The sequence below is a fragment of the Lactuca saligna genome, chromosome 3 (genome assembly GCF_052625555.1).
Source record: "Lactuca saligna cultivar CGN05327 chromosome 3, ASM5262555v1, whole genome shotgun sequence".
NCBI lineage: Eukaryota > Viridiplantae > Streptophyta > Magnoliopsida > Asterales > Asteraceae > Lactuca > Lactuca saligna.
The window spans coordinates 9,623,175-9,911,532 of NC_136419.1; the positions used below are offsets into that span (position 1 = coordinate 9,623,175).

Consider the following 288,358-nt stretch of genomic DNA (forward strand, 5'->3'; position numbering starts at 1 on the left):
ATAGGATAAAACTGTACCCAGTCATCACCCTAGCCAAATTTCAAATATAACATCATACCTTGTCGTTATGCTGTCTAACTTTTAAGGATAACATTGTACCTAGTAGTTACGTTGACCAACTATATGGGATACCATTATACCTAGTCATTACACTCACCAACTTGAAAATAGAACATCATACATAGTCATTATGCTGACCAACATTATAGGATAACATCGTACCTAGTCCTTACCCTGACCAACCTTTAAGAATAACATCATGCTTAGTTGTTATGCTAGTCAGCTCACTAGGAGAGCAATATACCTAGTTATTACCCTCGATAACTTTTGGTATAACATTATACTTAGTAGTTACTAAGCATGAGTATCCTACCGTAATAAATTATACTAACTTATATATATATATATATATATATATATATATATATATATATATATATATGTGTGTGTGTGTGTGTGTGTGTGTGTGTGTTTGGATTTCTACATGCAATCCTAGCCACTCATTTAGTAGATAAAAAAAACATTTTTAAAATGCAAAATAATTGAAAATTTTCGAAATTTTTTTTCAAATATTATTTTCGGAATTTATATTTTCCAAAAAAAACATAATAAAAAATACAAAAAAAAATAAAAATAAATACATTTTTTTACATATTTTAGTAGAATATAAGAATATTCTACATATCTGACAAATCTAGTAGAATATTCTAACGTTTTAGAAATCACATTAGAATATTTAAAGTGTAATATTCTATTAGAATATTTCATTTATTTTTCAAAAAAAAAAAAACGGTATTTTTTATTTTATTTATTTGTTTTTTTTATTTATTTTTTTTAGGTAATTAAAGTTCCGAAAATAATAATTAAAAAATAGAATTTTTGTATTTTTCCTTTTATTTTACATTTTAAAATTATTTTTTAATTTGGTCTCACGGTCTCACAAAATTAACATGGTCTCAAATGAACCTGAACCTATATATATATATATATATATATATATATATATATATATATATATATATATATATATATATATATATATATATATATATATATATATATATATAGGTTCATGGATAGAATGCACCAATAGAAATTTAGTAAATTAAATAATTATTTAATTAAATAAAGATACATATTAAATAATTTCCATAATTGTATGTATATTAAATGATATCCATAATTATATTTCTTTTTTTTTTATGGAAACTAACTAAATTCGTCATTAATGTCGACAATAACATTATTTCAGAATGAATTCTAATCTAGGTTTTCATGTATGGGTTCATATTTTGTTTTTGAACCCACTCACTTAAAATACAACAAAGTTCTATTAAATATGAAGAACAAGAGTGTATTATACTAGAATATACTCTCATTCTTCTAGAATAAATTCTCAGTCTACTAGAATATACTCTCGTTCTCCATGTTCTAAGCAACTTTGTTGAATTTTGAAAAAGTGGATCATTCCACAAAATACGAACCCATACATGAAAAACTAGATGCAAAGTCATTCTGAAAGAATATCATTGCTGATATTAATGACAAATTTATTAGTTTCTTCAAAAAAGGAATTAAAATTATGGATATCATTTGATATACATATAATTATGGAAATCATTTAATATCCGTATTTATTTAATTAAATAATAATTTGTTTTTTAGTAAATTCTTATTGGTGTATTCTAGGACACAATAGACGTGAGAAAGCATTAATAAAGTTGTGTGTGTAACGCCCGTATTTATGGGCTAAAAACATTAATAAAGTTGTAATACTCTAGGTCTACCTTTGCAACTCATTTTGAAGTAATAAAGAGGAATTATGTGAATATTATGTGAATTATATTCTTATTTGCATAATTATTATGATTTAATTAATTAATAATAAAAATAAGCATTTAAAATAAATATTAGAAAAAGCTGATATCTTTTAAGAAAGTTGTAGTGGCCGAAACAAGGATTCCGGAGATATAAATAACGCCGAAATCCGAGTTATAACGAAGAAGATATGACCTATCGAAGTTTCGCGACAAAACCGGTACGGCACCGGGAAGCGTAAAAGGTGAATATTGCGATAAAGTGCTTTTTAGCCTTAACAATCTAAACTGAAGGCGTAGTATTCGTTAAACCAAGAAGTTCGATAAAAAGAACGCCCAAATCGGACTTCGTATGAGGAAGTTATGATTTTTTTAAGTTTTAGCTTAACAGTAGACAACTAAATACTCGAATTTACGATCGAGCAAAATTTAGCCGACACAACCTAAACGAGAATCGAAGGTCTCGTCAATAGTAGTACAACGGTAAAAAGTCTGACGAAAACGGACGTCGGATGAAGAAGTTATGAATTTTTAACGGATTTTCCTGTCCCGGTTTGTTAAAAATAATAATATTAAAATTAAAATCAAAATTAGCCGACGAAGTCTAAACGAAAGTTGTAGAGCATGATTTTAGCAACACGCGACTATAAAGAACTTCAAAAACGAAGCTCGTATGAGAAAGTTATGGATTTTAGAAGTTCGGGGCTCAAAATTCAAAAAATTTCGCATGAACAGTAACCGGACACGTCATCAAGGCCGAAGCTGCTGCGTCACCGAAGATGTGGCCAAATCTGGACCAGACGCGTGTCGCAATTCCCTCGGACCAAAGCCTTGGCCAATCAGAAGCAGCCTCGTGGCCGCCGCGTGTCCGAATCTCGCAGAGCCACGTCCGAGCTTCGTAGCCCACCTCCGTGTCTCGCCTCGCTGCTGCCACGCGCCTCGTTCCCTCGCTGGCACGTCCTCCCTTGGTGACTGAGCCTCGCAAGCAGCTGCGTGGAAGATCCTCAGCCACGAAGACCTCGGCCACGCACCCTATAAATAGGGGGGCTGCGAGATCTCCCGATTACTTTTGGAAAATTGTCATTTTTCATCCCTAAACTTATATTTTGACTATTTTGACTTCCCCCGAAGCCCCGGTATCATTTTTAAAGCCCGGAATACATCCCGAAGTGCCCAAAAACCCGGAAAATTTTATCTTTTCGGTTTTAAAGCTCCAATTCTCGCAAAGCCCGGTTTCTCAATAAAACTCTCGGTTTTATCAAAAACGATCATTTTAAGGAACGAATTGCTGCCCGATTATCATCAAATCATGTGAGTGTATAGTCACTTTCATCTTACATATAGATATGAAGTATTTTCTATAAAATACGTGTTATGTGTAATTATATTGATTGTTTATTTGAGATGATTGTTGAATACAATGTTTTATACAAGTTATAAACTATATATGTATTTTATCTACATATATGTTGGGTAGAACATGGGTAGACAAAATAGTTGATGTGTGTTAAAATGATGAGAGGCCTCGATATTGTTGTTGTTCCAGTCATCTAGCAGAGTATGGGTGACGACCACAGACTCTTCTATACTGTCCAGTGGAACGTTAGCAGGCTCGCAACCTGTAGGTGTTGTGAACGATGTGTTCACCAGTGTACTCCATCCCCCTTATGGTTGCCTTTAGGACATTTATTGTTTAGGAACCCCTTAGCAGTAATGTCCATCCCGATGATAAAATCCTTAGACTAGGTCCCTTGTATAGGTGTTTAGGGACGTAAAGTGAGGATAACGGGAATGGGTAATCAGTGTTATTGTTGGTTGATGAAATTAATAAATTTATCGTTGATCGATGAAATTAATAAATTTATTATTATTTGTGGGATGAAAACCCTATATGCTCACCAGGCTCCCAAGCCTGACCCACTCAGCTTTCTGTTTTACAGGTAGTGGACTCAGAGCATAATTATGATGATGATGAGGGAATTTTGGATTATAGGCCATTAGTTGTAAATAAATGTTGTAACGCTTATAATGTACTGTTTATACTTATGTACTGTATCAAACATGACATCCAAAGTCTTTTAATGAAATACATTTATAAGGAAATGCTTTTGATAAATCTTTATCATATTATTGTTTTGGGACAAATTCCGCAATTCTTTTATTAAAAGGTTACTCTAATTTTGAAATAAAGTATAAACAAAACCGGTCTTTTCTGGCCGTGAAATTAGGGATGTCACAGTTGGTATCAGAGCATTAGTTTAAGCGAAATAGGAATTTGTAGGATTTCTAGACTTAAACTTAGAATGCTAAGCAATGATTGTGAGGTGTGAGCATTAGTATATTTTAGGAAAGATGCCTAAAATGCTTTTATGTGCTAAATGTTATGTGTTTGTTATATATGATATTTTTTTTCGGATCTATGGTCTGTTGCCGACCGGATCTGGAAAACCTTATGTGTGTAGGATTCTAAGCGTATGATTACGATATTAGAACTAGCATGTAAACATTTCGGAGTCTATAGTGAATAAAGATCTAAATTCACCTTATTCGGTGTATAGATCAATATGGCAAAGACCCGTAGCCGAAACATAAACGCAAATGGGGATAGGAACCAACCCCAGTGGTTCAGCAAATACTAGTTGTTGAAGAAGTTGCACCTAAGCCAATTCAAGCCATAAGTCAAGCTATACTAGCTCAACAAAGGGAAGAAATGAGACGGATTCTCCACGAGAATAGGGACGAATCTACCATACATGTTGAACTGATGGAGCCAATTCCCGAGCAATCCGAGGAAGGGAACTACAGCCGCCAAGTGAGTCAAATAGGGACTCAAGGTGAGCAAAGGGATGGCCGTGAAGGGAGAAACAACAAGGATGGGCGGATCTACAAAAATTTCTTGGGTGCGAAACCACCAAGTCTCTCAGGAAGCCCAAATCCTGTTGAGATCATGGACTGGATCTCTGAGATGGAAATGGTGTTCGAAAGTTGCGACTGTAGCGAGAAGCAGAAGACTGTCTTCACTGTGAGACAATTGAAAACTGGAGTCTTGAGCTGGTGGAAACTATTGGCAGATACAATGCCGTGAGGAGAAGCTCTGAAAATATCGTGGGATGAGTTATTGGAACAACTGAAGGCACAATACTGTTCAGAGATAGATCTGATTGATCTGAACAATGAGTTCCAAAATTTGAAAAAGGGGAAAATAAGCATCGATGACTATGCTGTTGCATTCACGGTAAAGATGAAGTTGTTTCCATACCTAGTGCCAACCGAACTTTCCAAAGTTGAGAAGTTCGCAAACGGACTGCCGGCTGACTTTGGCCCAACAGTCAAGATGGCAACCACTCTGAAATTAGCCGTTCGAGAAGCTAAGAATATGGAGACCCAACAAAACGAAAGATGTCTAGAAAGGGCTGAAGTTGGTGAGAAACAGAAGTTCGATGGATCCTCGAAATCCAACAAGAATAGTAGATTCTCGAAGTCTGGTTCGAGAGGAGGAGGATCAGAAGCGAAGTGGTGTGACAAGTGTAAGAAGAAGCACTCTGGGAAGTGTGACGGAGGGGTCACTTGTTTCAAATGTAGAAAGCCTAGGCACTATGCCAACGAATGCACATTCACTAAGAAGGTCTGTTATGAGTGCAACGAGGAGGGGCACATTTCAAAGGATTGCCCAAAGAAGGAGGAAGGAAGACCCAAGATACCACCAAAGCCGAAGGTGAGAGCCTTCCAGATGATGCTTGAGGCTGCAAAGGAGGCAACAGACGTCACTTCAGGTACCTTTCTTGTAAATGGTTTGCCTGCAAACATACTATTTGATTCCGGAGCTAACTACTCCTTTGTGTCGCATAAATTTGGTGGGAAATTAGCATTACCTGTAGAAAGACTTGATAATGCCTTGATTGTAGAAGTTGCCAGTGGCAAATTCGTACCTGTTAGTAATCGTATTAGTAACATCGTCATTGACCTAAATGGAAACGAATTCCACGAAGAGCTATTACCCATAGAGTTAAACGGTTTCAACATCGTTTTGGGTATGGATTGGCTTAGCACCAACGATGCTGAGATTCTTTGCAAAAAGAAGATTGTAAGAGTGAACCCACCCGGAAGAGAATCATTTATGGTGTATTGGGACAAACGCAAAGTGAATTCTGGAATCATCTCCCTGATCAAAGCCAAAAAAATGTTTGTCCAAAGGATGTGCATCGTACTTGGCATTCGTAATTGATGCTAAGAAGGAGAAGAAAGAGGTGTAGAATATACCGGTTGTATGTGATTATCCAGAAGTCTTTCCCAAAAATCTTCCTGGATAACCAACTGATAGGCAAGTGGAGTTTCGTATAGACTTGTTACCAGGAACAACACCAATAGCAAAGGCACCTTACCGATTAGCATCGATAGAGATGAAGGAGCTCATGACGCAACTTCAGGAGTTGTTAGACAACGGTTTCATTCGACCTAGTTCATCACCCTGGGGAGCTCTGGTGTTATTCGTAAAGAAGAAGGATGGAAGCATGAGAATGTGTATTGATTATAGAGAGTTGAACAAAGCAACAATAAAGAACAAGTACCCGTTGCCAAGGATCGATGACCTCTTCGACCAGTTACAGGGTTTAAGCTATTTCTCGAAGATGGATCTTAGGTCGGGATACCATCAACTAAAGGTGAAAGAGTAGGATATCGAAATGACTGCATTCAGAACAAGATATGGACATTATGAGTTCTTGGTTATGTCATTTGGGTTAACCAATGGTCCTGCAGCATTCATGGATTTGATGAACAGGGTTTGTAAACCATTCCTCGATAAATTTGTGATAGTGTTCATCGACGACATTCTCATCTACTCGAAAAGCCAAGAGGAGCATGAAAAGCATCTACGTGAAGTGCTAGAAGTCCTGAAAAAAGAGAAGTTGTATGCAAAGTTCTCTAAATGTGAATTTTGGATTCAAGAAGTCCAATTCTTGGTTCATGTGATTAACCAAGAAGGAATAATGGTTGATCCAGCAAAGATTGAAGCTGTAATGAAGTGGGAACAACCAAAAAGTCCTATGGAGATTCGAATCTTTTTAGGATTAGTTGGATATTACCGAAGATTTATCCAAGGCTTTTCTTCGATAGCCGCTCCATTGACAGCCTTGATGTAACGACCCGTCTCTGGTATGTTGCTTTTTAGTATTTATTTTTGAAGTTTGTAGAGGAACTCGGCGAGTCTATGTCCCGACTCGTCGAGTAGGGTCGCGTTGTTGATCAGCTTATAGATCGGCGACTCGGCGAGTCCATATTCAGGACTCGGCGAGTCGGCCTGCCAGGTTGAAACTCTAAATCTCCGGGTTTGCACCCTATTTAAACCACCTTATCAGCCCCAAACTCGCCTCCTTCACCTCAAAGAGCTGTGAGAAACCCTAAACCCATACCTTGATTGATTGAAGTGTCTTTGTGTGGACTCTTGAAGGCTTGAAGAAGAAGAAGAAGAAAGGAACAAAGAGAAGAGGTGTAGAGCAAAGATCCAAGGTCAGAATCAATGTTCTTTGAGGTATTTCTCGGAATCCTCCTGTTTTATGCTTAAAATCTCCATTAGAACATTTCTAGGGTTAGTTTGATGCATTTTCCAACCTTATAGTTGAATGGATGCCTTAATAGGTCGAGATATCCATAGATCTGTTCATTTAGGAGTTGTAGAGCCCAGATCTATTGCCTTTTTGAAGTTGCTTTGTATGAGAACCCTAGATCGAGCCTTTATCATGCTTTTTGAACCTTATTATCTTCTTGGATGCTTATGTACACGTAAAGATAGAATCTTTACGTGTTAATCGAATTAAGGAAGCCCAGATCTATAAGTTTTAGACGCTGGATTCAAGCAGAATCGATTTTAGAGTAGCTGCATGGATGCGACTTGGCGAGTCGGAAGAATAACTCGGCGAGTCAAGCCACGAGTCCCGATTTTTCCCCTTTTGAGTGATGTCGAGTGGGAACCTGTGAGTAGTAGAGTGGACTCAGTGAGTTGGAGGGCAGACTCAATGATGGAGGGACTCGACGAGTTGTTCATACAACTCGGCGAGTCCAAGGCAATCTTCTTATGATTCAAGAACAACTCGTCGAGTTGTTCATACGACTCGGCGAGTCGGATGCAGATGACCTGAGTGTTGATATAGAGCGGGAACTCGTCGAGTGTATGCCATACTCGACGAGTAGCAGCGAGCAGGGTTGACAAATAAGAGTAGGGACTCGGCGAGTTGGCGACCCAACTCAGCAAGTCAGGTCAACTGTAAAGTTGACTTTGACCAGGAGAGTTGACTTTAGCCAGGGGTAAAAGAGTCATTTACCCCAATGCAGTTATTAGTAATTTGATTGAGTGTATTTGTGGAATTGTAGCCGGGGAGATACTGGAGCAGCAACAGATAGTTCCCGGAGCCACGCACTCAGCAGCCAGATCACGAGGTGAGTTTCCTTTCAGTAGGAACGGGTCTAAGGCCACAATGCCGGCTCGTTTAGCTAGCAGTAGTTTTCGGAATTCGGTACGATGCAGATTCTAGTATGTTTCATGCCTTCGTGGCTCAGACAGGATTTTGTGTTATGTGTTCCGGGTTACATCCCGATGTAGTATGCTATCTATGTGCTCATGTTAGTTGATATGCTTATGTGATGCTATGTTCAGTATGTTCCGGACTTCTGTCCGATGTAGTTAGTTCCGGACTTCAGTCCGATGCAGTTAGTTCCGGACTTTGGTCCGATGCAGGAGGCAAGGCCTCAGTAGTTCCAGATTTCGATCCGATGCAGAGGGCAAGGCCCTGGTTAGTTCCGGACTTTGGTCTGATGCAGTTTCCGGACTTCGGTCCGATGCAGTGGGCAAGGCCCAGTATATGTTTATATGTATTATATGGTATGTGGTAGCATGGGGGAGCTCACTAAGCTTCGTGCTTACAGTTTCAGTTTTGGTTCCAGGTACTTCCGCAAGCAAAGGGAAGAGCTCAGGTTGATGGCATCGCACACACACCACAGCTTCAGCTGTCCTGGGAGTTGTTTTGGTTTTCATAGATGTGATTGATATAGTCTTGATACAGTTTACTCATAACACTTTACTTTTGTTTGTGAGATATTGACGTACGAATTTACCTTGTGATTTTATCATGGTGTTTTAGTAATTATTCAACAAAAATTTTTGGGTCGTATTTTGGGATGTTTCACTTGACCCACAGAGGAGCTACTTATACTTGGAGTGAAAAGCATAAGGAAGCCTTTGAGAAGTTGAAGAAGAAATTATGTGAAGCACCAATTCTTTCTTTACCCGAAGGAGTTGAAGACTTTGCAGTCTATAGTGATGCATCTGGAGTTTGGTTAGGTTGTGTTCTGACCCAGCGAGATAAAGTGATAGCATATGCATCAAGACAATTGAAGGAACATGAAAAGAACTACCCTACTCATGATTTGGAGTTGGCAGCGGTAGTTTTCACTCTAAAAATATGGAGACATTACCTCTATGGTACGAAGTGCAAACTTTTCACTGATCATAAGAGTCTCTAGTATCTCTTTAATCAGAAGGAACTGAATATGAGGCAACGATGCTGACTAGAATTACTCAAAGACTACGACTGTGAGATACTTTATCACCCTGATAAAGCAAATGTTGTTGATGATGCTCTCAGTCGGAAAGTCAACCTTGAAAAGAAAAGGCCAAGAGCGTTGAGAATTGAGGTTGTCTCAACAATTGTGGAGAGTATAAAGAAAGCTCAGGAAGAATCTTTAGAGAAGAATGACCGAAAAGAAGAACATCTGGGCAAAACATTAGTATTCGGTAAAAACAACCAAGAGTTGAAGCTATTCCAAGATAGGATTTGGCTACCTAAGACGGGAGGAGTAAGAGATGTCCTGATGGAAGAAGCTCACAAGACCATGTACTCGATTCATCCCGGCAGTACGAAAATGTATAGGGATTTAAAACCCTATTACTGGTGGCCAACGATGAAGCTCGATGTTGCTAAGTATGTGGCCGAATGTGTGACATGTGCAAGAGTCAAGGCACAACATCAGAAACCGTATGGGAGTTTAGAACTTTACCTATATCCATGGGTAAATGGGAAGACATCACCATGGATTTTGTGACTAAACTACCCAGAACAACGAGCGGTCACGACATGATTTGGGTGGTCGTGGATCCTTTCACCAAGAGTGCACACTTCATAGCAGCTGTACCGGCCAAAAATTTCAACATAATTTAAAATTTTCAAAACAATCCATTTTAATAACATTATTACAAAAAGGTTTTCAATACATTATTTATCAGAGTATTCTCAGGTTCATTTCATAAAACATAAACGCGAGGAACGGTACGATTACACCTTTGCCTTGCCACAGTCTTCGGAAGAACCTAAAAAACATTAAACCACAACTATAAGCCCGAAAGCTTAGTGAGATACCCCCAAAATACCAACCACATATGCGCCCTTCCAGGCCACGACCTTCCGGTCCAAAAACATATTGCCTTCCGGCCCATAACATATCGCCTTCCGGCCCGTGACATATTGCCTTCCGGCCCATAACATATAAAGCATACATAACATAACAGCACATAGAACAGTCATGCATAACAGGTCAATCTCCAGTCTAAACAACCCTGTGCACATAACATTCAATCATATAACAGTTCACAGTCAACAATCGATCAAACAGATCACATAACATATCATCAACGTAACCAGGATACCGACCTAGCCGATCATGAGCATATATCACCCTACGTCTCAGTCAAATACTACTTACACACATACGCCTTTCCAGGCCATGACCTTCCGGTCCACATAACGTAGAATGCCTTCCGGCCAATATCATAACACCTTCCGGCCCACATCAAGCAATACCATAACAAACAACTACCCGGATTTCCATCCGGTAAAGGGTCGGCCTTGGTGTCGTAGACCCTATCGATATAGTGAGGATAACTCACCTCGCGAATGCCGATATTCTGAACAGAAGAAGTAGACTCCCGAACCACCAACTCACCGCAAATCCCGAACTAACCAACATAACAAGCATAAGCATTAGGTCAACATACTTCCACTTATTGGGCCAAGACCAAAGTCCCAATCTCACACAAAGTCCAACATTGGCCCAATTTACCAAATTGGGCCCACTTCACCAAATGGGCCTAGATCCAATATTCATAATATTAATTGGGCCCAAAACACTCTATTCATAATTTCCAGACTTGGTCCAAACACCAACAACCAACAAATGGCCCAACACAAAGGCCCAAAAGGAAGTCCACAGGATGAGTACGTTGGGCGTACTCTCCTTGGTACGCGGGGGCGTACTGCCATGATCGCTAAAATGAAACGGGGCACTGGCCCGCTACGCGGGGCGTAACTTCGCTACTCAAAAAGTCTTTCTTACAGCTTAATGGCTTAAGCTCTTAAGCCCAAACTTTAGATCCATAGGCCAAATATGATTTGAAATCATAAAGTCTCAGACTTTATCACTTGGGACGTCCTTAAGCCCTTAATCCAAGGTCTTAATCCATTAAGACCCACCTAACTCATACATGGAATAACTACAGCCCTTGGGACCTCATTTTTATCACTCAAGACCTCTCCAAAGGTCTGAAAGGACAGATAATCTTGACCAAATCGAACTATGCAACAAGATGAGGACTTTTGGTACAAGAATGATGATAAAGCTTCAAAATACATAGATCTATGCCATATGAAGGTCAAGCAAGAAACTTTATACCTTAAACCAGCTCCAAAGGGTGATATTTCATCAGATCTACAAGCTCTACATGTTCTTCTTCTTCTTTGACAACTTCCCTTTTCTCCTTCAAGCCTTTCTTTTGCCAATCCAAGCTATTCAAGGTCAAACACACTCAAATATGGAGGGAGTACGAGATTAGGGTTTCTCTGAGGTTGAAGATGAACATAAGGGGGCTGAGGGGTGAACCATCATATTCCTTATATAGTGGCTGACCCCAAAAATAGGGTTTGGGATTCCTGTGAGTACGCGGGGCGTACCTCCCTGGTACGCAGTGCGTACTCTCCCGGCTACCCGCAACTATTCGAGCTATTATGTTGGGCGTACATCCATCTTACGCTGGGCATACCCAGCCACCTTTCAAAATCCAAAAGCATGCATGCATGGGACCCTTTCCTTCTTATTCCGCAAAGGACTATAAACAATGATCAACTTCGAGGCACCGCAACTCCTTTAATTTAAACCCACTCCCAAATAACTTACTTTCATACGAGGGTGACGAGAAGCCCAACACTTCTAACACATACACTCGTCCGAACCCTTCTCGGATGAAACTCATTTCCCGAAAAGGACCAGAATTACCTTTCTCTTAAACTTCAGGGACTCATAATTACACACTTGAAGAACGGGGTGTTACAATTCTCCCCCACTTAAATTAGGCTTCGTCCTCGAAGCCTGCGACAACTGTACTCCGAACTAATCTTGCAATGCTCCGCCTGGCACTCACCGGACCAAGCTTCCCAAGACTCGACCAATGAGATCCGAAACCCAACTTACCTTTCTTGCTGGCCGAATGGTACGAGCTTCAGTCCTAGAGCAACTCCCACGAGTTCTCCATTGCAATCCCATAACCGCACCAAACTGGCTCTAGTGTACTAGGGTTAGGAAAACCCCGATTCACTAATGACGCTTCCAAACACCCTTCCGGATGCCTTTTACCGCATAAAAAACTCTATTAGAAATTTCAAAATTTCCAACATCCCCAGGAGGAATCACCCCTACATACATAACTCCTTCATCAGAATCAAGATAGGAGTCCCAGACTCCATCCCGACATCCATCCTGAGACTCTTGACCCTACACCCATGGAATCCCTCCCGCGTCCCCAGCAGACATCTCATCATAATGTCATTCCATACCACCACCGCAACCATGCTGCTCAGTGACCACTGTCGGACCACTCCGATCATAACTCTACACTTACGCTTTCACTTCCGTGAATTTACTTACACTCTCGGAGCTACACTCCTCTCTCTCCTTCCTTGCCAAGGAAATCCACTTGGCTGCCTTATCACCACGACAAGTGGCACGGTGCTCACCTAACGCTACACCACCCCGATATAGCATAACCGCTATCCATGCAACACACATGATCTGAATCTACTTGGAGGGACTCTCGAGTCCATGCGCCATCTCCATTAATCAAGATCAATACCCGGGGCCAGATCTTCAAATGCTAGCACCTCACAACATACCCAACCCATTTCCTCGAACCGATCCGAGAATACCTACAGAGTCTTTAGCACGACTGGGTCACCTCACCAGGTCTTCAGTCAAGCTGGACCACTCTCAAAACCTTCAGCCAATCTGGGCTGCCATCCAGGGCTTTCCGTCTGGCTGGTACGCCTTCCGGCCTTCGGTCTATCTGCCCGCTCAACTAGCATTCATCATTCTGAGTTATCCCTCCGGGGAATCCTCCCCTTCATACTGTTGTAGCCCCTCAGGGGTTCCGAACGCTATCTCTATCATACATACTCGAACCCAACCTGATCCCAGGTTCTACACAATCAATGCCATAGGTCTGTAATCCGCCCCGTACGCCTGCTACTTACCTAAACCAGCCTACTCTCGGCTGAAAGGAATACCGCCGAAACCCAAGCAGCTAAACAACCTCTCAAGTCTATTGATCACCCGGAGAATTTCCAATCCTCCCCCACTTAGGGCACTGACTAATCAACCCCCGGCCGCTAAAACTGGCCTCCCAAAGTAACCTTGCACAAAAACCAAAGCTTACATGCAAACTCATTCCCACTAACACTACCAACCTTCGCAAAACACATTTCCACACTGATCAATCTATTCCAAAAGTACTCATTCCTCAGCTAACCACTCCTCAGACTGAAAATGCTACCCGACAATCAAACCAACGCTGCATCTACATTAATAACTCTCACGAATGATAACCAACGATAGCACGAAACACTAAACTATAACCATACCAACCTTCAAGGAACAACGGATACCAAAACGAGAACCCGAATCATAATCCATAACCATGCCAAACCCTCAAGGAACAACGGCTACTAAGCGAAAACCCGAAACACAAATCCATACCCATGCCAAACCCTCAAGGAACAACGGATACCAAGCGAAAACCCGAAACACACATCCGTACCCATGCCAAACCCTCAAGGAACAACGGATACCAAGCGAAAACCCGAAACACAAATCCATACCCATACCAAACCCTCAAGAAACAACGGATACCAAGCGAAAACCTGAAACACAAATCCATAACCAACCATCGAGACTAGTAGATAAACGATACTCCACAATAATCATAATTAAACAAGACAACAAGGACGAAACATACCCGTAGTTGCATCCGGCACTGCTCTAACCTCCTCCGCTGCAAGCTGAAAAACACGACCCTAAGCCCTTGGGGATCCGCTCCACCCTGCCCTCTACCTGTGATCCTCAAAATGGCCAGTTCTGGAGCCTGCACCGGTCCTGCAACAAGCTGTGGGCAGTTGACCCTCAAGTGCCCAACCTGATGACAATGATAACAGATCCTCAAATCCCGAACCAGCACTGACTGCCGACAATCCCTCACATAGTGCCCCTCCTTTCCGCACTTGCAGCATGCACCACCGGACCGATAAACTCCGGCGTGACCCCGCCCATACTTTCCACAGACGTGGCTACCCTGATCTCCCATCCTGGAATCAACGGTCTTAGACCGTTTCGTCGCCGGCCGCGACTAAACCGGAGCTTTCCTCAGCTCATGCAACTGCAACTCAATCTCTAACTCACGCCGCCTGGTGGCCTCCTGCAACTCCAACAAGGTCTCGTACCTCTGCGCGGACACAAACTGTCTGATATCTTCCTTTAGCATACTCAGATATCGAGACATCTGAGCCTGCTCTGAAGCGAACTCAGGGCAAAACATCGCCCTCTCAGTAAACATCCTGGTGATTTCCATCACCGGCTCCGTATTTTGCTTCAGCTCCAGGAACTCCTGAGCCAACCTCTCCCTCTCGACCTGTGGAACATAACGAGTGCTGAACATCTCTCTGAACTACTCCCATGAAATCGCAGCCCTCTGCACATCTGAGTATGACCCCGTGGTCAATCTCCACCAATCCTCTACCCCGAGCCTTAACAGGTTCATAGCACACCTCATCCTCTGATCAGCAGGGCATGAACACGTGAAGTAACACCCCTCCACGTCTGATAACCGTCTCATAGCAACGATCGGATCCTGAATTCCATTTAAGGTGGGAGGCTCCGTATTATCGAAGTCCCGATACTGAAAATCCCTACTAGTTCCTCCCCCTGCCGCTGCTACAGCCGATGTAGCCGCCGCGGCAGCCGTCTCAGTGAGAGCCGCATAGCGCTTATCAAAATACTCCACAATGGCGGCCTTGATCGACCCAAACAGTTCCAGCAGCTCGGCCCGGAACAATGCAGCAACCTCATCATGCAGGATTTCCTGAATCCTCGCATCCAACTCGTGCGTACTCATCTGACCGATAACCTCGGGCGGTACTGATCCGTCCGCAACTCCCTTCTCCTGCACCCGATCCTGACCCAGATCCACTCCCAGCATGCCTCGAAATATCCATACTGAAAATAAACCACAAAACCTCGGACACTTCCCACTATCCCGGGAACAAACTCTCAACCCAACCCTAGAGGTCATGGTTTCCCTGATACGCGTATGGGTCCTGTGCTTTCAGTGGTACGGGCCCATACTACCTTCCACACCTACCCATATATGTATGAAGTACTACCACAACACCCTAGTGACAAATATACAGAGCAAGCACTCGATCCCCACTCCTAGAGGAACACTAAAAATCTAAATAGAGGAAAACCCTAGGCTAGCAGGCATCATAAAACAGGCAACATCATCATGAAATCCTGAAGATCCCTAGCCTAACTCTAGCATGCTGTTCTATCAAAGCTCAATAAAACAAATATCATGTATGGTATTTTGGGGTTACTTACTGGCTCCGGCTGATCGTACATCCGCGTCCTCCTTTTACTTAATTTGCAAACCATTTTATTTTCTCTTTTTTTTTTAAACCCTCCTCGATTCGAGACTGGAGTCACACGAGTGTTCCTCCAATTCACTCAAACCAAGGCTCTGATACCAACTTGTAACGGCCAAAAATTTCAACATAATTTAAACTTTTCAAAACAATCCATTTTAATAACATTATTACAAAAAGGTTTTCAATACATTATCTATCAGAGTATTCCCAGGTTCATTTCATAAACATAAACGCGAGGAACGGTACAATCATGCCTTTGCCTTGCCACAGTCTCCGGAAGAACCTGAAAAACATTAAACCACAACTGTAAGCCCGAAAGCTTAGTGAGATACCCCCAAAATACCAACCACATATGCGCCCTTCCAAGCCATGACCTTCCGGTCCAAAAACATATTGCCTTCCAGCCCATAACATATCGCCTTCCGGCCCATGACGTATTGCCTTCCGGCCCATAACATATTGCCTTCCGGCCCATAACATATAAAGCATACATAACATAACAGAACATAGAACAGTCATGCATAACAGGTCAATCTCTAGTCTAAACAACCCTGTGCACATAACATTCAATCATATAACAGTTCACAATCAACAATCGATCAAACAGATCACATAACATATCATCAACGTAACCAGGATACTGACCTAGCCGATCACGAGCATATATCACCCTACGTCTCAGTCAAATACTACTTACACACATACACCTTTCCAGGCCATGAACTTCCGGTCCACATAACGTAGAATGCCTTCCGGCCAATATCAAAATGCCTTCCGGCCCATATCATAATGCCTTCCGGCCCACATCAAGCAATACCATAACAAACAACTACCCAGATTTCCATCCGGTAAAGGGTCGGCCTTGGTGCCGTAGACCCTATCGATATAGTGAGGATAACTCACCTCGCGAATGCTGATATTCTGAATGGAAGAAGCAGACTCCTGAACCACCAACTCGCCGCAAATCTCGAACTAACCAACATAACAAGCATAAGCATTAGGTCAACATACTTCCACTTATTGGGCCAAGACCAAAGTCCCAATCTCACACAAAGTCCAACATTGGCCCAATTTACCAAATTGGGCCCACCTCACCAAATGGGCCTAGATCCAATATTCATAATATTAATTGGGCCCAAAACACTCTATTCATAATTTCCAGACTTGGCCCAAACACCAACAACCCACAAATGGCCCAACACAAAGGCCCAAAAGGAAGTCCATAGGAGGAGTACGTTGGGCGTACTCTCCTTGGTACGCGGGGCGTACTGCCATGATCGCTAAAATGAAAAGGGGCACTGGCCCGCTACGCGGGGCGTAACTTCGCTACTCAAAAAGTCTTTCTTACAGCTTAATGGCTTAAGCTCTTAAGCCCAAACTTTAGATCCATAGGCCAAATATGATTTGAAATCATAAAGTCTCAGACTTTATCACTTGGGACGTCCTTAAGCCCTTAATCCAAGGTCTTAATCCATTAAGACCCACCTAACTCATACATGGAATAACTACAACCCTTGGGACCTCATTTTTATCACTCAAGACCTATCCAAAGGTCTGAAAGGACAGATAATCTTGACCAAATCGAACTATGCAACAAGATGAGGACTTTTGGGACAAGAATGATGACAAAGCTTCAAAATACATAGATCTATGCCATATGAAGGTCAAGCAAGAAACTTTATACCTTAAACCAGCTCCAAAGGGTGATATTTTATCAGATCTACAAGCTCTACACGTTCTTCTTCTTCTTTGACAACTTCCCTTTTCTCCTTCAAGCCTTTCTTTTGCCAATCCAAGCTTTTCAAGGTCAAACACACTCAAATATGGAGGGAATACGAGATTAGGGTTTCTCTGAGGTTGAAGATGAGCATAAGGGGGCTGAGGGGTGAACCATCATATTCCTTATATAGTGGCTGACCCCAAAAATCTACGACTTTCGTTTAGATCGCTAAGGCTAAATATCGTTCTATCTTAAATTCATATTTTACGTCACTCGGCGTCGTGCCGGTTCTGTCTCGAAACTTCGACAGGTCATAACTTCTTCGTTATAACTCGGATTTTGGCATTCCTTATATCTCCGGAATCCTTGTTTCGACCACTACAACTTTATGCAAAGATATCGGGCATATCTCACACTTTAATTTTGACGCTTAATTCATTAAATTATAAAAATCAAGAAAATAAACACATAAATCACATAATTCACAAATAATACATTCTTATTATTTCAAGTTGAGTTACAAAGGTTAACCTAGACTATTACATTGCTAAAAATGGCAAGCCCAGAAACACGGGCGTTACAATTCTCTCCACCTTAGAATGATTCCGTCCCCGGAATCACACATCAACAAACAAATGCGGATAGCGACTCCTCATGTCACTCTCCGTCTCCCAGGTGAGATTTGGCCCATTCGTGTGTTTCCATCGGACAAGCACTAACTCCACCATCTTACGTCGCAATTTCTTAGTCTTTCGGTCAACAATTGCCTCTGGTTCTTCAATCAACCTTTTGTTCTCATCGATTCTCAACTCTGAAAGTGGAATCATGTCGGGAACTTCCCCCGTGGACTTTCGTAAATAACACACATGAAAAGTGTTATGAATTCCAATCAGTTCTTCTGGTAGTTCGAGCTTGTAAGCTTGGTTCCCAATCCTCTGAAGAACTTTAAACGATCCAATAAACCTTGGACTCAACTTTCCCCTTTTACCAAATCTTATAAGTCCCTTCCATGGCGAGACTTTAAGCAAAACCGAATCCCCAACTTCAAAAGTCGTCGGTCTTCGCTTTTTGTCAGCATAACTCTTTTGACGATCTTGAGCTGCTAACATTCTTTCCCTAATTATTTTCAACTTTTCAGCAGTCTGATGAACCATCTCCGGTCCCATAAATTGCTTTTCCCCAGCCTCAAGCCAACAAGACGGCGTACGACACTTTTGTCCATACAAAGCTTGGTAAGGTGCCATCTTAATGCTCGAGTGAAAACTATTGTTATAGGAAAATTCTACCAACGGTAAATGTTCATCCCAATTACCTAGGAATTCCAAGGTACATGCTCTCAGCATATCTTCAAGTGTTTGTATCGTTCGTTCGCTCTGACCATCGGTCTGCGGATGGTAAGCTGTACTTAAACACAACTTGGTACCCAATTCTTCTTGTAGACTTTTCCAAAATCGCGAGGTGAAACGACTATCACGATCCGACACAATTGTTAACGGAACACCGTGAAGCCTCACAATTTCCTTTACGTAAGAATTCGCAAGCTTTTCCATAGACCATTTCTCCTTGGCTGCTATGAAATGCGCACTCTTAGTGAATCGATCAACGACCACCCAAATCATGTCGTGACCATTCTTTGTTCTGGGCAGTTTAGTGACAAAATCCATGGCAATGTCTTCCCACTTACCCATAGGCACAGGTAAAGGTTCTAAACTCCCGTACGGTTTCTGATGTTGTGTCTTGACTCTCGCACAAGTCACACACTCGGCCACATACTTTGCAACATCAAGCTTCATCGTCGGCCACCAGTAGTAGGGTTTCAGGTCCCTATACATTTTAGTGCTACCGGGATGAATCGAATACATGGTCTTGTGAGCTTCTTCCATCAGAAGATCTCTAATTCCTCCTGACTTAGGTACCCAAATACGATCTTGGAATACCTTCAGTCCATGACCGTTTGTACCAAACACCAACGTTTTACCCAAACGTTCCTCCTTTCGGTCATTTTTCTCAGAAGCTTCCTCTTGAGCTTTCTTTATACTTTCCACAATGGTCAAGACAACTTCAATTCTCAACGCTCTTGGCCTTTTCCTTTCAAGATTGACTTTCCGACTGAGAGCATCAGCAACAACATTAGCCTTACCGGGGTGGTAAAGTATCTCGCAGTCGTAGTCCTTGAGTAATTCCAGCCAGCGTCGTTGCCTCATATTCAATTCCTTCTGATTAAAGAGATATTGGAGACTCTTATGATCAGTGAAAAGTTTGCACTTAGTGCCATAGAAGTAATGCCTCCATATCTTTAGAGCGAAAACTACCGCTGCCAACTCCAAATCATGAGTCGGGTAGTTCTTTTCATGCTCTTTCAGTTGTCGAGACGCATATGCTATCACCTTTTCTCTTTGGGTTAAAACACAACCCAATCCAACCCCAGACGCATCGCTATAAACAGCGAAGTCTTCAACTCCATCGAGTAGATAAAGTATCGGTGCCTCGCATAGTTTCTTCTTTAGCTTCTCGAATGCTTCTTTATGCTTCTCACTCCAAGCATAAGCAGCTCCTTTGTGGGTCAAAGCTGTCAATGGAGTAGCAATCGAAGAAAAGCCTTGGATAAACCTTCGGTAATATCCGGCTAATCCTAAAAAGCTTCGGATCTCCGTGGGACTTTTCGGTTGTTCCCACTTCATTACAGCTTCAATCTTTGATGGATCAACCATTATCCCTTCCTGGTTGACCACGTGACCCAAGAATTGGACTTCACGAATCCAAAAATCACATTTGGAGAACTTAGCATACAACTTCTCCTTCTTCAAAACTTCTAACACTTCTCGCAAGTGTCTGCCATGCTCCTCCTGGCTTTTTGAGTAAATCAGAATGTCGTCGATGAACACTATCACGGATTTATCAAGGAACGGATTACAAACCCTATTCATTAAATCCATGAATGTTGTCGGAGCATTGGTTAGTCCAAACGACATAACCAAGAACTCGTAGTGTCCATATCTAGTTCTGAACGCAGTCTTCTCTATATCCTGCTCTCTTACTTTCAGCTGATGATATCCTGACCTAAGATCGATCTTCGAGAAATAGCTCGAACCTTGCAATTGATCAAATAGGTCATCAATCCTTGGCAACGGATATCTATTCTTTATTGTTGCCTTGTTCAGCTCTCTGTAATCAATGCACATTCTCATACTTCCATCTTTCTTCTTCACGAATAACACCGGAGCTCCCCAGGGCGATGAACTAGGTCTAATGAAACCTTTGTCCAAAAACTCTTGAAGTTGCATCATCAGCTCCTTCATCTCCGTTGGTGCTAATCGATAAGGTGCTTTTGCTATTGGCGTGGTTCCTGGTCACAAGTCAATACGGAATTCCACTTGTCGATCAGGTGGTAATCCAATAAGATCTTCGGGAAATACTTCCGGATAATCACACACCACAGGAATACTCTGCATCACCTTCTTCTCCTTCTTAGCATCAATCACGAATGCTAAATATGATGTACATCCCTTGGTCAAACACTTTCTGGCTTTCATTAGGGAAATGATTCCAGAATTCACTCGGCGTTTGTCCCCATACACCATAAATGATTCCTTCCCAGGCGGGTTTACTTTAACAATCTTCTTCTTGCATAAAATTTCAGCATCATTGGCGCTGAGCCAATCCATTCCCAACACGATGTCGAAACCGTTAAGTTCGATAGGCAATAATTCCCCGCATAACTTATTCCCATTCAAGTCAATTAAGATGTTTTTCATATGATGGCTAACAGGTACAAACTTGCCACTAGCAACTTCGACTAATAAAGCATTATCTAGTCTATTAATAGGCAAAGCTAGTTTTCTACCAAATTCATGCGATATAAAGGAGTAGTTGGCTCCAGAATCAAATAAAATTTGGGCAGGCAAATTGTTAACGAGAAAGGTACCTGAAGCGACATCAGCTTCATCCTTAGCAGCTTCCAGTGTCACCTGGAATGCTCTCGCCTTCGGCTTTGGTGGAATGTTGGGCTTAGCTGCCTCCTTCTTCTTCGGACAGTCTTTCAAAATATGCCCCTCTTCATTACAACCAAAACACATCCTTTTGTTGTTCGGACATTCATTGGCAAAATGTCCAACCTTTCCACACTTGTAGCAAGTTACATCCTCGCTACATTTCCCGAAGTGCTTTTTCTTACACTTTTCACACCACTTCGCTTCCCCTCCTTTACCCCCACCAAACCTTTTCGAATCAGATTTCAAAAATTTGATTTTTTTGCCGGAACCAGATGTTCCCTCAAACTTCCTCTTCTCACCAACCTCAACCTTGTTGGTGGTTCTCCCCTTTATCATGTTCTCAACAGACTTGGCAGCCCAGATAGCTGCCTCTAAAGTATGTGCCTGACGTACTGGCACCTCATACTCCCATGGGAGTCCCTTCGCATACCGGTCCATCTTCATCAGCTCGTCTGGAACGATAAGCAAGGCAAAATCCATCTTATCGGTGAAGTTATTGGTGTATTCATCAACTGACATACTGCCCTTAGTCAATGTCAGGAACTTGTTCTCCAACTCCAACAGATTTTGAGCCGAGCAGAACTTGCGCTTAAACTGCACCAAGAACTCTGCCCTTGACAATTGCAGTGGCTCATTAGGGCTCAAAGTCTTCCCTAGAGTTTTCCACCAACGAACGGCTCCACCTTGGAATTGACGCACGGCATAGATGGTTTGCAACTTACCTCTGCAGCCACACGTCATGAAGGCTAGCTCCATTTCGGAGATCCAATCCATAACCCCAATCGGATCCTCCTTTCCATTGAAGGTCGATGGTTTGCAAGTCAAAAAGTCCTTGTACTTGCATCCCATTCCATCATTCCTTCCATCGCGGTTATCTTGCCTAACTATCGGTGGGTTGGCTTGACCAACTGATCCACTGAAGTTTCCACCTTCCGAGTGCCCTTCATTTAATTCAGGCTCTTCCACACGAATCGACAGTTCTTCACGATTTTGTTGAAGCAACCGTCTAGTTTCCTCCATCTGACGATCCAACATCGTCTGAATCATCAATTGCACACCAGCCATGGTTATTGGCTCAAGTGCTGCTGCTACAACAGGTCTTTGTTCAATCACTGGTGGTTGATTCCTATTTTCATCAGCATTTCCAACTCCACTTCTTGTTCTCACCATTTTTGATCTACACACCGAATAAGGTGAAATTAGATCCTTATTCACGATAGATATTCAAATCATCCTTATCACTCCGAAACGTTTACATGCTAGTTCTAATATCGTAGACGTACGCTTAGAATCCTACACACATAAGGTTTCTAGATCCGGTCGGCAACAGACCATAGATCCGAACAAATAATATCATATATGGCAACATATAACATTTAGCACATAAAGCATTTTAGGCAACTTTCCTAAAATAAACTAGTGCTTGTGTCTTAAAACATAACAGACACATCTCAAAATTCCACTTAGCATTCTAAGTTTAAGTCTAGAAATCCTACAAATTCCTATTTCGCTTAAACTAATGCTCTGATACCAACTGTGACATCCCCAAAATCTCGGCCAGAAAAGACCGATTTCATTTATACTTTTTAAAATAATTTTCAGAGTAAATCCTTTTAATTTTAAAAGAGATGCGGAATTTGTTCCCAAAAACAAAACATGATGAAATAGATATTTATCAAAACATTTCATAAAGAAATATGATTTCATTTCATAATCAAAAGTCGGGATGTCATGTTCCGATACAGATCATAAAGCATAAACGATAGCATTACAAGTCTTTCAACAAATATATACATATACAGACTTGTAAACAAAACAACTTGATGTTCGCCCATCTTAAGCTCTTGCGCTACTTCCTGTAAAATAAATCAACTGAGTGGGTCAGGCTTGGGAGCCTGGTGAGCATGTAGGGTTTTCAACTCACAATAAATAATTTAATTAATTATTATCAACCAACAATAACCCAGTTACCCATTCCCGTTATTCTCACTTTATGTCCCTAAAATAACTAACACAAGGGACCTAGTCTAACAATATTTCATCGGGGCGACTACACATGCTTCGGGGGTTCCTCAGCAATATAAGTCAAATAAGGCAACCATGGGGGGGATGGAATACAGCGAATGAACACCCAAGTTCATTAACACCTACAGGTTATGAGCCTGCTAGCGTTCCACTGGACTATCTAGAAAAGTCCGTGGTCGTGATCTAAATTCCGCTAGATGACTGGATCAAAACAACATCGAGGCCTCTCATCTGTTTATTACACACCAACTATCTACCCATATTCTACCCAACATATTAGTAGATAAAATATACATTTTTATACGTAGTTTCAAAACCTGTATAGCATGCTCAATCAAAACATTTTTCACATAACAGATGAGGCATACACACATAACACGTATTTCATAGAGAATACTTCAGATCTATAAGATAGAAGAGAGTGAATATACACTCACACGTATAACAACCAAATATATACACATAACACGTATTTTATAGGAAATACTTCATAATATTGTGTTGGAATGAAAGTAACTACACACTCACATGATCAGAAGATGATCGGGAAGCACTACGGCTTGCAGAAGAGGTGTTTCTCCGTAGATCTGGAAGATCTTCACAAAACCGGGCTCCTCGCGGGCAGCGTTTCGGCTCGGGAATAACGATCTTCGGGATTCTCGGGGCTTCGGATCTTGCTTCGGGGCTCGAGAATATTACCGGGGCTTCGGGGTATAAACGGCACGCAAAACGAGGCAAAACTTAGAGAGAAAGAAGAGTTTGAACAAGAGAAAATGGCTGAATTCGAGTTCTATTTATAGGCTGCTAGGTCTGGGATTACGCGGGGCGTACTCAAATTACGCGGGGCGTACTTTGACGTCACTGCGTGCGTCGACTGGTGGCACTCGAGTATTGGTCTGACAAGTTGCAACCGACTGAGTACGCGGGGCGTAATTGACTTGTCAAACTTCTAAATTGCGTAACTTTCGCATACGAGCTCCGTTTTCGACGTTCTTTATATCCACGCGAAGGTCAGACCGTACTCTACAACTTTCATTTAGACTCCGTCGGCTAATTTTCACTTTTATTTTTATTATTTATTTTTAGAAGGCCGAGACAGAAAAACTTCGTTATAAATTCATAACTTCTTCGTCTGACATCCGTTCTCGCCTAACTTTTCATTGCTTCGCTACTAACAACAAGATCTTCGATTCTCATTTAGATTGTTTCAGCTAAAAACCGCTCGATCTCAAATCGAGTATTCGGGTTGCATACTGCCACGTCGAAACTTCAGAAAATCATAACTTCCTCATACGAAGTCAGATTTGGGCGTTCCTTTTATGCACGCTCTCGGTTTAACGAAATCTATGACTTTCGTTTAGATCGCTAAGGCTAAATATCGTTCTATCTTAAATTCATATTTTACGTCACTCGGCGTCGTGCCGGTTCTGTCTCGAAACTTCGACAGGTCATAACTTCTTCGTTATAACTCGGATTTTGGCATTCCTTATATCTCCGGAATCCTTGTTTCGACCACTACAACTTTATGCAAAGATATCGGGCGTATCTCACACTTTAATTTTGACGCTTATTTCATTCTTAATTCATTAAATTATAAAAATCAAGAAAATAAACACATAAATCACATAATTCACAAATAATACATTCTTATTATTTCAAGTTGAGTTACAAAGGTTAACCTAGACTATTACATTGCTAAAAATGGCAAGCCCAGAAACACGGGTGTTACAATTTTTAAAGCCCGAAATACGTCCCGAAGTGCCCGAAAACCCAGAAAATTTTATCTTTTCGGTTTTGAAGCTCCAACTCTCGCAAAGCCCGGTTTCTCAATAAAACTCTCGGTTTTATCAGAAACGATCATTTTAAGGAACGAATTGCTGCCCGATTATCATCAAATCATGTGAGTGTATAGTCACTTTCATCTTACATATAGATATGAAGTATTTTCTATAAAATACGTGTTATGTGTAATTATATTGATTGTTTATTTGAGATGATTGTTGAATACAATATTTTATACAAGTTATAAACTGTATATGTATTTTATCTACAAATATGTTGGGTAGAACATGGGTAGACAAAATAGTTGATGTGTTTTAAAATGATGAGAGGCCTCGATATTGTTGTTGTTCCAGTCATCTAGCAGAGTATGGATGACGACCACGAACTCTTCTAGAAAGTCCAGTGGAACGTTAGCAGGCTCACAACCTGTAGGTGTTGTGAACGATGTGTTCACCAGTGTACTCCATCCCCCTCATGGTTGCCTTTAGGACATTTATTGTTTAGGAACCCCCTTAGCAGTAGTGTCCATCCCGATGATAAAATCTTTAGACTAGGTCCCTTGTATAGGTGTTTAGGGACGTAAAGTGAGGATAACGGGAATGGGTAATCAGGGTTATTGTTGGTTGATGAAATTAATAAATTTATTGTTGATCGATGAAATTAATAAATTTATTATTATTTGTGGGATGAAAACCCTATATGCTCACCAGGCTCGCAAGCCAGACCCACTTAGCTTTCTGTTTTACAGGTAGTGGACTCAGAGCATAATTATGATGATGATGAGGGAATTTTGGATTATAGGCCATTAGTTGTAAATAACTATTGTAAGGCTTATAATGTACTGTTTATACTTATGTACTGTATCAAACATGACATCCCAAGTCTTTTAATGAAATACATTTCTAAGGAAATCCTTTTGATAAATCTTTATCATATTATTGTTTTGGGACAAATTCCACAATTCTTTTATTAAAAGGTTACTCTAATTTTGAAATAAAGTATAAACAAAACCGGTCTTTTCTGGCCGTGAAATTGGGGATGTCACAGTTGGTATCAGAGCATTAGTTTTAGCGAACTAGGAATTTGTAGGATTTCTAGACTTAAACTTAGAATGCTAAGCAATGATTGTGAGGTGTGATCACTAATATATTTTAGGAAAGATGCCTAAAATGCTTTTATGTGCTAAATGTTATGTGTTTGTTATACATGATATTTTTGTTCGGATCTATGGTCTGTTGCCGACCGGATCTGGAAAACCTTATGTGTGTAGGATTCTAAGCGTATGATTACAATATTAGAACTAGTATGTAAACGTTTCGGAGTCTATAGTGAATAAAGATCTAAATTCACCTTATTCGGTGTATAGATCAAGATGGCAAAGACCCGTAGCAGAAACGTAAACGCAAATGGGGGTAGGAACCAACCCCCAGTAGTTCAGCAAATACCAGTTGTTGAAGAAGTTGCACCTGAGCCAGTCACCATGGCTGGAGTTCAAGCCACAATTCAGGCTATGCTAGCTGAACAAAGGGAAGAAATGAGATGGATTCTCCACGAGAATAGGGACAAATCTACCATACATGTTGAACCGATGGAGCCAATTCCCGAGCAATCCGAGGAAGGGAACTATAGCCGCCAAGTGAGTCAAATAGGGACTCAAGGTGAGCAAAGGGATGGCCTCAAAGGGAGAAACAACAAGGATGGGCGGATGTACAAGAATTTCTTGGGTGCGAAACCACCAAGTCTCTCAGGAAGCCCAAAGCCTATTGAGATCATGGACTGGATCTCCGAGATGGAAATGGTGTTTGAAAGTTGCGACTGTAGCGAGAAGTAGAAGACTGTCTTCGTTGTGAGACAATTGAAAATTGGAGTCTTGAGCTGGTGGAAGCTATTGGCAGATACAATACCACGAGGAGAAGCTCTGAAAATGTCGTGGGATGAGTTCTTGGAACAACTGAAGGCTCAGTACTGTTCAGAGATAGATCTGATTGATCTGAACAATTAGTTCCAAATTTTGAAAAAGGGGAAAATGAGCATCGATGACTATGTTGTTGCATTCACAAAAAAGATGAAGTTGTTTCCATACCTAGTGCCAACCGAACTTTCCAAAGTTGAGAAGTTCGCAAACGGACTACCGGCTGACTTTGGCCCAACAGTCAAGATGGCAACCACTCTGAAATTAGCCGTTCGAGCAGCTAAGAATGTGGAGACCCAACAAAAGGAAAGATGTCTAGAAAGGGCTGAGGTTGTGTAGAAACGGAAGTTCGATGGATCCTCGAAATCCAACAAGAAGAGTAGATTCTCGAAGTCTAGTTCGAGAGGAGGAGGATCAGAAGCGAAGTGGTGTGACAAGTGTAAGAAGAAGCACTCTGGGAAGTGTGACGGAGGGGTCACTTGTTTCAAATGTGGAAAGCCTGGGCACTATGCCAACGAATGCACATTCACTAAGAAGGTCTGTTATGAGTGCAACGAGGAGGGGCACATTTCAAAGGATTGCCAAAGAAGAAGGAGGCAGGAAGACCCAACATACCACCAAATCCGAAGGCGAGAGCCTTCCAGATGACGCTTGAGGTTGCAAAGGAGGCAGCAGACGTCACTTCACGTACCTTTCTTGTAAATGGTTTTCCTGCAAACATACTATTTGATTCCGGAGCCAACTACTCCTTTGTGTTGCATAAATTTGGTGGGAAATTAGGATTACCTGTAGAAAAACTTGATAATGCCTTGATTGTAGAAGTTGCCAGTGGAAAATTCGTACCTGTTAGTAATCGTATGAGTAACATCGTCATTGACCTAAACGGAAACGAATTCCACGAAGAGCTATTACCCATAGAGTTAAATGGTTTCAACATCGTTTTGGGTATGGATTGGCTTAGAGCCAACGATGCTGAGATTCTTTGCAAGAAGAAGATTGTAAGGGTGAACCCACCCGGAAGAGAATCATTTATGGTGTACGGGGACAAACGCATAGTGAATTCTGGAATCATCTCCCTGATGAAAGCCAAAAAATGTTTGTCCAAAGGATGTGCATCGTACTTGGCATTCGTAATTGATGATAAGAAGGAGAAGAAAGAGGTGCAGAATATACCGGTTGTATGTGATTATCCAGAAGTCTTTCCCGAAAATCTTCCCGGATTACCACCTGATAGGCAAGTGGAGTTTCTTATAGACTTGTTACCAGGAACAACGCCGATAGCAAAGACACCTTACCGATTAGCACCGACAGAGATGAAGGAGCTCATGATGCAACTTCAGGAGCTGTTGGACAGCGGTTTCATTCGACCTAGTTCATCACCCTGGGGAGCTCTGATTTTTCTTATATGCTGCTTGATTGCTTTATATTTTGTGTGTAATAGCCTAATATCTGCAATGCATCTGTGTAAATATGATGTTATTCGTTCATGTATTTAATTATATATAAGTGGTTCTAGCTGATATGGTTTCTATACAAGTTGGAATCAAAAATCTTCCCAAGATGTCGATTGATGATACCTTGTGTGTAGATCCATATTAAGAAGAGTTAGTTACCAATAGTTTGTATTTTTTCTCACACACAACGAATGATTGATAATTAAGTTGAAGTAAAATTGATTCATATGATAATGCTTACTATTTTATTTTTAGTTTTGATGATTTGGTTAAGAACAATGTGTGGATTTTATTTAATTTACATTACTTATTATGTTGTGGTTAAATTCGGTCACTAAGAATGTGATTGATTGTTTCATCATTGTAGCTTCTAAGAGCACAAAAAATAAGCTTCTAAAAGAACTATAATTGTTGACCAATCATTTGGAATTAGAATTGCTAATGTGTTGATTTTTTTTTGAAGCAAAAATTCATGAAGTCTACGGACCATCTCTACAACCCTCTGCAGTAGAAGAGGTGGACCAAACAGCTGCAAATTGTAATAAGGAGCACATTTGTTTTTTTAAGATTTGCATTCTGTTGCAGATATTAAAAAATTAAAATAAACTGATTTTATAAACTAAAACAGTTTTTTAATACCAAAAATTTAATAATTTATGATATTTCAGAAAAAATAATTATGATATTTTAGTAAAAAAATAATCATATTTCAACAAAAAATTAATAAAGATATTTTAGCAAAAATAATCATATTTTATCAAGATATTATCATTATTCAATATAAAAAAACGAAAAAAAATAATTCAACAAGAATAAACAACAAAAAGCGAAAAATATAAAATAAGATTTCAGCAACATATAATAGATTTTCCAGCAACAAAAAAAAATATTGGAAGAGGCAATACAAGTGTTGGGCCAACCAGAACACGTGCAGATGTTTTTTACTCTGGAGACTTCTAAAAAACAAACAACTATGAAATTAAAAGTGTTACGCGTGTGCTGCACCGCGCAACAATAAGAAGTCTGAAAAGGTTTTTTTATAAAAAAACAAATAGCACCTAAAAGATTCAGAAACAACAAATGTTACATCTAAGCTGGCAAAGTTTTATTGTGATTACTGCTCGACATAATGGAATAATATGGATTTGTTTAGTATAGGATGTAAATTTTTTAAGCACATCTTGAAAGTGTTATCTAGTTAGGTGAAGTGGGAGTATTCTGAGTTTTTCTTTAGTTTTTTAGGTATGATTTAGCCAACACTTATTCAAAATTTTCCTTGAGTTTTCCATAAAACCAAGAAATAACAATACATAAGGTTAACAATGTTGATTTCTCTCTATATAATGTAGGTTGATTAAAAGATCAGTAGGCATGTAATAAATGCACCACTGCATCTGTTATTGAGCATGGAATATTTATGTTATGCACTCGAGGGTTAGAAAGGTGGTAACTATTTTTCCATCAATTCACGAATCTTACTATCAACTTACACTTTTAACTATGATAATTAGTTAGTGATGGTTCATATGAAATGGTTAAAGAATCCATTTTTTTGTTCATAATTGATACCAATTTGTCAATGCATTCAACTGTTTGTATGCTAAAAGAAGCCCGTAAGGTTTTTTTGTGGACATTTCATGGTTTGTTTTTTCTAATTGATTATTATGTAGACCTTGAATGTGGTTCTTTTATATTTTGAATGATTCTTTTATTTACCCTCTAACGACTGCAACCCTTATTTTGAATGATTTTTTTGTTTACCCTCTAACAAACTAGAAAAACATGTTGACACACATTATAATAATTTTGCTTAGTTTTTCAAAATAAAATGATGTATGTGAAAATAAACTTTTTAGGTGTTTCGTATAAAATCTGATCTCTTAAAGCATGAACAACATATGGACAGACATATTGATTTGATTAAAAAGGTATGATCTTAATATTCTCTTACTTTTTTGTATGGCCCTTTTATGTCTAGTGTGCACTTTAGATATAACTTGAGAGAGTTGAATCATATTAATGGTACTATATGGACATGTTGGTTATTTTGATAGGGAACTATCAGGTTGCTAAATGGAATTGGACAAAAGTTTCAGTGAAGATATTAGACAAAGATAACTATTTAACCCTTTACACATTCTTTTTATGTAATTCAACCATATGATTATATGAATTCATTGTGATTTGATGTTGTGCCCTTTTGATTTTTATAGATGTATAAATGCTTTTAAACATGAGATTGTTGGAGCTGTTACCCAAAATATACCCATGATGATTGTTTCAGAATATCATCCTAGAGTAAGTCAAAGAAAACAAAATTTAAAATTAATAAATAAAATTCTAAAACAGTCAAAATGTTTAATTTTGAAGCTTTCATATCAATATGATAAATTGATAATAATATAGAAATAATTGAATTTGGATGAATTTTCAAGGTGATCTTAGAACCTATCTTCAAAAGAAAGGAAACTTGTCCCCATCAAAAGATTTTATTTTTATTCTTGATATTATTAGCAAGTAATTTTTTATTTTTTTTAAGTTTAATTATTTTAATTAGGAAAAAAAGGGTAAATTAGGAGTATATTATAATATTATATTAATAACAAGTTGTAAACTTCAGAAAAAATAGTTAAAAAGGAGATGAGAGAAACAATGTAAAAATTGCCCATAGAATGTATTACTATTCACTAAATCCTAAATTGCTTCATTAGGAAGAAAAAAAATTGGATCATTATTATGATAATAGTATTTGTAGTCATACTTAAAAATATTAAATATTATGAAATCATATACTTATTATTTGAAACTTTTTGGTTCATGATTGATAAGAGGGGGCTTCCATTCGGGCTTCTAAAAGTTCATTTAGTTGCAACCAACTTAAGAAAGAATAGAAATTTTGAAACAAATGACACTAATACAGAATTACCATGTTTAGGTAAACATTTTCTATCAAGTCATTTTGCTCTACAATGTTTTACATGATTTATAATCTATGTTAAATTAATAATTGAAATTGATTTTTTTTTTTTTTTTTTTTTTTTTTTTTTTTTTTTTTTTTTTTGATTTCCCTATAATACTTGGTCACATATATGCTTGATATTTTAAGACTCAAAAGAACTAAACTTTTTACTCCCTAATACCATGATCGGACCACCACTCCTACACCATATGTGCATTATAATTGATAGACTAGCCCTCTCGAAAATACCCGTTACCCGAACTATCCGTCTATTTTTTTGGGTATCGGGTAAATCGGATATCGGATTAATTTTTTCGGGTATTCGGGTAATCCGATTTTTTTTTTCAGGTCATGTATGGGGTAGGTTTGTTGGGTTTCGGGTATACTGAATTACCCGAATTATTTTAAAAATTCTTTTTTTTTTCCTTTCGTAGAACTTGTATTCTGTAGTAGATTTTTTTTTATTACGTTTAAACTAACTATAATTATTGTAAAACATGAATCTTTTTTTGTTATGGCAGCATGGCTCCAACAATATTAAATCATTTGTTTATATGTCACCATGTTCTTTAAAACTTAATTGCATTATAGATTATAGTTTTTATTACAATTAACAAACACATTATCTTAACAAAACTTCAGAACATAGAAAAACTTATGGCTACAGTTATCCTAAACATTTTAAACCTTTAAACTAAGATCTTTAAGTATTTGTTTTTTTAACATCTTATTATATTAGATTAAGTTGTTAAAAGGTTACTTGATATCTCAAGTATTATTGTCTAAAAATCTCAATGTTCAAAGTTTGAGTAACTTCGGTTATGCTTCGTTTGCTTATATAAACAAGACTAATAAAGCACGACACATTTATTTCATTAAATGTATTTTCAGGTGTCATTCAATATATATATATATATATATATATATATATATATATATATATATATATATATATATATATATATATATATATATATATATATATATCCAAACCCGACTCACTATCCAAATTATCCAAACCCGAATTACGTGAACATAATTTAGGTCGGGTAACGGGTATTTTTTTTAACATGAAAACCAGAATTACCCGAAAACCGAAAAAATTACCCGATCAACACCGCTATGATACACCACTGCCGCATCACCAAATTTTACCGCCTTCATCATTCAATATTTGCAAACACTACAAATCTGTTAGCTCCACTTGCATTAAAGTTGATGGAAAATATATAAAGGTGAAATTATTAAATAAAATTGTGTTTTTTTATTGCTTTCGAAATGATACAAAAAGTTTAAAGGTGTATGATTTGGTGTTGAATTTTTTTGAAAGGGTGTCGAGAAGATTTTGGGAAGCAAAATTAGGTTGCTATAACAAACTAACAACAAAAGTCAATTATTCATTGCTAATTGAGAACCATTGGAAGTATATTGCGAATTAGTTCATCGTCATTTCAGTCCTATGTAACATTTTTGTACAAAATTTGACCATTATGCCCTATGAAAGTAAACTTATATTTCTTGCTTTAGCTCTTTTATAATATTTAAAAGGAAACCCATTGCATAACTTCGTTCGGACATATCCAAACCCGAAGGAAACTCATTGCCCAAATTCGTCCATACCCATTCGTGCGGGTTCTTCCAATAATTTTAATAATTTTCTTTTATTGTTTTCATTTATTTATAAAAAACGGAACAATTACTTTTAAAAAAAAAAATCAAATAATTTTCATTTAAAACCCACAAAAGCAGGAAAAAGAATCTTGCTCATTTAAAAAAAAACAAGTTTCTTATTTATTTATTTTTTTTCTTGGTAGAGATTGATCTTCTCTTATAGAAACCTTAGACAGGAACAAGCATGGGCGTGGAGGGTTCGATTTGGATATGTTTTTTATTATTAAAAAGAAAAAAAATGGTATTTAATTTTTTTTTTTTTAAATGATACTAAGAATCTTAAGTTTTGTATAAAAACTGGCCTTGTAAATTAGACAAAAATATCTTGTAGCAATCTATTCACTACTCAGTAGGCCTCTAAAAGTCCTGATGGGTCTTGACTTAGACAGCTACATTCCTACAACAACATCGACAACCACGTATGGGTATGTGTTTCTCTTTTTGTTGGCTTCTTCACTTTCGCAGCTCTAATACGACATTAAAAAAGACAGAATACTCTTCATTGTCTTCCCCATTTTCTCATTCAATTAGTGAGTGAAAATATTCAGAGCTTTTTTTTTTTTTGTACGTTAATGTTTTAAACCCTAAAGTTTTTGATTTTTTAATGTTATTAACCTACTTTGGTAACTCTAAGTGTCGATATTATCTAGGCATATTTAATACATATATCATTCATTTTGGAACAGATTCATGTTTGTTTCTGAAATTAGTTGCTCTATTTCTTGCAAAATGAAATACTCATTCCATCCTCTATCTAAAAAATTGATGCTAATGCTACAACTTTTGCTTATACTTTAGGTTAATCTTTCTACCATATGACCAACGGAATTATTCTCGTTTTGGATAGTAGTTGGTTTTGTATTAGCATTTCAATATATCTGATAGAGTTTAGAGTCGACATAGTAAATGTGACTAGTTGCTTGACGATTTACTCACTTGTTTTTCAGCTTCTGACAGAAATTGAAAATTTATAAAAAAAAACTGTAGAAATGTTTTTGTTTTCTTCTATACAAGATAGATACACAAAGCGAAATAAAGCTGCAGTAAATATTTCTCTCAAAAAATTTCACTGAAATCTAAAAGAAAACCGCAGAAGAAACCACTTGGGTTGTGGTGATTTGGTAAGACATGTGGAAGATATGGTGGATAACCTATTGATCCATGTTAAAATCCTAGCACCACTCAGCCCTTGTGGCCATGGAGGTTCGCCTGCAGTGACTCCAGGGCATGAGGCAAAGCTTTATGTTTGCAGCGGGGATTAGCAGGTGCGCGAAAGCTGGTCCGGAAACCCTCCTTAGGGAAGTTCCCTTTCCAAAAAAAAAAAAAAACAGAAGAATGTTGGTCTTAACTGCAGAAAATTATCATATAGCAGTTTTTGTAAAGCAAAAACAAGGCAGTTTTAAAGCTGCAGAAAACAGAAAATTAACTGCAGGAAACAAGAAAAAGGAGGTGTGGTTTTGTGTGTGTGTGTTTTATTAATTTTTCCTTTATTTCTATGGAATTTGGTTAACCCATCAACACAAATGGAGTGTAGAGTCACTTAAATTTTTTATTAAGCAGTATGATACTGTAAATACATAGAAGGGTAGTTTAATAACTTTGTAAATATAAGTTGTAAAACAAGTTTTGTACAACTTATATTTACAAAGTTATTAAACTACCCTTCTATGTATTTACAATATCATAATGCCTAATATCTTGTCATATAACCACTACTAGTAGGTAACAAATATTTTCCCATTACAGTAATAAAAATATATACACGGTTTTGTCTTTTACCATGAATATTATAGTAATTAACATTTTACGAAAGTAAGTTTAAGAACAGGTCATCTGTACTCAGCAAAACATGCATACACCTTGACTTATATTTACTTAAAACTTAAGCATAGTTTGATTTTAGAATGATCAACACTGAATATATACATCAATCATATTAATTACAAGTCTATAATCGGGTGAATATATATTTATATGAAGGGAATCAGAAAATGAAAATTCGAGATTGTGAAAGCTTAGGTGTCATATTCCAACTTAACTAATCAGTGAGAATAACCTAAAAGACATACAATCTATGTTTCTCAATGATGTCTCTATTAGCCGTATTTGGTAGGAGGTAATGCAGTGAATGAAATTGAAGGAGATAACGGAAATTGAGAGAAAAATTCTGGTGTTTGATACGCGACAATCAATTTCTTGTTTTGTTGTATTAACAAGCGAATAGAAATGATTTTGTTTTACCATGTTTAGCTTTCTCAAACAACAATCTTTTGCAATAATGTCGTTATGATTTACATATTTATTTTTCACATTATGTATATGTGTATTTCTAATTTTCCATATTCTTAATTACCTTTTCTTAATTTTTTTTTAATAAATGCCAATTAACATTTATATATCAGTTAAAAATTTTAATAAAATAACTTGCATTTGGACACAATTCTAATATATTTAAGCAATCTACAGATAGATCAAAATATAAAAATCCCAAAATGATATTCTTTAAAATTCATTTTTGAGAAAAGACATACAAAATATCAAATAAATATTTTTAACATAACTAACTTTTGTTACTAGCCAGCTTTTGCCAATATTACGTTGGAAAGAACTTGCCAGGCCTGTCAAAGCTCATATATATATAGGAAATTTCATTTATAAGCAAAAAATGGAACTGAATTGACAATGCAGCATTGAAACATGTACATGTTAGCTAGCTTATTGTGGATTGTTTGTTTTTGTAACATTCTGAACTGTTGTTTGCTTTTTTAACATTCTGACCTTTACAAAAGAATGATTTGTAACAAAGAAAAGAACTATAGTGTCTCAAACTTAACGTAAATCATCGCTGAAAAACAGACCTTGTAATTGCAGCTTTTGCTATAAGAAGGTTTGTGTGTTGACATTTGATAAAGAGAAGAATTCTATGGTGTACTTTGGCATGTTGAGACCAATTATGTCTTAATCACTTGTACCTCTAGAATCTCCATCATAGTTGCTACCAAATATCAAAGACAAAGAGCAAAGAAACAAAAAGGTTAATCTTAGGCAGATTTGACAAAAATAAACTAGTTTATTGTAATTTGTTATTTCATAAAACCACAAAAATAAACTAGTTTATTGTAATTTATTGTTCTCAATTGCCATTGACTAATTTTTATTGGCTATCTTTATTTAAAGATTTAAACTCATCTTTTTCTTTTTTTATTTATTGCACGTCTATTCTTTTGTAATATTTATTTTTTACTTATGTTTCTTTTACATTTTATATTTAAACAATAGTAGATTTTTTTCACACTATTTGAAAAAAACTTTATATGATTACATCGATATATTTGCCATCAAGATATAATTTATCTTTTATTATTATAATAAAACGATATATATGTAGACATATATTTTTTTAATAAGGATAATAGATTTATATTATATAATAACAATATAATTATTGTTACTTTATACGTTACATAAATAATAGAAAACGTTTATATGATTACGTCGATAAGAATAACTTGTTTAATAATATAATATAAAATATTGATATTCTTTTTTGAAAGGGTAAAATGCACAAACATATTACTGTTGATATATTTTAAATATAACACTAATTACTTTTAGAATATAACATTAATATGGAGGGATACAATTAGTATGTTTTTTTGAAGGCCGTATATTTTTTTTAATTCAAACATATAAAAATATTTTTTTAATCAAATTTAAATATTTATAAAACTTCAAATAGTCAGGCCATATCATACTCTAAAGAACATGATTAAGATTTTATTGATGTCATATTTATTATATAACAGTTTTAAGAAAAATACAATTTTTTTTCTATTTGATTTAATATATAATATCAATATATGATATCATGTTAATGTTAATGATCAATGTTATAGGCTAATGGATGATAAAATGGACTTTATAAAATACATTCTACTTTTAAAATTTTATTTTATTAGTTTTATTATATAATATTTTTTTTATAAAAATATAATTAGTTTTTTTTTAAATAATTAATTATTTATATTATATTTATTAATTAAAAGTAAAGTAATAATGATTACTTAATTACTATTATAATAATGGCATTTGATTAAAAAATGTTTTTTAATCACTATTTTACGAAAAAATTAGACCTTGAATGCAACATAGTAGAATAGAGTAGTATGTCTATAATAAAATCTAGCTTTTAAGTTATTTTGATCTTGTTAAATATGAAAACTTATTTCAAAAAATAAAAAATAAAATATAAAAAATAAAAACTATCTTTGACACACTAAACACACAAATAGTTATTTAGAGGGTGAAAAAACTGACAATTGCCAATTATTAAATTTTATGCAAAAAATAGGATGGCGTTGGCAGACTTAAGGATTTTGAGTTATTTTCCCTACAAATAACTCATGGAAAATGCAATTGCATTGTATAATATGAAAAAAAAAAAAACAAAAGAAAAAACAAAAAACAAAAAACAAAAACATAAAAACCTAGTGGTCGTAATGTGGTAGTTGAATCTAGTGGTTGCCTGAATATATTATGTAGCTCAATCGTCCTACTATGGTTGATGGTAGTCACCGGAAAAACAACCAATCTACATCTATAATTAACATAACCAAAGACAGAAGTAAAACAAAAGCTAGAAACCTTACTTGGTGATTCTCGAAATCTGCTATAGAGGTCGGTGGCCCTTCAGTGACTACAAAATCAACAAAAATAAAACAAAAAGTCGTGAAAAAACACAAATGTATACAAAATTAACTGTGAAATGATAATGGAGAAGCAAACCGAACTCGAATATGACTATTTTGGTGGAAAAAAAGAACTGAAAATTGAAACACAAATAAATCAAAATCGCACCCAAAATATAGTGAAATCAGCAAACGAATAAAGGAGGAAGAAATACCAGCAAATGGCGGTGAAACGTCACTCAAACGATGGTGAAACATCAAACCAGTGGTCACCGGTCGAGATTATTTTTCTTTATTTCCTCTTCACATGTGGCACTATGAATAAAGTTTAGGGCATCCTGAAGACGATTAAAACATGTCCCAACGACAAGTCGTCGGGATAGCCTCGTCACACGAAATCTGAGGATTGATCAACATCTATACCGACGACAAGTCATTGGAAAAATATAATACAGATCGACCCACCTCTATATCGATGACATGTCATCGGAATAGAGGACAATAAAATGACATCGTTTTCTATTTTTTTCTGTAATAGGATATGGCCCCGAAATACCTATATCCTTTCTAAACATACCGAACCAACATGTTGGAAGGTCGCTCAAAGTTACCTGTCCTGAAGTTGCTCCTTTAAATATGTGACAACTAGAAAATTTTGAGTCGAGCAAAGTCTAAAGGATTTTGTGTATAAGTGTACCCGCAACGTATATATGTTGTAATAAAATCATTGAAAGCCAAGAAGGCATCATTTGTATGATTTTATATATATATATATATATATATATATATATATATATATATATATATATATGTGTGTGTGTGTGTGTGTGTGTGTGTGTGTGTGTGTTGAAAACCATGCTTGTAGTGAACCTGGAAAGTCAACAAACTGGAAACAAAATCACCCTTTGGTGAATAACCTCAAAACTGAAAACCTATGGTAAAGATACCACTAGGACCGAAAACCCCGTTTAATGAATGATACCAACGAAAAACACCATGTGGGGGAAGGCTTCGAACCGAAAAACTATAAGTTTTTTTCTTTTAGGGAGTTCTCGGTTAGGACCAAAGACCCTAGGATCTTGGTGGAGCCTTGGACCAAAAACCTTAGGATCTCGGTGGCCTTGGACCGAAGACCCCACATGCTCTAGGTGGCACCTTTCGACCAAAAACACGTGTTCTCGGTTCAACATAAAAGGTTTCGGTTGGGAGGGAAAATGAGAAGAGTTGACTTTATGCAGTGGTGGATGCATCGATTCCCCATAAAAATTTTAACCAACATATAACCAAGTTATTACCCCTCAAATAACAATGTATACATCCCATCCACTTCCCCTATTTATCTTAGGCCATGAAGCACTTCATCCACAATCATCATCTTTATTTATCTTCATTCATCCTCTTTCTCTCAAGAACAAGGGCAAAATCCGCCAAGAACTTATTTCCTTTAAGTTGGTCCTTAGATTTTGATAAGCATTTTCGTGATAACCTAGTGTTTCTATACATTTTTATGTTAGCTTCATCCTATTTACAGATATTATTATGTGTTAAAACCATTAGGATAATAACATTTCCAAGGAAGTTCATCAACCCCATTCAAGTGTTTAGGCTTGGAATCTTCGCCTCATCTCTTCAAACAACCCACAAATCCACTCAAGATGAGTTCATGCCCCCAACATTTTCTAGTTTTTCATGTTTTAATGGGGGGGGTACAAGTAAATTTTGGTTTATGACACAAATACTTGCATGTTTCATCTTTATGTTATAGTATAAGCTGTTATTTACACAAGATATGATTATACTAGCTTTTATACAATTATTTGGGATATATTAGTTTTGAAATGCAAAACTAACAAAAACAACACATATTCTATGTTATAAAGATCATAAGAAAAATTATGATTTGTAAAACTATAAGGTTTTGGAAGTTTTTCCTGAAATATAGTTTTTCTAACAAAAAGGATTACATTATAGTTATTTCACCACTTTGGTGGGTTACAACCCAAAAACATGATGTTTAACCTTACACTTTCACTACCATATATTTATATAAATGATTATATGAATCGTCTCAACAAGCAAACAAGTTAAACTATAATTGGTATAGTTTGGGAGTCACAAACACTACACTATCATTTCAGAAGAAACATATAATTATTTAAAGGTATAATTAAATCATCTACAAGAAAAAGGGGGTTTCAGTTCACGTAAATCAATTGATACTGGTTGTGACACATTTGGCTTCACCGTACCTACCAGAGTACAAACACAAAGACCTGCATTATAACTAAAGTCTCATGTAGGGAGAGTATGATCTGACAACCCGAAATTTTTGTTATCTTGTAAAGTCAATTCAATCAATCAAAAGTCAGACCTAATTCTATTGCCTTCTAGCCTTGATTAAGGGTCATTCTAATGAGTTCTAAGCCTACTACACTTTAGGATTGAGTGTTATAAAGTGTTAGCTCGAGGTTAGAAAGTTGCAATCAAGCCAGAAACTCCACCACAAGGAGTTTACGGCCACAAGCTATAGTTTACGGCCATAAACTCTCGATAACCGTGAACTATCCTCCATATATGAGAGTCGGCTTCATTTTTCTTCATTTGTTCAAGTCCTGACCGCAAGCTACCCATTCTCTCTCAAGTATCATCCAAGAAAAGCTCTCATTTCACTCCAAAATCATAAGTGTTTCATCCTTTATATGTGTACACTTGAAAGCTCCTTGATTCCATATTGATTCATCACTTTTCCTTCAAGATCTTCAAGTCTTCATCAATTCACCAAGAACACCTACTTGTTCTTGGTGGCTGTGAACTCCCAGAGGATCCCAAATCATAAGTATTTCTTCTACCATCTTGTTATTAATTAGAAACTCATGTATCCTCATACGACTAACACCCCGCAAGAAAGAATCAAGATCCAAAATGCACCATTTTGGAGTGTTTACAGCCGTAAACAATTGGTGTGGCCGTAAACCCTTGCATGACCGTAAAAACATAGAGCCTTGGCCATAAACTCATCTCCCTTGGCTGTTCAACTCAAGTGTGGCGATGAACACACCTTTCTTTGGTTGTAAACTCTCTTTATTCAATCATATGTGATTGTAACACTTCCTTGCAGGTATTTCCTAGTCCCTAAGAGTGTTATCTTACATGATAGTTGTATAAAACACTAATTAGTTGCCTATATATGCCATTTTATGGCATTTATGACTCGTTTTTGTCTCGGGAATTCATTTGTAGAACTTCTCATCCTTACACGAATCTGCAATTAAATCACCCACATAAGGTGAGTTCATACCTCTATAATCAATCTTTTAAATGTTTTAAATGCTTTTGGGGGGGGGGGGAATACAAGTTGAACACAATGAAAATTGTGTAAATGTTATTCGTGATAACCATCACGTTAAAGGATTTCTTATGCTCTTATAAGTGATCAAAATCATTTCAAAAACTCTTTTTAAGTTATGTTACTTTATTGGTTATAAAACACCATTTTAAAGTGCGAGCATAACTTAGTAGATAATCGAATCTTTTCTACAAATCGAGTCAGTTCAAAAGAAACATACTAGTAAACTATAATAGGTATAGTTTAGGGGTTCGGAACATACTATAAAGAGAAACATGGAGGAACATACAATAACAAAAAACAGAAGGAACATACGATAACAAGAATAAGATAAGAATAATGTGAAACCACTACTTCACAACTTAGCAATATACTTGTTAGGTCACGTTTTGTAGCCGGTGTCTCCTAGAGGGAAAGCATGAGTTTGTGTATATATCTATACGAAATTAACCATCCTACACCTTGCTGCTAGATACAGTGGGACCTGCAGGTCTATGAGTGACAAATGTCATACCATTTCGATGTCTTCGGAACGTCGTGTCTTATACTAGTCAATCAAGCATGGTTACAACCATCTCACATTTTAACCTTAATTAACAAACTGGTTTTAAGATAGTTAGTGATTCAGTAATTACTTATGCAACATTACTGAATACTTTCCTTTTCCCATTACATTCGTATAGTGATCTTCTCACATAAAAGGTAATGCAAACTATTTTCTAGTACAGATAGTCTTAAACTTGGGAAAACTTACAAAAGAAAAACAGTACAGCCGAGTCTTAGTACATTCATTTAGAAAGGGGCCTATAATGCTAACTTTATGATTCCTCGGTAGATACATCAGGTATATATATTAATCGGGTCTGGAAGATAGTAGAATGTGTGTTTTATGCTTCATTTCATGTTCTTTGTTTGGTTGGGGGCTTAGGGCAGATTCATCCATTCTATTATCTATTCGATCTTAGCTATATATATTTTTTGTATACACCAAGTAATCATAAGGAGTACCATGTATAGGTCAGCCATAGTATACAAATTCAATATACCGTTTCCTAGTACAAAAATATACTTTTCCAGATATAACATTTAGTAGGTTAAACTAGAAACTTATCAATAAAAGGGTTTAATCCTTTTTATTAAACTAGTATGATTTAAAGGACCTTTAGTGGTTAACTCTATAATACCTTAGTTTATACATCAGAGTTATATATAATTAATATCGGATAGACAGTTGGATGTGTGCTTCCCACCTTATTGCTTGTTCCGTGTTTGGTTGTGGACTTAGTGCAGATTCACCCATTCAACGGCCCGTTAGATATTAGATCATATACAACTTGTATAAACTAAGTGATTATAGAAGGAACTATTGTGGTTACTATTTTCTTAAAAGAAATACATGATTTTCTTAAATAATGTTGTCATCAAATATAAAGAACTATTCCAGTTAACTCCGTAAGCACCAAATGAATACGCCAGGGTTATATACAGTGAAGATCTAAAAAACAATCGGATGTGTGACTTTAGCCTCATTCTCTATTCCTTGTTCAGTTGTGGGCTTAGAGTAGATTCACACAATCGATTGTCTGTTTACTGTAAATTTTATATAACTTGTATCCATTTATTACTCATAGAAGGAATTGTAGAGTCATTTTTACTTTCATTCATCATATCAGAAAATATAGGATTTTCTGGAGGAACAGACGAACTTTGTAAAAAGAACTTACAACATACTTTACATCACTTAAATACTTATGAACTCGCCAGCTTAAATGTTGGTCCTCTCTTTCAAAATAACTTGTATTCTCAGGGAACTAGTAGACAGGTACACGCTCTGGGATTCAGAGGATGGAGTATAGTAGCTTCAAGTCATGTTTTGTTAATTACTTTTGAAGTCAATCTTTTGTGAATCACATACTTTGTAAACACCTTTAATATTAATGCAATGGTTGTTTGTTACTTTGATTACTATGATGCATGTGTTGTGATACTAAACATGAAGTCCTCCGCCCCCGAACGTTTCTGTCGTTCCGGTTTGGGGTGTGACGGATTGGTATCAGAGCATTGTTTATAGTGAACTAAGTATATCAACCTATAAAAGATACATAACTATAAATACAATGGGGTCGAAGTTCTCTGACTAAAAGTATATTTAAAAAATGTAACAGTATTTTATAAAAGTATACATACATGCTTATAACATATATACATACTAGAACAAGTATCACAAGAAGAACACAACAGAGGTATTTAAAGGTTGAACATTGCGGTCAAACCTGGACAGTTATATAATCATATCTAGGATCAATATAGTAAGGCCAACTGTTTTGTAAAAATCATCAAAAATCATATCTCTAATCTTTTATAGTAAGGCCAACTGGTTTCGAAATTCAACTCATGAAACTAGTCCTCAAAAAACGAATATCATGATTTGGTCAAGGAATGAGTGAGTTATGCCCTTTAAAAGTTGAGTAAACAAATCTGAGAGAACGTTGAAGAGTAAAACTCATGAAAACATAGTTCAAACTTCTATTTTACCTAATGATATCATTTTTTTTCTTAGATTGAGATATAAAAACACTATATTAAAGATATTCTATAGAAATACTCGTTTCTAACCATTTGATCTTACATGCAACCAAGGTAGATGAGACTAAACTTTTGAAAAATCGGTTTTTGGTGCTAGATAAGGCTTGCATGTGCTCACCTTTGCTCTTGACTTTGGTTTGATCATGGATCAACACCATTACAGAACATGCAACATGTTTTTGGTGGTGATCTACAAACATCAAGATCAAACAAAGGTTCTTTGCAGGAACATGCCTTAGAAATCGAAAATTATATGGAAAAACTGAGTAGAACTTGTAAAATTTGTTATGGATCTTCAAGAGGTGTATGATAAGAACTTACCCTTTGATATGAAGCTTCAAGAAATCCCAAAATAAGGTTGAAAATTCATGGTTGAGGGGCTGATTTTTAGAGAGAGAAAGTGAGGTTTCTACAAAGAAGGAATAGAGAAATTGAGATTCTATCTCTCTGGATAGACCATCTCTCTCGTCATCTCTTTGGGTCTATACTTCATTAAAATCGGCCACAAAACTCCAGAAATATTGGTTGACATCTGAAAAATGAACTGGAAAAATCTCTCTCATAGAAAATGCTTCTAAGGTCTGTTTTGCCCTCTCACGTTGACATGCAAAATATAACCTCGGGATTTTGCATAAAGGAGAAATAATGTGAGAGAGAGAGAGAGGAGTGGAAGAGCCTATGAACGAATTTTGGGAGGAGAGAAGGGATTAAAGGCTTGTTGAATAGTGGTGAACTTTATAAATATGGCCCCATTTCAAATTTAATAAAAATTATATTTAGTTTTTTTTTATAACAGTTCTAGATATATTATATAAACTTCCAAGAGTTTATTTCTTGGTTTTCGTTCAAGTACTTTTTTTTAAATAAGTTCATAGATTTCATTTTAATTTATAATTTTAGGAATTAATTATTTTGTGATTTAAATTTTCTAAAAAAAATAAAATATATAGTTCATGTAAACGGAATAAGGGTTCATAATATAAGAACGTAGGATTAGACAATCCTTGAATTGTACTTTTGATTCATAAATGAAACTATGACTTGCATGAACATTGTCTCAAATTTGTAATTAGTTCATATTATGGTTTAATTTTGTTCATATTTGATTAGAATACTTAACCTTGTTAAACATTTGATTGTTCCAATATGGAAATTTTGGGTTGATAACATACCCTTCAGTTATGATCTACCGAACATAGTTTTGTGTTTTGACTTAAGGTTCAACTTTGGCACTTTACCACATAGTTGGTTCATTCACATGTCAATGTGATTGTTCCATACAAGCTAAGGTACACTAATTATTCCGAAGGATCTATTAAGTCGCAAACCTAGTTCAACTTGTAACTCTAAAGAAAAGTTAAGTGCACACAAGGAAATGGTAAGGTTCTACATAAGTCTCAACCCGAGTTTTGACAGTTGTCACACAAGAAAAGGGGATTCAACAGAATTTCACCTTATTGGCTCATCCACAGGCCAACAGTCAAGTAGAGGTGACAAATCGAACTTTAGTTAAAGGGATTAAGAAAAAGCTATGAAAAGCCAAATGAAATTGGGCTGATGAATTGCAGAATGTGTTATGGTCATACCGAACCACGGTGCAGACACCGACCAAAGAAACTCCCTTCCGTCTGGTGTATAGGACGAAAGTAGTCATACTAATCAAAGTCATGATTCGAACTACCCGAACCAACAATCCACAAATACAGTCGAACACAACGAAACTCTGGACAAATTTGGACCTGTTAGAGGAGAAGAGGGAAGAGGCTGTCATACGACAATCCAATTATAAGGCATTGATGAAGCGATATTATAATGCCTGGGTAAAAAAGTCATCATGTAAAGTAGGCTATTTAGTTCTACGCAAGAACGAAGCAAGCATGCAAGAGCCCATTGGAAAATTGGGTCCAAACTGGGAAGGGCCATATCGAGTGATCGAAGTGCAACAAAGTGGAGCTTATGTTTTGAAGACATTGGATGGGAACCGCTTGCCAAGAACGTAGAACATCTGTAATCTCCGCAAATTCTAGTTTTGAAAGCAATATGCAAGCTAACCAGGGGGAAATGAATCAAGCGACGACGATATATTAGAATTCAAAATTTTTGTTGTTCTTTTTTGATGTAATTTGATTACTTATTCTAAAATTGTATCTTTCATTCCTTTCAATCCCACCAATTACATATAGTTAACTCTAAAACTTACAAACATCGCTATTATTGGATTAGGTGTCTAATCCAATAACTATAATTGGTATGTACTTGACCCGATAGTAGCATCATTCAATTCAGGATGCCTTCACCAAAACAATTTGATAGATGGATATTTGAGTAAGAGGTTATTTAGGATTTATTAATATATTATAGCTATAACATATTAATTTAGAAATCATATTATTTAATTAGTTCTGATCAAGAATTAATTAAGAATTAATTTAGTGATCAAAAGAGACTAATTAAAATGATACATATGAGTTGGTCTAACAATCCATGGTTTGGTTTGTGATTGGGATTATGGGTTAATCCATGAAGTGTTTATCCAAATCAAGTGGATGGATCATGGGCTAATGTGTATGGATTAGGGTTACACATGACCTTTGATATTCTACATATATATATATATATATATATATATATATATATATATATATATATATATATCAAGGTTGCAGAAATTGCTCGACGGTAGCTCGACGGTGGATTGGGGTCAATGGATTAATCGGCTAGGTGGGGATTAATCGGCTGATTAATCGGGGACCATTAATTATTAAAACTATTATTAAAAATAATAAATATAACATTAATCCTAAGAATTAATAAACATTATCACATAATTAAACTAAGAATCCAATTTTTTGTTTGTGTATATAAACACTATTATAACTAATTCAATGAGGCCCTTTAAATATAAAATGATTTGGGAAATATGATTTCTTAAAAAAATTAAAACAAAAAACTGAAGATTGCAAAGATTTGTAGTTAAAAATATTAGACTTGGATGTAATGATTCTTGTAAACCCACCAATCTTCCAACATCATGGAGAATTATAACAAAACTATTCCCAAGGGCAAATTGATCAAGAGACCAACCAAAGAGAACTAGACCATTAACTAACAACCTAAAAGTTACAAAATGAATTTTATGCATGTAATTTAACATTTTAGCACATCAAAATAGATCAATGATTGTAAATAGTTAATTGCAGGTAAAATACACCAGGCTCCATGAGTTAGCAGTGATGATGACAGGTCCTTCATAGTAAAAAAAAAATACAATTCATAATTCCAAAACAACTTTGAGCCCTGCACAATAGCACCTTCATATCTGATCACATTTGCATCTAATCACATTTATATCTAATCACATTTGCAAGCTCCTGCCAATACAAGTTGCATTATATCACAATTTTTAAAAAGTAAACATATCAATGCAAGATATGAGAATAAATCAATAATAATATCCCTAGATAATTGATAAGATAAATAATAGATGAACATAACATTCCGCCCATCTAGAGCCTTGCAGAACAACACCTTCGACATTGATCTTGATCACTCATTCGTATATGATCACCTTCAGCACAACAACACAGTAGCACTTTCTTCGAATCGACCTCATCTTGAAACAATCACATTCAATTTTGATCACTCATTCGTATCTGATCACTACTTCCGACTTGAAATCATTCAATTTTGACTTTCACTACTTTGACCATTAAATTGAATTACCTACAACCAGCAAAAACAATTTTCTGAAATCGATTTTCAGATCAAACAAATCGATTCAATGATAATCATCATATTCAACCATTTGTTATGTGAATTAAGTAGAAGCGAAGAAGAAAAGAAGAAAATAGGAGTTAAACCACCTGGTTCAAGTTGTTCACCCTCGCTTCGACCTCATATTTTGTCACACTCGATTCGACATAATCTCCTTCTCACCAATCATTTCCAGATTACCCGATTATTGATTGTTGATTGGTTTTAGTACTTTCTGTATGACGGTGCTTAGTAGGATGTTGTTCCTTTGATGGCGTGGAAGAAGATGATGGAAGAAGACTAACGACAGCAGGGGAGGAATCGGAGTCAAGCAGGAGAAGAGTCAGACCATCGAGAAAATTAGGGAAGAACAAGATGCAAAAAACATATATGGAAGAGTAAAATTTGATCATCCCACATCGAAGTTGGGAACATTCTATCAAGGAAAAATACTCTATAAAAGGGAATCCTCCCTAAGAGAACAAATGCACTTATGTTTTAGGCAAACCGGCTCCATTAAGTCGGTGGGTCCTTTAGAGTCAGCTAGACCGATTAGGTCTGAATTGGACCGATTTGGTCTGAGTTGGGCCGGTTTTGACCGATATTGACTAAGACCGCCTATTTTAACCCTCTAACACCTATTCGTAGGCAGCTGGAGGCCACCAAGCGCCTAGGCGCCTATTAATCGGCTGCCTAGACCAAATTTTACGACCATTATATATATATATATATATATATATATATATATATATATATATATATATATATATATATATATATTGTGCTAAGCCCTAAAATTGACTATTACTTGTATTCCAAGAGTGAAATCGGTTTTAGAGTCTCCTTAGCCTCTCTCTCTCTCATATCCATCTAATTGTTACTTGGTGTTTGTGACTTATTTTAGGCACAATACTTAGGGTGATAAGTTCTCACAAGGCCAAAGTCTTACTAGCAACATCAACAACATCAAGAGGTAACTCTACAACTTGTTTTATGATTCATATGCTAAATTTTTGTATGCTAGTTAAGGCTTCATGATTTGGAACCAATGTTGCAAGTGTAATTAGAGAAAACTTAGATCTAAATCATTAGGTTTTCATGTTCACCATAGGAATGTTAGAGTACATAAAACCCAACAGTGGTATCAAAGCCTAGGATATTTTCTATTGTATTGATGCAACTGTGTAATTATTAAAGCTGAAAAAATTACCAAACTGGAATCTGCCAGGGCCTACTCGGTGAGTCCATAGATGAACTCGACAAGTAGGTGCCTTATGATGATGAACTCGTCGATTTCATTAGTACACTCGATGAGTTGGACTGTCTGTGAGCAGAATTTTCAAATTTTTGGCTTGTTTTGGATTTGGAACATTACCACAAACTATTTTAGTTCATAAAACTTGATTTTAATGATATGGTAATGTTAATACCCATCCAAAACAAGATGTTTGTCAAATTCTAAGATAACTACTTGATTTTTGGTAAATACTAGTTATTTGTAAAATTTGAAGTTATCATGAAACATGAACAAATAGTTGGTAAACAATCATCCTATCATAATTGGATTAGTTAATTTGATCTATGTGTGTTCATGATTAAGTTTCATAACTTGTCCTCAAGTTATTGAACATGAAAAGTCTTTATTTATGAAACCAATAGCTAACGTAAGTTATAGAATTCTAAGAGTCTTGGATGGTTTCATAACTTGTACATAAGTTTGGAATTGGAAATGTCTCATTCATTGAACGTTAAAGTTCATAAGTTATGAATTTCAAAAGTCTTGACATGTTACAAAACTTGCCCTCAAGTTTTGGAACTTGAAAAGTTACATTAATGAAACTGTAATTCCAAACCCTAGAGTTTTAAAAGTTTAAAATTCAACCCTTATATTATTATAATATTAAAGTTTAATACTTATATATATGTATAATACAAGTCATTCTTACCATTAGTAGGTATCATTCACGAAGCTGGTCTATAAGGGGGTATTACTGTCTATAAAATGGTGGTTTAATGGGTGTCCACTCTCACCCACCGCTTCCTTGACCGGTGGAGGGTCGTTAGCCGAATGGGTAGGATAAGACACTAATTCTCATTAATAAGTATAATGAAAATTATTAAAGTAACTAAACTTTTATAAATTCCTAATCTTAGTTACTTTAGGAAAATTTTGAAAATGGTGCTATTCCATGAAATTGCACTGTGCACCTTGTTAAGTCGTTAGTGGAGCGTGTGTGGTTAACCGACACACTAATTTGGGACTGACAATCTATGGAAAAGGGTGGCTTGATGTTAATCATGGATCAATGGAGCGTGTGTTGTTAACCATCACATTAATTGGGTAATTGGTAACATTGAGAGTACCAAGCTAATTTGCATGATTATTCACACCTTGTTTGTGATCCTCAGTATCCTAGTCACAAACTTGAAGGGCATAATCGAGATTTAAACATAACCTTGAAAAGTTCAATGAATCTCAAAAGAATCTAGGAATTTCAATTCATTTAAAATCTAATCTTCAATTTCATTTTTCATGGTGGAAATTGGTAAATCGTCATTTACCTACCTTCAAATATTTTACAATTGGATTACGACATCCCTCTTCCGAATTGTAGAATATTGTGTTGGGTCCTAGCCTTAATAATTCATTTTGGGTGTTATATTAAGGATCCTTATCTAATCTAAACTTTGTTCTTGCTTTTAGATGGGTACTTCAAACAATGCTTCTAACCCAATCCCTTCCAGCTTAAGGAGATTGATGAATCCACTGCTACTCCCGAACAGATTGTTGATTACAAAACTCATGAGGGGGACATGACCAAAGTGATGTTTATAATGATCACTACCATGCCTGTTGAGCTCCAAAAGTCATATGAGGACTTTTGGCCTTATGAAATGCACTAGGACTTGATGGAAAGGCACCATCAAAGTGCTCGGTAGGAGAGGTATGATATTATTGCCTCAATGATCACGACCAAAATGAAGGATGGAGAGACCATCATAGCCCACTTGCAAAAGATGCAAAGGTTGGTGGACCACTTTCTAAAATTGAATGTCAATTTCGATGAAGAATTGGCAATTGACATTATCATACACTCCTTACCTCCTTGTGAAGATCATTTTTGTATAAATTATCATATGAACAAGGAGGAGGTGACTCTAAGAAAGCTTCAAGGTCTCTTGAGAATTGTTGAAAGTAGTTTGAAAGGCAAACTCATGTTTAAAAGGTGTTTAAGGTTCATAAAGATGTGTTTACGGTTCAAGAATGTTCTTGGACTGTAAACTCATGTTTACTACCCAAATAACATGATTTTGGTGTTCAAATATCGTGCATGCAAGTCCTTAAGCCATATCTAAGCACTAGAAGGGACTTGGAAGGGTTTTGGGGCTTCAAAACCCCCTTAATGGAGTTTACAGTTTTGGGAGGTGTTCCCAAACCATAAAAACATGTTCTTGATGATTTTGGGTAGTTTAAACATAGGTTTTCTAGATAAACAAGCTTAGAAACATGCTAGGATAGATTACTTACCAAATTGAAGCTTGAAAGTGGAGTTTTTGGCTAAATTTCGAGTTTTAGAGAGTAGAGAGAGAAAGTTGTGAAAGTGGGTAAAAGTATTCAAAGATGTCCACTCATACATTATATAGGGGATGGGCTTGAGACCCGGTGAAAATCTACCCGATACCGACGTTAAACGGGGTTTAAAATTTTACCCGATTAATTTGCCGTAATTACGACTTAGTCGTAAATAATTTTTTTCCAAATAAATAACGAGGGTAATTTTTACGCTTTTCTAATGGATTTGGACACTTATGAGGCCATAATAAGAGGTCCCCATTCTAATTAATTTAACCCAAAAGTTAACGGAAAAATTGGAATACGAACGGTTTTATTAACGGGAACGAGTTACAGTGACGGAATAAATTACGGGTTGTCACATTATCCCCCCCCCCCCCCCCGCCCCCGTTAGAGAAAATTTCGTCCTGAAATTTAGAATTAAAATACAAATCATGGAATTGGAAAGAGATGCGGATATTTCTGTTTCATCGAGTCTTTGTGCTCCCAAGTGAATTCGGGTCCCCGCTTGGCATTCCAGCGAACCTTCACTATCGGGATGCGACTTTGTGTTGTACGTTTGATCTCTCGATCCATGATTTCGATGGGTTGTTCCACAAAGTTCAGGTTTTCGTTGATCTCGATCTCGTCAAGGGGGTTCACGAGTGTTTCATCAGATAGACACTTTTTAAGATTAGAGACGTGGAAGACAGAATGAATGTTGCTAAGTTCTTGAGGTAGTCGGAGTTTGTAGGCTACAGGACCGATCCTAGCGAGGATCTCGAAAGGTCCTATGTACCTCAGGTTAAGTTTTCCACGCTTTCCAAAGCGTATCATGCCTTTCCAAGGCGAGACCTTCAACAGGACACGATCTCCAACCTGGAATTCTAATGGTTTCCATCGTTTATCAGCGTAACTCTTCTGTCGGTCTCGTGAAGCTTTCAGTCGCTCTCAGATTTGGATGATCTTCTCAGTGGTTTCGCGGATGATTTCAGGACCAGTAAGAGCATTGTCGGGGACTCGACTCTTGGCTAGCTGCGTGTCCCCTACCTCGGCCCAGCACAGAGGGGATCTGCACTTACGACTGTAGAGGGCTTTGAACGGGGCAGCCTTGATACTGGTGTGGTAGCTGTTGTTATAAGAGAACTTGATCAAGGGTAAATGGGTGTCCCACGACTTTCTGAAATCAATGACACATGCTTTCAGCATGTCTTCCAGAGTCTGGATAGTTCTCTCACTCTGTCCGTCAGTCTGAGGATGATAAGTTGTACTCATGTCTAGCTTGGTTCCAAGAGCTTTCTGAAGGGATTGCCAGAACCTTGAGGTAAACCTTCTATCTCGATCGGAGATAATGGACACAGGTACACCGTGCAGTCGGACTATCCCTTGGATGTAGACTCACGTGAGTCTTTCCATCTTGAATGATTCTTTAATCGGAAGGAAGTGAGCGGATTTTGTCAAACGATCAACAATTACCCAATTGGTATCGTAACCACTCAGAGACCTGGGTAACTTGGTGATGAAATCCATGGTAATCATCTCCCATTTCCACTCAGGTATCTCGGGCTACTAGAGCAGACCCGAGGGCTTATGATACTTGAACTTTACTTTGGCGCAAGTCAGGCACTTGCCCACGAAGGTTGCGATTTCGACTTTCATGTTCAGCCACCAGTATTGTTTCTTGAGATCTAGGTACATCTTGTCCGAACCTGGATGAACAGAATATTTGGTCTTGTGAGCTTCGGTCATGACGACGTCTCTGAAACCTCCGAACTTTGGGGTCCAGATTCTATCCATGAAATAGTAGACTCTGTCACCTCTGATCTCAAGTTTTTTCTCCATTCCTCTCAAGACTTCGTTCAACACATTTTCTGGCTTTAGGGATTCCAACTAAGCTTCTTGAATCTGTGCAAGGGAATGGATGGTCATCGTCAGTGTTTTCGTCTTGCGGCTTGAACTCTCCTTTCAGCTAAGGGCATCTGCTACCACATTGGCCTTACCGGGATGGTAGCGGATTTCACACTCGTAATCACTGAGTAGTTCTACCCATCACTGCTGCCTCATGTTTAAGTCTTTCTGATTGAAGATGTGCTGCAGACTTTTATGGTGAGTGAAGATCGTGCACTTAGTTCTGTAGAGGTAATGTCTCCAAATCTTCAATGCAAAGACCATTGCTCCTAACTCCAAGTCGTGAGTCATATAGTTAACTTCATGTGCCTTAAGCTGTCTTGAGGCATAAGCAATAACTTTTCCTCTTTGCATAAGCACATAGCCTAAAACCTGATTAGACGCATCGCAGAAGACAACGAAATCCTCCGTCCCTTCGGGTAGGGACAGAATAGGCGCGCTGCACAGGAATCCTTTCAATGTTTGGAATGCGGTTTCTTACTTTTCACTCCAACAAAAGGGTACACCTTACTGTGTCAAAGTAGTTAGGGGTTTGGTGATTCCGGAAAAATTATGGATGAACCTGCGATAGTAGCCAGCGAGACCCAAGAATTGACAGATTTCTGTGGGTGTCTTCGGTGCTGACCAATTCTCTATCGTCTTGATTTTGGACGGGTCCACATGTATACCCTCCTTGCTTACCACGTGACCAAGTAAGGCTACTTTCCGAATCCATAATTCACACTTTGGAGAATTTTGCGTACAGCTTCTCCGTTCTAAGTGTTTCCAACACTAGGCTCAAGTGTTGCTTATGATCTTCTTTGCTTCGGGAATAAACAAGTATGTCGTCAATGAACACGATGAAGAACTTGTCCAGGAAAGGACGACACACCCGGTTCATCAGGTCCATGAACACAGCCGGTGCATTGGTTAGACCGAAGGGCATCACTACGAACTCATAGTGACCATACCGAGTTCTGAATGCTGTCTTGGAAACATCATTCTCGTGAACTCGAAGCTGATGGTACCCTGATCTAAGGTCTATCTTTGAGAAGTAACTGGCTCCCTGAATTTGATCGAAGAGGTCATCTATACGAGGAAAAGGATAACGGTTTTTGACGGTCAACTTGTTCAGCTCGCGGTAGTCTATGCACATCCGAAAGGACCCATCTTTCTTCTTCACAAATAAAACCGGGGCTCCCCAAGGTTAGGAACTCGGTCTGATGAACCCTTTATCGAGCAGCTCATTAAGCTGACTGGATAACTCCTGCATTTCTGCTGGAGCTAAGCGATATAGAGATTTGGCTACAGGATTAGCTCCAGGAATTAGGTCAATGCGAAACTCGACTTGACGTTCGGGAGGAATTCTCGGGAGCTCTTTGGGAAATACATCAGGAAAGTTTCAGACTTCGGGGACACTCTCGAGGTCCTTAACTTCCTGTTTATCGTTGATTACATGATCTAGGAATGCATGGCATTCCTTTCACAAGAGCTTCTGAGCTTTAATGCAGGAAATGATACGAAGATTGGAATTGAGTTTATCTCCATAGATCATGAGAGTTTGACTGGAGGGGAGATTGAGACGGATGGATTTTTCATAACAAAGGATATTAGCATGATTGGGACTCAACCAATCCATGCCAATAATAACATCAAAGCTCTTTATGGAAACTGGCATTAGGTTAATGGGAAAGGAATGATCGTTCAGGTAAGGGTACAGCCTATGAATATGTCGTTAGCATTTTCTTTCTCACCGTTAGCCATTTCAATGGTAAATGTTTCGGTTAATGGTTAGGGATTACGTTTAAGAAAATGTTTGAATGAATGACTAAAAAAAACTTCGTTCAGCACCAGAATCGAAAAGGATACTGGCATAAGAGTTGTCGAGAAGGAATGTACCCGAGACAATGGTGGGATCGGCGACTGCTACTTCTCGTCCCATAGCTAGGACTCTCCCATTGTTACCCGTTGTAGCTTCCTTGGGACAGTTCCTCTTGAAATTCCCTACTTCCCCACACCCGTAGGAGGCCTGACCGACACCCGCTCCGAAAGATTGATTTGTTGATTGAGTTGGGGCTTTGCAGAATCGAACTGTACGCCCCTTTTTACCGCAGTTGGAGCATGACAGATCGCGGCAGGGGTCGGGGTTATGGTGGAACTTACACTTGTCACAGAGAGGGAGGGTACCAACATACCTACTCGTAGGTGTTTGGGTTGTGGATCCAACGGTAGAAACAGCAGCAGGGATCGTAGCAGCGTGGACTGCCACAGTTTGATGTTTCTTTGAAGACTCTTGGGAAGTCTGACCCTTCTTCTTCTTCCAGAATTTCCTTTTCTCACCACTCCTCTTCGTCGGTTCCGGAGTGGTGGTTGCTTCCTCAATGTCATCTCTATGGTTGATCAAGGTTTGTGCCAGGCATTTGGCACTGTCGTATGTGTCTGGCTTTGCAGCCAAGATGTTTCCCTTGGTTGGCTGGGTCAGCCCCCAGATAAATCTCTCAATCTTTTTACTCTCCGGGGTAACAATTCCCGGACAGAGGAGCGCAAAAATCATCGAATCTTGAAGTGTAAGCAGCGATATCGGAACCCTTCATCTTTAGGTTCCAGATTTCATGTTCCAGTTTCTGCATTTCGCCCCGAGGGCAGTACTCCGCAAGCAGAAGCTCTTTCAGAACCTCCCAACCCATAGCATTGGCTACATGTAAAGTTAAGTATTTGACTCAGCCGTTCCACCAAGTCAGGGCTTTGTCAATGAAGGTGCAAGCGGCAAACTTCACCTTATCGGATTCTGAACAGACACAGATTTCAAAGATAGATTAGATCTTCTCGAACCATCGGGTTAGGGTGATGACACCTCCAATGCCATTGAAAGGTGTGGGTTTCGTGTTCATGAAGTCCTTGTAAGAACACTCCTTCTGGTGTCCCTGGCTACTTTCTAGGTTTTGAGGCTGAGGACCACCTCCTGGCCCGCCTGAACCAACGAGGTTCATTTGCAATATGGTAGCAGCCACAGCAGCATTAACAGCTGCTTGAAACATGGCAGGATCAAATGGAGAGGGAGGTGGTGGAGGAGGAGGATTGTTGTTCTTTGACCTGGGGCTTTTCTTAGGATGCATCTTGATCTATAATAGCCAGGAAAGAAAGGATCATAAGTCCTCTGAATTGAATCAAGAGATATGGAACAAGAAATATCTCATTATAACAGATATAAAGTTCTAGTAAGCGATAAAACAGGAAAGAGTTATTAAAACAGATAAATTATCGCTAAGGAAAGAAGGAGTAGCATCACTCTGAATGAATTTCTACAAAGTACTCGGCTCTGACTAAGATACTCCCATAGTATCTTATGTTTCGCTGCAACGATGAATCATTGTTTGGATCTTAGGTAAGTTTTAGGCATGCTCCACACCACAGTCACTCCCAAGCACATGTTGGCCGTGTCTCGAATGACTATAGTTGATCAGGCTATATTGACCCTATAGACGACTACATAACTGCCCAGGTTTAACCGCAGCATACAACACCCAATTACTTATGTTTTGTTCTACTCGTAGTTATGGTTCCTGGCGGTTAGGTATACTTGTAAACTTTTGAAAATACTTATATTTTAAAGTATACTTTTAGTTCAGAGCACTTTGGCTCCTTATTGTTTATAGTCTAATACCATGTAAGGTTTGGTATACTAGTTCACTATAAACAAGGGTTCTGATACCAATCTGTCACACCCTGAAACCGATGGCGGAAATGTTCCGGGGCGGAGGACGTCATGTAAAGTATCACAACCAATGTACATAATAAGCATAGTAAATACAAAACATTACATTACATAGGAATAATTACATTTGTTTGAAAGTAAAGTGATACATGTTTATCTATACAATAGTTTGAACAAAAGTAAAGACGTGACTTCTATACGCTCCGTCTTCTCCAAAAGATCACGAGTACCTGTCTAATGTGGACCTGAGAATACAAGCAGTTTGAAAATCAGCATAAAGCTAGTGAGTTCATAAGAGGTTTGTTTTCTAAAAATGAACAAGTTTCCTTTGGTTTATGAAAAAGTGGTTATCCAAGAAAATTCCATATTTTCTTATAAGTAAAGTTTAATTATCCGTTTGTTACACGATCTGGTTATGTACAGTTTGTTATCCCAAGGAAAACCCTTATTTTCCTTAAAAGTATGTAATCGGTTATTGGTTCTGAATGTAAGGTACAAGTATCTGCCATACTTAAAATGTTTGTGTGATATTTCCTGAAAACCTGGTTATCCTTGAAATGTATGATAGTTTTAACACATATATAAAACTATTGTGTGAAAAGTAAACTAATTCATACGGTTATTAGTTTACTAGATCCATTATTATCAACTAGTAAATCTCTGTTATCTAAATTGCAAGTTCCATAACCATACGATAGACTATATATGGCAATAAGTAGTCCATTATCATTTTATGACTTTCGTCACCCTTGAACCTTTCGGTTTGACTGTAGCTAGCAGCCAGTTGCGGGGTTGTCAATCCCGTATAGATCTATACACTCAAGTCACGCTCTCCCTCCAAGAGATTCTGGTTACGGGGGAGGTCCTCCACTTGCGAATCTCTGTGAAGTGTTTCCGAGGATGTGTCTCCAATTATTAATATTAACAAATTTACAAGTAATAATGCGGAAAATCCTGTTTGTGATTCTGGTTACAACGGGGGTCCTCCACTCGCGTATCTCTATGGAGTGTTACCGAGGACATGTTCTAATGTTCTAGGTTAATGATTTTATCATAAATGAAGTGGAAAACCATTGGTGAAATATACAACATAACACTGTATAATCAGGTTTGCAATTAATTTGAAAACTAACTCTGCAAGTCAAACAGTTGGTTAATCTGGTTTCCAGTGTTAAAAGTATATGAAGTATGAAACATTTCAAATGAAATAATGATTTTAAGTACAAGATATTCTTGTACTTTTGCTTGTATCCCCCCCCCCCTGAAAACATTGAAAACATGGAAAAAACGTAGGGGTATGAACTCACCAGACGAGAAACGTGTCGGTTGAATGCTAAGTGTCAGTTCGGGGCTTGAATACACGCAAGGTTCCTATGTAATATGAAGAGATACATAATTTTATCTAATTAGACTTTGAACTACCAAATAAGTAAGACAATATATTCCGAGATGCGAAAACACTTTATTTCAAGTGTTAGGAGTGACCCGGGTAGCATCTAAGGGTGTGTAGGGCCTAGATAAAGAGTTTACTCTTCAAGAGTAAGCCGTTAGAGGTGTTTACGGTCCAAAGACCATGTACCCATGAGTTTACGGCCGTAAACTCATGGATGGTGTGTTCTTGGATGTTTAAAGGCCTTACAATGCACAAAGGAAGGTTCTAGGGTTGATTCCATGGTTTAGGAAGTGATCGGGACTTGAATTGACCTTGGAAAAGGAGTTTACGGTCATTGAATGGCACTTGGGGAGTTTACTACCGTAAACACATGAGCTTACAGCCGTAAACTCATGTTTGTCCATGAATCATGTGTTTCGGTGGTTGTTGGTTAAGCATACAAGTTTCTAGACCCAAATCTAAGTCATACAAGGTGTTCAGGGCACTTAAACACCCCATTGAAGGTGTTTACGGTTTTGGGAGACCTTTACAAACCATAAACTCAAGTATGACTCATTTCTATATGTTTTGGTGCATCAAATGAATGAGTACAAGGTTCTAGGGACTCATGGAAGCCTTTGGAGGTGTTTAAGGGGCAATTTAGCACCTTAAAAGGTGTTTAAGGTTCATGAATATGTGTTTACGGTTCAAGAATGTTATTGGACCATAAACTCATGTTTACTACCCAAATAACATGATTTTTTTGTTCAAATCTCGTGCATGCAAGTCCTTAAGCCATATCTAAGTAGTAGAAGGGACTTAGAAGGGTTTTGGGGCTTCAAAACCCCCTTAATGGAGTTTACGGTTTTGGGAGGTGTTCTTAAACCGTAAACACATGTTCTTGATGATTTTGGGTAGTTTAAACATAGATTTGCTAGATAAACAAGCTTAGAAACATGCTAGGATAGATTACTTACCAAATTGAAGCTTGAAAGTGGAGTTTTTGGCTAAATTTCGAGTTTTAGAGAGAGAGTAGAGAGAGAAAGTAGTGAAAGTGGGTAAAAGTCTTCAAAGATGTCCACTCATCCATTATATAGGGGATGGGCTTGAGACCCGGTGGAAATCTACCCGATACCGACGTTAAACGGGGTTTAAAATTGTACCCGATTAATTTGCCGTAATTACGACTTAGTCGTAAATAAAAATATTCCAAATAAATAACGAGGGTAATTTTTACGCTTTTCTAATGGGTTTGGACACTTATGAGGCCATAATAAGAGGTCCCCATTCTAATTAATTTAACCCAAAAGTTAACGGAAAAATTAGAATACGAACGGTTTTATTAATGGGAACGGGTTACAGTGACGGAATAAATTACGGGTTGTCACAATTATGGTATCGTATGGAATGGGAATAGATATAACTACCAAAGAATTGGTGGCCGATGCCATAAAACGACCATGTCCAGATCCGAAGAGTTTCTGATGGAACAATGCCACAACAGACAGGCCTTTGGGGTCTTCCTTCTCTAAAAGGGGGTTATCAGGGATCTTTTCTGGGAGGCCTCCGGTAACGGTCTCTGATTCTGATTTGTCCAAATGAGACACTTCTGCCTCATCCTCCACACACTTTATTTTGCTGTCCGGTTCGATTGGACATTCTTGAAAAACATTAGTATTAAGATTCTCTGAGGTACACTCAGATCTTGTAACATTGGGAGCCGGAGGGTCAAATAGATCATTCAGACTTCGGCTTCTTGATTCACGACCAGAACGTGTTCGTTTAGGGGGGAGACATCTTGATGAGTTGATCATCTTGAGCACTCTTACAACGCTTTTTAAGATGAACCCTTTTGAGGTAGCCCTTGTAAACACTATGGGAGGTTTGCCACAATCAAAATCCAATTTCACAACCTTCGAATGAAGATTAGGAGGAATAGATCTAGAACCTTCTAACTGAGAAACATCTAGGGTAAGGTCCATGCTAGACTTTAAGCTAGTTAGGGAATCTGATGACATCACCTCTCTGTCACTCGGGTGGAGTTTGCAATTCATTTCTAGTGAAGTTAGTTAAGAAGGGTTATGTTTTTTTCCTCAAACACCTCAACTGGCTTCTTACCCAAACGGTTCCAATGGGGACTCATGTCGTCCATACCCGACATCGCTTTTTCGAGGTCTGCCCATCGAACAAAATTATCCGATAACTTTCTATTATCAATCACTCATCGGGTGATAGTTTCGAGACCGGGTCGGCGACCCTATCAGCAGTAGCATCGTATGTCATGGGCCGGAGAAGGAAGAGGAATCAACAAAAAGAAATCCTACTTCCAATACTTCATGGAGGTTGGAAGACCGTCACAAATATCCACCAAACCATCACAAATGGAGAAAGAGACCCAATCTCCATTGGACATCAGAATATAAAAGTGGCAAAATATATTGATGGCTGACGAAACATCCAGAGCGACGCATAACAGGGTCAAGAAAAGAATCTTGTGAAATATGTTAGGGGTTATTTGGGCGATGTGCAGACCATAGTAATCTAAAACTGTTTTGAGAAAATCAAAAGCAGGAAGATGCAACCCAGATTTGAAGAATACTCGGTAAACCCCCACGAAGCCTTCTGGGGCGTCAGTAATGGCATCGTTGGCCTCTGGCAGACGAGGATTGAACTTAGGATAACTATTATACTTCTGAATGAGCATATATATGGTTTGAATAGTCAATTTGGATTTCACCGTCCTAATGTGAGAAATCCTAGTGCTCGCCAGCATCCCAATGTGAGAAATCCCAATGCTCGCCATGTTCAGTAAAGAAGAAGAAAACAAGAGAAAAAGTTGACAAAAGAAGGAAACTGACTCTAATTGAAATAGAAAATGGTGAAATAGGTGATTCAATACCAAGTATTTATAGTAAGTCTAGAACGTATGAAGATTAACGACCAACCAATGTGGTTCGTAGATGTTGTAACCCTATTAAAGAAAAGGTGGGTGAAAAGAGGGTTATAGGGATCATCATTAGGGTTGGCATAACCGTCAACACATCATGTCGGAGTTAATTCATGAGTATTTCGCCCCTATCCGATTGTAACGGCTATAATGTAGTTTCTTCAAAAGTTTGCATCCCTACTCCATCGACTACGTAGAGATACAAACTGGGGGCTTAATAAGATATAGCCCTAAAATACATTTATCCTTTCCAAACATACCAAACCACTATGTTGGAAAGTCCCTCGAAGTTACCCGTCCTGAAGTTGCTCGTTTACATACCGAACAAGCATGACAACTTGAAAAGAAAGGAAAGAATGGAGAGAAGGTACAAAGTGACATCAAAACAGTAGTGGCAGTACCTTGAAACTATGAGAATACAGCCTGTACGAGGATACGTGGCTGGTAGATCTTGGCTTAGCCACATGACAACTGTGTCAAGGAAAATATAGTATCGATAGTCGTACCTTCGAGCATAATGTCATAAATGCGATAAGATGGCATCTCATGGTCGATATGGGAAGAACTCGCTACTTCTTCATGTATCACTATAAATAGACAGCCCGACTCGTCAAAAAGGAAAGTACGTAGAAACCACTCTTAACTCTATTGTATAATCGATTGATAACATAGCATCTCGCTAACTTAACATTCGAAGAGCCGTCCGGAATCCCCTCCTAGCCGACTTGCTTACTGTTTGTTTGTAGTCTTCAGGTCAATCTACTAGCCTTAGAAGAACTAACCCTAGAGTGAAAGATGGAAGACAGACCTTATGTTACATCATCCTGCAAGGTAATGTAGAAAAGAGAAATGATATTTTTCAACACCCATACCGACAACAAGTCATTGGTATACATTTTCAGAAACCTGGGAATTATTTTTATTTCGCGCATTACATGTGCAGACGACAAGCCGTCAAGAAAGATTTTGAAGTCAACGTAATTGGGTAAACTCTATGCCGCAGATAAGTCATTTGGATAGCCTTATTTTTACCGACAACACTTTTCGTCGGTATAGGTGTCGTTGGCACAAACATAAATTCTTGTAGTGTATTAATTGTATATCAATCTCAAGATGTTAATGAGATCTCTGTAGTTGTTTAATATGTTAAAAGTGATACACCAATTTTGATTATAATCTTTCAATATAAATAGTTTATACATAGAAAAACAGCAATTGTATAAAACAAAAATTATAATAACATTGATGTAAGACTTATGTCAGTAAAGGGTTGAAGAAAACAAATGAAAAAGTAAAATACAATGTTTTAAAATTTATGAGAATCTCTACACCATTTATACAAATGAATCGCAAAAGACCTCATACTTGAAAGTAAAAAAGCTTCATGCACAACATAAATAGATAAATCCATACAACATGATCCTCAAAGCTTAAAAGGATAGACGAACAAGATTAGAGAATAATCAAAGAAATCAATAATTAACCAAACTAACATCATTAGAAATAGATTCAAAACTCAATGTAGAACGGACGATGATCATCATATTGAGCACCCCAACCTTTGACAAAAGATGATGGACAACTGATACATCATCTGGTTTTTATTTTTATTATTTTTTTTATTTTTTTAACATCATGAAATTTATTGAGAAAAAACTATCGAGGTGCTAGATGTTACAACACACTTAAACACTCAGTTCTCCGCACGTTACACCATCATCCACATTCTAGTTAATTGGTTGACACAATCAGCATTGAGTTCTGCATCTGCATCTTCTGTGTTACCCATCCCAACCCGTGAAAGAAGATCAATAGTACCATCACTCTCTTCTTCTTCGTACCCTTTAATAGTATCCTGGATTTCATGACTCACAGTACTTTCTCCTTGAGAAACCCCAAGGAAATTTCTATCCCCGCTACTGGTGCCTCCAGCTTCAAATCCAGAAGCAACCAAACAGGTATTCTCCTTTACTGTTAGGAAACCTCCGGCTAGGTTGCCACCTTCGTTGTGTTCCATTCCAAGAGAGTTAAAATCACTCCTCGTATTACCACTAGCTTGATTGTCATTATCATTGTTCCCAGGGTGGGCGCCAATCGTGGTAAACCTGTCATAACCTGACAATTGATTACAGTTAAACCACATATTAGAGGGTTGACCAAATTCTCCTAAATTCAACCCAGTAGTTGATTGTGGGTATTTGGTGTTTGGAGAAAAAGGCAAAGAGGGGGAGTAAGGGTGCCCCTGTGAATGTGATGATGGCCTTGCGAGTGTAAAAGTGTTGGCTTGACGGAGAGAAAGCTGAGGATACCCGAGGGATACACCATTGGAAAATATGCTGTAATCAGGGTAAATAGGAGCGTCTACGAGGCTTGGGGAGGAATGTAGCATGTAACCATGCATTCTTCGTCTCTTGGAACGCTCCCGCTCTTTCTTGTGGGAGTTCTGGTGACCACCCAATCCCTGGGCAGAGGGGAATCGTCTTGTGCAGTATCTGCATGGGAAGTCGGTATTCATTTTGGGCACCAAAGGAGATTCATCCGCCACCGGTGGTAGGCTGGAAACGTTTGCAGAAGAAGCATGTTCGGACACATTCTCGACGCCAGGATCTGGTACAGCAACAGGAGAAGGATGACCTTCGGGTATTTTTTCTTGGGAATCCCAGGATGAGCCCTCTGCCATTTCTTTCCCTTTTGGGTACTTGTTTTCTGATCCTTTCTTTTTCGCAGAGATGATTGTACCCTCAACATCATCAGAAGAAATAGCTTTGCCCTTCCGTTCACATTCCCCTTTGTTCGAGCACTTTCCTTCCATTTTCTAGAGAAACGGTGAGTGAAAGAGAGAGAGAATGGGCACTAGGGCAGTGAGTACTTTAAGCTCGACCGGAGTCAGAGAAAAATGGAAAAAAGGGTTTCAATACATCACAGATAAGTGTAAAAGAGTCAACACATAACTAAATAGATATAAGCATGACAGGGTGATGGTGCGAAATAAAGCTGCAGATATTTTTTTTCTCAAAAAAAAAAGTCAGAAAACTAATAGAAAACAGCAAAAAGAATGTTGGTCTAAATTGCAGAAAATTGTCATAGCAGTTTTTGTAAAACAGAAACAATGCAGTTCTAAAGCTGCAGAAAACAGAAAATTAACTGCAGGAAACAAGAAAAAGGAGGTGTGGTTTTGTGTGTGTTTTTTTTCATTAATTTTTTCCTTTATTTCTCTGGAATTTGGTTCACAGAAAAACACAAATGGAGTGTAGAGTCGGTTGAATCTTGTCATATAACCACTAAGAACAGTAATAAAAAGATGAGAAATTAAATAGTTTTCTCCTTTTCTTCTTTTATATATATATATATATATATATATATATATATATATATATATATATATATATATATATATATATATATTCCTACCAATGATGAGAAGTGTATTAAAATATTATTAATTTTATCTAAATATGACATATATCACCATTTCACATTGGTAGGATGATAAATACGAAAAAAATGTAGGAGGATATTTAATTTCTCTAAAAAGATATACACCGTTAGTCTTTTACCATCAATATTATAGTAATTAACATTTTATGAATGCTAACAGTTTACTTTAACAAAATTTGCTACTTTAGATTCCAAAATTAATTAAGTTTCAGAACAGCTAATATGATTCTGATCTGATCATAAATTGAACTGGATTTCTTGATGATCCAGTAGTAAATGAGTATATTTAGTAGAATTTTAAAATCTTACCATTTGTATTCAGCAACACATGCATACACCTTGATTTATTTACTTCAACTTAAGCATTGTTTGATTTGAGCATAATTAAAGTGGGTCAGCTCCTAACAAGGACAAACATTTGACATTGTATTATAAGCTGTAATACAACCACTCATAGATATAAACCATTATATTTTCTATTTCCGAATACCCTTAACACTGAATATATACATCAATCATATTAATTACATGTCCATAATAGGTTGAATTTATATATATATATATATATATATATATATATATATATATATATATATATATATATATATATATAAGAGAGATATAAGTTCAATTGAGAAAAATATTAAAAGGTTAAAAATGAGAGAATTATTCTCAGACAATCATTTTTATGCATATAAACACATTTAGATTAAGTCATTATAGACTAGTTGTTTTCTGAATTGTTCATTCGTTCTTCATCAACACCATTTGTTATTCATTCATCTGGATCGTTCCTCTGTTCTTCATCAACATCATATCTTCTCCATCTACATCATCTGTTCTCCATCAATATCATCTGTTCTTCATCAACGTCATTTGTTATTAATCAAAAAAACATCAATGTTACATGTTCATCGTCAAAAAACATCGACGTTTCATAAAACATCAATTCTTTATAAAAAAATCTTCATTATTTCATCAAAATGTTATGATTCATCATCAAAAGCATTTATTTGTACTATTAAGTGTAAGTCATGATTCAATCTTGTCCAATTTCGTTGATGTCAAGCAAAATCGATAAACATAATCCATATTTATCGATGTTACATCATTTTGAGGTCATCGGTCATCAAAACTTCATCAATCGAACCTTCACCAATATTAAAAAATAAATAACAATCGAAAGTACATCAACATAACCATATATTTGAAGATTTTTTTTAATCGCTTTTCAGAGTTGAAAAACTTTGTTTTTCATAAAAAGATTCACAATTTTTTGATCTAAACCTACTGATTATTGATCAATTTTGATAGGATTTGATTTGTGCTGTAACTATTGGCTTTAATTGTCATTTTTTTAACATAATTATATAAGTTAATTTATTTGCACGCCAACTGTTCAATGAAATGCATAAACTAAATATAGCACGTAATATTCACAAGTGAATATGCCTTTACACGATAATCAATGTATTTCTTTTAAAAATACAGAGCAACTATGTAATTATATGTGAATAACATATAAAAGTTATTTTCACATGCGAATACATGTAATATTCACAAATGAATACAGGTAATATTCATAAATGATAATGTCTTTTTTTTTGAAAAAAAAATTACATTGTTTTAAGATTCTAAGCAAGTTTGTAATTCATATGTGAATAACATATAAGAATTATATCCGCATGTAAACATATGTAATATTCACAAATGTGTGTGTGTGTGTGTATATATATATATATATATATATATATATATGTATATATATATGTAATAATCAAATGTGAATATATATGTATTATTCACAAATGAATAAAAGTGTCAATAAAATCGAGGACTACAAAATTTATAAAATTAAAGATAAAAAAGTATTTGATAAGAAGATATATTTATTCACATACAACTAATCTTTTTAGGTTATTCATTTGTTAATAAATGATAACTTTTTTTCGGAAAATTATAAAAATAGAAAAATATCATTTTGAGGCCCTAAACAGACCCAAATGGCCAAAAAACACCGTACGTCACGGCGAAGCTGTGAATTTTATAAATCGCACCATTTTACATCAAATATACGAATTTCGTCCAATTCCGAAACTAAACTTCATTGCGGCAAATTGTTTTGATGATGTCACTAAATTTTCATTCCTACTATTGATGACAACATCATGACATGTTATTTATTCATATATGAATAAAGTTTAGAAATCATTACCACATATTTATGTGAATAAACTATACATTGATTTATTTATTTTATAAATACAACCTTTATATATAAAAATAAATAATACACTAAAAGAATTGGTTTGTGAATAGTTTTTTTGTATATTGTAACAATATTATTTTACATATAAAATCAACATTATACTAAGACAAACAACATTGTATTGGTTAATTAATATCATATGCATTTGAATTTAACGTGATCAAAATAAAGAATATATTAAATTGTATAACATTTACATGTGAATATAAAAACTTATTGTCTTCGTCAATGATATTTTCTCAATTACGTTAACCAATCGTCAACCACCGGGATATGAACCAACCATTGATTGAATTGTTATTCTTTTATTGAGTTATAACGATACCTGAAAAACATGTGAATACATATAAAAAAAATATTAAAAATATATTTTTAGTTCATAATAATAGCGATTTATCACATTCTAATTATCAAATGGTATATTCACACATGAATGTATAATCATATGTGAATATTATTTTATATATGTTGTTTATATTGTATATTTACACGTGATCTTACATGGTATATTCACAAATGAATATTACATAGTATATTCACATATGAATATTCTATGGTAGATTCACATGTGATTATTATATGGTATATTTACTTGTGAATATTACACATTCTAGTCATATCTAAATATTGCATGCTATATTCATTCATGAATATTACATAGTAGATTCACATATGAATAATATATAGTATATACACTTGTGAATATGATACAGTATATTCATATTTAAATATTAAACGATGCATTCACTTGTGAATATTACATTGTATTTTTACTTGTAAGTATTAGATGATATCTTCACTTATGAATATTAGATGGTATATTCATATGTGAATATTGCACAATTTATTCACATATTAATATTACATAGGATATTAACATATGAATATTACAAGGTATATTCACAAATATATATAATTTTTATATGTTATTCACATATGAATAACATATAAAAATGTATATTTGTTTTGTGTTTTAATAATCATATGTTGATTAAGATCCGAAAACATATTCATATTTGAATATAACGTGGTAATTTAGTTTATGCATTTCATCAAACAGTTGAAGTGCATACAAGTAAACTTTATTAAAAATGCTAAAACCATGATACTTCGACTATTTAAAACTTATAAAATAGTAGATTGATAGAGAATTATATGAAATTTTTCAAAAAAAAAAAAAAGATTTGATGTTTTTCTAACATTAATTTCGAAGTTTTGTTTGATAATCGATGTTGAATGAATGATATGAATTGAAACTATTGTTGATTATCGATGATGTTGACTAATGATACTGGGAGTATAATTAATCATAGATGTTCAAGATATGATCGTATTCAAGCATAACTGAGGGTTGGATTGAAAGAAGCAAAACCGATTTTTTTTGTCTAATTTTGAATGATGTTAATGAACGTGTTTTTGAAGAGGATGGATGATTGATTAACACTAGATGATGTTGATCGAGGATTTAATTGAAGAAATATGGATAATCGTTGAAGGTTGGAGAACAAATTTGGAGGATGAAGATCGAGTACTAATGAATTTGAATTGTTATCAAATTATCTACAGTTACGTATCTGTGATTGAAGGATATCATATCATATTTACAAGTGTGTCACCGTGTATTTGATGTTAAGATGCTAATTAAATGATTGGCTGAAAATTATTCCCCCATTCTTAATATTTTTTTTCTCAAGTGAACCCTCTCTCTCTCTCTCTCTCTCTCTCTATATATATATATATATATATATATATATATATATATATATATATATATATATATATATATATATACACACTAGGTGTGAAATGCATTTATTACATGGGTTTATTTAAAAAAAAATTAAATATGAAATTTTAACAATATGAAAAGTTTGAATTTATTAGAAAAATGAGAAAAATTTTGAATTATTAACATTAATGAGGCTTTAATGTATTGAATACATTATATATATATAAACCTTTTTTAATAAATACCTTATATATATATATATATATATATATATATATAAATATATATATATATATATATATATATATATATATATATTACCATACATATTAAATATAAAATTTTAATTTAATAAAATGAAAAATACAATAAAATGACAAGTGGAAAATAAAAATTCAATTGTTTTAGAAAAAGTCATATGTCCAAATAAATGAGAAGAGGACATGTGGCAAAAAGTTCTTTATTTATTAAGAACGATATATATATATATATATATATATATATATATATATATATATATATATATATATATATATATATAAATGCCTTAAAAGGCATTTACCCTCAAATGTTGAATTTTAAGAGGTACACCCCTTAAAACAACATTTACAACCACTTTATGCATTGAACTGATTTGCTTGACCATTGAAAAAGTCAAGGATAAGGATAAGGAGTAGTTGTTTTGACTTGGTTCATTACTTATCTAGACATCTCCCTAAATCCTGCAGTTTCTGTTTATAAATCCTAGATATATATATCACCACCATCATGACCAACGTTTCCAATGTTGAATCAATATTTCAACATTCAGCCATGGTGGTTGTCGAGGCCAACACAAATAATAACCCTAAATATTACACACTAAAATAGTGTATAGTGGTATAGGGATCGAATCCACGGAGACTGGTTCAATTTGATAACTCTATGAAAAATCTCTTTGTAAAATACTTGGAATATGACAATAAATTAAAAATGGGGGTTTTGATGTTTTGAAATACTTGAAACAAACTAGAATTAACTATGATTTAAATAGATAATTGCAACAAAAATAAGAATTTGATGTAAAATCAATAAGGGAAAGATGGTTGACTTAAAGTTTTCTCACTTTGACTTTTGATGAACATATCATTAGAATTCAATGGTGCAATACTTGTTTTTAATCCTCAATTTGGCTATAGTAATCCAAGGAGCTTGAGATTACCTAGACTTTTCTTAATTGTTGAAATGGCTAGAGAAGCTCATAACAATTTCCTTAGTCAAAGTCACTAATTCCAAATAGCATGTAATTAGTGAAAGTCAACTAGCATTAAGAACCAAAAAGTCACCAAATCCAAGAGGGGTCAAATGCTTTCACCACCATGTTGGAGGAAATGTTTTTATGATTGTGTGAAGCAAAAACAACACAAAAATCATTTGTTGCTTGCTAATTTGAGGATTCTTTACTTAATCAAGAAATTAGCCAACTAATCAGCACAAACACATTTAAACTCATGAACTAAAACATACAAGTAATGATAAGATGTTAAAACACAAAACATTTCCATAAAGATTCAAGAACATGTTCATGGATTCTTCAACATTCAACAAAAGTTCAAAGGATTAACCAAAAGTCAACCAAGATTAGCTTAGCCAAGCATGGCTAAACCCAAAGAAACAAAGTTAGAGAAATTTGTACCAAACATTAAGCAAGAATCAAGAGGTAAAAATATGATGTTCTTCAAGGGTTCTTGGCCTTCAAAAGTCTCCAAAACTCCAGAGAGAATCTTCAAAAATCGGATCTCCAAGAGTATGCAAAAGATGAGCACCAACCTTCCTCAAATAGCTCAAAAGAAGAATTTCCGAAATTGCCCCTGCAGGAGGTTGCGCGACCCACGTGCTCTTGCGCGGGTGGTCCCTGGATGTAGCATCTTTGAGGTTTTGGGCCTCCATAGCTTAGCCCACTTGGCCCAGATCGAATCCAATCACCTCCTAGCCCATTTTCTTCAAGTTTTTCTTCATTTTAAGCCCAATTTGACCTCTCCAAATCCTCCAAAGCTCGTGAATTCGCCCAATTAATAATTTACGTACGCTTGAATATTCCCCCGCATCTTGCAAATTTAAAGTTTATTTCTCTCCAAGTCTTCAAATAATCATCAAGATCACTCCATGCATCATCGCCACTACCCATCAAGCCCAACATCATTTTTGTCTACCAAATCTCATCGCCTCCTATACGTCCCGAACACTCCCGCTCCGCTAGACCCGAAAACCTGCAATTATGCTCACAAGATTCGAGAGTACCCGAAATAGTCATAAAATAACAAAAAGGAAAATATGCATGGAAATTATCTAAATTATGAATGAAATATGCTAAAATAAACTATAAAAAGAAGTAAATAAAATGAAGCTATCAAATCACCCCAAACTTAAACCTTACTAGTCCTCAAGTAAGACAAGACTAAATGAACTTGGGATGAACTACCCTAGAAATAAAAAGAATGGATAGAACCATGGAACCTGTTCGACATTAGTCAACATGGTCAGAATTGATTTCGCTGCTATCTCACAACTTTTTCATCCGATGACAATGGAACCATAAACCACAGCCAGGACAACTCCTTTAGGTGAGTAAGGAGGGATGAGCAGTCGCAGCCTCAATGGAACATGTATACAATGGAGAACATCTGTAGTAGGGAGAAAGCAACTGGATGGGCTCGGGTGGAGCTCTTCTTTAAGTGCACACTCTGATCTCACATCTGCCGGTTTCTCTCATGTGTAACTAGGTTTAATCGCTCGGGCACCGTTGTAGGAATCAGTTCACTTAGTGTTGGCCCAAACTTCCTGTAGTATCCGACTCGACAGTCTCTCTAACATCACCAATTTGTGAGAAAGAAAAAAAAATAACAACTCGATCTATATACAATAAAACAGACCTATACAAATGAATATCAAACGTCGGGTGACCAAGATGTTGGGAAATTTGTTCAATAATTGAACCGGCCACCTATCTAAGATAGTTGCAACTGAAAATTTGCATGCTTCATTTATTTATTTATTTATTTATTTTTTATTTATTTTTTTTTTTTTTTTGATGAGAAAACCCTTTGACTCAAAATTTTGTTCCCAAAGGTGTGTAGGTGGAACCGAAAGGGTAATGATATAATCCGAATGGCCTAAGTGTGAAAATGACCATGTGTGGAGCATAAAGATGTAATGTAAGCTCCTTTTCAAACTTGTGGTTTTTAAAAGATAATGAAAATGTCCAAATGTGGACTAAAAGACTCTCTAAATTCTAAGAAAATCGCAAAAAGATATGGTGATGTAAAGAGACCGGATATGGATTCTACTCGGGGACAAGCACCAATGCTTCATCCTAACAGTTCAAACATGATCAAGTGTGATCCTCTCCGCGGTAGTGACCGCAAGGCTAAGACATCCATTGCTATAGTATATCCTACAGTTGTTAGTATTGTATGCATAATTCTTCATGAAACTACCTGGCCATGATCACTTACCCCTTTAAGCTACCAGCATCTGATCCCAAGTATGAAATCCCAAACTGCAGCTAGTGGTCCCTGATTCGATGGGTGAGATAGCAACAAGATCCTGGACCAATAATGATACAATAACTGTGAACCTGTTCCATGGTATCCAAGAGAGGTGAGAATAAACAGACAACAAAAATGCATGAATGCTAATGTCTTAAGCTAAATGTTATGCAAAAATAAAAAGTGGAAAAAGAAGAAAATAAAATCTTTTTGGAATAAAAAAAAATGAATGATGATTAGCTTAAAACTAAAATGTTATGCAACCTAATTAAAAATGCATGAAAAAAATAAAAGGAAAATGAAATGCCCCACCCCAAGCTTAAGAACAAGCATTGTCCTCAATGCTTGAGGAAAGGGCGGAAAGGACCTAAATCGGGGGGTCGGGCGGCGGGAAATGTTCGTGGCGATAGTGGTAGTCCCACATATCCTGGACCTGGCGGGAAGTGTGAGAGGAGGACTGCTCCAATCGATCAACACGGCTTGCCACATCTAGGATGGCTCTCGAATTTTCTTGCGTTTGGGCGTCGATGCGTTGCACCGTGGAGAACATTGTGGCAAATTGGTCAAAGAACGTGGGGGGGAAATATGGTGGGACTTCATGTCCTTCCTGCTGATGCGGCTGGTCAAAATGGTGTGGAGGGGCCTGGAATTGATCATGCGGAAACATCGGCTGCTGCATCGAGGGTTGGTCAAAATGATCCTCAGCTTCGGGCATCTCGTCGTTCTCTTCGTCATCTTCTTCCTCTTGTTGCTCTGCGTCGTCACCCTCATCATCACCGAATTCTGGGAATACACCTGCTTGGGTCAATTGATCTGGAGGAAGCCAAGTGTCGGGGTCGCCTGTATCGAATGAAGAGCAGATCCAACTTGGTAGGATGTAAACCGGGGCTTTGTTAGAGTCTAACCAACTGTACGTGCGGGTTCCCCGGTCGAGCAACATCTCCATCCAGATGAGAGTGTCACAATCTAGCAGGAAGTTCGGTGGGGTGTCGACAGGTATGTACTCGGGATCCGGGAAGTCTAGGCCGACGGCTCGACCTATGATCGTGATAAGTCCCCCCGATGAAAATTTCCCCTAAGGAACGTTGGTGTATGGATTCACATTTGTCTAAAAAGAAGCCTGAAAAACTGAGGGGGAGTGCACACTTCATGCTTCGGAGGAAAAATAGCTCACATCTGTTGATTTGACCGGGCTCGAGACGCCCGAAGATACTCGTCGTAAGGACTCGGTGAGCAATTCGCCAACAGGGGTAAACGATGTGCTTGGCTCGCTGTCGGCTTGGGTTGAAGGTTGCGAGACCGGAAATTTGCATCCAAAAGTTTGCATCAGGGTAACGCAGAAAATCTTGGTACTCTTGATTTTGGGGGCTGATGCGGAATGGATCGTCTATAACCATGATAGAATCAAGCTCTTCGTATGTGAGCCTATGATGCTCCCCTTTCAACTGGAATGTGAGGACTTTCGTTTCATCATCTCGTGCATATGTGCTAAGAAATTCCATTGTGGGTTCCTCGTAAATTCTGTCACAAAGTCGAAGAAAACCACGCCAACCGAGTTTTATGAACAAATGGTATACACCATCATGCACCCCAAGCTTTTTCATGGACTTTTTATGGTAGAATTTTGTCGGCCGGATTGCGCGACCCCGAAGATTGGAGCGATAGGTTTTGATCTCAGCATTTGTAAGGGAAGGATCGCTTCCCTCTTCTCCTCTTTTTTTTCGTTTACCGGCTGCTTTGCGTGATGGACCGGCGACATCCTTTTGCAGGTTAGGATCGATCGCTGATCCATGGGTGCGTGTCCGAGCCGTGGTTTTGCCCATTTTCGAAACCTACAATATCAAAAACAACTTCACCAACGTAATCCCTCACCTCACCACTCTCAAATCAATGCAACTATCTTTAGACCGAACACAAAAAAATCCAAGAAATAATGACACCCAACTTATGACAATGTAAAATGGTTTCAACAACAACACTCGGTTAATTTGATAATCCCAACAAAAATTTGGCAGCAATACAAGACAAAATGAGAAAATCCCAACCAAAGTTTAAACAATTTTTGAACAAATTTCCAAGCAAATTAACCAATCTCAACCTTTCTCAAATCAATGTTTCCAAATAAACCGGGCAACAACTAACGATCTTAGGCAATTTCCAAAGCATAATTAGATGCAATTACCGAATTGAAACAATGCAATGTAATAAAAACCAAGGAAAGAGAATACCCATATTATCCCAAAATTGAACTTGAACCCAGAATCCGCTACCGTGCACCCCAAGCTTTGGTTATTCGTGGATGCCTAAATGCAAGACTTGTTCATTGAAGGGATATTTTCAACTTGATTTGTGTGAAAAATCCGGCGGCGGCTCGTGGTGGCTCAAAAATTATGGGAAAATTTTTGGTGAGATTTTGAGGTTTTGTTTGGTTAGACGTAAAGATCCCTGAAAAAGAAACACTTTGGTGGTGTCGGAATTGCGAGAGGTGGTAGGAGTTGGCCGGAAAATGGCCGGAAAGCGGCGAGTTGGGTGGTGGTGGCGCCCCTAGACCCGGCGATGGATCGGAGTAAACTTTAGGTGGGGTTTGTAGAGCACGGAAAATGGTGAAGAATGGTGGTGGTCTCGTCGTATTCCAACCGGTGGAACTCCGGGAAATCAAATTTTTGTGAAAAGTGGGTTTATGTGTTCTTGAGAGTTTGAGAGAGAATGGTGGCGTTTTTGAGAGAATGAAATGAAGAAGAAGAGTTGCTGGAGGTTTTTAATCCATATTCAAGTGTGGTCAACACCTGGTCAATGTTGGTCAACTCATTAAACCACCTGGTCAACGAAAGTCAAAGCTGGTCAACAAAATATGGGATAGTCGTCAAAGCAGCACGCGGGTCGCACAGAGGGGGCGCGCGGGTCGCGCAGATCATGTAGTTTGGTGTCTGAATTTTGTTGCAAGTTGAAGACCAGCCGCGCACACCAACCGCGCACCCGTGCGCGGGTCGCGCAGACCCCTGCTCCCGGAAATCGATTTTTCTCTGTTTTCTTCCGTTTCTTCACTAGTTCTTTATCCCAAATGCCCCAAACACCTAGAAACTCTTGATTTCTTCAAAAATGACTTCAAAAGACGGATCAAAACATTTTCAAAACTTCTTTATTCGAACGTAGAAACACGAAAGCATAAAGCTTTTCCAAAAATGCCTCTCTTTAACGTCTTAGGCGAGACGTCCTTCTAGCTTGGTTCAACACTCCGGGACATCCAAGTGGATGACTTCAATAACACTTGCATTAAAACTTTCATAGAATGGCTTTAATCGGTGCCCGTTAACTTTGAAAATATGTCCCGTTTCTTCACTTTGGATTTCCACTGCTCCATGGTCAAAAGTCTTTATTACAACAAATGGGTCAATCCACCTTGATCTTAATTTGCCCGGGAATAACTTCAATCGTGAATGGTAAAGTAAGACCCTATGTCCCGGTTCAAAATTCTTCCGGGTGATGGACTTGTCGTGGAAGAGCTTCGTTTTCTCCTTATAAATCCTTGCGTTTTCATAGGATTCGTTTCTCAATTCTTCTAGCTCTTGGAGTTGAAGTTTCCTATGCCTTCCAGCCTCGTCAATGTCGAAGTTGCATTTCTTGACCGCCCAAAATGCTCGGTGCTCTAACTCAGCGGGAAGATGACAAGATTTTCCGAAAACTAATCTGAAGGGCGACATTCCAATCGGGGTCTTATAAGCGGTCCGATATGCCCATAAGGCATCGTCAAGTCTCAAACTCCAATCCTTCTTTGTTGGATTCACCGTTTTCTCTAGAATAGACTTCACTTCACGATTCGAGACCTCCGCCTGACCATTCGTTTGAGGGTGATAGGCAGTGGAGACACGATGAGTTACGTGATACTTCTTCAATAGAGCCTCCATCATTTTGTTGCAAAAGTGCGTCCCTCTATCACTAATCAAAGCCCTAGGCACACCAAATCTCGCAAAAACATTAGACTTTAAAAACTCGATAACCGTTTTGGCATCGTCCGATCTTGTGGCTTTGGCTTCAACCCATTTAGAAACATAGTCAACCGCGAGTAAAATATAAACGTTGCCAAATGATACGGGAAATGGGCCCATAAAATCAATCCCCCATACGTCAAAAATTTCACAAACAAGGATTGGATTTTGGGGCATTTGGTTCTTTTGCGAAATGTTTCCCGTCCTTTGACACCGCTCTCAACTTTTGCAAAACATATAACTATCGCGTGACATGGTTGGCCAAAATAATCCACATTCAAGGACTTTTCTCAAAGTCCGGCTAGGTCCGAAGTGTCCCCCACAAGCAAATTCATGACCAAATTGCAAAATGGATTGGTGCTCTTGTTGGGGCACACATCGCCTAATGATTTGATCGGGACAGTGTTTCCACAAATAAGGTTCATCCCACACATAGTATTTTGCATCACTTTTCAACTTGTCTTTTTGAGCACGCGTGAATGTGTCGGGATACCTTTTTGTGACCAAAAAGTTAACGATATCGGCATACCAAGGAATAGATTGGGTAAGGGAAAAGAGATGCTCATCCGGAAACTCGTCCCGCAATGGGAGAGGAGTTTCATTTGAAGTGATTCGACTTAGATGATCGGCAACGAGGTTCTCGCATCCGCTCTTGTCCCGGATTTCCAAGTCAAATTCTTGTAACAGTAGGATCCACCGGATGAGTCTCGGCTTTGCATCTTTCTTCGACATCAAGTACTTAAGAGCTGTGTGATCCGAATACACTATGACCTTGGTATCAAGTAGGTATTGTCTAAATTTCTCCAAGGCGAACACTATGGCCAATAGCTCCTTCTCCGTGGTAGAGTAGTTGCTTTGGGCATTGTCTAGTGTCCTTGATGCATAATAGATCACATGGGAGGCCCTCCCATTCTTTTGACCCAAAACGGCGCCAATCGCATAGTTGCTTGCATCACACATGATCTCAAAAGGGAGATCCCAATTTGGTGCTTGCATGATGAGAGCGGATGTAAGCAACTCTTTGAGCTTGTCAAAAGCTTCTTTGCACGCCTCATTGAACTCGAAATCGACCTCCTTTTGCAAGAGTTGGCACATTGGTCTTGTTATCTTTGAAAAATCCTTGATGAACCTTCGGTAGAAACCTACATGGCCCAAAAAAGAACGAACTTCCCGAACACAAGTCGGGTAAGGTAAGCTTTGAATAACATCAATTTTGGCCTTATCTACCTCAATTCCTTTTTTAGACACAATGTGACCCAAAATGAGACCTTGACTCACCATGAAATGACATTTCTCAAAATTCAAAACCAAGTTTGTTTCAATGCATCTTTTTAAAATTTTTGTGAGATTAGTCAAACATTCTTGAAAAGAGTTGCCATGTACCGTGAAATCATCCATAAAAACCTCAATTATATTTTCAACATAATCCGAAAAGATACTAACCATACAACGTTGGAAAGTGGCCGGGGCGTTACACAATCCAAATGGCATTCTCCGGTATGCAAAAGTACCAAATGGGCATGTAAATGTTGTCTTTTCTTGGTCCTCCGGTGCCACCGGGATTTGGTGAAAACCAGAGTACCCGTCTAGACAACAATAATGGGATTTCCCGGCCAACCTTTCTAACATTTGGTCAATGATATTCAATGAGAAATGATCTTTTCGTGTGCTCGCATTGAGTTTGCGGTAGTCAATACATACTCCCCACCCGTTTTGCACACGGGTGGGGACCATCATACCTTTGTTGTTCTCGACCACCGTGATTCCCGTCTTCTTTGGAACGACTTGCACTGGACTCACCCACTTGCTATCCGAGATTGGATAGATCATCCCCGCATCAACAAGCTTTAATATCTATTTCTTCACGACTTCCATCATTGGTGGATTTAGCCTTCTTTGCGCGTCTCTACTTGGCTTGCATTCATCCTCCATTAAGATCTTGTGCATACAAGTGGAGGGGCTCAAACCCTTGATATCCGCAATCGTCCAACCCATGGCTTCTTTATGCTCCTTTAACACCTTGAGGAGTTGCTCTTCTTCAAATTCGGTTAAATGAGTTGAGATGATAACCGGAAGGGTTTCATTCTTTCCCAAGTAGGCATACTTCAAGTGTTGAGGTAAGACCTTTAATTCCAATTCGGGTGGTTGAACAAGGGATGGAGACAATTTTGTATGAGTTGGGGACAATTCAATTTGCTTGACATCTAATCTTGTGGATTTTTTCATTTCCATTTTATTTACCAACTTCTCAACTTCCGGATCCAAAGAATAAAGCTTTAATTGCTCGGCTAGCTTCCCACAATCGAATCCTTTGCTTAAGATCATCTCCAACATATCACCGTTAGATAACTCAAACAATTCTTGAGTAATTGGCTCAACAACATCAACAAAGTACAAAGATGAAACATCACTAGGATATCTCATGGCATCATAAATATTAAAACTTATTGTTTCACCATCAAACTCCATTGTCAAACTTCCCGCATACACATCGATCTTTGTCCTAGCCGTCTTCAAAAACGGTCTCCCAAGCAAGATTAGAGCCGATTTGGAAGACACTTGCTCATCTAGATCAATCACATAGAAATCCGCCGGGAAGACTAATTGGTTCACTTGCACTAGGACATCTTCTAAAACACCTCTAAGAAAGACACTTGATTTATCCGCAAGAGAGATTATGACACCGGTTTCACTTAAGGGTCCGACATTTAATGATTCATACACTGAATAGGGCATGACATTGATAGAAGCACCAAGATCAAGCATAGCACTACTAAAAGTGACATCTCCAATCTTGCAAGGAACCGTGAACATTCCGGGATCTTTGCATTTGGGTGGAAGTTTCCTTTGTAAAACCGCGGATGCGTTTTCATTCATCAAAATTTTCTCATTTCCCTTCAACTTCCTCTTGTTGGTACAAAGTTCTTTCAAGAACTTTGCATATCTCGGGATTTGCTTGATTGCATCAAGTGGAGGGATGTTTACTTCCACCTTTCGGAAGGTGTCCAAAATCTCTTTCTCCTCCATATTCTTCTTTGAAGTTGCAAGTCGAGAGGGGAACGGTGGTTGAGTGGCTATTGGTGTTACTAGAGGGATGGACTTCTTTGGAACTCCGGCTTGTGCATCGTTCTTGACTATAGGTTCTTCAATGGGAATGATCTCTATTTCTTCCTCTTCTTCCCTTGGCTTCTTCTTTGAACTACTTTCTCCGGCTTGCTTGCCACTTCTCAAGGTCACCACATTGACATTTGGGGGCATTTCATTTTGCTTATGGACGTAACTATATCTCCCATTTGTGCTTCAAGGTTGGAGATACTAGTCCTTGTCTCTTTTTGGAATTGTTGGGTACTAGTGGCTAGAGATTTGACAATGTCTTCAAGAGACATTCCGGAGCTACTTGGTTGAGATTGAGGAGATCGTTGATGATGATGTGGAGGGTGCGTTTTGGATTGATAGTGTGGTTGTTGATGTTGGTATTGAGGTTGTGGTGGTGGATAGGACGGTCTAACCAATGCATTGTGAGGCAATGGTCTTGGGTTGTAGCTTCCGTTGGGATTTGGTTTCCAACTTGAATTATATGCATTTTGGTACCCGGATGGTTTGTTGTGGTAGTTTTGGAATTCTCCCGTGGCATTCACATGCTCCGCATCTTCTTGAAGGATGGGACACATATCCGTAGGATGTCCCATGGTTGCACATATTCCACAAACCATCACTTGTGGAGTTTGTCCCATGGCTAGCTTTTGGACGACGGATGTTAGATATTTTATTTGAGACTCAAGATTCGATGTTCCCACTTCATTAACTTTGTGTTGTGTGTCTCTCTTCATGTCTTGGCGAGGGCCAAAATGTTGTGAATTTGCGGCTATGGTGTTGAAAAGTTGTCTTGTTTGTTGTGGGGTTTTACTAAAGACATCTCCACCACTTGAGGCATCAACTAGTCTTCTCTCTATTGGCAAAAATCCCTCATAGAAGTGTTGAATGAGGAGTTGTTCCGGAATTTGGTGTTGTGGGCAACTATAGCACAACTTGTTGAACCTCTCCCAATAATCATGGAAAGTCTCATTTTGAACTTGGCGGATTCCACAAATCTCATTTCGAAGACTTGAGACTCTTGAGGCGGGATAAAACTTGTCAAGGAAAGCTCTTGCCATGTCGATCCATGAGTTGATCGACCCCGGTGGAAGATAGAATAACCAATCTTTTGCTCAAATGTTGAATTTTAAGAGGTACACCCCTTAAAACAACATTTACAACCACTTTATGCATTGAACTGATTTGCTTGACCATTGAAAAAGTCAAGGATAAGGATAAGGAGTAGTTGTTTTGACTTGGTTCATTACTTATCTAGACATCTCCCTAAATCCTGCAGTTTCTGTTTATAAATCCTAGATATATATATCACCACCATCATGACCAACGTTTCCAATGTTGAATCAATATTTCAACATTCAGCCATGGTGGTTGTCGAGGCCAACACAAATAATAACCCTAAATATTACACACTAAAATAGTGTATAGTGGTATAGGGATCGAATCCACGTAGACTGGTTCAATTTGATAACTCTATGAAAAATCTCTTTGTAAAATACTTGGAATATGACAATAAATTAAAAATGGGGGTTTTGATGTTTTGAAATACTTGAAACAAACTAGAATTAACTATGATTTAAATAGACAATTGCAACAAAAATAAGAATTTGATGTAAAATCAATAAGGGAAAGATGGTTGACTTAAAGTTTTCTCACTTTGACTTTTGATGAACATATCATTAGAATTCAATGGTGCAATACTTGTTTTTAATCCTCAATTTGGCTATAGTAATCCAAGGAGCTTGAGATTACCTAGACTTTTCTTAATTGTTGAAATGGCTAGAGAAGCTCATAACAATTTCCATAGTCAAAGTCACTAATTCCAAATAGCATGTAATTAGTGAAAGTCAACTAGCATTAAGAACCAAAAAGTCACCAAATCCAAGAGGGGTCAAATGCTTTCACCACCATGTTGGAGGAAATGTTTTTATGATTGTGTGAAGCAAAAACAACACAAAAATCATTTGTTGCTTGCTAATTTGAGGATCCTTTACATAATCAAGAAATTAGCCAACTAATCACCACAAACACATTTAAACTCATGAACTAAAACATACAAGTAATGATAAGATGTTAAAACACAAAACATTTCCATAAAGATTCAAGAACATGTTCATGGATTCTTCAACATTCAACAAAAGTTCAAAGGATTAACCAAAAGTCAACCAAGATTAGCTTAGCCAAGCATGGCTAAACCCAAAGAAACAAAGTTAGAGAAATTTGTACCAAACATTAAGCAAGAATCAAGAGGTAAAAATATGATGTTCTTCAAGGGTTCTTGGCCTTCAAAAGTCTCCAAAACTCCAGAGAGAATCTTCAAAAATCGGATCTCCAAGAGTATGCAAAAGATGAGCACCAACCTTCCTCAAATAGCTCAAAAGAAGAATTTCCGAAATTACCCCTGCAGGAGGTTGCGCGACCCGCGTGCTCTTGCGCGGGTGGTCCCTGGATGTAGCATCTTTGAGGTTTTGGGCCTCCATAGCTTAGCCCACTTGGCCCAGATCGAATCCAATCACCTCCTAGCCCATTTTCTTCAAGTTTTTCTTCATTTTAAGCCCAATTTGACCTCTCCAAATCCTCCAAAGCTCGTGAATTTGCCCGATTAATAATTTACGTACGCTTGAATATTCCCCCGCATCTTGCAAATTTAAAGTTTATTTCTCTCCAAGTCTTCAAATAATCATCAAGATCACTCCATGCATCATCGCCACTACCCATCAAGCCCAACGTCATTTTTGTCTACCAAATCTCATCGCCTCCTATACGTCCCGAACACTCCCGCTCCGCTAGACCCGAAAACCTGCAATTATGCTCACAAGATTCGAGAGTACCCGAAATAGTCATAAAATAACAAAAAGGAAAATATGCATGGAAATTATCTAAATTATGAATGAAATATGCTAAAATAAACTATAAAAAGAAGTAAATAAAATGAAGCTATCAAGCCACCATTGCACCATATCCCTCGTATTTGGTTTATGGTTCCTGTATTAACATTAGAAAAACCTTCTTCTCCACCATTTGCCTCATTAACCGACCTCCTCTACCAGTATCTCATGAAATCCCTAGCTTGAACTGGTGCTTCCTTCTCCTTTCAGTCCCTCAACCATTCCACCACTAGTGATCCATCTCTTATATGAAAACCGTAGAGTCCACCATCTCTAACACCACTCAACCCTTTCTAAAAAACCTAGACACGACATTTGCTGTCATCTCCTCTAACTAGCTCCCACCTTCTTCTCACTAAACACCCTAATCCTAAATTGGATTTGGCTGGTTTAGGGTTCGATTTGAAGCTCGTCCTAAAATAAATCGTCCTTTATTGTCTACATCCCTGCCATCCTGATGAAGAAAATATCAAAAGAGACCCATGAAATTTCTTTTCTCTACCCCTTGTGCCCTAATACCATTCGACACCCACACATCACACATGCACTCTGGTTCAAACCTCCAGCCACTTCAGCATGTTCCTCCACCACTCTGTGGAATTCCTTTGTTAGAGCCACCAATTCATCGTCTTCCTCCACCAACAGCTCCACCGGTAAGCTTCTCTTATATATCGCTGAAATTGTTTTCTTTCTTCTCTAAAATCGATATGATTGCTTATCTTGTCCCTTTAAGAAATAGGTTTATTATTTGAAATTGATTTGTTAATTGATTTCTTCTATAAAATCAATTTTGAATCTATTTTTCAACACAAAGGTCCACTACTAAATCTTATTTCTTAACATATGCTCACTTTTGTTCTTTTCTTGGTTTATTTTGCAACAGAAGCATGTCCGAATCTGATTTTTGAGTACGAATCCCTGGTAAGTCTGATTTTTTGGTTTATTGTGTGGTTCTTTCTCATTTGGTCATATTCTAAGTTGGAATCCTAGGTACGTCCAATATTTGAACTTTAATGTATTTTGATTGAATCTTATTTATTATATTTGCATTTGTTTTCATTTAGTTTTTGTTCAAGTTAACAAGATTATACTTTGTATTGTTTGCAAAAGTGCAGGTTTACTGTATGCCTATAATATGATGCAATTCAGGTCCTATTAGCTTTATATATTACTAAAATATGTTTCTACTAATGGTGGATTATGTTTATATTCCTTTAACTTTAAGTTTGTATGTCATTTGGATGTAAGGCCTGTAATAAGTGTCTTAATAAAATAAGGAAAGTAATCTCTTTATGACCATCCTAATATTTTAGATCGAAATGTAATTCGTATAATCAATTCAACCTCAAGTTTTTCGTATAAAACTGCATTACTTGAAGGTGTACCAAGTAACTACTAACACATGTAAATCTCAATAGTGCATTTCTTTTTATCCATGTTTCATTCCACATGTTATTGGAAGTTATTTGCATAAAGATTCCAAGATTCCAGATTCCCTGGTGCTACTTGGTGTTTCTTGATTTTTAATTTTTGTTCAACTTATTTCTTTCATTTTTAATTAATTTGTGTTCAACTTCTTTCGACCATACTTGGAGTTCTTTTGTCTTTTATTTATGTTCCAACTTCTTTACCCACTTTCCATAAAAGCAAAGCCTTTGTTTTTGTTTTTTTAATGCAATGATTTTGTAACAAGTAACCCTTGCTGGAAAGTATAAAAGTGAACTTCATATCGAGTAATGTATTTCTTCTTCTCTTTGAATATTGCAGAAAACATTCCAAGTGTGAATTATCTTGGTTCTTGTAGGTATGAAGGTCTAGATCAATTATAAAATGTATACATCACTACCCACCATGATTCATTTGATTTGTTGTCAAGGATTTCACCAGGCTTGCATTTCTTCTTCTCTTTTCAAAGATTTGTTTGAGCACCAGGTCTATTTATTAGTTTTCTTAATTTTGTGGGGTTTTACAAGCTCTTGATTTGGGTTTTTGTTGAAACAGATGAAAAGGTTGGATTCATAATCCGAGAACAAACTAATCGTCTTTTTAAATTAAGGGTTAGGTTAGTTTTCCCCCAGGATGATGGAACATATGCACTTGGAAGATTTGGGGGATTTGTGAAAAGGTAAGTTACTAGCATAAAAATTGATTTTATAGCAACTTCCTTTCATTAACTTTGCCATTTTTACAAACAAATGTTCTAAGGTTTGAAAAAAAATTGATTTTCTCTATAAATTCCAATTATACAATTTATATGTAGTAGCTCTTTTTAAGGATCATTTGATTGACTAGTATGTGAGCAATTGCACACATTCTTATGTAACTTTCCTCATCAAAAGTAAAACTTTCCCCTTGACAAAAAACTATTAGCATGGCTATTTAGATGTGTGTGGTTGACATTCTGTATTGTTTTTAGTAGGGATGAGCAAATGGACCGGGGAACCGGCCGGAACCGGTACCGGAACCGGAACCGGCACCGGAACCGGAACCGGCACCGGAACCGGAACCCGATGGAACCGGTCGGGCCGGGATCGGGACGTTATTTTTGTGGATTTTTGGAACCGGGAACCGGTAGGAACCGGAACCGATATAACCGGAACCGGTAGAACCGGCAAAAACCGGAACCGTATCATGCTATTTTTCAAGGACCGGTTCCAACATTTGAAGACACGACAAGAACCGGTAGGAACCGGGAACCGGAACCGATAGAACCGTCGGGCCGGTTCGGTTCTTGATTTTGGCCGAAGCCGGTTCTCGGTTCCGGTCCGGTTCGGGCCGGTTCCGACCGGTTCGGTCCTTTTGCTCATCCCTAGTTTTTAGTTTCAAGAAAACAATTTTTATACTATTTTTCGTTTTATAACATCATACTCTCCACTATAATAGTAACATACTCTTACATTGTACTAGCAATTAGTTATCTTATTCTTTTTCTTTTTTTTTTGTGGTTGCAATCGATGTTATTTATGTGTGAATGAGTGACAAAAAGAGAAAATGGTTGTGATATGGGTACATATATACACACGTTTATGAAAGGATTGTTTCATGGATTTATGTTATATCAAGTTTTTTTTAGTTGACTTTGGATGAAATTTTGAATAGTTTGTGTAATTAGTTTCAGTTGTTTTATTAAACTAAGCTTTAAGGTAGAAATTTTAGCATATCAATTAGTTTCTTATCAGAAAATAAACATTAAAAATAAATTTTTTTGTAGGAATTTTTTAAGTTATCTTTTTTTTCAAAAAAAATAAATAATCAGTTATTCTACATAAATTTTCCAAATAAACATGACTTAAAATTCAAGCAAACAATAAAGCCAGTAACATGAATCTAGGCGGTGTGAATTTTTAGTTTTTAAAGTTAACAAATTTTCAAATTTTCAAATATTACATCCAAAATTTCGAATTTTCAAAATTTGTAGGATATATAAATATCTGAATAATCTTTTAATATATTACTTATATTTTAACAACATAAGTAAATAACAATAAAAAAAACTATCATATTTATTAATTTTGTTAGGAGATAGTTAATATTTCATTTTAAAAAAATAAATTTCAATACAATTGAGGATCTTCGTTTAAGCGTCGATTAGTCACTTGATCTTGCCACTACCAAACCAAGGCATTAATTTATCAATTATCTTTTTGTTGTGAAAGAAAAAAAAAACTAATCATAATTATACTGAAAATACGGAGATTTAACCGGGTTTCTAATCAACAACACACATTTATATAAAACAAAAACTTTGTATATTTATTTGTAATCAAGAACAACACTTTCTATTTTAAAAAAAAAAAAAAAAAAAACATCAACAAACTTTTATTTTTTATCCAAAACATCAAATAACTAGGGAGATTTTCGAATGATAAATAAACACCGAAAAAACGAAGATTTAATCTTGTTTGTAATCTATAATGTAAATTTATATAAAAAAGAACAATGTACACTTATTTTTTAACCATAACAACATTTTTTAAAAATTATTTTGCACAAAAGATCTAATAGCCTATAGAAACTAATTTCTAAAAAACTTATTCATATCCGTCGCTTGGTGCGGATAAACGGTTATTTTATATATATATATATATATATATATATATGAAGCAAAATCAGAAAATGAAAATTTCGGATTGTGAAAACTTAGGTGTCATATTCCAACTTACCAATTCACCAAATAATTTAACTTAAGTAATCAGTGAGGATAACCTAAAAGCAATACAATCTGTGTTTCTCAATGATGTTGGAAATAGAGAGAAAAAAGTATGAAGTTGGAGAAAGAAAATTGATTCTTGTGCTAGATAAATATGTGAGAATCAACTTCTTGTTGTTTTGTTGTAGTAAGAAAACAAATAGAAATTATTTTATTTTATTACCATGTTTAACGTTCTCAAACAACAATCTTTTACAATAATACCATTTATTTATCACAGTGTATTTCTAATTTTTCATATTCTCAATTTATTTTTTACAGTTGTCAATTAAGATTTATATATCAGTTAATTTTTTGTAAAAACTAACTTGCATTTGGGCACATAATTCTAATATAAATTAGCAAATCTAGATAGATCAAAATATAAAAATCCCAAAATCATATTATCCAAAAACCATGTTTGAAAAATAACTTGCAAAATATCAAATACATAATTTTTAACATAACCATCTTTCGTCACTGGCCGGCTTTTGACAAGTTCTATATAACTTCTAAAGGTCAAGTTCAGGTTGGAAAGAACTTGCCAGACCTGTCAAAGCTCATAAATTTAGGACATTCCATCTATAGGCAAATATAAAAACGGGAACTGAATTAATGACAGCATTGAAACAAGTGTTAGCTTGATGCTTTTGTTACATTCTGAACTTTACAAGAGAATGATTTGAAACAAAGAAAAAACTTTGGGGTCTCAAACTTGAATGTAAACCATGGCGGAAAAATAGACCTTGCAATTGCAGCTTTTGTTTCTTCAGCAGAAAGTTTTTTGAGTTGACAAAAAGATAAGGAAATGAAAATTTTCAAATGTTTATTGTCTCTAAATTCTATCTTGTAGTTTGGCATGTTGAGACCAGTTTTGTCTCATTCACTTGTCAATACCTATAGAATCTCAACCATAGTACTGCATATCAACGACAAAGAGCAAAGAAACAAAAAAGTTAATCTTATAAGTAAAAACAAGTCGATTAAGAGGGAAAAGGAACTAAAGTTACTTTTCTTATTGGCCTCATGGTTGTCATCCTAACCACCTACGTCACTCGTTGGTATTATAGATTCGATTAATTTTGAAACAGATAACGGATTAAGTTTGACTCAAAAGAATAATATAGGTTTTTAGCAAAGCCTTTTTGGTCACCATTTAAATTAGGGAGGTGATATTTCCACTGAACTATTTTATCCATCCACTTAACTTTAAAGTTTTATGATTTTTTTGCCCTTATTTTTCATTCACAAAAAATATCAAAAGAAAAATAAAGTTCCCACAAAAATATCAAAAGAAAATTAAAGTTCCAAAACATCGGTTTCTTGATTTCTTCCTTGGACATATTCACGAACGATGAAACGTTGATGGTCGCCATTCAAGAATCGATGTTTCTTCTTCGTTCACCGGACAACCCGCTGCTTCTTTTCTGTTCAGCGGTCGCGACTCCTTCTTCCAAGTCGCCGGTCGCGACTCCTTCCTCCAAGTCGCCGGTCGCCACTCTGAATTTGTCCTCCTTCTGAATCAATCCCCAAATACATCTCAATAGAATCGATACCCACCCCAAATCGATGCTCCAGCTATATATGCTAGCCTCTATCCTAATTTCTGCTTCGCTTCTTAATGTCGATGGTGTGAATAGACTGAATATTGGATCATATTGACAAGGGCTTCTAAAGAAGATGATGGTGGTTCATAATTATGATAATGACCTGAAGATCAGAAAAGAAGGGGTCCTAGATGATGATTTAGTTGGTAGTTCTTTGTTGCAGGTTGAATGGTGTTGGGGTAGTGTGAAGCGTGAAGCGTGAATGAAGAGGGAACATGGAAGAAGATGATGGTGATAATGGCAAGTGGGTCTGTGATGGTTGTGGACGTGTGTGATGAAAGTTGAACAAGGTTTGATTATAAAGATGGCGGCGGCTGCCTGAGAGGGCTTTGGCGTAAGATAATTGTGACGGTGATGGCGGTGTTCATGGGATGGGAGAAACATGGTGATGCAATTAAATAAGTTTTATTTATAACAAATTGCAATAAATAAATGCATTTTATCTTATTTATTAAAGAACAAGCAGTAATTCTAGTTTTTATATATATGTTTATTTATGGTATTTTATAATTAAATAAATTAAGGGTATAATTGTCCTTTTATTACTTATTCAGTGGCAATATCAAAACTTTGAGTGGAAATATCAACGGCCTCTAAATTAGAACCTACCCAGTGATTAACTGTTAGTAAATTAATTTCAGTGCACACAATCCTTTTAAAAAAAACAAATTTTACTTCAAACTAAACTAGACATGTTGGGTTTAATTCTGACTTTGGTCAAAAGTGGGTATTTGACTCAAATACCCAGTATTTTAGTTTGTTTTATTTGATGGTTTAATGAAAAATGTTTAACCACGTCATGTAAAAACATTGGTGTACTCAGGGAGGAACACAAGCATTAGAACTAGGGAGCCAAAACCAATACTCCGTAGGATCCTTTTTCAAAGGAACATAAATTAATTGTTCATGTATCTGTCATGGTTACAAACATACTTTATATGTAGTCTAGCTTAAAAAAATCACCAATAACTCTCTTATAAAACAAGTGAAACATAAATTGTTCATGTATCTGCCATGGTTACAAATATACAGTACTTCGTCATAGGAGTGTCCTATTTTCTATGAGTAGTGGCTAGGTTTTAGATTGATTTTTCTCGGGTTAATTATGGGGGGTTTAGAGGGAGGGCAAAGTGGGCAGCTGCACAGGGTCTAATTTTTTTGATTATATATTTTTATTTAAAAATACAAAATTATAATAAAGATAAGGGTCCTTTTTTTCTTGTTCGTCCTGGACCTTTAAGAATATTTTATTTTTTAGGATCGGCCCGGGGTTAAATTAGACATCCTTTTGAATACACAGAAACCTCTTTCCTCTTCTTTTCTTCTACAAGAAATACCTCTTTGTTTTTTTCCTTATCTGTTAGGGGATGAACCAACATTATTCATATAGAATATCATTATATGATAATCATAATCGATTTTTATGGGGTGTTTCTTTTTTTTCAAATAGAAGAATATCAAAATCATCTTTAATATGGATGCTTTTAACTCTACAAACTCTTTCCAACACGATACATGTGTTGTGGTTGCAGTATTATTTCATGATGGTTGAATTTGTTACTACACCACAGTGAGTATGGACATGGAATTTGCAGCCTCTGTGAATCATATGTGATTTAGATAACCCGAGATAACAAAAATGTTGGAATTCATTTTGTTTTGTATTAGAAAGCACTTAGTTATATAAATACTAGTGGGTGACCGACAATGTAAAAAGAGTACCAATAACAATTAACCAATATGGAAAACCTAAATATAACACCAATGATATCGAATAAGTGATAAGTAACAGGAATATAAGGAGAAAATGATATCGATCAACAGTGGCATAGCAACCGCAGCAGGGGTCACATAGGCGATGTAACACATGAGCAGCGAAAACCTTTGTTAATGTACTCTCTAATCTCCATTTGGAGTTTCCTTTATGTTAATCAATCTCTTGAAGAAAAAAAATATATTACTATAACTCATTAAAAATCCCACCTTAGATTCCTTATTGGCATGTCAACTTGGGATGAAATAGATATATGATAACTGATAAGCTTTAAAGAAATACTGCTTGTAACACTCACTAAATATGGAAATGTGGACGTTTATATGGAAATAATTTGTATAGTTTCTTGGCATATCCACAAAAATGTTAAGAACAATAAGATGAATCATATTAGAGAGGACACGGAAACGAGTCCTATAAGAAGCGTTTTTGAATTTTGTTTGGTTTAGGATATATATATATATATATATATATATATATATATATATATATATATATATATATATATATATATATATATATATATATATATATATATATATATATATATATATATATATATATATATATATATATATGAATTCCTGATAAATTTGTAAGTTGTAAGTATTGAAAAATAAGAAGATTGGTTAGTGGATGATGTGAAGATTACAGAGAAGCAACCATGGATGTACAAATATTGGTGCAAAAGAACTTGTTACTGCGAGGAGACGGTTTATTTTGTTCAATAAAAGATAGGAAGAAAGAAAGGGATGATGCATCAACTCCTTTCCCCATCGTCGATGATGATGTGTTTGTGATAATACAATCATATGATTCTAGCAATGTGTAATGTAGGGGCAATATGGTCATGTTAGTTCCTTTTTTTAATTAATATTTTTAAATCTGACCAAATTATGGCACCTCTTTTCTATTCTTTTTTTTGTATGGTGATGTATAATTCTTGCCAAACTTTATTCCCTACCTCGTCCATGTCCATCTCTTGAATATATGTGGATCTCTTGAATATATGTGGTTAAGCACTAAAGTCTATTTATTTGCCGACACTTCTCAACAAAACCAAAATTCCAATTTATGCTTTATTTTGTTGATATTTGTAACTTTTAAAACATCACAACGCATAATTCAATGATATTGTTTAATTGGGATGAATTATTTAGTTAACATTCAACACATTAAATTTAACTATAATAAAATGTCAGCAAAAGTTCAATTGATATTGAGTTTAATGTCATTGACCAGTTAAATTTGAAAAATAGTTTTTCTATATAAAATAATAATAAATACATTATTTTTTTCAATATGTTTTATTTAACTCTTATAAAGTGTATTGCATTGTAAGAATTTTTTCAAGTATATACTATAACTAAAATAATAATGTGTCGAATAAACTCTATAAAGAAAACCTTAATTTACAAAAAAGACCATCAAAGGAAAAGTTTTATGTATTTTTTATGCATGATTCTCGGCCATCGTGGTTTTAAGGTTTTAACTTGGTTCACCTAGGAGGGTAATAAAGTTTTAATTTTGTTCACATTAGGTCCTTAAAGTTTTTTTTTTTTTTTTTTTTTTTGTATATATTACATCAACATGGTTGTTATAACCGTTTAGAAAATGTAATAAGGTTATGCTTAAGGCTATGTTTGGTGCATTATTACTCATAATCATATTGGTGTAATATGTTCAGAAAAAGATCTTATAAGGATCAAATGTAGACAAAATTAAAATCTTATTACCTTTTTTAAATAAGGCTGTAAACCCAAATTTAGGGTTTGCACTCTGGCTGAGTATGCCTTACATACTCCTTAATTACACTCCGTGTAATTCATTAAAAGCACATTATGCCCTATGTAAAGTTTAGTTATGTAACCCAAAAATCCTCAATTCCACTTTAACTTCAAACAGTCATAACTTCTTCGTTTCCAGCGTTCTTTATATGCATAGAAAGGTATTCAAAAGCCCCAGAATCCTATCTAATTAGTTTTGACTTAAAACATACCAAACTAAAATCCTTAATTCATAAAAGAAATCTAAAACATCATTTTTCCCATTTTATCCTTTGACTCCACAACACAAAACAAGAGCTTGGGTTACATAACCAATATTATCCACATCTAATAGAGTCTAAGCTCTATTCCCTTGCACCCTAAGGCCTTTACTTGATCCATTTATTGTCCATAATCTCGAAATAAGAAACTTCTTGAAATATAATGTTACACCTCTCTAGGATTTGTAAAAATTTAATCATCTCCTACTTTTCTTTTTGTTTCACATTTTGAGTCTTGGGTGTGATTCTATTACAGTGATTCTTCGTTGGTTTCTCTCATCCAAACAACATGGTTAGATCAAGAAGGGTTCAAGATAGTCGAGATAGAGCTACATAAAGCTTAGTAATTCTATCTTAGTATATTTACATTTTGTTAAGTAGGATGCCATAATTTGTAAAACCAAAATCCTAGGATGCTTGTACACATAGGGATTGTTTTGTTATTCTGTTACATATATCTTGTATGTATTGAGATATTAAAACCCAAAAATAGAGGCATCGATAGTCCATGTAACAAATGGTGGGTCGCATCTTACAAAAACAACAAAACAAATATGTAAAAAAAAAATTATATTTCTTTAATTCCAACTTAATCAATAAATATCTCCTTTTTTGTTTTCTGGTTTTTCTGCAGCCTTGCATAGGAGCTTCCATAGTAAACATTTTATTTTATTCTTTATTAAAATTATAAATAGATTTTTAACATGGATGGCTAATATAGACATTAGTAATTGATCAAATGTCAAATAAATAAGTGAAGTCCATGACTATCCAAACCAATTAACAAATAAATTTTGATATCTCCCAATGTGAATAGAGAAATTAAATTGTTTCCTACTTTTTATGCCTACAAATGTTCCTACCCAATAAAATTATGATAAGTGTTATCATTCCATATTTTTTTAACTAACTCATTAAGGCTATATTAGGAATATATCAATTACAATTAAATTGAATGGTGATTTGTCATAATTTTAATGGGTAGAAATAATTGTAGGCATAAAAGGTAGGAAGTAATTTAATTTCTCTAAAAGGTGTGTATACTCGTGTTTCCTATTTATAGTAGCATTATATATATAAGCAAAATCAACGTTTTTTTTTATTAACCGCAAGAAAGTCTCTCACGTATCCATATTAATGGTTCTTTTTGTTAACCATAAGAATACTCTATTGTAAATATAGCATCCTACCAGCATTACGATTCATTCATTTTTTTGTTATAGCATTCTACTTTAATTTCTTCTTATTATAATAGCAATGCATCCACTTATTCTTATAATATTTCACCTTGTGTTCATAATCTGGCACTTGCCAATTTTTTAAAAATTTACCTACAAGAATGTGTACATTTTTGAAATTGAAGTACAAGAATGAGTTGGATGAAGATGTTCATGAAGTAAAAGAGGGGAAGAAGAAAGCCATGCATATTCTTAACTCCTCTCTATAGTTTCTCAAAAAAGAGTAGGGTGAGCTTGCTCATTTCTTGACTGGTGGAAAGTCGAAACCTCATCAAATTAAAGGTGTTAAATTGGGATTCAGTTATGATTATGAAATTGAATTGTTTCCGTCTATATGATTTCATTAATCCGACTTCATAATAATCCTTTGCTGATTGTGAGGTGAAGATAAAGAAGTCTGTTGTACATGGTTTCAATTCGAAGATTTTGCCTTTATCTATAAGTACACAAATGTTTCTTATATTCTTGGGTCCTGCTTAAACTTTACATTAAGTATAACCATTCATAACCAAAAAACAATAGAGTTCTGAAACAGAAGAAACATAAAACTTGATGAAAAAAAAAAATATCATCTAACTTCTCATTCATATTAATTAAAGTTTAAGTTCCAAATCAATATCCAATGAGGATTCATTCTCTCCATTGGTATCCCGTTTTGTTGTTAGACCTTCTAACGAGTGAATAATTTCACAATTATGCTTCTCTTTTGTTTGACTACAAGCAACATAGTTACGTTCATCTATCCATTTGCCTCCTCTAGACCGAAAAGATGATGAGAAAAAATCATGAACCTCGCTGTTAGCTCCACCTTCTGGGCTAGAAGAAGATGCGCCTTCATTTGTCGACGAAAAATTTAAATAAAAATTGTTACTGTTAGGACCAAAATGTCTTATGTTGCCCTTCATCATTTGCTTCTCACCAGACGATGTTGACGCAACCCCTGACCACAAATCAGCCTGTCTGAACCGACAAGGTTTGTGGATCATCGACAAAAGTCTAACCCCGAGTTCTGATTTTCTATGATCTTTTACATGATTATGTAGAGGGTGGGTAAGATATGCAACTAAAGGCTTCGTTAGTATCCTTGTTGGACGAACGAAAGTGTGGTGAGGAGCGCCAAGTGATGAGTCTACAAGGGTATCTGCTGGATTATTCAAAATGTATCGAGGGGCAGGAACCGATGGCCATTTCAAGGTATTTGTGTGGTTAGCCATTGGGTGCTTGCGCGATGGCCCTTTAAGGGTATTTATGGGGTTAATCAAATGACAACGAGGGGCACAAGCTGCTAGCCGTGTGAGGCTATTTTCTGGATTTCCCAAAGGGTACCCAGGTGGCGCTTTGAGGGAATTTGTGGGATTTGTCAAAGGCCACCCAGGTGATTGCCCTCTGAGGGTATTTTTGTGGTTACCCAAAGGGTATGTAGACCAAAGAGCTTTAAGGTTATTTGAAGGATTAGCCAAAGGGCATGGAAGGGCACAAGGTAATCGTTTATGAATTCTTGTACGTGATTGCAGTTTTAAGGCAATTGTAGTACTATTATGGGAATGAGAGGGCTTACGGTTGCATGGAAGTTTGGGATGATGCATCTTGCTTTCATCAGGTGTATCCTCAAGTATAGACTCCCACTCACTCCTGTGTATATTTCTGTGACCAGCCATGGCATATTGGCTAGAAAACTTGCGCGGGCAAGAAGAGCAAGAGAAAATTTTATGTTCTTCACCGATCTCCTGATCAGAAGATGAGATTGATTTAGAAGCAGCCACCACTTGTCGTTTGACGAGGATTTTGTTATGATAGTTGGTAGCGACATGAACAGAAGATGCATCATCTCCCATAGATTCTTGTTTCATCTTCTTGCACATAAACTTCCCCTCAAGATTACCTGCTAAATCTTGGATTGGCCCTGACTGATGCATTCTTCCCCCCATGAACACACAAATGATGTGTTTCAAATGAAGAGATGGATCTCAATAATCTTGTTTATAAAACAGTGATGATGCTTATTAAGTAGAGCTACCAAAGGATTAATTAAATAAATTTGACTTATAAGGTTTTAGGGGTTGAAGCTTTGGGGTTCATGTATCATCATCTCCAACATGATTCTAGTGACACATTATTCATGCATATACTACCAAGAACTTTGTCATTATAGCAAAAACATTACAAAGTTTGAGACTAATTACCTAAAAAGTAAAAAAACAGCTAATATTATGTATTTTGGTCAACTCAAAAGTGATATACTCAAGTTCTTTACCATTTACAATTTGTAACCGAGATAATTATAGGACATTGCTTTGACCGCTTGAATTCTATTTTAGGAAAAAACATAGATGTGTAATGATATCATCCTAGGCATCCATAAACCATAATAAAGTTAATTCTATATAATTTAATTGATAATTTATTATTCTAACTTGCATATAATATAATCATTTTTTCTATTACATTGCACTAACAAAAATTCAATGAAAATTTTTTACTTAACTATTTTGTATTTAAAATTATATTTTTCTCATTTAACTATTTTTTATTTAAAAATTATATTTTTCTTATTGTACATTTTAATATCCATTGAAATTCATATTCATTAAAATTAATATGACATCTCATTATAACTGAAATTAAGTCACTCGATACCAACTAAGCATTACACATCCTTCAAACATTTTATCAAATTATGCATTTTCAATGCTCCTAGTTTTATTTTACTAAAAAACAAAGTAAATCAACCATGATAAAAAAAAACGTTAAACACAACCAAGTTTTTTTAAAGAAATAATTACTTACATTGACAAAACAAAAATTATAGTTTAGTTCGCTAAACTTTAACACGTCTTGATTTTCTTGTTACTTTTATATTTATAAAAATGTGAAAAAATTAAAGATATGATTTTTACTTATTTTTAATTGAAATGAAGAATGTGAAAATGATGTTTTTTTAGAACTTCACTTAAAAACTATATTTTCTAGATGTTGTACACTATCTAATTATAAAGAAGATCAATAAATCTATTCTATTGTAATAATGAATGTTGCCATCAATTAATTTTTTTTTAACAGCAAATACAAATATCAAATTTACTTTTTTGACATGCTTTCTCTACGTGTAATAATAATATATATTAGTCCATAAATTAATGAGTATGTATGTTTATTTAATGGGCAATTTTGTAAATGCATATCTTTTGCATATCCATGCGTTCACACTATCACGTTTTTTAAATGTTGGTACAAAAATTTCTCACTGTATTAAAGGGAGCTCGTGTTATTATTTGTTAAATTGATTTTTTTATTTAAAATAAAATTCTTTTGATTTTTTGTTGCTATTTAAAACTTAGGAATACATAAAAACATTTCAATGGGTTAATTGTGCCTTTTATCCTATCAATCTATTTATTTATTTATTTAAGTATTTCTTTATTCGAAAATCTCCAGAAAAAATCTTATTATTTTGAGAAAACTAATGATTAAGTCCTTTCAAAAAAAATTAAATAGAAAATTTCAAAAAACCAACAATTTTCTTTACTTTAATCCTTTTTAAATATTCAACCACTTTAGCCCATTTTGATGTGTTCAACCCGTCATAATTTGATAAAATCATTAATTTTTTCAAAATAATTGGAGTTTTCTATAAATTTTCTTAAAGTTTGTATGGAATGTATAAACATATATTTATGTATTTACATGTATTTTTTTTTTAAGTTTTTTTTACGTATTTATGTATTTTTTTTAACTTTTTTAAGATTTTTATATAGTTTTTTATATATTTCAAATATATAAACTTATTTTTTATGTATTTATATAAGCTTTTACATACTTTTATGTATTGTGGTATATTTTTCAAGTATCTATGTACTTTATAATTTATTTATATAGTTTTTTTACATATTTTTATGAATTTTAAATATATAAATGCATTTTTAACTTGTTTATATGTATTTTTTTTTATGTAGGTATTTGTAACATTCAAGTTTTTGTATGTTTCCTTTTAACCCCCTTTATGCAAAATTTGCAATCTTTTTGGTCCCTAGCTAGTACGCCCCCTCAGTTTTGGAACGTGGGATTCACCCACGTACGCAGGGCGTACGTGGAGTACACATGGTGTATTTAATGTAGGGACAAACCCTAATTTTTAGGGTGTGTGCCATATTTAAGCAACTTATATCATACTTGGACCATTTATTGATCAGACTCCACTCCCCTATAACCTAAGATCGAAACCCTAGCCTCCCATAGTGTGTTTTTAAGCTTTGGAAGTAATTTTGTGTTGTTTTGTGTACATTGAAGAAGGTGGTGCTTGGTGACCAAGCTTTGGTTGGACTTGAGGTTACAGATCCAAAATCTTTATCAAGTTTGCTAGCTCTAGAAGGTATAAAGTTCTTATCTTGGAACCTCTTTGTGTTAGATTGAGATTAGGGCTTGTTTTTTAGCTTATTATGGTCTTTTAGGCTCTCTTAGGGAATTTGAGTCCCTCCACGAGCTAGGATGCTAGATCTTAACCCTATGATGTTCCTTGTGTGAAAAAGTGCCATCTTGATGAATCATATCGGTCCATGCATGAGTTAAAGCCCTTATTATGGGTCTTAATGGACAAAACCGGGTTTTAAGGTCCCATTAAGACATGTAAAATGATAAATTTGCTAATTGTATGCATTATTGCCTTGAAATGAAGTAGATCTGAGTTAAGAGCTTAAGTGGTTAAGACAAAGTTGGCCAAAAGGGATTTTGGCTGATACGTGGGGCGTAATCCCTGGTATATTGTGTGTATTGGGTCAGTCGTCGACTTTCGAGTAAACACCCATACGTCGCGCGTATGAAGAGTATGTTGAGCATACTCAATGCAGTGGTGTTTCTTCGTTAGGCATTTTGGACTCGAGGTTATTTTTTTGGATTTTAGGGTTTGGGCCTTGTTGGATCATTGGACTTCTGACCGTGGGCCATGGATAGATTATATGCCTGTTTAGGATTAAGTCCATGTTAAGTTTGGGCCCAATTAGGATGTTAGGCCATAATGGGCCTTTAGATGTCATTAAGGAATCTGGGCCTTTTGAGTACATGGTTTGGGGCCTTAGTTTTGGGCCAAGTAAGAAAAAGGGTAAAATGATCTTTTACCCTAGATATTTGACAACTAATTTAGATTCTTGATTTTGGGTCAAGATCCAATTATTAATTGGATATTATTGATGATGATAGCGTGGGGATTTTTTGGATCAGCAGACCGAGATTTTATCTGAGAGATTCAGCGGTTTGAGGTGAGTTTCCTCACTGTGTTTAGCGGGTCGAAGGCACCAATGTTGGACCATGGTTTGTTATGATTAGGATGCTAGTTGTCTACGTGACTCTACATGTATGTTTTCTAATATGCTTACCGGTGAGGCCCGATGTCGGGCGAGGCCTAATGATTTCATTGTATGTTATTTCTCTTTGTGATTTTTGCATGTGTTTATATGTTTGTATCTATACCAGGTGAGGCCCAATGCCAAGCGGGGCCTGATGACTGACAGATCTTTTCTGAGCAGGGCTCGATGTTGGGCGCCGCCCATTATATGTTTTATATGTATGGTATGTGGTATTTTGAGGAACTCACGATGCTTTGTGCATACGGTTTTCAGTATATGTTTTAGGTATATTTGGTTCGAAGAGAAATAGCCCTGGACGATTGCAGTGCACATACCATGTTATTCCGTATTTTATATTACTCTGATGTACTTGGATGTTTACTGATACACTTTGATTCACCATGGTTTCTATGATGTTGTTTTAGATAATGGTTTTATTAATTTGAAAATCAAAATTTTTAGTCTTAATTTTTGGGTCGTTACAATCTGCTATCAGAGCCTTAGTTTGAGGGATTCGAGCATACTCTCGGGTGTGTCTGAACTCAAATTGAGGGTTTGGTAGAATTTTCAAAAAAAAATGTTTATAAAAAGGTTTTCTAATAAAAGAAAAGGAGTGTGGTGCATGCAATCGACCGATCTCAAGTAAGTTTTCCAAAAATACACATACATATTTTATGATATGCTTTGACGTGTGAATCTGTAAATCACATTCTAGTTATGGTTAATGACCTGCTCAAGATTTGCATGATTGAACGCTAGGAGAGATGCCTTTATATGCTAGGAGAGATGCCTTTATATGCTTAATGTATGAGCTTGTAGACTTGCATGCTAGTACTGATCAGTCGGTAATAGGATGGTCTGCTTAGGTAATGCTTGTTCACATTACTTGAAAGACCCTAACTTTCGTATTTATGAAAGACCCAAACTTTCATACTTAACAATGTAGTTACCCCAAAACATGCTACTTGCATATTCATAAAAAAACAATATTTTACATTGATAAAAAGGTTACAAACTACTAGATACAAACCGACTATTTTAAAGTGTTATATATTACATTACTTCCTAGGATTCTATAGTTTTATACATATGGGAATGCAAAATACAGTAGTTTCAAACTATTCATAAGCTTCTATTGATACAATAGTTTCAAACTATTCAAAAATCTTCTACCAGTAAATAACTATACTGGATGCTTATCTCCTACAATTTGTTAAACATTGAGAGGGTAAGCGGTGACGCTTAGTGAGTTCAATAATAGATACAATATAACGTTATGCCATATATATATACTTCAATATGGCAGAAGCAAAGAGGAACAATGAACAACAAGGGCATATGTGAATCATGTGACAAACATTCCATATCAATCATTGATTTGATTTAAATATATACAATCAATGAGACATAACAATTTCCATACTTGATATACATCAATAAAGCTTTGGCCCAAATGGCACAAAAGACATACAACTTCGAATTAACATTTTGGTAGATTTCAGGCTTATAGCCTTGTCTAACCTTCTGTCAATACCATAGAATAGAAATCATTCTCTTACGGAGACATGTTCTACATGGTCAGAGGCTACATACCAGTACCAACGTGAATCTAAGTCCTTTCACTGATCACGTGGTCAAAGGTATTTCTTTGCAATTAAAAATAGCAAATAAAATTAACCCGGGAAAATGACCCGGAATAATAACACCGAAAAGCACATAGCACATATAACACATAACATATAATTGTTCCAATATATTAAACTCATCGTGAAATAACTGAGGGCTAAAATATTAATTTGGGCAGTACTTCGGCTCTAAATATGACTTTCGTCGTTGAAAACCGGGTTCTGCGAAGGTAGAACTTCAAAACCGAAAAGATAAAGTTTTCGGGCTTCTTGGGCACTTCATGGTGTATTTCGGGGGTTATAATCGATATCGGGGCTTCGGGGAATGTTAAGATGAAGAAAATATGGAAAAAGGGGTAAAATATGGAAAATTTCCAAATGTATCCGAGAAGGCTCGCAACCTTCTATTTATAGGGGAAGGGTTGCGAGGGTCGGCCAAGAAGAGTCAGCAGCAAGCAGCTCGGTGGCAGCTAAATGCGAAGGACACAACGAGGCGTCTTAGGAGACGTCTTAGACGTTGCCTCTGACGCCAAAAGACGCATCGGAAGGTGACCTGACCAAAGTTTGGTCCAATCAGAGGGCTCCATGTGTCAGATCCAGGCGAGGGTAACTCATCAACGTCGGCCTTATCCATGCGAGATTCTCGGAATTTGCGCCACAATCTTCTAAAATACATAACTTTCGCATATGAACTCCGTTTTTGACGTTCTTTATATGCACGTGTAGCTAAAATTATGATCTAAAACTTTTGTTTAGACTTCGTCGAATAATTTTGAAATTAATTTTAATATTATTATTTTTAACAGACCGGGACAGAAAAATCCGTTAAAAATTCATAACTTCTTCATCCGACATCCGTTTTCGTCAGACTTTTTACCGTTGCACTACTAATGATGAGACCTTCAATTCTCGTTTAGGTTGTGTCATCTAAAAATCACTCGATCTAAAATTCGAGTTTTTAGCTGTCTACCGCTTAGCTGAAACTTCGAAAAATCATAACTTCCTCATACGAAGTCAGATTTTGGCGTTCTTTTTATCGAACTTCTAGGTTTAACGAATACTATGACTTTAATTTAGATTAATAAGGCTAAAAAGTAGTTTATCAAAAACTCACTTTTTACGTCATTCGGCGTCGTGCCAGTTTTGTTGCGAATCTTCGATTGGTCATAACTTCTTCGTTATAACTCGAATTTCGACGAGGTTTTCGCCTAAACACTTCTAACGAGATTCTCTACAAAATCAAATAATAAAATTTTACTTATTTCAAATTTTATATTTTCGCTAAATTTTCATTATTTGGCAATTAATTGGAATCTCATAAAACTTCCAATATTTTATGAGTGATTCTAAACATAGTTTTACTTCATTTCTAGTAAAAACTATCTGTTAGAACTCAACATTCAAATTCACACAATATTTCATAATATTATTTACTTAAAACACGATTTCAAAACGTATATGTTACATTACTTGATGCTCGAATGTTACTTGCTTTGTGCTTTTAGGATTTCCCATTAACTTCAACTAACTAGTAAGTGGATATACTAAGTTACATATTGTTGAGACTGGATAATTTTAGAATGTTAGTTTTAACTCTATTGCATAGCTCTTGTTTGAGTCCAACACTTGTAGTGTGAGACCTTTCATTCGAAGAATTACCTGGTGTCGATGATATGTAAATATATTCATGAGCTAGTTAAAGGATCTTAGGAGGAGTTCCTTCTGCAACTGATGGCGGGGAGTAATAGGGTGGTTGCCTAAAACCTAGGAAGAGATTTAGTGTTGGGAGTCTTGTCTTGTTGAGGATTATATATATGGATAAGGAGTGACTTGGAGGATTCAAAGAGATCATTGAGGAAAGTACAGATAGATGTGGAAGGTATTATGGGACCATACTACCAGAAGCGGAGGATCCGTACTCGAGTCAAGGAGAGCTGCGATGAAACCAAGAAGCTTGTAGAGTATGAGACTCCTCGATATATATATATATATATATATATATATATATATATATATATATATATATGCATGTTCTGATGGTTTGTATGGTCTATTCTTAGTATAGTGACTCTTCGAGGTAGACCGATTAGTAGTTCTGGTTCTAGTGAGGGTTCAGGCTTGGGTTCTAGAGTCATGTAGCGGATGAACAAACGTGGGAAATCATTTTATCTGAGATTACCCGCAGCATACTTAAGCAAACTCCTGTGATCTATGGTACGTACCAAAGAGGGAATTTTGGAGATTTTAGATGACCATTTTTCGGTCTAAGATGGTGGTATTGATGGGAACTCACATGTTGACCTTCCGTGAGTTCTGAGCATGTAGGCCTCCGGAGTACCTCGGGGAGAAGGACCCGATCGCGAGCATACAATGGTTAGTTGATGTCCCTAATGCCTTTTGCACTAGCATTTGTCCCGATGTGGCAAAGGTCAAACATGCTTCCTGTATTTTGAAAGACATAACTCGATATTGGTAGGAGGAGGTTAGGCGATCTGTGGGTGATGCAGCGGTTTATTCGATTATATGGGATGACTTTGTTATTAGATTTTGAGCTGAGTTTGCACTGGTGATTGAGGTGCATCAGTTAGCAAGGGAGTTCCACGACCTTCACCAGACTTAGGGTTTATGGGGTTTGGGCAAAAGGCCCAAGGTATTTGATTCGAGATCGAGAGGCCAGCAAGGTCGGAGCTGTTGCGGCAAGTGCGGCAAGACGCACGAGGGGCGTTCAGGGTGGGTGGTTCTGGCTACTTCAAGTGCGGCCGGACGGGTCATATTAGCACGGATTTCACTGCTACTACCACCACCACCACCACCCTGGTATCAGATCTGATTTGCTTCCATTACAGTTACAAGGGCCACAATAAGAACAATGTTCTAAGTTTGACAACAGTAGGACCAGTGATAACACCCCCTCAACCGACTCTATGGATTACTGATGGCCGCCAAGGCAAGTCGGACACGACTGTGGTGAGGAGCAGGGCTTTTTAGCTGATAGTCGAGGAGACTCGCACAGCACCTGATGTGGTGACGGATATGTATCTTCTCCTTATCTCTTTATTTATGTAATTTCTCTGCTTATTTTTGGTGTTTTATTTTAGGATCATTCCTTGTGAATGATATCTTCACATTGGTATTGTTTGATTTGGGGGCTACCCAATCTTTTGTATCGTTTGCGCTTAGTAAGAGGTTTGTTGGAGATCCGGGGGAGCTGGATTCTCCCTTAGACGTCGAGATTTCAGATGATCGATCTATCTGGATATCGAGGTTTCATCAAGGTTGTGTTCTTGAGATGTTTAGCAAGTAATATCTAATTGATTTAGTTCCCATACTTTTGCATGGGAACAAAGGTTATTGTAGGGATGGACTGGCTGAACCCCAATGGGGCGGTATTTGATTGTAAGCACCAGTTGATATATATATTCCGACCCAAAGTGGGGGAGAGTTGGTGGTTTAGGGAGAGAGGGTACAACATGGGTCGATTTTATTTTCAGCAACTAGGGCCAGACACTATGTTCATCAGGGTTGCTTCAGATATGTCACCTATATTATGGATACCCAGGATAAGGTTAAGGTGACTATGGATGAGATGTCAGTTGTTCAGGAATACCCAGACATGTTCCCAAAGGATTTATATGGGGTGCCTCTAGAGAGGCAAGTGGAGATTAGGATTGACTTGGTTCTGAGTGTGACTCCGATAACCAAAGCATCATATCGGTTAGCTTCTCTAGAGATGCAGGAGTTGTCTAAACAACTACAGTAGCTGTTAGAAAAAAGGTTCATTCAACCGATCAGTTTGAAATGGGGAGCACCGATCTTGCTTGTAATGAAGAAGGATGGGTCGTATCGGATGTGTATTGACGATCAGGAGTTGAATAAGCTAACGGTGAAGAACCGTTATCCACTCATGAGGATTGATTATTTGTTTGACTTGCTTTAGGGTGAACCTTGGTTTTTCAAGATTGTTCTCCGCTTGGGTTTTCATCAAATGAAGTTCAGAAAGGAGGATGTGTAGAAGACAGCCTTTCAAACTCGTTATGATCATTACAAGTTCGTGGTGATGCCATTTGGGATCACCAATGCTCCAACCATGTTCATTGACCTCATGAACTGCGTATGCAGGCCAATGCTAGATTAGTATGTGATTGTATTCATTTATGACATCCTGATCTATTCTAGGACCCAGGAGCTGCATGAGAAGAACTTGAGGCAGGTATTGGAGACTCTAAGGAGGAAGAGACTTTATGAAAAGTTCTCCAAGTGTGACTTCTGGTTGCGCGGAGTGCAGTTTCCGGGGCACCTTGTCAATCAGAGTGGTATTCTAGTCTATCCGGCCAAGGTCGAGGTCGTGATAAGATGGGAGGTTCTAAAGTATACATTTGAGATTCGGAGTTTCCTTAGGTTGGCAGGCTACTATCGAAGGTTCATTCAGGATGTCTCCAAGATAGCAGTTCCTATGACTTGGTTAAAGAAAAGATGGTCACTTTTTTCTAGGGGCTTGAGCAGCAGGCAGATTTTGAGACCCGAAAACAGAGATTATGTGAGGCACCATTTTGACCCTTCCAAAGGGTGTTGAGGATTTTGTGGTTTACTGTGATGCATCAATCACAGGTTTGGGCGCGGTTCTGATGCAGAGGGGTCGTGTGATTGCTTACACTCCGAGGCAGCTGAAGCCTTATGAGGTGAATTACCTGAGGCACCATTTAGAGTTGTAGGTAGTGGTTTTCTCCATAAAGATTTGGTGACATTACCTCTATGGGGTAAGCTCTACTATTTACATGGATCACAAGATCCTGAGGTATTTGATGGATCAGTCGAATTTGAATATGAGGCAACGTTGGTGGTTGGACGTGGTGAAGGATTATGATTGTGAGAGATTGTACCATCCGAGGAAGGCTAATGTGGTGTCCGATGCTCTTATCCATAAGGCGGTCGCGGATCTGATCATGAGTATTTATATGAGGATGATAGTGATTACTCCACTCTTGGAGCAATTTTTAGAGGCTCAGGTTGAGGCTATGAAGGAAGAGCACCGGAAGAGTGAGTGCGTAATAGGTTAGGTAGCTTCCCTCAATTATGATAGATGGGGTAATTAACTCTCCATCAGAGAGTGTGGGTTCCTTATTAGGGTGGTGTGCATCAGGTTTTGATGGAGGATTTTCACAAATCGTGATTCTCCATTCATCCCGGAGCGACAAAAATGTATAGATATCTTCTTCCTTATTATTGGTGGCCCTGTATGAAGTGGGATGTAGCTTAGTATGTGGAAAGGTGCTTGACTTGAAGGAAAGTCAAGGTCAAGAATCAGCGGCCTCACGACAAGATGCAGTCGTTAGACATTTCCATTTAGAAATGGTAGGAGATCACTATGAATTTCATTATGAAGTTGTCTCGGACTACGCGCGTAATGGATTCGATCTGGGTCATTGTGGATCGATTGACCAAGAGCGTGTATTTTATTTTGGTGCAGGAGAGTATCTCCGCGGAGAAGTTGGCCAACATATACATCAGGGAAGTTGTCGCACAACATGGGGTGTCGGTTTCTGTGGTTTCAGATAGGGACATCTAGTTTACTTCCAATTTTTGGAAGAGGTTCCATGAGGAGTTGGGTACTCGTCTATATTTCAGCACGGCTTTCCACCTGCAAACTGATGGACAGAGCAAGCAGACTATCCAAACCTTGGAGGATATGCTTTGGGCGTGTGTATTGGATTTCAATGAGAGTTTGGATACATATCTTCCGTTAGTGTAATTTTCATATAACAACATTTATCATGCAAGCATTGATCGACCTCCTTTTGAGATGCTCTAGTGGGAGGAAATGCAGGACCTCGATATGTTGGGGTGAGGTCAGTTAGCGAGCTAAAGGGGAGTACTGAAGTGGTACTCAAGGCTTCCGAGTTGATTCATCGGGTTCGGGGTGGACTCCAGATAGCTTAGAGTCAGCATAAGAGTTATGCCGACAAACATCGATCAGAACTAGAGTTCCATGTTAGGGATATGGTTCGTGTGAAGGTGTCACATTGGAAATGTGTCATCTGATTCATGAAGAAAGGGTAAGTTGGGCCCCAAATTTATCATTCCTTTTAGGGTTTTGGCTCGGGTGGGTCGGGTTCCTTATCGCTTGGATCTTCCCAAGGAGCTTAGTCAGATCCACATCACGTTCCATGTCTCTCAGTTGTGGAAAATGTTTAATGGATGATTCCGCGGTAGTTCCATTGGAGGATATTTAGGTGGATGATCGCCTAAATTATATTGAGAAACCGATGGTGATTCTTGACAGAAAGACGAAAACCTTGAGTAATAAGGTTGTTAAGTTGGTGAAAGTTTAGTGGTAGCACCGCATGGGGTCATAATGGACGTGGGAGTCAGAGGACGATATGAGGGAGCATTACCCAGAGTTATTTGGGGCAATGGACTTCGAGGGCGAAGTCTGATTCAAGTGGGGGAGAATTGTAACATTTGAGTTTTGGTATATTTCACTTTTACCCCCCCCCCCTATGCAAAATTTCAAACTTTTTGGTCCTTAGCTAGTACGCTTAACGTACTAGCTCATTTCTGGAACGAGGGATTCACCTACACACGTGGGCGGTATGTGGAGTACGCATGGCGTACGTAATGCAGGGACAAACCCTAATTTTTAGGTTGTGCCATATTTAAGCAATTTATATCAAACCTGGACCCTCTATTGATCAGCCTCCACTCCCTTATAACCTATGTTCAAAACCCTAGCCTCCCATAGTGTGTTTTTGAGCTTTGGAAGCAATTTTGTGTGCATTGAAGAAGGTAGTGCTTTTGTGACCAAGCTTTAGTTGGACTTGAGGTTGTAGATTGCAAGCTCCAAAAGGTATAAAGTTCTTATCTTGGAACCTCTTTGTGTTAGATTGAGATTAGGGCTCGACAACTTGAATTGAAGAAAACAAAGTTTACGAATATCCTTATCGTTAATAAAGATATTCGTAAACTTCGTTCATCTACAAATTAAATTGAAGAAAACAGGAAGGATTTACCTGCAAAAATTGTGTTGATTGCTAATGATCGTCTTTGAAAAATATTTGTTTTAAAGTATTTTAGTGTTTTTTTCTTCACTTACAAGGTTTAATAGTTAGCTGATAATGAAACTTAAAGGGTGTGTTTGACCAAAGTAATTGTTAGCTGGTAGGTGGTAACATGTAGTTGGTAGTTGTAAGTTGTAACTTTTATTTGTTAGGCTGATCGGAGTGGATTCATCATCGACTTCAACAATCTCGGCCAACACCAAACCGAGGCTGATGCACGCCGAGCTCGGCTCGACAACTCAGTAATGTTTTACCGATGAGAGAAAAAGTGGTCCTTTTTTTACCGAATAACTCAAATTCATTTTATTCAAAAAATACCTTCTTTAAAAAACACCCAAGTTCAAAAATATAACCATTTTTTTTCAAAGTTTCTAATTTTAAATCCCTAATCTGCAACTATAAATATCATCATCATTATTCATTCTTCACCTCATTCAAATCTTTTTAATTCAGTTATCCTAAATTTCTTATTCTTCATTTTCTTCAGAACCTCATCGCTAATGGCTAGTGTGGTTCGTTTTTTGTCCCCTGAAGAATAGATGTTGTTGACTCGTTCATTGGCTGATGTTACAGAAGATTCAATCTGCATTAACCTTGTTGTGACAACATTTTGGAGCAGAGTCACCAAAAAATACAACCCTGAAGCCCTGATCCCTCGAGGTAAAGAAGAAATCTATTCCAAATGGAGGCAAGCAAACACACTTACAACTCAGTTTAACATTGTGTTTCGTAGGGTGATGCATGAAGTTGGAAAGTGTGAAAATATAAATACTTTGTTTTAGAATACTCTTGAGGCTTATCGTATTGAAACTAACAAAAAATTTTGATTTGTTGAGTTTTGACAAATTGTAAGACATTCCCCAAATTTTGCTCAAATTTAAACTCGTTGTCTTTTAATTTAACTTTTTTTTTTCTAGTGTCTAATACTTTTTAAGTTTAAGAATGTATTAGTTTATGTTTAAGGGTGTTATGTTTTTTAAGTTTAAGTGTATATTATTTTAAATTCAAATGTGTTTTGTTTTCAAAGTGTAAGTGTTTGACTTTTTTTTTTTGAAGTTAATGAAATTTTCGTTTTTCTGAAATGTTTATTTTTTTAATTATTTAATTAAAAAAAACAAGACACTATGGAAAGTGCGGCAAATCATGTCGTGTAAATGGCAAAAATTTGAAGAGTGTGACAAATCTGACGTTGCGTATATATGGACCGTGGAGAATGTGGTACCTTTCCCTCTGCCTTATATGTCTTATATGAGTGTTTTGTAAAAGTAATTTGAGGCTTTTAAAATGTGTACAAAAACACAATTTTATATATATATATATATATATATATATATATATATATATATATATATATATATATATATATATAAGGGCAATTGTGAAAATTGGAAGCCTCCTAGTTGCTAGATAAGGAAATGATTTTGAATTGGAATTAAATCTATTATTCAATTCAAATCTAGCTTTTTCTATAAGTTGTTTAAACTATAAATTGGACCTACTGGCTTGCAAATTTCATGCCTACTCTTTCCTAGAAGCATATGAATGCAAAATCCCTCATCTCTTTTCTTTCCTCTTCATTCTAGGATTTCTGGTTTTAGGTGTGAACAATTAATGGCATCATTAGTGGTAGAGACACTACACGGGCATGAGGGTCTTTAGCCCCCTCCAACTTGTCTAAAGTCCAATATAGCCCATACAATATAAAACATTTTATACCTATTTTCATCTCAAAAAGAAAAGAGGACATCAATAGTTTTTGAGGATAACACTAGAAAAATAGGAACTAAGTAGGATCTGATACATTTTATTTAAAGAATCAGACAGAAAAAATCAAATCAAATTAAATATATTATAAACTCTTAAATCTATCAAAATAAATCGAAATCTTAGCCAAAAAGTTTAAAAATTCCTCAAAATAACGTAAGGAATTCAATCATAACCTAAAGAAAATCGTTGCATATCACGTTTGATCGTCGCCACCATGATTCACACCTCCGTTTTCACCTTCTAAGACTCGTGTTCTTGGCATCTCATTCTCTCCTTAGCCTCTTAAAGTTCTCTCATATTCTCGTCGGTCTCTATTCTCCGTAACCGTCGTCGGCACCGGTCCTCTCGACTATGTAGCATATTCTCTCGCACCATCATTGTGAGTTTCTTTCTCATTCTTCACCCATAGCAGTAATAATGCCAATATGACATTGATTTATCCTCTTATAAACTATGAATTCTTTTATTTGTTTTTTATTTTATCTTTAATTTACTATACTTAGATAATAGCCTTCACGTGGTGTTTCCAGATGGCTTTTGAATTGATTTACTTTATTGACATTGAATTGTCATTTTCCTATTAATTGTTTTCCTTTTTTACTTGTGTATTTGCTCTTTTTTTATATATAAAATCTTGTCCAATTTTAATTGTTTAGTAGTTACTAAATGTTTTCTTAGTGCATTTATATGTAAATTATATTACTTTATGTTACTTTTATGCAAGATTACCAATGAAGAATTAGCGAATTGGTTTCAAGAAAATGAAGAATTGTAAAGAACAATATAAAACTTGAATCACCTAGATAAAATTGCACATAATTGAGTTGGAATCTTAGATTCATCACTAGATATATACAATCCAAAACCTATCATCCCATTCAATTAAACATGGTATAAGAATGTTAAAATCGAACCTAATTTAGACCGTAGTTAATTAAAATGGTGCTGAAACATCCAAAAAATACAGTCTAAAATTTTCATTTTAATTTAATAATAAAAACCATAGTCATCACACGTCATAGAAAAATCATAAACAATGTATCTCAAAATCTCATAAAAACCGTCAACATATTACAATCTCAAACAAAATATCAGAGTAGACTCCCAAGCTAAGAAAGACTGTGGTGTGTGTCATGCCATCAACTTTAGCCCTTCCCTTTGCTAACTGAAGTACGTGAAATCAAAACTAAAACTGTAAGCACGAAGCTTAGTGAGCTCCCCTAAACTACCACATATCATACTAAGCACATATAACAAATATCGAGTCCGAAATAACCTGGCCCCGCCCACTGCATCGAGGCTCACCCGACATCGGACCAAAGTCCGGAATAAACTGAATCATAACATAAACTCAAACATATAACATACTCACATAAAGTGCATCGGGCTTGCCCAGAATCGGACCGGAGTCCGAAACACATAACACGTAACATAAACATGCATGAATCACAAAGACATCAAGCATACAAAACTACTTCTCGGGACCACCCAGGCATCGGACTGAAGTCCGGAATAAACTGAACATATAAACTGCATCAGGCTAACCCCAACATACTATAACTACATAAACGGGCCGACGTTGGTGCCTTAGACTCGTTCCTACTAGAGGAAAACTCACCTCGTGTGACTGACTGCTGAAACTCTGGGTGAGGAATCCCCGCCTGCTGTTCCGGTGACTCTCCAACTATAAATTTCCATAAACATACTTAGTCAAAAAATGATAACTATTCTTTAGGGTATAATGACCATTTTACCCCTGGCTAAAGTCAAAATCCTAGTCAAAGTCAACTTCCAGTTGACTCGGCTCGCCGAGTTGGTCCAGTAACTCGTCGAGTCCCTATTCTTTCATTAGGCCCAAACCCCAACTCTACTTGTCGAGTCTAGCAAGAACTCGATGAGTTCTTCAATCAACATCAGGACCATCTTCAACTGAGTCGCCGAGTTCATCCTTGAACTCAACAAGTTCATCTTCATCATGTGAGTGTGTCTAGGTTGTGACTCGCCAAGTTGTATGAACAACTTGTCGAGTCCGTTTTCATGGTTTGGGATATTGCCTGGACTCGTCGAGTGTGTTCATACACTCTCCGAGTCCCATGGTTTCCAGGTCCATAACTACGTCTATTTTGTTAAGTCCCTTTCCTAGACTCAAGTAGCTCCCTTATAGACTCAACTAGATCTCTTCGAATCAAAATAAGGTTGGGGAACCAAACCCCGACTCACCAAGTCCCAAGAATGACTCATTAAGTCAACTAATGTCCAAGTCCATAACTCGATTTTTGTTGTGCTAATCTCATCCAAAGGGTAGATCTGGGCTCCTAAGGTTGATAACACATAAAGTCATGAACTTTACATCCAAGCATGGGACTTTTAAGCTCCAAAGGACCAAAAATAGGGTCTAATACATGCATGGGGTTCTCATGGCCATAAAGATGGCACCTTTATGCCATGATGACCCTCCAAGGTTCCAGATATGAAGCTTTTACCCTATATTACACTCTAAAATCCGAAATGGCTTGGAAATGCCCCCAAATATGCCAAGATTCAATCCCCAAAGTAATTTAACAAATAAGAAGTCAAGGTTGGAGCTCTTTACCTCAAATAACTAGAAGTGCATCCAAACCTTTAGATCCACTAACTTCTTCTTGATTCACTAAACTTCCCTTCATTCTTCTAACTTCAAATCACAATGAAAAGGCACAAAATAGCTCAAGGATGCTCACTGTTGATTAGGGTTTCGAGGACAGGGCTTGGAGGTGATGGAGGTTGGGGTGGAAGCCTCATAAGATGTTTAAATAAGGCGCAAACCCTCCAATTTAGGGTTTCACTCAGACAGCTCCTACTCGCCAAGTCGGTCTTCCAACTCGTCGAGTAGGTCACTTAGTCCCCCAACCCGGAGTTGATCCTACTTGACGAGTTGTGACTCCAACTCACCGAGTCCAAGGGCAAAATATAAAGGTTGGCTTGAATTTAAATGCATACCTGAGACCGGGTGTTACAGGTGCCCTCCAAACCCAAAATTAAGAAACTTGTTGTGCCCCCTATTCTAATTTCCTGGATCTGCCCCTGGGCATCATCCTTTTGGTGCTAAGCTTTCTAAGACCACCAACTACAAAGGATTAAAGTGACTTGTTTACTAGAAAAAGATCAAAGGTATGTAGCCTAATTTGATAATTTTGATTATATTAGGGTTCATCTAGTTTTTGTTATTCATGTATATTGCCTTTAAAGTATAAGAAATTTTTTCTTCTAGGTTGCATGTGCCTTTCTTAATTGTTAAGTGATTTTCCATATTGTACATGTGTTATAACCTATAAAACCCATCAAGGAGGCCCATGAGAAGAAGGATGAGAATTGATTCAAAAGACCTTAGAAGCGAAAGAAATGGAAAAAGAGGAGTTTGAAGCCTTCAAGAATTTTAGAGCCATGAGGAAGCGGAAAATAGAAAGAAGTGAGCGGAGAGCTCAAAAGGAGAAGGAATGGGATTTGGTTTCGATGCACACAGTTCAAATGAGGGACTTATACGGAACGGAAGTAAAAGCCAAGGGAAATGAAGGAAAATTGAGTAGAAAAAAAAACAAAGAAGTAAGTTCGGGCCATTCACGTCCTGAAAAAGCAAAGAAGAACTTTCAAAAGATCAAGAGATATCACCAGATGTAGTTGAAGCAAAACAATAACACCAGACCTTTAAGAAATTAAACTTTCGATCACCCTTTATGGATGACCTTAACGAAACGCCCATTCCAAAAGGGCTAAAAGGACCCAGGGTACCAATGTATGATGGAACTAGAGATCCAGATAAATTTTCAATGGGCCATAAAAATGATTCCAATGGATCCGAAGTTGTGGAGTTTATACTTCACAAGAACTTTAGATGGATCTGTTAGATATCGGTTAGTAAGTATGCCTCCTAAGAGTATATGAAGCTTTAAAGAGCTATGTCACAAGTTTTGCAATAGTTTTATCTAGCCATGAATAGCTTTTTGCATATTCTATAATGGGTCCCAGTTAAAAAAATTATTATTTTGTTTTTGTTATGGTAATTTCCAATTCTTATAATTATGAGAGGGAAATTATTACAGTAGATAAAGAATGGTTGGTGTATATTGTTTGCACAATGAGGGAATAACTTGAGTATTTATAGAAACTGGTGTGGTATATTATTCTGGAGGATTGGAAAAAAGTAGTCTATATTAGAAAATAGCTATTTCTGGTTCTTGATTGTATTTGTTGACATTTACCCAAGGTGTAAGTCGATAATAATATAATATATTGATCATAAATGTGTAGATCACTGAATGTACGTTGTGTCAAAACTCATAGTGCACTCGTTTTTCTCTTATACATGTTTCATTGCATTATCTACAGCGAACAGTGTTGGATTAAGTGTATAAGATCTTAACTAAATTGGTATATTCTTAGTAAATAAAAGTAAAGTTGTTTTTCGGTTTCCCTCAAATAACTAGAAATAGACTAGTAATAATTTTAGGAGAGAGATAAAATAATTTGTTAATGTATTATATGATTAATATATTAATTAGAATTACTTAATAATTAATTTAGAATTAATCAGAAATTAATTTTAGATTAGTTAGAATTAATTAAAGGTATAAGAGTTGAATTGTAATTATTCAATAGTTAAGCAAATGTGAGATTCTAGAACCTCATAAGAGTGGACAATTTTAGGGCTCCATTAGAAGGGTTCTGGAAGCCTCGTATTTCTGATAAAGAAACTGATTTGAATAGGTTTAAAATATTATTATTTTATTATTCAAATTAGGGTTTCTATTGTTTATAAATAGGGAGCCTTATTAGCCAAGTTTTGTATCCTAGCCTTCTAGCAAGCATGAAATTCGATATTTCCTTCTTTATCCTCTCTCCTAATTAGTTCCTAGGGTTTTTAGGGTATTGGTTGTGAACTGTTAGAGACATCCATATTATTGGTGCTTTCTTTTCAAGGAAAGTTTGAAGAAAGTTAGTTGTTATATTCGATTATAGCAAAATGTATGTAAACCTAACTATGTAATGTTCGATTTTACATATGTTAATTTAGGTTTTTCAAAGTATGTTGCTATTATGAGAAAAGTCACAGATCTCTAGGTTGCATGTATCCATAATTGTTTATGTGAAATTTCGTTGTGCAAATCATGTTTTATTAATTATTTTATAACCTTAAAAACTCATCAGACAGATCAACTGAATTTAATACTCTTCGAAGGTGCACTTTGAGGTGTTATTGGCAATTTTAAATGATTTTAACAAAAATTTGAAATTCCCAAACAAATTTTATAAAGATAAACACAATACCTTAATTTATAGAGTAAATTACGCGAATGGTCCCAATGGTTTAGGATAATTTGCGTGTTCAGTCCCTAACTAATTTTCTTAACTCAAAAGGTCTGTACTGTTTGTTTTTGTTACGCGATTGGTCCCTACTGTTATTCCGGAAAAAAAAGTTATTCTTCAAAAACCGAAAAAATATGGTTATTTTTTCTTTAAAGAACATCGTTTATAATGATTAGTTGGGAAATGTTCAATAGAGAACCATTATTATTCAAGGAACCAAGGAACCAATCCAAAGCATCAAAATTTAAAGCGATCAACGGCAAAAGGAATGGTTGTAAATTTTTATAATGGATGCACATTTACCGGATTATAACAAAACTCACTTCCTTTTTTGCATTTAAAATTTTTTTTAGGTCAAGTTTTTTATTGAAAAAAAATTTGAATATACCGTTGTTCACGATTTTTCGTCCTCTTTCCATAGAGATCCATGATGATATATAAAAAATGAACTTTTTTTTTTCGAAAAAAACTCACTTAATTTTCTTATTTTTTTCAATATTTAAGTTTTTTTTATAAAAAAAACTAATTATACCAAAAATATTAATTTTGTGTACTTTATTAATAAACATCAACACCGATTAAAAAAAAACCTCGAACAGTGGAGATTAACACTGTGAATCTAAATTGTAAATATTTTAATTTTTAAAATTCACAATATAAAAAATCTCGAACAGTTCAGATTCACATGTTGAATCTGAGAAGGTTCACAAAAAAAAAAAAAATCCTCGATCAGTGTAGATTCACATTGTGAATCTAAACTGTAAATATTTCAAAATTTAACATTCACAATGTGAAAAAGCTCCGATCAGTTCGATTCACAGTGTAAATCTGATTTATTATTATACACACTGTGAATCTGAGGAGGTTCACAATGTGAATCTGAACAGATTTACAATAAGAATCTTTGAATCTGAACTGAAGTATCGTTTTTTTTTTTAAATATGAATATGAATATGAATCTATGTTTAAAAAGTACAAAAAATATGAATTTTGATATATTTATTAATTTTTTTCTATAAAAAATAGACCTTAACTTTTTTAATTAAAGAAAATGAAGTGAGTTTTTTTCAAAAAAAAAAAGTTTGTTTTTTATATATTATCATGAATTTCTATGGAAAGAGGACGAAAAATCGTAAACAACGGTATATTCGGTTTTTTTTAATAAAAAACATGACCTAAAAAAACTTTTAATCGAAAAAAAATGGTAAGTTTTTTTTTGTAAAATGTGATTTTTTTGGTATAACCCAGTGTGTGTGCGTTCAATATAAAAGTGTACATTTATTTTCTTGGCCATTGATCGTTATGATTTTCGATGCTTACTATTGATTTCTTAATTAATTATGGTTCTCTGACCTCTGATACTCAATCTTCAACTTTCCTAATTTTTTTAAACCCAAATATAAACAATGTCGGGTGGAGCCGGTTCTTCTGATGGATGGGGGATAAGAACAATGATAGAAGAGAGAATAATCTATAAAAGGGGCTTTTCTCCGAGTTCCGTATTTTCCTCCGATTTTTCACAAAGAAGAAAAAGAAAATACGACTGCTACTTTTCAGAGGTGAGAGGATCTTCGAGGTAATCACCCGTTTTTTTCTACATCGTCTCTTAAATCTACATATGCAAAGATATTATGTATATGTTTATGTGTTGTTCCTTTGAGTTGAGTCTAAGATTAACTTAGGGTTCTTGTTTGCGGAAAATCCTAGGATCTCTTGGGGTGGTGTTTGAGTGATGGCTTCGAAGCGGATCTTGAAAGAACTCAAGGATCTTCAGAAAGATCCCCCGACCTCTTGCAGCGCAGGTATCGTATCCACATCCACCGTTTAGATCCTGTTTTTTGATGATTCTTACTAGTTACGGTGTTTGATCTTTGTATATTTTTACTCAAATTAGTCTTCTTGTGTGTTGAATCAATGTTTTATATATGTAACCTAGGTTTGATCTGTTGTTGTTGTTGCTAAACTTTGGGGATCATATGAATTGTTGGATTTTGTTTGTAGTTGTGTGGTAATCGCTGAGAAGATGATCTTATCTCTCAAAAAAATTGCTTGTTTGTGTAAGTAGTTAAAAGATTTCTTAGTATAGCTGCTGACCTGTGATTGACCAATGAAATGAGCTCTCTATTTGGGCATTCCATGGCTTTGTGAATTGTGAGTTTCTTAATGAGTTGCTGTCTTCACTGCTCACCTCATCAATGATCTAATGCTTATAGTTGTGTTTCCATTTATCATGTTGATAGTAAGCTAATTTGATAAAATTCAACTCTTCATAGTTCATATAGTTTACCCTTTCTTCTGTAAGTGTGATTTTAGGCCCAGTGGCAGAAGACATGTTTCATTGGCAAGCTACGATCATGGGGCCACCTGACAGCCCTTATGCTGGTGGAGTTTTTCTAGTTACTATTCATTTCCCTCCAGATTATCCATTTAAGCCACCTAAGGTATAACCTCTTATTCAAGAATTCATCATTTTTTTTTTTTTTTTTTTGCATATATATTATATTGTTTACTCAGCTTTTGTCAACATCTTTTGTATAGGTGGCTTTCAGGACAAAGGTTTTCCACCCAAACATCAACAGCAATGGCAGCATTTGTCTTGATATTTTGAAGGAACAATGGAGCCCAGCTTTAACCATTTCCAAGGTTTGTACTTTAGACTTAATGTATTCAGATGTGAAAATTGTTTGTTGAAACTAGAGGGGTAAAACGGTCATTTATTGAAAATAGGTTTTACTGTCGATTTGCTCGTTGTTGACGGACCCTAACCCTGATGACCCTCTTGTGCCTGAGATTGCTCACATGTACAAGACGGATAGGAGCAAGTATGAGACAACTGCACGAAGCTGGACCCAAAAGTATGCCATGGGCTAGTGGTTTCTGAAACTCAAGTTGTCCTTTTCCTTTTGCTACTTTTTTTTCTCAAGAAAAAAAAAAAAATGTAATGACTAATGTCTAATGATGAATGAAAAATGTGTGAATTATGTTTTATGTAAGATAAAGAGGGTTTAGAAGGAAAAGGTAACAAACATGCTCCACCTTAAATATTTTTATTTATTTTCTTTCCTTTCTTGAACAATTTAATCTTCTTCTGTTTGCATTGCTCTTGTTTCTTGTTTGCAGTTTGTGTGAGGTACACAGGTTTTTACTTTTTAATGCTATCGTGTATATATCGTAATAAGGGACCAAAAAGAAAAAACTTAAGAAACTTACTATGAACAAGTATAGTTCAATTCAAAGTGGAAAAGCACGTGAGACAATTCTCTAGTATATTTTAATAATTTTGATTTTGGGCAACTAATTAAATTGCAATCTTTTGAGTGGAAGGGTATCCTTGGAATTTATGTTTTTAAGGTTGTTGCAAGGTTTCTTATTTATTGTTGGGAGTAATATGGATTGACATTTTTGTTCTTTTTAAATGTGATTAGCTTGAATTCAATATACATTGAGGTTTTTGGTATCTCTCTTGTTGTTTGAAAGGGTTATTTCTAGTCGTTATATAGCAGTTGTGTTGTAACACAAATGATTTTGACGTTGACGATGGGCTTAATGAGATAGAATAGTGGGATAGCCATTTCAAAACATGTCATCTTCATCATTTACTCACACCCGACCATCATTTTATGTTATTTGAAACTAACAACGAACAAGAATTCTCATTTAAAGAGTAAATTACAGTTTTATTCTCCAAGTATATGTGTCTTGCAATTTTGGTCCCAAAATACTCTCTTGCAAATTTGGTCCATAGTTGAGGTTTTCGTAACGACTTAGTCCCTGATCCTAGTAAAATGGTTATATATTTAGTACCAAAATTGCAAAAACTAACTACACTCAACGACCAAAAAACATCGTTTTATTTGGAACATGGCCCACAATCAGTACAAAAACCTCAAATAAGGACTAGAACTGCCACAGAAAGCTTTTTGGGACCAAATTAGAAAATTTAGCTATAAGCAGGTACTAAAAATGTAATTTACAATTTACTCTATTTTTTTTTATGAAATTGTGTAAAACAGTAAAAGTGTTATTATGTAACCCGTAAAGCTCTGAACAAAGTAGATAGACGTAAGATGGAATTCAAACTTGTGTTATAGTATAGGTTTTGTAAAAAGAGAGCATGTCAAAATTCACATATTTTTGTGTTCATTGGAAATGGGTTTAGGATTTTCTGACGTTGAATTACTTCTTTTTTCTACAATATGCTTGTAAAATCAGTGATGGAAAGGTTTATTTGGATGCACAAAACAGATTTTTATGATTGTTATAAATTGGAAATTAAAAGAAAAATCCAAAAATAATATTGGGCTACCATGTCCTTAACGGGCTTTGATTTAGAAATGCTTCATTTCACCCCGCTTGAATTGGGCTCCACATTTCATATTGGTTTGTTTAGTCTTTACTAACTGTTACCGTAAGTTTTAAGTGTTTATGCTGTGTATTAATAATGAAAATTAATTAAATCAGTATAGCATATCACAACTTCTTACATTGTCGTACATATAAGGTAATTTATCCGGCCACGTGTTAGGCCCTTACAATGTATTTGAGAAATGTTGTGTTGCATGTGTTGAGCCCTTACAATGTATTTGAGAAATGTTGTGTTGCATGTGTTGAATGGAGTATTTAGCAAACATGTGATAACCATATTGAAAGTTACATAGATCAATAAGAAGAGACTTACATAAAGTTTATGTCGAAACGTAAATAAACTCGAATTTATATTGATATGTACATAAAAAGAATATGTAAGTAAGATTTTTTTTAGTTGACAAACGAAAGTTCAAATAATAAGTATAAAAACATAAAAAAATTAAGTTAATATGTAGACAAACTCAAATTTAAATACGTCTAAACATTGACCGTCTTCAATTTATACCAACACATATATAGAAAAGCAAAAAAAATTAACTTTTTTTAAGTTAACGAATGAAAGCTTTTAAAGAAAATCAGATTATATATACTACGAGAGATAAACTCAAAAGTTTAGAAAATGGTTAGAAAATGGTGATGGTAAGAATGACATTTTACAAAATTCAAAGTTGATGGGGGTTAAAGTAACATTTTAACAAATAGAGGGATGAAAAATACATTTTACAAAGTAGATGAGGGAAAGTCACATTATATATATATATATATATATATATATATATATATATATATATATATATATATATATATATATATATGAAGACGAGAGATAAACACTAAAGTCTAGAAAATTAATTAATGAAAGTAATATTTTATAATGTTGAAGATAGAGGATATGAAAGTGATATTTTAAAAGTAAAGGGATGTAAAATATTATTTACAAAATAGGAATAAGAGTGAAAGTAACGGACTATACAAAGTTGAAGAATTAAACTTGAAATTCACTACATCATGCATACTAATACCAACACCAAACATAGAGTTGCATTTTCTTTATATTTATAATTGTTATTCAATAACAAAACACACTTTTGTTCTACTATATATATATATATATATATATATATATATATATATATATATATATATATATATATATATATATATATATATATATATATATATATATATATATATATATATATATATATATATATATAATCAAGAATAATAGAAAATGCAAGTTACAAATATAGGAACCAATGAGTAATTAACATATGTCCCCCTTGCTTTGTTCAAACATAATGTAATCTAGAAATATTTGAATTATAAAAATCGTCCATATCGTTTGGTTAACAAAATACATATGGTCATTAGAATCATTAAATAATTTACCCTATACTGTAACATCTCAAAACTTAAAAACCAATTTAAACATTTCATATCAACTCATTTAATAATAAAAGTGTTTACAAAACCATTGTTTCCAAAACATAGTTCAAAATAAAGTTTCCCAAGATGAACAACATAAAATCAAGATGTGTACGGTCACACATTCACCTTCCCATGAACCTCGAAACTACCTGAAACCATAACCAAAAAATGTAAGCCAACACTTAGTGAGTTTCTCCCAAAATACCATCATACAAAATACATAACATAAACGAACAAGCATGCTGGGTCCAATCAATCAGTGGACTGAAATACCCTTGGGTCCATAGCTATCGGTGTGGATTACCCTAGCCCAATCAGTCATCGGACTGGAATGCCAATATATAATGGGTCCACTCAGTCATCGAATTAGAATACTCTCGGGCCCTCAATACGAGTCTGGCATACCAATTCGGCCCTCAAATCGTATCTGGAATGCTCTCGAGCCCTAAGTATGAGTCTGGTATGCCAATCGGCCCTCAGCTCATATCTGGAATGCTCCCAGGTTTGTAGGCTACAACACAAAACAGTACAACCTCAATCCAACACAATATGTTGACATATACATAACAAATAAACATACAATTAGTCAACAGGAAACATGAAGATCTACTGATCACTACCACATAGCAACATCCTATAAACTAGGATACAAATCTAACAGATCACTACATAATAGCAACATACGACAAACCAGTATATCAATCCAATGGGCCGACCTTGGTGCCTTCGACCAAAAAGTACAGTGAGGAAGCTCACCTCACAGTCTGAACAATAGCTGATGAGGTCGCAACTCCGAATCTCAACTCTAATCATCACTTATCCATCCAAATTACCAATTCTCAAATACAATCTAAAACACCCAAAATACCCATAGGTCAAACTTGGTCAACCTTGGACAAAGTCAACGAGTCAACACAGCTAATTCAACTCAGCCGAGTTGACTCAGGCCTCGTACGCGGGACGTACTCCGGAGGTACGTGAGGCGTATAAGTGTTTGAGACATCAAGGCTATATCTGTGTACGTGCAGCGTACCCTGCGGTACACCCAGCGTACGCAACTGCCTTCTTCTTAACCCATTCAACCCTTATTTCTTTGACTTAATGTTTCTAATTATAGATCCAAGGCTAAAATATCCTTAAGAGTCATAAAGTTTCCACCTTTATGATTTTGCATGTCCATTAAGTGCTTACAACACAAAGACTCAACATCTTAATGCCTTAAGACCTTGTATAGCATGCATGGAAAACAACTAACCATCAAGACCATATTTTTATGACTTAAGACCCCTCATAAGGTCTGAAAGGATGAATTATTGGGTCAAGAACATCCCATGCTCAAGAATCACCATTTTTAGGACAAAAGTTCCTTAAAGGAAGAAATGTCTAGATCTACAAGATAAAGTGATCAAGATGCAAACTTTATACCTCCTGGAGGTTGCTAACAAGAAGTAAATCCCAGATCCATGCTGCTTCCAAGCTCCAACCTCTTCTCACCACCACATTCTTCTTCTTCAAGAACACTTCCAAAACACTCCAATGGACTCAAAAATAACTCTTCTCACATAGGGTTTGCTTGGGGTCGTTTTTCATAGAGGGAAACTGATGAAGAAATGATACATGAAGCTATAATGTGGTATAAATATGGAACAAACCCTAAAAATTAAGGTTTGCACATTCCTTACGTACGCCCTGCGTACGAGGTGTATACCTAGCGTACTAAGGCGCGCCCTAGTACGCCTAACATACACAACGTACGTTGAACATACTACACTTGGGAAAAATCACTATATTGCCATTATGGGCCATTTTGCAATCCTTTTCAATCCCAAGGGCCAAGATGCAATAATAGTTAAACATAGGGTCAAAATTAGAAGCACCTCGATGTTACATTTCTCCCCCACTTAAGCTAGACTTCGTCCTCGAAGTCGGATACAACGAATAACTCAGGATAATGCTCCTGCATCTCAGCCTCCGACTCCCAAGTCCACTCAGAGCCTCACCGATGTTGCCACTAAACCTTTACTAAAGGTATCTCCTTGTTTTGAAAGACCTTCATATTTCTCTCCAATATAGCCAACGACATATTAATATAATTCAGGCACTCATCAACCTGAATATCATCCCAAGGGACTACTGCCTTACCATCCAACACACACTTATGCAACCGAGAGACATAGAAAGTATTGTGGATATGACTGGGCTCACTCAGAAAATCCAACCGGTAGGCCATGCTGCCCACCCTGAAGATCACCCGGAAAGGTCCAATATACCGGAGATTCAATTTCCCCCCTCTTCTTGAACCGTATCACAACCTTTCAGGGTGAGACCTTCAGTAATACCATATTGTTGACCTGAAATTCCAACTCTGATCGATGCTGGTCGGCATAACATTTTTACCGACTTTGAGTTGTCTGCAGTCTTTGCCTGATATGCTCAATAAGCTCTATGGTCTAAAGGACTACTTCGGTCCTTCCTGTGACCCTGTGACTGTAATGCCTGTAGATCCGGGCTAGTCAATTTAGAGACGATAAACATCAAAAATGACTTTTTGATGGAAGATTATTTAGAAGGATTAATCTTAACTAAGTTATAGTATATGTTACAAGGATTTTGTACATATAAAGAATGCCAAAATCCGAGTTATAACGAAGAAGTTATTACATATCGAAGTTTCGCGACAGAACCGACACGACACAGCGCGATGTAAATAGTGAATTTACGTTAGAGCGATATTTGGCCTTAGAGATCTATATGAAAGTCATAGAATACGTTAAATCGAGAGAGTGCATAAAAAGAACATCTAAATCTGACTTCGTATGAGGAAGTTATGATTTTTCAAACTTTCAACATTAACAGTATGTAGCCCGAAGTTCGAATATGAGATTGAGTGATTTCTAGCCGAAATGATCTAAACGAGAATCGAAGATCTCATTGATAGTAGTCCAACGGTAAAAAGACAAACGAAAACGGACGTCAGACGAAGAAGTTATGGATTTCTAACGGAGTTTTCCTGTCATAGCCTACTAAAAATAATATAATAAAAATATAATAAAAATAAAGTCAAAATTAGTTGACGAAGTCTAAACGATAGCTGTAGAGCATAATCTCACCTACGCGTGGATATAAAGAACGTCGAAAATGGAGTTCGTATGCGAAACTTATGAATTTCTGAAGTTCGGGGCGCGAAACCCCAAAACTATCAGAGTTCACGACATGAATACAATGTTCACGACGTGAACTCAATATTTATGACTTCTAGAGCCTGCCAGATGCAAGTTGCAATGACACACCTGATGACTATTGAACTCACGATGTGAATATTTGAGATTCACGACGTGAATCCAGAAAATGGCCCTATAAATAAAAATCAAGGGTCAGACGATTTTGGTTGCTCCTCTTTTATTCTCCCACTCCCGATACCCTCTCTAAGCCCTATTTTAACCCCTCAAAACCCCGGTATCATCCCGAGACACAAAGCAAGTTCAAAAGCCCGAAGATCCTGAGAAGAAAAGAGTTTTTGAGCCGAAGCTCTGCCTGCGAGAAGCCCAGTGTGTGAAGATCTTCTAGTTTCACCGAGGAAGTACTACTCTTAGAGTTGTAGTGTTGTTCGATCATCTTCTGATCAAGTGAGTGTATAGTCCCTTTCATAAAAACGATTTTAATACAAGTATTGTTTGAATGTATTAAGTATATGTTTGGTGTGAGTGTGTAGTTACTTTCTTCTAACACATTGATATGAAGTATTTGCTATGAAATACGTGTTATGTGTTTATATATTGTTGTTTACTTGAGATGGATGTAGAACGAATGTTTTGTACATGTTTTTAAATCGTTTTAAGTTGTATATGTAATTTATATCTACAAATATGTTGGGTAGAACATGTGTAGATGAAATAGTTGGTGTGTGATGAAATATTGTGATAAGAGATAAGTGATGATATAATGGTGATGATAATTAGGTGATGATAGATAGATAATGAATTACGAGTCCAAGTGATGTTGTGGCTTCATATTCATGCGATGATAGTCTAACCCTTATTATGATTGACGAGTCCAGGCGATGTTGTGGCTGCGTAGTCATGTGATGATATCCTAACCCTTACTAGACACATATTGAGGGAGTGATCCCCGAATTAGTATTTTCTATGCGATGTAGGCAATGATCCTTAGGAAAAGTTCTTAGGAACAAACATATAAGGAAATAAGATGTAAGGAGATGAGAGGTAAATATGATATAGGAGATGACCCTTAGGATAATATCTTTAGGGAAGATTAAACGAAGATAATGGGGATGGGTAATTGGGTTGATTGTTTGATGATTAAATATAATAATTATATTATTGTGGGTTGAAAAACCTATATGCTCACCTGGCTCCCAAGCCTGACCCACTCAGTTTTCTTTGCGTTACAGGTATTGACAAAAAAGTAAAAGTTGGTGGACTTGACGAGAGATTTTGGATGATAGATCAGTAGTTATAAATAACTGTTGTAAGGTCTATTTTATATTGTTTATGCTTTCGGTCTGTATCGGAACATGACATCCCGAGGTTTTGTTATTTAATGAAAATACATTTCTTCAAAGAAATGCTTTGATAAATTCTTATCACATTTTGTTTTGGGAACAAATTCCGCAGCAGTTTTCTTTAAACGACTACTCTGATTTTAAAACAAAGCATAAACTTATCGATTTTTTATGGCCGAGAAAATAAGGATGTCACAGTGACCAACCTATCCCCAATATACTAGAGTACGATATCTTCGACCATATAAGAGCTCAAAAGGTGGCTAACCATTGTTGGAGTGATAACTGTTGTTGTAGGAAAACTCCGCAAGAGGTAGGAAGGAATCCTAACTCCCACCAAAATCTATGACACAAGCCCGCAACATATCCTTAAGTGTCTGGATGGTCTGCTCACTCTGACCATCGGTCTGCGGGTGATAAGTCATGTTGAAATGTAGCCACGTGCCCAGTTCCTCATGGAACTTCTGCTAGAATCGAAAAGTGGATCGAACATCTCGGTCTGAAACACTGGAGACCAGAACCCCATAACGAGCAACAATCTCTTAGACATACAGATCAGCCAACTTTTCGGCCGAAGAGCTCTCTCGGATGGCCAAAAATTGTGCACTCTTGGTCAATCGATCCACGGTGACCCATATAGCATCGAAACCCTTGGCAGTCTTCGGCAACTTGGTGATAAAATCCATGGTGATCTGTTCCCACTTCCATATGGGAACCTCCAAAGGTTGCAGCTTTCCATGTGGCCTCTGATGTTCGACCTTGACCATCCCACAAGTCAAGCACCTCTCCACATACTAGGCTATCTCCCTATACATACACGACCACCAATAAATCAACCTCAAATCTCGATACATCTTGGTGCTCCCCGGTGTATAGAAAAGTGAGACTTATGAGCCTCCTCTAACACTATCTGCTTGTTCCCACCAGAAACTAGAACCCAAACCCGACTGCATCGGGTCAACAACCCCCAACTATCGGTGACAAGCCTATCAATCTCTCCCATGATCCTTACCTATTTCAAGTTCTCCTTCCTAACTCCCTCTGCCTGTGCCTCTCTGAACACACCTAAATGTAGAGAATCAACAGATATCCTCATACATATTTCTCCCACTGAAGATGCAGCCAAATTAAAGCTTTCCGCTACCATATTCCCTTTACCCGGATGGTAAAGGATCTCGGAGTCATAATCCTTGACCACGTCCAGCCACCTGCGCTGCCTCATGTTCAGGTTAGGTTGGTCCATAAGATATCGCAAACTCTTGTGATGCATGTAAACGGTACAACGAACCCCATAAAGATAATTCCTCCAAATCTTGGGGGCAAACACTATTGCCCCCAACTCCAGTTCATGAGTAGGATATCGTGCCTCATGCGACTTTAGCTGCCGAGAAGCATAAGCAATCAATCATCCGCTCTGTAAAAGGACTGATCCAATCCAGTGATGGATGCATCACAAAAAACCATAAAATCCTCAACACCCTCTAGAAGGGTTAATACCATGGACTCACATAACCTCCGTTGCAGCATCTCAAAAGCACCCTGCTACTCAGGGCCCCATCGTAAATCCACTCCCTTCCTCGTCAGACGAGTGAGGGGTACTACAATCTTGGAGAAGTCATAAATAAATCTTTGATAGTATTCCACCAAACCCAAGAAACTCTTGATCTCTAAGGAAGATTTCAGAACCTCCCACGACATCACAACCTTGATCTTGGTTAGATCGCCCAAAATCCCATCTTGGTTAACAAGATGTCCAAGGAGCTGGACCTCTCATAACCAAAATTCACACTTCAAGAACTTGGCATACAACCGTTTCTTCCTCAATACTCCCAGAAGCTCTCGAAGGTGCTCCTCGTGCTATTCTCTGGTCTTAGAATACACCAAGATATCGTCAATGAACACAATAACAAATCAGTCGAGCATCAGCCTACACACCCAATTTATAGAACCATAAACACTACAAGCACATTGGTGAGCCCAAATTACTACACCACGAACTCGTAATGCCTATAACGAGTCATGAACACGATCTTTTCCACTTCCTCCTCTCTCTCACTCTCACATAATGATATTCAGACCTCAGATTTATCTTGAAGAACCAAGATGCACCTTACAACTAAGCAAAGAAGTCATCAATCCGTGGAAGGGGATAATGGTTCTTCACCGTTAACTTGTTCAACTCCTGGTAATCAATGCACATCTAGTGTGAACCATCATTGTTCTTGACAAATAGTATCGGTGCTCCCCATGACGAACTGCTCGGTCTGATGAACTGCTTGCCTAACAGCTCCTCAATCTGAGAGGACAACTCCTACATCTTGTGCAGTGCCAAGCGATTCGGCGCCTTGGCAATCAGAGTCGCACCTGGAACTAGATTAGTCCTAAACTCAACCTACGTCTCGGGAGGCACACCGGGTAACTCCTCTGGGAATACATCGGCAGACTCCCTAACAATTGGAGCATCTGAAACCGAGACCTGCTCCTTCACCCAAGTATCAACAACATAAGCCAGATAACCCGCACACCCATGCTGAATATAGTGTCGAGCCCTGGCTGCTAAATAAAACCTTGAACCAACCATGGTACCATCTCCATAGATAACCAGTTATCCCCCACTTGGGGTTCAAACTACTACTCGCTGGCCCTCGCAATCGATCATGACACCAAAGTTGCTCAGCCAATCCATCCTCACTATCACACATACATCCCTAATAAGGATAGGGATCAGATCAATCAGATAAGGCAACCCGAAGATCTTTAATAGACAACCATGGTATACACTTTCAAAACAATCTAATGGACTAAAAAGCACTCTTCTCACTTAGGGTTTGCTTGGGGTTGTTTTTCACAGAGGGAGGTTGATGAAGAAATGAGACATGAAGCTATAATGGGGTTTAAATATGGACCAAACACTAAAAGTTAGGGTTTGCACATTCCTTACGTACACCTCATGCAGAGGTGTACGCCCAACATACGAGGGCGCACCCTAGTACGCCTAGCGTACAAAACGTACGCTCAGCGTACTATACTTAGGAAAAATTACCATATTGCAACTATGGGCCATTTTTGCAATCCTTTTCAATCCCAAGCCCCAAGATGCAATATTATTCAAACAAAGGATCAAAATTAGAAGTACCTCATCATTGAGATGCTGCGCATACCCTATACACTTACCCCACCGAGACCCAATACCTGGCTTTTACCCTTCTCTTTTTACACCCACGAACCCTTTGAAAATCGATAGTCTCATCCACCTCCATCATGCTCCTTCCATTTTCCCCAAATGTCGACGATGATCCATTTCAATCGCACACCACCGTCGTTCCTACCCCAACCACTCTCCCTCTTTAAATGACATCACCATCATCTGCCGCCCTTTGTCACGTTTGCTTTCAACTTCCCTTCCCGTTGCCATCCCTTTAATTGACACCAGTTGATAGGGTTAAGGCTTTATCTTCTCATGTGATGGAGTCCGAGATCTCAATCAATGGTGAGAAGGTTTCTAATAAGCCTATGATTTTTACTATTGACGAGCTACACTATGTATCTATGAATAATTCCGACTTGAGAATTGGTTTATGGAGATTATCCTTCTTCGCGGGTTTACTGGTTAATCGAGACAAATCCTAGTTGTAAATGATTTTGAATTTTGTATTTTGCTTATTGATCATTAACTGCAGTGTCCATATATCTTTGATTCACATTTGTTATTATCCCAGGTAATCACAATCCTTCCACAATTCTAGTTTTGTAAAGTGATTTTGTTAATTTGGTGATTTCATTTGGTAATTTTCTCCTGCCTCGCCTTCATGTCATCAGAAAAAGAAACACTAATGATTCTGGTTTGAATGAAAATTATGTTGAGGCTGAAGTTCTTTATGAAAATGATTCTTGAATAAAAGTTATGTTGAAGCTGGATTTCTTGAAGAACATGATTAAATTTGGACTAAATAGTGTTTTAATCTAAAAACGTTTCTTGAAATTGGAATTTGATGATTTTTGGATGTTATCAATGTTTTGTTGGAAGTTAAAGTTGAAAGAAAATTGGTGAATGGTCATAGCATCGAAGTGTTGAAAAAATCAATTGTGGAATTAGGGTGGACGGTAATTACTGACTTATTAATTTGTTTTCGTAGTGGGTTGTTGATGTGAAAAGGTTATAAATGATGAATATTAGAAAAAAATTGAGTTTTCCTGTTAATTTGATGTTTGAAGTGTTTAAGGAGTAAATACATAACTTTAACCAAACTATAAGGATGAGTTCTGTAATTTAAATAACTTCTGAAATAATGAACAAGTGTCATGATTAAGATTTTATGATTAAGAGTTACTTATTAACCCTAATATATATATATATATATATATATATATATATATATATATATATATATATATATATATATATATAATATACAGTAAATTACTAAACTCGTCCCTATGGTTTGGTCAAAATTGCACGTTTGGTCCCTAACTTTTTTTTTTTGCACTCGGATTGTCCTTGTGGTTTGATTTTGTTGCGTTTTTTTTGTTCATTACATATATAAAGTTAGGAACCAAAGGTGCAATTTTGACCAAACCATAGGGACGAAAAATGCAACAAAATAAAACCATAGGGACGATCCGAGTGGAAAAAAAAATTAGGGATCAAACATGCAATTTTGAGCAAACCATAGGGACCATTTCAGTAATTTACTCTCTCTCTCTCTCTCTCTATATATATATATATATATATATATATATATATATATATATATATATATATATATATATATATAGAGAGAGAGAGAGAGAGAGAGAGAGAATAGATAGATAATAAAAAAAAATTATTTCTTTATATCTCAATCTTTCAATAAAAAATTAATAAAATAACAAAAATTGAGGGGGTGTTTTAAGCATTTAACCAAGAAATTTGAGTTTTTGAAAATGATCACGAGATCCGTAGAGGGGGCTCTGCAGATCGCTTTAAATATCTGAGAAACGATGAATAGTACCGAGGAATTAACGTAGCATCACTAAAAGCACAAAAATATGATGGGTATCATGGTTCCGCAGAGGTGGCTCTGCGGAAGTTCTAATTCTTTGAGGAAATGGTAGTTGCTCCTCTCCGACAGATCCACAAAGCCGTTTCTGTGGATCCCTACAACACCTCTACAGAATTTTTGATTTCTCTATGGATCTCATCATATTTTTTTGTCTTTTAGGTGCGGTTTTTTGAAGCGAAAATGCCTGAAGTTTGCGGACCACCTATACAAACCTCTGTAGTAGAAGAAGGGGACCAAACGGCTGCAACATGTAATAAAAAGTCTATTTGTTTTTTAACCACTGCAGATTGCTGCAATAAGTTAAAGCAATGTATGAAGAGGTATGAAGCAAATGGTCAAGTGATGCGCTATGCATCACACACGTAACCGTTTTTAAGTCAGAAGTCTTCTAAAAAACAAACAGTTGCGAAGGGCCAATGCTACGCGACACATCAATAAGTGGTCAGACGTGATTTTCTTGAAAAAACAAACAACATCTTAGTGATGCCACGTTAATTCCCCCTTATTGTTCATCTTTCCTCAGAGGTTTAAAACGATCCACAGAGCCTCCTCTGCGGATCTTGTGGTTATTTTCCAATACTCAAATTTTCTTGGTTACATGCTTAAACCCCCCCCCCCCCCCTCAATTTTGGTTATTTCATGAATTTTCTCATCTTTCAAATACAAAATAAATACTTCTTTTTTCTAAATGTCCGAAAAAATGAAATAATTAATATAAATACTATTCATACTAGGTTTGAAACATGTCTATTACACGTATTTATTAAGAATAGAAGTCTAATTTCAATGTGTAAACATTAAACATGTTTTAAGTAATACTTTCACACAAAAATAAACGATATAATGAATAAGTAAGTAATTCAATACATACTAATAAAGAAACTATTTAGATATTTTAAATAAAAATGCTGAAAATTAAGTTGTAAACATTAAATATTTTTTAAAGTAAAGTTTCGAAATAGTGATTCTCGATATGCATTAGCTTGAATATTTTTGATGTTAGTGGTGTCATCTAAGCATGCATGTCTGTCAGAAATAAATAAAGGTCACAAATCGCTATTGCAATAATGATTATCCCTATGCATTAGCTTAAATTTTTGTGAAATGCATTCGTTTGAATATTTTTGTAGGGCAACATCTTATCTAAATAGGGTGAAAGTTTTTATACCACCACTACTGCTGTAACTTCTATGTTCCAGTATGGTTTATCTTTATTCTCTATGGCTAAAGATGAAGTTTTTCGGAAAAAAAATTTGTGCCACAGCGTGGAGCAAGGATGCCCACGGCATGGCAGTGTATAAGTGGCACACATATTTTAATGAGCCACCACGACATGCCAACTTATCATGCCTAAGCACATGATTCTTTTAGTATTCCCTTCATATTTAAGCCTCTCTAGTTTGGTGCTAGGGTTCATTTCTCAACCTCTATCCCCCTCAAACACAAATAAACCCTAATCCTTCCCATCTTGGTGGTTTTGGTTCATTTAGTTGGTTTTTGGGAAGGAAGTGATGAAGAATTGCTGCAAGGATCAAGCAAGCAACACTTTATTATCTTGGTTATCACCTTCTGGACCATTTGTAAGGATTCAAGTCTCTATCCTTGAGTTATTTTCTTAGATCTAGGTTGTTTTGGTCCATTTTTAGTTCATTAAGTTGATTTAGTAAAAGGATGGAATAAAGTTGGCAACTTTATTGCTCTCTAGTGTCCTTTAAGCATCATATCTTATGGATATGAAATTTGGTGGTGATTAGTGAATCTTGCATAAGTTTATGTCATTTTCTTGCCATTTGACCTAAGATGAGTTAAGGACATGCATGGGGAATGCATGTCTATCAAGTAATCATTTTTATGGACCTTTGGTGCCCCCTTTAGCTTCTGGAAGAGTTGGGGTTAAGGACTTTTTCAGATTAAGGGCTTAATGGTTAAGACGTTATGGATTTTGTCTTTATTTGGACCTAGGGTTTGAGATCTTGATCTCTTCAGGTGTCTTAATGAATAAAGTTGGAAATTTTATTCATTTAGACCATAGTTTGGACCAGATATGAACTTTAGAGCTCTTGGAATCGAGGAAGGCAGCTTAATCCATTAAGCTGCTGGAAACCCAATGCCCACGGCGTGGCCATAGGTCGCCACGACGTGACGGATGAGAATTTCCTGTAAGTTGGCTTGGTGAAGGTCACGACGTGGCAAATGAAGGCCGCAACGTGGCAGTCAGCTAAAGTCAACTTTGGCCGGTGACTTTTGGTATGGGTTAAATTTTTGGCTAATCTCTATTTTTGGAAGGTTTTGGGCTTGCCTTGTGTGGATTTGAAGGAGGTGTTTTGCACCCATCTTTTGGCAGGAGAGCGGTTAGTTGTGGTTGACGTGATTTTGAGCTGATTGTTATTCGGTTTTGTGATTCAGGTGAGTCTCCTCATTGTACCCGTGGGTCGAAGGCAGCAATGCCGTCCCACTAGGATTTGTTATGCTAGTTGTTTTTGTGACTCTTGCATGGTATGTTGGGCTAGGCCCATTGTATGACAGGCTAGGCCTATTTGTATGTTGGGTTAGACCCATAGATCAGGAAGGGCTTGGCCCAATGTATGTTATGAAGGATGCTAGTTATCTCTGTGACTCTCACATTGTATGTCGGGCTAGGCCCATTGTATGATGGGCTAGGCCCATTACTATAGGTTGGGCCTAATAGGAGGGATAGGACCAATGATATATATGGTATGTTGTATTTTGGGAAACTCACTAACCTTTGTGCTTACGGTTTTTATGGTTATGGTTTCAGGTAGAGGTGGCAAAAATTGACACGACACGAAACCCGACACGAACCCGACACGAAATAAATGGGTTTGGGTAAGATATTTCAACCCGTTTAAATAAATGGGTTGACACGACACGACACGAAAATTAAACGGGTAATGTTAGGGTTGAGAATTTCAACTCGAATATGACTCGAAAATGACCCGTTTATTTATATGCAAGTTTTTTTTAATTATTTAAATAAACTAGAAAGATACAAAACCAAAACCATAAGTAAAAGAAAACCTTCGAATTGAGTCGTTTTGTAATGTTGAAATGACTTAGCCGTCTAGATCAAGACTTAATTTCAGTTTTTCCATTCTCTCTCCAAACTACCCAGTCTCTTTCACCACTCTCACATCCTTGCGACCTTTTCATCTGCCTCCCCAACTCCCACTCTTTTAATTTTGTCATCTAAACATGCTATGACTTCATCTATTCTACCTCCAAACTATTAGTTTTTCCTTTCCGCCTACCCCAACTCCTACTCTTTTAACATGCTCAATCTTTTAACCTCACATGACACGATATATTTCAAAGTATAGCCCTAACCCAAAACCCGACACGAACTCGACACGAAAATAAACGGGTTGACACGACACGACACGTTAATTAAATGGGTCGGGTTAGGGTCAAGCACTTTCAACCCGTTTAGTGTTTCGACACGACACGAACCCGACACGACACGACACGATTGCCACCTCTAGTTTCAGGTACTTCCGGTTCAATAGGGAAGAGTCCGACTTGATCGTAACGCATCCACCCACGTTTACGCAACTATATGATTTTGAGATTATACTCTGATAACTGTTTTTATTCTGAAATACTTTTTGAATGATTGGGGAAAGGATAAGTGATGTTTCTGGTTGAACTAAAAATGAAAATTTTACCTAATGGTTTTTGTATCGTTACACTTGCATCACAAAAACTGCAATTTCAAACGAAATCAAGGTTGAACTAAAAATGAAAATTTTACCTAATGGATTTTTACATCATTAATAAAAGTTTTAGTATTTTTTTATTAATGAATCAAACGAATATCATTAACTAATTATGATAATACATTTATGTGGTGTTGGTATCACATCTATATGATTTTTTTTATCTAATTTAATTTAATAATATATAAATATAACCATAATTAAAATAAATAAAAATAAAGTTAAAATAAAAATAAAACCAATTAAGATCTAATGATGGTGAACATTAGGAAAGCAAAATCAAGGTTTCCAAATCAAATGTTATATAAATAAAATTAAAATTAGGGAGGAACAAAATCAAAATAAAGATGGAGGATGGTGGTCATTAACATAAAAGGAAAAATATAATTATATTGAGTGGATGAATAAAAATTTAAAGTGGAATTATCACGTCCTATATATAAATCCCGACTAAAATGTAGATTTTCAATATAAGAAAATAAAAAAACATAAGAAAAGTGTCAAGGATAAGAAAAGTGTCAAGGGGAAAAAATTATAAAATTCTTAGAAAATGACAAATGTATAATTAAATGAAAGAATAACATTTGATAAAAAATGATCTTTATTTATTAAGGTAGATTTAAAGACGAAAAAATATATCTTCTATAATTATATTAAATTAAGATGAAAAAACTTATTTTCTGTATGGTTGAAAGGAGTTGTGCATCACTTATCAAACTCCACAACAACTCCATCAAGGAAGAAATGGGGGAAGAAGCTCGAAAGAAGAAGTGAGGGGTGGGTTGCCGAGAGGGGTGAAGAAAGGGGGAGAGAAGATATGAAGAAGAAAGAGACTCAGTAACGAGATGTCGAGTTGTAATTCCGAGCTTGACATGTAGAATTTAGGGGGTGGTGTTCCCCAAGTCCATGTGATCGTTGCTGACAGGGTTGGTCCAAAAGTTTATAATGCCCAGAACGAAACAACTCAATTATGCTCCATTTTTTACTATCAAAATACAATAAACCATTGTAAAACATAATTTGTTGTAGGATTAATATAACAAAACTTTCTATTTGAAATTAGTCAAAATAACACATATTATACAAGCTAAAACTAACACACTTCACCTAAAATGATTTCACTGTGCATTGCTTGAACCAACTATATCAATTATCCTCTTATAATCACGACAAATTGAACAATAGAAAAATAGCATTTAGCGTTATATTTCAAACCTAAATGGACTATTAGTCTAAATATACAAAATTGATTAAAAAATAGTAGATAGAAATCGGTTGCCAAGAGCTAATAAAACAAACTATTATAAAATCAACAATTGATACAACATATCAACCAATCAGCCATAAAAAATTAACAATAAGCAATATTTCTACCAATGTTTCTTTATAAGCTTAAACAACAAACAATTAAGAATTAATCACATACATAAACATGAAATGATGCAACCGAAATCAAACAAAAAACAAAAAAAACAAATAAATAACATGACAAATTCCTACTAAAGGTCATACAACTGAAATCTAATAATAAATGTATTTTCAATCGAGGGAATCTGTCTCATGCAACTTGAGTTTTTTTTTTTAAACTTTTTATTGCAATTAAAATCAAACCATAGGAAACATACAACACTGAAAGTTGAAAGTGAAACTTATAAATAAAACAAATAAAATTATAAACAAGACACATACAAAACTATAGTAGACAATACAGTATTTAGTTTCTATAATATCGTTTAGCTAAAAAGTAGAGAACACTGAAAATTAAAACATAACTTATTGCTTCCTAATTTGGTGAAACCGTCGTACCTTGGCAACGAGTGATTCACAAAAGAAAGAAAACCAGTAAGGCAGTGATTTCATAGAATATGCTAAAGAAAAGTTAGAGGGAAAAGTGAGCAACTGTCAAGAATAGGCCGCAAAGCGGAGGAGGATAACCGTTACTTGTTACCCGGTTTCGTAATCGACTCCAAATTTCCGGAATCGACTCCTAATTTACACTTCTAAAGTGATTTCAGAGGTGGCATTCTAGCTGATTTCTAGATTTCGCTCCAAGTGATTTCATTTTTTGTTTGCCTCTCGTTCTATAAGTTCTCCCCTTCTCCTCGTGTTTCTCCAGTTCCGCCATACTCCTCGAATTACACCGTTTCCCAAGAAAAGAATGCGTGTGTAATCGTTTCCTTTTAGCCGATCATATTACAGTCGATTCGTTCATACATGTACTCTTGGCAGGCCTACCAAGCTGGACATTATATTATAGTGTGTATATTTTTAGGCCCAAAGAAAAATAACCATATTCAACATGATAAAATCTAATGCCCCAACTCACTTTGTTGCCCTGGGCCATGGCCCTGCTCACCCTGGCTTGGGCAAGGCCTGGCTGCCGAGTGGTGCCAAGTCCCACTGTGTGAAGCCTAAGTGGTTACTTGATAATCTTATGGTATTGTTTTTTTTTTTTTTTATCACCCTTTAATCGCATACTTTTAAAAAAATATGTGTAATTGTTTAAAAATATATATATATATATATATATATATATATATATATATATATATATATATATATATATATATATATATATATATCAAAGTAGATGGAGACTGGAGAGTGTAATTAAGGGAGTGCATGCAAGAAACATGCATACATAAGAATCCATTAATATGAAAACAAGGAGTGTGGGCTACATTTTGACCAACACTAGGTTTTGTCTCCTTTTCACTAGCTAAAAACCTTTATAAAGTAAACCTAATTCCAACATATTAAATAATAATTTCTCCATCATTGGAATTATGAAATGTAACGTCTGATTTTAAGGAATAGTTTAATATTTTTTTTATTGATCATTAAATCAAATGCCTAGAATACTTACTAATATGAAGAAAAAAAAAAAAACAAGAAAAAAACAAAATGATGGAGCAAAACTACAATTGGCCAAATACAAAAATAACAATTAACTACTAAAAGAAGAAAATGTTACATTTTCTTTGAAATTTCATTTTATCAGTTTGTATGTGGGATTTATCATTTGTTTTCCCAAATAAGTCAGTTCCATACGAGAGCTTTCCTGGTTCATTATTTAGTGATATTTCAATTATTTTACTATAATTAACTATCCTTATAGATTCTATATCGTATATTAAATGTGACAGTTTTAATAAGAAACTAAAACCAGTTGTCACCTTCGAAGAATGTGCATAATATAAGAGCATGAGTTTATAACTACACACCTACCCAACATGTTTTCCCTATTCCATTGCAATATGCCTTTAGAAACTCTTTTTAGCCCTTTTTTCCTCATCTTTTGGTCTCTTTGAAAAGGTAACACCCCTCAATCCCTCATAATAAAGGTCAAATCTTTTATATTGAATATATAATAAAAATTTTAAATTAAATTATAAATCCCCCTCATGGAATTTAAAGTTTGAGAATTTTATGCTCTTAACTTTGAAAGAAATAGTGTTCGAGTGGCAATCTAATACATACATATACATATGTAAATAAGGATAAATGTCATGTGAATATGATCCCATCAACCCGTTTCATAGTCAAATTGAAAATGCAGATTAAGATGTACCCAAAACATTCATTGTAATATTTATACTTGAATTTGAGACTTCACTTCGAAGTTGGATCTAATACATACACACCAAAAAAACAATCCAAAATCAAAATGTGTGTGACCTAGTGATATCGAAGTTGTTGAAAAGATGTCTCTAACCCAATAAGTAGGGAGTTTAGGTCTCATATGGGACATATGTGTAGATTTATTAGTATATGTGTGAGCTAGTTGCTCAAAAGAAAGTTGATGGTAAGCACATATATACACAAAATGTATTACAAAATATTGGAACTTTGTAGATATGAATGTAGTCTTTGCACTTTTGGCACCACTTGAGGACACCATGCAATACATTTCGCCATCTATACTTTTAGATTTACCCGAGTGTTGTTCCGTTAGAATCAAACTCTCATTATACGTCCATAGATTTAGGAAAATGAATTAAATGATGGATAACAAAACATTATCTATTCAAAATACGGTGAAAAAAATACAAAATGTAAGAATCAAGAGTGTATTACGTATAGAGTCAAGATCTAGGGACAAAGATGGCATGAACCTTGGCTTTTTCTGTTCAAACTAGTTAATTAATCTATAAATATACCTTTAACGTTATTTTTTTTTACTTTTAAGTATTTTAATACTAAATTTCTGTATTTAGTTTTAATCAAATAATACCACGTGCAAACTATATTTAAAAAAATACACCAAACAGAGGGTCGTGCACACGCATTGGGGGGAAAACTTGGACCCCATAAGATCAGGATGCTCCTACCTTTACCTGTTCAATAATTAGATATAAGTATTCTTTTTAATGTTTATTAATTGTACTTTGAGAATATTTTTTTATGAAGCTAATCCAAAGTTTTTTTTGTTTTGTTTGTTTGTTCTTTTTTTTTTTTTTTTAATTTTTATTTTATTTATTCACCAACCAAATGTCTCAGTGGCCACGTTGCAGCATAAGCTGACGTGGAATTCTTGATTTAATACTTTAAGACTTATTGTTCTAAGAAAATTCATAATGAAGAATCATATGTATGGACTAATTTGACAAGATAACTTTTTTATTGCACTGTTGGATGAATATGATAATTAATCTAGTAAATTCTTTGACTATTTCAAACTTAAATGTTAATTTATCTGAATTTCTAGTTAGTTCAAGCATTTGATGGATTATAAATATATAGTTTCAATATTTTATCCTAATAAGTCTTAAAATAAAATTTGTTTACGAAAAAACACGAATTATTGGTAAAATTGAAGATTTGATATTTTTTTTTGGTTTATTACTTTCATTACTGACTTGCTTTCATTAAAGTCTTATTCCATTCGTCCCAAAATTATTGTCCATATTTGATATTTTAAGTCTCTTTTGTTCAACTTTGACCTTAAATAATTTACTTTTTGTAATATAATTTTTTGTATGCAAGATATATGAATAGAATGTTTTTTAAATGTATTTTTATTGTTATAAGTTTATCAAAAACTATATAACACAAATAAAGTTATTTATGGTTAAAATTGACATGAAAAGACTACAAAAATCAAACGTGGATAATAATTTTGGGATGGTGGGAGTATTATTTTACCTTAATTTACGAATAAGTTTCAAAATAAAATTAAGTGATGTCTGATTCTTTCCTCCCTGAAACATACATTTTATCAGTTTCATTGCTGACCTGGATGCCTAGTTATTAAATGAGCTAATAAGATGAATACTATTGAGTTAGATAATGTTATGTTTACCCTAAAACATGATATCTTGTTGTATTGTATATTTTTGGAATATAAAATGCATCTAGTGAAAACTGCAAATTAGTAACAACTTCGTTATTTTTGAAATTTATAAGAAATTTCAAATTGTCTATCTAATGTTATGTAACCTAATATATCCATCAACTCATTTCTCACCCTTTTTTTCTCGGAAACACAAATTTATCGGTTTGCTTGTTAATTTGGATACGTAGTCATAATGTGTTGAGGAGATAGATATCAAGTTTTATGGTAAACGAAGCATTGTATAATCCATTATATTCATCTCATTATCCCATTTAACGACTAAACATCCAGATCAACAATGAAACAGATAAAATTTATGTTACAGAAAGAAAAAGCTCAAATCTCGCTTATATTTAGTTTGAGACTTATTCATAAATTGAGGTAAAATAATGTGACTTTAATGGAACCATGCCAACAATGAAACCGATAAACCGGGAAAATTGGACAAGTTGTCATTTTACAGATAATCCGTGCTTTTTAATAAATAAATTTTAGTTTGGAACTTATTCATAATTATGTTAAAATATTTGGACTTTTCTAAAGATTTCTCATTATAGATATACATTTTTTTTAAAGTATTCTAGTAGTGACTTTCAATTGTAATGCATGAGATTAAATATAAAGACATAAATTATTTGACTTTTGCTGATTTGAGTGTTGGTGACACATTAGCCATTTAGCATGGATTTGAAGTTAGATTATTATGATTATTGTAAAAACAGAACCTCAATCCTTTGAAGAGTCAATAAATTGTGATACGATATTTTGTTTACAAAATGGATATTACAAAACTGTTTGTAACCCCTGGTTCCTGGTACGTATTTAATTTAATAATTATTCAAATTATATGAGCAACTTGACGAGTTGGAAGCCCCAAACTCGTCGAGTAGAGACTGTTTGGGCCGCGTGATTTTAGGGACCTACTCGACGAGTTGAGAGACCTCAACTTGACGAGTAGGCTGGCAGAGGTGAAACCATAATTTTCATGGCTTGCACCCTATTTAAGCACCTTAACCTCCATAGAATGGCCTCATTTACAGCCTCTAAGTCCCAAATCCTAAATCTTGAAACCCTAATGCCTTGTGCGAGCTAGTAAGTCATTTTTGAGAGAAATCTTATGTATTTGCAGCTTGTGGAGGAAGGAGAAGCTTGAAGGCCCAAGAGGAAGCTTTTAAATCAAGAAACTTCACTCCATTTGCAGCATTTTCTGGTAAGCAAGTCTCAAACTTGCTTAATGATTACTTAGATCTCTTCATTTTCACTTTTATTGGGTTTTGGTCCAAGTAGCATGGTCCTTGGGAAATGGACATCCCAAGTGAGTCTACTTCCAGATCTAGGACCTTGAAGGGACTTCATGGCATAAATGTGCAAAAGGCCATGCATGGAGAGAAAGTCAGAGATATAGGTTTTTGGATCAAGATATAGGTTTTAAAGAGTTAGGGTCTAGATCTCAGTTTGTATGCCTTAGCTTGAAGTTTTAATGGCTTTTGGATCAAGATATAGGTTTTAAAGAGTTAGGGTTTGAGCTAAATCCATTAAGGAAGGGTATTAATGGGTAAAGTTGTAAAATTTACCCTTAAAAAGGACTTTTCAGTACGAATATGAAGTATGGAGCTTAGATATGAAGGATAGGAGTTTCATCCATTAAGAAGGACTTAACAAACTAAAGAATTCGACAAGTCATGAAGGAACTTGACGAGTTGGGGCGATTTGTCTCGTTCCTGTATAAGGCAGAAATTGATGAGTCTAAGGAAAGACTCGATGAGTTGACTCATTTTATCATATAATATATTAATTTGGAATCATATTATTAATTAGTATTTAATCAGAAATTAATTTAGAATTAATTTTGGGATTAAAGGAACCGACTGAAAGTGTAAGGGCTATTTTGTAATTATTCAATAGTTGAGGATCTGGGCCATTAGATCACGTTTATTAAGGCTTGAACGAAAATCCTAGAAGGATCTAGGAGTTTTCGTCCAAGGGATTAAGGAAAGGAGTCCATGGACTTGCTTAGGCCCTAAGCTAAGGGATTAGGGTTTACACATTGAAACCTTAGTTAGCCTTAAGTATAAATAGCACCCTATGGCACTAAGATTTCGTCCAAGCCTTGGGGAGCCCTAAAAGGGACGAAATCTAAGGCAAGATACCCTTCTCTGCTCTCTCCCATATTCATCCTTTCACCTAGTGTGTTTGTGATCCATTAGAGGTACTACACTTGTGGTACTTGTTTTCATGAGCTAAGAAGATTCAAGGAACTAGTTGTTATTGATATATAACAAAAAAAGGTATGTATTCTATTCTTCTATGTGGATTTCGAAAATAGTACTAGCATGCCAGGTTTCTTTTTGTGTTCATAAAGTTGTATAACTAATAGTGAAAACATACATCCAACTCTAGGGTTGCATGCAAGGAGTATTGTATAAAACCCATCAGTGGTATCAAAGCCATTGGTTTTTGTTTTCAATTAGCTTTATTCAAATGTATGAACTTAACATACTAGGGTTTATGGCTAATAAACCCTGGAGGCTTGATTTTCGAAATTAGGGTTTCTAAACCCTAGATTTCGAAATTTTTGGTAAGATTTCCTAAACCTTTTTCTTTGGCCCCAAGATTTCGATTTTAGAGTTGTCTAACCCTAGAATCTAGGAATTTCCTCTTTCCCCATGATTAGATCCTAATTTTTAGGGATTTGGATATTGCCATATCTTGTAATTATCCTTTAAATGTTTAAATTTGGTAATTAAAGATTTTGAATATCTCATCCCATAATTTCGAGTTCTAGGGGATTTAAGGGATTAGGTTAAATTAATTGTTTAATTCAAAAGATATCCTTACCAAAGTAAAAGATAATTGTCAAATTAATTAGATAATCATTTCCTTATATGATAAACTTGATTTATTTGAATTATTTGATAGATTATCTTGCAAGAAATTGAATTAGGTCATATTTAGATAATTACTAATTAATTGATTAATTATTATTATTTGTAATTTGATCTAGAATGTTCTTGCTTATGTTTTGAAAAGTTTCAAAACTTGCCCTCAAGTTTTGGAATTTAAATTGTTTAATTAAAAGGTTTAATTTTGAAAAAGTCTAAATTCTAAAACCCTAATTTTGAAAAGTTCAAATTACACCCTTATGGTTTTATTAAATTAATTAAGTGTATAATTAAAAGAGAGTTAATAAATCCATAATGATATGGTTTATATTTAATTAAATTAAAAGTGTTATTTATAAAATTAAACCATCTAGTATTTTAAAAGTGTAAAATACACCCTTATACTATGTATATCATTAAAAGTCTAATATTATATATGTATAACTTAAATGCTAGTCTTACCGTTAGCAGGCCTCATTCACGAAGCCGATTTATAAGGGGGGTATAAGGTTATGGCCTATAAAATGGTCGTTTAATGGGTGCCCACTGTCACCCACCGCTTCCGTGATTGGTGGAGGGTCGTTAGCCGAACGGGTAGGATAGGGCAAACCCTTTCCATTAAAAGTATAATGAAGTATAAAGTAACTAAATTTTTTTTACAAAATTCCCAATCTTAGTTACTTTAGGAAAAAGTGAATTGATGCAATTCCATGAAATTACACTTTGTGCTCTTGCGAAGACGTTAGTGGGGCGCGTGTGGTTAACCGACACACTAAATGGTTCTAAGAAAAGGTTGCAAATGGTGACTCAATGTTTTTCATTGTTCGGTGGAGCGTGTGTGGTTAACCGGCACATCGAATAGGTGACAGTAACATTGGGGGCACCATGTAAGTTTGCATGGTTATTCACACCCTGTTTTGTGATCCTCGGCATCCCAGTCACAAATCGAGGGGCATGTCGAGATTTAAACATGCCATTGAAAAGTTCAATGAATCTCAAAAGATCTAGGAGTTTTCAATACATTTAAAACTTAAGTTTCCTTTTCGTTTTCATGGTAGAAATTGGTAACCCGTCATTTACCTACCTTCAAATATTCTGCAACTAGATTACGACATCCATCTTTTAGGTTGTAGAGTATTGTGTTGGATCCTAGCCTCGATGTTTCATTTGGGTGTCACATTGAGGATTCTAATCAACTTAACTTGAATTTTCTCCCGTTTTGTAGATGTCAAAGTATGACAACTATGGTCTTCCCAAATTCCATGGAACAAGCTTTCCAAATGAAGATGATGATCCACGATTCGATCGAGGAACAAGAGATCATGCTTCACTTCCTCCACCTCCTCCAATTATTCTCCCTAACCCACAAGTTCGAAGGCTTGAAAAGTTCAAGCTCACTCAAGCCCTTTTGGCAAGTAAACATGGGAAACCTGTGTGTACACGTCTTAGAGATGAAGTCACACATTGATAGGTTAAGGATGTTGGGTGTCGAGATTTCAGGTAAGTTGGCTATTGACTGGGTTCTTCAGTCGCTTCCTGAATTATATAGTGAGTTCGTTAGAGAGTACTATACGATGGATCATGACGTGACCCTCATTGATTTGACATGTTTGCTTATAGTTGTTGAATCAGCGATGATTTGGCGAGCTGGTTGAGTAAATTTGTTTGGTAAATCAAACTCCCAAACTTCAATGGATATTGAAATGGTGACATTGGAGATCCAGAAAAGGTAGATCATGAGATAGTTCCTTGTGCCATTCCAAAAGATTCCATTTGATTTTATTGCCAAGAGAAGGGGAATTGGAGACGAAGCTGCCCTATTTACCTAAGAGATCTAAGAGATGGGAGAGTCAAAACGTATGACTCTACTTTAGGTAAAATCCATCAACTAACTCTTTTAAGTTCCTATTCTAGATTCTTGATACATGATGTGATAAGATTACATTTTGATGTTTTGTAGCATTGAAGAAAAGAACGGAAGCTTAAGGGAAGAAGTGAACTGAATCTAATCGTGAAGAAATGGATTTCGATCGCATTGCTTAAAGATTAGATTCTTAAGCTACTACTTGGAGTTAGAATAGATTGCTTAGGAATATGTAACAACATAGTTTTTCAATTGCATTGTAAGGAAAAAAATTTCCGTAATAAAAATAAATTTTGATTTTATATTATTTATTTATTTATCCTTGCAATGGCATGGATTTGATTCTTAATTATGTTATTTGTGGAAAGGTCAAGAATTTACCAAATAGGGAAAGTTTCTCATCGCCCAAGTTTCAGTTGGACAGAAACTTGGAATCATACAACTTGGTTGCATGATGAATGAGAAATTTCATATTTGGAAATTACACTAATTCGTTGACATAGTGTCAAGTGAAGGACTAAGAGATCGAGTACACAAGGTTGTGTGTTGATCAAGTCCACCACAAGAGTAACAATGATATTCGTCATGATTTACTAAGGTTAAGTAAATATGATTATACTTATGAGATTAAGTGTAATTCTCAGTTGATTAAAAGAGAGTTTCAATAAATAGCAGAACGAATAAAGAAGAATCAAGTAGGCAGAAAGATAAAAGTTTCTCTATTCTAAGAAGAAGGGAGAGTGCCTTTTATTATGTTTTATGATAGGTCTTAATGATTAAGAACCATATAACAATTGATTCTCTAAGGACATCTTAGTGCACTAGTATGGCTAAGAAGAGTAATCGGAAATTGTTGAAATGGTTAAATCAAAAGGATGAGTCATACTTCGTTCCAAAATCAAGTCTTAGAATCATACTCCAAGATTGTGAATTGAGTGACACGCATGCATCAAATGTGAAGTAGAAAATTGTTTTCCTACTCCTACACATTTGAATTTGGTATGTTGTGATGTCTTGAAAAATCCAAAGACCAACTAAGACCAAATGTGTGTAATTTTTTGTCTTGATATAGACACACACTAACTCTTGGATATTTGTTTATCAAGAAATGTTCCTGATAAGAGAATCTAATATGTTAACAGGTCAGTGGGAGTCTGAAGATCTTGAAAGGATTCAAGAATTAATCAAGAGTAAACACTAGCGCACGACTTGAGGTTTGTAACCTATCGTGTTGACATAATTTTGTTTCTGTGCCATTCCAGTTTAAGTTTACTATGCATTGTGAGTTCTGTGAGTTCTCATGTGGATTGCATAGATTCAAGGCGCCCTAATCAATGGAAAGTACATTGATAGGAAGGGGTAATCTTATTGACAACTTGGAAGACATGGTGGGCACCCGTGCTGCCACGAGGCAAGAAATTAAAATTAAGTAAGTTCAATCCATAAGAGTTAAATTTTGTTTTGATAAATTCACATGGATAAGAAAACATGCACCTTAAAATCTAAGTGTCATAAGATATCTCTCCGTTCGTGAATAAATTCTTTCACTAAGAGAGATTTTAAGAAGATAGTGGTTGTGAAAATTGCATTCTCAAATTCGATTATGATTACGGCATCCCTTTTCATAATTCGAATTGTGAGATTTCGCAATTAGTCTGAATTGTTTCGACACGCATATGAGCTATCTAAGGCAAAGGTGTATAAGTTTGAGAAGCTTAGATAAAGGATTATCAAAGCATTAGGTATTAGAAATATGAACTTAAGACATTCAATAAGTATTGTTTTCTGGAAGTTAAGCTGTTTTCTGAATACATGTCAAAGCTAGTGGGAGCATAAGTGTTATGCTTATATGATAATAATCATCATGATAGTGGGAGCATAAATGTTATGCTTATATGATTATTATGGCAAGTATTGCAAGTTAGCAATATTAATTATAGAAAACAAGAATTATACTTTGCAAAGTCGTAAAGGGTTGAAAAGTCGTTTTGCTATAATTAAGGGAGAGAATATTGTACTTCATTTTAAAATCTAAAGTTTAGATTAAGAAATTATAATAAATTTAGTCAAAGGATACATAGTGTGTTCTTAAATTTCGATTATCATTACGGTATCCCTCGTCATAGTTTGAACTGTAAGAACGTGACACATAAAATTTATGGTAGAAGATTGATAAAGTATCAGATCTTTATGTAAGAAATCATGCATCGTGTCCCATACGCTTCGGGTAAAGGATCGATTGTAAATGCTATAATATTTGACCATTCTAAAATTTTCCAAATGTCTAGCGCATTAAGAGGGAAAAAGGACTAGAACTGGTTGTGACTAAAATAATTAAGCAACTATCAAAGGACGATCCAAAGTTCGCTGAAGATTGGTTGCTTGTGAGTAGTTGGAAGTATGGTATTGGATGGACCGTATCGACATTACTATGAATAGATAAGATTCTATTAAGAATGAGTTTTCATATGGCAAATATGGAAATGTTTCCATATTGGGAGTTGGATATTGAGAATCTATGTCTGGATTAGAAACTTTTATGCAAGAAGGATGTTCACAGGATTGTACTTTGAGTGAGAGACATCATATCTATAGAATTGTTTCTGATAGAGATTGGCCAAGTCTTGATGATTTTGAGCTATGACTTTACGAAAGGATCATTGCATAAAATGTTAGAATCTAGCATATTCTATAAGTGACAAGAATTTGATATTCTTATACTTATGATAAGAATTGGGAGTTGTGAAATAAGTATGATTGGAAATGTGTTCATTTGATCTATTTCAAAAAGTAAGAACCATAAGTAAACATTGTGTGCATGCTAAGAGCATGGGAAAATTGTAGTAATAATTTAAGTAATAAGTTAATTACCCGAAACAACAAATAATGAGTAATCAATATGGTGATTAAATAAAATGTTTTATTTATACCCAGAGTTTAGGGCCATATGGGATTAGTATTATTCTTGTGTTTCACTTTGCATGTTTTGACTTCTTGAATAATTAAATTGGTTCAGAACAATAAAATTATTCGAACGGACCACAGTCGTTCATATGTTGGAAGTAGGTATGAATGAAGATTGTCATGAATTGGTTTGTAGATTGTCTAAAGTGTATTAGACATAGCAAAGGTTTGCTTCAACGTTCATGAGTGCTTATGAATATTATTTTGAGCATTAGATTAAACCCACGCTCACTTGGATCATTTCATGGATTTTATCACAAGTGATTGGTGAGACGATAATATCTTATATTCTTGAAACCGAGATGTGTGAGTTGTATCTTGCGAGTCGGTTACACATTGATAATATGTAAACACACCAATAACTTGGTGTCATAAAACATATTGTTGTGTGTGATTCGGTGAGTGAGTGCAAGCAAGCAATGAATCAAAGTTTATTCGTTCCTTTTATCCATAGTACGATGAAAGTGATATTTGTGGGCCCCTCGATGATTTAGTGATGACACCCTAAGCACTTGGCTAAGCCGGGACTAATTTGATGTGTTCAAATTGTAGTCTATTGTCAGTCGTCATAAATCGGAAATCGGGAAACAATACATAGACTGAGAGAATGATTTCAATCCATGTCTCATGTCTATACGATATCAAGAATGGAGGAATATATGATCCCTTATCTAAAGGACACGCTTCTGATAAGATCAGAGTTGACAGTGACTTTTGAAAGCTACGATTGCTAATCAGGATTTGAGGTTATACCCAGAATAGTTATTAGACTTAACCAAGTAGGAGACTGTTGGATTAGTGTCTAAGTCCATAACTATTTTTGTATGTACTTGACCCGATTGTGCATGGTCCTTTTGGGTTGCCTTCACACTGGTGACTAGATAGGATGATTGTTGAGGAGAGAGGTTGGTTTATTGTTAAGAATAATAAATTAGGGTATAAATATGATTTATTAATATATTATATGAATAATATATTGATTTGGAATCATATTATTAATTAGTATTTAATTAGAAATTAATTTAGAATTAATTTTGGGATTAAAGGAACCGACTAAAAGTGCAGGGGCTATTTTGTAATTATTCAATAGTTGAGGCTTTGGGCCATTGGATCACGTTTATTAAGGCTTGAACGAAAATCCTAGAAGGATCTAGGAATTTTCGTCCAAGGGCTTAAGGAAAGGAGTCCATGGACTTGCTTAGGCTCTAAGCTAAGGGATTAGGGTTTACACCTTGAAACCCTAGTTAGCCTTAAGTATAAATAGCACCCTAAGGCACTAAGATTTCGTCCAAGCCTTAGGGAACCCTAAAAGGGATGAAATCTAGGGCAAGATACCCTTCTCTCCTCTCTCCCATATTCATCCTTTCACCTAGTGTGTTTGTGAGCCATTAGAGGTACTACACTTGTGATACTTGCTTTCACGAGCTAAGAAGATTCAAGGAACTAGTTGTTATTGATATATAACAACAAAAGGTATGTATTATATTCTTCTATGTGGATTTCAAAAATAGTACTAGCATGCCACGTTTGTTTTTGTGTTCATAAAGTTGTATAACTAATAGTGAAAACATAGATCCAACTCTAGGGTTGCATGCAACGAGTCTTGTATAAAATCCATCAGTATGGACCCGTACTACTGAAAGTAGAGGATCCGTACTCAAATCAAGGAAGACTGGGATGAACCTAGGAAACTTGTAATATGTGAGATCCCTCGAGTTATGATGAGTATTTTGATGTTTGTTATGGTGTATTTTCAGTATGGTGACACTATGCACTAGGCTTATTGGCAGCGCTGGTGCTGGTGAGGGACCATGCTTGGGCTCTGGAGTTGGGCAGCTCGTCGAGCATATGAGAGAGTTCATTTCATCTGAGGTCACGTGCAGTATTTGTACCAGGATCCTGTTATCTTCGATACGGTCAAAGAGGACATCTTGGAGATACTTGATGAGAGGTTGGGTGCATTGCGCACCAAGATGGAGACCATGCTAAGTGCGCGCACGATGACATTCAGAGAGTTATAAGCTTGTGGAGCTCCAGATTATCATGAGGCTCGGGACCCCATTGCTAGTAGCAGGTGGTTGGCTGATATCTCCAACGCCTTCTGTATGAGTTGATGCCCCGAAGGGGATAAGGTCCAAATTGCTTCCTTTCTTCTAAAGGACAGGGCACATGACTGGTGGGGGAAGGATAGACATGCCATTGGAGATGATGTAGCTTTAGATGCGATGAACTGGAGTAACTTCTCGACCAGGTTTAGGGCTGATTTTGCACCTGTAATTTAGGTGCAACAACTTGCTAGGGAGTTTCGGGATCTACAACAAATAACTTAGATGATGACTGAGATCACCACCATGTTCAGGGAGTGGGCCCTTGTTGAGATTATCGTACTATTAGATTGATAGATTCTAAACAGATTAATAAGAATAACAAAGTAATAAACACGAGAATGGATCAAAGATGTTGAATGATTAATATCTCACACCTCAGAAGAGCTCGATGAAGAACTTCGACTTTAGAGGTGTGTTAAGGGTTACAACGCTATTGCTATTAATGATAACGTTAGCCTCAAAACTATACATGCATGCATATTATATACACTAACCCTAAAGCATAAATCACAGTTGGACAGGCCCAAACCGGATAATCAAAATGTTAACAAATAAGCCCATATGACACAACACTCTAATCCCAACAATCACCCTATTTGCGTCAATAGGGGCGAGACCTTAGTTCGGTTGAGAAAGAGCAGACTTCTTCACCGTCTTGAACACCTTCGGTATAATGCCCAAAAGAGTTTGATGAAAATGTACGTACGACCAAAGCATGCCAGAAAAATTCTTCTTGTCCGAATCACTGTTGTGTTTGAACCTGTGAGTGATATTAAGGACATGCTCCAAGAAGGAAGTGGAGAACATATGTTTGTCAGCAAGAGCAAAAAGGAAGTTTTCACCTTTTCCTCTTGTGAACATGACGGTGAGATGTTTCGGGTCAATCTTACCCATCTTCATCTTGTTGAGATCACTTGGCTTTCCAATGGGCTTCACTGTTGGCTTCTTTCTTAGAACAGCCGCCCCTTCCTGATCCATCTTAGAAACTTCATGGACATAGGAAGCCAAAATTCTCTTTATATGATCAAGGATCAGCTCATAATGTTCTTGACTAGGGAGCAAAATTTTGAACAATAGAATCCAGTCATGTGGGTTTAGATTTGGAAGATCAGCGAATGTGATCACATGCACTGAGTCATCAGAACCCCAGGTTACCCTGAACTTCACATTTATGAATTTTCCAGCAACAATTGGTTTAAAAACCTTAGCATATGTTATCTTCTGAGCCCTCCATGTCAGGTACTGAGGCTGAGCAAATTCCAGATAATAATCAGACAAAACAATGCAACACAAATGCCCGACAAGTGATGGGCATATCAAATTGTGAGTCCCTCGTATTATCACAGTCAAACGAGGCAACCAGCTCCAACCAATGGACACTAGGAGACTCAGTTGCTTCTTTATTAGTCTTTCCCTAGTCCAGGTGGGAAAGAGAGCCCGTTTGCAGACCATAGCATAATGAGCTTTTTTCAATTTTCTCTCTTTTTCTTCTTCTGCTCTAGCTATCCTCAAATTTTCATCAATCTCACTATCTCTTTTCTTCCTCTTTAATGCCTCAGCTATTTTCTATTCCTCTTCCTCCTCCCCATCATCATCAACAATAATACCTTTCAACTTTTCATGACCAGAACCCGAAGCTACATTAACCTTCGGTTCGATTTGTATAACTGTTTTGGATAAAGTTGGAGGATTTTGAGCTTCTCCCCCTTGTTGTGGATCGAACACCGGCTCTGGAACACCCTGAATTTGACTCAAAATTTGAATGGCAGGAAGAAGTTTAGCTGTCAAGTGATTCCTAATAGTAAGTGTTTGCACAATATCATGAGCATTTACAAGATTGCTTAGTATTGAAAGAACATACCTAACACAACTTTTAAGAACTGACCTCTCTTCTTAAGGGATGCAATCTCCTATTGAGCATGAGCAAGATGAGCAGATTGGACGTCTAGTTGAGGCGTCTTTTGAGTAAGGTCGTCCTTAATCTTGTTGTCTATGGCTAGTTCATCCTGAAGCTTTTCAAACCGAGAGTTGACAGAAGAAAGAAGAGAATGGTGATCGTCCTTGAGCCCAAAATGAAGTGCATCAAGTTTTAGTTTCTTTTCTTGAAGGGACTTAGAGATATTATCGACAGATGCCTTAACTTTTGATGCATTCGAATCAGCATGGCATTTGAAGGAATATAGAAAGATTTTCGATTCTTGAACAACTTCGGTCACTTCAGATGTTGCTTTCTTGCAAGACAATGTGGAGTCTTTAACTGCATCAGTTTATTTTTCAATTGAGGAGGTATATTGCTGCAAAGTCGTATCAAGAAAAGCCTTCAACACCACATCAGAGTAAGTGGATGGAGAAGCAAGAAATTTATCAAGTTTGTCGTGAAGACTGTGCAAATGTTGCTTTGTCACTGGAGTGTCGTTACCATCTTCACTGGGAAGGCGATAGGGAATGTAATAAGTGGAGTCAAACTCAAAGTTTGCACCTCCCAGAATAGGCTCGGATTTGGTTGAAGAGGATGGTGAGGGTGGTGTGGTGGTAATAGGGGTTGAAACACCAACAGTATTTGCCCCTGTATCAGATACGTTGACAGTCACTGAAGGTCCAATGGTGGTGGTAGTAATTGTTGTTGTTTGACAGAAGGCTGGAGGTGGTAGTGGAGCAGTAGAAACTGTTTGAGAAGTGACAGGTGGTGGAATGGGAGCAAATGAGATTGGAACTATGGCCTCCTTTGGAGAAGGAGGAGGAGTAAGAACATTATCTTGTACCTAAGGAGATAGGGATCAGGGAGGAGTGTTTCCCCTTGCTGAGTCTTCATGGTGAACCTCCTCTTCCTGCTCAGCAGATTGTTCGTCTTCATTGGAATCCGCAGGTGAAGGTACTTTCGGTCGTTTGGCCATTTTCTTCACCTTTTTCTTTTTAGAAGCCGAAGGTACAACTTTATCCACCTTATGATTTTTTATTGATGAGGGACCTTTGGTCTTAGTTTTCTTGGAGTCTGGCTTCTTCCTCTCTTGGTTGGTTTATTATTAAATCTAAGGCACTCCGCATCTCCGGAGTAAGTTGGTGAGGACCCGAAGGTGTCAATTTCTTGTAGTCAGCCATAACTTTGTTTTCGCTGGAGACACAACGGCTCATCGATTCTGTAATAGAACCGACATATAGAAACTTGGTGCGATCAGAAAAAAAGAATCTTCGTTGTGTGAAAGGTAGCAATCAAAGACAAAAGAGCATCTACCATAACTGGAATCTGAAACTTCTCAATGGCCCGACGAGTGATTAGCATCTAGAAACGACCACAAGATATCTCCGAATGTTTTGATGAAGAGTTGAGGCTCTGCACAAGTTGTGACCAGATCAAAGATCCATAATCCATATGGATTCCGTTGTAGAGACCATAGAGGATGGTCATGAAACCCTTACTTTCCCCATCTGACCCGGGAACCCGTTCTGCCAACCCCTTATAGATCAAGGTAAACAAACCATCCCATTGTGGAGGTAAACGCGACTTCTTAAATTTTGTCATAGTAGTAAGAACATCAGTGTACCCCATCTCATAAACATCGAAAAGAGTTGAGATGTGGTTATAAAATCTGGAGAAATTACAGTGCCATCAGTAGCAAGCCCTAGAAAGGAACAAAATCGTGTCTTGGATACAGAGGTTTTTTAATTGAAGATATCAAAGAAGATCCATTCTTTTTTTTGTCATATGAGGTTGTTCAACAGACTTGAGAAAGAAGAGACATAGGCACTGATTTGACCTATGTAAGAGAGATCACCAATGGAGAATACTTGAGACATTCTACCACGTGAAGCATATATGAATCATAAACGAACGGATTTAGTTGAATAATAAGGTTCTGATTGGGTTTAATTGAAAGAAAAGTAGATGAAGTAGTTTGCTCTTGAATAAAGGATGATTCTGTCATTGTTGCTGTGAAGAAGAAGATGAACAGGTTTATTCGAGAGAAAGGTTGAAGAAGGTTAGAAGGTATAGTACATGTGAGACCCCCTTTTATACCATTGCCTGGAGAGAGAAAGAATCATATGTGATGATGATACGATCTCTGGAAAAGCACGATTTGACAGCTTGGAATTCCTAGATTTACGTCAGCAAGCGTGGGTATAGGAGACATTTCAAATTCACACGCCCAAATCTTATCCCATGTGAAATTCTTATCCGAGTACCATCTCCTCAATCCCTCAAATTCAAGTACAACCAGCTGTGACCAAGAGGTGGTCATTCGCTTCATATTAAACAACCTTCACTCCTCCATAAGAAAGTAAAACACTTTAGCCTTTAGAATCGAAAACACAAAACCGAAAAGTGTCATTAGTACCACCAACAGGATTTTGGAAAATCATAAAGATCTTTGTGAAAGAGCGTGCCAAAGTAAAAGAAATAAAGCAAGAGTAGGATAAATGTGATGTCTTGAAGACATAAACTAAGTGATCCTGGGCACGAATCTCTTCCTTCAAAGTCAAGAGAGACAGAGAAGTGTCTGTGTGGTTCCCGCAAAATACGATCAATTGTTTGTAAAGAAACATTGAAAGGCATCTTTTCAAGTATAGGCCATAGTGGGTGGTTTATCTTCAACCGAAACTTGATACTTAAAATAAGACCGAAAGTAGGATTAAGTACTTGTGAGACCGATGTGGCCTGTTGAACAAGTAGGTGGGATAATATTTAAAGTGACTAGGTGATTATGAGGAATCTCAAAAACAAAAATAAAACTAGATCTTATGGGAAGAAACGTCTTAGTTTTAGACAATTTCATAAAGATCACTAAAAAAAGAGATTCCATCAAGGTAACAAGTAATAGCTTGAACATTGTAGTGTTCACCGTTAATTCATTCAAGGTATTGGATTTTGGGTTTCACTCAGCATGTGGTGAACGTATCTAAGATCATGAACACATATGTTGTGTAACCATAAACCTTAGTGGTAATTGCTGAGAGTCTCAAGGGTTACAATAGTGAAACGAAACGTGATGGAGAAAAATGAGGTCGTTGAAGAACCGAAAGTACCTCTGCTAATTAAGAATGACAAAGCAGAAAACTCTCAACTCATTGTAATAAGAGTAAGGTAGCTTATGACTTAAGTGAATTTAGCAGTCTAGTTCGAAAGAAACGATAGGTGTAGATCGAATCATTAAGGCTTTACTCAGAGTCTAAGAGGCTTTGGTCTACATACAACAACATGCTTCTAGGGACCCTTAACTAGTACATAGATGAAAAGAGATATACCTGCCCTAGCTCCACACGATGTAACAACTATGATCATCAAGCCTAGAAAAGAAAAGAATCAAACACGAAACAAAACACAAAAAAGAAAATGTTTTTGAAGTTTTGGATTTTTCTGAAAAAAATAGTAAAAACAGAAAATATTTTTGGAATTTCTGAAAAATAATAAAAAGAGAAAATAAAATATTTTTGGAAATTTTGTAATGAGAATAAAAGGGAATTAATTAGTAAGTTAAAAGATGGACAAGATATACAAAAGATACAACCGAAATCGAACTTCATAAAGATGAAGCGAAATGGGCCGAGCTTTCGGTTCATTTCGGTCCCTGAAAATTTTGGGACCGAAATAGACCGAGCGTTCGCTCTATTTCGCTTCTCTAAATTTTAGTGAAACGGAAGACGTTTTGGTACCTGTAAGTCCCCAATCTTCTTGTGTATCAATCAGATCCATTTGATGGTGCGGAATCCTAATCAAACGGATGATGCCAGATCAAAATAGAAGAGAAGGAGTAGAAGAATAATATGAATGATGTATGTTTTTATGTTTTTTTATTAGAATGAAGTTCCTTATACAAGATTCACACACCTACACACACATATGCTCCTCACTCTCTCACTCTCTCTCTCTTGGCCGTACACTCTTTTCTGTTCATCAAACCCTCCTCAACCACCTAACATATATATATATATATATATATATATATATATATATATATATATATATATATATATATATATATATATATATATATATATATATACAGTTGGGGTATATGGGCCATAAATGGGTTTACGATCGTAAACACCCATTGGGCCGTAAATACAATTGCAAAAATATACTACACGACCAAAAACTATTAATGTCTAGAAAAGTAAAGTATAAACCATATTTTTGACCCAACAATCTCCCCCTTGGTTTATAGCTTTATTTTATAATTGACCCAACACACTCCCACTAAAAAAAAGTACCCGGCTTTTCTTGTGAATCTTTATTTGGAGCTTGGCCTCAACTTTAATCTTCAATTTCTTCACAGCTTCAAGATGAAATTGATGAATCTTCAATGAATGACTTCATCTTGAACAGTTGGGATTTTATTCAGAATTTGGCTTTGAACGCATGTTGGGTAAGGAGGCTTCTTGTAGAGATTCTTGAAAAATGACGCTTTCAGCTTCAGAATCTTCTGAGAATAAAAAAGTGAACTAATCTTCTGTATCACTTCAGCAGGTTCATAGATAGCAACAGACTGATTGATGAGGCTTCAGTGCAATCTGTCACATAATCTTCTATTGCAGCTTCACCTAGCTGTTGGGGTTGAAAGATTGAATGTTGAAAGAATAATCTTCATTTCTTTCTCCTTCAAATGAGAATTCTTCGATGCTCACGGATGAAGCCTTGGCTCATAAATCTCGATACAGTCTCCATGAGTCTTATCTACATCTAAATTCAGTTTTCAAGACAAAACAAAACTAAAAGAAAACTTAGCACATAATATTTTTGGATTTTTCATATTTCCTGGAAAAAAAAAGAGAGAAACAAAAATATTTTTGGATTTTAGATTTTTCTAAACAAGAAATAAAACTATTTTTTGATTTTTTTTAATTTTCTAATTTTTGTTTGATTTTTGATTTTTCCGATTTTTTTTTTTTTTTGTTAATTCTCCCCCTAAATTTGTGCATAGAGGAAAACTATGAACAAATTTAATAAAAACAAAAATATTTGGGATCAAAGTTGTCAGGAAATCCAGTATCATTTATCAGTACACGTTGCATGGTTCAATTTTATTGTCCAAGAATATTATTGTCCACTTAAATTAAACAGCGAGATCTACAGACAACCTATTAAATGGTTCAATTTTAGATGAACTAGAACGTGTTTCCCACTTTCCGATATTCCCTTATCATCAAGACTTCCAAAGAACTCATTACTTTAGGTGAGTATTCAATTATTAAGAAAGAATTCAGATATATAAGTGCATATGTTGTATCCCAGGTCGGATGTCTTCCAATTACACAGAGGGAACAACATATGACTAACATAGATAGAGGGTTATAGAAATAGTAAGGTGCATATGTTGTGTCCCAGGTCGGATCTTTCAATCACACAGAGGGAATAACATATGGCTAATAGATGGAAAGAATTTCATAGATAAGGAGGTACGTAGAGATAGAGTTGTATATGTTGCATTCCAGGTCGGATATGTTCCAATCACGCAAAGGAAGCAACATATGACTAGCAGATAGGAAGCAAGAAAATAATTTCTTACAGACCTATTTTATCAGAACCCCCCAGTTGCCCTATTAATACTGTAATTAAGGACATGAGTCCATACATCAAGCGAATGTTGAGCCACATTTCTAGATAATTAAGTTTTAGTGTATCTCTCAGGTTCCCATGTTTATCTCACTGCTCAATCTACCCGAGCATCGTATTTTCAGTCCAAATGAAACTATCTAAGTCAATATTGTCTAGTCCTTTCATTTGTCAATCTAAATCTAGTCCTTTTGAATCCTTTGTGCCTACTAGCACATTAAACACAGAGTATAGACATTTCAGCTTTGGTTCATTACACAAATTTTATATATCCCTTTAGCATTAGACTTCATATCACTTCCCGATTAACAAAACTAACAAAAAACTATAAGAAAATAAAAAAAATTGTCTTCAAAATGAAACAGCGCAAGATAAACTCACGAGTATAGGGAAGAAAACCCAAATCGTAAGTCATCGATTGAATTTGCATCCAGAAGGTTTGAGAACGACACGCATAATCTCAGAACAGATCTGAAAATTCTTCACATCGTTAAGCACAAACCCTATGTGTGATCCCTTCATTTCTTCATTTCCTGCAATGGACACATAATCTCACTTAAAATTCTGAGTGATGTACAGTTGAGAGATGTCGCCTATCATGTACCTGGAACAACCACTACCAATAAACCGAAGTGTGATGATATGCCTCCATAGCTGCTCTGACACAGAGTGGGATCAGTTGGTCTTTGGAACCCAGTCCATTTTGAAACTGGGTCGAGCATTGTCTTCTTTGCAAGGTACTCTCTCCCATGACATATCCTGCTTATCACAAACAGAAGATATAGAAAATATTAGAGTCATTGGAAGATTTGGGAGATTGAACCTTTGGTACCCATCTGTAGTCGGGTTTAACCCATTTCTTATTCGATCCGATGGGTGCCTCAGCACTTGCTTTTGAACTGGAAGTTGATCGTTGAAATAACTTTGACCTAGACGGGCTTGGTTTCGTTGGAGCATCTCTTTGATTGGAATTCTTTCTGACTTTCCCTTCTTGACCTTGAGATTTTGATTCTTGGCCTTTTGCGCGTTCCAATCACCATTGCGCGATTGTGACCTCGAATGATTTCTTTTGTAGAATCTCCCACTTTGTGCATTCTGCCAGCCTTGTGTGTAGAAGGGATCATATGCGCGATTTGGACAATTTCTGGCGATGTGTCCAAGTGTTCCACTATGAAAACATGTCTTTTTCTTCACTAGGAAGTTGTTTCTTGCTGCCCCTGGTGGCGTGCCTGTGCCACATTTCTGGTTGTTCCCACATGCACACTTGAAACAGTCACTCTATTTTGCTTGAATTGGTGGCTTGTATTCACCAACAACAGGTTGATTAGTAGCAACTGAGTTCGAAACAATAGATTCAGAGTTCAAGGAGACATTTGTTTGTTCAATAGTGTTCTTCTTGTTCTCATCTTCCACTACTTTACCTGCACAGGAAGTAGAAACATCAGTATTCTTCACCTCAACACCCTCAGTTGGCCCTAATTGTTCAGCCTTAACTGAAGCTGGAGCTACTTCAGGGATTAGGCCAAACTGAGCATATGTCTCTTCCTCTTTGGTCTCAAGGGGTGGGTTATAGTTGTCATTAAAGGGAGGTGGCACACTGTGATACCCTAACCCTTTAGTTTGATTATCTTTGAAAGTTAATTGTTTTTTAATCATCGATGCAACTACCTCACTTGACACATGAAATTTCTTAAAGTTGAATTCAACATCTTTATATTTTGCTTTTAATGCATCAAGTTCGGCAGTCACAAAATCAAAATCTTTCTTAAGATATCTATAATGAACGCATTTGTTAGTGTACTCTGACTGTAATTTCTTAAAGTCATTAGTCTTGGCATCTAATTGTTCTTTTAATGGTTTCAGGCCTTTCCTAAGTTGGTACCCCTCATATTTAAGTTCCTCATTTTCTCTTTTTAATAAATCAATGTGTTCATGTAAATTTTTAACAGTTTTAATGCAAGTTTGAGAGCATGAAACTTCATTGACTGGCATGTTTGAGGAACTCATTATTTAAAATATGCCCTTTGACTTGAAACTCAAAAGTCAACCTTAAAAATCAAATTTAAAAAATCAAACTTAAAAGTAAAACTTAAAAGTCAAACTAAAAAACTAAATTTAAACTAAATTCAAAATTTAAAGTCAAATGTCAAACTTGAAAGTCAAAGTCAAAATTTTTAGTAAAAAGTTAAAAATTAAAATCTAAATTTTTTGTAGAAAATGGAATTTAAAAATAATGGAAATTGATTTATTTGGATTAAAAGTGTCAGGAATGCGAAATTGGGAATCGAAGATATTGTATTTGAGTTAAAAAAGGAAGGAATGTAACATTCACCAATCTAGAGCAACTGGTAAGGTAGAGGGTTGATGAACCTGGGGACCCGGGTTTGATCCCCGACACCCTCGAAATCGATTCCCTTTTTTTTAGTGGAAGCAAGCTGCGAGGACTTTTGGTGTTGAGACGTGAGGACGAGAATGAAGCAAAGCCGAGCCGTAAACTTTCGAGCTGTAAGCCGCCGAGCCGTAAGCTGCCGAGTCGCAAACTACTGAGCCATAAAATCCGGAAACCCTAGCCGTAAATGCGTTTACGACCGTAAACCCTTCAATGGTCGTAAAACCAAGAAAACGACTTTTTTGCTCCAAAACTCGATCAAAAACTCGTTTTTATCAAAAATGAAAAGAACAACCCCCCACCCCTTATTTTTCATAGATCTATCCAAAAACGCAAAAATCTTTCAAAAATAAGATCAAATATGCTCCATATCTGAAAAAATTGATTGATGCAATCCAAGCTCTGATACCACTTGTAAGTCCCCAATCTTTTTGTGTATCAATCAGATCCGTTTGATGGTGCGGAATCCCAATCAAACGGATGATGCCAGATCAAAATAGAAGAGAATGAGAAGAAGAATAATATAAATCTTGTATGTTTTTTTTATTATAATGAAGTTCCTTACACAAGATACACACACTTACACACACATATGCTCCTCACCCCCTAACACCTATATATATATATATATATATATATATATATATATATATATATATATATATATATATATAGTTGGGGCATATGGGTAATAAATGGGTTTACGGTCGTAAACACCCATTGGGCCGTAAATACAACTGCAAAAACGTATTACACGACCAAAAATTATTAATGCCTAGAAAAGTAAAGTATAAACCATATTTTTGACCCAACAGTACCGACTCATCTTCCATCATTCCCAAGCCTTGTAGAATTCTACTAAAGCTTGCTTCCGGTAGGGCCTTAGTGAAGATGTCAGCCAGTTGATCCGAGGACCGGACGAAGTGAACTTCAACATTTCCATCTTCAACGTGGTCCTTAATGAAGTGGTACCTTAGTGCAATATGTTTGGTTTTTGAGTGTTCCACTGGATGGTGACATATTCGAATCGCACTTTCAAAGTCACAATAGAGGGGAATCTTCTTCATACTCGAGCCATAATCTCTAAGTTGGCTTTGTCTCTAAATGACTTGTGAGGTGCATGATGCTGCAACTATGTACTCAGCTTCGGCTGTGGAAAGAGACACACATGTTTGTTTCTTTGATTGCCAGCTGATAAGTTTGCCATTAAGGAACTGACACCCACCAGTTATGCTTTTTCGGTCCAATCCACATCCAACTAGATCAGCGTTAGAAAAGGCTTGAACAAAGAAACAGGATTTAGTTGGATACCAGAGACCAAGAGATGAGGTTCGCTTCAAATATCGGAAGACGTTTTTCACTGTGACCGTATGAGGTTCTCTTAGATTTGCTTGAAACCTGGCACAATAGCATACAGAAAACTTTATGTCTGGTCTACTAGCCGTTAGATACATTAATGACCCTATCATTTATCGATAGAGAGTCATATCCACATCCGATTTCTCAAGAGATGGAGTCAGCTTTTTGCCAAATGCCATAGAACCTTTACATTGGAATCTCCCATCATGTTGAACTTTGCTAACAAAGTCTTCGTGTAATTTCGAAACCAAAGGGGCATGCAATCGAAAAGTGGCCTCCTCCCTTGTAATCACTCCAGAGAAATCAGAATCATCTTCAAATGATGTATTTGTCGATTAAGATTGATGAATGAATATCAGGGTTTTAAATCTTCGTGGGAAAATGACTTTAAAAGGTAACGAAATTTCAAAAATGTACAAAAAAGATCATTGTTTTGTTAGTACACAAAATACCATTAAAGTATATTTTTTGTACACAAAATACCAACGAAGTACACATGTGTTCAAATAAAACCTTATGGTAACCGGTTACCTCAGGTAAACGGAAAAATGACTTAAAAATGTAACAAAGTTTCCAAAATGTTCAAAAAATACCATAATTTTTTAGTATAAAAAATACACTTGAAGTATATCATTTGTACACAAAATATCAACGAAGTACATATTTTAGTACAAAAAATACCATTCAAATTTCCAAAAAGTTATATAAAAAAAAAAAAAAAAACATTGTTGTTTTTTCAGAGCACCTTTTGTTAACTTTATTGTTTCCGGATTATATAGAACACAGTCATCGGAGATTAGTCACCGTTATACCAGTTCACACCAGTTGTGACTCTCTTTCATTCCATCACTCTATCAGTTTGTATCTAAATCCATATTTAGGAATTCTCATGACATAACGTCATACTCGTTTCTCCTTTGTGTCTCTCTTGTGTCGCAATACTAATGAACGGCTAACCTTGATGTATAATATGTGCATCTATATAACGTATATATGTTTTAGGTTTTAGGCATAAATGTGATCGGGAAGTAAGAATGTTTACCTAAGGTTATTACCCGCTTACTTATCTTGTTACCACAAGAACGATCGAGTGAAGGAATGAAAGATATTTGCACAATTGTTGTGAACTGATATGACGGTTCATGTAACAACGCAAAGTTTCAAACAAATTTTTCATTTCAAATAAAGTGACTTTATTCAATTAAATATAATTATTCCAAGTTTTATGTCAAAATACAATCATAAAATCCCCAAGATCTCAAAATATCGAACAGTGTGTACGCATCACGCCGGCTCCTTCCCACGGTCCTCACTAGTACCTGAAACACATACATAACAACTGTAAGCATAAATGCTTAGTGAGTTCCCCAGTATACCACTTACCATATACGCCTTTCCAGGCCCTGACCTTCCGGTCCACAGCACAACGCCTTCCGGCCCATAACATAATCGCCTTCCGGCCCATAACATATTCGCCTTCCGGCCCGTAACATATTGCCTTCCGGCCCATAACATATTGCCTTCCGGCCCATACACATACACAGCACATAATACATTTAACTTACCACATATAGCACATATATCATATATCATATTCGACTTCCGATCACATAACATATTGCCTTCCGGCCCATATAAACATACATAGCACGCATAGCAATTATCTTACTATTTATAGCACGTATAACACATATCATATCCGACCTTCCGGTCACACAGTCAAACCCTTCCGGGTACAGTATAGTGAGAAGACTCACCTCGTAAATATCGAAAGCTAGCAACCCCTGAAATCACTCGTACTCGATCCGCCGAGCTACAGACTCCCTATAATATCATATATCCCTTGTTAACACTTTTATCTTGCAAGACAACTCACCCTAAGAAATCACATGTAGGTCAACCCTGGTCAACGGTCAACGATCAACGGTCAACGGTCAACGGACTCGGCGAGTGCTATGGCGACTCGGCGAGTCTAGACGTCCTCATAACTTCCTGATGTTCCCTTTCTACTCGTCGAGTATCTCTCTTGACTCGACGAGTTCCTCGTGGAAGAATCGCGGGGCCACCCCGACTCCACTCGCCGAGTCTGAAGAACAGCTCGACGAGTCCCAGTTAATCTCCAAGCTACTCGCCGAGTATGTTCATTGGACTCGGCGAGTCCATGCCATGCAGTCGATCAAACTGCTTCCTGAGATCAGTATTGTCCCGACCATTCATAGGTCTGGTCCTCCTAAGCTGGTCCATCACTTAAGGCCTTCATTTAGGTGCTCATGCTACACCCCAAGACTTATAATTTACATTTTAACTTAAGGCATAAGGATTCCAATCCAAAACCTCTATTGATTCCCGAAATATACAAGCATGGGACATTCTGGACCTCTAAAGGTCCTAATACAGGGCTACAATCGCTTAGGGAACAAGGGTAACATCCAATCTAGCCACAAAAGGGTTCCATAAACCCTAAATCCATGCACACATCAACATAGCAGAAAATGAACCGAATTATTACCTGAATAATGCACTCTCTATGTCCCCAATCTTCAGAACGTGACTCCCTTGCTGTTCCTTTAGCCAAAACCCTTCTCTTCCTTGCACAACAACTTCTTCAAGGTCACCAATGGCCTTCAATCTTGCTCTAGATGCACACAACCGATTTAGGGTTCTTCTCAATAGGCAAAACGGACAATGACGGCCTATAAGTCATTTTATACGTCCCAAAACCAAACGGCTAGGGTTTCCGCTGAACAGCGCAGACTCGCCGAGTTCATATCTGGACTCGTCGAGTCCAGTCGCGAACCCGCGACCAAGTCTGCGGTCCTACTCGGCGAGTCTGGCTCCAACTCGCCGAGTCCCCTCTTAAAACACCCCAAAAACATAATTATAACAATACCTGAAATTCCGGGCTGTTACAACTCTCCCCCATTAGGACTAGACTTCGCCCTCGAAGTCTCACTCTGCAAATAACTCGGGATGTTGCTCCCGCATCTCACGCTCCGGCTCCCAAGTCATCTCCGATCCTTTCCGGTGTTGCCACTGCACCAACACCAGAGGTACCTCCTTGTTCCTCAGAACCTTGATCTTACGATCCCTGATGGCTACTGGTCTCTCGGCGTAATTCAGGCTTGCATCCACCTGAATATCCTCTAATGGAACCACTGTCGACTCATCGGCTATACACTTCCTCAACTGCGATACATGAAAAGTATTGTGGATCTGTTCCAACTCTGCTGGAAACTCCAACCGATAGGCCACCCGGCCTACCCTTGCAATCACACGAAATGGACCTATAAACCGGGGCCCCAACTTGCCCCTCTTCCTGAACCAGATCACTCCTTTACAAGGAGAAACCTTCAGGAGAACGAAGTCGCCAACCTGAAATTCAAGCTCGGACCGGCGTCTGTCCGCATAACTCTTCTGTCGGCTCTGGGCGGTCAATAACCTCTGCCTAACCTGCTGAATCTGCTCTGTCGTCTGAAGTATGATCTCTGTACTGCCCATCACTCTCTGTCCCACCTCTCCCCAACAAATGGGGGTCCGACACCTCCTACCATACAACAACTCAAAAGGTGGCATACCAATGCTCGAATGATGGCTGTTGTTGTAGGAAAACTCTGCTAAGGGTAAATACGCATCCCAGCTACCCCCGAAGTCTAACACACACGCTCGAAGCATGTCCTCCAATGTCTGAATCGTCCGCTCGCTCTGACCGTCTGTCTGGGGATGGTATGTGGTACTAAAATGCAGTTTAGTACCCAGCTCCTCATGGAATTTCTTCCAGAACCTGGAAGTGAAGCGTACATCACGGTCCGAAAGAATCGAGATCGGCACTCCATGCCGAGATACTACTTCCCTCACGTATATCTCCGCCAACTTCTCCGCTGATGAACTCTCGCTGATGGCAAGGAAATGTGCACTCTTTGTCAACCTATCCACAATCACCCAAATTGTATCGACTCCCCTGGCAGTTCTCGGCAATTTGGTGATGAAATCCATAGTAATCTGTTCCCACTTCCACTCAGGAATCTCCAAAGGTTGCAGCTTGCCATGCGGTCTCTGGTGCTCGGCCTTAACTCTACGGCAGGTTAAGCACCTCTCAACGAACCAGGCGACGTCTCTCTTCATACAAGGCCACCAGTATTCCTTCCTCAAGTCTAAATACATCTTCGTAGCACCGGGATGAATCGAGAATTTCGATCTGTGAGCCTCTTCCATCAAAGTAGCACGCGTACCGCCCACGAACGGTACCCAAATCCGGCTCTGAAACATCAGAAGTCCTCGTCCATCCTTAACGAACTCTGAAATTAACCCAACGACTCGCTCTTTCTTCTGCATCTCGGATCTCACAGCCTCGGCCTGTGCCCCACGAATAGTATCCAATACCGGAGTCATCACCGTCAGTCTCAGACATACATCTCGCAATGGAGTGCTCTCCGCCCTGTGGCTCAATGCATCGGCTACCACATTAGCCTTGCCCGGGTGGTACAGGATTTCACAATCATAATCCTTGACCACATCCAACCACCTCCTCTGACGCATATTTAGGTTGGGCTGATCCATCAAATACTTCAAACTCTTATGGTCCGTGTATATCGTACATCGAACCCCATACAGGTAGTGACGCCAAATCTTGAGAGCGAACACTACTGCCCCCAACTCTAAATCATGCGTAGGATATCTCGCCTCATGAGGCTTTAGCTGCCTCGATGCATAAGCTATCACATGACCTCTCTGCATCAACACTGCACCCAGTCCCGAAATCGATGCGTCGCAATATACGACAAAATCTTCCATCCCTTCTGGAAGAGCTAATACCGGGGCTTCGCACAGTCTCTGGCGAAGTGTCTCGAAGGAAGTCTGTTGCTCGGGTCCCCATGAGAATGCAACACCCTTCCGGGTCAATCTGGTGAGCGGCACTGCGATCTTGGAGAAGTCCCTAATAAACCTCCGATAGTACCCCGCCAACCCAAGGAAACTCCTGATCTTAGAAGGTGACTTCGGTACCTCCCAACTCATCACTGCCTCAACCTTGGCCGGATCGACCAATATCCCTGCCTGATTAACAACATGTCCAAGAAATTGGACCTCCCGCAACCAGAAGTCACATTTGGAGAACTTTGCATATAGCTTCTCCGACCTCAGTATCTCGAGGACCTCCCGCAAATGTACCTCATGCTGCTCTCTAGATCGCGAATACACTAGGATGTCGTCGATAAATACAATCACTGACCGATCCAACATCGGCCTGCATACCCTGTTCATGAGGTCCATGAACACCGCCGGGGCATTGGTGAGCCCGAAAGGCATCACCACAAACTCGTAATGCCCATATCGCGTCCTAAATGCTGTCTTCTGGACGTCCTCATCCCGCACTCTTACCTGATGGTACCCTGACCTCAGATCGATCTTGGAAAACCAAGATGCCCCTTGCAACTGATCGAATAAATCATCGATCCTCGGTAACGGATAACAGTTCTTGACCGTCACTTTGTTCAACTCCTGGTAATCAATGCACATCCGGTGTGAACCATCCTTCTTCTTGACGAACAAAATAGGTGCTCCCCATGGCGAGCTGCTCGGCCGAATAAACCCCTTCCCCAGCAACTCCTGGAGTTGCGAGGACAACTCCTGCATCTCTGGAGGTGCTAGACGATAAGGCACCTTCGCAATAGGCGCGGCCCCCGGAATCAGGTCGATACCAAACTCTACTTGCCTCGCAGGAGGTACTCCCGGCAGTTCCTCGGGAAATACATCTGGAAACTCACGCACCACTGGAACCTCCTCCACTGACCTCGGTCTCTCGGAAGCCTCCCGCGTATCCATCACATACGCCACAAAACCCTTACATCCCTGCTGTAGACATTGCCTCGCCCTAGCGGCCGAACAAAAAGCTGATCCCGAACGGGTACCCTCGCCGTACACCGTAAGAACTCCCCCACTAGGGTCTCGTATAGTCACCAGCTGACGCTCACAGTCGATGACAGCGCTGAATCGACTCAACCAGTCCATGCCCACGATGACACAGACATCACCCATCGCAATAGGAATTAGGTCAATCGGAAACTCAACCCCGAAGATCTCTAGTACGCATCCCCGAAGAACCTCCGTGGCACAAACCACCCTCTCAGCCGCTATAGAAACGCTCAGAGGCCGACTTAACGGCTCACGACTAATGCTGATATGCTGACTAAAAGCTAAAGATACAAAGGACCTACTCGCACCCGAGTCAAATAACACTAGAGCAGGCATAGAGTTCACAAGAAAAGTACCTACACATATATTAACATAAGCATAACATTTCAACTTTAAATAAATACGTGAATTACAGCATACCTGCCACAACATCGGGCGCAGCGCGGACCTCCTCCGCAGTCAGCTGAAAGGCTCTCCCGCGTGCCCTCGGGGCCTCGACCTTCGCTGGTCGAGTCTCAGTAGTCCTGGTAGTAGGTGTAGACCCCTGACGAAGCTGCGGGCACTCGGCCTTCCGATGGCCTGTCTGGTTGCAATGAAAACAAACCATAAACCCCTTAGGACAATCCCTGGCAATGTGTCCCTCCTTGCCACACTTGTAGCAACCACCAGCTCGACACGCCCCATCGTGACCCTTGCCGCACTTTCCGCAAGTGCGGCCCTTCGGGACCTCCCGTCCTCAAATCGGCGGACTTGGTCCGCTTGGCTGCCGGCTGAGATTGAGCCGGCCGCCGGTCCACCTGGCGAGACTCGGCCTCCTCCCTGGCCTGGGTCTCCAACTCGATCTCTCGCTTCCTGGCATTCGCCTGAAGCTCAGTAAAAGTACGATAGGTGGAGTTTGACACAAACTCCCGGATATCCCTCCTCAAAACACCCAAGTACCGGCTCATCCGCGACTGCTCTGTAGACACCAACTCGGGGCAGAACATCGCCCTCTCATGAAATTTCCGCGTGACCACCGCAACCGAATCAGTACCCTGCTTAAGGGTCAAGAACTCCTGAATCAATCGTTCCCTCTCCACTGGGGGAACGTACTCGTCCCTAAACATGATGGTAAACCTCTCCCATGTCACTGCTGTAATCTCCGCCATCGTGAAGTTCGCCGTCACGAACTTCCACCAATCCTTCGCTCCCAGACGGAGCTGGTTCAAAGCGAACCGTACCCTCAGGTGCTCCGGGCATGAGCAAGTGTAGAAGCACCCTTCAATATCGGCGATCCACCTCATCGCAGCAATCGGGTCCTGTGTCCCATCGAACTCAGGGAGTTTCGTGTTGCTGAATTCTCGGAATAGCAACGAGTCGCCCCCTTGTGGCCTGGCAGCGGCCACGGCTGCGGTAGCGGCAGCGGCGGCAGCTTCAGTCAGTGCGGCGTACCGCTCTTCGAACGTCTCCATCAGAGTGGTCTTAATAGACCCAAACATCTCTGGAATCTCAGCCCGGATCGCTGCAGCTACCTCCTCCTGAATCATCTGACGAATATCCTCGTCGCTCACATTGCTCGAACTCGCCCCGTGGCGTGTGGTAACCATGATGTCTCTGAAATACAACATAAAATTATCAGAGACTCCCTCAAGTACAATTGCACTTGATAACGCAACCCTACTCAGTCTCCGATATCCAGGGATTCTTACTTGGGTCTCCCACCGACCCGGTGTCTTCGGTAGTACGGGCCCAATACTACCGACCACACCGTATCAGCATTCGTCCCAAATCTTCCTCCCCAAACCCCGAATTGTGAGTACTCTACTTTTGATATGCACTATCTACCTGCACGCTATCAAATATCTCATATCGGCAAACTCCCTAGACTAAGGCATCACAAATCAGGCCACTCTAGTCCTAATATGAATACCTAGTCTTCTAGCATGCATAACAATTCATAATTCATTGCATAACATAACATTGTAAGGTATTCTGGGGATCTTTACCGTTCGGGCGTTGGCTGATCGTACACACTGTTTCTTTCTTGTTTACCACGTTATCATTTATAAATGTTTATGCCTTTATTTTTTTAAAAATTTTCCTCAAATCCTCGGTTTGAGTTCAGTTACACCCGAAGGTACACCCGAATCCCTCAAACCAAGGCTCTGATACCAATTGTAACAACGCAAAGTTTCAAACAAAATTTTCATTTCAAATAAAGTGACTTTATTCAATTAAATATAATTATTCCAAGTTTTATGTCAAAATACAATCATAAAATCCCCAAGATCTCAAAATATTGAACAGTGTGTACGCATCACGCCGGCTCCTTCCCACGGTCCTCACTAGTACCTGAAACACATACATAACAACTGTAAGCATAAATGCTTAGTGAGTTCCCCAGTATACCACTTACCATATACGCCTTTCCAGGCCCTGACCTTCCGGTCCACAGCACAACGCCTTCCGTCCCGTAACATAATCGCCTTCCGGCCCATAACATATTCGCCTTCCGGCCCGTAACATATTGCCTTCCGGCCCATAACATATTGCCTTCCGGCCCATACACATACACAGCACATAATACATTTAACTTACCACATATAGCACATATATCATATATCATATTCGACTTCCGATCACATAACATATTGCCTTCCGGCCCATATAAACATACATAGCACGCATAGCAATTATCTTACTATTTATAGCACGTATAACACATATCATATTCGACCTTCCGGTCACATAGTCAAACCCTTCCGGGTACAGTATAGTGAGAAGACTCACCTCGTAAATATCGAAAGCTAGCAACCCCTGAAATCACTCGTACTCGATCCACCGAGCTACAGACTCCCTATAATATCATATATCCCTTGTTAACACTTTTATCTTGCAAGACAACTGACCCTAAGAAATCACATGTAGGTCAACCCTGGTCAACGGTCAACGGACTCGGCGAGTCTAGACGTCCTCATAACTTCCTGATGTTCCCTTTCTACTCGTCGAGTATCTCTCTTGACTCGACGAGTTCCTCGTGGAAGAATCGCGGGGCCACCCCGACTCCACTCGCCGAGTCTGAAGAACAGCTCGACGAGTCCCAGTTAATCTCCAAGCTACTCGCCGAGTATGTTCATTGGACTCGGCGAGTCCATGCCATGCAGTCGATCAAACTGCTTCCTGAGATCAGTATTGTCCCGACCATTCATAGGTCTGGTCCTCCTAAGCTGGTCCATCACTTAAGGCCTTCATTTAGGTGCTCATGCTACACCCCAAGACTTATAATTTACATTTTAACTTAAGGCATAAGGATTCCAATCCAAAACCTCTATTGATTCCCGAAATATACAAGCATGTGACATTCTGGACCTCTAAAGGTCCTAATACAGGGCTACAATCGCTTAGGGAACAAGGGTAACATCCAATCTAGCCACAAAAGGGTTCCATAAACCCTAAATCCATGCACACATCAACATAGCAGAAAATGAACCGAATTATTACCTGAATAATGCACTCTCTGTGTCCCCAATCTTCAGAACGTGACTCCCTTGCTGTTCCTTTAGCCAAAACCCTTCTCTTCCTTGCACAACAACTTCTTCAAGGTCACCAATGGCCTTCAATCTTGCTCTAGATGCACACAACCGATTTAGGGTTCTTCTCAGTAGGCAAAACGGACAATGACGGCCTATAAGTCATTTTATACGTCCCAAAACCAAACGGCTAGGGTTTCCGCTGAACAGCGCAGACTCGCCGAGTTCATATCTGGACTCGTCGAGTCCAGTCGCGAACCCGCGACCAAGTCTGCGGTCCTACTCGGCGAGTCTGGCTCCAACTCGCCGAGTCCCCTCTTAAAACACCCCAAAAACATAATTATAACAATACCTGAAATTCCGGGCTGTTACAGTTCATGATCTCCGGTGATTGTGTTCTACATAATTCGATAACAAAGCAGTTAACAAAAAGTATGGTATTTTTTGAACATTTTGGAAACTTTGTTACACTTTTAAGTTATTTTTTCCATATACCTAAAGTACCTGGTTACCACAATATTTTATTTGAACACATGTTTACTTTGCTGATATTTTGTGTAGAAATAGTATCATTAATGATATTTTTTGTACTAAAAAAACAACAACGGTATTTTTTGAACATTTGAAAACCGGGTAACCTACAATAGCCGTTAAATGATATTTTGTGTACTAAAAAAAGATAATGGTCTTTTTTGTATATTTTTTAAACTTCGTTACCTTTTTAAATCATTATCCCAATCTTCGCAATCCAAGTTGTAAAAGCCATTTTTCTAGTGAATATTGTTACGAAAATGTTTTTTGTTGTGAAAGCAGCAAGGGCTTCCGGTGGTAACCGATGGTGTTAGGTGGCGATATTGGCTCGGTGGCGGTTGATTGTGTTGGTCGGCGAAGAGGCCAGCTACGACCCTCTGATCTTCCTCAATCAATGACGTTTATGGTTACAAAAGATGAACGAAGCGTGAACTAAAATTGATTTTATATTTAAAGGGTTATTAATTTATTTAACAATTACCTTAAATAATTAATAGTTAAGATTACAAAAATACTCTATTGAAATGATTGACCTACATTGATTCCTACATACACACAATAGATAGTTAAAATACATAAACTTAACTCTCTTTCTCTCTCTCTCTCTCTCTCTCTCTCTCTCTCTCTATATATATATATATATATATATATATATATATATATATATATATATATATATATATATATATATATATATATAGGTTCTATGAAAAACAAAAATCTTAAAAAAATCCTAAAAATGCATAAAAAATATACTTAGAGATCACAAAACTTTTTTTGAATTTTTTTTTATCAAAAAATCGCAACATTTAGGTCAAAATCGCTGAAAAAAAAAAATTTTAGAATTATTTTTTTACAAAAATAATTGATTTTTCTTAGCGAAATTGTAAAAAATGCTGTGATTTTTTGATTAAAAAAAAACTTTTGTGATGTCTTGGTATTTTTTTATTCATTTTTATGATTTTTAGGGCTTTTTTGTTTTCCAAATAACTCTTCCCTATATATATATATATATATATATATATATATATATATATATATATATATATATATATATATATATATATGTTAATTATATATAAAATTATCGCATTAAGTCACATCTTATAACCGATATGGTTTGTCGCAGCTTATAAATTAAAGTTTGAAGCTTGACATTGCCGTCAAGTACTAACATTATTTAAAACTTTCATATTTCATAATACCATTTAAATGATAAGAATATTTAATTATTTATATGACATATGTCTATATATAACACACCTTGTAATAATAGAAGTTTTAAACAATTATAAAAGTGTATGATGTTGATGCATCTGAAGATAAGAAAAATGATAATAATTGTTTTGATAGTCTAAAATTGTAATGCTGCGATTTTTTGATGAAAAAAATTCAAAAAAAAAGTTTTGTGATGTCTTGGTATTTTTTTTTGCATGTTTATGGTTTTTTTAGGGTGTCTTTTGTTTTCTTAATAAACCTTCCACATATATATATATATATATATATATATATATATATATATATATATATATATATATATATATATATATATATATATATATTCATGTGAGACGGTCTAATTTTATGAAACCGTGAGACGCAATTTTAGTCACTCATTTTGTAGTTAAAAAAACATTTTTAAAATGCAAAATAATTGAAATTTTTCAATTTTTTTTTTCAAATATTATTTTCGTCATTATATTTTCCAAATAAAATACAAAAATAAAATAAAATAAATAATATTATATATATATATATATATATATATATATATATATATATATATATATATTCTTGTAGAATATTAGTATATTTTATATATCTAACAAATCTAATAGAATATATTCCAACATTCTAAAAATCACATTAGAATATTTATAGTGTAATATTTTATTAGAATATTTCACATATTTTAAAAAAAAACCGGTAAGTTTTTTATTTTTATTTTTATATTTTTTTATTTTTTAGATAAATAAAGTGATGAAAATAATAATTAATTTTTTTTTTTGGATTTTTCCTTTTATTTTGTATTTTAAAATTATTTTTAGATTTGATCGCACGTGTGTATATATATATATATATATATATATATATATATATATATATATATATATATATATATATATATATATATATATATATATATAGTTTCATGGCTCTATTTTTCTAAAGTGGACTAGAATAAATATGTCACAATAATATTTCTGTTGATATTGGGGGTGTTTGTTTTATCTTTTAAAACATCTTTTAGCTTTTAGGAAAAGATAAAAAGGCAAAAGATATTTGATAATGTTGTAAAAGTTACTTTTTTATACAAGGAAAAATGAATTTTTTGGAAAAGTTACAGAATCCTCACTTTTTGCAACTTTTCCTAAAATGATTTTTGTTTTTCAAAAGCTTAGCCAAACACCCCCATTGATATTGATATTGTTATTATTTATAATTAATATAATATAAATGAGATTATTATATTAATATTGATATTGATATTATTTATCTTTAGAATAATATAATGGAACGTATTTATATTGGTATTGATATTATTTATAATTAGTATAATATAAATAGAAAATGTAAATAAATATATTAAAAAGATATTGAAATGCTCAAAGCCTTGATGGAAGCTAGCTTATGTTATGAAGCACCAAACTCCCACAATCTAATGAATAGAAGAACAAATTTGAGTTTATTTAAATGATTTAGTGGCTCAAAGTTACCCGACTTGGGGTTGATGCATAATTTGACTTCTATATCACAAAGTTTTGCAAATTGCAATTAATTTAATTAGTTATTGGGAAAAGACAAAACAAAGATCAATGCAATTATGTTAAATATCATAAAGGTACAAAGAGAACCTCATTGGCATTTGTCGAATCTAGTGTACTTGTTTGCTTGTTTCTTATTTTTGTTTTCTAAACATTGATTGTTGCATCATTATGTTTTGTTCGGCTTATTCCATAACTGGCTTGTTTTTTATTTGAAATATTAATCAGTACATGAAGAACTATCAATATAGTTCAAAAGAATATCAGCAAATCAGCTACTCTAAGCGATTCGCAACTCAAAAAAAAAAATTTTTTTTTTTTTTTTTTTTTTTTTTTTTTTTTTTTTTTTTTTTTTTTTTTTCAAATATGCATATATCCATCTATATCCTGTAATATATAATTTCAAAAACAAAGGATTCATTTTTAAGGGTATTAAACATCTATGTTTAACTCTTTTCAAAATGATTTTGTATACAAATTTATGTTTTTGTTATAATTAACTCATAAAACAATCTTGGATAATTCTTACAGTAACAATGGTCGTTTTTAATATTAAAATGAGAATAGTAACTCTTTCTATGCAAAAGATGCAATTATACATGTTAATGCTTTAAAAATATATTAAAAGAACATATGCATTTTGGTTATCTAAAGTTTATAATAAAACAAATTATATGAAGCTTGCAAATCCATCAAGTTAAAAATCTTTATACAATTTTGATTTGTAGGCTCACACTTCAAAAAGAGATGATCCAAGTCTTCCACCTCATTACTGGATAAATGTTAAGCCTCATAATTTTGTTTTTACTTTGTGGATACCGTTAAACCCCACTATTTTATATCGTATCTAATCTCTATATGAACGTACATAAAAAAGAATCATCTGCTTTTTTCGTTTCCAAGTATATATCGTTAAATATAACTGATCATGAAGATAATGAAAGTCCATATATCAACAAATATATCATAGTTGTCTTCAATAACATGTTATGAGAAGGTAAACTAGCAACTTAAAAATATTCCAATTGGGTGTAAAAGAATATCCAGATGCATCTGAAATGTCTAATTAATCATTACTGTTGCACAAGAAGGTGAATACATAACTTATAAAGATTCAGTTAGTTGTAGTCAATATATGAGACAACATCTATGAATTACATGTTGCTTGTAACGACTATTGTAGAGGAATAATATTGTATCTTCTACAAAAAAATAACGTGGCAAAACTTATCCAAAATGCCAATAAAAAATTAAGGTGTAGTGAACGATGGAGACTAAAATGATCGGAACTTTATCAATAAGGTTCCAACCATATTAGTGATTAGAATTTGATCTCCCTGTTAATATCGAAGATAATATCTTTTATAGATATGTATATGAGAGTTTATATTATTTACTTTTTTTATTTAGTTTATTTTAGCATTATTAGTCTTTTTTGTTATTTTTTCATTGCATATATTGGAAGGAGACTCACCTCGTGATACTAACTGCTGAACTCCTGAATGAGAAATCCTGACTGCTGCTCCAGCTGCTTCCCAGCTATCATGGGAAAATAAAATACTAAATCAGAATATGGATTCTCCTATGGGTAAAATGACCATTTTACCCCTGCTATGGCATGGGTCACAACATGGCCCAAAAACCTCAATTCCTTCTAAGTCAATCCATGGCCCCACTAAAAGGCCCACTAATGGCCTAATTTGCTAAATTGGGCCTATAACTCTTTATTGGGACTTACTCAAGCCCAATACTAATCTTTGGCCCATAACAACTGAATTCTGAAGGCCACTAAGGCCCAAAGACCCTAAGTCCAAAACTCAGCCCACACCGAGGCCCAAACGCTTGAAGCCCAAATTAGCAGCGTACGCAGGGCGTACACCAAGGTACGTTGAGCGTACTGGCCGCTAGCTTGTACGCGACGCGTACCTCCTTGTACGCCCAGCGTACAACCCTGTTAAGCCGAAAGTCTCATTAAGTGCTTAATAATCCGAGTCAGAAGCTAAAATCTTAGATCCGGGTATTATCTCACGTCTTAAACCATAAAGTTGCTTACTTGATGGCTTACAAGACTCCCTTAAGCTCAAACTTCTAAAAACAACCATTTATAACCAAGAAGGTGGCTAGATCTCATGCATGGCTTCATAAAAGCCTCAAAAATAGAAACTTTACTGCTATGGGGACACTTTGAGCTTCAAGGATAGCAATCCCAAGCTCCAAAAACGAAGTTGCATGATAAAGGTTCTTCTTTTGGACCTAAAAGGTCCAAACTTCCAACAACTTCTAGATCTAAGCTTACAAGAGGAAAGTTTGAAGCTTTATACCTCTTTTGAATGCCAAATGAAGGAATGATCCCAGATCTTTGAGCTCAAGGTACTCAAGTTCTCCTTCTTCCACTTCTCTTCTTCTTCTTCCCAACTTTTCTTCACAAAAATGAGCCCAAAAGATCAACCACACATACAACAAGGAAAAAAGGGACGAACTAGGGTTCTCTGGGGGTGAAGGATAAGTGAGGAGGCCAAATGGGAGGCTATAATGGGGTTTAAATACGTCTCAAACCCTAAAATTAGGGTTTCGCCACCTGGTCGCGTACGCTGGGCGTACCTCTAGGTACGTTGCATGTACGCCTCTCACAATCCGCGCAAACTAAAGGCACTACGCCCCGCGTACGGCTTATGGGCAGCTTACATCTCGTCCCAAAATCATGAAGATCCAATCCAATCTAAGATGACAATTACCAGTCAAATACCACTAACATTCAAGAAATTAAATTAATTAATACCTCAGAAGACGATCGCTACAAATCTCCCCCACTTGAATCAGACTTCGTCCTCGAAGTTCGCTGCCACTGAATCTGAAAACAATTCCGGGTAATGCTCAAACATCTCCTCCTCGGATTCCCACGCCCACTCTGAACTCTTCCGGTGCTGCCACTGCACCTTCTCTAGCTGAACTACCTTGTTCCTCAAGGTCTTTGTTTTACGGTCCAAAATCGCGACCGATCTCTCAATGTAATCCAGGCTGCTATCAACCTGAATGTCTTCCAAGGGTACAACTGTTGACTCGTCCACTAAACACTTTCGCAACTGGGAAACATGGAAGGTATTGTGGATCTGGTTGAGCTCGGCCGGAAGATCCTACCGGTAAGCCACACGACCCACCTGGGCCAAAACCCTAAAATGGCCGATGAACCTGGGGCCCATCTTGCCCCTCTTCAGAAACCTGATGACACCCTTCCAAGGTGATACCTTCAGGAGGACCATGTCACCCACCTGAAACTCCAAGTCTGAACGCCTCGTGTCGAGTAACTTTTCTGCCGACTCTGCGCAGTCTGCAGTCTACTACGAACCTGCTGGATCAAATCTGTCGTCTTGAGCACCACCTCGGTGATCCCAATGACATGCTGACCGACCTCGCCTCAACAAATCAGGGTCTTGCACTTTCTCCCGTAGAGCATCTCGAAAGGAGGATGGTCAATACTCGCATGGTAACTGTTGTTATACGAAAATTCCGCTAACGGAAGATACGTATCCCAACTGCCACCGAAATCTAGAACACATGCTCAGAGCATGTCCTCGAGAGTCTGGGACTCAGCGAGTTGGTGGCCCAACTCGTCGAGTAGAAGCGGATTGGACACGAGAGTTAAGTGGCTAACTCAACGAGTCGGTGACCATTGTGCACCAAACCCTTTCTGTGAATGAGTAAGTGTTAGGAAGGAAGTCCCTTGTGGGTTTACACGCGAAAAGGGACCTGGGAGTCATGGGACTCGGCGAGTGGTATGAGCAGACTCGGGGAGTCCATAGCAATCTCCCAATCTTTGAAGATGGACTCGGCGAGTTGTTCATACAACTCGGCGAGTCATAGACTGGACATGTTCTTAAGTTGGAGATGAACTCGGCGAGTCGGATGAAGATGGTCCCGATGTTATGATTGAAGGAGAACCCGTCGAGTTTTTCTAGACTCGACGAGTAGAGCCAGGGTTTTTGTGGGATTAGAAAAGCATGGACTCGATGATTTGGTAAGCCAACTCGGCGAGTCAGGTCAACTGAATGTTGACTTTCATTGAACTTGGGCTAACTCTATTTAAGGTTGTGTGTGTGATATGTGTTGACTTGAAGGTTGTCGTGTATGGATCAAGGAGTTGTTGGGAGTCGACTTGTGCGCCGAGGATAGTTCAGACACTACTCGACATTGAGGTGAGTTACCTTCCAGTAGGGGTGGGTCTAAGGCCACAATGTCAGCTCACCAAAAAGGGGTATTTAGAAGATAATGGTCTTTGTGATAATTATCTTGGTCTGGTTATGTGTTGGTTATGAGGTTTATCTGAGTAGTATGGTATGTGTATGGTAGGGATTAGTTTCCCTGACAGTGGTCCTTAGGACCCAAGGGTAGATCAGTACCCGGATATGCCTGACTGTATGTTTATATCTGTTGATTGCATGCTAGTAGTAGGGGGTGAAATAGTCCCCAGTTACCTGTTGAAAGATACCGATGTTGATTACCGGTTGAAAGATACCGATGAAGGTTACCGGTTGAAAGATACTGACGATATTGTATGGTATGTGGTATGATGGGGAAACTCACTAAGCTTCGTGCTTACAGTTTTGGTTTTGGTTTCAGGTACCTCTTCGTTGAAGGGGAAAGAGTCGCGGTGTAGCAGCGCATCACACACACACACACACATGTTTCCGCAAGAAGTTTTTGGGACTGTACTTTGATTTTCAATACTTATGATGTTATGGTTTGAAATACAACATTATGATTTTTTGTAATGAATGTTTTATTGATAATGTTTTGGTAAAATGTTTGCTAAATGCGTTAATTCAAAAATGAAATTTTTGGCATTGAAAATTGGGTCATTACAATATTAATATAGATAGCACATTCCATTTGGGAATTCATATTAATTAATTTTATTTTATTAATATAGATTAATTAAGACAAAATTAAATAAACGTTTCATGTGGTTTACCAAAGGTCACAAACTCAGTCGTTATTTTTTTTATGAGCATGGTCCTTGTGGTTACCAAAACTTGTGTGAATGATCTTTTTTTGTTCACACCGTTACTTTTGGTCATTTTAGTAAATACGTGTAATACACGTGTCTCACATCTGGTATATACTAGATAAGACACTTCTAAGTTATTTTTAGGTTGATTATTTTTCATCTGCCAATAAATGACAAAGTTGAGCATTATTATTGTCATCCACTCCCTCATTGCTTGATAGGTCTTTAAGCTCGAGGATGATAGAACATTGACAGAGGATGCAATATTGTTAGATGATAGAATTGTTATTTGATTTTATTAAAGTTGCATGTTTGTGTTATCCTAAGTCAGTTTTCATCTTAAATACATACATTGATGGGAACGTCTATCGTAATGGAAACGACACACTCGAAGTTTGATGTTGTATACAAAAACCATGGAACAACATAAATAATCACCAACAAGAAGAGTAGAAGACCAACAATCCCATTGTGATGATCGGACAAGTGTTAAATTATAGATATAACATATCTAACTTGAATATAGATATCATGACTTGACAACAATGAACATTTGTGTGTGCATGGTCAAATGAAACGTCAAGATTGTGCAACATAAAACTATGTCCATATTTAGTGAGTAGTATTTGATGGAGATATTTGATAGTAACTTAAACTAACTACGCATAGAATATATTTTTATCGCAAATGTGTAACAGGAGTTTTACATGGCTATATCATAAGAAAATAACCTAGTTTTACATGGTTTGTGGTTATTTTCCAAAATTTTGAAGAAAAAAAAATATGATTGTTTTGTAATATACTTATATTTTATGGGGTTATTTTCTTAAATAACTTTTATTATATATATATATATATATATATATATATATATATATATATATATATATATATATATATATATATATATATATATATATATATATATATATATATATATATATATATATATTAAAATTTGACGAAATGATAGCTATTATTCATTAGAGCACACAACTACATTACGTTTTTCCATTTTGGCCCTTGTAGCTTTCGACTAGACAGAAATGGTCCCTATGTGAGAAAAAAAATACAGAATTGCTATGAAATATTAGTTTGTGAATGACCATTAGATTTTCTATTTCTCCCATAACTCTATATCATTATTTAGCATTAGTAACAATCATTTCAATGTGATTTATGAGTGTAATAATGCACCATCATAATGTGTATTCATCTTTCATCTTATTTTGGTTGTATAAATAGTGAACCATGTGTATTAGAAAGTTGATGATTTTCACAACAAGTATTGGAACGAAAGTTCTCTCCACTCTCATATCTTTTTTTACTCTATAATATATCTTGTTATTTGATCATATTTTAAACACGTTATCAATACGACTCTACCATAGAGTTGTAACTCCTTATCACTCTTTTGATTTTCAGGTATGTATTTATTATAAGTTCACATGTACGATGATTACATATTATTTTATGAAATTTCTTAACTAACAATTTCTTAACATACAAGTTTTTATTTTGATTAGTATTTTCACTATGGAAAACTATGATATGCTAGAGAAAACCTTCTCTATTTTTCATGTTACTAACATGCTCCTGCAGCAACAATATCGTAAGACAAGTTTTTAAAAAAATATACATTCTTAATTAATCTCATGTCTTCTTCTGGCTAAACAAAACAATGAGTTATTGATGAAAAACATCAATCAATCCCAAGCAGTTCTAGTGCATTCCCTTAAGTGAATGCAACATCATATAATCTTTATACTCATGAGTCTAACCGAGCTCGTTGAGGTTATCATAATTATCATAAAAATAAAAAGATTACAACTAACCACCAGAGGTTGGAAAATAACAAAAACTTACATCCTAATGACAAAAGTGGTCAAGGTAAAAAGACAATTAACAATATTCATCACCGATGTGGAGTGGCCGGTCATTAGTCTTGTACATGCCACTCTTTAAAGCATTTTGTTGAACTTTATCAAGGTCCTCTAAAATTTAAAAAAAAAATAAAATATCAAAAAAAAATTACTCAAAATGATTTTCATGAATATCAACCATAAATGACACATTTGGATGTTGTCGATTTTCTTGTCTGCCTAGAAGGGACAAGTGGTGCTATGGATGGTGATGGAAGAATAATGTGTAGTTTTGTTTCATGTCATTTATTATGTTTTTATGTTATATTCATTTCATGTGAAATGATGTCATCACAATCATCTCAAAATAATTAAATATGTTTTTATTTCTCTAAGTTGAATATTTCTTATTTCTTATTATTATCACTATTATTTTTTTGAACAAATATATGGATATTCGCAAAGAAATGATGAAGATATATGTCTTGCAGATAATGCAACAACACATAGCATTTTTAATAATGAAAAAATATTTTGCTTACTTAACAATTGGAGAAGTAAATGTTAATACAATAACAGATAGTGCAAAAAAAGATTCACGGTTCCAGAAGAGTAAATATCATATTACCACAAGGGATAATAAAATTGGTGATGCATTATTTTCGTTAAAATAACCAAGAAATTTATCAGGTTTTAAGGATATTCGGTCCAACGGATATCATGTTGAAACAACTAATGATGGTGATAAACAGTATCTCAATATTATAAAAATGATATCGGGTAAGAAAAGACTTTTGGAAAAATTACCCATATTGTCATTCAGATTGTATTATAAAAATATTAGAATGATTAAATCTCGTGCTATTAAAAATAAAAGGTATGATAACACCTTCAAAGTTTAGCATGACCAGTTTGGTAATCCCAGATCAATTATGATACGCAAAAATAATTGAAACTTCAAGTTGTCATTCCTTGAACAACTAGAAGATTTTTCAAGCTAATAAATTTTCTTGTGTTGCATCTTCTCAAGGAAAATCAATTTCTCATCAATCATTGAAACAAAGTTGGTTATGAAAGTCCTAGTTTCTTAGAAAGAATTCAAGGGAATATATATGGACCAATTCATCCACCATGTGGACCATTTAGATATTTTATGATTTTAATTAACACATCAACTAGATGGTCACAAGTGTGCTTTTTATCTAGTCGTAATCTCATTTTTGCAAGATTATTTGCACAAATAAACCGCTTAAGGGCACATTTTCCGAATACCCAATTAAGAAAATTTGACTTGGCAATGTTATAAAATTTACATAACAAGATTTTAACGCATATTGCATGTAAATTGGGATAACTATTGAACATCTTGGTACACATGTTCATATGCAAAATGGTCTAGCTAAGTCATTAACCAAACGCCTTCAATTAATTGCAAAAGCATTAATAATGCATTATAAACTTCATAATCAATATAAGGGCATGCTATTTTACATGGAACATCACTTATACGCATCATGCCAACTAGTTATCATAAGTTCTCCCCTATTCAACTAGTTTGCAGTTAGGAACCAAATATTTCCCATCCAACGATGTTTGGATGTACAATTTATGTACCCATTTGTCCACCTCACCACACAAAAATGGATCCTAAAAGAAGAATGAGAATTTATGTTTGATATGAATCTCCAACTATATTAAATTATTTAGAACCATTAACTAAAGATTATTTACAGCTAGAAAAACCGATTGTCATTTTGAAAATCGGTTTTTCCAACATTAGAGGGAGAACTAAAGAAGGCTGGAAAATAAAATATCTTGCAATGAATTATCACTCTCATTTTTAGATCCTCATCTAAGTCAATGTGAACTTGAAAATGATAATTCATTTACAAAATGTAGCATATCAGTTGCAAGATGTATTTATTGACTTTAAGTGAGTAACAAAATCTCATGTATCAGTTGTAAATGCTCCAATTAGAATTGATATCCCAAAAGAAAAAAATACAAATACAAATGAATCTTAGGCACGTCTGAAGCGTGGAAGATCAGCCGGTTCCAAAGATAAAAATCCTTAAAAATGAAATGGAGCAAATATAATTGATGGCCCAAAAAGAGAAAAGAAAATCTCTTGAAAAGATTAACGAAGCTTTAGAAGAGCCCAATGACATAACAAAATAAACTAAGGTACCTGGAAATTATGAAAATGAAGACATCTTAATAAATTATGTCATGACAGGAATAAGATGGAACCAAAATAAGACAGACATCGACGATCATTTTTCATATCATGTTCCACGCGCGATTATAAAGAAAATGAGGATATTGAACCTAACTCTATTGAGAATTGTAGGAATAGAAAATATTTTCCAAAATGGAAAGATAAAATAAATAAAGTGCTTAATTCTCTTACTCAACGAAAGTTTTCGACCTACATTTCGTACACCAAACGGAGTAAGCCAAGTGGGACACAAATGAGTATTTGTATGCAAAAGAAACGATAAAAATGAAGTTGTAAGATATAAAGCAATACTTGTTGCACAAGGTTTTACCCAAAGGTCCGGAATTGATTATGAAGAAACATACTCTCTTTTGGTTGATGCAATTACATTCCATTATCTAATAAGTTTGGCAACACATGAAAAACTGGAGAAGCGTCTGATGGATGTAGTTACCACCTATTTATGGTCACATGAGAATGATATTTAAATGAAAACCCCAGAAAGGTTTAAGGTGCCAAAAGCACAAACTTCTAATTTTCGAGAAGTATATCCGGTAAAATTAAATAAATCCTTATATAGATTAAAACAATCTGGCTATATGTTATCCAATTGTTTAAGTAAATTTTTGCTGAAAAGGGCTACAAAAATGATCCAATAATCCTATGTGTATTCATAAAAGATCCGGATCAGAATTTGTCATAATTGATGTTATTGTAGATGATTTGGACATAATTGGAACTCCAAGAGAATTGGAAAATTTCACTTCTTGTTTAAAATAAAATTTTTGAAATGAATGATCTTGGTAAGATGAAATTTTGTATGGGTCTTCAAATTAAGCACATAAAAATTGAGTTTTTGTTCCTTAATATCTAGAAAAGGTGCTTAAAAGGTTTTATATGAATAAATGACATCCATGAGTAACCCGAAGGTGGTAAGTCACTTAGATAAAAAAAAATGACCTATTTCAGCATTATAAAAAACATGAAAATCTTTTTGTTCCCAAAGAACCATATATTAGTGCTATTGTTGCACTAATATATCTTACTATTAATACAAGACCTTATATATATATTTTTTTCATAACTTATTAGCAAGATATAATTCTTTTCCAACAAGAAGACACTATAATGGAGTGTCTTCAAGGTACAGTGGATATGAATTTATGCTAATCAAATTCATCAAATGTGAAGTTAATTGGTTATTCAGATGCTGGATATTTATCTGATCCACATAAAGCTCGAACTCAAACAGATTATTTATTCAATTATAGAGATAAGAAATTTTCTTGATATTATGTTAAACAAACTTTAGTTGCTGCTTATTCTAACCATGCAAAGATTATAGCAATTCATAAGGCAAGTCATGAATGTAATTGGTTAAGAAAGTTAACTCAACACATTCGCAAGAATTGTGGTCTAACTTGTAACAGGGATGTTCCAACCATACTATATGAAGATAATACGACTTGAATAGCTCCATTCAAGGAAGGATTTATCAAAGGAGACATAACCAAACACATATCACCCAATTTCTTTTTCACTCATGATCTGCAAAAAGAACGTGGCATCAACATCCAAAAAATTCAAGCAAGTTACAACTTGACAGATTTATTCACTAAAGTGCTTGCTACATTCTAATTTGAAAACATGGTATGAAACATTGGAATGCAGCGCTTTAAGAAAATCAAGTGATGTGATGATCCGGGGAGTTGGAAACATATTGTACTCTTTTCCTTAACTATGTTTTTCCCAATGGGTTTTCTTAGCAAGGTTTTTAACGAAGCAATTGTTCCCAATATCTATTATTAATCATGTACTTTTTTTCCTTAACAAATGGTTTTTCCCATGAGGTTTTACCTACTAAGGCTTTAACGAGGCATGATACAATCGTCATTCAAGGGGAGTGTTATGAAATTTTAGTTTGTAAATGACCATTAGATCCCCCTGTCATTATTTAGCATTAGTAACAACCATTTTAATGTGGTTTATGAGTATACTAATGCACCATCATAATGTGCATTCATCTATCATCTTATGTTGCTTGTATAAATAGTGAGCCATGTGTATTAAAAAATTGATGATTTTCATAACAATTATTGGAATAAAAGTTTTATCCACTCTCATATCTTTTTTTACTCTATAATTTATATTGTTATTTGATCATATTTTATAACAGAAATCATCCATTTTTTTTTTCTTTTTTTATTTCGGACCCATGACAACAATATCCAACCAGGGGCGGATTTAGGGGGGTCATCGGTGGCACCGACAACCCCTTATTTTTCCGTCCGTAGTGGAAAAAATTTCTAAAATTTTTAAAATTTTTTATTTTTTCTATTATCGTGCAACCCCTAACTTTCCTGTGCAACCCCTACTATGAAATCTTGTGTCCGCCCCTGTATCCAACTTTCAGATTTTTCATCTTTGCCCCATTTTTTTTTCGAAACTTTCTTTATGAAAACATTCCAATTTTAAATTTTGGTTTGTTTTTATCAATAATTTTTCAAATTCTTTTACATTTTTTTAGGGCATTGTTTTTAGTAATCTGTTGTGTCATAATTACAATTTTATTTGCTTTTATGTATATGTTTATTTAGATTTTTCTTTTTAATTTTTTTTCTAATCCGTTTTCTAATTTTTTTCAAGTATTCATTTTCATTTATTAATGTTGTGAAAGCATATACAAATTAGTTTTCCCTAAATATTTGTTTTCACAACCAATACACATTTTTGTTTTTAATTATTCGTAAACTTAATGTAAATTGTTTTTGTTATAGTTAGTGGGTTTTCAAAGGACAATGTTATAATTGTGTACATGTTTGTGGTTGGGTATGAATCATGAATGTGTGTTTGCATGTGATTGTATCTATGTATGTGTGACTTTATTATGTGTGATTGTGGCTGTCTGCATGTATGTGACAAAAACAAAAAATACATTGTTATTTCTGTTTTTATCACACATATTTCATCTCTCCCCAACACACATAATTTTAACAAAAAGTAATGCTTAAACTCCTACTTCAATGCATATGCTTAAAATGCTCATTTCAAACGTATTTAACGATTTAATCGGTTATTTAATAATTAAATAGTAGGCAATCCAACCTATTTTAAACAATATTAAAACAATAATTCGTTTTGACTAGTACCCTAGCACTTGGACTTGTCCATTTTCACAATCTTTGGTTGAATGTCACTTAATTAGTTTTATATGGCAAACTCTATCTTTTGAACTACTAACTCATACATCACAAACTACGTTTTTATTTGATAAATAAGATTATTCCAACAACTTAGGAGCATAAGCGCACTACTAGGAGATGACAAAAGCTAACCGTTGTTATGTGTTACTTAGGACTTAGGAATTAGGATCCAATGCGAACAAGAACTATCAAACTTTAAGTTTGTTGGTTACGTTTCACCTGCAAAGATATATTTCTGAACTTTGGCTTTACATTATTAGATCCGTTATGCGTTTTTTTGGAGGGTCAAAACACCTTCATAACTGATCTAGCCCGATTCTCCTAGAAACATTATTCCTCCCCTATGGGAAAGGAAGATGCCTTGAAGAGACAAAAACGAACATGTATTTTACCACCATCTATATAAACAATAAACATTATAATCTAAACAGAAAAGGATATGATATAATCCAATTTCATTAGCAAACAAAACGGCATGTGGTTGGACATTCCAAAATATTTTTAAAATAAATCGTTCTTTATCTAAAGGACAAATATTGTTAGCGTAGAACGAATTTCCTAATTAAATTCTCTGATCATGAGAGCTGAACTACCAACCTATCATTACTTGACACCTACGCATCACTTGATTTTTGCTTAAATTTTATCGAAACATCCATGTTTGCCAAATAAATCTAAAAAGTAATTTTTTAACCTTCCGTTTAAGCATATTTAAATACATTTAATAATTCTTTGCTAACAAGTTGGTGATGGCATTATGTGATATTAAGACCAAAAGAAGAAATATCAAACCAAAATCAAGTTAATAAATATTAGAACTTAAAGTTGGACAGAAAAATGTTGGTTATATATGGAAGTAATGTATTTAAATTTCTTTTTGATTTTTATGTTCTTTTTTAACATTATTGAAGAATATTGCAACATTTGAATCCTTTGTTAGAAAACGGGTAGACAAAATATGGTGTTTGAAAATTCGATGAATGCTTTGGATATCTTAAGAATCATGTAAAGCAAGCCACCACAATGAACTCAATGAACTTATTGATAATAAAACTTAAGTTTTTGTATGTATAATACCCAAAATGCATGTTATGCGGTCCACGCGAATTTTCAAACATAAAATTAATTATGATGGGTCTTTTGAAAGCTAAAAAGCACACCTTGTGGGAGATAGTCGCTCATGACACTTGGGCGTTATTCGTAACAAAACATGTAGCTTAGTTTTAAAACTCTCCACCATACGTACCACTTTAGGCCTTTTCGTCATGAAAGCTTGTCCCATTCAGTTCACTAGTTGGATGTAAATAATGTCTTCTCTATCTTTTGAAAAACTAAGCAAGGGGTTAGGGCCTCAAATTCTAAAGCTTATTCACTTATTATTTAGTCGATTTTTACGCACGTCCAACGCTACAATCAACAATTCTTAGGAGTACGATCCGATTTCCATTTTTTTTAAAAAAAACCCTTATGTTCTGGTGTTCTTCTTGCTTCTTGGTTTCTCATCCAGTCCTCCAATCTTGATTCTTTTAAACAGAAAGAAGGGAAGCCGATTTCTTATTCTGAAACGTAGAAATACAGACAATAGTGAGCAACCTTCTCTATTCTTCCTTCTTCATTCTATGATTTCAGACATCCAATGATTCTCATTCAGCCCTGCCTCAACTGAAAGGTTGAAAGGGTATGTCCTCCACTTTTTGACAATTTGACTTTTGAGTAATTGAGTTTTCCACTGTTTCATTTTTTTTTTCTTTCAATTTCATTATCTAATTATCTTCTAAATTGACTTTTGAGTAATTGAGTTTTCTTGTTTTCCATTATCTCCACACATGTGATTGTTGTAGTCTCGTAGATTAAGAGTTTAAGACATCGCACTTTAGTGCACCTTATAATAACTATATTTGAAGAGCACATTTTTACTAAAGATTTCAAGTCAAAATGTCAAATACTTATAACATAATGCATTTTATCTGAATCTTATAAGTTTTTTTTCTTGATTCTAGTTGGACTAGATTTAATGTTTTTTTCACATACATAATGCACTTTATCCAAAATGTCACATACATAATGCACATTCTGTACATTGATTCATGCACTGTCATGTGTATACTAATGATTCTAGTATATTAAAGGCCAAAAGACCCCAAATTTTTGGTTCGCTTAGAACCTTCAAACTGGTTGAGTCTCCCTTATGTTTTCATACATGAAATCTAAATGAGATGGTGTACATGTATCAACCACTAGGCTTTCAAGTCCTATTTATCTGGATTATGTCATTTTTCTTCAAAAATATCTTCATGGGCATAATCAATCCCCATATGGTACAAAAGATTCATAGATTTATCTCTACCATTTACTTTATACATAGCAAGTATGAACACTCTCTATTTAGAAGGTGTTTAAAATTGAGTTTCAAAAGAGCTTATTGACTTAATAGTTTTTCAAAAATCACATAAGTCAGAAAAAATGTTTTGGCAAACAAATAATCACTTATGAAAATTGTTTTTTACTAAGCTTCAAAAAGCCATTATTGATAGGTTAAAATTTCGACTTCCTAAAGGAGCTTATAGCGTATACCATTAAAAGGAAAATAATGCCCCCATTCCCAAACCTAACATTTTTATTATATGTTATTTTTGGTCATTTTATATAAATAAGTTAATCCAAACACTATCAAAAATGACTTATCAACTTATACTTTTTTGCAACCACATAAGCTAATTCGAACATTTTTTTTTAAAAAGCTTCTTTTTTTCTAACCATTAAGCTAATAAACACTTTTATCAACAAGTGTTTATTAAGTTAAATAAGCAATCCCAACACCTTTCATCGCATTGATGTAGCTTTTCTTTTGCTCTACGTCGATGATATACTTCTCACCACCTCATCACATTAACTATGTCATTCGCTCATGAGTCATTTTTCTCATCATTTTTATGAAGAATCTTAACCCACTTAGCTACTTAATTGGAATTGTCGTTAAACATATTACGAATGGCTCTTTACTCAATCAAACACAATATGAAAAAGAGATTACTGAAAGACCCAATATGAGTTCCTACAAACCGACTCAAACATCAATCTACACCAACACCAAACTCGCATGTACAACCATTTTTCAATTTATAGATCCAACACACCAATGAAACCTAGTTAGCACCACCCTCTACTTCATCACATTTACAAGACCGTTATTTCTTATGCAATACAACAAATTTTCCTAAACATATACGATCTCCCTCCAAGAACAACATTGTTTTAAAGCACATTATCTAATATTTACAACCAAAGGGCTTCTAACCCATCGGTATCAGTTGTTGATGTTGCCATCCCTCCTTAAGGTTGAGGGTTCAAGTCTCGTCTGGGATATAGGTTGATTTAGGAGTAGTTTAGGAATATATTGTATTTGTTGTTAAAAAATCTAATATTTACAATGTACATTCACCTTTGGTTTACATTTTTTTAAATCACAATCCACCTATTTACTTTTTTTATATCGATGTGTATTATGGGGGTGCACGGATACCTGACGGTTAACCATCCATGGTAATGTTTGTGATTTTAGTGTCACCATGTCATTTTAAGTAACTGGAATTGACATTTGAGCTAAGGGGCTTCGTAATTTGTTCACTAATATATGTACATGGTTTGTGTAGAGTGCACACATGTATAAGATCGAATTAGAAGTCAGTTCGATGACTGGTTGGGGTCCGGGGGCAACGCCTCTGGTCCGAGGTTTCCAAAGGGGCACCGCCCCTAGCGGGGTCTAAAGGGTAGAGCCCTTGGTTGGGGTTTGGGGCAGCGCCCCAAAACCTCATCAAATTTTACATATAAGAACATTGTAACACCCTGAATCCAGAAGACCTAGAAAGGAAAGGAAAACCTCAAAATCAGGAAGCAACTCGTCGAGTAGGTGGGGTGACTCGACGAGTAAGAGCGCATTTTGTGTCGCGGGTTAAGTGACCTACTCGACGAGTCGGAGGACTAACTCAGCGAGTTGGTCAGGGTTTGGGAAACCCTAAATGCGGGACTTGGCACCTTATTTAAGCATCTTATTCTCCTCCTCTTGGTTCCATTCCCAGCCCCCATTGTCCAGAACTTAACCCACGAAACCCTAGATCATTTGGTGAGTATGTGAGCCATTCTTGAGTGTTTTGGTGTTCTTGGAGGCTAGAAGAAGAAGAGGAAACTTGAAGGCTCAAGGAAAGGCTTGTGGATCTAGAAGTAGCTTCTCAATCTTATCATTTTCTGGTAATCAAGCCTCTAACTTAACCATTAGTTCTTTAGATCTATTCTTTTCCCCTTTTATGAATATTTTGGTCCAAGAATGGTTGCTTTTGGGATTGGACGTCCCCAAGCAAGATCCTTTCAGATCTGGAAGTATTTAGGGTGGTTAAGGCATAAAGGTGCAAGCTTTATGCCATTAGAGCTCCCATGCAAGGTTTAAGAGCTTGTTATGGCCTTTTGAGCAAAAATGGCCATGCATGGATGTAAAGGTAGAGGCTTTGCATGTTATTTCGACCCTAAAAGGTTATATTTGGGTCCTGGATGCTTTGTGTCTGACTGAAATCGTCTGAATAGATTTTGACTTAGGAGGACTCAACGAGTTGCTCTTTAGACTCGGCGAGTTAGGTCGTTTTCTTGCCGAAACCCCTTCTGATAGCGGGTGTGTGTTGAGTTGGTAGAGGATTCAGCCAATTGGGTTCATTATGGACTTGAAGATCATTGTACTCGACGAGTTCAAGGATGAACTCGGCATGTCAAAGGCAATATCTATAACTTATGAAGATGGACTCGAAGAGTCAATTGAACAAGGGTCCTGACGTGTTTGAAGGTGAACTTGACGAGGTCAAGGAAGACTCGGCGAGTAGGATCGAAGTCTAGAATTTCGTGTGGATTACGGGACTCGACGAGTTGGTGGGTCAACTCGGCGAGTTGAGTCAACTCGTAGCGTTGACTTTGACCAAGTTTGACCTAGTTTGACTTTTGAGGGTATTGTGGTCTAAGTGTTATTTTGGGTATTGATAGTTCGCGGAGCCGAAGGATCAGCAGTTCAGGAGTTTCCGGTTAGCAGTCAGAAGTGTTTAGCTAGTCTCCAACAGTGCGAGGTGAGTCTCCTCACTGGGTGTATGGGTTTAAGGCACCAATGCAGGTCCATTATGTTTATGTATCGTAGGAAGACCCGGGGGTTAGCCCTAGGAAATTATTGTATATGTTTTGGGTTACGACCTGATGTTGGGCGAGGCCCGAGGGATGTTAGAATGCTAGAGGTTTTTGTGATTCTTGCATGTGTAGGTATGATAGCTTCCGGACCGGGGGTCCGATGTCGGGGCAAGCCCAAAGTATGTTAGATGATAATATGTGTTCGGACTAGAATTCCAATGTCGGGGAAATCCTGAGGAAGGTTCATATGTTGTATGTTAGATTATACTTGTTGTCTCTGTGATACTTGTATGTGCCTGGTAGGGGGGTGAGTGTGTGCGAGGTCCTGTATCTCATCACTAGCTGAGTGTGGATATGTTTCCATAGCTCAATATTAGCATATTAGGGGCAAGGCTCGTGATAGGAAGGGATTAAGTGTGGGCAGGGGCCCGAATCTCACTACTAGCAGGGGTATGGACGGGGTTCCACGACCCCTCAATAGCAGTCCAGGGGGGGACCCATGTTAGGCAAGGCCTTAGATTAGGAGTACAGTAAGAGCATGATTATGTATGTACTAGTATGTTACTTGATATTATGTATGTGTATAGTGGGCGGGGCCTAAGAGAGACATATATGTATACCGAGAGGGGCTCGATGCCAGGCGGGGCCTGATGCCAGGCAGGGCCCGATGTCGGGCAAGACCCGATGCAGCGGGCGGGGGCCTAGTATGTGGTTATGTGTATGTGGTGATGCGTATGTGGTATGTGATAGGTTGGGGAACTCACTAAGCTTCGTGCTTACGGTTTTCAGTTTTTGTTTTAGGTACTTCCGGTAGCGGAGGGAATAGCTCGGGATGATCGCATTGCACACACCAAGAAGTTTTAGTATGGGATGTTTTACTCTGATAAAAAAAAGAACATGTTTTGAGATAATACTCTTATTTGATATATAACCCTTTGTTTATGGATGAAATGACTTGATACTTATGCTTTTATTAATGTTTAAAAAGAACTTTTTGGTCGTGATTTTTAGAATGTTACAAACATAGTGGAAAATTCAATTTCTTGAGGGTGATTATGGTAAAACTAATGAAACTCGTTAGTTTTGATAACACTAAATCCTTATTAAATCTGGATTATCCTTACAGGTAACAACTTGATCTCTTGGTCTTCTAAGCGACAACTGGCTTTATCAAGATTTAGTGCGAAATTCAGAATCTCATCTCCGAAGCATGTTGATTGCCAAATCTTCAACTTCAAAAGCATTTCCCTCTCACAAAAGTCACTATTGTCTACTATGACAACATGAATGACATATCTTTCTGGCAATCAAGTACAACATCAACACATCAAACACAAAGGATACCCATTTATCCCTAAAAAGTAATTTGTCATGTTGTTTGCATTTAACATGTTATGTCATGCTACAAAATCGTTGATGTTTTCCCCAAAAGACTTCCACACATCATGCTATGAATTTAGAAACAATCTCAACATACAAAAAGATTTCATTATCAACTACTAAATTTTTTCTTCTCGCTCTACCTTCACTCGAACAACCCACTGTCAATAAAACAAAAACTAATGAAAATTATGGGAGCATACTTGGAATTCCAAAGATAATTTTCATGTGAAAGAAGATATTGTAAATTTTCAATTATACCTTTAAACTATTTCATAAGGGAAACCATAAATTCCCAATTATAGCCTTAAAGGACCCAAACAAAAAGTATCTTTTTCACACAAAACAAAAACAAAATAATCATTGCTTAATAATACCATAACAACCTAATTTAAGAAAGGTAAATACTTTTAGGATTAATCATTGAAAAATATTGCATAGGCAAAGTGGTCCTAATGATTATTAAACACGATTAACATTATTGAGACCATTATTGACTAAACATAATACACCAAATTAAATTACATTTAACCTAAACAAAATTATTAAAAGTGTTGGTTAAACAAATAAGTTGTTCATGGACCATTCGTCTTTAACTTGATTTGGATATACCGAGCCTGCACATTTAGTCACGCTTTGTGGCAATTAATGTCTTTAACCCCGTTTTGTGAAACAATCTATGATTCAAATTCAAAATTTTAAATTACTTAATCAAAATGTAATTAGTAAAATAAGGAATTTTCAGTTTTCTATGTTTTTTTTAATATTTTTTAATTTTTTTGTTTACTTTTAGTTAACTACTAATATATATATATATATATATATATATATATATATATATATATATATATATATATATATATATATGTTATAACGTGGATGGACAATTATTGTACGGACATGTAGACACTGTTATTCTACAATAATTACTAAGAGAATATGCTGTTTAGTAATGTGAATACGTTCAACCTCACACAACTATCGTTATTTTTGTGCATTCTCGCTAATTATTATTCATTTTTGTTCTTACGTATCGTTTTTCACTCAACATTTTGATATAATGAGAATAATAATAATAAGTCTATAATAACCTTATAGACGTTTTAGTTAATGAGAATATGTGACAATGACAATAATTATGTAAGATTAAATATATTTACATTATCAAACAACATATTTTCTTTGTCATTTTCATAGAATAACATTGTCCATACGTCCGCACAATAGATGTCAATTCGTATTTGAACCTATATATATATATATATATATATATATATATATATATATATATATATATATATATATATATATATATATATATATATATATATATATATATATATATATATAGGGAAAAGTGAGTATACCCTTAAAGGTATATAAGCTTAGGTACACCAAACACACTATAATACGTCGTTTTGTTTAATATATCCATTATAATGTTCTTAAACTTCAACCCCTAACTTGATTTAAAGGGTGTTTGGGATAGCTTTTCAGATCAAAAAGTCTTTTTTAGAAAAGAACTTTTTGATTCATATCTTTTTCCAAAAGATGGTTTTAAAATGTGTTTGTTTAAACTTTTAAGGTGGGAAAAGGAAAAATGCAAAAGTTGTCAAAAGTCACACATACGTGACTTCTTAAAAGCCTCATTTTTCTTCTTTTTAAAAAATTATTTTAAATGATCTTTTTGAATTACCAAACAACTTTTTAAACTTTTGACTTTTTGGAAAAGCTGATTTTCGAATTTCCACTATTATCTTTCTCTTATGTCACATCTTTTTGTCGAACACCTATTAGGTTATCTTTATTGTAGTTGAAAATGAAAATTCAATAAGAGGAAGATAAATGTGTAATTTATAAAAATCATGAAAATAATCAATTTAGAAGTTAAATTATAAAAACATTGGACAATTATAATATATTATATGATACAAAAAAGATGTAGCATGATAAGTTGGGTACCTAAGTTTATATACACTTAAGGGTATATTCACTTTTCCCATATATATATATATATATATATATATATATATATATATATATATATATATATATATATATATATATATATATATATATATATATATATATATATATATATATATATAAAAGCCATTATAATTTAATTATTTTTTTGCTTAACTATTATAGTTTATTTTGATCAAACTACGATCACAATGGCCTTTTATTTCCGGTGTTCAAATTAATAAGGTCTAAAACATGACTAATTCTATGAAGAATATTTACAAACCAAAAAAAATTGACATATGTTATTCGGATTTGAACATATCTATACGGCTAGAGCGAGAGCCTTTTGATTTGTATTTTTTAATTATGTAGAACACCGGACATCTTTCATCGTTTTATTTTCTAATCTCTTTATAAATGAAAAGTGTCGAGGGTGTATTAATTAATCGGGTCAAAGCAAAAGTGATTTGCAGTGTATAGTGATTTGACTGATAAGTTAACAAAGCCACCCTTCCTCTGTGTCACGTGACTTACCACATGACCCACGTTCGGTTTGTTATAAAAAGAAAATTGGAAATAACGATGAAAATATTTTAGAAAATCTTTTACCAGTTTCATTTAAAAAGGGAAAAACGAAAGTAATCGATTTTTTTTTTTATATAATCTTTCATGAAATAGCTAAAAAAATTATTATGTTTTAAAATTTAGCCATTAGCTTACAATGATCCGCAAAACACACACACACACCCACACACACACACATATATATATATATATATATATATATATATATATATATATATATATATATATATATATATATATATATAGGTTATTGTATTTTTACTAAATATTGTATGCCAAAATGTATAGATCTGAACCACCGGATTGAATAGAATCAAATGTCATGATGTGAAAGTTTCTAACATTACAATAAAGTAATATGTACCATATAATTATATAAATTTCGGGTATTTTTGTCAAATGACCTATATTAAAAAAAATCAGATTTTAAAGAATAATTAGATCTCTTGTTTTTTTAAATCTGTTTTTTTTTTAAATTAATTCAAATTTAATTCTAATATAGTTTTTAATAATAACCGTTTTATTCTTTCAGAATCACAAAGTCAACCATAAACTAGTAAATATATTTTGGATTTTATTGTTGTAGAATATGGTAATATTCAATATTTTTTTCATAATTAACATACTTAAAGAATTTTGGGATTTTATTCTTGCAGAATATGGTAATATTCAATATTTTTTTTTATAATTAACATGCTTAAAGAATTATACAACATATTGTCAGGAACAACATTTTCTAAAGAATATAGATTTTATTCTTTAAGAATCACTAATTATATTAATTTGTAAAGAATAACACTATAAACAATTACTACAGTCCTTCAGGAAAAAAAAAATATGGCTAGTAAGTGTTAGAGAATTATATTTATTTTAAAGATTAAAACTGAGAATGGTTAAAAAAGAAAAAAAAATAAAATATAATAAAAATACTAATCAATTCTTAAAGAATGTTATTGACAAAATAACATTTTATACATTGTGGAAGAATACATTTTGGTAGAATACAATCTCGTTCTCTATGTTTTCTTCCTTTTCCAATCAATGAGAGTCTCTTCAAAACATACACAAAGAAAACATAATCAATGTTCAAATATTAAAATTTCCAATGCAATCTTAGAGAATAAATATAAATTCTGATATTAAATAATTTTAATTTATTCTAATATAATGTAATCTTCAAATCACTAGATAAGAAAATAAAGTGTATGAAGAAGTGTGAACTTGTTCAACCATTTTGATAAAATGTAATCCTCGAATCAAAAAATTGTAATCGAAAAAAATACTCAAAAACATAAAACACTCCAAATTAAAGAATTAAATGTTATTAAAAAAAATGGCAAACAAAGATTCTATAAGAACACATATACTTGATTCTAACAGATTATTACGTAGAGTATAATAGCTATCAAGAAACATGTTTATTCTGCAAGAATGATACTCAAGAATGATACTGTAAAAACTCTCCGAGAATGATTTTGAATGTTCTTAAATAATTTGTATTATCAAGAGTATGAAATAATTTATCATAAGCAAATTAAATCATCATGTTTATGGAATAACTAAACATAAGAAAGTCAAAATAAAGAAAATAAACACATCATAGACCAACACTATACCATATTAACAAAACCACATTGACTAATTTTCAAATTGATATAAATACTTATTAGTGGACATCATGTTTATAGAATAACTAATGATAAGCAAAGCCAAAATAGAGAAATATAAAAACCTCATTAGGCCAACACCAGGCCAAATTAACAAAACTATATATTCTAATTTTCAAATGGATATAAATACTTATCAATGGATATCATGTGCAAATGAATGGATGAAATAAGCATTTTAACAAACAGTCGGCGAGGAAAAATCAATTGTCTTCTGAATCTGAAGCTAGATGATAAGTTATATGCAAAAGCAAAATTTGCTCTACTAGAATATCTCCATATGACTTTAACTCCTAATTTTTTTTAAAAATTCGTGAATCTTAGACAAACCAATCAGTTTTTTATTCCCATAAATTTTGAAGTTTGCTATATAACTATATTAATAAATCTGTTATTAGGCACATAACTTTCATGGATTTCAAAATTATAGTGTCAACAACAATTACAACAGATAAATCCCCAAGAGTGGCTTTAAGTAAAAATAAAAAATAAAGCATAAAAACATAATCTAATAAGCACATGAACGGACGTTCGAATTAAAATTCTGCATTGGAATATGATGATGTAGACCTAAGTTTCTAATTCAAAAAGAAATTAAAAAATAGAATAGAAGGAAATAGATGTTCAAATAAAAAAGTAAAAAAGAAAAAACTTACTAGTTGGCCATTAATATTAAATTGTTAGTCAATTGCAATGAATAATTGATGTAGATAAAGATTGATCAATAGCGATGATTATGATTTACGATCGTCGTAGATGCAAAATTGAAGAACATCATGAGAGGCGCTGGTGTACGGCGAAATCGATGAATTACGAAGTCGGCGGTGGAAACGGAGGATGAAGAAGCGTCAACAAGAGATGATGGTGGTTCTAATCGATGATTTTTAGAGAAAAATAGGGAATCAGTGGTGGTGCAATAGGTTTGTTACATCGATAGCCTCATTTAAGAGGATTGATACATGAATCAAGGGATTTAAATTTGGTTATTATTTACTTTATATGTAAAATTGCATATCTAGCTTTATTTTGATTATTTAATTATTTTTTTTTTCTAAATTTTTATTGGTTCATTCATGCACACAATAATTGTTAAAAACATTTAAATATATATATATATATATATATATATATATATATATATATATATATATATAGAGAGAGAGAGAGCTAGGTTCAAATGTTTTTAGCAATTATTGTGTGCCTAAATGCACCAATCAGAAAATTACAAATAATAAATAATTAATTAAATAGAAAAGGGTATTTTCGGTTTTTTGCATTAGCAATTAATGAAATCATTTAAATAAATCCCTACAATTAAGGGAACAAAACAAATACCTAATATATTTCTTTTACAAACGTGTACATCAATTTTTTCCCTTTATTATCTCTTCTCCCTCTCTTTCTCTAATCCTACCTTTGCATCTTCATAACCCTAACCAAATTGTCGGCCATCCCATTGCTGCGGTTCACACACATTTTTCCATCAATTTTTGTGGTTTCCCCCTATCACCTCTCATTTTTTTCACGATTGTTCCTTTTGGGCAGGTTCGATTTGCCTTTGATTTACGTGTCGATCTTCACTTTCTCTATCCCTCTCGCCCCACGTCGCTGATTTCGACCGGAGACGAAAAAGAGAAGCAGCAACAACGAAGATGCCTCCTTCAAGCAGCAGGTAATTAGAGGGTGTCCACTCAGTCAACGGTTGTGTCTATCCTCTCTCCGATTCCTGCAATACCAGACGATTTGTTATTGGTCACCACATCACCGTTTGTGGATGATAGATCGATTAAGAGAGAGGCAAAGACCAGCCCACCAAGGTACGCTGTGATTTTCTAGAAATATGTTTTGTTATTGATTTGGAATATGAATTTGTAGGATACAAAATTGCTGCAAGCATTTATCTGTATAAATGTGTGTTTATATTATATGAAATCTTTGACTAATGAGTAACAACTAATAGAATCTGTGATGATACAGTGTGTGCCTAAAAGGTGTTCGATGAAATGTCGATTAGAATAAATTACAATTGTTTGATGTCTACTACATTCTATCAAAATTTATAGTTGTTATTCTTTTTAGAATGCTCCAAATTTGTTAATATTTGAAAGTTGATTGTCTTTTTATTTATTTTTTTTTTTGTTTGTGGATTTAGGGTTTGAAGAGACTGAATTCGACAAAATTCTATTTCAATCTGGTCATGTGGTATGTATTCTGTCAAAACTCTTAGAATGTCTATTATTCTGGCAGAATTCGATCTCAATCTCCTTATTTGTCAAGATAGGAAAAGTAAAAACAATTGCAAGATAGGAAAAATGAAATACATTCTATTAGAATATGCTATCATTCTATAATATATAGTTTTTATAAAATAAGTAATGCTTGTACTCTGTCAGAATTTATTTGTAGAAATACATTCTGTTAGAATGTCTTTTGAGAATGTTTGTTAACAACAACTACATTAGCTTCATTGGTAATACTAATGAATAATGCATTTTATTCTTTCAGAATGGCTTTAAAGAAGGAATTCAATATTGATCATACAAGAGAAAGATTTGGAATCGAGGTCAACAACAAATATATTTTGCGAAGAATTACATTCTTACGATAATATATCACATTTTCATCATAGTTTGAATCAAGTGCATTATTTGGACCTTTGATGAAGAGCATGTGTATTTGCTTAATAATTGTATATTTAAGAATGCTATTTCTTAATATTTTTATTCATTTTTGATGATATTCTGTTAGAATATGTATAACTATATTAAATTGTATAAGACTATTAGTTTGTAAGAATATGTATGATTTTGTATTCACGTTTGAATGTATATGAAGAATATATGTTGAATTATTAAATCATGTTAATTATCAAAAATATATGCATTGGAAATATATTCCACAAGAATAAAATCGAAAATATCTTTACTAATTAATGTTTGACATTCTGACAGAATAAAATCAGATTTAAATTTGAATTATTTTAAAATATTCAGATTTTAAAATATAAAGGAATTCATTATCCCTAAAAATCCGAAAATTTCCTTTTTTAATATAGGTTGACTGACTAAAATGCCTTTATGCTGGAATTTGTGTGATTATATGGTACATGTTACCCTATTGTGATATCATAGACCATCAGATCATGATCTTTGAGTCTATTCCATCCGGTGGTTCAGATTTGTGCATTCTGGCACACAATAGTTAGTAGAAACAAAATAACCTAATCCTATATATATATATATATATATATATATATATATATATATATATATATATATATATATATATATATATATATATATATATATATATATATATATAGGGATCGAATGATAACTATAAAATTAGTGAAGACTGCGAGGACAAATCTTTATCGCATGGTTGAAAAAATACAACGTGGAGATTTGATTTTATTTATCGTGAATACCTCGAGAGATAATATTGCGCTGTTGAAAATATGTGAGAGACTTTGATATTTTTCGTCAAAGTTTAATTGTTTGGAGGTTAAATGGGTAAAAGAAAAAAAACTCCAACGTGTGAAAAACATAAATAAAGAAAAACACTAATACCCTCAAACATGTAGTAAAGATATTTAAAAATAAACGACAAAAAGAAAAAATAATAATTAAAAAAAAATCAAAACAAAAATTAAAAACGTTAAAACGAGCATATATTTATTTAAAAAAAAAAATAGAATTTTGTTAACAAAAAAATAAATAAATAATAAAACTCACTTCAATGATGTTCCATGAACGTTCGACGCACGTGATTAAATCATCGAATACATATTAGTTACCATGGATGTTGGTCGCATGCGAACGCACAACGACAAAATATTTGGGTTTGATGTAGGTGCTCTTGACGAAATGGATGGTGGTGAATTTTTCTCATTGTCATCGTCATTTTTTGAGTACTCACGGAACAAGACCATATATATATATATATATATATATATATATATATATATATATACACACACACACACACACACACACGCACACACATTAGGTGTAACACTCATGTATTATATGAATTTATTTAAAAAAAATATGAAATTCTAAACATTTGAGAAGTTTGAATTTGTAAGAGAAAAATAGAAAAATATTGAATTATTAAAATTAAATTGTTTGTTGTTCTTTTAAATTAAACAAATAATTTACATAAATAAATAAAAGAAATTAATAAAACTTTAATTTAGAAAATGTGAAATTAGAAGGAAATCAATTAATGAAATTGATATACATTTATTGAAATTATTACATTTAAATATTATGTGGAAATTAATAAAATAAAAAAACCACAAAATACCATATGAAAAAAAATTAATTGAAAATAACCACAAAATGACATGTGTCAAAATTAATGAGAGTATGACATGTGGCAAAATGTTTTTTATTTATTAGGGAGAATAAAGAGAGAGAGAAAAAATTATTATTCACAATTAAGTAAAACTTATAGAACTATAGAGCCACATTTACAATTATTATATGGATGAATTATATCAAAAGAGTGTACAATAAAATTATACACTATCGTCTATAGAATCAAATACGAATGAGAGTATAACGCAGATTATGCAAAATTGGATTTTTAAACCCTCTTCTTTTGCATAAGTAGTGTTACCTAGAATCCCTCCAACCTTTGTCCACCATCTATTTCTACCACCCCCCAAATCCCCACCCACCCAAAATAATAATAATAGTAATAATAATAACGTTCAATCACTTCTCCCATCCCACCATCACCGATCATCTGTAACACTTGGTTTCATATTTTCTTCTTTGTTCGAGACTACGGCTCAATCTTCGGTGTTCATGAGTCTTTGTGCTTTGGGAAGGGAAGGATTTGACCCATTTCAAATGTGGGTGTCATGGTATTCGTTTGTGTCTTTGGAAGCCAAGAGTATAATCATAATTTGATATCTTGGTCTTTTATGGTGTTTGGGTTTTGTTTGGGAGGTTTTAAGGTCTAGGTGTATTGCTAGGAGCGTAGGGCTTCTTGCCACCTTTTCGTGGATATAAGGTTTGTTGGAAATTGACTTAAGATGAGGGAGTTATGGTATTTTGAAGATATTGATAGAATTGGCCCCTAATGGAGATATTTGGCAAATCAGTCCCATGCATGCGAGGATGCATGTGCGTGTTTGGCTTGCTATGCCAACGTAAGCTAGGGTATACCCAATGTATAAAAATAAGTTGACGCGAGTGGTCTTTGAGTATGCTCAGCGTACCAAGGCGTACGCGAGGCGTACTCTCTTCAACCATGAAACCCTAAAATAGGACCCTTGACCCTATTTAAACCTCATTTCTTTCTTGAGCCCCATCTTGTATCCCTCCCTCAGCCTCCTAAACCATAAAAGACGACGTTTAGCCCTATTTTGGATCATTTAAGTCATTGTGAAGGTTTTTTGAGCATTTATGTATACTTTGAATAACTTGGAGCTTGTTGAAGAATCATCACTTGGAAGGGAGCTTGTAGATCCAGAGGTTTTCCATCTTTTGCAGTCCATTGGAGGTAAAAAGCTTGGATCTTGTCTTCTCATTTGATAAATCTACTTTAGGTTGGTTTTTTGCCATCTTAGTCCCTTTTGCTTGGTCTTGGTGAGCTAGGGTTGTTTTAGGATCTCAATCTAGTAGATCTAGACATTTTAAAGGTCCCTCATTCTTAAAGGTGCAAACTTTGTGGAGTTTTTTAGTTCATGCATGTTCTTGTTGGGTTTTAATGGATTAAAATGGTTTTTGGGTCTCATTGAGTCATGTAAATGCATAAACGTGTCGGCTTTATGCATTAGGAGCTTAGTTGGAAGGTATTCTGAGGTTTCTACGGAAAGACTTAACGAATTAAGTCATGAAACAAGTTTTGGAGAGTGTAAGGGTAAGGGCGTTCGTGGTGCGGTTTAGAGTTGAAACTGCAAACTGCACCGCACATGTGGTTTGAGCTTTTTGGAAACCGCAAACCGCACCACAAAAGCTCTAAACCGCATTATGCGGTGTGGTTTCATGCGAGCGGTTTGTGCAGTTTATGTGCGGTTAATGCGGTTTGTTAAGTTGTTTCAATTTATAACTTTGGTTGTTATTCATTCCATTTAAACACTTTCAAAATTTATTAATTATATTGCATACACTTTAAAAGGCATAGATATTGGAAAAAAAAACCACATAATGTTTTGCTAAGTTGTTATGACTTATGAAATTTGATATCATAGTCTTTAATTACGATATTTAACCATCGTGATATAGAATAAAGTTATTGGACAGTATGAAGTATTTGGTGATTGGAAACTTTGATATATATATATATATATATATATATATATATATATATATATATATATATATATATATATATATATATATATATATATTAATAGACGCGGTGCGGTTTGAACCGCGGTTTGGTAACTATAAACCGCAAACCACACCACATAGTGCGGTTTGATAAAAATACAAGCCGCAAACCGCACCGCGAAATTCTAAACCGCATTATGCAGCGCGGTTTGGTGCGGTGTGGGCATTTTGTGCGATTTATGCGGTTTTTTGCACGTCCCTATTTGCGTGTACGCCCCACGTAAACATAAATATCCCTTGTATACCGAAGGTTTCGTGTATACGCTCAGCGTACCAGTGTGTACACCCAACGTAGATGGCCCAGTGCCATTTTGGACTTGGTTGTCACCTTTGGACCTTGGGCCTTGGAGTTGGTTCTTGGACTTTAAGAGTTGGTCTTCTGGATGGAGGAATTGATTTTGGAATTAGATTTCTTTTTGGACTAGGTTATGCAGTTTCTTTATTGGGCCTTGTGTTCCCAATGGATTTGGGCCTTTGTGGGCCCAATGAGCTTGAGCCTTATGGTATCTTTGGGTTTTTTGAGATTGGTTATTGACTAAGGAATTAGTAGGATTTTGGATAAGGCCCATATGGGGTTGGGGCTAATTTGGAAAATTAGGCCATTCGTGGGCTTTTATGAATCGGGCGGTTTTGGGCCTTTTGGTTTTTGGTTTGGGCCTCGGTTTTGGTTTAAGTTGGACCAGGGGTAAAATGTTCATTTTACCCCAAGTATGGATTATGGATCATCGTTTGGAACCCGATTGCTAATTGGGTGATATTTTGGTATTGATAGCTCGGGAAGTTATCAGTGAAGCAGCTAAGGATTTATTGTAGTGAGCTTCAGCATTCGAGGTGAATCTCCCTTCACAGAATCCATGGGTCGAAGGTACCAAGGCTGGCCCTTCAGTATTGATATAGCCTAATGATTGTCTTTGTGATAAGTATTAGAGTGGTATGTATTGTGTGATGTTTATATGAGATATGCATGATTTTATATGTAGTGGTAGGGGTGACATAGACCCTGTAATTGGTTGGAATAAACCGGAGGGTAGGTCAGGCACCTAGATATGCCTAACAAGGGTAGATTGGGCACCCAAATATGCCTGACAAGGATAGGTCGAGCACCCATATATGTTCGGCAGTATCCGATTGAAATAGACTAAAGGGGTAGGTCGGGAACCCAAATATGCCTGACAGTATGCTTGCATTATATGTGGTATTTGAGGAACTCATTAAGCTTTATGCTTACGGTTTTCAGTTTTGTTTCAGGACTCCAGTTTTCTAATGAAAGATCTCGGGACGATCGCAACGCATACACCCATGTTTTCCGAAATACATGATCTTTGGGATTGGACTCTGATATTTGTTTTATTTGAAACGCTTTTCAATGTTTTAAATGAAGTTACAATAGTGTTTTAATTATATTAAAAATGAAATTTTTACCTTGAATTTTTGGGTCGTTAAAATTTGATACCAGAGCCTTGGTTTGAGGGATTTGGGCATACTCTCGGGTGTACCTGAACTCAAACTGAGGGTTTGGTGAAAATCATTATAAAATAAACATTTAACTAGAAGGAACTTCTAATCAAAGAAAGGGGTGTGATGCGTGCAATCGACTGAGCTTAAGTAAGTGGTTCCCAGAATACCAATACATGTTTATTATGATATATGATATGATTATGAGAATTGCATGCTAGATTAGGGCTAATGATCTATTCAATATTATATGATTAGAGAGATGCCTTTGTATGCATAATTGTATGAGCTTTAGAATTGCATGCTAGTATGGACTCCTAATAAGAGGATATAATGGCTTAATTAGTGTATGCTGGTTAGATTTCCTGTTTCCTGAATGTTGCTTGCTATGTGATTTTTGGGACTCTTAGCAATGTGAGTTAGCTACTAAGTTAATATGCTAAGTCATATGTGGCACATGCTAGATAATCTCTGAGTGATGGACTCGACCCTATTGCGCAACTCTCGTTTGAGTCCAACCATTCTAGGATTGAGTCTTTTACTCAAAGGATTATCTTATCTCTGTTGCATGTGACTATATTCATGAGGTATCTAGTTAACATTAATTGAATCCTTCAGTAGCTGAGAGGTGTTTGAGGTCGAGAACCTAGGGGAGTCTAGGATATGCTTCAATGGGTTTAGTGATGTCGTTTAGTGAGTTTTTGGTGCATCAGTTTGAGTAAGTGACTTAGAGGATTCGGGAGGATTCTTGAGGAAAGTGTGGATAGGTGTGGAAGGTATTATTGAACCCATACTACTGAAAGCACATGATCCATACTCAAATAGAGGAGAGTCGTGGAGAATCTAGGAAGCCTGTGGGATGAGGATTCATGGTGGTGATCTGATTATGGGTATGATTGATTTTCAGAATGGTGATGGGCACAAATGGGGAATGTCCAGGGTTTGGTTCAGGCTCTGGTGGTGAGCCAGTTGGTGGAAGGATTGCCAGAGTTTTGGGTTCACATTGGATTAAGGAGGTGGAGAGTGTTTTCCGCACTAATCCCTATACCATATGAGCCAAGGTTCGGTTCCCCTTGGATCTCTTGCATCACGCGGCAAGGAGTTATTGGGAGTTGATTGCATGATATATTGCGCTTTCTGAGTTGGAGACTATGTCTTGGAAGGAGTTTGTGACCCGGTTTAGGGTAGAGGTTGCTCCAACTATCGTAGTTCAGTTGTAGGTGAGTGAGCTGGTGATCGTATCAGGGTGCTAGACTCTGAGTGATATGACTTCTAGAGCCCGAGGGCAGGAGATTAATTTGGGGAACTTTGGGAATAGGGGATTAATTCAGGTGCATATAGTGGAGGGTCCCGGGAAAAGACCCAAGGCATGTGATCAGCATCTGAGAGGCCAGCAGGGCCTGAGTCTATGTCGCATGTACGGGAAACTGCACGATGGGACTTGTCGTTCCAGAGGTTTGGGCTGCTACAAGTGTGGCAGGGTTGGTCATGTTAGTAGGTATTGTCCTCAGGGGCAAGCCCATTATGTTTTCTCTACAAACAGGTGGGCCACAGGAAGCCGATTGTCCGATGCTGAGGGGAGGAGAAGTGAGTGCGCCTGCTACAACTACTTTGAGGATCACCGATGGACGAGAGGGTAGGGCCAAAGCCTTGGCGCAAAGGAGTGTTATTTTGGAATCTTGCAATGGTTGGGGTAAATGGATATTTGGATATTTCTCGGCCTATGGTTGGGTTACATCTTCAAGGAATGTTATATGCCATTTGCATGCCATAGATCATTAATGGGTTAGTAAGGGGTTGTATCTTGTATAGTGGGTTCCATGCTTTCGATTGTTATTTTGGGTTGCAGTCGTGATCGGCGCATGGATATTGTGTGGAAGGTCTATGGTTAGCTTCATCGGGTTAGTTCTCATGTATTGTTGGGGTATAGTGGTATCATCATATGTTCTGGTATAATCGGTGGTTGCCTAAGGGAGAAATTGATGATTAAGTACAACCATTTCCCTAAGGATTAATACCCCTTTTTACCATTAAATTATGATTTATTTTCAAGCAGAGGGTGTAATTTTCTTGTTGGACTTGACATCCCACCAAGTTTTGACGTTGTTGCTAGGGAAATTGGTTATTGTTTTTTGATTGTTTATGCCTAAGTTTAAAAGAACTAGTGAATCAATCTATAATCCTGATATTTGAAAAAGAAGTAGAAAGGTTGAAAAAGTTAGCCAAACAAGCAAAACAACAACAAACCGTTCAAGCTTTTTCCTTTTGTCAACTAATCAACATAGAAGACCAAGTTCATAATTCAAGTGATATCGACACTGACCCGACCTCACCTATTGTTGGTAATTTCTTGGAAGACGTTTAGTTTGAAAACTACATATCCATGAATCACACTCCACCTCACAATCCCAAGCCAAATCCAAACCATTAAGATGCAAATACCCCAAACCAACAACCAAGACAACAACAATAACACCAATAACCTCTCATATATATCCCACCTTGGAATCAACCACCACCTCAACCAAATCAACCCAATTATCAACAACCACAACCACAAAACCAAAACCTCCACCAAAACAACCAACCTAAAACAAATGCTCTTCAAGTTCAACAACAACAAGTCCATGAACCACAATAACCCATTTACCAAAAACCTCAAATGTACCAATACCCTATTTTCCAATAACAACAGCCTATCTACAACCAATATCTAAACTACCAAGCTTATCCACAAAAAATGTTCCACAACCAACAATACACATACCTACCTTACCAATGAACCTACCAATTACATGCAACAAAATCCCAATAACCCCAATCCACCCAATCCCCCTCAAGAGTTAACACTTTGAAAAATGATGGAAACGGATGTTACTCACACACCTCTTGGTATTTTTTATCCCAAAACCCGCCAAGGGATTGAATTAAAGTCAAACTTCATACATCAACTCCTCATGAAATTTCTTCAAGAACCTGGAAGTAAAGTGTACATCCCGATCTGACACTATCGAGGTCTGCACTCCATGCCGTTCTACCACCTCCCTTACATAAATATCGGTTAATTTCTCTGCAGAAGAGCTCTCACTAATAGCAAGGAAGTGAGCACTCTTCGTCAACCGTCCTATAATCACCCATATCGCATCAACCCCATGCGCAGTCCTCGGTAGCTTGGTGATAAAATCCATTGAAATATGTTCCCACTTCCAATGGTGAATCTCTAGAGGTTGTAATAGGCCATGTGGACGTTGGTGCTCCGCTGTAACTCGGAGACAAGTCAAGCACCTCTCAACTACCCATGCCACATCCCGCTTTATACAGGGCCACCAGTATTCTCTCCTCAGGTCCAAATACATCTTAGTGGCCCCCGGGTGGATCGAGAATCTTGATCTATGTGCCTCTTCCATCAATATACAACGAGCTCCACCTGTATAGCTTACGCAAATCTACCCACGGAAAGTTATAAGCCCCTTACTATCCATCCCAAACTCAGAAATCTGCCGACTATCCGCTCCCTCTTACGGTTTTCTGGTCTCACAGCCTCCACCTGGGCCTCTCGGATGGTATCTAAGAATGGAGTCATCACTGTTATCCTCATACTCACATCTCGGATCGGAGCACTCGCTGCTCTATCGCTCAGTGCATCGGCTACCACATTAGCCTTGCTTGGATGATACAAGATCTTGCAGTCATAGTCTTTCACTACATCCAACCACGTACTTTGTCTCATATTCAGGTTGGGTTGATCCATGAGGTACGTCAAGCTCTTATGGTTAGTGTATATAGTACATTAGACTCCATATAGGTAGTGGCGCCAGATCTTGAGGGTGAACACCACAACCCTAGCTCCAAATCATGAGTGGGATACCTAATCTTATGAGACTTTAGTTGCCTCGATGCATATGCTATTATGTATACCCTTTGCATCAACATTGATCCTTGATATAGATGTATCATAGTAAACTTCAAAGTCCTCCACTCCCTCGGGAAGGGCTAACACTGGGGCTTCACACAATCTCTGGCGAAGAGTTTCAAATGAGGCCTACTGCTTGGGCCCCCAAGCAAAAGTAACACCCTTCCGGGTCAATCTAGTGAGAGGGACAACAATCTTGGAGAAATCTCTGATAAACCTCCGATAGTAGCCGGCCAAACCCAAAAAACTCCTGATCTCGGTCGGGCATCTCGGTACCTCCCATCTCATAACTGTCTCAATCTTGGCTGGTTCGACTAATATCTCATTTTTATTATCAAGGTGTCCCAAGAACTGGACCTCTCATAACCAGAAATCACACTTGGAGAATTTGGCATAAAGCCTCTCCGTCCTTAATACTCTGAGAATCTCTCTAAGATGCTCCTCATGCTGCTCTATGGATCTCGAATACACAAAATATCATCGATCAACATGATCACCAATCGATCCAACATAGGCCTACACACCTGGCTCATGAGGTCCATGAATGCCGCAGGTGCGTTGGTGAGTTCGAAAGGCATCCTAAAAACTCGTAGTGCACATAACGAGTCCTAAAGGCTGTCTTCTAGATATCCTCTTCACAAACTCTCATATGATGATATCTAGATCTCAAATCAATCTTGGAGAACCAAGACGACCCATGCAACTGATCGAACAGATCGTCGATCCTCGGTAGTAGATAACGGTTGTTCACCGTTAGCTTATTCAACCCCCGGTAATTAATACACATCCGTTGTGAACCATCCTTTTTGTTGAAAAAAGGATTTTCACTCTCCATGGTGAGCTACTCGGCCTGATAAAACCCTTCCCCAACACCTCCTGGAGTTGTGAGGATAACTCCTGCATCTCTAGTGGTGCAAGGAGATAAGGTGCCTTGGAAATAGGCGCTGCTCCCTGACCAAATCAATCCGGAACTCCACCTGCCTCACGGAAGGCACACTCGACAACCCTTCAGTAAAAACATCCGAAAACTTACACACTATTGGAACATCGACGATAGAACTCGGCCTCTCTGTAACAACCTACGTATCCATCACGTATGCAAAAAAAGCCCATACAACCCTTTTGTAGACTCTGTCTTGCTCTGGAAGCAGAGCAGAAAGCTTATCCAAATCTGGTACCCTCGCCATACACCATAATCACTCCCCCACTAGGGTCTCGATGGTCACCATCTGACGCTCACAGTTAATCACAGCTCCAAACTGACTCAACTAGTCCATGCCCACTATGACATAAACAGCACACATCGCGATTAGTACCAGGTCTATCAGGAACTTGAAACCAAAAATCTCTAGTGCACACCCCTGGATCACATGAGTAGCGAAAACCGTATGCTCGTTAGCTATAGAAACCCTCAGAGGTCGACCCAACGCCTCAACACCTCAGTAGCGAAAAACGCCATGTGCCCCTCCTTGCCACATTTGTAGCAAATCCCCGCCCAACACGATCCCTCACGACTCTTGCTGCACTTTCCAGAAGTGCAGCCCTTTTGGCCCCTACGTTTCGCATCAGCGGGTTTAGCTCGCTTTGTTGCCGGCTGCGATTGCACTAGTCTCTAGTCCCTACCCTGGGACTCCTCCCACTCCCTGGTCTGTAGCTCTAGCTCAATCTCCCTCCGTCAGGCATTGGTCTGCAACTCGACCAATTTCTGGAAAGACGAGTTCGCCATGAACTCTCATATATCCCTCCTCAGTATGCTCAGGTATCGGCTTACATGTGCCTGCTCAGTGGACATGTGCTCAGGGTAGAACAACGCGCTCTCGTGGAACATCCTCGTAATCTCAGTCATTGACTCTGTCTTCTACTTGAATGACAAAAACTCTTGTACCAAACGTTCCCTCTCCACCGGGGGAACATACTTATCTCGAAACAACTGGGTGAACCTCTCCCACGTCACTGTAGCATGGTCTGCGGGAGTAAAACTGGTAGTCACAAACATCCACAAGTCCTTCGCTCACACGCGAAGCTGGTTCATTGCAAACCGAACTCTCAAATGATCTGGGTATGAAAAAGTATAACAACATCCCTCGATATCAGAGATCCATCTCATAGCAGCAATCGGATCCTGTGTCCCATCAAACTCTGGTGGCTTCATGTTGCTGAATTCCCAAAACAACAATGAGTCACCTATTTGTGGCCTAGCAGTGGCGACATCTGCGGTGGCTGCAGCAATAGCCGCCTCAGTAACAACAACATATCACTTGTCAAATGTCTCAATCAGTGTGGTCTTAATAGACCCAAACATTCTTAGGTATCGCCTCTCAAATGGCTGCGACCACCTCCTCATGAATCATCTTGCGGATCTCCTTATCACTAGTCCCACTACTCCTGGAGTTGTGGCGTGTACCCATGATGATGTCTCTGAAACACAACACTAAAATCATCATAGACTCGCTTGAGTATACTCACACTTGATCACCCGCCCCTACTTTCTCCTTAGTATCCTAAGGGTTCTTACTTGGGTTGCATACATATCCGGTGCTTTCAGTAGTATGTGCCCAATGCTACCTTCCACACCAACCTGTAGTCACCCCAAGTCCTCCTCCTAGTATCCCACTTCACAAGTACTCTATCTCTCACGCATGACAGACTACTCTCTTAGTAGGCCCCTCATATGCTCATCTAGGTATCTGTCCTAGATTATCCCTCAACTTAAAACTCTCTCTAAGTGTTTCCTGCTAAATTATCCTACTCAGAATATACTCAAGGAAAATAACAGATAATAGCAACTCCTAGGATAAGGCATCACAAATCATGCATCCCTAACATCTCATAATATCTCATAACACAAATAAGTAAGGGTATTTTGGGAAATCACCATTCGGGCTTTAGCTGATTGTACACACTGCTCCAACTTGTTTTTCTCTTTAAACTAAGTTATTTTCTCTCTCAAAATCTTGGTATGGTTAAAAGACCATTTTACCCCTCCATGGTCCCCTAATCCTTTTCTTGACCAAACCCTAAAGTCAACAGAAGTCAAAACTCGAGTCAACAGTCCATGTTGAGTAGACTCGCTGAGTGCATCTATGTGACTCGCCGAGTCCTCATTGTTCCTTAAAGAATGTCACGTAAACCCAACTTAACTCGTTGAGTTGTCTTGTCAACTCTTCGAGTTACCCATGTCCAGACTCATCGGGGAAAACCCTAGTCGACATGTCGAGTCATCTCATTGACTCGGTGAGTCCATGCACTCTATGTTCTTATTCGGACGTTTTAAGTCAGATCTATAATCCCAAACTCTAGATCTAGCCTCCCAAGTATGAGATACCCCGTAAAGTCACAATCTTTACGTTTATGGATGGCACTTTAGGCTCAAATATGCCAAAACAAATCCCTTTTAGGGTTTTAAGCATGAAAGCTCTTTTATTGCTGAATAAAGTTAGGACCTTTGGACTCTAGGGACCTCACAAGGTCCAGATCTGATGTCTCACACAATTAACAAGCTCGGGTCACTTAAAGTCTCAATGAAATATGGAAAACCCTAAAAGCTTCCTATCAACAAGATTTACACAATATAATGAGCAAGGTGATGACTTTTACCTTCCAACAACATCTCAAGGTGGATGAACACCGGATTCCCACCGTCCTTCCTTGTTCCTTGCTTGCTTCTCTTTTCTTCTCTTCCAATGGATCACAAAATACTCAAATATTAGCTCTATTTCTCTCTTAGCTCACTATGGCCGATTAGGGTATCACTCAGGGAGGTAAGGTGGATGGTGAGGCGAAAATGAGTGCTTTAGGCCCTTTAAATAGGACACAAATCCAGGAATCTAGGGTTTCTTCTCTCAATGCCAACTCGCCGAGTTGGTCTCTCTGACTCGCTGAGTTGGTAGAAAAATCCACATGATCAATTCGACTCTACTCGACGAGTTAGGGTACCCACTCGTCGAGCTGCTCAATTAACTCATAAATAATGATATAAATATTATACCTGGGAGTCGGGATGTTACAATTACTCATCACTCCCAAATGCTCCAAACCCCGAAGGGACCTACCTTCTGTAAACGTCAACCAAGTCGAAGCAAAGCTTGAACTTCTCCATGGGAAATGAATTTGTCAACATATTTGTTGGGTTGACCTTGGTATCAATGTCCAGTGTTGAAAACTTGTCTCCTTCCAGAATATTCCTAATGAAATTTAGACTGACATCAATGTGATTTGTCTTCTTGTGATACATAGGGTTCTTAGCAAGACTCAAAGCACTTTAACTGTCATAATAAAATACATTCTTCTCCACCTTCAGACCAAGACTCTGAATAATCCCTTGCAACCATAGCTCCTCATTTATTCCTTCCGTCATGGATATGTACTCGGATTTAGTTGTAGACAAAGCAACGATATCTTGTAACATTGACTTCCAACTGATGACACATCCGAATAAAGTGAACATGTAGCACGTCCGTGACCCTTGCTTCAAAAAATCATCACCATAATCAGACTCAGCATAACCCACCAAATCACTCTTCGTATTAGCTGCATACACCAGACAAAAATCATTCGTTCCCTTCAAGTATCGCAAGATCTACTTTTTAGCGTCCCAATAAGTCTTCTCTGGATTGATCATAAACCTGCTATTCATACTAATTGCATGAGCCAAATCTAGTCTGGTATAGACTATAGCATATATAAGACTTCAAATAGCACGTGAGTATGGAACCCTACTCATGTACTTCCTTTCTTCATTAGTAGTAGGTATAGTGTTTGGACCAACTTTAAAGTGAGATGCCAAAGTAGTTCCAACTGGCTTGGACTTATTACAATTGAAGGATTGAAGAAGTTTCTCAATGTACTTCTATTGAGAAATACACAACCGTTCTAGGTGTTGAGAGAAAAACGTTTGAGAAACACACTTGAACAAACATTCAAACAAGTTATAATGTGGAATAAGTTTAACTCAAAGGATCATAAAGTTTAACAATAATAAGATGTTATAGTTAGAAAGTTAGATAATTAGATGCAGAAATATAATGATGAAAATGTAAGGAAATATAAATGACAACAAGTATTATATCAAGTAAACACTAAGCTGATTCTTAACAGGGATTGCATACGAACCAAGTTAGTAAGTGTGATCATCTTAAAGTGATTAAGTCAAGAATGACTTGCTCCGAAGGAGAGATTATGATCTTAAGATTAGAATTTAAGTTCTATAAGATCTTGAGAGTAAGAGAGAGTAATGAGAGAAGATGTAAGATAAGTGATATAAGAGATAAGAAAGATGTGTTTTTCATTTGAAGCGGAACCCTTTATTTATAGAGTTCTGATAACATTACAAGAGAATAAACAAATACTATAATTTAAAAAGAAGTATCCTTGCAAGGCACACCGACAATACATAGTAAATACATAAGTGAAAAAACACTAAGTCTTTGTTCTGGATGAGATGGTTGCGGATGGCGTCGACTCTTCTCCTTGTGGTAGAAGAAGCAACATTCTGGTAGTGAAGAGGACTTCGAGTTAAGGTTCAAAAGGGTCACTTTATTGATTCAAAAATTTCCCGCTAAGTGACTTCTTTAAACTTCTCACGTGTTGAGTTTCAGAAACTTGATCAGCATCCACCAAAATTTTCTAACTTCACCTAACCATTTGATCCTTCACGTGATCTCGAATTTAACTTCGTCAGTGTTGTGCTTCGACCTCTGCACCGAAGTAAGAGTTACTTCCAGTTGCCTTCGAGTTAGATGGTGCATAATAGTGATGGGAACGAAGTACTTAACATCGTTGTTAACTCTTTTAAACACAACTCCCAGTCTTGGAAAGTTGGTTGCACCCAAGGATCGCTCTTGATATCCTTCAGTATGAATAGGTGTGGGATCAAGTGGAGGAAGGTTGAATTTTTGAACCAGGGTCAGATAAATATCAACATCTAGCTTGGAAAAATCGTACACTGCGCATCTCTGGTACTCGCAAGCTTTTTCAAAAGCAATCTTCATTTTGGAATGTTTCCCCGACTTGAGCTGAAACACCCTTATAATTAGGAACACCTCTTTTAGATTCATACACCAAAAGTCAACCTGAGTTCTTACATACTCACAACCTCTTCTTGTCAGAGTGTACTGGATGAACTCAGGTTTCATGAATTTTCTGACTTTGTAGTTTTTGACTCCGGAAGGCTTATCACTTGACCATATATCCTCGAATTTAGATACATTCTTTCCATGAAACTTGTTAAGATTTTCAAATTCTAGAGGTAGCCTTTGATCATCAGGGAGACTTTGGTCGAAAGGTTCAAAAATTATGAAGATCATGGCATTTGGAGAGATGGGAATATCCTAGTAGTTGTCTTCAGGAGGTTCAACATATGTTAACACCATACTGTAGTCTTCATCGAGAAGCTTGCGGGTTGGATTAACCCAAGAGTTGATTAGGGTTTCATCCATGGTGGTGTCGAACTCATGGTCTCTCCATATCATCTCCACAACTTGGTTGCTTTCCAATTAATTTTTTTTGTTGCGAGAGTGTCGTCGGAATATTCTGATGACATGGTTGGCTGGAGATTTCAAAATTAAGGTTGGGTTTCTTGATGAGGAGAGTCATGTTGTTCAACTTGAATCTGTTGCTATTACGGAGGAGATCTGGGAGGAGATGGCACCAGAGTGGGAGTTTTTGCTTGATGAGTAGTTAAGATTGGAGATTGATGAGTCTCGATCCTTGGCTGAACAGATGCAAAATGAGATGGACCGAAGTTTGGAGTAGGGATTGTTGATTTAGATTGATGGAGCTACGGTTCTGATCGTTCACTTCCCCCTTTTGAGGAAGTAAATTGATTCTCCTCAAACCATTGACGGAGGCCATCAATCTTGGTGAATACATTAGTGAATTATGACTTGAAAAGATTAGATAGTTGCTGATTTTCGGGGATCTTTATGTTGAAAAGCAGTTGGTGAATATCTTTTGTGAGCTTCAAAATTTCTTGACAATTAAAGCTTGTGGTCACGGAGAATCGGAGGTGGTTGATCATGGATTGAAGCACTGTAATGGTTGATTCGTAAGCATTGTGAGTTTCCTCAACAAGCTTCTTGGATTGAACAGCCTGATCAACAACCGATGATTGAAGTTTGGTTTTGACTGTGGTGACTTCCTAAATAAGATGTTCAACAGTTGGTAGGAACTCTTTGAGGTCTGCGTATCTGTTGTTGTCAATGGCACGAATACCCATTTCAACTTTGAGTGAAATTCTTCCAGTAGCCATACGTTCCCTTGTCTCTAATCATTCAAGTCTCTCAACAATAGACTGTGGACCTACAGTTTCAGTTTGTTGTGAGGTTGTGACCACATCCAAGATCTTGTCAACTTTCTCCTGAAGGCTTAAGAACTCCTTGCAAGTGATAGCCAACTTCTTTTTCTTCTTCTTATTTGGCTTAGAAGTGGAGTGTTGAGAACCACTTGAGTCTTCATCATCATAAAATCATCTGATTGAGCCGATTGATTGACTTCAGTGATTTCCAGATAATCCAGACCAAAGGTTGGTCCGTAGCTAACTTCAATTACTATACCGTCTTCGTTGGATCCATGGATTTCAGAAGTGGGAGGGGGCTTGGAAGGTCTTGCACTACCTTGAATATTTTGAGCTTTCTGTATTGTTTCGGCCATGTTGGTCATCTAGTCTTGAACTTTGAGGATGGTGGCTATAGTGTTGACGTTATTTATCTCATCCACCCAATATTTAGCAATTGTTTGTATTTCCTGATCCTTCTATTGTTGTTGTTTGGTTTGTTGATCCTTGCAGGCCTGGAATGCTCTTCGAAAAGCTTCATACTTTTTTACTTCGGATTCAGTATTAGCTTGATACTGAATCCAAGAGTCATCAGAGTAATATCTATCAAATACTTGAGGTCGCACCGGGGTGTCCCCTGGGTTCATGGATCGTTTCACATTTATGATCACCATGCCTAAACCACTTGATTGTAATGTAAGAAGAGTAATATTTCCGGAGATTCCTTGGTTTCCTTTACCTGTAGTCAAGTGTGGCCTCGGCTCAGTTTTGGCTAGGGCTGAAGAAGTGCCCTACAGTTAGGAAGGTGTATTAAGTGTTTCGGTGACAACAAGAAGTATGGATTGCAACTCCTGTGGTTTAAAGAAGTGAAGATGGATAGCCCTGGAGACCTTAGGGCATTTAGATTCAATTAGATCCTCTTGGGATTCAATTGGGGTTGAGTCTCCATCACCAGATGAAACAGATACACATGTTGTGTCTGAGTAGCTGGAGAGGGTTTCAACAAATGGGTCTGCGGGGCCCCTAAGGACTAAAAGAGTATGTAGAGAGACTGCGGTATCTGTCCGGTTGTGCATATGGCTAGGGATTAGGTTGGTCTTCTGTCTATTGTGAACAAGTGTGGGTCCGGAGTCATTATCAGACTCCTCTTCAATATTGACTGGCGGGATTTGAGGATGATCAGGAGCTTCATCCGAGGACACAATGGTTTTGCATTTCTTGGAGGTTTCACCTTTCTTGGATCTGCTACGGGGGGCTTTCTTTGTTGATACCAGCTTTTTTAGCCTTCGAGCTAGTGGTTGACTCGACTGTGTAGTAGTAGTTGGGATTGCGGTACTCACTTGACCATGTGGTTCTGTGGAGGCTAATATGGATTGACTCAGTAGAGGCGAGGTAGAAAGGTATGGGTTAATACCTTCCTTAGCCTCTATATGATCTGTGAATTCTTTGGTTTCAAGTCCAACAGATATCAGGACGTGTATGCGTAATCGTCTCAGTGTTCCAAAAATAGATTGGTCCTTTGAAAGTGTGTACCTTTTAAGGTCACGAGTGATGAAAATATTGATGTCATCTCCCATGATGAGTCTTGCATCTCAGTGGAGATCAGAAATGCACAAAGACCAGAAATGTACGAATGTGAACTCTGTTGGGGTTGCCCATGAATTCTCCTTTGGAATGTACTGAAGAAAGTCATCCCATAAGATGCCCATAGTTAGCATCATTCCATGTAAATATGTTCCACACCAGTTCAAGTAGTTTGAGACCCATGTTGTCTGTGCCTCCAGTTCTAAAAGAGAGACTCTGGATGATGAAGTGACAAACAAATTGCCAGACCGCAGGCAGTTGTTTTTTCTTGAATTCTCTTAATGCCTTTGAGCTTCTTCTGATATCCCATTTGGTAAAGATTAATGATGATGTCATTCATGCTTGGAGAGTATAATCTTGTGGAAGGAAGAACACGAAGATTGATTGCATTCAAGAATTTTTCTTTTGTCAAGATGACCAAAGAATCATCAATCAAGTTCAAATCAACTTCTTGCAGATTGTTGATTGGGCGAAACATAGAGAATTCACATTTGAAGAGGGTTGAAAGTGGAACAACATCAATGACTGAATCGAAAGCTCCAAACAGGAGGTAAAAAGATATGAACTTGATCATCAGGCTAATGGATTCGTTATAGGATGGATGATCTTCAAATATAGCCCTAAAATTGCTCGAAGCATTTGTTTGCAATTGATTTCTCGTTATGAATTCAGAACCAGTGGTTGCACTAACCCTGATACTTTGGATTGCTTATTCGATACACCAGACTTCACCATTTAGACAATATTTGAAGGACTTCCAGAAAATTTTGAGTGCAAGAAGATGAAGAAGATGAATATTGTCTAAGAGTTCAGAAAGTGTAAAGCTTTCATGGGAGGGAAAAAGGGTTTATATAGTTTTGGATATCAAATAGTTATTGAATTTACCCTATCTACAGTTGTTAATGGTAAAAACCCTTGGGTTTTAATCATTATCAGCCACAAATAAAATAAATTAAAAGAAATTATTATATTTTTTGTTTTCAAAAAATGGTACATTTAATGAAATGTCGTTCCCATTATCACATGTTTAGAGAACGTGTGGTGAGGGGCGTTAATCCGCTGAATAAAGGTGGAATTGGGTAAAGGAGATTGGACAGTTTAAGGAAAAAGATTTCTTAAAAGATTTCTTTATGGGAAACAGGTTTATTTGTCAATTAACCTAAAATAGGTCTGGTGCAAAAAGAACTTTAGAAGAGAACTGAAACGTTGTATGCTACAAAACGCATGTTTAAATTTAATATGAAAGAATTTTTATTTAATGTGGATTATTAAATAGCTCACAAGGTTCCGGGGAATTTGTGAAGTTATTGAGAACTCATTAATTGTGACTGCGGATTGATTCTTCATTGCGGTGGATGGTAATGTGACCACGATAGAAGGAACTGAAAGGAACACTTGACAAAAGATCAGAAATAACAAACAATAAGGGTCCAAGAAATATAAGTATGATATATGGTTGTGGTATACTAGGTATACTGAAACCATGTATGATAGATATATTTAACTAGGACCGCAACAGAGACCAGAGGTGGTCTGCCGTACCTATCAATTCAAAAAGAATTGTGGAGCCGGATTCATCATCCCTAACATTTGTAGAAAGCTGTTGAGTTTTGTTGCATCAAGTTCCTTTGTAAACACATCCGTAATCTCCTCGTGAGTTGGGATAAAAATCAGTTCAATGTTACCTTTGAGTATGTGGTCCTTGATGAAATGGTACCGAAGTTCAATGTGTTTCATTTTCGAATGTTGAATAGGATTGTGAGAAATCGCTATAGCACTCTTTGAATCACAGTAAATCAGTATCCGCAACATTCTTTACCCGTAGTACATCAATTGAGTTTTCATGCATAGGACTTGAGAACAGCAGCTCGCTGCGGCCACATACTCGGTTTCTGTGGTAGACAAAGAAACATAAATTTGTTTCTGTGAAGATCAGCTAACTAGTTTTCCTCCAAGAAATTAACAACCACCTGAAGTGCTTTTCCTATCCAATTTGCATCCGGCATGATCCATATCTATAAAGGCTTGAAGACTGAAGCAGCTCCCTACGGGATACCATAGGCCAAGAGCTTTGCTTCCTTTCAAGTATCTGAAGATCTATTTGACTGCGGTTAAGTGTGATACTTTGGGGTCAGCTTGGTACCTGGCACATAAGCCTGTTGCAAAGACAATATCTGGTCTTCTTGCGGCGAGGTAAATCAAAGAACCAATCATTCCTCTATAAGTTTTGTAGTCCACTAATTCTCCGAAAGGATCAACGAAAATCTTATATCTGAAGGCCATATGAACCTTGGCTGAGGAACAATTATCCATTGCATATTTCTTTAGTAGTTCAAAGGTATAGTTTTCTTGACGAATGAATATCCCTTGAGGGACTTGTTTCACTTGGAGTCTTAGAAATAAATTAATCTCTCTATTCATGCTCATTTGGAACTTGTTGGTCATGAGCAATGTAAACTCATCCACCATACCTTGATCTGTTGACCCGAATATGATATCATCTACATAGCTTTGAACAAGCATAAGGTGATTATCATTTGCCTTCGAAATAATGTGGGGTCAATCACACCTCTTTTATATCCTTACATGACAACAAACTCAGAGAGAGTCTCATACCATGCCCTCGGTGCTTGCTTCTCAAACAGTAATCTGGGAACTCTAGACTCTCAAAGCCTGGTGGTTGTTGCAAGTATACTTCTTCTTTCATCCATCATTAAGGAAAGCGCTTTTTACATCCATTTGATGTACTTTGATATTTTTGTGTGCTTCATATGCTAAGAAGATGCGTATTGCTTCCATTCTAGATACAGGGGTATAAGTTTCATAATAATCAACACCTTCTAGTTGACTATAACCCATGGCAACTAATATTTCCTTGTTTTGCATGACCACACCGGATTCATCGAATTTGTTTTTGTACACCCATCCTGTTCCAAGAATAGTGTGACCTTTTGGATTCAGAACGAGTTTCCATACTTTGTTTATTTCAAATTCTACTAACTCTTCTTACATGGAAGAGATCCAGTTAGACTCCAGAAGGGCTTCCTTGATGGATCGGGGCTCGACAGCGGACATAAAGGCTGCATAGTGGCAGTGATCTGTAAGATCATGTGAAGATCGAGTCTGTACGTCTGCGGATGGATTTCTGATGATTTGACCCGGAGGGTATTCTTTTGTCTAGACATATAAATAAGGTAATTGATGATCAGCATTTGCAGTGGAAGGAATGTCAACAACGTCAGAGGATTCTGTAGTAGGAGAAGGCAGTTCCCCCTCAACTTGTGAGCAGCCTGCAGAAGTGTCTTGGACTTGGACTATAGGATTAGGATCAAAATGAGGTTCCTCTTGGATAGTGGATGGGAGTCCCTCTTGAACTGAAGATGGTTCCCCCTGGAATAAAGAATGCATTATAACCCTTGGATCAGTTCTTGTGTCAATATTTTCTTTTTCATCAGAGTTTGAGACTCAGCGGATGGAAACGGGAGCTACGTATTCAATAACTGGAACCTCGATGGTTGTCATAAGAACCGAACTAATGCTTTCCCCCTCAATCGGAGAGGTGGAAATTCCGAGTGATAGATCTTCATACATGGAGGGACCAGAAACTTTTGCGTGTTGTTGTTGAGCTGCAGGAGACATAATGATTTCGGATAGTTCGACAATCTCTACGGGGTCAAAAAGGTCATCATAGTTAACTTTAACTATATTGACACGACCAGAAGAGGCTTGGATATCAGTTTCCAAGATTGCTTTCATTTTATTAGAAGGATCAGTGTTGCAGACATAATAATCATCGAATTTGTCATCGAAACTTTCAACTATTAGTCTCGTGCGTCTGATAAGAACTCTGTATGTCACTTTGTTTGTTGAGTAGCAAAGAAATATGACTTCATCTGATTTTGGTGCAAATTTGTTAAGGTGATCCTTTTGTTGATCACAAAACATCCACACCTGAATATGTGAAAGAAGAAGACATTCTATTTTTGATTTATGAGGCCCTCATAAGGTGTTTTGTTGAGACACTTGCAGAAAATGCTTCGATTTTGAACATAGCATATCGCTGCCACTGCTTCGGCCCAGAAGTATAGAGGAAGGTTTGTAAAGTTTAACATTGATCCATCTGCTTCTACCATAGTACGGTTTCTTCGCTCTACTACTCTATTTTGTTGTGGTGTGTAGGGAGTAGAGTAGTTGTGACTGATATCTTTGGAGACCAAGAAACTATCCAAGAGATGATTAATGAACTCGGTTCCGTTTTCACTTCGGATTCTACGAACTGGTAGCTTGACTTGGAGTTTAATTTCTTTGATGAAGTTTATCAGGATCTGCGGAATTTCGGATTTGAGTCTCAAGAAGAAGACCCATGTGAATCGAGTAAAGTCATCAACTCTAACCAATATATACTTCTTGTGATGGAGACTAGCTATGGTAGATGGACCTTAGAGATCAATATGCAGTAGCTCTAGAGGTTCAGAAGTTAATGTATCAATGACCAGTGGGTGACTTCCTTTTGATTGTTTTCAACACTCACAAGAAGGGCAAGTGTTAGGTTGCTATAGTTCAGAATTGGGAGGCCTAGGACGAGTTCTTTTGTGACAAGGTTGTTGATGTACCGAAAGTTTAGATGTTCTAGCTTGTGATAGCACAACCTACTAACTTTAGATATAGCTTTAGATAGAAAACATAGTTGCGGTTTCCCAATGATCAACGACACATCCAAAGGATACATGGTCCCTTCAGATTTAGATTTGAACAAACAGGTGCTTCTATCGCTTGTCATGATGTAGCAATATTCATTATCAAACGCAACTCGATGACCTGCTTTGCATAGTTGACCTACACTGATGAGATTGTGCTTGAGGCCTTCTACATAAGCAACCTTTTGTATTGAGAAGTTCCCTGTTGTTAATACAATGTAACCTTAGATGATACCATTTGTATTGTTACCAAAGGTGACATGTCCTCCATTACAGATAGGCTTGAAATCTCGAAGGTATTCTAACCTTCTGGTCATGTTCAAGGAGCAGGCACTATCACTCAGCCACTCCTCTTCCTGTTCCTCCTTGCATAAAGCCTGAAAACTGTATAGTTATTTTGGCACGCAAACAATTTTGGAGCCCTGGGTTACACATGAATTCATCCTAGATGCATGAACAGGGATTGCGGGGACAAGTTTCGTATCAAATTTAAGACCTAGACCTGGGTGTTTTGAGGACTTTTGAGAATTACAAGGTTTCTTAAAGTTGTTAGGTTTTGGAGGATTACTAGGTTTTGGAGGATTATGAGGTTGGACTTGATTTGGCCTTTTCTGATGATAAAATCAAAAGATAAGATTTTTCTCATTTGGCCAGACACCGTACCTGGTCAGTGGTCCAGAGGATATGGTGTGAGGCTTGTGACCAGTCCGAGAATGAGATTTGATTGAGTTGCCCTTGGGATTCAAAAAAGTTTAGGCATTGGACTTCCTCCTAGGCTTTGATCTTTTGTCAAACTGATGTGACTTTAAAAGTGTAGGAGTTGGCAAAATTCCATTCCTTTTAGGGTCATCTGATGAATAGTTTTAAAAACGATATTTGTGAAAAGATTTAACACTCTTTTGGGACTTATCAAGAGATTTTGAAAAAGCTTTTGGAACTGTACATTCCTTTTTGTCCGTTTTCTCGATTTGAGTGTTTTTTGAAGACAAATTTGAAACATGTTTTTCAAGACCCTTTTGTTTTGAGATTTTGGTTTTGTTTTTTTGAAAGAATTTCCCGCTTTTTCCCACAAGATTTGAGTTCCTCTTTGAAAGCTTGTTTTGCATGAGTTTTTGGAGAACCGCAGTCTGAAGCATTTAACTGCGGTTTCCTGGAAAATTTTGATTGTTTTTTAATACATGGACTGGAGTCATCTGAAAAAGAGGATTCTGGACTCTGAGAGCATTGACCGAATTGAAAGTTTTCTATGGGCAATTCATTATGAATTGATTCAATGGTCACAGTGCTATTGACTATGGTCTGCAGTAAAGAAGATTGAACTACCGCAGAGTAAGTCAGGGATTGTTCTTTGGAAGGTAATTGAGCTGACTGTTATCCAAGACTATAGTGAGAAGGAATGCAGTTTGTAGACAAATGCGAATAGTTCTCAAGAAATTGGGGAACTTCCATAAGGATTTCTTCATCACAAACTGAAGAGGCTTGAGAAGTGGAATGAATTATACCAGTGATGAGATTTTAATCATATCGATGATTCGAGGTTTCAGGAAGAATTTCCTCGATGACACAATTATTTCTCAGGTTATGAAGTCTACCAAAGTAGGCTCTAATATCTTATGGATATATTTTGTCATTAAGCAGGAAGTGAAACTCTCAATCAGGAGGGACATAGGGACGGTCGTTGCTAAACCGGGGTGATGAGTCCTTTGCGGTGGTGTACCCACTGGACCAACCCCAATTGTACGTATTGTCTACGGGTCCATTATTAACAAGATTTCCAATGGCTTCGCTCTCAGTAAACAATTTTTCGATTAACAAATTCAAACGTACAATTTCTTTTTGTGCTAAATCCCTCTAATCTAAAGTTATTCTTAATTGGGTTTCACATAACAGTCTTGCATCCTTTTCTAACACTAAGTCTCTTTCTAACATGGCCACTTCGAGTCTATGCTTCTAGATGTCCTCTTACATGGAATATTTCCTGGGATGCAATGTTCTTCTCATCTAGGACCTTGTTATAGTCTGAAGTGATGGTAGCACAAGTGTCATTAAGGGTGTCTAAAAAAGGTTGACAATCATGCATGTTATAATGAAGAGTTTGAATCATAAGTTTTACCTGTTCGACTATGCTCAGAGTTCCATCATTGGCCATGAAGTAGTAGTTCTTTTCCAGCTTTGTCGAACCATCTTCAGTTGTCAGCATGCAAATTTTGTTGGATAAGGTGTCTAAGTCCATAACTATATTTGGTATGTACTTGACAAGACCCGGCATGGTCCATTTGGGTTGCATGGCATCATGCATTTGCATAGGCTAAATGAGAGAAATAACACTTGTGGTTTATTAATATATTATTATATGTTCTAATATATTAATAGTATTATTTAATTAGTATTGATCAAGAATTAATTTGGAATTAATTAAGTGATCAAAAGAAGACTAATTAAATATATGGGTAGATTATGTAAATCTTTCATAACTCGTATAGTGGGCTTAAGGCTTCATGGTTTATCAAGATGTGCTAAGACCCATAGGATGATCCATGGGAGTTACAAACCCATGGGTCATGGAAATGAAGATTCATGTCACATTAGGGTTTACATGGTGTAACCCTAGATGTAACACACTATATAAAGAACATGGCATTCACCAAAATCTGTTACATGAAATTGCAAGAGGGCTAGGCCGATTTTCAAGTGTTCTACATATCTCTCAAAGTCATTCCAAAGCACTTGGTGTTGTGTGAAACATTTGAGGCATCACACTTGGGGTGCTAGGCTCTCAAGGTTTCCTGAGAATCAAATCAACTACAAGGTATGTAATCTAGCCATCTTTTATGTTAAAGTTCCCCATGTGTGATAGATAGCATTATGAACCTTAGAAAAAGGATTTTGCATGTATTTTTTAGACAAACATAGATCCAAGGTTTTCTAGGGTTGCATGTACACCTAGGAGTGTTAGAATGCTCAAAACCTACAGTGGTATAAGAGCCTAGGCTTGTTTGTTTGATACTTGATGCAAAATAGTGAAAAAAGTAGAATTTATTACTATCTACACAGGGTCTCACCGAGTCCATGGGGGGAATCGACGAGTCCAAGTGATTCTTCAACCAACTTGGCGAGTTGGTTATTGCACTCGACGAGTTGGGCATGCAGAGTGTATATTTTAGATTTTTTTTGCTGGAAATGGACTAGACACAGTACCCTAAACTGTTTTGGTGTTTTAAAACTTGTTTTAGATGGTGTAATGGTTGTTCTAATCCATTTACAATGGCTAATATCAAAATTACATGATTATATGTGTTCATATGTTCTTGAAAATTTGATATGACTATACATGTTGTTATGAGTTCTTGATAGATCATATGAATTACTTGTTTAATGTTTAATTTATGATCTTTATGTGTTTTAATGGAGTCCATAACTTGAACTCAAGTTATGGACAACCAAAATTCACTTTGTATTAAATCCATTAGAAGAACACATAAGTTACAAAAATGAAGAGTCTTCATCTTTTTTATAACTCATAAGTTATGAATTGAAAGGTTTTGTAAAGTTACAAATATTTCCCTCAAGTATTGGAGCATGTAAAGTCATCTAGTAAACTTTAGTTCCAATCCCTGGAATTTTAAAAGTTAAAATTCAATCCTTATACTTTATAATATTATAAGCTAATATATATATATATATATATATATATATATATATATATATATATATATATATATATATATATATATATATATACACCGTTAGTAGGCCTCATTCACGAAGCCAATCTATATGGGGGTATAAGCTTGTTGCCTATAAAATGGCAGCTTAATGGGTGTCCACTCTCACCCACCGCTTCCTTGACTTGTGGAGGGTTATTAGCCAAACAAGTAGGACAATGACTTAAAATTCTCATTAAAAGTATAATGATTATTATAAACTAACTAAATGTTTTTTAAATTCCCAATCTTAGTTACTTTAGGAGAATGTGAATAATGTGCTAACCCATGAAATTACACTTTGCACTTTGATTAAATCGTTTGTGGAGCGTGTGTTGTTAACCAGCACACTAACTTGGACTTTACAAGGTAGGCAAAGGTTGACTTAAGGTTTTTCATAGGTCGGTGGAGCGCGTGTGGTTAACCGGCACATCGATTAAGTGAAAAATATTTAGGGTACCTAGTAATTTGCATGGTTACTTCACACCTTGTTTTGTGATCCTCGATATCCCAGTCACAAAACACGAAGGGCACACTCGAGATTGAAACATGCCATTGAAAAGTTCAATGAATCTCAGAAATAATCTAGGAGTTTCTAAAATCAATTAAAAACCTAATAATTTATATTTCATTTTTCATGGTGGAAATTGGTGAATCATCATTCAACAACCTTTCAAATATGTTATAGCTTAGATTACGACATATCTCTTCTAAGTTATAATATATTGTGATTGGATTCTAGCCTTAATATTACATTTGGGTGTTTTATTAAGGACTATCTTTATATCTAATCTAAATTTGTTCTCTTCATTTTAGATATCTTCCAACAATACTGCTTCTGGCTCAAACCCTACAGGATCCCTCTCTCTCATGAACCTTTGTCGGAGAGTCATATTTGATGGTTCCAACTTTATGGATTGGATCCGGAATATCAGGATGGTCACATGCTACGAGGACAAGGAATATGTCCTCGACAAGGAGCTAAAGGATATTGATGAGTTAACTGCTACTCCCGAGGAGATCACTGAATTCCGGACTAGTGAGAGAGATGCCACAAAAGTGGCTTGTATCATGATGGAAACGATGACAGTCGAGCTCCAAAAGTCCTATAAGGACTATTACCCTTTTGAGATGCACCAGGACTTGATGGACCGCTACCATCAAAGTGCTCGCTAAGAGAGGCTTGACATCATCTGCTCCATGATAACAAGCTGAATGAAGGATGGTGAACCCATCACCGGTCACTTGCAGAAAATGCAAAGGTATGTGGACCGGTTGCAGAAACTTAATGTGAACTTCCTCGAGGAGTTGGCAATAGATATCATTTTTCACTCCTTACCCTCGTGTTATGATCAATTATGCATGACATACCACATGAACAAGGAGGAAGTTATCCTCAGCAAGCTTCAAGGACTCCTTAAGACCGCTGAAACAATTCTTAAAGGAAAGTCAGTTGTTACCACTCATACTCCTACTCCAAACTCCGCCCTTGTCCTGGAAATCGGGAAAGGTGGAGGGAAAAATTAGGAAGAACCCTTCGAAGGGTACCAAGGGTAAAAACCTTGAAGGCTACTCTTCAAGTGGAACCAAGAAAGGTTTCACTACTCCTTTTTCTGACCCAAAATAGGTTGAATGCTTCTATTTCCATGAAAAGTCGCACTGGAAGCGGAACTGCCAAAAGTACCAGCAAGATATTAAGAATGGGAAAGTAAAACCTACCCATGCAGGTATTTACACAATATTGTCTAATAACTCACCCTATTCTAACTCTTGGGTCCTTGATACAGGTTGTGGAATTCACATATGTTCTGATTTGCAGGGACTAAGAAGAAGTGAGAATGTGGAGCATGGAAAGATAAACTTAATCATGGGGAATAGGAAAGCTTCACATGTTACCAAGATTGGAGTTTATTCTTTGTTTCTAAGTAGTGGGTTTACATTAGATTTGAATAAATGTTGTTACTCACCTAAAATGGAAAGAAATATTATTTCCTTTCATGCTTTGTACAAACAAGGTTTTATCTTTTCTTTTGATAATGAAGTTGGTGGAATAAATGCTTTCTTTAATAATGTTATCTATTTTAAAGCATTACCTTGTGATGGTGTGTATGAAGTTGTGTCTGTTGTAGATAACCTAGGAAATAATGTGTTGTGTATTGATTCTTCTAATAATAACTTGGATAAAGCATCATTATCGAATTGTCTTCTTGGACACGTAAGCAAGAAACGCATAGGCCAACTCCAAAAGGATAGAGTCTTGGAGTCATTTGACCTAAATTCAGATGATAGTTGTGAATCATGCTTACTTGGAAAAATGACAAAATCACCCTCTACAGGTTCTTGTGCAACGGGTGAAGGTTTGTTGGATCTAGTGCACACTGATGTGTATGGACCCTTCATATCTGCCACAAGGGATGTTAATCGTTATTATTTGACTTTTACAGATGATTACAGTTGATATGGATATGCATACTTAATCAAGCACAAGTCCGAGACTTTTGAAAGGTTTAAAGAGTTTAAACAAGTCGAGACTCAATTGGGCAGGAGCATTAAGATGCTTCGATCCGATCGTGGTGGTGAGTATCTTAGTACAGAGTTCCTCAACTATCTTAAGGAATGTGGGATTGTCTCACAATTGACACCTCCCAGGACACCACAATTGAATGGTGTGGCTGAGAGGCATAATCGAACCTTGTTGGACATGGTTCATTCCATGATGAGTCGAGCTTCGCTACCAATCTCATTCTTGGGGTATGCCTTAGAGACAGATGCCCATATCCTTAATCTAGTCCCAACAAAGAAGGTTTCCAAATCACCTCACGAGATGTGGACTGGAAAACTTCCTAGTTTAGCCCACATCAAGATTTGGGGTTGCGAGGCATTCATGAGACGCGAGACTCACGATAAACTCGAACCTCGAAGTGAGAGGTGTATTTTCATCGGCTACCCACATAAATCATTTGTTTACCTCTTCTACAGACCCAGTGAGATTGTGGTGTTTGTAGAAAGAAGGGGTGTCTTTCGAGAAAGACATAAGCCAAGGAAACAGTGGGAGGTAAATTGACCTTGAAGAAATTCAAGTGTCAAGTGGTGAAGGAACCTCAAATCCTAGCAGTCAACCTGAGTTGGAAACTCCTGTTGATCCAATTGACGAGTTTGTACCTCTGAGGCGTTCCACAAGGGTTATGAATGCACCTCATCACTACTATGGTTTTCATATTACTACGTAGGGTGAGACACTTATCGGTGATGAGACACTGGTAATTCTGCATGAAACTAACAACTATGCAGAAGCCATGGCAGGCCCCGAGTCTGCTAAATGGAAAGAGGCAATGGACACGGAGATACAGTCCATGTATGACAATCAAGTTTGGAACTTGGTTGACAATGTACCAAGTCGTAAGACAGTTGGGTGCAAATGGATCTTCAAGAAAAAGACCGACATGGACGGTAAAGTACACACGTATAAGGCACGACTGGCTGCAAAGGGATTTTCTCAAACTCTAGGAGTTGATTATGATGAGACGTTTTCACCAGTTGAAAAGATTAAGTCTATTAGGATTCTGTTAGCCATTGCTGCATTTCATGATTATGAAATATGGCAGATGGATGTCAAAACCGCCTTCCTTAATGGAAGTTTGGCTAAAGATGTTTACATGTGTCAGCCAGAGGGTTTTGTCAGTACAGAGTACACTAATAGAGTGTGTAAGCTTGAGAAATCCATCTATGGATTGAAACAAGCACCTCGCAGATAGAATCTTTGTTTTGATGAGAAAGTCAAAGAGTTTGGCTTTTTGAGGAGTGAAGATGAATCTTGTGTATATGTCAAGGCTGGTAGGAGTATAGTTAGCTTTTTGGTACTGTATGTGGATGACATACTACTCATAGGAAATGCCATCCCAACCTTACAGAAAGTGAAGTCCTGGCTTGGGAAGTGTTTCGCTATGAAAGACCTAGGAGAAGCTGCCTATATTCTAGGGATAATGATTCTGACAGACCGGAGTAAAAGACTAATTGGACTTAGTCAAAGTACCTACTTGGATAAGGTGCTGAAGAAGTTCAACATGCAGGATTCCAAGAAAGGAGAGTTACCTATCCAGAGTAACGCCAGATTGAGTAAGACTCAAAGCCCGAGTACCGAGGCTGAGATAGCAGAAATGAGTCGAGTACCTTACGCTTCCGCTGTAGGCTCGATCATGTATGCTATGATGTGTACTCGTCCTGATGTGGCCTTAGCCTTGAGCATGGTCAGCAGATATCAGGGCAACCCTAGGAAGGTTTACTGGACTGCGGTAAAGAATATTCTCAAGTACCTTCGAAGGACTAAGAATTGGGTCCTTACCCTCAGTGGGAGTGATGACTTGAGAGTTGTAGGCTATAGTGATGCTAGTTTGCAGATTGATAGGGATAATTTCCGCTCTCAGTCGGACTGGGTCATTACCTTAAATGGAGGAGCGATTACTTGGAAAAGTTCCAAGCAGGAGACAGTGGCTGATTCAACTTGCGAATCAGAGTATATAGCAGCAAGCAAGGCAGCAAAGGAGGCGATATTGCTAAAGAACTTCATTGGAGACCTTCGAGTAGTACCAGCTATAAAGGAGACTATGAAATTTTCTGTGATAGTGAAAGCACAATTGCCTTAGCAAAAGAACCAAGGGATCATGGGAGATCCCGACACATCAACAGAAAATGCCATTTCATCAGATATCGAACAGAAGAAGGACTCCTCGTGGCAAAGAGGGTATCTTCAGATGAAAACTTGGCAGATCCCCTCACGAAGGGATTGTGTAGCGTTAAGCATCTTTAGCATGTGAGGCGCATAGGGTTGATAGATGATATTAGTCTTTAGTAGTTAGATAGCTCAGAAATTTGTAAAGTGTAATTGACATTTGATGATGAATAAAAGTTGTATTTATTTATGAGTAAAGTGTTGCTATCTTTTGTCAATCGTTTCCTATAATTTCTTTTGCATGTTTTGACTTCCATAATATTTATGTTGTGTATTACATAGTATTGAAATTCTCCACAGTTGTCATATGTTGGAAGTAGATATGAATCAAGACTGTCATGAGGTTGGCTTGTAGCAAAGTGGTGCTACAACACTTCATGAGTACTCAAAAGTTCTGAGTATTGAACTCAACCCACACTCACTGGAATCACTTCATGGAGTTTATCTCAAGTGATCGTGAGACAGTAATATCATATAAGTCTTCAAACCTAGAGATATGACTTTTTAAATATGAGTTGGTTATACATTGATCGTACGATACCGCATTGGTAACTCGATGCTATAAAACATGCTTTTGTGTGTGATTCAACAAGTAGTAGAACAAGCATATGAGTCAAAGTTTATATATTCCTTCTTGGATTAGAAATGATATCTAGGCCCCTCCATGATTTTGTTTTTTCCTATGCACCGGGCCCGGTTAAAACTAAATTAATGTGTTCTATTAAGTTCTTTGTCAAACAAATCGGAAATAGAGAAATAAAGTGTTGGATAATAAGTAAGACATTGTTCCATGTATTTGTCCGGCTGATATCAAGAACAGAGGATTATATGATCACTTATCTTAAATGGCGTATCATCATCTTCTTAGTTCCACGAGACCGTGAAAGAGCTACGATTGATGATCGGTTCCTGAAGTCATACTTGCAGTTATAGTTATTAGACTTATCCAAGTGGGAGGCTATTGGATAAGGTGTCTAAGTCCATAACTATATATGGTATGTACTTGACCCGACCTGGCGTGGTCCATTTGGGTTGCATGGAATCATGCATTTGGATAGACTAAATTAGAGAAATAATACTTGTGGTTTATTAACATATTATTATAAGTTCTAATATAATAATAGTATTATTTATTTAGTATTGATCAAGAATTAATTTGGAATTAATTAAGTGACCAAAAGAAGACTAATTAAATATACGGGTTGGTTATGTAAATCATCCATAACTTGTATAGTGGGCTTAAGGCTTCATGCTTTATCAAGATGGGCTAAGACCCATAGGATGCACCATGGGAATTCCAAACCCATGGTTCATGGAAATGAAGAGTCATGTGACATTAGGGTTTACGTGGTGTAACCCTAGATGTAACACACTATATAAAGAACATGACATTCACCAAAATCGGTTACATGAAGTTGTAAGAGGGCTAGGCCGATTTTCAAGTGTTCTAAATATCTTTCAAAGTAATTCCAAAGCACTTGGTGTTGTGTGAAACATTTGAGGCATCACACTTGGGGTGCTAGGCTCTCAAGGTTTCAAAGGAATCAAATCAACTACAAGGTATGTAATTCTCGCCATCTTTTATAGGAGAGAGAGTAAGGTTGAGGAATTATCTTTTGCGGATTCTGGTCCATGAGAGGAAGTGGCCCTCCGAAGTCAGCAGAATCTTTGAGCACGGTTGATTCTTGTGCTTGGAGTTCTCCATACAGTTTGAAAAGAGAGAGTGGGTGAATCTTCCTGTCACCTTGGACTATCATCTTTGAGGTAGTCCAGTGTTTCCCTAAACCATTAAAAAACTGAAGATTAGTTTCATGGTTTTTGTGAACAGTGCCAACATTTGACAACTTGGTAACAATGAAGTTGAATATTTTGAAGGAGTCCTCAAGGCTTTCACCCACATGAGCTTTGAAGTTATTGAACTCGTTGAGTGCGGCGGTGAGCTTCTTATCTTGTGCCTGCTCTGAATCTTCATACATATTTTTGAGAACTTCCCAGATCTCTTTGGCTGATTTACAATTGATGATAATGTCGAAGTTGTCAGGAGCAACTCCGTAGGAGATTTCATAAAAGGCAATTACATCATTTTCCATTTTATCGAGATCATCCTTAGTGGGACGATTCATGGCAGGTTGGCGTCCTCCAAGTCTAGCTTGTGTACCGTCGGCTGGAACTGGAGTAAGAATAAGGACGTGAGGTCCTTCTTCTACAAATCTCCACACATCTCGTCCAAGTCTTCTTAGATATCTCTCCATCCTTTGGGACCAGTGATGATACTCATTTGCCACCAGTATTGGAGCTCTATTTGAAACTCCAACACTATTGGAAACGTTAAGAGATAATCTTGTGCCATATTTCCTTTTTTTGATTTTTTTAATTTTTTAAGATACATGAGCTTTGGTGGTATAGAAGACTTTTCAAAATCATAATTTTGTTCAAAAAGCAACCACTTTGGCTCCGATACCAACTATTGAGAGATTTTTTTTTTGAGAAACACACTTAAACAAACGTTAGAACAAGTTATAATGTGGAATAAGTATAACTCAAAGGATCATAAAGCTCAATAATAATAAGAATTTAGAGTTAGAAAGTTAGATAATTAGATGTGGAAATATAATAACGAAAATGTAAGGAAATATAAATGACAAGAAGTATTATATCAAGTAAACACTAAGCTGATTCTTAACAAGGATTGCATTCAAACCAAGTTAGTAAGTGTGATCAGCTTAAAGTGATTAAGTCAAGAATGAGAGAAGATGTAAGATAAGAGATATAAGAGATAAGAGAGATGTGTTTTTCATTTGAAGCGGAACCCTCTATTTATAGAGTTCTGAGAACATTACAAGAGAATAAACAAAGACTATAATTTAAAAGAAGTGTCCATGCAAGGCACACTGTACAATACATAGTAAATACATAAGTTAAAAAACACTAAGTCTTTGTTCCAGATGAGATGGTTCCATCTACGAGATGCTTGTTTTAATCCATAAATGGATTTCTCAAGCTTACACACTCTATTAGGGTACTTTGCATCAACAAAACCCTATGGTTGATTCATGTAAACATCCTCAACCAACTTTCCATTAAGGAAAGCGTTTTTGATATCCATTTGTCATATTTCATAATCATGAAATGCAACAATGGCCAACATAACCCTAATAGACTTAATCTTCGCTATTGGTGAGAAGGTCTCATCATAGTAAACTCCCAGAGTTTGAGTGAAGCCCTTCGCAACCAATCACACTTTATAAGTGTGTACATTCCCATCCATGTCGTTCTTCTTCTTGAAGATCCATTTGCACCCGACTGTCTTAGCACCCGGTACATTGTCAACCAAGTTCCAAAATTATTATCACACATAGACTGAATCTCGCTGTCCATAGCCTCTTTCCATTTGGCAGATTTAGGGCCTGTCATGGCTTCCATAAATTTGTTAGGTTCATCCAAATTTATCAGTGTACTATCACAGATAAATGCATCACCTTCTGTAGTAATATGGAAACCATAATAATAATTAGGTGTGTTCCTAACTCTTGTGGAATGCCTCATAGGTATGGACTCATCAATCTGCTCAACAGAAGTTTCCTCCTTAGGTTGATTGCTAGTGTTTGAGGTTCCTTAACCACTCGACTCTTGAATTTCTTCAAGGTTAATTTGCCTCACACTGTTTCCTTGGCTTATGAAATCTCTCTCATGAAAGACTCCTCTCCTTGCCACGAAGACAACATTGTCACTCGATCTTGTAGAAGAGATAACCAAAGGATTTCTGTGGGTAACCAATGAAAACACACCACTCACTTCGAGGTTCAAGCTTGTCATGAGTCTCGCGCCTCACGAAAGCCTTGAAACCCCAAATCTTGATTTGGTCTAAAGTGGGAACTTTCTCAGTCCACATCTCGTGAGGTGTTTTGGCAACCTTTTTGGTAAGGATTAGATTAAGGATATGGGTAGCAGTCTCTAAGGCATACCCCCAAAATGAGATTGGCAACGAAGCTCGACTCATCATGGAATGAACCATGTCTAACAAGGTTCGATTGCACCTCTTATCCACACCATTAAACTGTGGTGTCCTAGGAGGTGTCAATTGTGAAATAATTCCACATTCCTTAAGATAGTCAAGGAACTTGATACTAAGATAGTCACCACCCCGATCAGATCAAAGCATCTTTATTGTCCTACCCAACTAATTCTCCACTTCTTGTTTGAACTCTTTAAATTTCTCAAAGGTTTCTAACTTATGCTTGATTAAGTAGACATAACCATATCTACTGTTATCATTAGTAAAAGTCACACAGAAGCGGTTCGCATCCCTTGTGGCGGTTGTAAAGGGTCCACACACATTTGTGTGTATGAGGTCCAACAAACCTTCACCCCTAGCACAAGTACCAATGAAAGGTGACTTATTCATTTTTCCAAGTAAACAAGATTCGCAACTATCATCTAACTTTAAGTCAAATGACTCCAAGACTCCATCCTTTTGGAGTTAGCCTATGCGCTTCTTGTTGACATGTCCAAGACGACAATGTCACAAGGATACCTTATCCAAACTAGTGGAAGAATCAATATTCAATACATTATTTCCTAAGTTGTCTACAACCGACATAGTTTTATATACTCCATCACAAGGTAATTCTTTAAAATAAAAAACACCATTATAAAAAGCATTAATACCACCACATTCATTAGATCTTTGTTTTCTCTATTACCATTAATGGGTTTTGAGCATTCTAACACTCCTATGATGTACATGCAACCCTAGAAACCTTGGATCTTTGTTCTCTCTGTTATACATGCAAACTTTTTTTTCCAAGGTTTTCATCCTAACTAACATATCATGGGGTATATGTATTACAAAACTTAGTAGAATGACATACCTTTCTTGTAGCTTGGATTCCTTAAGACCTTGTGAGCCTAGGACCCCAAATGTGATTCCTCAAATGCTTCACACAACACCACCAACAAAATGGAATAACTTGAGAGAAGAATATTAAGCACCAAAATCGCCTAGCCCTCACTAGAATCACCTTGGTGACAATTTGCTAACATGAGGCTTCTTTATATAGTGTGCATATTAGGTTTACACCATGAAACTCATTACTTTCCACGTTCCTCATGATCCATGGGTTTTAATCTCCATGGAGTATCCATGGGTAACCACATGGGTTTAGCCCATCATGAAGAACTATGGATCATAAGCCTACTATATAAGAATGTATGATTTACCAAATCAATCCCCATTTATTTAATTAGTCTCTTTTGATCACAAAATTAATTCCAAACTAATTCTTAATCAATACTAATGAAATAATTCATATTAATATATTAGAACTTATAATATATTAATAAACCATAAATATCCTCTTCTCACAAAAGTCTATCCAAATTGTTCTGATGTCATGCAACCCAAATGGACCATGCCAAATCAGGTCAAGTACATACTAAATATAGCTATTGACTTAGACACCTTATCCTAAAAGAAGTTTGCCAAAATACATCATGAGATGTGGATAGGGAAGGTTCCCTTGTTGACATATATCAAGGTTTGGGGTTGTGAAGCTTTCGTAAGACGAGAGACTCACGACAAGCTTGAACCTCGAAGTGAGCGGTGTATTTTCATCGGCTACCCACATAAATCTTTTGGATATCGTTTCTACAGACCTAGTGACAACGTGGTCTTCGTAGCAAGGATATGTATTTTTCACGAAAGAGAATGCATATGCAAAGAGGACAGTGGGAGACAAATTGATCTTGAAGAGCTTCAAGATTCAAGTGATGAAGGAACCTCTAACACTAGCGCTCAACCCGAGGAAGAGATTCCTGTTGAACCAATTGACGAGTCATTACCTCTAAGACGCTCCTCTCGAGTTAGAATGGCACTGGAGTTTTATGGTTTTCATATTACTACGAAAGGTGATACGTTTATCAGTGATAGTACACTGGTAAATTTGGATGCACCTACTAACTACAAGGAAGCCATGGCAGGCCCCGAGTCTGCGAAATGGAAAAAGGCAATGGACAGCGAGATCCAGTCCATGTATGAAAACCAAGTTTGCAACTTGGTTGACAATGTAAAAGGTTGAAAGACAGTTGGGTGCAAATGGATCTTCAAGAAGAAGATCGACATGGATGGTAAGGTGCATACGTTCAAGGCAAGACTGGTTGCAAATGGTTTTACTCAAACCTTGGGGGTTAACTATGATGAGACCTTCTCACCAGTAGCCAAGATCAAGTCTATTAGGGTTATATTAGCTATCGTTGGATTTCATGATTATGAAATTTGGCAGATGAATGTCAAAACCGCTTTCCTTAATGGTAAGCTGGCTGAATATGTTTACATGTGTCAGCCAGAAGGTTTTGTGGATGCTAAATATCCTAATAGAGTATTCAATCTTGAGAAATCCATTTATGGATTGACACAAGCATCTTGCAGATGAAATCTTTGCTTCGATGAGAAAGTCAAGGAGTTTGGTTTCTCTATAAGTGAGGATGAATCATGTGTATATGTCAAGGCTAGTGAGACTATAATTAACTTTCTAGTTTTGTATGTTGATGACATACTGCTCATAGGAAACGACATCCCGACCTTGCAGGATGTTAAGTCCTGGCTTGGGAAGTGTTTCGCTATGAAGGATTTAGGGGAAGTTGCTTAAATTATAGGGATAAGAATTTTGAGAAATAGGAGTAGAGGACTAATAGGACTTAGTCAAAGTACTTACTTGGACAAGGTGCTGAAATGTTTTAGCATGTAGAATTCCAAGAAAGGGGAACTACCAATCCAGAGTAATTCCAAGCTTAGTAAGACTCAGAGTCCGAGTATCGATTGCAAAATAGAGGAAATGAGTTGAGTGCCATATGCTTCCGCCATTGGCTTGATCATGTACATTATGACATGTACTCGCCTTGATGTAGCTTTTACGTTGAACATGATTAGTCGATATCAAGGGAACCCGGGTAGAGCTCACTGGATAGTAGTGAACATTCTTAAGTACCTGCGAAGGACTAAGGACTTGGTCCTTATACTTGGTGGGAGTTATGACTTGAGAGTGATAGGGTATAGTGACGCCAACTTTCAGACCGGTAGAGATAACTTTTGTTATCACTTAGGCTGGGGATTTACCCTAAATAGAGGAGCAGTTACTTGAAAAAGTTTCAAGCAGGAGACCGTGGCTGATTCAACGTGTGAATCAGAGTACATAGCAATGAGCAAAGCATTGAAGGAAGCAGTATGGTTGAGGAACTTCATTGGAGACCTTGGAGTTGTACCAGCTATAAGGGAGTCCATGGAGATTTTATGTGATAATGAAGGAGCGGTTGCCTTAACTAAGGAACCAAGGGATCATGGCACATCCAAATATATCGACATAAAATACCACTTCATCAGACATCGGGTAGAAGGACTCCTTGTGGTAAAGAGGTTATCGTCAGAATAGAATCCTACATATCCCCTCACAAAGGGTCTAGGTAGGGTTAAGCACGTTCAGCATACGAGGAGCATTGGTCTGGAGAATGATATTAGTTTTAGCGATTAGATAAGTGTTCAGAAACTTATAATAGTTAGATGTAATTGACATTTGATGAAGTAATGGAGGTTTAATTATGTTTAAAGTTTACTATCTTGTGTCGATTGTTTACTATTGTTTCACTTTTGCATGTTTTACTTCCTGAATAATTGGATTATTCAAATTATCCACAGTCGATCATACTTTGGGAGTAAGTTACGAGGTTAGACTGCCATGAATTGGTTTGTAGTTTGTCTAAGTGTTTAGACATAACAAAGGTTTGCTCCAATGTTCATGAGTACTTCTGAAATAAGATTTAAGTATTGGATTAAACTTACGCTCATGTGAATCACTTCATGGAATTTATCACGAGTGATTGTGGGACGATAATATCATATAATCTTTAAACTGAGATATATGAGTTGTTGTTTACAAGTTGGTTGTGCATTGATAATGTGTAAACGCATCAGTAACTTGATGTTATAAAATGTGTTGTTGTGTACAAATTGATGAGTAAAGAGTACCAGCATATAAGTCAAAATTTATATGTTCCTTTTATCCTAAAAGGGTGAAAGCGATATCTTGGGACCCTCAATGATTTTGTTTAGACATATGTGTCAGGCTCGGTCAGGACTGAATTTATGTGTTCAATTAAGTTCTATGTCAAACAAATCAGAAGTCGGAAAACGAACTGTTGGAAAATGAGAATGATTCTATTCCATGTCTTTGTCCACATGATATCTTGTAGAATGGAGGATTAAATGATCCCTTATGTTAAGGACTTACAACTGACTAGGTCAGAGTTCGACAAGGGTTTTTAAGAGCTACGATTGCTAATCGGATTCTAAAGTTGCATTGGCAGTTATAGTTATTAGACTCATCCAAGTGGGAGACTATTGGATTAGGTGTCTAATCCCATAACTATAATTGGTATATACTTGATCTGATAGTAGCATGGTCCTTTTGGGTTGCCTTCACCATAGCTATTTGATAGGATGAATTATGGATAAAGTGGTTGATAAAAGATTTATTAATATAGTATAAGAATAATATATTAATTGAGAAATCATATTATTTAACTAGTATTGATCAAGAATTAATTTGGAATTAATTTAGTGATCAAAAGAAACTGATTAAAAGTAAGGGGACTGATATTGCAAATCATTGATAGTTACAAGTTGGGTTGATGGACTCCTAAAAGAAGGAGTGGATGAAATCTATGGGAAGTCCATAGAGATTTCGTCCAAGGGGCCCTTTAGAAGGTGTCCATGGATTGCTTAATGCTTAAGTAGATAATTAGGGTTTCCACCTAAAACCATAGTAGCCTCAGCTATATAAAGGACACTTGGCTTACAATTTTCAGCCTTATGTATTCTTAGAGAACCCTAGCCAAATTTTGTAGAGCCTCCATCACATATCTCCTTCGTCTTATGCTAAGTGGTGTTTGTGACTCTATTAGAGGTGTAACACTTACTTGAGGCACTAAGCTCTTGAAGGTCAATATCAAGCTACTAACAAGAAAGGTATTCTTCTAAACCCTAATATGATTAGATTTCATTTTCTTGAATGCTAGATTGTTAGATTAGGGTTTTGCTTTGGAAAATTAATTTGCAAGTATAAATTGAGAAAAACCTAGATCCAAAGCAATTAGGGTTGCATGTGCACATAGGAATGTTTTGATGCTCAAAACCCATCAGTTAGATAGTTAGTTTCGAAACATGTAACAAAATAAATGTAATTGACTTTTGGTGATTATAATGGAGCTTTATTTATGAGTTGGATTACTATCTTCTGTCTATTATTTATTTTGGGTTTCATTTTGCATGTTTTACTTCTCGAATAATTAGATTGCTTAAACATCCACAGTCGATCATACTTTTGGAAGTAAGTAGTGAATCAAGATTATCATGAATTTGATTGTAGATTGTCTAAAGAGTTTTGGACATGGCGACAGTGTTGTTGGAATATCCACGAATACTTTGAAATGGAGATTTAAGTATTGGACTAACCAACGCTCAAAGAACTACTTCCTAGAATTTATCAATAGTAATTTTGAGACGATAATATCTTAAAATCTTAAAATAGAGATATATGAGTTATTTACAAATTGGTTGTGCATTGATGATACGTAAACACATCAGTAACTTGATGTTATAAAATGTATTGTTCTATATGATTTGATGAGTAAATAGTGCAAGAATATAAGTCAAAGTTTATTTGTTCCTTTTTTCCCTTAGGGGGTAAAAGTGATATCTTTGGGCCCCTCGATGATTTGGTGTTGACTTATAGTGTCGGGCATGACCAAAACTGAATTGATTTTTCGATTAATAGTTCTTTGTCATTATAAATCATAAATCAGGAAACAAAGTATTTAACAATGAGATTGATTATGTTCCATGTCTCATATTCTAATGACATATTGCAGAACGTAGGATTATATGATCGCTTATCATAGGACACGTAACTGACTAGGTCAGAGTTCAATAACAACTTTTGAGAGCTACAATTTGTTGATCAATTTGGAAGAATATACTGGCAATTATAGTTTTTAGACTTATCCAGGAGGGAGACTTTTGGATTACATGTCTAAGCTCATAACTATAATTTGTATATGCTTGAATTGATACTAGTGTAGTCTTTTTGGGTTGCCCTAAAGATTAGTAACTATACTAGATGATTTTTGGAGAGAGAGGTTGATGTATTATTTGATTAATAAATTTAAATAAATAATTTGTTAATATATTATGAGATTAATATATTAATACTAAATAGTAATATTTAGTCAAAAATTAATTAGAATTAATTTTCGGATTAAAAGAATTAATTAAAAGTGTAGTGACTGAAGTGCAATTGCTCAATCGTTGAGCAAAATGCATTCTAGAAACCTCCATAAGGCATGGACGGTTTCTTGAATCCTTAGGGTTTCTAGAATAATCTCTAGTGGATAATCAGGATGGTGGATAATTACCCGATTTATGATAATATTGGATTTGGGCTTGTCTAGGGTTTCCTGAATGCACTATAAATAAGACCTTAACCCTAGAATTTTCGGCAAACCTATTATTATGAAGAGCCAACCAAATTTACTAAGCCTCCCTCATCTTTCTCAATCTTCTTCCTTTGTTGGTGTTGGATGTGAATCACTAGAGGCGCGACATTTATGGCGCTTGCTCTCAAGGCTTCAACAACACATCGATTTTCATTGTTATTAGCCAATAGTCATCAAGGTATGTTTCTATTAATCCTATTTGGTATTTTCGAAAATATGCTAGTTGTTCTAGGGTTTCTTATTTATTGTTCAAAGTTGTATGTTCAATTAGAAAAAACATAGATCAAGTATCAGGGTTGTATGTATACATAGGAATTATATGTTATGCATAATACCCATCACTTTCTTACACCCAAGGCATCATAAACATCATTGTTGTATAGACATGCATGTCCAATGCATGTCTTGAGCTCAAGTATGGTCAAAATGATGAAAATAAGGTTAAAATCTCATGCATGGAACCCATAACTTAATAACTCTTTAGATATGGGACAAAAGACCACAAATGAACCTTAAGCACTCAATAAAGTTGCTAACTTTATGGAATCCATACACTCAAACGACCCCAAACATGGAGAAAAATGGATAAAAACCTAGATCTAGCATGCTTGAACATAAAAGGTAGAAGCTTAAGGACTTACATGAGTCTAGAAACAACACAAGATGATGAAGAGGATATTTGTTATTTGGAACAATGCACCAAAGACACCTTCTTCTTCTTCAAGGGAACAAAAACCACCACAAAAACTCATAAGACGAACAATAGAGGCTAGGATTTTCTCAGAGTCGAAAGGAAGGTGATGGAGGAAGAGGGTGTGCAAACCCTAACCATCATTTCATCCCTTAAATAATGCACAAAACCCAAAAAATTAAGGTTTTGCATACTGGCCGCCACCACGTCATGGCCAAGTACTTGCCATGTCGTGGTGCGTACAGATGTTGCGGGTTTCCTTGGCCATGACCACGTCGTGGTGCATCCTTCACCACGTCGTGGCCACCACAAAACCCACACTTTTAATTCTTTATCTGCTATAAACATAAATAAACTATTTACCTGAAACAAGTGTTACATACACATCATCTAACAATATTATGATTTGAGAGAGATTATGTTTTGATGCTCTGATTTTTATGATATGTTGTGAGACAATGTTTTTAACGACTCATGGTTATTTAGAAACTACTTTTATTCCTCTAAAAATGAAAAAAAAAAATTACCATGATTTTGGGGACATTACATTTTAACTGGAGTAATACAAACATAAGTTGTAGTAGACTCGAACACAAACATATGGATATAAAGATCGTCAAAATCCGAGATCATATGAAAAAGTTACGATATTCATAACAAAAGACCTAAGCAAACCCATAAGACTTAAGAAACTATGCAGCCGAGGTTGCGCTGACCACAAGCATCAACAATCTTGAACTCGCGAAACACCTTATTGATAATTGTATTACATAGGATGTCGTAAGCAAAATCTAAAGAAATTGCTTATAAATATTGAATGTGTACAAAAAAAAAACTTAATTTGCATCAAAAAAGTATAAGACTACATGTGTACAAAATAAAAGAAATATATTACTTTATTAAGTCATTTTCACTGTTTATGTAAAATAGTCAATAATAAGGATTGAATATGTAAAATTTAAATATATTAAAGGGATAAATATTGATTTAAAAAAAACTTAGTAATCAAATTTGTACAAATAAAAAATATTACATTTTTAAGTCGTTATCCCTATTTTTTTAGGGTAATTTTATGGAACATAAAGTTATGGAACTTAGAGTTATCTATTATTATTATTATTATTTGCTTGTATATTTTGAACTTAAATTTGAAATGAAATTTTCATTGAACTATATAAACCGTTTCTAATTTAGTCAAAATATTATTAAACTATATTGATCTTAATTATATTTTAAAAGAATAAATATATCCATATTATAAGTTTAAAAAAGTTAGACCGATTATGAAATTATATTTGATCAACAAGCTGTTTACAAAAAGCTGTTTATTTTGATAGTAAAACATTTTAAATAAAATATTTAAAGGAAGCAAGAAAATTAAAAAAAAAAAAAAATGTATATTAATTGGGGATTATTTTTTAAGATATTTAAAAAGCAAGTGAAAATTCAGGGTGGCAGGATCCTATAAAGAAGCAAGCCGGGGATACCATTTCCGTCTTCACGGCACTTTTACACACCTTTTATCCTCCTCTTCTCTTCTGCTCTGCCACTGCATAAACCCTCACAGTTTTCTCTCTCCAAACTCTAAAACCCACCGGAAAACTGATACTTTCAGCCTCTTCTGCTTGTACGCTTGTTTTTGCGTACCTGAAATAGCACAGTCAACGACGACCTCTGCCCTGCTCTGCCCTTCTCTTGCGATATATATATTCCTTGATTCCTCCACCCTTCCTCTCACACTTTCTTTTTTCCGGCAAAAAGGAGTTTTTCTCCTTTCTTCTCACTCTAAACCCGCCTTTAACTCTCTCTCTAGCATGTGTTCTTCTCGGCAACTTCTTCGGTATTACCATTCATAACTTTTTCAAGCGTTCTCTCTCTTCTTTTTTCGCAACTTTATTTCCCTTTGAGATTTTATCGATGACCCTTTAATCTTCTCTCTCGCACGAGTATTCCAACCTCTTTATTCTTCTATCGTTAACGAATCTACGCTTTTTCAAGTCTCTCCATATAAATTCATCGTCTTCTTCCTTTCAATGTCAATCTGACCAAAATCTGTTGCAGAGAATGGAAACCCCAGCTGTTTTTTCGTCGGTTAAGTTCACTGAACATAAAACCCACATTACAATGCTGAGCAACTCCTTGTTAACCACCAAAGAAAAGGCTTCCAATCGAAGGGATATCTCAGAGGCGAATGGTGCGTTTGCTGGACCTAGAGTTGTGAGGATATCGATGACGGATGAGTATGCGACTGATTCTTCCGGAGACGAAGAGGAAGTTTTCTTCGGCCGGAGAAGAGTGAAGAAATTTGTTAAGGAGGTTACGATTAAGCCTCTTTCCGGTGACGATGTTAACATTCACTGTAATAGGATTGGAAACGGAGATAGGAGCGTGGGAAAGACGAAGGTCAGTCGGAGGAAGAATCCGGATGTTAAATGTGATGCGATGAAGAAACGGTTAAAGGTTAGTTCCGGTAAGAAGTTTCGCGGCGTACGGCAGAGGCCGTGGGGGAAATGGGCGGCTGAGATTAGGGACCCGACTCGACGAGTTAGGCTGTGGCTTGGAACTTATGATACCGCCGAAGAGGCTGCAATGGTGTATGATCACGCGGCCATACAACTGCGTGGCCCCGACGCGCTGACAAACTTCACCGTTCCACCACCGGTAAGTATCCAGTTAACAGACAAGAAAGTGTCGTCCGTTGACTCCGATTACAACTCCGGCGAAGAATCACAAACCAACATCAAAGCATTATCGCCGAAGTCCGTCCTCCGTTTCTCCTCATCCTCGACCGACGAGTGCGTAGCCGAGTCGACTCAACACAGCCCTTTACACGACACCGTCAATGAACCTTCAGTACTTACAGACACCACCGCTTCAGTCTCCGAGAACTTCTCTGATTTCCGGCCATTCGACGATCCTTTCTGCACTTCCGGTCTGTTCGACTTCCCCGATTTCGTACAAGACATTTACGACCCGACAAGCTTTTCGGGAACCATGCTTCATGGATCCGGACCATCCGACGTATTGTTCGGGTGTGCCAACGATTTCGGGTTCGGATCCTCAGCTTGGCCCGCAGACGATTTCTTCACAGACATTGGCGACATATTCGGATCGGATCCTCTCGTTGCCCTTTAAATAATTGGATCCGGGTCACTTGCTGATTATCAATTTATTATTCAGCATTTTTTTGTACGGAAATATTATTTGATTTTAGTCTTAAAGCGTTTATATGTATAAAATATATTTTAGTTGGAGAACTCCGTTAACGATAAAGTTAAAAGTAACGGACGAGTTAGATTTGATATAACGGCGTTAAGCCCATATGTATTATGTAATGTAATGCAAGGCACGTGTCATAACACGTGACCCGCAAATGTTAACTACTATGAATTAGGTGAAGAAATGAAATGGAATGAATGCTATATGTTTTATCATGCATCTTTTTAGCTACGTCTATTCAATGCTTAGAATTTTGTACCACATTTAATACATGTGGTACATCACTTGGACTTTTAAATGCTTTATTAAATATTTAACCATTTTAAAACCATTGTATCTATCTCTTTTGTTCTATAGAGTTCATGCAAATATTCAATGTTTTGTTTGTGTATTAAGAGGATTGAGGACTTCTTGGACGACAAGGTTGGGGCACCTGGAGTGGAGGTGGTCTATTTATTGTTATATTATATAATAAATAAAACCGGTTAATAAAAATATTCATCTCACATATATATACCCACTTTTCTTTTAAGTGATAAACATGTGTTATTCTTTTCCACTTATGTTTCAGCAGTGAAGTTAGATTACTAAAAAAATATACCTGCATATGATTTTTCTTGCATGTGTTATATTTAGGGTACGTCTTTCATGCCATAGTTTTATAAGCCATCTTTCACAAGCTTGTAACCTTTCATACATTCAAGTTTATAAACCTAGTTGAGATTAGTCTTTCTACCAAGATCAGACTCATTTCCACATTAATCTATTTTGATAACTTTATTCTTAAATACACCTCTTTGAGTATCGATATAATATATCGTTTCGAAGTTTTCACGGAGGAAAATATAAACCCACTTAGAGTTAATTATATATATATATATATATATATATATATATATATATATATATATATATATATATTTATATGTCCAAAGTTAGTAAAGATATAAATATTTATATTAAAATTTTCCAACAATCCCCCACATGAATGGAGATCGATCTCCGCGCATCAAATTTCCAAATAAAAATTTCAACAGTTGAATCCTGCATAAGATGGGTAGGTATTACCCTTAAGAATTACACTTAGTCTCCTAGTAGTCAGTAGATCTCAATATCTTTGAACTGAGCTGCCATTTGTGTAGATGACAATATAATTCTCACATGACTCTCCTTGACAAATTCATATCCTTATATTCGTTTTCAATCATGAACACTAACCTGGTTTTGCAAGAGCTTTAGGAATTGTGTCCCCATAATTCCCTGCGAAGCAGCCCTACTTCTCTCTCATATAGGTGATTAGTTGTCGTATCATTTTATGTCTACGTCTAATGTGCCTTGATTTCCCATTATACATTGTACTTTGAGCTCTACCAATTGTCGATTGGTTATCACAATGTATACATATGGTCGTTACCGACTTAGGCCATTCGGGAATGTCCTTTACAAATTGACGTAGCCACTCCGCCTCTTCAGCACAAATATCTAAGGCAATAGATTCATATTTCATCGTAGATCTGGATATAACTATTTGCTTGGACGATTTCCAAGCTACAAAAACACCTCCAAGTGTAAACACATATCTACTAGTAGATCTAGAATCTTTTATGTGAGATATCCAATTTGCATCAGTGTATCCTTCAATAACCATTGGATGTCTGCCATAATACAGTCCATATGTTTGTGTGTATCTCACATACCTTAACAACCTAGTAATACTCTTTCAGTGTTCAAAACTAGGTTTATTAGTATATCTACTTAGTCTGGTCACAACATATGCTAAGTCAAGTCTGATACAACTCATTAGATACATCAGACTGCCAATAATTCTTGAATATTCCACTTGATTAATACTATCACATCTATTTTTACATAGATGTTGTGTAACGCCCGCAGATCCGGGCTAGTCAATTTAGAGGCAATAGGGGTCGAAAATGACTTTTCTACAAAAGATTATTTAGAATAAATAATCTTAACCAAGTTGTAGAATATGTCACAAGGTTTCCATACATATAAAGAACGCCGAAATCCGAGTTATAACGAAGAAGTTATGGCCCGCTGAAGTTTCACGGCAAAACCGGCACGGCACCGGGAGACGTAAATAGTGAATTTACGATAGAAGACTTTTTAGCCTTAGCAATCTAAACAAAAGTCGTAGAATATGTTAAACTAAGAACATCGATAAAAAGAACGCCCAAATCTGACTTCGTATGAAGAAGTTATGATTTTTTTAAGATTCGGCTTAGCAGTGCACGACCCGAAACTCGAATTTTAGTTCGAGCGGTTTTTGGCTTACGCAACCTAAATGAGAGTTGAAGGTCTCATTAATAGGAACTCAACGGTAAAAAGACAGACGAAAATGGAGTCCGGATGAAGGAGTTACGAACTCTTCGCGGTCATTTAACAGTCTAAACACCTCCTACTGTTAAATTTGATATCGGTCGAGAATTAGCTGATGGAGTCTAAACAAAAGTTTTAGATCTTGATTTTACCTACGCGTGGATATAAAGAACGTCAAAAACGGAGCTCGTATGCGAAAGTTATGATTTTTCTAAGTTTGAAGGCTGATACGCGATAGGGGGTGACGTGGCACCACCAGAATTGGACACGTGGCACCACCAGAGGCAGAAGGCCACCACATGGACCAACTCAACGAGTCATGACTCAGACTCGACGATTCCATCATATTTCTCCCCTATAAATAGAGGTGTCGGGTTCCATTCATTCTCACACCTCCCAAACCTTTTCTCTCTCTAAACTCTCTCTCTAAGCGTCCCTAACCCCCTAAAGCCTAGGGTAACTCCCTAGCACGAGGCGGAAGCTCCGGAGCGCCCGACGGCTCCGAGAAAAGAGCCTTTCGGCTCAGGAAACGCTGCTCCAACGAAGCCCAGTTTTGCGAAAAACCTGCTGTAAGTGAGATACGCCTACGCTAGTTTTAATATAGCTTCTAATTAATTACAGTAACATTATTAGGACCTTAAAATAATTGTTTGTGCTATTATTATGAGTTATATTGAGTGTTATTTAACGCTTATATAATAATAATAATAGCTATACTATTAATTAGTCGCGGTTATCGTTAGACTAAACCCTAGTGGTGTTGATACTAGGTTTTATCGAAGGAAATTGTTTTGAGAGTATCGAAGCGCTGTCCGAGTGTTGAGTCACCACCTATCAGGTGAGTGCATAGTCCCTTTCATCTTACACATAGATATGAAGTATTTTAATATAAATTACGTGCTATGTGTGCATATTGTTTGAATACTTGTTGTCTACGCTGAATGAATGATTTATACATGTTTTAAATGATTTAAACTGTATAGTTATTTTATATCTACAAATATGATGGGATAAAACATGGGTAGATGAAATAGTTGGTAGGTGATGAAATAAAATAATGAGAGATAGGTGATGATAGGAAGGTGATGATGATAGATAGGTGATTATGAATCAGTGATGTAGGATACTACAACCTTGTCCGACAATTTAGAGATGTAGTCATCTACCAAAGTATAGATAGCGACCACAGACTATTATAGACAACCCCGTGGAAACACCAGCAGGCTAGTAACCTATAGGTGATGAATTACGAGTTCAGGCGATGTTGTAACTACGTATTCATGCGATGATAGTCTAACCCTTATTATGAAGTACGAGTCCAGGCGATGTTGTGGCTACGTATTAATGCAATGATAGACTAACCCTTATCATGATTTACAAGTCCAGGGGATGTTTTGGCTGTGTAATCATGTGATGATACCTTAACTCTTGCTAGACACATGTTGAGGGAGTAATCCCTGGAATAGTATTGTCTATGCAATGTAGGCAATGATCCTTAGGTAAAGTTCGTAGGAACAATCATATAAGAAAATACGATGTAAGGAGATGAGAAGTAAATATGATATAGGAGATGACCCTTGAGATAATATCTTTAGGGAAGACTAAAAGAAGATAATGGGGATGGGTAATTGGGTTGATTGTTTGATTGTTTAAACATAATAACTATATTATTGTGGGTTGAAAACTCTATGTACTCACCAGGTTTCCCAACCTGACCCACTCAGTTTATTTACATCACAGGTGGCGATATGAAGTGACATTACACTGAGAGATTTAAAGAGATGTAGTAAGTTCTGTTTATGCTTATGTTTTTGTATTAACGATGACATCCCAAACGTTTTAAGATGAATAAAAATACGTTTCTTCGAAAATGTTTAATAACGTATTTATCGTGTTTTTCTGGGAACAAATTCCGCAACCGTTTTATAAAATGAAGTATTCTGATTTTTATAAAGCATAAACAAAAATCGGTCTTTTATGGCCGTGATTTTGGGGATGTCACATGTTGACTATGCTAGTATCTCCCTTAGCAAAATTTTCAAGAATCTTATCACCATAGTGTGTTAGACTTAAAATCAAACCATTATGGGTTCTTGTGATCTTGACTCCAAGAATCACGTTCGCTAGACCCATATCTTTCATGTCAAACTTGGATTTCAACATATCCTTCATGGATATTATCATCTTGTCATCACTACCAATGATAAGCATATCATCAACATATAAACACAAGATCACATAACCATGAGTGGTGCTTTTCACATAGATACACTTATCACACTCATTGATTCTAAAACTACTTTCCATCATGACTTGATCAAAATTTTGATGCCATTGTTTCAAAGCTTGTTTTAATCCATATAGAGACTTAAAAAGTTTACAAACCTTGTTCTCGTGTACCAAGACAATGAATCCCTCAGGTTTCTCCATATAAATCTCTTCTCCGAACTCCCAATTTAGAAAATCAATTTTCACATCCATTTGATGAACTTGTAGGTTCCTAATAGCTGCAATGGCAATAACTAATCTAATGAATGTTATTCTCGTTACCGACGAATAGTATCAAAGTAATCTAGACCTTCCTTTTGTCTATAACCTTTGGTTGCTAGCCTTGCCTTGTATTTATCAATACTTCCATCAAGTTTCATTTTTCTCTTAAAAATCCACTGATAACCAAGTGGCTTGCTACCTGGAGGTAGATCCACTAGCTCCCACGTATGATTTTGTAAGATAGATTCTAGCTCAATTTTTATGGCTTCTTTCCATAAGTAATCGCCTCTTGGTAGGTATTAGGTTCACTTTCCACCACATAGGTGTAAAAATCATCACGAAATGATTTTTCAATTCTAGACCTCTTACTTCTTCAGAGTTCCATCTCTTCTTCCTTGGATTGAGTTTGTTCTTACTCGTGATCAGCTTCGCTATTTGGTAAAGATGCGCTTTTAACCTCGTTGTTCAAACAAGGAAATACATCTTCAAAGAATGAAGAATTCATTGATTCCATTATGGTATTCTTGTGTATTTCAGGATTCTTAGAATCATGCACAAGAAAACGATAAGTACTACTACTTTATGCATACTGAATGAATACACAAGCCACTATTTTAGGACCTAACTTTATACGTTAGGCAGTGGTAAAACAAACTTATCTAGGAACCCCTACACTCGTAAGTACTTATACGATAGATTTCTTCCCATCCAAAGTTCATATGGTGTTTCATCGTTTTCTTTGCGAGGTATCTTATTTAAAAGATAGTTAGCTGACAAAATAGCTTCCCCCATATTGACTGGTTTACACCCAAACTGATTATCATGGCGTTAACCATTGTTTCAAGGTATGGTTCTTTCATTCAACAATTCCAATGGATTGAGGTGAAAAGGGGAATGTGAGTTCATGACGCATTCCAATTTTCGCACAGAATTCAGAATAAGGAGAAACATATTTTCCATCCCTATCAATTCTAACTACTTTAAGTCTCTTATTGAGTTGATTCTCAACTTCATTTTTGTACAAGACCAACTTGGCTATTGCTTCATCTTTACTCTTAAGTATATATATGTAAAAATATTTCATGCAATCATCAATGAACGTAATGAAGTATTTGTTCCCACCTTGAGTGGGAATTGACTTTAAATCACACACATCAGTGTGAACGAAATCAAAAGGGTTAGTGTTTCTTCTGATTGTTTGGAAATATAATCTAGTTTGTTTGGCTTCAACACATGTGGGACATTTTTGATTTGAGTCAATATTAAGTTTTGGTATGTAGTCTAAGTTTAACTAATCGTTTAATAAAATTGTAATTTACACGTCCTAAAGAGACCATGCCAAACATTTGAACACTCAAGAAAATAAGTAGAACTAGAACTTGCTTTATTCATTTTGTGTGTCACCATTACATTCAATTTGAACATTGTAACGACCCAATTTTTACGTCCGAAAATTTCATTTTAAAATATTACTTTAGAAAACATTAATAAATAAAAACATTGTTGATCACACCATAACACATCGCAACCATGTTTTAAAAGGTCAAACCATACATCCCATCAAAATATCAGAGTACAATCCCAGTGACTCTCGTAAGTGCGGAAGACAGAGTGTGTGCATGACGTGCCGCTACCGCGCCGGCTCCTCCCCCTTCGGTGCAGAGGTACCTGAAAACAAAACTGTAAACGTAAGCACAAAGCTTAGTGAGTTCCCCCAATGTACCACATACCATGCAAACACATAACATAAATACTGCCAGGCTATTCTGGGGTGCCTGACTACCCGGTACGGCCATTCTGGGGTGCCGACCTACCCATACGGCCATTCTGGGGTGCCGTCCTACCCGTGTCAAGCCATTCTGGGGTGCTGACTACCCATGTCAAGCCATTCTGGGGTGCTGACTACCCATCGGTCCTAACAACCGATCCTCGGGGACTGGTCCCCTCCCGCTACCTCTATCGCATAACATAACAGGCCAACATACAAGCATACCATCACATACGGTCAGATGTTTCTGGGGTGTCTGTCTACCTTGCGGTCCTAACAACCGAACTCTACTACTAATGCATATAACGTATCATGAGAGCATATAACATAACAGGTAATAACAAACCTAGATGATATCACAAAGACAATCATCTATCATACGTACCCTACTGGTGGGCCGGCATTGTGGCCTTAGGCCCACCACTACTGGAGGGTAACTCACCTCAAAGTAGCTGCTGAACTGATCGGGAACTAACTGACTGCTGCTGCTCCGGGAGTCCTCCGGCTGCAATTCCCACAACATACTCAATCAAACACTGTTAACTGTCCTTTAGGTAAAATGACCATTTTACCCCCGGTCTAGCTCTAAGTCAATGTTAGAGTCAACTTTCAGTTGACCCGACTCGCCGAGTTGGCTCTCCAACTCGTCGAGTCCCTATCAGACGATTGTCCGGAGTCCCTGTTTCTACTCGTCGAGTTAGGCTATGACTCGACGAGTTCATCTTCTAGACTGACGTTCAACCTCTTCATCCTACTCGCCGAGTTGTATGAACAACTCGTCGAGTTCATCTTCATCCGAAGAACACTTTATGCTAAGACTCGCCGAGTTGTATGAACAACTCGCCGAGTCTGTTCTTGATCTATGAAGATTGCCTTGGACTCGCCGAGTCAGGGCATTGACTCGCCGAGTCCTAACATGGGTGAGTTCAGCTCCCAACTCACCGAGTCACCCCCTGTGACTCACGGCTCAACTCGATACATCATGAAGGGACCAATTCGGTGACTCGCGACCAGACTCGCCGAGTCACCTATACGACTCGCTGAGTCGTCGCCATGCATCCACCAAATACACCGATTTACTCGATTTCAGTTCATGCCATTCATAGATCTGGACTTCTAGGACACCAATCACACGTAAAGTTTCCAACTTTACGTGTGGATACTCACTAACATGGATTTTAGGGTTCAAAATGCCTCAAAAGGGTAAATCTAGGATGAACAAGCCACATGGGGCCATAAAGCTAACAGATATGAGCTCCTGGAGCTCAATCTTGCCTAGATCTAAAGGCCCATCCACTTATTATGAAACATTAAGCACAAACAAGCTTGAGGAATTGCTCAAGAGTGTCTTAAATGAAATCTTAAGCATAGAAACAGGGGGAAAACGAGATATACCTCAATGAAACAGCTGAAAAACACAATGATGCTTGGATGGCTCTCCTTCCTCTTGATCTCCTTCCCCTTCTTGCCTCAAAACCTTCAAGAATGCACACAAGAGCCTCAAATTCACAAGAACAAGCTTAGGACGAATTAGGACGAGGGTTGGGAGCTCTGGGGGGTGAATGGGGGCTGGCAAGGGGCAGATATGGGGTTTAAATAGGGTGTAAACCCCTGAAACTTAGGGTTTCATCCAACAGCGGTGACTCGCCGAGTCCACGATATGGACTCGCCGAGTCGCCAACTTAAACGTGTCCTGCGTCTCGTCCCTACTCGGCGAGTCGGACCTAGTGACTCGCCGAGTCCAAGGCTAAAGTAGGGCAATACTCAAATAAAATTCACATACCGGAAACCAGGTGCTACAAACATTCCATTCAAGGCATATCCTTTCCCCACAAACATACCATTCTTAGACCAAATAAACTTGTCTGACTCAAACACAAGCTTAAATCCAAACTGATTCAACAAACTACCCGACACCAGATTCTTACGAAGTTCAGGAATGTACAAAACATCCATAAGTTTCACATCTTTTCCCGAAGTCATTTTTAGAAGACATCATCAACACCTTTGATATCCGTGGTAGCTATATTACCCATGTAGATCTTTTCACCGTGTTCAACTTCCTTGTAGGTGTTGAAAACACGCTTATCATGACACACATGACGAGTAGCCTCTGTGTCAATCCACAACTCCTTTGAATTTGTATTCATGAGATTCACCTCAGAGACCATAGCCGTGAGATTAGTTATCATGGCTACTAAATCCATGTTATCATTCACCATGTTTTCTTGATGGTTTTCCCCGCTTAGGCTGCAGTCAGTCAGAAGCCTTGTGACCCAGTTGGCCATAATTGTAGCACTTGAACTTATTTTTTTTACAATTCCTGCCTTGGGGGCTAAGTTTTTGCCCTTTGCTTTCCCTTTGTGAGGTCCCTTGACTTTTCTCTTGGAAGTTTGACCAAATTCCACCATATCAAACTCATAAGATTCAAATTCACTGCCTTTCTTCAAAGCCATTTCATTGTCTTCTTCAATGTAAAGACGCACCACCAGTTCCTCCACATATATCTCATTTCGCTTATGCTTAAGGTAGTTTTTGAAGTCTATCCAACCAAGAGGAAGCTTTTCAACCATTGATGCAACTTAGAAAGACTCATTATGGTCCATACCTTTTGCAGTCATCTAAGTTTAGCCGAGGTACTTTCGGTTCTTTAACCACCTTCATTCTTCTCCATTAGCCTTCGTATTCATAATTGTAACCCTTGAGACTCTTAGCAATACCACTGAGGTTTATGGTTACAAAACATCTGTGTTCATGATCTAATCTTCGTTCACCACGAACTGAGTGAAACCCAAAATCCAACACACTTAAAAGTTCTAGATTTTCACCGTGTATTTAACAAAACTCCACCTTTGTGGATTGTATCATGAAATCTCTTTTTATTTTTGCGAGATCTTTGTGAAGTGTTCTATTACCAAGTCACTTCTTCCAAAAAGATCAATTTTTTTTTTTGAGATTTCGATGTTTTATCTCGTCACTCAAATATTTCCAAGCCTACTTATTCAACTGATTACACTGGTCACATGAGTACTTCATCCTACATTCATTCTTATATTAAGTTCGTTGTTTGGTTGGAGAGTTAGCCACCCAATGAGCCAACTTAAAAGACTCCTTTCATTGTTTCTTAACAAAAAATGATCATACTTCAACAGGAAACCACGCATACACTTCTTAGTCTCTCTTGACTTAGAAGGAAGAGATTTGTGCCCGGGATCCACAGTTTCATGTCTCCATTGACATCACTTCAATCTCACTGATATACTTCACTTTATTTCTTTATCTTTGGCACACTCTTGCATGAAGATCTTTATTATTTTCAAAAAGTCTAGTCCGTGACTCTTATGGCAATTTTCAGTCTTGCAGTTTCGCTCTCATATGCACTTCTGACGTTTGTTTCTCAAAAGAGAAAGTTGCTTATTCATTTCAAAGATGTAAAGGATTTTGAAACGTTATGGATAAAAGTTGCTGACGCAAGATAAGATTTTGAAATAAAAGGCGCGTGGAATTTTAAACGGTTCCAATTCTCACACCCCATGCGGTCATGATGTCAACCTGTCAGCCGCTACAGTTGCCATATCATGCTTTTCTAGGCGTCCAATCAAGGATTGTCATGAAATCGTCGCTTGGTTTTTTTTCTCTCTCTCTCAATATAAATACTCAAATTAATTGATGACTCAATCTTTATCACTCTCAAAGAAATTTCGAACCCTAACGGTGCTTTCTCTTTCAACTGTTCATCTCCTTCTTCAACCCGCAACAATGGATGACTCTTCTTCTGTTTAAGAACAAACCGCTTAGTCGTCTCTCCTCACAATCAAGCAGCATCATAACTTAATTCTTGATTTATCTACGTTTAAATACAATGCCTATATATTGCCAATAGTAGAATGCTTAAAGTATTCACTTTTGGTCATTGCTTTGACAAAGGTCGAATGTATACCATTGTCGATGTTATCCAAAGCTTACTCTATCGCCGCCTACGTCAAGGAGGAAGAAATGATCACTTTAGAAGTGTTTGAGAAGAAACTTTACTCACGAAGGCCATGTTTTGCTCTTTTTTAGGGCTTGCTCATGATGATACACTGATCACCTAGATTCAATCGCTACTGCACAAATTATTGATATGTTCTACCAAATGGGGTACACAGATCCCATTCCATCCATCACCAAGTTCAAGAAATCAAACCTTCCTCCATTGTGGAATGGTCTCTTCACCCTTCTCTTCAAGGTGTTTTTTGAAAGGGTCACTGGGTCGGATTGTGAGAGTAAATCATTCATGCCAATCCTTTATGGCCTTTACCATGGGATTCGTCTCGACTATGGTTTAGTTTTGTGGGCTCAACTAGTACAAAGTGTGAACTCCACCACTCGCCACAACGAAATCTCCATGGGTCGCTTTTAGATTATTGTGGTCCAGCATGTAATTGCGAAGCTTAACATTCCATTCATGGCGATTCATTGAAGTCTTCGATCGCTACCGTTCACACTACAAAGATCATTATTGCTGACAATTCTAAGTTCGCCTTTGTGGGTTCTATTCCTGAATCCACGTACCAGTGTGTTTCGGGGGAAAGCAAGTTGATTGGGGAATACAAAAACTATCAAGTCTCAGGTCCAAGAATCCTCACTAAAGAGATGCAACAGACCCTTGATGAGGCTGATAAAATCAAGAAATGGGCAAACCAAAAGAGACGAAAGAGTGTCCTTCTACCCTAACTCTACCTTCCAAAAAGCGAAAGACGAAAGGTGATTCGTCCAAGCCTGCTCCCTCATCCCCAAAGCGAAAGCATATGAAGAAGCAAGCTCGTAAGACTCACATTCCCTCCTCAACGTCATCTAACAACGAATTTGAAGTTGTTCATCAAAGCGAATCTGGGGAAGTTTTCCACCGCAACGAACAAGAGGTAAATTTCATTCCATCTCCTCCACCATCACCTACTTCCACATCTGTTCCGATTACAATAGCACCTTGTCCACCACCTATCACTACTCAATCACCACTTGTTACTTCTGCACCACCTAGTTCTACTCCTCGGCAACCACCCATTTTCACTTAAACCACTACAACCACCACCACAGCCAAACCTCCTTTCAATGTCAACGCATCTGATACGGGGGCAAAGACTTAAGGTTTTGCAACTACTACCACTACATCTCCCATTTCGCCTCAACATTACCATGGTTTGGAGGATTTTCTTGGGGCTGAGGGATTTGACTTTGATACATTTCACTATAGTCCTTTCTCAATCCAAGAAGACAGTAATGATGATGCCCCTCTCACTCAGAAGGATCTCAAAGCTCTGAATGCGAAGCTGGATAATCTTATTGCTTCATCCACTGCCTCTTCAACCCATGCGTATTCCGAAGCAGCAGTCAAAATTATGCTTGACATCCTTGTAAAAGAGCACGTTGCAACTCTAGACAAAGCCAATAAAGCAGTTGAAAACTCCACTTGTTCTTGTTTGCAAGCGACCGAAAAAGTCAATAAACTAATCTTTGAAATGAAAACATTTATGACAGAGATCAATACAACAGTTGAGTTGAATGCTTCAAAAGCAAACAATGCGACACTTTGCAAAGAAAGGGAGACTCTGGAGAAGCTTCTTTCCGATATCTCTGTCAACAACCCTGCATTTCAAACTGCTATTTCTTCAAGACTTTTCAAGTTCTAGGAAGGCTTAGTTGTTCAAAGCAAGATAATGGACGAACTTGCTCTACGCACCACTCAACTCAAATCTCAGACTATTAAGCTTAAACATGCAAATAAATAAATAGAGAAGTTGCACGTGCGATGTCAATTCCTTGTTGTCTAATCTTCTTGAAGCGTATGATCCAATTTTAACCATCACCATTCGCAGACACTTAGCCGATAAGCTTTGTCTTTCCATTGCTCTTCTGAACAGACTTGAAGGTGTTCCGGAGGCCTCTGTCCCTCCAAAACAAGGGGGAGAAGATCAGGTTGCTAAAATGGGGGATACATCTACACTCAAATCAGGACCGAAGGTTAATGTAGCTTCGGGTTCCAAAGGAAAAAACCCATGGGGGATGATGATGAAGATAAAGAGACTAAAGAATATTAGTTAAAAAGAAAGGCTCTTGATTTGGAGTTGAATGAAAATGCTCGCATTGCGAGAGAAGTTAAAGATAACGAACGAAAAGAAAAGGAAGCTCACGACACATTAGAGCGATTGATGCATGAAGCTGTTGATTTTCCTAGTGTTCACTGGTTAGAGCCGGTGACTTCGTTCGATCTGGCTACCATGAAGGATTCTTAGTTTGATATGCCAATAACGAGAAGAGCCTTCGTTTTTCGCTGCTTTGACTCGGTTACTGATGTTCCCTCTCCAAACGCCAAAGTGGATAAATCCTTCCTTGACTTTTATCACACTTATAGCAAACCTCAGTACTTAACCTGGAGTACTCAGAAACTAACAACAGTCAAGGTCACAGGGCCAATTGCTACTGGAGGCTTTGTGAATGTAAAATTCAAGGCGGAAAGGGATTCAGAAAATACTTTGCATGAGTTCACGCTTGCTGATCTGCCAAATCTCAACCCTCACGATTCGATCTTGTTGATCAATCTTTTGCTAATTGAAGAAAAAAGTACGAACCCATTCTTGCTCATCTAAAGCGAATTTTGGTATCGTACATATATGAAGTGGCGAAGCTCGACATTGAGATTACTAAAGTTCTGAAGCGAAAGCCTACCGAAAATCCAACTGGAAAAGCCAGTGACAGGAGCGAAATGAGTATGGGAAATATTGATACTGGCCACCTAACTGTGATATTTCCGCGATGGTCTGATGCTCCTGGAGCTTTTCAAAATTGATTCTTCGCTTTACCAGACAAATCACTTGTTCTCCACAACTTGCTTAGAACATATTTTGGAGATTGTTAACAAGTGTACCTTGAATGATACTGCTGCGAAAAAGAACTTTAATGACATGATTCACTGGTATATCTTGTTTCACAGAACTTTGCTTGCTGTGATTCCCAAGCTCTTCAAGACAATCAAGAAGACACAACAATGAAGCATCTCCTGCCTCAATTGACGCAAAGGGGGAGGTTTTTTGAAGTATTGAATGTTGCGTCATTGGGCTTGTAATAGTTAGTCCATTTTGTATACAATATTGGGCCTATCCAAGCTGTCAGATTTATTAGGGTTTAAGTATGTATAGTCTATGCATGCACTGTAGATTGTTAATGATTTTGCTAAGATATACTTTGTGAACCCTATCATGCCTCTACAGTTGAAATTCTTCATCAAGTTCATATGGGGCATGACTTTTATGTTGGATTAGTGTCTAAGTCCATAACTATTTTGGTATGTACTTGACCCGATGGTGCATGGTCCTTTTGGGTTGCCTTCACCAAAGCAACTTGATTGGAGAAATGAATAAAGAGAGATAGGATAATATGATTTATTAATATGTTATAAGAATAATATATTAAAGGAGAAATCATATTTGTTTAATTAATATTGGTCAATAATTAATTAAGAATTAGTTTTGTGATCAAATGTAATTAATTAAACTAGAGGGGCTGATTTGTAATTATGTAATAGTTACAAAATAAGGTAAGGATTATCTTATTTATATGGTGGATGAATTTAAGGTTAGAAAGCCTTAGAATTCGAGTATGATAAGGATTCAAGGATTATCTTATTGGTTGCTTAATGGATAATCAACTAGATAAGGATAATGACTGAAACCCTATCTCTACACCTATATAAACATCCCTAGGGTCATGAATTCGTAAATCCCTTTCCAAGAGGTCCTAGATACGAATTATAACCTCTCACCTCTCTCTTTATACCTTCTCCATTTGCTTATGGTGTTTGTGAGCCATTAGAGGAGTGACACTTGTGACTCTAAGCCTTCCAAAGTCAATACAAGGAGATTTGGGATTGTTATTGCTACATAACAATCAAGGTAACACTATAAACTTATTCTCATGTTAATATGATTATATGTATGCTAGAATTAGGCTTTATAGTCTTGGATTCAAAGCATGTACAATAGAGAAACCTAGATCCAAGCATTAGGGTTTGTATGAGCACATAGGATGTCTTATGACCAAAACCCATCAGTGGTATCAGAGCCTAGCTTGTTTTCAATTGTATTGATGCATTGTATAACTGGAAAATCGTTTTTTGGGTTTATGGCTGAGGAACTCGGCGAGTACCACAGTGTACTCGGCGAGTAGACCTCAACTCGGCGAGTACAGTGTGGTACTCGGTGAGTTCGAGCGTCAGATAATGCTTATCTCGGGATTTCTTGTTGTTTTTGCATTTGGATAGTTACCTTATCATGTTAGATCAATATAAATCCGATTTTATGATATATATGACTATATTCTTGACCTAATTAAAGATAATTATCAATTAACAAGATAATTGTTTCCTTATAAGATAATTGATTAATTATTTTGAGTAATTGATAAATTGTTTTGCAAGAAATCATTAAACAAATCAAATAGGGATAATTATGTAACTAAATGTTAGTTTAGATTATTTGTTATTTGATCCTTGTAGTTATGAAAAGTTTCATATTTTCCCCTTTAGGTTTTATAGTTTAAATTTGAACCCAAAAGTTTTGAAGTTTTGAAATTTAAATAGTTAGAACCCTAATGTTTTTTGAAATGTTTCAAAACTTGCCCTCAAGTTTTGGAATTTAAAAGTTGATTAAAAGTAATTAGAAATGTTAAATTCTAAAACCCTAGTAATGTTTTGAAAAGTTCAAATACACCCTTATGGTTTTATTAATTAATTAAGGAGTATAATTAAAAGAGATTTAATAAATCCATAAAATTTTAGGTTAACCATTTAATTGAGTTAAAAGTATAATTGTTAAAGTTAACCACATAGTATTTTAAAAGTATAAAATACACCCTATACTATATATAACATTAAAAGTCTAACATTATATATATATATGTATGAGTAAAAGTCAGTCTTACCGTTAGTAGGCCTCATTCACGAAGCTGGTCTATAAGGGGTGTTTAAGGAAATTGTCTATAAAATGGCGATTGAATGGGTATCCACTCTTACCCACCGCACTCTTGACTAGTGGAGGGTCGTTAGCCGAACGGGTAGGATAGGACGAATCCTTCCATTATAAGTATAATGAAATACAAAGTAACTAAATGTTTTTTCAAATTCCCAATCTTAGTTACTTAGGCAAAAGTGAATTGATGCAACTCCATGAAATTACACTTTGTGCCCCTGTGAAGACGTTAGTGGAGCGTGTGTGGTTTACCGGCACACTAAATGGTTCTAAGCAAAGGTAGCAAAGGGTGACTCAATGTTTGTCATAGTTCGGTGGAGCGTGTGTGGTTTACCGGCACATCGAATAGGTGATTGTAACATGTGAGGGCACCATGTAGTTTGCATGGTTATTCACACCCGCTTTGTGATCCTTGGCATCCCAGTCACAAACAAGAGGGGCATATCGAGATTTAAACATGCCATTGAAATGTTCAATGAATCTCAAAGGATCTAGGAGTTTTCATAGATTTAAAACTTAAATTTCTTTTTCATTTTTCATGGTGGAAATTAGTGAATCGTCATTCACTTACCTTCAAATATTCTGCAACTAGATTACGGCATCCCTTTTCTAGGTTGTAGCGTATTGTGTTGGGTTCTAGCCTTAGTATTTCATTTGGGTGATTTACCAAGGACTCAATCAATCAACTAACTTGAATTCGTTTTTCTCCCGATGTCAAAGTTCGACAACTATGGTCTTCTCAATCCCGTGGAACAAGCATTCCACATGAAGATGATATTCCACGATTCGATCGAGGAACAAGAAATCATGCTTCACTTCCTCCTCCTCCTCCAATTATTCTCCCTAACCCACAAGATTGTAAAATTGAAAAGTTCAATATCACTCAAGCCCTTTTGGCAAGTAAACATAAAGAGGGCAAGTCGGTGTGTGCACACGTCTTAGGGATGAAGTCACACATTGATAGGTTAAGAATGATGGGATCCGTTGTCGGTGAAGAGATGGCTGTTGATTGGGTTCTTCAGTCACTTCCTAACTCGTATAGTGAGTTCGTAAGAGAGTACTATATGATGAACCACGACGTGACACTTATAGATCTCACCTACATGCTTATTGCTGCTGAATCAACAATGGTTTGGCGCAATAGAAAAGCAAAGTTGATTGGTGAATCTGCCTTCAAGACCTCTATGGATATAGACAATGGCAATGAAAGACATGCAATGATCAAAAAGGTTTGATCATAAGAGAAAGGCGATGTCTGAAGTAGTTCCATGTGTTGTTCCAAAGGAGTCAATTTGGTTTTATTGCTAAGAGAAGGGGCATTGGAGACGAAGTTGCACTACTTACCTAAGAGATCTAAGAGATGGGAGAGTCAAAAGTATGACTACGCTTTAGGTAAGAATCCACTATCTAACTCCATTAAGTTCCTATTCATTGATTCTTAATACATGATGTGATAAGATTGTATTTGAATGTATTGAAGGATCGGTGAAAAGAAAGGAAGCTTGATAAGAGAGCAAGATGAATCTAATCACAAGTGATGGATCTCGATCGCATGGACTTGAAGATTGGATTTTGAGCTTAGATAGTTATGATAGAGTTGTTAGAAATTTTCCTTTTACATAGTTTTCAATAGATTTTGCATTGTAAGGACAAATGTTTTTCCGTTGCTTTTATAAATAAAACAAATTTTGTTTAACTTATTTATTTGTTTACTTCCTTGCAATGAAATTGTTATGAAAATTGATGTTTGCATATTTCTACAACGAATGGATATGATTCTTAGTTATGTTATTTATGGAAATGTCAGGAATTTACCAAATAGGGAGAGTTTCTCATCGCCCAAGTTTCAATTGGACAGAAACTTGGAATCATGCAATGTGGATGCACGATGAATGAGAAATTTTGTATTTGGAAATTGGACTAATTCATTGACAAAGTGTCAAGTGAAGGACTATGAGATCGAGTACACAAAGTTGTGTGTTGATCAAGTTCACCATAAGAGTAACAAAGATATTCGTCATGATTTACTAAAGGCTTAGTAAATATGATTACACTTACAAGATTAAGTGTAATTTTGAATTGATTAAAGAGTTTAGATCAATAGCAAAACGAATAAGAAAAATCAAGAAAGATAAGAGTTTCTCCATTCTAAGAAGAAGGGAGAGTAGCTTTTATGCTTTATGATAGGTCTTAATGATTAAGAACCATATCTCTATTCATCCTCTAAGTGAATCTTGGTACAATTGTATGTCCAAGAAGAGGAATCAAAGATTGAAGAAATGGTCAAATCAAGAAGACAATCATACTTCGTTCCAAAACAAGTCCTAAAGTCAAGATTGTGACATTGAGTGAATAGTATTAAGAAGGTTTATAACATTCATCAATTGTGGAAAGTTGTGATGTCTTGAATAAGACAAAGACCAACTAAGACCAATTTATGAAGTGTTTTGATAAAAACTACACTAACTCTTGAATATTTGTCGAGAAATGTTTATTGACAAAAGAATATTATATGTCAAGGAGTCAGTGGGAGTCTTATTGGTCTGAAAAAGTTTCAAGAACAAATCAAATAAACCTTATCAATCATCACTAGCACACGAGTTGAGGTTTACAACCTATCGTGTTGACATTATCTTGTTTCTGTGCTGTTTCCAATTGAGTTAATTATGCATGTGAGTTCTATGAGTTCTCATTTTGAACGCATAAAAGGCAAGGCACCTTGATCAATGAAAGGTACATTGATAGGAAAAGGTGAGCTGCTTAACTACTTGGAGAACGTGGTGGGCAGCTGTGCTACCATAAGGCAAGAAATCAAGATTAAGAAAGTTCGATCCATATGAGTTTGAATTTGTCGTAAACTTTGGTTTTTAACAAATTCACATGGATAGGAACACATACACTGTTTAAATCTAAGTGTCATAAGATTTTCTCCTTCATGAAAATGATTGAGAGAAAATGCTTTCACTAAGAAAGATTTTAAAAGATAGTGATTGTAAAATTGCATTCTCGAATTCGATCATGGTTACGGCATCCCTTTCCATAATTTGAATTGTGAGGTTTGGCAATTAGTCTTAATTGTTAAGACACACATATGAACTATCGAAGGCAAAGGTGTATAAGTTCAAGAAGCCTTGATAAAAGATTATCAAAGCACTAAGTATTAGAAACATGAACTTAAGAAATTCAATAAGTATTGTTTTTCTGAAAGTTAAGATGTTTATGAATACATGTCGAAGCTAGTGGGAGCATAAGTGTTATGTTTTATAATAATCATCATGATAGTGGGAGCATAAATGTTATGATTGTATGATTATTAAGGCAAGTATTGCATAGTTGGAAATATTAATTATAGAAAACAAGAGTCATACTTTGCAAAGTTGTAAGAGTTGAAAGGTTGTTTTGCTATAATTAAGGGAGAGAATATTATGCTTCATTTCAAATCTAAAGGATTAGGTTGTGAAATGTTGATAAACTTAGTCAAGGGTACATAGTGTGTTCTTAAAATTTCGATTATGATTACGGCATTCCTCTTCACAATTTGAATTTTGAGAACATAGCAAATAAAACATTATGCGTCGTGTCCCATACGCTTCGGGTATAGGATCGATTGCAAATGCTTTAATGTTTGACCATTCTAAAATTTTCCAAATGTCTAGCGCATTTAGAGGGAAAAGGGACTAGAATTGGTTCTGACTAAAATAATTAAACAACTATCAAAGGACGATTCGAAGTTCGACGAGAATTGGTCGCTTGTGAGTAGTTGGAATTATAGTATTGGAAATTATGGAAATGTTTCCATATTGGATGGACAATATCGAAATCATTACGAATAGATAAGATTCTATTAAGAAATTAGTTGTCATATGGAAAATATGGAAGCGTGTCCATATTGGGAAGTAAATATTGAAAATCTATGACTAGATTAGAAACCTTCATGCAAAAGGATGTTCAAAGGAATGTACTTTGAGTGAGAGACATCATATCTAAGGAATTGTCTTGTAACAATCTCCGATAGAGGAATTTGTAATATCATTGACAATAGTCTTTGAGACTTTGGTGCAGTGACATTACAAAAGGATCGTTGCATAAAGTGTTAGAATCTAGTATATTCTATAAGTAACAAGAATTTGATATTCTTACACTTAAGAAAATGGATTTGGAGTTGTGAAATGAGAATGATTGGAAATGTGTTCAATTTGTCTATTTCACAAAAGTAAGAACCATAGGTAAACATTGTGTGCATGCTAGGAGCATGGGACAAGTGTAATGATTCAAGTAAAAAGTTGATTACCCGAAACGACAAATAATGAGTAATCGATATGGTGATAAATAAAACGTGTTTTGTTTATACTCAAAGGTTTGAGGCCATATGGGATTAGTATTATTCTTGTGTTTCACTTTGCATGTTTTGACTTCCAGAATAATTGAGTTTATTAAGAATAATCGAATTATTCAAACGGGCCACAGTCGTTCATATGTTGGAAGTAGATATGAATGAAGACTGTCGTGAATTGGTGTGTGGATTGTCTAGAAGAGTATTAGACATAAGCAAATGTTTGCTGCAACGTTCATGAGTGCTTATGAATATGATTTGAGCATTGGATTAAACCCACGCTCACTTGGATCACTCCATGAATTGTATTACGAGTGATTAGTGAGACGATAACATCTTATATTCTTGAAACCGAGATGTGTGAGTTGTATCTTGCGAATCGGTTGCACATTGATAATATGTAAACGCACCAGTAACTTGGTGTGATAAAACATATTGTTGTGTGTAATTCAGTGAGTGAGTGCAAGCGAGCATTGTATCAAAGTTTATCTGTTCCTTTTATCCAAAGTAGGATAAAAGCGATATCTTTGGGCCCCTCGATGGTTTAGTGATGACATACGTAAATGCTCGGCCGGGCTAGGGCTAATTTGATTTGTTCAATTAGTCTGTCGCCATAAATCGGAAATCGAGATATAGTACAAAGAGAATGATTTGAAATCATATCTCATACGATATCTAGAATGGAGGAATATATGATCCCTTATCTAAGGACACGCGTATCTGATATGATCAAAGTTGACAGCGGCTTTGGAAAGCTACGATTGCAGATCAGGATCTGAAGTCATACGCAGAATAGTTGTTAGACTTATCCAAGTGGTAGACTGTTGGATTAGTGTCTAAGTCCATAACTATTTTGGTATGTACTTGACCCGATGGTGCATGGTCCTTTTGGGTTGCCTTCACCAAAGCAACTTGATTGGAGAAATGAATAAAGAGAGAGAGGATAATATGATTTATTAATATGTTATAAGAATAATATATTAAAGGAGAAATCATATTTGTTTAATTAATATTGGTCAATAATTAATTAAGAATTAGTTTTGTGATCAAATGTAATTAATTAAACTAGAGGGGCTGATTTGTAATTATGTAATAGTTACAAAATAAGGTAAGGATTATCTTATTTATATGGTGGACGAATTTAAGGTTGGAAAGCCTTAGAATTCGAGTATGATAAGGATTCAAGGATTATCTTATTGGTTGCTTAATGGATAATCAACTAGATAAGGATAATGACTGAAACCCTATCTCTACACCTATATAAACATCCCTAGGGTCATGAATTCGTAAATCCCTTTCCAAGAGGTCCTAGATATGAATTCTAACCTCTCACCTCTCTCTTTATACCTTCTCCATTTGCTTATGGTGTTTGTGAGCCATTAGAGGAGTGACACTTGTGACTCTAAGCCTTCCAAAGTCAATACAAGGAGATTTGGGATTGTTATTGCTACATAACAATCAAGGTAACACTATAAACTTATTCTCATGTTAATATGATTATATGTATGCTAGAATTAGGGTTTATAGTGGTTGGATTCAAAGCATGTACAATAGAGAAACCTAGATCCAAGCATTAGGGTTTGTATGAGCACATAGGATGTCTTATGACCAAAACCCATCATTTTAATCATTCATCACCATTTTGATTTTCTTTGTGTTCTTTACTTTCCTGTTGAATTTAATCAATCTTTAAGGATTTACATCCCAACAAAGAGAAGATTTGTGACTCTACCCAGTCTTCACGACATGGAGGCAATACTGCCACGTTATGCGCATTGAAGGAATATTATGATTTTTCTGTCGTTGAGTTGTATTGGCCACCTCTCCCTTACGCATCTCGTGCCAATGAAAATTTGGTGAAACAAGAAAACTCAAAGTTCCTTGAGCATTATGTTCTTGAAAATGTAGAAGAATAAGAGTGATAGGAATGGGAGGAACCTTTACCCAAAGAGCAATTGGAAAAGGAAGTGAATTATTCAAAACCTACAATATCAACACCGATGATTTTTTAGGTGTTTACATTTACAAGAACTCCAGAACAAGTCACAAAGAAAGTTGAAGAAAAAGAAGAAGAGAATGATGAGCCTCATTTTGAAAAGAAAAACACAGAGAAAGACAAGGAAAAAGCTAAAAATACAGGAATGAAGAAAGAATGCAAGCGAAAACATAATGAAGATATCAACTCGAAAATGATAGAAATATTCAAAAGGGCATTCAACAGAAGGGTTTCCAAAAAACTAAAAAGGTTCAAGATGATGGAGAATAGGGAGGTTACACTTCCACCTGACGCAACATAGAAGGGAAAGAGTTTGGCTCATGACTCCTCAAAAAGAAGCGCTTATCGGGACACAACCCGATGTTTTAAGAGTATGCATTTTCTTTCTTTTTGATTTTTTTTAGTTTTTTTTCTCTTATAGTTTTAATTTATTTTAACAATATTATGATGTGTTTCGTTAGTCTTTGATCTTATTTTGTAGTGTTGAACGAAAGTGAAGTGGTGAAGGAGCTTAATTGGAAAAAGTCGTGAGATTTTTGATGATTACAATTGAAGACCATATTTTTAAATAAGTGTGGGGTAACTACCTGATGAAAAGAGGAGTTTGAAGAATTTTACAAAAAGAAAAGGTTAAGATTGGTCCTCAGCCGTTAAGAAGTGAATATGCATTATTTTGGCTCTAAATGACCTTCTGAGAAGTCACCATGACGTGGCTATCATCTCTAAATTGTGGCATTTGTTATTTTCACGATTGAATTCCATCAGACGTATACCCATGAAGTGACATTACTAGACCATGTCATGGCTTTTTTATTTTTCACAAGCATAATGACTTCTTACCCGATACCACGACGTGGCGTTGTATTATAGTAACTACTGTTGTACTAACTACCTTAAACCGGTTATTTATCAAGGTATAATGTGATTTGATTGTACCATACTATCGACTAAAAACAAGACGATGAATGACGTCAGAAGAAATGACATTTGGAACCCGTATACCTACAGGTCCCACTGTAGCAAGCAGCAAAGTGTAGGATAGTCAATCCAGTATAGATCTATACGCAAATTCACGCTCTCCCTCCAGGAGACTCTGGATACAAATCGAGCCATAGCAGTGATGACATGTCCTGAAACCGTGGTTCACATTTATGTTTTAGTATACTTGTATATGTATTGTAAGTACTAGAGTATTGTATGTTCTCTCGTATAGTGTAGTGTATGTAATGTTTCTCGTTATAGTATCCTCTAACTGTTTCTCATCATAGTATGTTTGTATAGTTTCTCGTAATAGTAAGTTCTCTTAGTTTCTCATCATAATATAGTTGTATAGTTTCTCATAATTGTATGTATTGACTCACGAATGAACTGACTCTTTGTATGCTTCTTGTACTAGAGGTAATGATGTAGTATCTTCCTAAACTATACCTGTTATAGTTTACTAGTAGAATTGTTTGTATGACTGAATGTATTGAACTAAGATAAAAGACTTTTATATCTACACATATATACATAATATATAACTGTCTCACCCCAAAACCAAGAACGGCGGAAATGTTCTGGGGTGGAGGACGTCATGTAAAGTATCACAACAATGCAAAGTCGTAAACAAGCAGCAACATCATCCATTGCATTAATAGTATAACTTTAAATACAAGTGTGTTCTTTCATAAAATAAAACAACATAATGAATAATCAAAATATAAGACAAGTCTTGACTGCTCCTTCTTCTCAAAACCTGGTCATCGTACCTATCTATTGGTGACTTGAGAATACCAGTTATTTGGAAAGCGAGTATCAGCATAAAGTTGGTGAATTCATAAGTATTTTAGTGTCATTTATTTGTAAAAACTTGTAATGAAAGACTTGTAATTGTTTTGAGGAAAAGTTTGTATAAATATGAAAACCCTAGAAAATCCCATATTTCATACTAGTATAAAAAGTAGTCTTCTACCAAGACCCGACTGTTTTGAAAGTATGTATCATTGTAAAAATGATGGTTTTTCCCATGTATAACTATTATTATAAAAATATAGTCTACCTCATCGTTTATGTGAAAGTGTCACAAAATAAAGGTAATAAGGAAAATAATATATTTATATCAAAATATAATCTACCTCATCGTTTATGTGAATGAGTCACAAAGTAAAGGTAGTAAGGAAAATTGTATAATCCTTAAGAATGTATCCATTTGTATAGGATAAACACGACATGGTAACTCGTCGAACAGTACAACCGAGAACATCTGAAGATGAACACACCTTCTGTTGCGAGCAGCCAAGTGTAGGATGGTCAGTCCATGAGCATGTAGAAGTATAACTTCCTATAGTATGTAGTAGTATCTATTCATATAGTATGTACTAGTGTCTCTTTGTATAGTATGTATTAGTGTCTATTTGTATATTATGTATTAGTGTTTCTTCGTATAGTATGTATTAGTGTCTCTTCGTATAGTATGTACTAGTGTCTCTTCGTATAGTATGTATTAGTGTCTCTTTGTATAGTATGTATTAGAGTAGTGTATGTACTGACTCATGTATGAACTGACTCTTAGTGTGATTCCTTGTACTAGGAATAGTAAATAGTATCTCCTAACTACACCTATTATAGTTACTAGTAATGTACGTGTATAACCGAAAGTATGCCTTTGCTACCCAAAGGTACTGAATTGACTAATAGAACTTTTATGTCTATATATGTATAAATAATATATAACTAATATTTAGATGACATTCGGACGAATATCTGATGCCCTAAGGTTACATCCAAACAAGGAAAGGATTTAAAGCGAGCTAGAAGTCCTAAGTCCTTTAAACATTACTTATATAACTTTACATATATAGGCATGCATTTAACAATATAAAATTATAAAAGAAGTTTTGTAAAACCTTTGAAAAGTTAATAAATAAGAATTGATGAATTGATGTCAGTTTATAAAGTGATTTAAAAGCAGTTTGTCTGATAAGAACGGTTTAGAGTGTAAGTAATCGTTTGTTTGAAACACGGCTTGAAGTACATGAATACCTTTGTTTGAAACATAGTTATAATAGAGTTTGAAACGAAAGATATAGTATGTAAGACAGTTTGATAAAGAGTTTAATATGTAAAAACGTTTTGAGAAATCATTTTGAAGTAGTATACTGAGTAAAACAGCTAAAAGTGTAGTAAATCCATTTGTATGCTAGTTATTAATCACATGTGATTGATATAATAGCTAGTATGATTCAACTTGCATTCCCCCCCCCCCCCATAAAAGCATTTAAAAACACTTAAAAGGTTAATTAAGGGGTATGAACTCACTTGATAAGTGGTGAATCGAGCAGCATTTTGTTTCCAAGAAGGATCGTTCTTGACGTAACCGTGAGTCTTGGGTGAAGAAACGAGCTTCACGCGGGAAGTACTTCAACTGGAAAGAAGTTAGTTTCTTGGGAGATTCAAAGCGTTGGGACTCGTGTCGTGTGTGAGAGGTGTTACCGGGGCTTTGGGGTGGTTTAGAAGGGTTTAATAGCGTGTAGAAGTAGGAGAATGGATGGAAATGAGCAGCCAAACTCGGAAGGCTTCGATTTCTATTTATAGGCAAGATTTTGACTCTCACGTTGTGAGTTTTCATATCTCACGTCGTGAGTTTGGTCCCTCTTCGCTCATAGCATGCGTCACTCATCAACTTGCTCTAGAAGGGTCATTCAAACTGTTCACGTCGTGAGTTTTAAGGCTCACGTCGTGAGTCTTATACATATAATTGAATTCTGCATTCTAGGTCTGAAAAGTGGTGATTTGACTCCTCACGTCGTGAGAAATGATGCTCACGTCGTGAGTTCAGTTAAATTAGGGTTTCTGACACGCGTCCTGCTCTCACACAACTGTATCTTCGGAAGGCCATAATTTTTGCATACGAGCTCCGTTTTCGATGTTTTCTATATCCGCGCGATGGTGGAGACATAATCTACCACTTTCATTAAGATAATTAAGGATAAAAAGTAGTCTATCTTAAACTCACTTTTTACACTAAACTACGCTTTGTCGATTTTGTCGTGGATCTTTGATTGGTCATAACTTCTTCATTATAACTCGGATTTTTGTGTTCTTTATATTTTTGGAAACCTAGTTACGATCTCTATCACTTTATTTATCCCAATTAAGGTTATTCAATAATTTATTTTTGACCTAAATTTTGTTGGTGTTACAATAACTAAGGATCAAACGACACTCAGACAAACAACAGGGCACGCTAAGTCCACAACCAAACAAGGAACATGAAATAAAGTGAGTTATCAGTCCTAAGTCATTCAAACCTTACTTATATAGCTATATATGCATCGAACATTGTTTTGACAATGTAAGTTTAGAAAGCTGTAAAAGAAAAGGTTTGGCATAAAGTAACATGCTAGATAAAGAGTTTAATATGTAAAAGAGTTTGATAAACCTTTTAAAGTATTTGAAATCCATAAGTTTAATAACGGTTTGAAAGTAATAGAAAATCTAACTGTTTGATCTAGTTATTAATCACATATGATTGATATAATAACTAGAATGTTTCAACTTGTATCCCCCCATAAAAGCATTTAAAATCATTTAAAAGGTTGATTAAGGGGTATGAACTCACCTGTAGTGAGTAACTCGGATGAAAGATCGATATAGAATTGTTGGGTGTCAATTGGAGACTTGAGCACAACCGAATCCTATTAACCATATAATGACACATATATGTATACATATAGTGCTTATAACAACTAATTATCGAATTTGAACCACCTTAGGGACTAGTAAACACTTATATTGAAGTGTTACAACCATATATGATTGTATACATGGGGTGTATGGCTTTACAAGGGAGTTTATGGTCAAAATACACAATATTTGTGTGTGTGCTACCAGGGTGTGCGGACAGGATATGTGTGCAGCCACATACTCTCCATGAAGTGTGCCAAAATGTTGTTTAATGCTTTAGAACACAACTATGAAGGTTTCTTACTTCATGCTCTAGGCTTATATGGAGTTTATTGCCATTTTTGGACCCAAAAAGGGTGTGTACGACCACCATGAAGGTGTGTGGCCGCACATCCTTTATGAAGATGATAAAATCGTGTTTTTCAAGTATATCATCAAGTGTTATTAGCATATAACAAGGTATAACAAGTATATACACGTTATAGAGGCTCGAAAAGGGTTATTAAGGTCCAAAACTTAGTGTGTGTTTTTGGTGTTCTTGAAGATCTAACACCAAAAAGGTGTTTTCATGGATCAAATCAAAGGGGAAGGCTAGTTAAGATCATGTAATAGCAAATCAAGGGATGTATCACTTACTTGTTTGAAGATTGGAGTGAAAAGTTGGATGATACATGAGAGGATTTCGAGTTCTAGCCTTGAAGAATTGGAAAAGTGTTCAAAAATGACTAAGTGTGGTATATATAGGTGGGAGTGTGTGGCTGGGATGGATGTGCGGCCGCACACACCTGTGTGGGGCCGTACACTCAAGTATGCGGCCGCACACTCCATATTTTGGAGTGTTTGGCCCGAATTTTCTTGATATGCATCGAGTTATCCCATTTCTAGGCTCCTACCTTGATTGTACTAGGTTTAGAACATTCAAATGGACCCTAAACAGTGCTAAAAGATAGCAAAACAAGTCTAACTTTGATGGATTTGAATAAACGTTCAAGATAGAAGTTTCGGGTTGTCACAGCTTAGGTGCGAGATTGTCAATGTTGTAGAGATCTATACACAACGGTCTCGCTCTCCCTCAAGGAGACTCTGGTTATATGCAGGACTTAAGGTATACGCTAGGTAGGTACAGTGAATGAGCGTCTCACAAGAACATCAATAGATTAACGGAAGCTATGACACCTTTTTCTTGTAGATTGAAATAATTATACCTTTAAATAATTATATGGTTCTTTTGAAATGAAAGTGTGGTTTGTGAATTCCAACTATATCAATTATAGTTTATCTTGTATGTTTGTTGAGACTATTTATATACTCTATCATATAAATATAAAGTTGTTATCTTGTCTAGTGTCAAAATATGAATCCAATATAATATTTTTGGGTTGAAACCCACCAAATTAGAAAATGACTATAATGTAACCATTTTTACTAGAAGGGCTATATTTTAGTATAAGTTTCCAAAATCTTGTAGTTTTCCAAATCGTACTTTTCCTTATGATGTTTGTAGCATATAACGAGTTATTGTTTTTTGTTATTTTTGCAAATGAAAACTAATATCTCACAAATATTGTGTAAAAGTAATGATAGTCTTACTTTATGCAAATAATATCTGATTTGTTTAACATAAAGATGAAAACATGTAATTATTTGTGTGGCAAACAAAGTTTTACTTGTTTCCCCCCCCCCCCCTCCCTAAAACATGAAAAGGATTTAAAATGTGGGGGTATGAACACACCTTGAGTGGTTTTGTTGGTACATTTGAAGAGGTGTTGAGAAGTTTTCAAGCCTAACCACTTGAATGGAGTTGATGAATCTTCCTTGAGATAATTTCTATCCAAAAAAATCTAAGAAAATGCTTGGAGGAAAATCCTTGTAGACTTAGGCTTGAGTTTTTATTGAAGTTCCTTGAGAGAAATTGAAGTTCTCTGATAGTTGAAATAAAAATGGGGGAATTTCTAAATGGTGATTTTGGTTCAAATAGAGTATGGAAATGAGTGATGGGATATTTTTATTGATAACTGTTGGTTTATTTGCTTGGAGTACTTTTGGGTATAAACTTATCTTGGAAAAGATTAAACTATCAAATCCTTAAGTCAAACCTTACCTTCTCATTCTCTTAACAGAAATCTCTTTAGGTAGGAGTCAAAGGAAGTGTTTTCAGCCACGTATCACTTTGTTCTTTAGTGGTTTCGGTCCAAAGCCTTCATTGGAGGTGTTTTCGATTTGAGTTTCACCCACTAAGGCATGATTTCGGTTCTAGCCCCCTCATACATGGTGTTTTTGATGCTAGTGGGATTCTAGGGTGATGTTTTCGGCCTACGGTATTCTATGTAGGAGATTCCGACCTTGTGTGGTCCTAAAAAGCTAAAATCTCAAGGGGTGGGGTACTTTGGCCAAAAGTTATAAAACAATGTTTTAGTTCCATGATTTTATGTTCCAGTTAGTTTACTCGCTAAACTCGTGTGTGTGTGTATATATATATATATATATATATATATATATATATATATATATATATTAAATCATATCATGAAGCCTTCTTGGTTTTCCAATGATTGTTATTGCAATCAAAGTTACATATACCTACGTTGTGGGTACACTTATACACGGGACCCCCTAGACATTGTTTGACCCAAAATTTTCTAGTTGTCACAAATTCTCATTCTCTAATTAACTTCCAACACGCATAACTTCTTCGCCTCATCTCCGTTCTCTACAACCTTTATATGCTCACTATAAGTCCCCAATCTGCTTGTGTATCAATCAGATCCATTTGATGGAGCGGAATCTCAATCAAACGGATGATGTCAGATCATATAGAAGAGAATAAGAAGAAGATGATGATGAATCTTGTATGTATTGATATGAATGAAGATCCGGATACAAGATTCACACACACTAACACACACTTTCTTTTCTCTCTCTCTCTAGAACACCTTCAAATACACACATATAAGCTCCTTGTTCTTACACTCCTCTAACGTTCATCAATCCCTCCTTAACCACCTAACACCTATATATATATATATATATATATATATATATATATATATATATATATATATACTTGAGGGATATGGGCCTAATGGGTTTACGACCGTAAACACAACCCAAAACACTTATATGGCCGTAAACATAGAGTTGTTTACAGTCCTAGACATAAAATTAAATTTTCCTCGAAAATCAAAGTATAAACCATATTTTTAACCCAACAATCTCCCCCTTGGTTTATAGCTTTCTTTTCTTAATTGACCCAACAATCTCCCCCTAAAAAGTAGCTGGCTTTTCTTGTTAATCTTCATTGGGTGATTGGCTTCAACATTTATCTTCGATGACTTCAGAGCTTCAAGATGAACTTGATGAATCTTCAATGAATGACTTCATCTTGAGCACTTGAGCTTTTCTTTAAGATTTGAATCTGAACGCACATTGGGTGAGGAGGCTTGATGTACTGATTCTTGAAAGATGGCGCTTTCAGCTTGAGAATCTATAGAGAGAACAATGGAGAGAAATATTCTCCTAGATCACTTCAGCAGGTTCAAGATAGCAGCAGACTGATTGATGAGGCTTCAATGCAATCTGTCACATAATCTTCAATTTCAGCTTCACCTTGCTTCTGGGGTTGAAAGATTGAATGTCGAAAGAATAATCTTCATTTCTTTCTCCTTCGAATGAGAATTCTTTGATGATCACGGATGAAGCCTTGGATTAGAAATCTTCGATACAAACTCCATGAGTTTCATCTTCACCTGAATTCACATTTCAAGACAAAATAAAACTAAAAGAAAACTTAGTACACAAATTAAAACATAAACAAAAATATGTTTGGATTTTTGATTTTTCTGAACAAGAAATAAAACAGAAATAATAATATTTTTGGATTTTGGATTTTTTATTTTTGTTTGATTTTTTACTTTTTTTAATTCTCCCCCTAAATTTGTGCATGGGTGAGAATGAAATAAAAATGCGCAAATTTAAACTAACCTATCTAAAAAAACAACTAGAAAAATAACAATTAAGAAAATGAAATGAGAAAAATACTTAAAATAAGTAAAAAACAGAAAAACTTAATCGTTAAAACGAATAATTTTCAAAAATCCCACAAGCACATTGAATTGAGTTTTGTTAAAAGGCTTGGTGAATAGATCTGCCACATTATTAGCAATGGGAACCTGTTCCAGCCGGATGAGTGAACGCTCATAACAATCTCTGATGAAATGAATTTTAATATCAATGTGCTTGGTTTTGGAATGTTGGACATGATTTTTAGCAATTTGAATCGCGGCCTCATTATCACAGTAAATAGGGGTTTCTAAATAATTCAAACCGTATTCCAACAACTGATGTTGGATCCAAATAACTTGGGAGCAACAAGCAGATGTAGCAACATATTCCGCTTCCGCCGTTGAGGTTGAGATAGTGTGTTGTTTCTTGCACCCCCACGACACTATCCTATCACCAAGATATTGAAACCCTCCTAAAGTAGATTTCCTGTCAAGCTCACAGTGTCCATAATTACTGTCAGCAAAAGCATATAAATCAAATTCAGAATTTTTCGGATACCAAAGACCCAATTTTGGACTGCCTTTGATATATCGAAAAATTCTTTTGACAACAATAAGATGTGAAAGTTTAGGATTAGCCTGATAACGTGCGCATTGACAAACTGCAAACATGATGTCTAGACGGCTTGCAGTAAGATACGTCAACGATCCGATCATCGATCTGTAGTGTGTTTGATCTATAGATTCGCCATTTATATCTTGAGCCAGAAGAGGTCTTTCAGCCATCGGCGTCGATGCAGGCTTAGCATCTTGAAACCCTAACTTCTCAAGAATATCCTCCACATACTTGGCTTGATGTAGCAGGATTCTGGTTGAATTTTGTTTAACCTGAAGCCCTAGAAACATGGTCATTTCTTCCAACGAACTCATTTCAAACCGCTTTTTCATAACACCTTCAAACTCCTTGCATAACTGCGGACTGGTCAACCCGAAAAAAATGTCGTCAACGTAGATTTGAACCAAAATATGATCATTACCAACATGCTTGATAAACAAAGTTTGATCGATGGTGCCACGAGAGTATCCATGCTTTGCTTTGTAAGTGTCGCATACCACGCTCGAGGAGCTTGATGTAACCCATACAATGCCTTCTCCAACTTGTAGACATGATTAGGAAACTTTGAGTCAATGAAACCAATGGGCTGATTAACGTAGATTTCTTCCTTCACCTTGCCATACAAGAAGGCTATCTTGACGTCCATTTGGTAAATAGTGAAGTTCATGTAAGAGGCATATGCAAGGAAGATACGAATAGCTTCCAAGCGAGCTACTAGAGCATAAACATCAGTATAATCAAGACTCTCGACTTGTCAAAATCCGCGAACCACCAATCTAGCTTTGTTTCGCACTATAATCTCTGAATCATCTTAGACCCAGCGTGTGTCAATAGACTTTTTGCGCTTTGGCAACTCAACTAATTTTCAAACCCCAAGTTTTTCAAACCGATTTAACTCTTCATGCATAACATCTACCCAGATGGGTTCATTCAGAGCCATTTCAACATTCTTGGGCTCTATCTGAGAGATAAAGCAAGAGTAAAGACATGTAATGACATCTCCACTCTGACTTCTGGTTTTAACGCCATCGCCCAGCTGACCAATGATGTTCTCGATCGGATGATTGCATTGAATTCTTAAGGGTATCTCCTGGCTGATATCATTAAGCGAGATGGGAAGATTGTGAATATTGACACATCCTTCATTTGCTAATTGTTCCACACCAGATAACTCTGCTACAAACTCATTAGAAATGCCTTCAGGAAATAGTAGTTCCATAAAGGTTGAAGTGACAGCAGAAGAATCTCTAGACATGAACTCTCTTTCTACAGGAGTAAGTGGTGTAGTCTCAGCATCAGGAGTATCATTTTGAGCTAAAGATTTTGGACTATCAGGTGGTACAGATGACTCCCCCTCAGGCGAAGCAGAGGACTCCCCCTCAGATGGTGAAGAGGATACCATTGGGGGTCTGTAGACAACTTCTTCGTCTTCGTCTTCTGAAACATTCTTCGAACCAGAGAAAGATCCAGATGAGCTATCCGAAGACACATTTATTGACTTGAAAAGTGATGTGTAATCAAACAACCAATCCGGACCCAGTCGAGCATCCATTTCATTCTCCTCCAACCAGCGCACGTCATAAGATTCCACAACCTACTTCATCTTCTTATTGTAGACCCAGATGCGGTGCGTGCGGCATACCCTATGAAGTAACAATCATCGGCTTTGGCTTTAAACTTTGGGTTGGTCTCTAGGTGAAGAAGGGTGCAAGGGCAACCAAATAAACATAAATGACTGACTGAAGGCTTCTAACCATATAGAATCTCATACAGAGTCTTCATCTGAGCTTTGTTGATCAACACATGATTCTGAACGTAGCAAGCAGTGTTAATCGCCTCAGCCCAAAAGAAAACTGGTAACTTGGAGTCACACAACATTGTCCTTGCAGTGTCTTTTAAAGTTCTATTTCTCCTTTCAGCAACACTATTTTGTTGAGGGGTGTGAGCGGAGCTATATTGACCCATAATTCCCTTTTCTGCGCAAAAATGATCTAGAACAGAATTCTTGAACTCTGTTCCATTGTCGGTACGAAGCGCGTTCACCCGATTATTGGTTTGGTTCTTAATCAACATAATGAATTTCTTAATTAGACCAGCAACCCCATCTTTGTTGGATAGAAAGAAAACCCACGTAAAATGAGAGAAGTCACCAATCACAACCGGGCAGTATGAATTTCTGTTAATGCTGAGAACGTTGACTGGTCCAAATAGATCCATATGCAGCAATTGAAGTACCTGACTGATTGAGTTGACCTGTTTCGGCAGGTGTGGTTTTCTATCATGTTTTCCTTGTGCACATGACAAACACTTTTCAAAAGTTATAAATTCTTTGATAGGCAAACCACGGACCATCTCATTCTTTGCAAGACGATTTAATTTTTTGGTGTTAGCATGACCAAGTCTTCGGTGCCACAACATTGCAGTTTGATCTGTGACCTTTGAAAAGAGGCATGTAACATGATCAACTATGGATAGTTTGAATAATATGATATACCATAACATAATTATTCTGGAAGTCAAAACATGAAAAATGAAATAATAGTAAATGATTAGCACAAGATAGTACCATACTAGTAAATAAAAACACCTTTTATTTAAGCATCAAATGTCAATTACATTTCAACTATTACAAGTTCCGAAAGCTATCTAATCATTAAAACTAATATCATCGTTCAGCCCCATGCGCCTCGCATTCTGTAAATGCTTAATCCTAATCACTCCCTTTGTGATCAGTTCTGACGGGTTCTCATCTGATGATACCCTCTTTTCCATGATGAGTCCTTCTTCTACTCGATGTATAATGAAGTGGTATTTTCTGTCGATGTTCCTAGATCTGTCGTGATCCCTTGGTTCCTTGACTAAGGAAACTGCACTCTCGTTGTCATAGAAAATCTCCAGAGGCTCCTCTATAGTTTATACAACTCCAAGGTCTCCAATGAAGTTCTTCAACCATATTGTCTCCTTCGCCCCCTCGCTTGCTGATATGTACTTCGATTCGCAAGTTGAATCAGCTATTATCTCCTGCTTGGAACTTTTCCAAGTTATTGCTCCTCCATTCATGGTAAAGACCCAGCCTGATTGAGAGCAGAAGTTATCCCTGTCAGTCTAAAAGCTAGCGATACTATACCCCACCACTCTCAAGTCTTCACTCCCACCGACGTTAAGGATCCAGTCCTTAGTCCTCCACGAGTACTTGAGAATGTTCTTTACCACAGTCTAATGAGCCTTGCCAGGATTCCCCTGATATCTGCTGACCATGCTCAAAGCAAAGGCCACATCAGAGCGAGTACAAGTCATAGCATACATGATCGAGCCAACAGTGGAAGCTTATGGTATTTGACTAATCTCAGCTATCTCGGCCTCTGATCTTTACTTAGTTTGGCATTGCTTAACATCGGTAATTCACCTTTCTTGGAATCCTGCATGCTAAATCTTTTCAACACCTTATCCAAGTAGGTACTTTGACTAACTCCAATTAGTATTTTACTCCTGTCTCTCAATATCCTTATCCTAAGAATAAAGGCAGCTTCTCTGAGGTCCTTCATAGCGAAACACTTCCTAAGTTAGGACTTAACCTCCTACAAGGTTGGGAAGTAATTTCCTATGAGTAGTATGTCATCTACATACAATACCAGAAAGCTAACTATCCTCCCACTAGCCTTCACATATACACAAGACTCACTCTTGCTTCTCGAAAAGCTAAACTATTTGACTTTCTCATCTAAAAAAAGATTCCATCTACTAAATGCTTGTTTTAATCCATAAATGAATTTCTCAAGCTTACATGCTCTATTAGGGTACTTTGCATCAACAAAACCCTCTGGCCGAATCATGTAAACATCCTATGCCAACTTTCCATTAAGGAAAGCGGTTTTGATATCCATTTGCCATATTTCATAATCATGAAATGCAGCTATGGCAAGCATAACCCTAATAGACTTAATCTTCGTTACTGGTGAGAAGGTCTCATTATAGTCAACTCCCGGAGTTTGAGTAAAGCCCTTCACAACCAGTCGCACCTTATAAGTGTGTATATTCCCATCCATGTTGGTCTTCTTCTTAAAGATCCAGTTGCACTCGACTGTCTTACGACCCGATACATTGTCAACCAAGTTCCAAAATTGATTGTCATACATGGATTGAATCTCGCTGTCCATTGCCTTTTTCCATTTACCAGACTCAAGGCCTGCCATGGCTTCCTTGTAGCTGTTAGGTTCATCCAAATTTATCAGTGTGCTATCACTGATAAATGTGTCACCCTTAGATATTATATAGAAACCATATAACACAGGTGGAACACTAACTCTACTAGAATGCCTAAGAGGTACAAACTCGTTAATCGAATCAACAGGTGTTTCCTCCTCAAGTTGATCACTAGTGTTTGAGGTTCCTTCAACGCTTGACTATTGAAGTTCATCAATGTCAATTTTCCTCCCACTGTCTCCTTGGCCTATGAACGCTCTCTTTCTCTTTCTCTCTTTCTTTCTTTCTCTCTCTCTCTCTCTCTTTCTTTCTCTCTTTCTCTCTCTCTCTCTCTCTCTCTCTTTCCCTCTCTCTCTCAAGACTCCTCTCCTCGCAGCGAAGACAACATTGTCACTCGATCTATAGAAGAGATAACCAAAGGATTTTTATGGGTAACCGATGAAAATACGCCGCTCACTCCAAGGTTCGAGCTCGCCGTGAATCTCGCGCCTCATGAAAGCCTCGCAACCCCAAACCTTGATGTGCTCTAATGTGGGAGCTTTCCCTGTCCACATCTCATGAGGTGTTTTGGCAACATTCTTGGTAAGGACTAGATTAAGGATATGGGCGACAGTCTCTAAGGTATACCCCCAGAATGAGATTGGTAACGAAGCTTGACTCATCATGGAATGAACCATGTCCAGCAAGGTTTGGTTGCACCTCTCAGCCACACCATTAAGTTGTGGTGTCCTAGGTGGTGTCAACTGTGAAACTCTTTGAATTTCTCAAAGGTTTCTAACTTATGCTTGATTAAGTAGACATAACCATATCTATTGTAATCATCAGTAAAAGTCACGTAGAAGCGGTTAGCATCCCTTGTGGCGGTTCTAAAGGGCACACACATCAGTGTGTATGAGATCTAACAAACCCTCACCCCTCTTACAATTACCAGTGAAGGGTGATTTTGTCATCTTTCCAAGTAAGCAAGATTCGCAAGTGTCACCCGACCTTAAGTCGAATGACTCCAAAACTCCAGCCTTCTGGAGTTGGCCTGTGCGATTCTTGCTGACATGTTTAAGACGACAGTGCCACAAGCATGATTTTTCTAATTCTTTGGAAGAATCAAAATGCAACACATGATTTCCTAAGTTATCTACAACATTCACAATTTCATATACACCATTACAAGGTAATGCCTTCAAATAAAAAACATCATTATAATAAGAATTTATTACACCAATTTCATTATCAAACGAAAATGTGAAACCTTGTTTGTACAAACCATGAAAGGAAATAATATTTCTCACCATATCAGACGAGTAGAAACAATTATTCAAATCGATTCCTAACCCACTACTAAGCAACAAAGAATAAACTCCAATCTTGGTGATAGGTGAAACCTTCCTATTCCCCATGATCAAGTTGATCTTCTCGTGCTCCACATCCTTACTTCTTTTTAGGCCCTGCACATCAGCACACATGTGAAATCCACAACATGTGTCAAGAACCCAAGAGTTAGAATGTGATGAGCTCTTAGACGGAATAGTATAAATACATGCATGGGTAGGTTTTACCTTTCCATCCTTGACTACCTACAAGTATTTGGGGCAGCTTCGCTTCCAATGCCCTTTTTCGTGACAGTAGAAACACTCTGCTTCTTTAGGAATGGAAGAGGGAGTAGCAGAACCAGCCTTGGTCCCACTTGAAGAGGATCCATCAAGAGACTTTCCTTTGCGGCCCCTTGAGGGATCCTTCCTCTTCTTCCCTTTCCCTTGTCCTATTGTCAGAACAAGGGCACTTGCGGTAGGAGTAGAAACAACATTTTTACCATTGAGACCACTTTCAGAAGTCCTCAAAAGCCCTTGAAGCTTGTTAAGTGTGACTTCCTACTTGTTCATATGATAAATCATGCGGCACTGATCATAAGATGGAGGTAAGGAGTGTAGAATGATATCTATTGCCAACTCCTCTAGAAAGCTCACATTTAACTTTATCAGATCGTCCACAAACCTTTTCCTTTTCTGCAAGTGGCCCATGATAAGTTCACCATCATTCATTCTTGTTGTTATCATAGAAGAGATTATTTCGTACCTCTCTTCACGAGCACTCTGATGGTATCTTCCCATTAGGTCCTAGTGCATCTCAAAAGTGTAAAAGTCCTCATAGGGCTTTTGGACTTCAACCGACATTATCGCAAGGATGATACAAGCTACCTTGTTGGCATCCTTCTCATGTGCCCTACATTCAGCAATCCCCTCGGGAGTATCAGAAGACTCATCAAATTCCTTTAGCTCCTTATCAAGGACATATTCCTTGTCCTCATAGCGAATAACCATCCTGATGTTCCTAATCCAATCATTGAAGTTGGAACCATCAAAGATGACTCTCCCACAAAGGTTCAAGAGAGAGAGAATGAGCCAGTAGGGTTTGAGCCAGAAGCAGTGTTGGAAGACATCTGAAAAGAAATAAACACAAGTTTAGATTAAGGGTTGGATCCAACACAATATTTTACAAATGGGAAGAGGGATGTCGTAATCTAACTTGCAAAATGAAATAGATATTAGGTTTTAATTGGATTGAAACTCCTAGATCCTTTGAAATTCATTGAGCAATTCAATGGCATGTTTAAATCTTGATTATGCCCTTCAGGTTTGTGACTGGGATACCCAGGATTACAAAAAAGGTGTGAATAACCATGCAAAATGTGTCTGGTACTCTCGACTTTATCACCCAATCAATGTGTAGGTTAACCACACACGCTCCATTGATCTTATGATAAACATCGAGCGACCCTTTGCCACCCTTACTAGTCCAAGTTAATGTACCGGTTAACCACACATACTCCATTAACGACTTGGTAAGGTGCTAAGTTCAATTTTCATGGATTAGCATCAATATCACATTTTCCTAAAGTAACTAAGATTGGGAATTTAATAAAACATTTAGTTACTTTATTATCATTATAATTAATGAGAATTATAGTCCTATGCTACTCGTTCCGCTAACGACCCTCCACCAGTCAAGGAAGAGGTGGTGAGAGTGGACACCCATTAAACTGCCATTTTATAGGCAATAACCTTATACCCCCTTATAGACCGAATTTGTGAATGAGGCATACTAACTGTAAGATTGACTTGATCTTATATATATATATATATATATATATATATATATATATATATATATATATATATATAAACTTATAATACTATAAAGTACAAGGATTGAATTTTACATTTTTAAAATTCTATGGATTAGAATTAAAGTTTTCTAAAGTGACTTTACAAATTTGAAAACTTGAGGGCAAGTTTTGAAACTATTCAAAACCTTTCATTTCTCTAACTTATGAGTTTTAATGACTTTTAAGGAAAAGACTTTTGGAATTCCATAACTTGAGGACAAGTTATGAAGTCCATTAAAAGGCATTTAGATCAACAGTTAAACTAACAAGCAAATGTCAAAAAATATGATCTACCAAAACTCATAAGCATGAAAATTCAAATCAACAATTTTCAAGAAACATATAAACTAATATAAAACTTGAAATTTTGACAATTAGCATGATCATTACCACATCAAAAACAGGTTTATAAGTTCAATAACAGTTTAGCATAATGATTTTAATCCAATTCCAGCCTTAAAAGTTGAAAATCTGCACTCTGGAGCACCAGCTCGTCGAGTGCAGGAGTTGACTCGTCGAGTTGGATGAATTTGTGCTTGGACTCGGCAAGTCCCCCAGTGGACTCAGCGAGTCCACTGTCCAGAAAGCCGAAAATTCGATTTTTTCAAGTTATAAACACAAGTTGCATCAAGTATAATTGAAAAAAAGCCTAGGCTCCGATACCACTGAAGGGTTTTGAGCATTCTAACACTCCTAAGGTGTGTATGCAACCCTAGAAACCTTGGATATATGGTTTCTCTATTATGCATGCAATCTTTCATTTTTCCAAGGTTTCATCCTAACTAGCATACCATGAAGTATATGTAATACACAAATCTAGTAAAATGGCATACTTTTCATGTAGCTTTATTCCTTGGACCTTTAAGTGCCTAGCACCCAAAATGTGATTCCTCAAATGCTTCACACAACACCACCAACAATTGGAAGGACTTGAGAAAAGATCACTTGTACTGAAAATCAGCTAGAGCTCTCTAGAACACTTGGGTGCCCATTTTGTAGCCTAGGGGCTTCTTATATGGTGTGGTGGAATTAGTGTTACACCATGTAAGCCTTAATAGCCATGACTTTCCACATTCCTCATGCTCCATGGGTGTAACCTCCATGGATCATCCAGAGGTCACCTGATGTGCACGAAAGTATGCACTTGTAGGAAGTGTACCTAGTCAGATTACAGTATAGCTTAGGTAAGTCGGGTGTCGATCACATGGAACGGTGTTATTCATTAATCTATTCACTACTAAATTAATCTAACTATTAATAAGCTAAAAGGGGTTTTTATTTAATTTTGCAAGTTTCGATGAACTTAATTCTTTAACAGAAACACAATCAATAATTAAAAACACTCCTATCTAGTTTGAATCCACTTCGTCCTTATGGCTAGCTAATAATTATGGATTATTAAGTTGGTTGTTATTATATTAGTAATTTAGGTCTAAATTTACCAATAGTTAATTAATTCATGTATAACTATGTATAGGCACACACAATTAAACACAGAACCAATTATGTTATGAATATGCTATGTAAGATTTATCATGCAAACACAATTATGGTCATCATTTATGTTCTCTAGCACAACAAAGTTAATTACTTCAATTACTAACTAAGATTATGGTTGATCCTAGCTTTAGTAATTCAATGTTCACTAAATTACTATGTTATCATGTTCATACAGTTAATGGTCACTATGCTACACATAACATGAATTAAGGCAACTTAAGTAATAACATAAGCATGATACGTAACAATAAATCAAACGCAAGCAATTCAGCAACTAAATAAATCCATATAAAATTATGCTATTCATAAGTTAGAAGCTTCATCTAGCTAGATAAGAGTAGCTAGATTCAGCTGCTCATAGTAGCAACTAACACATAAACACAATTTAAATAAGAAAACATTTTCATAAGTATTAACAAGTAAACAAATTATGGACTTTTACTCTCTTGGTGTTGAAAACCCTTTTCCAGAACCTTTCTTCTGTTGTAATTCGCCTCCTGGAACCTCTTCCTTCAACCAAAAGTCTTTTTCATCGTAATGGAGAAGGATATATATATATATATATATATATATATATATATATATATATATATATATATATATATATTCTGGAAAATCATTGCTCACGTCGTGAGAATTAAAAATTCACGTCGTGAACTCAAAGTTATCGTGATCGCCAAGGATTCCTCTCCCGGATGCTTATCTTCTAACTTTTCACACTCACATCATGAACCATCAACTGTTCACGTCGTGAGTACGTATTTTCTAGGTGTTTTTCTTGTCTTTCAAACCTTCAACCTCCAAAGTTCCATCCTTTAACGCTTTTAGTCCCTTTCTTCAAAATGCCTTCTTTTTTTGCTGAAAAATATAATTTAACCTTATAAGTATCATTATTCTATGCAAATGACCAAAATATATATATAAAAATGTACTTAAATATTGCCTAAAAATATGTATACATATGACAATATCAAAATACCCCAAACTTAGGCTTTGCTTATCCTCAAGCAAATCTACTTATTTAAACTCAAACTTTCATCACTAGTATTTCATAGAACAATCCAATTCCAGCTCAGCCATTATGCCAAGGCCTCAACGCATGCATTTGTGTCTCAATGTTTGCTAAAGTACCTCCATACTTTAAATACTCACAATCTTCATAAACACTCGCCCACTTTTTCTGAACAATGCTTATTTTATGCATCCATCTGAATCCATCCGCAAAAAACCTCCTAACCTCCAGGTATTTTTGGTTGAGCAACCCAAGCATACATAATCTAGACAATTACAATTGTTGATACCATTATGGAGCTCTTTTGGAATTCTTCACTTCTTTGATATTGTATCTTCGATTTTTGGGTATCTTCAACTTCTGAATTTCTTCAGAATTTCTTTATCTTTGATCTTCATACTTTGACTTTGATGCTCCAAAAATTCTTCAAACTTTTCATGTAATTCTCTCTCTTTCTTTTTAACACATAACTCACTTTTTTTCGACTCAAAACCCTACATGCTTAAGCAGGGGCGCTCAACTTCAACCTTTATTGGTTAAAGATAATAATTTTCCTGGATACATTTCTGGTACACAATGCTAAACACATTTCATCCTTTAAACTAAGCGAGGTCATGTTTTTGCTCCATGATTTCATTAAAATACGGGAGGCCACAAATGCACTATAACGTGTATTGGCTCAACTAAACATTTGAGTTCTTATCGGATCATCCCATAACACTACCAACTACAGTTCAAATTATTATTACTAGATTTGAAATTATTAAAAATTGCAAAATTTACCAAATTTTCTATCAATTTACTTTTTCTACCCCTACCCTACACTTATTTCGTACAATGCTCTCATTGTATGCTTAAATTAATATAAAAATTAAGATACATGAGAAAAAAGAACAGACTCCCCTGGGATAGTGGTGTGATCATCTCCAAAAGTGCGGAAAAATATGTGCATCTTGAATACAGACCTTGAGAAATAGAAACTTGGATCTTGAACACGCAAGATAAGTAATGTACCGGAAAAATATGGAATCGAGTCTTCAATCTTCAACAAATGGGGTGCAGAAAAATGTGCAAAATGAATAGAACAATGTGGGAAAGCATACGCCATATTGCATGGTAGAGAAAATGAGCCATGATTATCTTCATAACAATCCCAAAAAGAATGGTGGTGAACCACATAATTAATATGGAAAAAAAATAAGACTCCATTGTGAAAATGGTAAAGTCACATCGTGAATTTAAGAAGATTCACGTCGTGAATTCGATTGGAAGCGGGTTTTGGAAAGTCACCAAACTCTGATTCACGAGGAGAATAACAAAGGGATCACGCCATGAAAACTAAAATCCCAGAAATATTTTTCTTCTAATCTTTCTTTCAATTCCTATATGCAACCCCATGTCTTAATGGATTAAGACTCTTTAACCCTATTAATTCCAACTCTTATCTCTAACTTTCTTCTTGCTTGACTCACCCCACACTTAATTTAAATTATGGGTCTCGACTCTCGACTTCAAACACTCCCGGCTAAACACATATGCACTCATATCTCGACATCCTTTGCATGCACTCCGAGTAACGCTGGAAAATAACAACTAAGAAAGAGAAAAGAAAGTAACATAATATCTTACTAGTGTTACAATCCAAAACAAATAAAAATAAAAACAAGATAAAACTAAAATAATAAAACTAAATGAACGATCAATCATCCTCATCATCCTTATTCACCCCGCTAGTGCCCGCTCCGTTGCCCCTTGGCATCCACAATTCTTCCCACGTAGGAATATAAGGGCATTGAGGTTGCATGCTGGGTGGTTACACCACATTCATATGAGAGAACATGGCTTCAATCATTTCGGTGTTATAAGTCATCCCACCGCGTAAATTATCCAAGTAAGAACCCACCCGGCTTTGGAACGGGTCGGTGGGTATTCCACCCTCATATGGTTGGGATCATCCCATCTCCCCCTCGGGTTTTCACGTTTCTTCTTCGAGGCCTCGGTTGTTGCTCTGGCTCTTCGGCCGGTTGATCCTCACCCTCGCTATTGATGTGTGGTATCCCATAATGCGTCCCATAATTAACCACAACTCGCATGGTGTCAAGATAGCCCATCGAAAATTCGTTCCCTTGTTTACACGTAAGTGTCTGTGTAACCGCGGGGACGAGCACGCCATAAGACAAGGCTAAGCGGGTAACAAAGTGGCCACCATAGATTGGGCTCCCAGTTTGGGAACTTACTGCATACTCTGCCAAGTAACGAGCTAAAAAGTAGGGAAGATTGCAACAAAACCACGGTTGTAAAATAGACCACAAGAAAAATAAATTAATCTTCATGACCTTATCTCCAAATTTCTTATGGTGGATGGAGAATGTGATTAGCCTATGCAGCAAACGATGAATGGGTGATTTGATGCTGCTTTCTAGTGACACACCGGAGTTGGAAACACCAGAAGCGATATTGGTCCAAAACTCATATCTCATCATTTCCTAGGAATAAGTACGGGCAGCCTCCCGTAAGAACATAGAAAACTCGGGGGTCACGGTCTCTTGGGCCTTGTATAAACCCATCCTCCATGATAATTCTACGAAACTGCACTCTCTATACTACCCACCCAAACGAAAAACCAATGCTTGTGAGTAGTTAGGGTCTTGGACATTTTCATGGAACACCACAGTAGAAAAGAATTCAACATACAACTCCTTGTAAACCCTTTCCTGGATGGCGAACAAGTTACTCCATCCCTTGCATGTAAATGAATACCCGAAGTTTTGGTAAGAAACGGGTTTAGTCTTTCAACTAGTCCAACCTCCCGAAGCCTTTGCCAATTAATTGTTGGGGGAAATAGCAAAATCCCTGTTGTGTAACCATCCCAATCTAGTGTTGTATCGGGCGAGCACGTCCCTAGATAGATTCGTTGGGAATACGTAAAACGGGTGCAAATTAGCAATCTGGCCTTGGACGTTACTAGCCTCACGTCTAGGTGCCATATGTCTGCAAGAATAAATAAGAAACAAAAACAAAGCCAAATATCCCATATATTAGCTAATTCTCAAAACAGTTGCTGGTGATGCACCGGACTCACGTCGTGAGCACTATAAAACTGACCTTCTGAGTTCGTTGTTCACAGCGAGAATGGGTCTTAAAATCAAAAATCGAGACTTAATCTTGTTGTTAGGATTTACTCACAAACCATTTTTAAGCAAAATGAAGCAAAATATGATGGATGAATAACTCATTTTGGGCAAAATTTTGATATTTAAGCATATGAAAAACCCTATCCCCTAAATCAACAAACTAGTGAAAATCAACCAAAAGAAATGCAAGAAGTTTACCTTAAAAGAGAGATTACGTAAGCACACGAGTAGATTGTGTTAGATTAAGGCCAAAATCACATGAGGGGACCAGGGATCCGTCTTCACTTCGTGAGGATAGGAAAGTGATTTGGTCAAAGGATTCTTTATCTTTTAATCTGTGGTCCTGTGTTCTTTCTGGATTCACGGGTTTAGTCTTTCAATGAGAAAGATGTCCTCAATGAAAACAATCACTACTTGTGGGCTAACATGTTTGGGCCATTTAATTACACAATAATGGGCTAACATATTCAATTGGACATAATGTCCAACCCCGTATGTTTTATGGGCTCACGAGGTGAATAGTATCGAACTCACCTCGTGAGTTATGTATAAAAAAATCA

The 288,358-nt window shown here is 36.6% G+C and overlaps 2 protein-coding genes across 3 annotated transcripts; both read left to right on the top strand.

Annotated features, from left to right (window-relative positions):
* Positions 1-115,545: 115,545 nt before the first annotated feature.
* Positions 115,546-117,184, top strand: LOC145034415 (ubiquitin-conjugating enzyme E2-17 kDa). Of its 2 annotated transcripts, none has more exons than XM_078982820.1 (5): positions 115,546-115,684; positions 115,816-115,910; positions 116,422-116,549; positions 116,647-116,751; positions 116,836-117,184. In XM_078982820.1, the coding sequence occupies exons 2-5, from the start codon at positions 115,841-115,843 to the stop codon at positions 116,977-116,979; spliced, it is 447 nt and encodes a 148-aa protein (XP_078838946.1). In that variant the 5' UTR covers positions 115,546-115,684; positions 115,816-115,840; the 3' UTR covers positions 116,980-117,184. The 2 variants fall into 2 exon arrangements, with proteins under 2 accessions (XP_078838946.1, XP_078838947.1); XM_078982821.1 differs by having other exon boundaries at positions 115,564-115,667.
* Positions 117,185-241,833: 124,649 nt separating this feature from the next.
* Positions 241,834-243,790, top strand: LOC145034416 (ethylene-responsive transcription factor CRF2-like). The gene has a single exon (XM_078982822.1). The coding sequence runs from the start codon at positions 242,421-242,423 to the stop codon at positions 243,489-243,491; it is 1,071 nt and encodes a 356-aa protein (XP_078838948.1). The 5' UTR covers positions 241,834-242,420; the 3' UTR covers positions 243,492-243,790.
* The last annotated feature ends 44,568 nt before the right edge of the window (positions 243,791-288,358 follow it).

Excerpts from the sequence above, each read along its gene's own strand:
- LOC145034415 (XM_078982820.1), top strand. The coding sequence starts at position 115,841 with ATGGCTTCGAAGCGGATCTTGAAAGAACTCAAGGATCTTCAGAAAGAT. Across the intron at positions 115,911-116,421 it reads CCCGACCTCTTGCAGCGCAG|GCCCAGTGGCAGAAGACATG; the intron begins GTATCGTATCCA and ends GTGTGATTTTAG. Across the intron at positions 116,550-116,646 it reads ATCCATTTAAGCCACCTAAG|GTGGCTTTCAGGACAAAGGT; the intron begins GTATAACCTCTT and ends TCTTTTGTATAG.
- LOC145034416 (XM_078982822.1), top strand. The coding sequence starts at position 242,421 with ATGGAAACCCCAGCTGTTTTTTCGTCGGTTAAGTTCACTGAACATAAA.